Source organism: Plectropomus leopardus, chromosome 5, assembly GCF_008729295.1.
Source record: "Plectropomus leopardus isolate mb chromosome 5, YSFRI_Pleo_2.0, whole genome shotgun sequence".
Taxonomy (NCBI): domain Eukaryota; kingdom Metazoa; phylum Chordata; class Actinopteri; order Perciformes; family Serranidae; genus Plectropomus; species Plectropomus leopardus.
The window spans coordinates 28,074,528-28,362,885 of record NC_056467.1 but is presented as its reverse complement, the minus strand read 5'-3'; the positions used below and the strand labels follow the sequence as shown (position 1 = coordinate 28,362,885).

At 38.6% G+C, this 288,358-nt stretch overlaps 3 protein-coding genes across 3 annotated transcripts; 2 read left to right on the top strand and 1 right to left on the bottom strand.

Moving 5' to 3' along the window:
* The first annotated feature begins 34,031 nt into the window (after nucleotides 1-34,031).
* ttc36 (tetratricopeptide repeat domain 36) lies at nucleotides 34,032-38,747 on the top strand. The gene is made up of 3 exons (XM_042487180.1): nucleotides 34,032-34,229; nucleotides 34,462-34,650; nucleotides 37,508-38,747. The coding sequence occupies exons 1-3, from the start codon at nucleotides 34,085-34,087 to the stop codon at nucleotides 37,774-37,776; spliced, it is 603 nt and encodes a 200-aa protein (XP_042343114.1). The 5' UTR covers nucleotides 34,032-34,084; the 3' UTR covers nucleotides 37,777-38,747.
* A 1,274-nt stretch (nucleotides 38,748-40,021) lies between these two features.
* On the bottom strand, nucleotides 40,022-46,057 carry LOC121943607 (F-box only protein 40). Its single transcript, XM_042487169.1, has 4 exons — nucleotides 46,014-46,057; nucleotides 45,163-45,200; nucleotides 43,168-45,021; nucleotides 40,022-40,702 (listed from the first exon to the last, which is right to left on the bottom strand). Exons 2-4 carry the CDS (start codon nucleotides 45,163-45,165, stop codon nucleotides 40,520-40,522), a joined length of 2,040 nt encoding a protein of 679 aa, XP_042343103.1. The 5' UTR covers nucleotides 45,166-45,200; nucleotides 46,014-46,057; the 3' UTR covers nucleotides 40,022-40,519.
* Nucleotides 46,058-132,421: 86,364 nt separating this feature from the next.
* cntn5 (contactin 5) lies at nucleotides 132,422-282,430 on the top strand. Its single transcript, XM_042486509.1, has 24 exons — nucleotides 132,422-132,478; nucleotides 180,634-180,752; nucleotides 198,505-198,711; nucleotides 205,466-205,589; nucleotides 205,700-205,875; nucleotides 216,857-216,952; nucleotides 222,675-222,878; nucleotides 230,252-230,354; nucleotides 238,055-238,236; nucleotides 243,386-243,522; nucleotides 243,684-243,813; nucleotides 248,341-248,485; nucleotides 254,226-254,353; nucleotides 254,758-254,933; nucleotides 257,613-257,733; nucleotides 260,657-260,815; nucleotides 264,797-264,946; nucleotides 267,198-267,268; nucleotides 277,427-277,661; nucleotides 277,756-277,865; nucleotides 278,601-278,787; nucleotides 278,958-279,070; nucleotides 280,105-280,273; nucleotides 281,822-282,430. The coding sequence occupies exons 2-24, from the start codon at nucleotides 180,698-180,700 to the stop codon at nucleotides 281,923-281,925; spliced, it is 3,282 nt and encodes a 1,093-aa protein (XP_042342443.1). The 5' UTR covers nucleotides 132,422-132,478; nucleotides 180,634-180,697; the 3' UTR covers nucleotides 281,926-282,430.
* The last annotated feature ends 5,928 nt before the right edge of the window (nucleotides 282,431-288,358 follow it).

The window sequence follows — 288,358 nt, the reverse complement described above, 5'->3', positions numbered from 1 at the left end:
AAAGGCTGTAGTGTAAGGCCGCAAAAGGTTCAACAAAGATTTCCAGAGGCAGTGGGCAGTAAAATACATATCTTCACACAGACGACTGAGTAATAACAATAATAGTGATAAGAACCCAAATAATAGCAGTCTTTATATTTTACAGTGTGTGTTCCTGTGTGTGTGTTTGTGTGTGTGTGTCTCAAGGGAAAACAAACTTCCCCTATGGTGAGTGGACCTTATAATACACAGCATTTTTAAACTTTAATAACTGTTCTTTCATGATGGTATCTACGCTTCCATTCTCTCCTCGCTACCAAACTGTACGGTGTGACATTGAAATATCGTTTCAGCCTAGTGAAAGATTCACAAAGAAATTTCATGATGGCAGGTTGTGGTAGCACGGGTCAATGCTATTCAGACCTTCTGTGGTTTCCTGTGGATAAGCAATGCACAATGGATGTAATGAAAAACATTCATCCTTGCAAAACTGTATGAGGAGCGCAGCGTGCTGTGCGGTACATTAGACAATAGTTTGTGTTATAAAAAAAACACATCTAAATGTCCTGTAGCCAACGTCATTGTTTCTCATTTACAAGGCTCTTCATGTGCAACGCATTCTTTTTCAGCATAATAAAAAAAACTACCTGAAATGAACGTCAAATACATGAAAAGCGCCCCACAGATGGTATTTAAATCATTTGTGCTTAGGTTCAAAACCCTAACAAAGGCAACAGAATGAGCTGGCAGTCACAAATTATTTCATCACATTATGCATTCTGATTGCATTAAGTAAATGCAGCTAAGTGCAAGCATTTGAGTAGGACTGCATGCTGAATTTCAGGATTATATGAGTGATTATATGAGTGATTATATTCAGCAGAAGCTTCCTGAAAAATGTGTCTTTTTCACTATAGAAAAGCTGATTTTGTACTTTCACTGGAATTAACACATACTTAAAATACCACATGTATAAATTGAGATAAAAAAAACAGATATTTTAATCTTGTTTACATAGTAGAGCTGAAGCCAAAAACATCTGTGGGCCAATTTACACAAGCTTTGTCTTCAATGAGCTCGCAGTGAGAGGAGTTCACAGGGAGGATGGAGAAGGCACACAGAGAAGTTGTTTTCCCTGTTGCTACCTTTGAAACGCTCTAGGGTCAACTGCTGCGAAGTAAAGAAGCAGTGAACACGATCAAGGAACTGAGGTGTCAACAAGCATGTTTTAAGCTTTAGAGGGTGATGTACAGAGCGTACAGCTCCTCTTCATATCCTCCTGGAAGATTACATAATTTCCAAAATGCTGATGAGCAGCTCTTGCTTTCATGGTTATAAATGGCCTGGGATATTAAAATGAACACCTCCATCCTAAAAATCTATTTACTGTATGCTGATGTGAAAGAATCCCAAAAGTGAAATGAATGTATTCCCCATCTCTCATAATAACAGTACAGTGGCATTAATGAACAAAGCGTCTGGTCCCTCCGTCTGTCCCTTTCAGCTAGAAAAAACAGCAGATTCAACCAAAGAGATTAGAGATTTTATTAAAACCTCAGAGGAATGTGTGTTGCATTGGTTAGCAAGATATTTCAAAGACTACCTCCCACAAATTTCAGCTAATTTGTATTACAGTTAACACAAATGCCATGTCAAAAACTTTATGCATCATAAACTAACCAGTCTGAAGGTTTTTATGGCTGTAGAGCAACAGTGTGTAAGTGTTTTCTAGATCCCTCGCAGGGCATTTGCTCTCCGACAAATCAATCCAGGCTACTGCTAATGTCTTCTCATGGCTACTCCACACAAGCCCTTTTCAAAGACTTACTGCGTGTATGTTGTTACTTCTTTTCCTCTTTCTCCCACCTTTGGTTTACTAAGTGTAGGCAGCGCCACTCCAGTTCTTCTCCTGAGCTTACAGTACTGCATATAATTGCCCAACCACAGGCAAGCGTGAGTGTACTGAATATCTCTGCGAGATGCACACCTCAGTATGTTGACTCTTTTCACATCACATTTAACAGCCTTCACCAGGTTCTCTCATATAGCAGCATCTTTACCTTCAAGATCGTCTGAGACCAGCCACATGAGCTGCTGATGCAGCACATAGAGGAACTCCAACTAATGTCATCTCAACAGTCTCAGGAGGTCTCATCTGCATGCTTCTCATCTGCATGCTTGTCATCTTCAACAGTAGTTCATCCTCGTAACTAACTTGTGTGCTGTCACAGATGAATCCCGGTTCACACTGCACCGGAAAGTATGTATTGCGTCATTTGGGCAAGCATTTTTTTTTAATGTCACAGCACCCCATGGTGGTGGTGGGGTTATTGTATGGGTTGGCAGAACGAACATGGATGCAATTTACTGATGGCAATTCAAATGCACAGAGATACCATGATGAGATCCTGAGACACATCCTCATGCCATTCCTCCACTGCCGTGACCTCATGTTGCAGTATGATAATGCATGGCCCCATGCTTCCAGAATCTGTACACAATTCCTGAAGGCTGAAAACAGTCCAGTTCTTGCATGGCCTGCATACTCACCAGACCCGAAGAGCACGTTTGGGATGCTCTGGATCAGTGTGTATGACAGCATGCTCCAATTCTTGCCAACATCTAACAGCTTCACACAGCCGTTGAAGAGGAGTTTGCCAACATTCCTTAGGCCACAATCAACAACCTAAAGGGATGTGCAGAAGGGGTGTGCTTACAAGATATTGGCTGATTCTTTGTGGTATTTTTGACCAAAAAAAGTATTGCATGCATATGTATGCATTTCTGTAGCCCTAGTAGGGTGAAATAATGTCTTTTTCAAGGTAATATTTCACATTTTAAAGTGGTATTCTGTTGTGACCATCCAAGGGCACATAATTCAACAAATCGTGTCATAATTATGCTGTATAATCAGCATCTTGATATGCCACAGCTGTCAGGTGCATGGATTATCAAGGAAAAGGAAAAGTGCTCATTATATAACATGGAATTAAAAAAAATGCAACCTAAAGTTTGGATAAATAAGTCCTTTTTGTGCATAAAAAAAATCGCGGACGTTTAATTTAAATTCCTGTTGTTCAGTATAGATCATACATCTGCCAATGTAGCATCTCAAAATGTATGAAATTGTTTAGGTAAAAGCTGTGTTGTTCATATGGATGTTTGATGGTTAATAGATGTTACTATTTTCAGACTGATTTACTTATGATTAAACCAAAAGCTGTTTGCTTTGTCTTATTTAAGGTCTCTGCATCGTAAATTGACTACCAAAGTCATATATAAATGCCTATCTTTTTTTCTGTAATATCAACATAACAGCACAGAATTTTATATTTTTTCATCTATTAATCTCAAGGAGACAGAGGCAGCCCAGTCACCGGAAATAAATGCTGGCACTGCTTGTTTCTGCAGTCCGCAGATACATTATATTTGGACATTCATATGTATCAAAGCAATGAATCTAAAGTGACTTAGGTCTGATTACAGGTATATGATCTGACCTAGAGGAGACCTCTGCCAAGCTGCAAACAATTGCAGATCATCATGAAACAGGAAAATCTGTTTTTTTGGCAAGACATTACTCTCTTTCCAGTGGCGTTTGTGCCACCAAAAGTGGGTATTTTAAGCCAAAATATGATCTTTTCCTAACCATGACCAAGCGTTTTTTTGGGGCTTTATAATACTACGTATTAACTATATTGCTTAAACCCACATTCAATACATCTGCTGCATCTTTGGTTTTTTACAGGGGATTCATGACCCCTCAAGAGTCTTTAGAGTTACTGCAGAGGGGGCCAAATGACCTCTTTATAAATTTTATAAAGTTTTATTTATTTCATGTTTAATTAAAATATGTCTGAAAATACACATTGACATAAATTAAACACATAATTAGCAAAGATAAATCAGATTTTATAAATCCTATTTAATTTACAGTACAAACAATTTATAAAAGCCTCAACTGCTATCCATTTATCTTTACCCAACTATGTAAGCTAGCAAATGCTAAATCACAGTGCAGCACCTTACTTTCACATATTGATCAGTTAGCTGTATGATTTTGTCAATTTACTGACATTCGAGGCGCCCACTTGCTCCGTTGGTCGAGAGGGCCCCCCATGTACAGAGGCTACATGTTTGCCGCATCCACAGGTTCAATTCCAACATTCATTTTGCAACGTCTTTAGCAAAAGACTCTAAAATACTGTCCATCTCAGGAAACCACCACTGAGAGTGCAGAGGGTGATGGGAACGCACCTATCGATGCTAAAACTGCTGCTGACTTAGCAGCTAAAAGGCAAGTGTGAAAGAGAAAAGACCAGAAAATTTTCAGAAAACGCTCTCAAGTGCAACTCAGTTTTATATAATAATAGTCAATGCTAATTTATTTATACAGCACATTTCATACCCAAAGACAACCCAAAGTGCTTTACAGATTAGTCTAGTCAAAGTTCATTGTAGCCAACCACAAACACACCCCACAGGGTTGTACAAATAGCAAATTCAATTAGGTTTTAATTAAAATTTGATCTAAAAAGTCCAATATCACAAATCACAATTAGTTTCAGAGGTCTTTCCTCTGTCCCTGGACCCTCACAGCAAATAAAGAGAAACTCCACCACAAAAGTAGGGGGTCTCTGTCCGCCAGTCTTTGAGCTAAGGGGTTCTTGGTCTGAAAATCATTAAGGACAACTGCTCTACCTAATATTGTGCAAATTTTACATATCCCTGGTTTGCAGAATCATGCAATGCCAACATTTACTTTGGCGTTTGGGTTGCAGCCAGTTAGAAGGAAGATAGTCGGGGTTATTTAATGAGCAGAAAAAAATAGTCTGTTACATCAACTTACATTTTAAACTGTGAAACTGCAGGAAACAAATCTCAAGGTATGTTTGCAAGGTCAACCATTCAATTGAAGACCTAGTTCAAGCAAATGAGATGATGCCTTTGTTTATCACGGCACGTTGGAGAATGTGCTGGAAGAGCAAAAATGAGAGGATGGGTATGTAAACACACATTACTAGTACAAAGAGGCAGCTGCGATGAGCCTCTGTTTCCGTCCTGTCTATGGCCCACTGGGCACAAGGCAATTTCTTTTCTTCTTTTGACTTCTCTCAGGTGTACCTGGATGTTTTATTGCCTCACACTGATATTGCTCAAGGACAAAAAAAGAGTGCCAGATAAAAAAAATGAGCTTGTGTAGACACTCAGGATACACTGAACTGTAACATGCTCATTACCGTCTTCCTCCATTTGCTTATGTCAAACATACAAGCTGATTTAAGACAAAAAGAAAAATATGGAGGGGAGAGAGATTAAGTTAGACATGTACGCCTTAGCAGAACATGGTGGAAATCAGTGTGAGTGGTCAAACACGCAAAGAGGTCAGCACTTAACACATCCCTGTGGGAAAAGCGAGAGCGCTTTTGCAATTGCTTTTTCATGAAGCTTTTTAATCAGAGAAATGGGGAGCAACATTAGATTAGCAGCTCTGCAACATGAAAGCAGCAGTCAGCGACACACACCTGAAGCACCCCGTCATCAAACTCAATTACACAAAGTCATGCAATGCTACTGCTATTTAACTTTTAGATTAAAGTATCAGAGCATTTATGCAGATCTAGCACTGTGTATTTTCCACCATACTCCGTCCAGACATTCAAATGTGCCACACCAACACAATCCTAACAATGGGAGCTGACGGTGCTGAGAAGGAAATAGATGAAAATTAGCAAAACATCCAAGTATGCACTTTCATCATAGAAACAGTACTTTAATCTCAGCAAAGATGATGTTTATGCTAGCTATGCCTCCACCCACTTTTCATCTTATTAGCTCAGATGGAGATTTTTTGAGAGCGAGATCTGAAAAAGGGGCTCTCACAGAGAGACGTAAAAACACTGCACATCAAAAGGAGGGATTCGACAACTTATTTGACAAATCATCCAGGTAACAGCTTGCAACTGCGCCGTCTCTCTGAGAGAAAGTGGTTTATATGTAAACATACACGTTTCCAAACATGAGTCATAATTATTCTGAGGGTAATTTTTTTTTTTCTGTGAGCTGAGTGACTCGAGTACTGTAGCTGCTAGACATCATCTGTTTGAGGCAAATTCATCTTTGTGACAAACGACAGCAGAGTCTTCTAAACTTTTTTGATTTGTGTAATATTTTGATGAATTTCCAGTCTAGCGTTTGAAATAAATGGGCAGAGGGGAGAAATTTCCGGCCGAAGTTACAGGTGACAGTCTCTTGCATCAGAGAAAATGTGCAGCAAGTGCTGCTTCAAACATTTTTTTCCCCATTTTTACAGAAATTTATGATATGTATGTATCATTCTGATAATAAATCTAGATCCTTTTCATTTGTTCCTGTCAGCCACCGCACCATCTTTCATGCCAGCAACTGTATATCCCAGAACTTAATCTTTCCTCCACATTTGTCATTCTTTTTAATAAGAATCCCCACATCCATATTGTCTGTTTGATGTGCCACACAGTATGAGGGGCTTGCAGGATGTGAGAATTGAAAGGGAAAAGTTAACATTCACAGATGAGGACACACTATTGTTCAAATTTGCAAATTCATCACAAGAGCGCTCTGATAAGCTTCTACGGAAAAATATATACGACTGAGATACTTACAGGGCCAATAATGGCTTCTTGGTTGGAAACTATAAAGGGAAAAAAAATGTATTTCAAATAACCTTTATCTTTCACTGTCAAAACTGAGACACAGTTAATCCTTTGAAGTGTAAAATTTCCCTTAGAGTGTAAACAACTCTCTCCCATCCATGACGTTTACCTCTCCTCTTTGTGCTTGCAATTTTCTACATGAATAAAGAAGCCGCTCCTTTCTCCCACTGGCTAGACCCGGACTGAAGTGCAATCTGTTATAATATCAACTCAAGCCCCCGTTGGCAAGCATCATTAGCCTCCGCTCTTTCTTGCATATTTAGTGCTGGCACCATCCATGTGGCAATAGACGGCATTACAATTGATTCTGCACAGCTAGATGATTAGTGCTCAGAGTGTGATACTTTTCTTTACAGTAAATTTCTGCTCTTATCTGACTATTAAAACCCCCAAAATTCAATTATCAGTAAAAGGATCTTCTCTACTTATTAATGTGGACCGAACCAAATCCCCAGCTCTTAATATTCTCATTCAAGGTTTTATCCTGTGCTTGTTTTTTGACAAAAAGGGTTTTTTGCTTTTAAACAATCCTGTAGGATTTTAGTGAGGAAAGCTGTGTGTAAAAAGTGAAATGCCTCTTCCTCTGCCAGTCAGCTTAGTATCCTGATGCGGCTGCTAGCTGTGCACCTGGCACTACACTATAGGTAGGGAGGCTGGCTCAAGATTTCACACACATCCCTGTCATGAAAGATTGAGCATGTGGGAGTCATTGAAATGTATTCATGCTCACAATGTAGAGGAAGCACAGGGCCACAGTAATGGTTGTCAGGGGCTGGTATGCCTCAGTGAACTGAAGACGACATTTTCTGTCTCACTGGCTGCAGGGATGTTTGAGTTATATAACCCTGCAGGAGGCCACAGATGAGAATGTCACATGTGAGCCCTAATAAAATGCTACATTTAGTATGTGTGCCATGAGGAGCCTCACAAAACCAAAGCGATTAAATAAAAGCTATGTTTCTGTGTAGCCTCTTTAAGGGTTTGATCACTTTACAAACCACAAGGAGATGTTTTACGTTGCAAGCCTCAACTCGCCCTGTTGTTGAGACTAAATTGATATGATGCATCAGGGAATGTTTAGAAATTGGATGTTTTTATTTTAAATGTTGCTAGAAGCTGGGGTATATCTTGACCTTGAGTGCAGTATTTTAGTCATATAAAAGCTCATCTTAAGTCTGTTTTTTTTTCCCCCAGACCAGCACAAACAGCCACGTTTGGTTGTGAGTGTTAAAGGGGACTCAGATAACAACACACCTTATCTTCTGCAGGATTCTACAACATCTCCGCTCGGGTTAGGGTGTCCTTTTCAGAGATGCAAATGCTGTGAATATGAGATGAGTGCATTTATGTGTGCTCCAATTACATTAATGAGGTAGAAAAATGCAAACAACGTCAACGGAAAGTTTGCTGAGGAGGGTTGTATAAAGGAAACGCTCCGCCATCCAGCTGAGGAGGAGACGCACGGTCCATATGAAGGATTTCTTTGCAAAGGTTTTTTTTGTTCTCTTTTTTCCATGAAGCTAATTACCATCATTTTATAACATCCAGGGCAGAATTTCAGTGTCAGTGCTGTTTGATAAAATAATGCATAGAGGTAACCTGACCTTGATCCACCCAATAACGGTGCACCAAACTACAAAAAGGACAGCTCTAAGGGTAGTATGCTGTGCAGAATGTAAAGCACTGCAAGGCAATTTTACTAGGCTAAGAATCAATTCATCAACTGACAGAAAATTCATTGATAACAATTGTTGGTTGTTGAGACTTCCTAATCAGGAGATGACGCCTTGCAGCCAACACTTGTCTTTTTACTGACATTTCATGAACTGAAACAGACCAAACCAAAAATGACTCAATAGACAATTAAAATGATCATAATTATTGGTCCAAACAGTCCAGACAGAGTTTCATGCAGCTTTCATGCAATTTCAGCAGAAGGAAAACAACAAGGCGCACTTTTCTAAGATGGTTTCTCCCACTGCAGTAGAAAGACATGAATTGAAATTGGTGCTACAAGACTGGAGAAAATAGAGATAAAGGACCGTGGCATTCACTTTTGCTTAAGAGGTAGAATACCTTCAACTACCAGAATGCACTGCACCACACCGGACCAATGGGTAATCTAGGCACTGGTCTGATGAAGGGAAATTTACCATAGTTCATGGACACGTACTACCCACATTGTTATGATACAAAGCTGGTTCAAAGTTGGCAATGTTTCCCTTTAAATCACAATCACATAGCCTAAATACCCTACTTTTCTTTGCTTTTAAATTTGCGCGTTGATATGGGATCATAATTAGCTGTTAATTCCAATAAACAGATATCTGCAAAGTATGCAGAATTTGTGGGGAACAGTACAAAATTTTGGTGTCAAAAGCGTTCTGGTTTCAGTTTGTAGTCTGAGGGGTGCTGACCAATCACATTTCAGTGGCAGGTAGTCTGTGTGGAGAGGCGGAGTGTATTGGCTGAAATCCAATATCAGAACCCATTGGCTGTTGTCTGATGATGATTTAAAATCTTACCACCCTCTTTGAAAATATTTATCTGAAGATATGTGTTTATAGTGATTTGCCGGACTGACCGGCATACTTTTTCTCAGTGGCCACTGGCCACTTACAATGTCACAGAAAAAAATCTCATGCTGCCCAAAATGCATTTTCTGCTTAGGTCACAATTACAAAGGAGAGATCTGTAAAAGTGCTGACAGGACACCTCCAAAAGAATCCAAACAAGATCAATTAAGACTCTTTCTATTATGACGTTATTATAAATGGTGACTTTCTTCAAAAAATACAGTTCAAATAATACTGTGTAGCATGACAATGGCAAGGCTGTGATTAGATTACGTGCAGTTTCTAACAGCAACTGCTTTATGCAAAGAAGAAACAAGGAACATTATTGTCATCACTTAAGAACTATATAGCAGTGGTGATTGGGCTCACATAACAAAAAACCTAATGTCTTTGAAAAGGACATGGACAAGGAAAGTAAGTGATTGCTATGCTTGCTTTTAAAAGGAGCTTGTTCAACTTTTATTGTCTCATCAAAAACCTGAAAAAGGTGCTGTGTCCCAAATTAGAGCTGCATAATTTGAAGGCAAGGTGCACCTGCTGAAGCCAGACCCCTGAAAACAACAGATAAAAGTTTAGGCGCGTTCAATAATGTGTTCTCTGTGACTTTGATTGGTTCTTCCTCAGTCACAGCAAAAAACAGTCAGGGCTCTTGATTTGAAATGCTTCAAAATGTAGGTCTTTGACAAATAAAAGCATGGGAGCCCCTGAACTACCAGTTACAGATATTTCAAAGAGCTATTTTCTCCAAAGCCTTAATGTGTTACCCAGTATGAGTTACAGCTTGTAAGTGATATGAATGTCATTTATCACAAATAAAAGGTTTGCGGTTGGCGTGCGCTGCATAAATACTCTTTTGCAGTTTTGTGGTATTCTCTAAAACTTTTAAAGGGTAAAGTCCAAATGACATAAAACCACTTTTGTGAACTCAAAAAGTTGTGACACATTTCATAATTTCCTTGCTCTGCGCTCTTATCTCTTCGAATTGCAGCTGATAAAGTGAAGCAGAGGTTAAAGTCCTGACAATCAACTTAAATATTTTGCTGTTTTTATCCACATTGCTTCAACAGTTAAGAACTTGTTTCACTTTATTTACCCAGCGCCGTCATCTCAACAAGTCACACAAAAAGTTTATTTTAAATACAGCCTCTCTGCAGCCAGTGAAGGGGAACACAAGTCGGTTTTTCTGAATCTTCCTGTTGTTCATTTTGCCTAACAGTCAAGATATTAATTGCAATCTTGAATTCTCTCCGAAAGCAGAAACCCAGACAGCTGTTTTGTGACTCAAACCTGTGATACCATCAGACTTTAAAAGCTGACTTGCTCATTAGAAAATAAAATTGCACATATTTTTTTAAAGTGACTGCAAGAATGCAGAGGGCAGATTCTGGGAATGGGGGAACATTTATTTGATGTAAAAAACACTAAATCATTCGTGTCATTTTCAACTTTTCAACTGCAAAATCCAGCATACCCTGACAGAACGTTTAGTATGATATCATACAAATTAGTGCCCACAAATGGCAGTATGTCCTTGACTTAGAGTTAAGTAGTTTATGTTAAGTTATAAAGGTTGGGTTTAGGCAAGTAAAGTTACTATGGTTAGGCTTACGAAAAGAAATATGGCGAGGAAATACCTTAATATGACTCAAAGTTTATACTAGTCCAATCACGTATCTCCAGGGGAAAGTCGGCATTTTTGTGACCAATTCACCAACCCAATGTGCCACCTTAGAAGACCGCTCAGGACTGCTTCCTTTTCTACTCCCACATGATTGTCACATGATTGCAGCCTTTTGAAATACATGGAATATGTACGAATTTAGGTGCAATACTTTTCGTAGGAAAATGTCCTTACGGTTCATGAGAACAGCACGCAAAATCATTCCAAACAACATATTCTCATAGTGGAAATCATCCACTAGGATAAAATCCAGAGCATGAAATCAGATGAATCTTAGTGACAAGACTAAAATGGTTATTCATTCCAAAAACATCCCAGCAGGATATCTCAAAATCTTAAATTGTAACACTTTGCTTTAACAAGTTTTGTTGACATTTGTTGGCAAATTGTTCCCTCTTTCCAGTTTTATTCAGGCATTACAGGCTACAATTTTCTGCTACGGGTGTTGGAAGTATACATTTATTACACCACACTATATTTTTTTGGTGCAAAGACCCAATTTTGAACAAGGCACCATGATCCAAATCAATGCAATAACTGTTGCTGCTCTGAGCCCACTCGCATTGTCAATGTTAAAAATGCAGTGTGGAGAACAAATAAAAAGGCCGGCCTGCTCTGGGTGTCACATCTGAAAGCAAAGTTAGAGCAGAGCTTAAGTGAGACGATTCCCAGGTGAGAGGGCCAAATTATGAAATCCATTCACTTTCAAACTAACTGTTGGACATACCTGACATGAAGTGATCAGGTGAAAACCTTCTGCAGAGCGACATGGAACATTTTCAGGCTTTAAACTAAGGCGTTGCAGTGCCAAGTCTCATAAAAATCACCCACTTCTCTCCAATATTTCAACACTTTCCATTGTGTAATCAGTGAATTTTAGCACCTGTCCTCAAGATGCTTGTTTTAAACTCCTAAAATGTTACGACCTCAACTTGCTGTGATGAAAACATTTACAGTTAAAACAACAATTAAAATGTCCTAAAATTAAACCAGAGTCAAAACAGAGAAGTGCAAGGTGAATGAATGAATGATAAATGAATTAATATAAAGAACGCGGCCACCTGAATTCATTCATTTAATTTACAGGAGCCTGCAACTGACATTTTTCATATCACACCAAGTGATGCCATAATTACACAGATGTCATTACAGCACATTCACCGACAATTAAAGTGAAAGAGAGTAGAAATAAATTACCCCTCTCACCATTTCTATTGTGCCATGCAGAGTGGATGTATGATGGGAAAAGCTGCACGGAAAGGTGGGGCAATACTTAAATGCAGCAGACCTGTACTTGAGATTTCAGGCCCCTTAGACCAACTTGTGTGCTAAACTTTTTCAACTGATGACTCCACTAAAGTGTCTAAAGAGTAGAACTATTGATTTGTGTTCACCATCCAAACGGATTTAAATCTTTAATTAGCTCAGTGGCATGTGGCCAAATGTAAATTAGACATCTGACTTGTGATTGTGTCAGGATGTTGATGAAAGGTCCCAGCATTGGCTTCTGGCGGAAACAGCATTGTCTTTGGTGAAAATAAATCTGATTACCGAAATTGAATTGTAGGTAGTGTGTGTGTATGCGTGTGAGGGAGCGAGAGGAAGGAAGAGAGACTCAAATGCAATCTAATGCACTAATGCAAATCTAATGCCACTAAAAGCTGATTCATTGCTTATCTTGACTGTAATTTTTTAAATCTTAACTCCAGAAAATACATTTGATCCAGTCTGGGGTTTAACATCATCTCAAATAAATAATGCTTCCAACAAAATAACCCACTCAGCCATGACTGGCTCACTGATATGTTACTTCCTATTGGCTGAGCTGACTAAAGGCTGTTAACTCGCATATTCAAAATGCCACCCATGTGGCAGGAACAAGTCACAGTACAAAAGATGCAGGAGACACAGAAGTAGTGACATAAATAGCTTAAGGCCATGATGTCAGAACAAGAGGTTGTTTCTGTTTGTAATCCAAAATGTGCACATGTACATGAGCGCTTATGCGACATGCATGACACACAATTATTTCTCATTTGTGTATTTTTCTAAACGCAGAAATATTAGCTGAAATATTTTAACACCACAGGATCACAAATAAAAAGGTGAAGAATGCCAACAGTGATTTACACCCTGCGCAGAGACAACACCTGTCAACAAACTGACAAGATGCAACTGGCAAATAAATGTTACTGTGACACACTATTAAACTACTTTACAAAACTAAGTGTTGTTGTGGCATGAAAAAACAGAGCCAGCCTCTCAGCCCATTTAATCAAATCCCAAACCCTCAGAGGCTTAATAAATGTCCCTGCCAAGTTTCATAAATGGGGGATCAATTATAATTGATTTCAAAGTCTGATACATTTATTAAAGTGACATCCATTTATTCACGTGCTTACCTGTTGTGCCATCAGCCCCTGTTTGCAGTCACCGGGAGAATGAGCTCAACAGCTCATACTTTATTCAAAGTATCACTTTGAGATTTTTCGTCACATTGAAATAATTGCTACATCACCGGGGCGGATTCAATACACACAGAGCAACACTTCATTTCTCACACTGGTCAGCCGATGAGACGTTTCTATAATTTGTTAACTACACGATATGTGCTATTGAGTGTGCAACAGGCGGATAAGGAACAGAATTTCCCTTAAGAGCAGAATAAATTAGTTCCAGGGTTTTACCTCCTGTCACATTATGTGACATCCCCTGCATATGAAACCTGCCACTCAGCAGAGCAGGGGACCAGCTGAGATTATCTGATCTCAAAAAAACGACGTCGCCAACATGCTGGGATCAGCCATGAGTGTAGAGGGCTCCTCCGTGCCTGACTGGTAGAGGTTTGTTTTCTTACTTCAAAGTCACGTCCATCGAGTCAACAAATGTGTCTGTGCAAGCCTTTACAGTAGAGTCACGTTCTGCCTCTGTTCCCCTCTTAAGCCACATTCCCACTTCCTCAGAGAGTATTACCGAGCAAAAAAGAGAAGAAGTCATGGCCTCATATCGAGTCATATCATTGAGATACTGTACGGTGAAATCTGGTCTGCACTTGCTGAAAGGCTCAATAGCTGGCACACTACCATAAAACATGGGGATAATTGATTTGTTTCACTGCTGTCGACCTCATATCCTATACGCAAAATAAAGATATGATTGAAAATTACAGTCATGCAACTATTAAAAAGGAAAACACCTGCTTCATTTAAGCTTAGCAAGCGGCAACCTCTGGGACTGAAAAAATAAGTCAATATGGAAGTGCCAAAAACTGTATTTCTTCAAATGTCCATTTGAGGCAGGCTCCAAAAGCAAGCCCAATTTTACCACAGAAATACATGTTTACAGCCTGGTAAAAAAAAAAAAAAAAAAAAAAACAGTTTTGGTCTCAATAGCTTTTCAAATTCATTACAACTGTGCATGGGGTGAAGTTCTATATAACTCACCGGTTTACATTTTATTAAGGGTAAAAATCACTCATATTAAAGGGCGAGGCTGCTTTGAGTAACAGGTTGTCTGCTGATAGTGTCCTTTGCTTCTCAGATCCACCCATCTCCTCTCCACAGCTCCAGCCTCCCATCCAAATATGGTCACTTCTGGCTCCAAAACACCAAGATGACAACAGCCAAGTCAGTTTTTGTTTTTTGCATATCCATCCTAATAATAGTTAATGTTGATGCATAATGAATAATGTTGAATATTTTTTTTCTTAATCTATGGGCCGTTTAAGGTTTTTGGGGTAACAGACTGTTCAAACATCAATTTGACTGTCAATTATCATGGCAACTGTTGACGCTTCGAAGCATTCAGGTCAGCCCTAACCATGACCGATAATGTTTTCCCCCTCAGATGGTAAGGCAAATTTGGATGCTAACTCAGCCACAAATCATCCTGCAGGCATGAGTAGTCTACTAGATAAAATAAAATTATGCCCCAGTGACATATTTCCCAAGAAAAATGATGTATTATAGCCCCTGGTCCGCCTACATGACAAACTGTACAGTGATATCACTCTGCTCAGCCGTCAGTCACATAAACCCTGACATCAGATCATCAGTGGTGACACACACAACTTTATTCATGCTCTGGCTAAAACAGAGGCAACTTAACTGGAATATGGTGAAAAATGTCTTAACTAGCATGCTTATTAAATTTCCATTCCTAGTTTTATTGCACAGAAATTCTGTGACCCTGTAGGAGTGGATGTGCTTCTGCAGAACTAAAACATAATTTCTGGCTGAGCTCCTGGTGAGCGATGGTTGAAGGAGACTCAAGCAGCTTTACCAAAGACCCAACTAAAGAAGATTGTGAGAGTTACAAAATGAATTATCAATGTTTGAAATTGAATTTGAATCAGGTCTGCTGCACAAGTATTGACTTCCATTATAGATAAAAACCAAAATGACAAAAAGTTAATGAAGAAAAAGTATCAGCTCGAAATTAAAAAACACAAAGCTATCCCTTTATTCCATTATATCCCTTTAAACATTATTATGTTTAACATTTGTTGCCAGATTTATTTCAGAGAATCTCCAGTAGTAATAACCATCTGCTCCCACATTTTCTCACCTTCTATAAACGTTGATACACAACATATGACTGCTTGATACATACTAGCAAATTCAAATCAGCAATGACTACACTCCCGCAGATAAGCACGCACAGCCAAAAATGGGTTTTCTCATCATCAAAAAGTAAAGTAGAGCACAAGCTGATGCTTCACTGATTTTTAGGGTTTAGTTTTTTTAACTTGACAGTGCACCTTTCTCTGCTCTGCACATGGCAAGTTGTATTTTCTCTTTCTCCACATCCCCAAAGAAAGTACACAAGACAACTGTGAAACAGATGGTTATTTCTCCCAGAGATTCTCTGACCTTTGAGAAGTAGACTTGTGACTGGAAGGACTATGGTTAAATTCAGAAGCAGATTGCAAAGTGAAATTGTCTTCCATTTCGCCATAAGTGCTGTCCAGGTGTTCAAGAGAAAGACAAAGACCTCAGACTCTGACTGGTGGAGCTGATCATGGTAGCTCAAAAGTTCAAATCTATGCACCTTTGGGGCTGCTACAAAATATTATTTCCATTAAAGATTTATCAGCTAATTATTTGTCTAGAAAATGTCATAAAATAGAGGAAAAATCATTCATTCGCATTTTTCAGAATCTAATCTCGATAACTGCACGTATGTAGAATCTGTAGGCAACAGTTCAAGATTTTGGTATTGAAAGCATTTCCGCTTGTAGTCCAAAACGTATTGATCAATCATGTTTGGGCAGCAGGTGAACAGTTCAGGTAAAGGTCAACGCATTATACATGCAGATATCTGTTTACAGAGATAAATGACCAGGGCATGGAAGAGGAAATCTCAGTTTAAATGTTGCTGACTAAACCAGAACCCCCGAAATATTGGCCATTGCTCCCAAAGGCTTATTGTCATCAGACCAATAGCTGACGGGTTCCACAGTTGCTTAAAATCCATCTTGAAATTTCTCATTTACTCTGACCATTGATTAAAAACCAAAACATGTTCAACTTACAATAATAATCACACCAAATCTTCATGTTTTCATTTGCCACTTCTGCTTGAAAAAAGGCAACTATTAATCACTCACCAAAAAATTGCCCACAACTAATTAACTCAGTGATTCATCAAAGAACCTCTATGTCCACTTAATTAAAACAGAGTTAAATTATCTCAGTGATGTGATTCAATAAAGTCAAACATTCCTCGCACCTAAAAGACTAAATAGTTTGGCAGGGTGTTCCAAAATGATGCATAACGGCCTTTTGCTGATCTGACACTCCAATCAGTGAAGTGAAGACACATGATTGCGGTCGTGGCCAAAAAATTATGGTTAGGCAACCAAAAACTCTTGGTTAAGATTAGGGAATGATTTCCATGGTTAAAAGAAACCACCATTAAGTGCTGGTAGGAGACAGGACCTCAAACCACCCACCACAACCTCCTCTGTTAGGGCAATACACACCACCAGCATTTTAAGGGTGTCTGGAGTGCATTACACGTCCATCATCTGTCTGTCTCTGGAAGAGATGTGCTTTAATGTGTACAAATGTATCAATCAACTCCAAGAGAAGAGCATGTGATGCACATCAACAGATCCTATTTTTCTGCCAAGTGATCTCGGTTTCAAGCATTTAAATCACACAATTATCCTGCTTCCTTTATACTATAAACATTTCATTGTGTTTCAGTTTTCTTCTCGATCCTGGTCGCAGGATCAGCCATTAGAAAAATTCAATTGTAATAGCCATGTCTGACACAGACACAATGCATACTTATAGGCCAATATGCAGAATTTTAATAATTTGCACCCAAATGTGAAGAGTTGGAAATCAATCATCAACAATGACTGATATACATATATTGCTGAAATAGTAAAAAGTGGTTTAGGAGATTAGTTACTCTTTAAAGTTACCAAGAAATGACTAGCAGAGTGCTATTTGATTTCACATATTTAAGTGTTTCTTGTAAAAACAGAAAGCTAGGCAGGGACTTATTGTGGATATTGACTCGCATTTACAGTAACAAAAAGTGACGATAGTGTGTTAACTCCCGCCTTCAAATTTCTGATTGACAGTGCTTACTAAATCAACATGGAGAACAGCCATGAGGACAGCCTCCTCACTGCTGTCAATGATGACTTACCACCACCATTACTGATGACTTCAGATTTTGCGTTTTTAAGGCGGACAGGGAAAATGGACAAAGAAGAGGATCATGATGAAGTTGTTTTCCAAGTGAGGCAATACATGCTGGAGCTGAGATATGAAGCCAGCAGTGCCGTTGGTGAGGGTGAGACACAGGCTCATCACCGTGATGCAGCTGATGAGTCCCAATGGTACAGTTGTATCTGTATTTTTAACAATGTATTATTAGTATCCAAAATTAGTATACCCCCTTAGTGCAGAAGGAGTCTTTTTATAATTGTTTTCCGGGAAATTAAAAACTTAAAATGTCATTGGGAACGCCTACAGAAAGTCTTCTTTGTCATTGTTGGGCCAGATGCTGATGTATATGTGACGACTGACGTAAGACCGGTGATCAAAAGAAATACTTGAAAGATCTTTTTGATTTCATGGTGACTTGAGTCATAGTGTCGCTGGCAAGCAGAGATTTTGGGATGTTTCAACAAATAGTTATTGCCAGCATTTTCCTGGTAAGGACACGCTCAAATTATGCAAAGACAAGCTGAAAACTATCTACACTGCTCTATATTGTGAAATGTGTAAATGAGTGCTGATGTAACAGTTGAACTGAAATCATCATCAGAGTTTATGAAATCAATGGGCTTCATCTTGTAGGTCTGGCCTGTGCCTTTTATGAACCTCTCACTCCTGTAAGGTTAATGGTGTGGGATGCTGCAGCGCTCTGTTGATTAATTAGAGCTGGACTGAGGTCAGTGCCTCCAACCTTTCGCTGGAACTACAGCTCATAACAAACAACTGTATTTACATGGGAGCAGTGAGTGGGCGGACAGCTCCAGAACGACCTGAGCCACATGAAAACACCGCTGCCAGATATAAATGTGATGTGTCACCCAAGACGAAGACCAGTAAATTTGTCATCAATACTTTCCCTTGTTGTTTCTATTAATACCTTGTTGACCTACATTAATAGAAACTGCCTTGGAGTTCTCAATTTTCACATCAAAATCTAAGGCCTTGCTGTGAGTGATAAACCCTTGAAACAGCTGAAATGCTAAAAGAAAACTAAATAATAATCAAAAGCAACTTTGTGCAGACAGCAATAAAATGAAGTCTTGATGTTGTTATATTGCTTAAAGGCATAAGAGAAGCATCATGTTTTATTCAGCCTCCATGCATGAACCTCTCAGAGTGAATCCCTTGAAGTGACCACCAGGAGCCCTTGAAAGTTCTGTCTTTGGGCTCCATCCATTGGCCGATATGCATAACTGCAACAACATGTATGCATGCTGGGGTTTTGTACTGTGTCGCGTAGACTGGGTGGTGATCAGCAGTGAGGATCATCTGTTTCACGGTGCATGCCAGTTTATCCTCTATTTTGTATTGCTTGTAAGCTTTTTGGCAGAATATATCTTTGTAATGAGAAGCCATTTCAGCCTCTTATACAGCCATACTTAGACCTTCAGATAACCCAGCCTGACACATTAACCAACCATTTTTGCACCCGGTGAAGTGGCTGACAAGAAGTAATCTACAAACCATACAATATTGCGGCCGATTAGATCTCATACATCAATCCAAGGGACTTTTCATTTTCCAAATGAGTTATCCCGCCTGCACAAATGATGTAGCCGCATGACATCAAGTGTTAAATAAGCTTTGGACCAAGGCTATCCATTCTACTTTGTGGCTGCACAGTAATGTCTACTCCACCATAAAAATCTTATTTTCTTTCCAATGCAGGTAAACGATCTTCAGGGATATTCATGTGCTCATTTAACTTTCTAATAGTGGACTTTAAAGACATGCAGATGGATTCTCACAAAGACCAGATAGGCTTTTTCAAGTGCATCCTGGCATGAGAACAGTTGACTCTAAAAAATGCATGAGAAATGTGATGGTAGGTGGATGCGTGCTTTCCAGGAAAAATATAAGTGGGACAGTATTTTAGATCTCTTTTGCTATTCTTGCGGGTATGGTATAACACATTGTGGAAAATAATTGGTGTTAAATTGTTTGTTTTTGATTATTTCCCTGATTCTTTGACACCGATCTGTCATGCAAGAATAGACACAATTATGTGCATCTGCACCATTACTGAATACGTGCAAAAGCTCATAGACTGATAGAATATTCAATTGCACCTGCAGTTTAAACTGACACTGTTTATTTCAGTGTTCCTTGAGTTCTGCACCAGCAAATGTTGCTCCTTCTACCAAAGATACCCTGAATACTTTCCAAAATGTCAGCTAGTCCTTGGAGCACAGTTGAAGTCTCTTACTCACGCTTATAAACCCAGACAGAGCTGTCAGATGAGCAAAGGAATAACACTGATTGAATAGCTGTATGTGTGAGCGCTGTCAGTGTGGAGGGAAAATGATAATACCTGCATTATACAGGCATCCATAAATTCAATAGCAAAATTTAATTTGCCTCATAAATGGACTGCAGCTGGTATTTTAAACTCTAGTGCTCAGAACAAAAAACCATACATAAAATACAACAGATAATCCACCATGAAAATATATTGAGAATATTAGACTACAGCAGGAAAATAAAGATAAAGCGTCCTTGTTGCCAAATTTAGAGACTGGAAGCGAATGTGAGCATTATTTGTTCATCCATCATTCTTTTCCTTTTTTTTTCAGGGATAAATTGTGATGAGATTCCTGTTTGCGACACCCCCTCTAACTATGATATACTGTATTATATCCACCAAGTTCCACACGCAGGTGCATCATCTGGGATCGATGTTAACAACTTATACAGGGTAAGTGTTGCCAGACAGTGCAGCTACCACACTTCTCTGTGTAGCTCAGAGGAAGCTAAAGCCAAGTACTCTTGGTATTGTCTCCCCCACTGATATGAGCAGGGCAGTGAATTTTGGGAGAAAAAAAAGGGTGGCATATCTCAGGTCCCCAGTGGATGAATTTAAAGGGTTTTCTCCAGTTGACTTTGAGCTATTTTGGCTTCTTCAGAAGGGGCCGGTATTAATTTGAAGTGAATGTCATGCCTCAGTAGTGCAGTCCCGTTTCATGCAGCAGGAGCTGCAGCAGACAGGAATGCATGCAGGTGCTGCGTTATTACACCAAAGGGGAAGTAGTCAAAAGCTTCTCCAGCTGTATGATGTTACACAATAGAGTTGGAAGTAAGCTGTGTGGTCAGATCATGAAGTGGCTTGGTGACTCAGTCATGCTGTTTTTCCAAAAAACAGATTTTGGTTTGGCCTCATATGCCTGGAAATGAAACTGAATGCTTCTCTGACATTTGCTAGACTTTGTTTTATGATGATCTGTGCAAAATTCAATATAAGTAACTTATTTCCAACAACCCATTGCCCTTAAAGTGAATTAGAGACTTTGAATTGCTCATACAGTACATGATAATTTGAGTTAAACTCTTGGTACCGATGCATGCAACCCTATTGCCAGCAAATAATGTTGGCATAATACGTTTCTGCAGACCACGGATATGTTACATTTGCACGTTATTATGTAGCAGATACACTGAAACTTTATATTTCAACAATGCTGCAACTAATGTTTGGTCAGGTACAAGTACAAAATTCACTCTGCATGTTTTCGCTTAAAATACCCAGTTTTGAAGACACAATCTCCAATAAAAAAGCATTATTGTGTCAGGAAATGCAGCAATGTCCAGATGAAAAACAAACACTTTTTACGGCACTACGCCCATGTTTGGTGCCTGAAAAGCCGTTGGAAACACAGCAATGACTCTCTAAATCACAACTGGTTTAGTTGATCTTTGGTCACGAACAGTGGTCTGCAGCTTGCGAGGCATCTCGCCAGGTTACACGCCATTCACCATCCCGTCCACCTTTCGATGGCAAAGTCAGCTAACACACTACATACGTTTATATGGTTTACATGAAAGGTGAAAACGTAACATATTCATGGTTTGCTATTTCAACATTTTCTTCTGTCTGCTGGGCTGGTGCATGCTGGGAAAGGCTCTAGCACCCTCAACTTTGCACAAAATAAATGGTATTGAAAATGGATGGATGCTCATTGTTTAACGATATACTGTACATGTTCCCATATGTCACTGAGGAATTTGACTTATAGATGACTGTTATATCGATAACAATGTCATCTTTAAGTATATGAGCGAGACTAATATGTAAAAAATATCTGTACAATATCATGTAATATAATATAAAATACATGTAATATTTGTAAGATCAACTTACAATAAAATCTAAAACATCAACAGAAAACATTTGTCTAACATTGTCCGTGTTTGAAAGTCAACAGCAGTGATTTGCTATTGAGCAGCTTCCATGTGTTTTGAATTTTGGTTGTGTTAAGGCCCTATTGCATTCAGATTATAGATTGCACCTTAAACATTGTAACACTTGATTTATAGGAAGCAACAATACAGCTGCAGTGTTAAAGAACACCCTCCCCTTCCTCTGCCCACACATATACACACATGCGCACACACACACACACACACACACGCACACACACACATTCACACTATCCCTCTGAACCCACGATCAAATTTCACTCAACATCTGCTAAAACATTCCCAGCAGGCCTGATATCAGCCTGGGGAAATCTATAGGATTGGCTCACCTCACTAGTTTTAGTTTTGCTCTAAAGTTTGCATGTGTTGTTTTCTAGCAGCCAGGGAGAGGTGGCATAACACCTCTAACAAAGCAGCTGCTCCACTAAAATCCCTCTGTTTTTCCCAAGTAAACCATAAATCATCCATGGTTCGTTATGACAGTTCCTGCTACGCTCCACCACATTACTTTGGGAAAACATTACAGTTACATGTCCCGATATCCCAAATCCTAAAATTGCTACTCGATTTTATTTGTTTCTCCTCGGTGCTTTGGTTGATGCAATCATGGTTTTAATCATGGTTGGTTGGCTGGAAGAGTGACTGAGTGATAGAGTGTGTGTAAGTGTGCATGCTGAGGCCGATTCGAATTTTTGTTTGTTGTCAGATCCTGAGAGGTGGAGCTGGTCTCAAGAGACAAATCCTTTTTGTTTTATGTCTTGTTCTACACACTGGTATAATGTCATTCAATTTCAATGTGTAGAACAAATACTCTACTCTTTAAGGCAGATACTGAATTGGTCTGAATTGTTTTAAAAATGAGTGTGACCTTTTATACAACCATGTAAAGGCTGAATTCCTGACCAAAAGTTTTGTATCACATATTGTAATTCATCTCGGCACAAACCTGGCAACCCAATTCTGTTGTCCAAGTTTTAAAATCAACATTGAAACCTACAATTAGGAATTAAGCTACTTTTAAGGTTTTTTTTCTGACCAGTTTGCAGCAAATGTGTCTGAATCAGTGCATCCCACCATTTTCAAGAAATAAACCAAACACAAATACACTACAGGAAGCAAATAAATCTGACCATTGCGCATGAACATATTTGACCATTTTATCAATTCTTCACAAAAAATAAAAAAGACATTTGTGAGGGTGTTTATCTCACTGTCACACTGACTGTAAAGAGTCTCATGAAGGCTTCTTTGTGCTGGAACGTTGCTGTGTGATAACCAATCACACCTGGGATCTGCCAAGTTATTGTAAATAAATACAAACACCATCCCTACAATCACTAGTGGGATATCTTGAGGAGCTTTTGGGTCCCACATCGATGGTAAGAAGTGACGTTTTATTGAATGCAAGGAAAATTACATTTTCCAACAAGTCCTATGAGACTCAATACAAAACAAGACAAGAATACAAAACCCGGCTATTTGGTGTAAATAAGATTCCATATGCTCTCAATTATGTCTAAATGCAAAATAGCTGCTGTACAGTCAGTCATCTCATGTGGTAGTGACCCAGAAATGTACCTTTTGGCTGTCAGTCCAAAGTGAAATTAGGAGAGGTTTGACTCAAGTTATGTGACTTGGACTCAAATAAGCCTTGAGTCACAAACTTGATGACATAGGACTTTGGTCTTGACCAGTCTGAAAAAGACATGCAACTCGACTTGAACTCTAACACAAATGACACTCGACTTCACCTAGGCTTGAGCCTGTTGACTTAAACAATACTTGATAACATTCCCCAAGACCAATGGTTCAAAAGTATGTAATTTAAAAATTGTGCAGGAATAAATTCATTCTTCTAAATTTACTGAATCAACTAACATTAACGCTAATTACAGCCATCAAGCTGACAAGCCATTCCCCTGATCCACTATGTTTGAATAGATCTGACAGCATCTAATCAAGTTCCAGGAGAGAACTATAAAGAACTGTTGCTATGTTACTGAGCGCCAGTTGGCAAAAAAAAGATAATTTTGTTAAAACTTCTGAGCAGTCAACAAAAACCAGTTCTAGGTATGCAAAACTTCTATAAAGTCATTACCTACCTAAAACTTTATTACATCTGGTGGAGAGCACATTATGACTTGATTTAGACTTGAAACTCAAAGCACTTGGGACTCCTCAGTCTTGACTGAGGAGTCCCAAGACCTGAGACTAACTTATGGATTTGCAAAATATGACTTGGTTTTATCTCTGTATTTGGTACAGATATACTTCTAAATCCATATCAGTTTTATATGCTTCCCCATCATACAATATTACAGAAATATTTAGACAAAGAGACCCCAGATATTTTAACTTAGTATAAATAACTTATGTACATTATGCCATTGGAGAGACTATCATACGTTTTAAAAGGTACCCTTTAGAGTCTGTAAGCGGCATGAGGGTTACAAATGTAACCACAAACTGCTTTTGCTGTTTGGGTTTGCTGCTTTTTTTATTTTTGTTGTTCTAATTATTTTACTTCAGAATTAAAAATAGAGTCAAAATGCAGCTCCTGAAGTTGTCATTTTGAATTGAGAAGCCAAACTACAGCAACAATAAGTAGTAAACTGCAGTGAGATTTATGATGCTGGATCTCACCACATGTAACAATGTCTCCCCCAATAGGATATCAGGGGAGACATCAGTGGCGCCTGACAGCCTTGCGGCATCTAGCCTGGCTGAATCATAAACCAAACAAAGCATTTTTACATTTCTTCATGGGGGAGGCATAAAACTTGTTTACAAATTCACAAAATCTCATAAAATCCATAATTTAAAGACATACTGTAGCCAGGTTTTAGGGCAAAACTAGAGGGATAGGATATGACCTATGGGAGCACGCACTAACCCCCCCCCCCCGATATCCATTGCTTTCATATTGCTATTCAGTATTTTGTGTGATATACAGAGAAAATATGACACCAATAATAGTAACCCACTATTATTAGCTGCACATAAAGCCATCAGGATTCTAACATTTCCTCTGCATGTCAATGATAACAAGAGAGACAGAGAGTAGAATGTACAGTAGTTATTGTGCCGCAGCACAGCAGGTGTTGCTAAAGACTCCCCATAAAAGGAGCACATTGTTTATTTGCTTAACCCCTGGCACCTCTGCGGTTATTCCCTGTCTCTCGGCAGAGCAGATTACTTTGTTTTAATCCAGCTCAGAGTGCCCCCGCACAGCATGCGATAGTCCTTCGTCATCATAACAGGCCAGGTATCGACACACGGGCCCCTGTTTACCTCCACAGGGCAGGGGGATTAGGAGCGCAAGCTTTGATGTCAGATTCACAGACAGAAGTGGAGCAAAGCTAAAGCCTCTCAGGGTTATTATGATATCCAAGTCCATTTCTTTAGCACACGCAACGGGAGAGCCGCGAAGAGGGGAAGAAAAGGAAAATATGGAGGACCAACTGCTGAAGACTTTCTTTTATCTTATATTATAAATTAATACATTTATATTTTCTTGCTTGTTTGTACTGTAGGGATGAGAAATTCTCTTTGGTGTGTTTAGAAATTCCATCAGGAGATTGTGGCCCCTTAAGTACTCACTGTGTCTGCTAATGAGTAATAATGTTGTCTCATTCAATATTAGCACTTCAGTAAATGTTCCATTATTTATACTCGTACTGTTGCAGTCAGATTTGATCTGTGTATTGTCCTTGAAATTACTCAGAGAAAAAATAAAACTAAACTAAAAACAAAAAAAAGGATGCCTTCAATGCTTTTAAAAACTTTGAAGGATTTCACTAAATTCATGAATTTCTCAGGTCTGGCAAACAAGATTGTGAATTTGACAAGTTTGCCAGATTTTTCTGACCATGGGAAGCCTGTAAGGAGTTATTTAGAGGGTTTCTTCATACAGGGAAAATAACCTAGTGCACCTGGGATCTTCAATTTTATTGTGAATAAATATAAATATCATCCCCTTTTTTTTACATCAGAATACAGGATCAACTTTCTCTTTATCTTATATTATAATTTAATTTATTTATACTTTGTTGCTAGTTTGTACTGTAGAGATTAAAATTCTCTTTGGTGTGTTTAGAAAAGTCCATCAGGAGATTGTGGCCCCTGAGGAACTCACTATGTCTGCTAATGAGTAATAATGTTGTCTCATTCACTATTAGTCGTTCAGTAAATGTTCCATTATTTATATTCTGCTGCTGCATTCAGATTTAATCTGTCTATTGTCCTTGTAATTGCTTAGAGAAAAAACAAAGGATGCGTTCAATGCTATGTGTTGGTTTTAGGTTTTACAGCAGTCCTACCACTGAGGGTCAGTGTTTTTTGATTATCTGTTAATTTCCCTCCTGGCCTACGGCAAAAGCAACTCCGCTCTCTCAGCTCTTAGGTTTGAGTCTGTAAACATTGCCAATGTGTCTCCCTATTGACATAATCACATTGAGTGGTGCTGATGCAGTGACATTTGCAGTAATAGGAGACTGATAATCCTCACAATTGCTTCTCCACTTTTGCACTATAGGGGAGGCCATGGGGGACGCACTGTGCTTCTGCAGAAACTCTGCTGCTTACCGAATGACCGTGAACATGATAGCCTAGCCCTTACTCTTTAACTCTTATTACCCTGTGGAAAATGGGAATCCTGCAGGATCAAACTGTCTGTGCTGACTTGGTGAATGAGGGTGTGGAAGGACCAGCAGAAAATAACGCAGCAAGAGCTCTCCCATGTGGTAAAAAGAATTTTTTTCTCTGCCCAGCAATCAAGACGCTCGTTTTTTTAATCCTCTCGGATTTTTATCATCAAGGCAAATAACTATACTGTCTAAGGTTTTTAATTGCCTTTTTAAAACCTTGCAGTAATTTGCCCAGATCAGATTTGCTTCTTGCAGCTAAATTAAGTCTCGGTGTGGCCGTAGAATATAGAATCGCAGCAGTACAGCAGCAGAAGTTTAAATTAGGTACTTTAAAACTGCAGCATTAGTCAAGCAGGTGTCATTAAGGCTTATAATGTTATTGCAAGATGAGTCTCTAAAGTGTCAAACTTGCATATCCTGCAGGATACATATTATACACATCACAGTTCTAAGCTTTTAGATGATTATAAATGGGAGTCACCTCAGCTCTGGGAACTTTGGTGAGTCATTTTTTCCTTTTAAAAATGTACCATTTTTTGTGCATCAATCGAAGTATGACTAAATTGATTAACTAATGATGAAAAGAGTATTTTCTGCAACTGTATCTGTAGTCATTTCCTGACCGCTCCATTATATAGTCTGGCATCTTATTTGCTGGTTTATGTGGGGGAAGGATATGATATGATAATCAATGTCCTTCTGCCTGACAGACAGTGAAACTATATGAGCCAGCAGATAGCTGGCTTAAATAAGTATTTCACTGCTGGGAAGATGGTCTTTTCATAAAACTGGGCTGTCTTTGCAGAAGATGCAAATACTTGGCAAATTGGTGCTACATAACCAGAAAAAAACAGAGGAAAAAGGACTGCACAGCATCACAATAGGTCCTCTGGTGATGTAATGCAAACTCTTTTGTTTGACACAATCGCAGCTTGCTCGTAACAAATGATCATATATCACAGTTAAACGGTAAGCTAGAACATGTTTCTGAAAACATTTGAGGTGAGAAATATACAATGCAGCAACAGAGTCTTGGTTTGTATTAAAAATGCGCTGCTTAGTTTCACTGTTTGGCCTCCATTGTAACTGTGCAGGAAGCAGCGTGGTGCCCTCTTTCTGTTCACAAACTCTAGCATATTACAGCGAATAAGGCATTAAAATATGTTTCTGAAAACATTTTAGGCAAGAAATATGCAGTGATAGTGTAATATAATTGGTTTATGTTCAATCAGCTGTTGCTGTTTTACCATTTGATCTGAGTTTGGTCTGAGTTTGAGGGAAGAAAAGAGAGAAGGGCGGTTCTATCTCTTGGTCATCTCTACTCTTTGTGTCTGCGGTGGTGGCATGGGTGGTGGGCAATACAAAAATGCGGAATTACAGCCCCAAGAGCCAGTGAAACTCTGCCTGATGACACGTTTCACGTCACCTGATGCTGCTTAACTTGGAGGGGCTAGAGGGAAGATCTCAGTACTAGTTTTTTATTTACATGTTTTACATGTACTACCCACATTGTTATGATATAAAGCTGGTTGAAAATTGTCAAAGTATCCCTTTAAGCTGAGCAAATTTGCAGAAACATTGCTTGAAATTGAGAATTTATACAAAGTCAATTTTCTGCATTGTGACATTTCCAGTTACTGAATGTCTCTGACAGCTTTTATGAAGGAAAGATGTGTCACTCCCAACAGATTGCTGTGTTACCTCAACTATAATTATACAAAATGAACATTGCACTCCACATCAAAAACATCTCTCTTGCCTCAAGCCTTTTTGTGAATAAAAATTGTACCTCTCTTCCAAAAACTGAGTGTTATGTATATATATTGCAAGTGTTATATTATAACATACTGCCAACAGATGCCTTCAGATCTATTTCTTACCCACTCCATCATGTGGCACTGTTACAAGGGAACAAACCACATGGAAGGGTGTGAGACTGCAAATTTACATCCTTTCTTAACAGTTAAGAACTACTGACTCATAACAGGAGCTGGGTCATTATGCATAAAAACACAGCAGCCGGCATTCGTGAGACAGTGACATCTCTGCACTATGAATAATGCACATTATCTGTTACTGTAGCTTATACTCTGCAAGCCTTAAAAAACTTAGATTCCCTGAATTTTCCACAAGTATGTTTGCACTCTTCAATGTCTACCAAAAATTCAATTCAAATGACAATGAAACTAAAACCAGTTACGCAGAAATTGCCATTTTACTGAACAAAAACAACCCAAAAATTCACATCTTTGACAACCATGGTCCATTTCTTAACAAATGTTGTGTTCAAGCTGCTCTACTTCAACATCAGATCTGCCTCATCCTTTTAAAGGTCCCAAAAGCCCATACCTCCATGAGCTCTCTCTTGTTCCAGATCACTGATGACAGTAATTGGAAACAACTGAAAAAGGCTTTGAGCTGGAACCATTTTCATCTCCGCGACTCACTTACACACATTTGCTGGAGATACTTGCAGTTACTTTCTGAGCCAATGAGAACAGCGATGAGATGCAGTGTTCCCATGTTCAGTCACACTGTTTTGATCAACCAAACCTGGGGTTTTATCACTTCCTCTGGCTGTTGGGTGTTCCTCCCTTTTGGCGTTGTTATCTGCCGTTTGTTACATACAACACCACCTCTTTTAGAAACATTTATTTTCTGCCTCCATACCTGTGTCTGAAGATCCCTAAAGAGCCAATGTGCTTCATTTCACTGTAATTTATTATTTTTTCTATGCACTGATTTTCTCCCAATTCAGTGATGCTTTTCCTGTCATCTCTCTTTTTAGAATATTTATTCAATTTTTGAGCCATTTGCCATTTTATAATTGTAAACTTTAAACCAAAGCAGGTCCGGATTATCACAAGATTGTAACTACGGTGTGAACACAAAACACATACCACAGTACCACAAGCTGTGTCTTTACATGAATCTAGACATGAACTGCACCGATCGTCTGTGCATTGTAATAAAAGCAAAGATTAACTGTGTATACTGTCAAAATACTGTTGCTTATACCAGAGATTTGCTGTGTGTACTATGAAAACACTACTGTACAGTTTACATCTGAGGTACCCAACTGTTCTGGCTTGTGACATCTTCAATCAAAGCAATGACTACTCCTCACAGAATGAGATGTGAGCAGTTTAGCCAAAGGGATTTATCCTCCTTTTTTACTGTTTTACTAGATTTTTTTTTTTAACTGGAGAGATCAAGCTTTCTAGTATTTCATGGGGAGAGGACAGATCAGAGAAAAATGTTCACTGTACACAGCAATAATATCTCATATCTCTATCCAACTCTGAGTTCTAAAATGTGTCTCTTTACTACTATTTTGTCTGATATATTTACTTTGTGTCAAAAACAAATTACAGTATAGGCTGTAATGGACGCAAAATGTCTGCAGTAGAACATGTAGTGACAATCGAATCAAATGCAAAAGAAGACAACAGCACACCACTATCACAGCATCTTGAACAATACCACTCTCCTCATAGCATCTAACAACATAGGCCAGTGATATCCAACTTACAGCCAGAGGGATAAATCCAATCACCAAACTGTATCACACAGCATAGAATACACATACAGTATTCACATACTGAATACTGTATGTGTCTTACCTTTAGAGGAGCTTCTTCTGTATCAAGTCATTTATGTGCAGCAACCTTGAGGTCAGCAGTGACAGCAGTATGCAGGATTGTGAGCCATGACATTTCACCTGGATGTCTCCTAAAACAGAAACCAGTTTTAAAACTGTTATATTCTGATGCAAAGTATCAAACCTGGCTGTGGTGAGTACATGAGCAATTCTCTTGTTTGATTGTTATGGAGGAGGCAATGCAACAGCAACAGCAACAGTGTTCCTCCTAGACCAGTGTCCCACATATCTGACAGCCTTATTCTGAAAGGCTGCAGTGAACAGCTGCTTCTTAAAGGTTGCTGTGTAATGATTCCACATTGTTAAGAATGTGAAACAATGCAGGATGAAACTGATGAGTTGCTTCATTGAATGTAGCTTCCCTGCAAACTGTCTGTAAACTCTTGTTCACCCTGTTCTTCTGGTTTCCTGACCAGGCCTGACAAGGTTTCTTTCATTATTAAATTCAAATAAAACACCAAAAAGAAAAAAAGAAAAAACACACTTTAAAATACTCCATTATTTGTCAAAGTCATGCATTCAAAAATAAAAGTGTGGAATATTAGCAAAATGTACTTGACATACAGTATGAAAGACATGCAATGCAGAATAAGGATCCCTCGTAGCGTCCAGCATTATTTATAGTTGGGTTTTTGGTTTTTGTTCCTAAAGCATCAGTTATTAGGTTTGTAAACACTGTAGAATCATACAAGTATATACTGTTGAGTAGTTTTACTCTCTGGTTCATCTCCCACTTTGTAAATAAAGATCTGGATAAGGACTTCCTCCTTTTGTCTCCAAACATCTTCACCTTGACTGAGTGTTTGAAGTTGTTTGCCGAGAAGTGCTGCACCTAATGATTATTTTTTTATCGATTAATCGATAAAAAAATCATCATTCGGTGCAGCCCTACTTAATCTATTGATTTTGATTAATCTACTGATTTTTTTTCTTGATTTAAATATTATTTCTGTATTTCTCGATTAATATAACAATGAATGTACTCAAAATAAAATTTTAAAACTTGTCATACACTGCAGGGCATTATTCCCCAACAAAAAACAGCCCAGTCTTAACTTGTAATGTGTTTTACAGTTTGATATAAAGTCTCTCCAAAATAAAATTCATGCCAGAGCTTGTTCCAATCAAGTAAAAGGAATGTAGAGCAATCTACATTTAGCAATCCAACAACAAAAAAAATAAAACAATGTAAAATTCAAGCCATTAATAAAAACATTTACTCTTTGTTACAGAAACAACCTCAAATCTAGCAGTCCAACAAAACATCTTACAGTAAAATCAGTGCAATTTGAATAACACTATAACTTTTCTCTAACAGAAATAATTATAACCAGTACATTCTTTCTGCATCAAAATAGTCCAGCCTTATCGTTGCCTGCTGATATGAGTGCTGTATTTTCATATTTATAAGCACATATTCCACTCATTTATGAAGTTACACAAGCTCCTGCACAGCTGACAGCCCCCCTTCTTGCTAACTTCTGGGTCATCTCTTCTTTTGTTGCTCATTACCTTCTTAACATGTTTTTTGTTTTTGTTTTTTAAGCTAATTTGTCTAGGTTTCAAAGGGTTAAATAAATGTATTTCCCATCTTTGCCTAGCAACAGTTTTGTGTGGAAGGAATCAAAAGCCTGTCCCACATATAAGCCTGCTGAGTTCAGTGATTTAAACAAATAATAGCCCAGGTTATTAATTGAAGTTTTAAAGTATTTCCCTTTGAATTGTAGTAAAACAGAAGGATAAAGTAACATGAGATGGAAATACTTACATGAAGTAGCCAAACGTCCCTCAGATCCCTCCCGACGCAGTACCATGAAAAAGCTGCTGTTTTGTAGCATTGTCAAGCGAACAGCCTGCTACTGTTAGCATCGTTGCTCGTCTGTGACTTGTACTGCTACACTTGCCTCTGTCACACTTGTTTCACAGACCAAATACAGTAAATTAGGCGTATCAGACAAGTTGACTTCCACCTGGCTGTGGTGCAGGAGCATAGTATTAAAGTTACTTCAAGAACCTCATTAACATACATACATTTTGTGTTAAACCGGCTGTTCGCTGGACAAACATTTAACACATGTACCAAGCAAAGTAAGCACAAACTTCTCAGCAGCGGCGCCGATTCCGGAGATTTCACGTCAACGTCACGTGCCCCACGCAGTGCAGGTGCAGGTGAATTCTGGTAAATGCTGCATTCACGTGCTCCTCGTGATGGTCCCACTTTCCGTGTTGGTAAGTCGGTCTTCCGACGTTGGTTGTGTTATGATTTTTAAATCATAATGTGGAAACAAAAAGGGACACTAATAACAGTTTGAAGCTTTAATTACATTTTTCAATTACAAGTCGTAGTGTCTTTTTTAATTATCTTTTATTTTATTCCTTTTGAAATTTTGTTGTTTTATTGCTTTTACTGTTTTATGTTATTTTATTATTTTTTTAACCGACATATTGTGCCTTGCATTTTGTATTTTGAATTTTAATTCATTTAATTTTATTTTATTTACTTATTTATTTTTTTCTCTGTTTGTTTCAGCTATATTCTCACTCTAACTTAGTTTTGTCTTGCTTAAGTTCTGGTAAGACTTTTAAGCTCTCTGTTGCTATTTTGCCTTCCTGTTTCTCCTTTTGCTTTGCTTGTCACAGCACTTTGTAAACTCTGTTTTTAAAGGTGTTTCATAAATAAAGTTGTTAGCACTATTATTCTGTGATTTGACTTATTGCTGCACCAGTAGGTCTGCATCCCCTAAAACTACTAAAATGATGTGTTATCTGACATATGCTTAAAAAAATAACTTTTCAGTCTAATCTAGGTCACTCTACATGTATAGCAACTCACAGCTACAACCTAAACCATATTACAAGTTACATATTGGTGCAATAATGATATACAGTATGTGAATTAATAAAGTGTTTATTACAAGGCCTATCAACCAAACATTTTCCTTTTTTCTCCATGTTTTTGCCAAAGTGACATCAACTCACCAACTCTTGTGCCAAAAATTTCCCTGACTTTTCATGTTGTTGCTCCAACTGGAGGGTTGTTTATGTGAATTTGCCCTGTCGGAAACTTATTTTTCTGATTCTTCCAACATGAAGGCATTCAGCCCTGATAAGTAAAATATTTATTTAAACAGAAACATTGTTGCATTGAACAGCCTCTTGTTTCATGCAGGCATGCTGCCTTTGAACACCGCAAGTTTGGTTCAATTCAAAGGGACTGTATTGGCATGGGAAATGTGTTTACATTGCCAAAGCAATTGTTAAATAAAAAATAAGTCAAGATCTACCAGAATTTGGTTTGCATGCACTTCACTACTGATTGGCTAACACTTCTAAAATGTTATATAAATGTTTTCTTTTGTTTGCTGGGTGTGGAATTATTACCATCTCTCACTGACTAAAGTGAGAGCGTGGCTCATAGCCACAGCCTAACTGCTGCACTCCTGCAACCACATTAATTTAAGATACATAATTTGTCTGACTATATTCATGTATTTTTAATTTATTTATTTATTATTTCCAGTAGTGACACTAGCAGAAAGACTGTGTCACTTTTTTTTCCTTTTTTTTTTTTAAATGAAAAAGTAACAGCCAGTGGGGAAACTCCAATAGTCTATGACCAATGGCTATGGAGTATCTTTCATTTGGGACTTTGGCACTTTGCACAGAGCAGAAACCATCAGATTTAATAAATCTGAGAACATTTCTCTATCTGCCATTACAACAGCAGCTGTGCAGCTCAGTGCAGCTTGGTGTTTGTAGCCTGGCCTGCATTTTTGAGTTAACCAAATGCAGATGTCCTCAGTGCAGGCAAAACTCAAAGTCCACCTCTGCTTCCGCCCCCTCCTCTGATTGGCTGGTGGAAATGGCTGAAGTTAAGGAAAGACAAATTCTCCACCCAGCTGTAATTTAGGAGTCATGATTTCCTTCTCTGCTTTTTCTACAGACAACGGTAAGATGGCCACAGCACATGACAGAGCTGTACTCCAGGCTATATTCAACCCCACCACCCCCTTTGGAGACATCCCCGGCCTGAACCAAGAGGAGGAATTAATTGATGATGGTGAGCGTGAGCTTCTGACTTGATATGTCACTGCATATCATGTCACAGCTTTTTATGTTTATCATTTCATAGCATATTGAATTTATTTGAACGCATTCCATTTCTGGAGTAAAAAAAAACATGACATTTTAATCCAAGTTGAGTTCTGGGTGACATTTCTGTGTTTTCCTTGCCACGGTACCTGTCAATTGAGTTTGAGTGCTTTTTCAACCTGTTTATCTCCTCCTGCCAGACAGTGGCTTTGACACAGAGTTGCTGAAGCAAGTGAAAGAATTGGAGATGCGGGGTGTCTCGGCAGCAGAGGCTGGGGATTTGCAAGCTGCACTTCAGCTGTTCAGCCAGGCAATCCAGATCTTGCCTCAGCGAGCCTCAGCCTATAACAACCGGGCACAGGCCCTGCGGCTGCAGGGGAACACAGCAGGTACATGCCACAAACTCAATAATAACCCTTTCCACAGACGCTGCAGTGTGCTGACATATCAGACGGCTGTTTCTGAGACCAGCATGACATCATATCAGAGCTTTGTCTACCTGATGCACTTTGTCAACAGTGTTACTGTAGAAGCTCTGAGTTTGCCTCGTGTCAGGTTTGTTTTACGTGCTGTCTGTCACAAGGGTGGCAGGATTGTATAAACTGAATGCAAAGAATTACAGGGAGTCATACTTAAATCGTCTAAAGCAGGGGTCTTTGACGTTTTTCAGGTCAAGTACCCCTTAGCTGATAGACAGATGGAGCAGGGACCCCCAACTACATATCCTTTAAAAAACTGAGGTACATTATAAACTGGGCTCACAATAGCATGTACGATAGCCTAAAGTGACATATATAAACACATATCCAATACTGAGACATTCAATTTATAAATATTGGCAGATTTATAGATTTAGAATTATGTTTGTGTCTGAGTTGGACATATTTAAGATCCTTTGGCTTGAAAACGTACAAAACAATCCATTGGGACTCACGAAAATATCTTTACATAATAATATACCTAAATGGCCATTATGTTTAAATAGTTTGTAAATGTTAGCTTACTAGTTCATTGCATTGTCCTGGACTAGTACCAGTCATTCATTTAGCATTAACATGATTGCACAAGAATTCATGTGTAACAGTTAGCCCGTGATTAATTATTTCTACTGTAAATTATGTTTTGTTTATATTGTTTGTTTGTGTTTATTTAATGAAAAGGCTAGTTTATCTTTGCAAATAATTTTTTGGATTCATTCTTATGTGTATGCCTTGACCTTTTTTTTCCAAAAACAAACAAAAATAAAAAATATTAATAAATAAAATTATTGAAATTAAACTTAAATTACCAAACACACTCTGGCAGACCTCTGAGGACCCACTTGGGGTCACAGACCCCCTGTTGAAGGCCTAGAGTCTAAAGGTATAAGAATTACCTGTGCTTAAAGGAAATAAAGTGTCTCCTGTATTTTGTAGATGCAGTGTATTATGACAAATGACAAAAGTCAGGGGTTGTAACCAGTTTTGTAGTAATCAAGATCATATTGGACTAGACCATATTTGTACTTGGTCTTGTTGCGGTCTTGAACAAAGAAAACAGAGATGGTAACATTGATTTCATCTCCTTAGTGTTTGTATTGGTTTGCATATTAAAAACAAAAAAAAATTCCAATACATAAAATTCCCCTCTTCTGTTTACACTAATACACATACACAGAGAAATACAGAGCATGGCCATAAAAGAGTAAACGAGGGATCTTCTTTTATTTTTTTGTGTGGGTGTTTTTATGAGAATGTAGATGTTTCTGAGCAATTTGAGGAGTGCCTGTGGTTTTCATGTTTCACATATTACTGTAAATGAGTCATGCAGCTTGAGCGTCACGCTGGTCTGATCTTGGTCTTGACTCGGTCTGAACACCTCAAGGTCTTGTCTCAGTGTTGATACACTCAGGTCAGTAGTGGAACAAGTACTGACATCTTTTACTTAAGTAAAAGCAGCAATACCAAAATGTAAAAATACTTTTACAAGTGAAAGTCCTGTATTTGAAATGTAACTAAAGTAAAAGTACATAAGTATTGGCATCGAAATATACTTAAAGTACTAAATGCAAAAGTGCTCATTGAGTGCAGATACATGGACATGAATAACCCAGTATATATCCTGGAGCCTTTCAGAGAACTAGCATAGCTAACAAACCTCAATCATAAACAGGCTATTCATTTCCATGTAATCGCACTTATTATGTTGAATGGCCCATTTCAGAATAATATGTTATATTAATGGAAAATAATTAGTGATGCATTCAAGAAGCAGTAATGCTGATAAAGGGGAACCTAATTCCACATACTAGTTCTATCCATAATAAGATTTCACAATTCATTCGTTCAAATATCTGTTGTATTCATAATCTGCATCTAAATGGTCACTATACCTAAGGCTGTGAGGTGTATGTAGTGGAGTAAAAAGTACAATAGTGAAGTAGAAGTAAAAAGCAGCATGAAATGAAAATACTCAAGTAAAGTAATACATCCAAATTGTACATAAGTACAGTACTTGAGTAAATGTACTTAGTTACATTCCACCACTGACACTGGTCCTAGTCATAACTATGTTTTGGTAGTCTTTACTCCAACACTAGTTATAACCAACACTTGTGACATGACCCTTGTCATTTTGATCATTTTCCGTCTTTGGCACATGTGAGTGTTCCTGTGGTATTTTTACATACACTCCCAGGAGATCACTTCCAGTCAATCACAGTATGCACTCAACACTGCAGCACCATTTTTTTTTCTTGCATCATCTGCTTCTAAAATTACAGATTCTATGTAAAGGTGATGCTTTTCAGTGTGTCTGTAGCCTGGTGCCAGCTATTGTTCATGCTGGCTTACAATTGAGTATTCCTGATAAAACACCTACGTGTCTTTCAAATAATATGCAGAACTTGTGAAAAGGAAGCATCACTGCTGTATTGCAGAGGAATGCATTCATCTGAAAATGTCTTTGTACATAAATTGAGATTACCATTTAGTTTTAGACTACTGTACTTTTTGGATGAATGAAAAATACCAGATTTTTAAATTAAAGTCAATTCAGAATAATATTTTAATTATTATGCAATTATTTTTGTTTTGTTTTTATTTGACTGCAAACTTTACAATATTTAGTGGAAAAATCATCGAAAGCAAATGAAGCTGCATTCCTCAGAGTGAATATTGCAGCAGACCCAGACTGCGAGGACATTTCTGATTGTAAATCAACTTTGAAGATGTGTATGTGCCTTACAGAGCTCTTCTCCCCCTTCAGGAGCCCTGGGGGACCTGGACCGAGCCATCTCTCTGAGCGGCAGCACAGGGCGTACTGCCTGCCAGGCGCTGGTGCAAAGAGGCCTTTTACGTAGATTAGCATGCCAGAGTGATGAAGCCAGAGCAGATTTTGAGAAAGCAGCTGCACTTGGAAGTGAATTTGCTCGACAACAGGCTGTGTTGCTCAATCCGTATGCAGCCCTGTGCAATAAAATGCTTTCTGAGGTGATCAACAAACTACGAAATCCTGAAGTGTCTGAGAATCTGTAGTTAGTGTAGACTGTTGGTCTTTACTTCTCTGTTACTGTATGAAGTCTGTGGTTAATAAATGATTAATTTTAGCTTTTAATGTCTTTTTTATTCCACAGAGTATGTTGCTGTATACTAAATGTGAAGTCATGTTTAGTATACAGTATATAATATCAGTGACACACATGGATCATTTTTCTCATTTTCCTTGCGGACAGCCTAAATTAGAATGTCAGTGTCCTCAGTGAACCTACTGTGTATAATGAAATATGATATGTAGGATATATGATACTGTGCTGGGCATTCAAACACCAAACCAGTTTTATTATGTGTGAAGTGTCAACAATCCACACAGACGAGGCACTTCAGCTTCTCTCCAGCAGATGTCAGTCTTGTCATGTTGAAAACAGTCAACAGCAGCAACATCTGCTGCCCCCCTTTCTTTGAAATAATGCTTCTCACCATGGGAATGAAATAAGATGTTTCGGGTGAGGTCAGGTCATTTGGGACATTTTTTTTTTTAGATTACCAAGAAAACAACCTAAAATTCTTAAGAGCACCTTCAGTGCTTCCAGATCTTGTTATGTGTCTTTGCTATAAAGAAAATATGTTGCCAAATAAAATAAATTAGACACTTTGAACTTTAAACACACCATGAACCTCTAGCCTAACTCACTGTGATGACTTGTTCAGCTAAAGTCAGTGGTGTAATACTTTGTTACTGTTCTTAATTTTTGGAAGTCCATGCGTAACTTGACTTTTTATATATCTGTCAACTTTCAATTTTTCTTTACTACATTTCCCATAAGCATGTTAGTTACTCATTTTAAAATAATAGAAGAATTAGGAAGGGACGGACAGAAGAATGAAGAAGGGATTGGATTTTGTTCTTTAAATCATTTTAGCTATGACGAAGACATAAGAAGTGTAATATACACCCCACTTTTTAGGTGGTGTATATTATGAAGAAATAAACTTTATAATTCTGAAAATTCTGACATCCTGCTTTTTTATTACCAGCATTTACTTGTAGCCTATTTCTGACTTTCAATACTTAAGTACATTTAATATGTAATAAAAATGGTTTTGAGACATAAGTACAGTAAATATCTGATACTTTAAGACTTTTACTCAAATAATATTCTAATAGGTGACTCTTACTTCTACCAAGTCATTTTCTGCTAGAAAATATATACTTTTACTTAAGTGTGACTTTGAGGTATTTCATCACCACATGGTAAAATGGGACACTTGGTAAAGTAATATGGGGCATTCGTGTTTTTCTTTTTTTAATGTTAAATCTATCTTTAGTTCAGTAAATAATTTATTGAATCAATTATGTAACCTGACTATGTATTTAAAAAGGTCTTAAAAATTTCAAAAAGTGAGAAAAATATGATGTGACAAGGTGGCACACAATAACACACTAACAATGATTTTATGGCATCTGGTAGCCTAAACACTAACTGATTTTACTTTGGAAAAATGTTAAATTTTAGCTTGATTTTTTTGTCTTTTTTTACCTGATTAAGTACTCACTCAAAAGACTTTGCCATACAGAGTTAAGTGTATTGTGAAAATATTTTGGTTATTTAAGTCAAACGGTAAACAAAATGCAAATACAACTTTTTTTTTTTTTTTTAAATTTCACCCTTATTGTTTTAGGTGAAATACTCTTATTATCAAAAAGAGGAAATGACATATAATCACCATGCCACATAGCTTTTCTGGCAAGTTCTAGGACCAATGGATTTTTGACATCCTAGATATAAAATTTAAACTCAAAGAGGCTTTATTGACATGACCATATTAAAATAAAGTATTGCCAAAGCACATTGTACATGGGGATTTAAATAGGGAAAAATACAGTTTTTAAAAAGCAATTAATAAAACATTCTTATAGTGCAAAAGGGAAAACCATGTCAACAATATTATCTAATGCAAGCTTAACATATGTAGAGGATTTTTATAGCAACAAAACAATAACATGTTTGGTGACTAGCTGCTAATATTTAAGGTGCTCAAAATGTAAAACCTCGTTGTTCTCATTTTGCCTGTTGTCCCAAATGACCTGACTTCACTCTATCAATTCAAAACACTGGGATATAGGCAACGAGCAAATGGGCAAGTAATGTTCTTCAAACTGCATGAAATTAGTAGATTTAAAAGTTTATTTTTTAAAAAAGCTTAAAATTATTATTATTGATAATATAATTATTGATATTATCATTATTATTGTTGATAATTTAAAATTATTTTGCAGACATATTGTTATTTTTAAGCAGTTTTTCAGGTAATTTTCTTGTACTTTTTTTTTCAAATTAATTTGGGGGGCAGTCCTTCGTAAACTGCTCTTTGTCTTTTTCCCATCTTTTTGAAAGAAATCAAGCCATTTGCTCAGGTTAAAGGGTTAATGTCCTCAGTGGGGTTATTTAACTTATTCACTATTCAACTGTTAAAAACACTGCATAAATACATTAATCTTTATGTTTTTTCTTTCTTTTTTTCTCTAACCTACAGGTAAAATGCTGTTTGGCGATGTAACAAGAAATGGCAGCTCAGTAAATCAAAAATCAATCTACACAAATTGTACTTGAATTCAATACATGTTCATTGTACGTCTGCAGCCTTCAGCATACAAGCAGTTCTGAATTACCTTTTGTTTCTAGCTGTATATGCAGAGGATACATGTCATGCCTGAGTGATTCTAAACACGGCATCACTTGTATTGCGGTCCGCCCACTGAGCTCTGGGACCATGAGCATTATCTTTTATGCTTTACTTCTCCGTGTCTGTCTCCGACCTCTCCCAGGCAGGCTAAAGCCACAGGGTCAGTGTGCTCCTCTCTCTGGTAGAAGGAGCAGGTTTTCAAGTGATCTGACATGGAAGGATTGTTGCTGAAGCTCCATCTGTCCACAGATGAAAAGAGAGAGCTGAACTCCCAAACCTGTGAAACACAGAGACAGAGGTGAAGTAGGTGTAGGAGGCTGCTGTCAGGGAATCTATCAACTGTACTGCACCAATGACCATGAGGATACATGTATTTTCAATATCTGTGGAATCTAAATTGAAGAGTATTTTTACCACATGTCAGGATGTTATTTCCGTATCCATCCATTACAAACATATACAAATGATGCCCTTCATTGGGGAGCAAATACCCAGCTGTCGCCCACTCGGTCTTATCAACATCTTGTTTCCATGAATGATCACATCTGACTTGTTATGGTAGCGCTGTGTTTACTGGCAGCGAGCCCTCAGGCCATTCCACATCACTGATATCATCAGCACACTCTTTGTCACCTGATCACTGCAGTTCAAAGAGAGTTGAGGTAAAAATAGACACTTGTGCATTTATTCTTTATTTATCTTTTATTACCTCCAGCAGAGCAGAGAGGTTGTTTGTTTGTCCGCAGGATATCTGGAAAAAGTCATGAACAGATTTTAAAAAATAAATGGTGGAAAGTTATCCACACAGCCAAAGAACAACTGATTGGTATAGCATAATTGACTTAATAATTAGCCTAAATGATGTGTATGAGCCATCAAATGACATTTTTGTTTGTTTGTTTATTGTTTAAATATTTGCTGTATTGTTTCCTATTTCTTCCCTGGGGACCAAATTCATTAACTCCCGGTTAGGATTCCTTTAGTGCTCATTGTTCGGGAGGTTTTTACCAGGAAAAAAATGATCTGCAGAAGTCTCTTTTTCTGAAAACAAATGGACTTGGTGATTTAAACTAGTAAAAACACTGAAAAAATCAGTTTCACATTAAAAAAATGTGTGCTCTCATGATGAAGGGGGTTGCTAACTACAGTGGCTGATACTGCAAGTGTTCATTCATTTATTTATTCATTAGCAGTGACGGCTTATCTTCTCAAGGGTCGTGGGGGGCCGGAGCCTATCCCAGCTGATATTGGGAGAAATTTAGCCAGACTATTGCAGGGCTGACACAAAAAGACAAACAACCATTCCTGCCCACATTCACACCCATAACCGATTTGGAGTCACTGATTAACCTGACCTGCATATCTTTGGACTGTGGGATGAGGGCGGATAATTTGTAGAAAACCTATGCTGACACTGGGAGAACATGCAAACTCCACATAGAAGGGCCCCCCCCCAAGGTCCAAACCACATCAACAACAAACAAAGGAGTGCGTGAAATGTAGACATGATGTACAGATTAAGCAGCAGCGATATTTGACGAGTCAGGATAAGAACATGTTGGGAAGGCCCTATCTAGAGCTAGTATTTGGTTTTTCCATTCTGGGCTACTGTACAAACACAGCAGTGCAACATGGTGATCTTGATGGACGATTACCCACTCCCTATTTAGATATAAACGGCTCATTCTAAGATAACAAAAACTCAGCAATTTTTTTCAAGTGATTAAACACTATAGAAAACTTTTATACAAAATCCTTTTTTTACTAGTATATCCCTCCAAATCCTACACACTGGTCCTTGAAGGAATCCTGCACACTTGTCAGCGCTTTATTGAAAGATAGCAGCAACATAATGAATTTAATGGTCTTAACTCAGTGTTCATGAGTCTGAATCACTTAGAATTTCATCCTCATACAGTATACAGTGCTCATAATTCCCAACAGGATTTAGATAATCTCCAGAAATCAAGGCAGCTGGGGGCGTCCACAAGGCTCAGACCACCAGCCTGCTGGGCGTCCCTGTGGCCTGGCAGCCTAAGCCATGGGGTCTAAGATCTAGCTTAGTGGTCTGATGTAAACACAGCATCCCTGGTTTGAATCCCCCTGACTGCTGTTTTTCCAGAATCTCTTTGCTGTCAACTATCAAATAAATGAAAAATACAGTATGGAAGCTACCACCAGGTTAAAACTGGTTGTCAATAGATATATTATTGTGCGTCCTATAGAGCTTTGATTTTTTGCTGTAGAATGAAATCAGCCTTTTGCAAAACTAAATGATAGTTCTGCTGCCTTTTTACCAGACTATTGCTCAGACACCAGAAAAAAATCTCTCCCTGAACACTTCCTCCTGGTGCCTGACCCCACATGCAGCTGGAATATGATAAGGAAGGACACAGAAAAATGTCTCCACGTCTCCAGTGGCTACTTCAGTGGGAACCCATTAACTGTTGCCAACACGGCTGTGATTCAGTTTGTAATATTGTTAGAGAGAAGCACGGTGAGTCTGGAGAGTGTTTACAATGCAGCAGCTGTCAGGCTGTATGAATGACTGAAATTTTCTGATGACAGTAAACAGAATGGGGCCAGATACGAGAAGGGAACTGATTTAGAAGTTTGGCCTTGTGTTTACTTTCCCTTACAAGGTTTAGATCATATATGAGATGTAATGGCAGCACTCAATCAGTATATTAAATACATAAAATACATTTAATGAAAGAAACAAGGCTATTTAATGATACTTGCTTTCTTTCGACATTTCCAGGAACTTCCCCCATGGGAATATGTCTTTTTCTCCCACTTGAGGGACACCATCCCTCTCTCCTGCAGCAATGTGGCACACACCTCCCTCATCAGATGGGAGACTCGGGACAGCTGAGATAATGTAAAACTGTCAAGGTAAGCAGCAATGTGCTGAAGGATCTCCAGGGGCAGGCTGCTCAGGGGATCCACATTATGTGCACCGTTTCTCTGAGGGCTGAAGGTTTTCCCGCCTTCACAGAGGAACGGAGGGATGTCTGGCTGGAGGACAAAGGCGCTGACATCTTGACAGAACTTGATTGTAGCTCGGTGACCTGCTGGGTGAAACCTCGTCTGGGTGAAAGCACAGCCAAGGTATGCTAAGGGGCAGCGTTGTTGGAACCAACCACTCAGAGAGGCCTGGATGTCAGAGTGCACGTTCCTGAAATGAGAGCGGTATTCGTCGCGGCGGAAGAAGTGGCCACACATGTAGCTGAAGGCCGAGCTTGTTTTGTTGTGTCTTCTGGTGACGGATTCGGCTTCGACTTGTACATAAAGACCATGATGTTTGTCTGCAATGACATCCGCAAGCGATGCATCTGTTTTGAAAGGAGCAGATGCAAAGTTGTATGTCTGTGTCCCTTCGTCTACGTATAGACCGTCTCTTCCCACGCTCTCTGAGATTAAATGTCCTTTTAGCTCCTTTTCCAGAGAGTGCAGGAGTGTGGCGCTTACTTCATCGCACTTTGGAAGATTCTCTACTGATATTCCCAGATCTGCAGTGTCAACACTCTGGTGGTAGGTCTTGACCTTTAGCGCCTGGTCTTTCAGATATCTACGTTTTGCTCGATAACTCGTAGGAACGTTAAATGTGCGGACAGTTTTCACCTCGATTGGCTCCAAATTTCCATAAACAAAATCCTTCTCTCTTGGTGTGCAAGCAGCAAGTTGCCCAAAGTCAATCAACATTGCCCCATTGTGTGTCAGATACATGTTATACTCAGCAATGTTGACTTCCCTGCCTAACCTCTCGAGGACCCCGTCTTGCCATGGCGCCAGGCCAGTTGCACCATTCGCGCTTGGATCGGCAGCAGCGCTGTCTTGGCTCCTGGGTGTCTCCCCTCGAAGGTTTGATGACTCTCGCTCTACTCTTGTCTTTCCCTTTTCCTCGTTCTTATTCAGGATTTTGACAGTTTGCTTGCATCCCTCCATCTCCTTGTTGAATATTTTCTCCCAGGAGCTGTACCTCTGAATACCATCCACGTCCTGGCTCATTGCCAGAGCATCCCTCTCCTCCTGGCTCAGCTCTGTTTCCATCCTTGTGCAGCCATTTTCTGTAAATTCACCACAATCTACAGAACCGGTTGCTTCATGTGTGTGACTCTTGACCCCGGCAGAAACATCCTCCTCCATCAACTCGGGAAAAATGTTCTTCATTTTGATGGATTGAAAAAGTAGCTCTTGGTCCCGGAGTGCCATGGCAACATCGAGGTTTAGCTCAGTTTGAGTGCTGTCTGAAATATTTTTGTAGAAGGTGAGATCTGTTTCTGAAACAGGCCAACGGTTCCACTCCTGAGAGCAGCAGACCACGCTGGCAGGACAGACCTCCAGGTGTTTGGCCAGCTTGTGGCGCAGCATCGTGAGAGGACAGCCATAGATGACATTGAGACAGGGGACAGTCTCATTTGGACACAGAAGCTGGTGCTCCTCTTGTTTGCACATATGAAAGGTGGCGCCGCAGTTTTTATGACACTTGATGAGCATGCATGAGACTGAGATCTGCACTGGGACTTGACAGTGGGCATTGTAACACGTAACACAATGATCATGGTGGCCGAAAGGTGTCTTTCTGTTCTTCACCTTAAGAGAGAAATAACAGGAAATATCCAAAAAGGGGCAAATTAAAAGCTAAAATATGATTTTCTACTAATGTGAGAATCAGATTTATTTAGTTTTACATCTTTAATTCTGATGAGAAACAGTGAAAATAAATGCACTTACCATTATGAACAAAATGATAATCTGAGGAGCCAGAAACACTGTTGGAGGATAAGATGAAATATTTCAAGTTTGCATTTCTGTGTTGCACATACGCTGCTTCCAAGAAAGATACAGATCATGTACAAGTCTAACTCATTTTGAACACTAACATAAAGAAGATGGTTTGACATTCAGACTTTAAATGCATCATTAATTGAATTTTAACCCTTTGAAACCTAGATCAGCATTACTTTTCTTGTCTGGCATTTGGACACCTTTTTAACAGTAATTTAAACCTTCAGATCCAAACAAATTTCTTTTCTGAAAACACGGGGAAAAGGGCAATGAGCAACATGTCAAGAAATGTCAAGGAAATTGCAAAATTTTGTAGATTTCTAATAATTATTTCTAGAATGAAATGAAATAAGATTAAATTAGTGTTTTCAAAAAGACAGGGAAAAAACCCTGTATTTGAAATGATCATAATCACAAATTCAAAATTATGTCCTAAAATGTTATTTTTAAGCACTTTTTCAGGTCATCACTTTCTTTGTTTTTGTTTTTTCACTTTTTGTTTTTGCTATCTTCTTTTATCAGTTTTTTTGTTACTAATTTAACAACAATTTTTTTCATCATTTCTCATTAACTTGCTCATCACTTTCTCCCTATGTTTTTGTTCTCTCCAAGACATCAACCGAATTTGCTCATGTTCTAAAGGGTTAATCATGAATTTTAAAATATACATTAGATTACATACAATATAATTAATGCAAAGAAGACATTCACTTTAACAAGAATACTATTTGAAAAAAAATCTGCATGTGAGTAAATAAAAAGTGAACAAGTGGAACAATAACAGTAAAATGTCTCACCCTTTGCTTCTCTGTGCCTGTCACCTTTTGTTTGCCAGCACCCCCTTAATAACCTCTGCACTGTGTCTGGACATTATAAATAGACACAACAGAGGGGCGACGGGGCCAGTGGGACGGGGCACCATTGTCACCACAGCCATTAAGAGGCAAGGTCAAGTTACAGCCTCCACCTCTGCTTCACTGTGAGAGGGTGGTGATAATGGCAGGTAATCCAGCTCCACGACAGTTTAACTACCGTATGCTCAAAAACATCAACATCTCACCATGTGTAGCACTCTGTCTGTGCTGACAACTTTTATCAAACACTATCAGAAATAATGTGTTTGCATTTCCCTCCACTATGAAAGCAGCAGTTAAAAATAACTTTGGATCAAATAAAAATAAAATCACTTAAAAAATGTCTTGAACACTTTAATAGACGGGCACATATACATATACTGTAAAATTAATTAATTGCTAATGAGTCATTGCAATAATAACAGCCTGTTATGGATGTTTTTTTTGTTTTAAAAAAGGGCTTTAACGCTTTCAAACCTGGATAGCAATCAGCTTTCTTGTATTACGTTTCAGCATCTTCCACAAGCTGTTTGAGCATTTGAAACCTGAGCATATTGGTTTGATTTCTTTCTAAAATATGGGGAAAAAAGCCTATGACGCACTTGGCAAGAAATGTCACACAAACTGCAAGAAATTAATAAAGAGTATCAAGAAATTTATTTTTAAAAATAATTTAGATAATTTAGAGATGAGTTTCATTAGATAATTATCCCCAAAACAGAAAAAAATGTCCAGAAAACTATGTTTACATTATGAGAATTTGAAATTATGTTACAGAAATCGGATCTTTCGATGTCTCTCTCTCTCTCTCTCTCTCTCTCTCTCTCTCTCTCTCTCTCTCTCTCTCTCTCTCTCTCTCTCTATATATATATATTATATATATATATATATATTCAGGTAATTTCCCGCATCTCCTCCACTAGATGTCAGTCACACACTTCCAAAAACCCAACCAACACTTCTGTCAGATAATATTCCTAACATGGATTAGTTAAATTCTTTGAGGTTACAATGCAAGATGAAAAAGGTATTTTTCATAGTGTTTTGAAATTGTTGCTTATAATACAGATTCATCATCCCCAGCCTGTGCAGCTGATTATATCCCAGTATGAACTGAAATTTGAGGTTGTTTTAGTATCCTTGTGTACTTTTAAAAAAGAAATTATCTGGGGGAGATTTATCTTCAAAAAGTGATGTTTTGGTTTAACACAGAAACTGATGCATCCTTACCACATTGTATCATTTATGTGATGAACCCAAACTGCTGCTTTGCTGCTTGCTTTTAATCAAATCACCATTCAGTATTGTTGTAACACAAACCACTGCTGCTCTACAACAGCAGTTTGATTGTGCGCATACAGAGCTCATTATTTGTACATGGCACAAATTGTATATAAAACACGTACACCTGTCACTCTGTGTTCTTTGTCATTCATGTCATCTCCTTCATTCACTTGCAGAATTAATGTGTTGTGGAACATAGTGGGGCATTGATCCAGTCTATCTAATTACACTCATTTACACTAAAGGCTGCCTGAACGATCATCCAGTTAACTCCCCCACATCACCCTGCAAACACCACCGGACACCCATTTCCACCCTGTGAAAAATGTGCTGGATCCAAGGTGTGCATCTGGAAGTCTTCACGCAACTTTTTTTTTGTCTGCTGGCACAGATTAAGATGAACAGCTTATCAGGGGCAGCTGCTTTGCTCTCTATAGGCTCTGCAATCAGCATACATTTCATAGAGAGAGAGAGAGAGAGGGAGAGAGAGAGAGAGAAAGAGAGAGAGAGAGAGACTTTAGTGTTTGAAAAAATACCTGCTTTTTCTGTGTCTTGTTGCCATACAACAGCAGCACTGCTCAGACTGGAGAGGTCTGTTATTGCGGTTAGAAGAGTCAAATACAGCTGTAAATGTGTTTTAAGGCAGATGTGGAAATAATGGATTAGTAGCTGTGCTAATGACAGTGTTGTTTAATAAAGACGGCAGAGCATTAACAAAAAGCAGTGGATTGCTTTTTTTGCATTGATCCGCTCCATTATTGTTTACAATATCATACTACTGTATGTCATAGACTGATCAGGCTGTGTCATTTTAAGATTAGAATTTGAATGCAATTGAATGCAAGGATTAAATCATAATTGATATTGTGGTGAAGTTTTCAGCCATACAGTTTTAAAGGAATAGTTTGGGAAGTAGTACTTTGGGAAAAGTGCTGGTTTCCTTTCTTGCAGAGATTTAGGGGATTGACACCACTCTCATTCTTGTCTGTTAAATACAAGGCTAACAACCCAGTTGCCTGGAGAAAATGCTGGCATTGTACATTTCTGGAAACCATGAACACCTTTCATTTACATTTTTATATGTGTCATATCAACCTTTCTAAAGTGACATAATCTCATAATCTATGAGCTGACTCTGTCATCAGGAGGTAGAGGGGATTGCGGATGTCATGACACCTTGGCATGATGCCAAAGCAGTTGTGTTTATGTGAGAAATTGCTGTGTTTCCAATGGTTTCATAGTCACCAAACATGGGTGTAGACCCAATGCTGTTTTCTTATTTTCAACTGGCATAGTGGCATGAAAAGCAGTTGTTTTTTTTTACAGAGACATTGTAGCATTTCTTGCTGGGATAGTGCCAAAAAAGTAATTGTTTTTTCTTGAGACAGCAGCTTTTTAGCCACCCAATATAGGTGTTTTTTCAGCAACCCATTGCTGTTTTTCCACCTGGGATAGAGCCATGGAAAGGGTTTGTCTTTTCCAAGACATCACTGCATTTCCAGGCAAGGTTGTGCCCTCAAAACCAAGTATTTTAAGCCACAACATGATGTTTCCTTTAGTTTTTTTGGCCTTAACCTAACTGCACTCAAGATAACAGATCTGACGTACAATGCAGAGATAAAAAGAAATTAACTTGCATGAAGCATGAAGAGTAAAAGACAGTTGGAAAAGCAAATCTAGCAATAAATAAATAAAATAAATCAAATCACTTATCATTCCCTCTAAAGCTAATTAACACATCAGCCTTTTCTCAATATTTTAATGAGTACAAACAATCATTTGTAGTTTACAGAGGTAATGTGCCAGACTATTTTTGGTCTGGTTTGGCTCCCGGCTACTAAATAGCGCTGCACATAGCCTCAAATTATATTAAACAATGAGATAAAAAATTGTCAAGGGCATTTAGAGAAGCTGGTCCACTTTGTCACTTTGAACAGGCTAGCTGTTGGCTTGCTAAACTAACCCTTAACTTTCAAAGACATTCCACTGAGCAAAAGAGTCCTTTTGCAAAGTAACAATATTTAACGGAACATAGACGTCTCATTTAATAAAATCCATTTGAACACTCAGCTTGAGTTATGCAACCTGGCAGCTCAAAAAGAGGATAATTACAGCTTGTCCATTTTCTGTTGTGCGGATTTGAGCAATTCTGAGGCTATGGGTTAATGATTCATGCAAGCTCCATGTCATTTAACTCTAATTTAATGTTCTGAGATGTGACTGGACAGCTTTAGATGGCAGACTTGATTAATATTCAAGGCATTCAAAAGCTGTCAGCACACAGCAGGACTACTAAAAGCAGCAAGTTTTATACTGAAGTTTTGCCGGCTTCTACCAACACACCAAGCACAGTGCATCGTGATTATGGTCGGCAGAGCTTCCTATAAATCTTGCCCAATTCTCAGAGATTTTCCCTTCTTATTGCCATGCCTCTTAAAAGATTGCCCCTATTTCGGGATTTCCATCTGCTTTATTGTACCTGGAAAAACATATTAATAAGGCCAAACCACTGAGAGAAATATGGGCTATTGCTGAATATCCAAAGACCCGGGAAACTGTGTTGTTGCTGTGTTTATTACAGAGTTCAACCCAGCAGAGGCCTATAAATAAGCTGCAGACTGCTATGGAAATGCATAATGAAAGTGAAAACATATCAACTCAAAGCAGAGCTCAAATACTGAACTTCTAGGAAAGAAACCAAAGACTGCAACATGCATGTTTTGGCTCAAATGAATGCCTTTAAAACACAAATAGACGAGTCACTTGTTAATTATTTGAATCTATTCTATCTATGAATGTAATACATCGCATTCCTCTTTACATTTTGTCTCCACGCAAACATGATATTCTATAATTCTACAATTTCATTTAGCAGACGCTTTTATCCAAAGCGACGTACAACACAAGCAAGTATATTATATTATATTAAGGATTATGAAGACGCAGAACGTGTTTCTGTTAGTAGTACTCACTTAGACTTCTGCAATGCCGCTAATGATACATCATGCATTACCTAACCTTATTAGTTAGACGTTTTCTATAATCCCTTTACTTTAATAGAGTAATACAAAATAATTTTAGAATAATCAATTAATTAGTTGTAAGATTAGTTGACAGAAATTGTTAGATTAATCGAGAAAAATTAAATTATTAGCTGCAGCCCTAATGTGAGAAGAAAAGTGCGTGATGAAGCGCTGTATATGGTCATGCGTGGAGTAAATGCCATGTGCATGTGGGTACTATATGTGATTGTGTCTGGGTTTTTGTTATTTTAATGTTGAGTCTTGGGAAATTAGCCATTGGATAAAAGAGTTTTTAAATAACAAATGGATAAACATTTTTTTTGGGGGAAAAAAGCACATACTGTATGTACTTAAATCATGTGAGTTTATCAGATATTAAAATATTTTAAAAAAATCTTTTGCTTGTTTTCAGTGGTGGATTTATCTATAGGTGAAAAAGGACTGGTCACTGAGGATTCCAAATGTGCTAGATCCAGCACAGCCACTCTGAACCTGTTCGATGACAATGTTTTAAAAATGTCTATTCAACTCATTAAAACTATAAAACATCTTCATCAAAAGTCTTTTAAACCTGACACTGCAAATTATTTCACAGCTGCAGGATACAGTTAATGTACATGCCTTTGGGTGAGTATTATCCTACAAGCCCCTCCTGGACGACATACTGTAACATATGGTCAGCCTAAAATAGGAGAAAATGTAGATGGCCCAACTTCACACCTAGTTTTCACTCTCTCATTATACAGCTCTCCTCCCTCCCTCCTTCCTTTTAATTAGAAGGGTCTCATACACGCTTTATTTTAAATCCCTGTGCGGTTCAACTCTCCAGCCTCGGACCTGACTGAGTAAAAATGAGACGGTCGCTAACCCTGACCAATGAACATGCAAATGTTTATGGGCATATCAATTTAGCTTCCAGCCTTCCTGCTCCCAATATTCTGCTTTTAATTACAAAGACTAATTAAAAGTACCTTGTAATGAAGTCGGTGTAGGTTCCCCCAGGGCAGCGTACGTTGTGTCATTTTGCATCATTAATGGAGAAAACGCTGAGGAATGACAAAAATCTCAAAAAAAACTGTAAATGAGACATTTCACTCCGCTTGTTTTTGTAATGTTGGGAGCTAATAACTGCGAAGACAAGGAGGACACAGTGTGGGGGACGTTTCCTGCACCAAGTCATTTCATGCCCGAGATACAGCTGTAATAAATGATAGGTCATATAAAATTCATGAAAGTAGTAAAAAAGCTTGTTGTGGACAAGTTAAATAATAAAATTCACTGGAGCCATTTATCAGCTCTGTCTCGTCTCTGCAGGAGGAACTTTTATATGTTAGAAAGTGCACACCCAAAGTCGTCTCATATGTACTTCCACACACAAATCAAAAATATAAAATCTGAACTGAATTCTTGCCAAACCTCGATTTTTTTGACTCTCTGCCCGTTTAATGTCCAGTGGGACTTGTCTGGTTGTGTGTGCGGGGGTGTATGTTTTCATGCATGTGTGTTCCATTTGTTATTTGTAAGCTTCTGTCAAATCTGGTTTGACAGTTCTCTGCCATGCAAATGTCGGGAGAGCATAAAGCTGTGCTTGCACTCAGATAGAAATTTGGAAAAGAGGTTGTGTTTGTTTTGTTTTTATATTTCCTCCACATATATTTCTGTATGCAAGATCTGTATGGCCTACACCACAGCATTACACAGTAATGGAGCAGTTTTTACTTGCTGTGATGGAAGAGCTAGCTATCTACCAGCTATGCGCATGACCTGCAGCAAATGGCAGATATGTAAGGTCATATACAGCAGTTACTGGTACATTTTGGGTAGGGTAAAATAGAGATACAGCTGCATTAGTGTTGTAATATTGACAGCTGGCAGAAGCACTGATGATATTATATAAAGTGGTTATGGATACTATGCGGTACATTGAGTCGTGTTATTGTCATTTGAAGTAATATTTCTGTCCATGTGATTAATACAAGTTTTGTGCTTTTTTGGCTTTCAGCAATTTTCAGTCCGTTCTCATTCCGAAGTCGTCAAATACTGCCGCTATGTGAGTAATTTCAGTGTAAGATACTGACTCCATGTACCACCTGTTGCTGCAGTATGATAAGTGAACAGGCAGCCTCAGCTGACAACGTGGCCACACCAACTGATGACGTCAAGTTGAAATGCTGTTAGTAACAATGTGATATAAGGGCCTGGAGGGTGCCTATAGGGCGGGTGACAGGGGTGGTTGATGGGTCCAACTAACCACGAACACTTGGGAGCCCTGTGTTTGCTTTCAGTATGAATGCAGAGCCAAAGCATGATGTTTTTTTCATAAACTTAACCAGATTCTTCTATTGCCCATACCTAACCATCTGTGCCTTTGTAGCCATATCCTAACCATGTGCTTTTGTTGACCTACCTATATTTGTTGTGGCATCCTGGAACATCAACAGCAGACGCAGGACAATATGTTAAGTGTCATATCGTCGTTGCTGGCCTCAAACCTTGTATCTCCACATTCTTTTTTTTTCATAAAAAAATACTATTGGTCAACCGCTACGTCTGTCAGTAGGTTTTACCATTTTTCAACAAATAAAATGTATTTTAAAAAAGCTTGTGGGTGAATCTCCTGCCTCCATTGGATCCTTTCAAAAACTGCATTTTTTAAAAATTCCTAAAAATTGCAATTTTGGAGATAGAAGGTTTGCGCCTGACAGCAGTGATATATAGATGCAGAAGTCCACTGATAAAGTGACAATATATATATATAAAAAAACTCCAGAGCTGCAGAATTTTGCACAATTTGGTGATTTTTTTCACTAGATTCAACATTAAGAGCATCCCTTACATGTAGTCACTTGATTTATTGTCACAGTAATATATATAAATGTTTATTAGTGGATATTTAAATTTAAAAAGCCTATGAGGATATTTACGAGCATATAAATTCCTGCATGACATTTGTCATCAGTGATCATCATTCACATTTAAACTATTCAACCATAACCAGGATGTTTAGTCAACTTTACCCAATGATAATAACACTTTAATCATGCCAGTGAGAAGACATGACAAGAGCAACTATTTTAGGAATAACCAAATGAAAAAAATGGCAAGGAATGTCATGTTAAGGTTTTGAAAGTATCCAATATCAAAGTTCCCTTTTGATGAGCAGATTGGGCTCTGCATTATTTGTGCCACACTTATGATAAAGGGGACATCATTACTGCGTAGAAAATTGATAGCACAAATATACAAATACAATGTCTGAATACTGTATGTGACAGCAGAGTAGCACAATTAGGCCAAGAGCAAAGCTGTTACTCAGTCACAGATCTCCTGGACTCAGTGCTGTATGTGAAAGTATCTGGACACAAATCACTCATTTTCTCCCAGTGTCTGCTGCTCATGTGTTATGCATAATTCTATCTGGGATGCACAGAAAAAAACCCAGCAGAATGTCATGCAACAGACATTGATGAAGATAATTTCTTCTCATGTGGTGCAGCTAAAATAATCTCTGTGTCTTTCTGCTGTTGTGTGGTTGAGTGATAAGGAGCAGACACTGATAAGAGACCTCAGCAGAACCACAGGATGTCACTCTCATCGCTAACCTTGTACTTCCCAAGTTTGGCAGTGCACCTTAGTGTGTTTGTGTGTTTGTGTGTGTGTGTGTGTGTGTGTGTGTGTGTGTGTGTGTGTGTTACATGTGATGTTATCATACTAGAAGCACAAATGATACATTGGATTTGCAGTATTTTTGTGCCTTCTGTGACTATGTATGCAGTGCTTATGCATATGCATTATATTGTAGGATTCTGTGTCATCTCGTCTCCCACAACCAACTCCACAGCCTAACACATTACAAATAAAAGATAATAACAGCACAAACTATGCCTCGGAAATTACCATAAAGTAGAAACACCTCTGTGAAAGAGCCTAAAAAAAAATGAACATTATAAGTATTCAGGGATATTTTATGGAATTGTGTTATATTTTACAGGTGTTCATATTATCTAATTTTTTGTTTCCAACACATTCTCACTCCAAACTCCCTAGATACCAATGATTGGTCAGTTACCTTACATGTCAAACTATGAAACTATACGTACCCCTCCAGTGTCAGTTTTGGACACTTAGGGGCATGTAAAAAAAATTAACATAGAACATAAGTTTTACATATCTATTGCTTCTATGCTTGGGCAGTATCATTGTATTATGGTACACCAGTATATTTGGAAATCCTGAAGGCATGTTTTTTAATACCATAATAAATACAGGCGCTCCTGTTTCTATTAAACTTATTATATGTAGCGCACAGCATGCACCACCAGACCTCTGTCTCTACTGGTGGAACAGATAGCTGGACTGAAAGACAGCTGAACTAAAAGACAGGCGACAACTAGTGGTAAAGGGAAAGGTTACAGGACTGTAAAGACCCGGCAGCCAGCAGGCAGAGAGAGACTGCTGGGAATGATGGTGTGTTTTTTTTTTTTTTTTTTTACATCTGACATGGTTAATTAAGCATTTATTTTGACCAAACTAGAGCTGGTGATTGTTGGGGCAGTGGAGTTAATAATCAGATCACTAGCAAAAGTACCCTATAGAGTTTGGGTGCATTTTATTTTGTTTCTGTCAAGTTTGAATGAAGAGTTTTTAATGTTAGCGCCACAGACTTATACCGTCATATATCATATACCCCTGTGAAATTTCAGGAAAGTATGAAATATTACATATCGCCCAAGCCAATTAACTTTCTTAGGTTTAGGCAACAAAAACATGTGGTTGGGGTTAGAAAAAACAGGATTTAGCTTAGGATAAGTGTTTCTCACTAATATAAAGTAATGTCACATGACATATGTTACAAAGGTCATACAAATACAAATATGTTGCTATTAAAATAACTCAATTGATTTACTGGACACAAACATCAGTGTCTTTGGTAAAAATCCGGAGTTTGTTTGACCCATCCACCTTCCCTCCCCTCACCCTGTGCTAACTTCATCCGTCTTTATACTGCAACATTTGCTTGGAGCATCGAAAAATGCAGCCACCTGCGTGTATCATGCCACCTCTAAAGTATGCCTCGGCCCATCTTGATCTGATGACAACTGACCAAGCAGCGGTATTTTAAGAGATGTGTGAGTATGGTTTGCTGCAACCTGCTTTGCAACCCAAACACAAAGAATTAATGCAAAAAGAAGAAAGTAAGGACAGATGGATAGATTGAAAAGGAGCCCCTTAAACACCTGTAATGGCTGACTAATTATATTGATTCAATCTAATTACAAAAACAGGACTAATAGCTCCACTGGAGCTCCACTAAATTAGAAAAAGTGATGGACAGCAGTTTGGTGTGTTAGTGGCAAACAAGTCTTCATCTACGTCTGCATCAACAAATACAACATCTGCATTTAAACATTCTCAGCATCTCCATCCAAAGGGATTCTTCTGAGACGGTGGGTTCTGTTCTTATTCCATCAATGAAATCTTGACCTATAAAATTTATGCGCACTATGTATCATGTGGAGCTCAGCAAATTCTGTTCAGAGGCAGAGAAGACCTTTGGCATACAGACATTCACTCCTTTTCAACTCGAAAAGTCCACAGTCAGGATATTCTCCACTGAGCCACATGGATCAGAAATGTATGAAATTCCCTGCTGTGTTGTTCTCCAATTACTGCCACTGATGTTTACCCCTGAATTGGCCCAGAGTCTCACAGCATGCCCTCCTGGTCTCAGTCTCACACAACTGCTGCCTGCAGCTCCTCTCCAAACGGGGGCGTGACTCAGCTACACAACTCCGGGGGAACTGCCGCTCTCATGCTCCATTAGCCCCTGCGTCCCCAGTGGATGAAGAAAAATGTATTCACTACTGGGATGCTGCTGCCACAGACATCTAAATAGCAACCGTTCGTCCTTACTGCTGTGTCCTCGCCGCTTTGGATGACCTCGTGACTGGAAGCACGCTCGTGGTTAAATCAGGCGAGGAGAAAGTAAGTTTATAATCACAGCAGGTGAAGATCAGGAGGTTGACAGTGATTGTTTTATCCTGAAATTGCGCTGAAGGATGAAGCACTGGTTATTTCATGCAAACATAAGTGGCTTAAAAGGTGCACAGATTCGCATATCAAGTGAATTTTTCCAACAAAGCAGTGCAATGACTTTCAGCCAAGGTTTTTGAGGGTTTACTGCAGGAGGAGGGATGATGGCATTAGGTGTCAGGGACTATGTAGATATAGAAGTGACCACATAAAGCAGGTGGATTTGCCGTGGCTAAATCCAGAGGGAAATCATGGAGTTGTCTCTGTCAGACAGCCAACCCTGTAGCTCTAAATGGGATGAATCACAGAGCAAACGCTCAGGTCACTGCTGCAGTATTGATTACCAATGGAAGATGTCTGATTCTCTTTCTCAAGTCTCACTCTCTCACCCTACCACACACACTCAGACACACACAGGCACACTACTGAATTATACTTTGCTCTTAGTTTGAACTCGTTTGCAGTTGGACTGTGTGTTGGAAATGTTAATACACAAGCTGTAAGACATACAACAGCACACACTGTACATGGTGATTGCTTTAAAACCCATTTGCAATTTACAGGGAAAGTGTTTTGCAATGGGCGTTTGTTGAACATACAGTATCATTCATTGGGCGGACATTAAATTTGAAAGCTTGGTGGGGTGTTTATTGAAGTCCTGACCCCGTCCTCCACTCATTAAATTGATTCATGGATTCAATAAGTGGGGCACAGGCGGCAGGTGTGCATGTCGGTGTGCGTACAAGGCTCACAGGCATCCATCACGCTGATCAGGTATCTTCTGCTGCTTCTCCATGCAGCACTCTCACAAGACCCCTGCAGATGTTGCTGGCTTACAGCCCAGCCTAACCCAAGGCTAGACTGTACGCAGGCACATATACATGCACACACACATGTACAGGGGTGCACCGATAAACACACACACAAAAGCAGGCGTCCTCACAAGCCCAAAGCCTCCGTTTCATTATACTAACTGTGTTTCATTCAGGCCAAATGCCAAATGAGGTTAAACTGTCTTCTGGAAAGAGATCATTCATGTTCCACTGGACACTGAGAGCCTTATCTGAAGCCTCACAACTAAAAATAGGAACGATTCAAAACATTTTTTTTATCTTCGGTTTACTGATGCCAGTGACTTTTTGATGTTTGGTGAGGCTATCAAAGGTTAGCTAGTATCTAGTATACAATATGTGTAAACAACAAACAGCCTGTGGCTAAATGCCATCTGATGAAATCGCAACATCCATGGCCAGTTTGTCTGGATGTGTAAAAATGAGAAGTTTTTATCACAATGACAGAGAAAAGATGATTGTATTTACAGAACATACAGTGTATTTACAGACTCACACTGAAAGAAAACATCATTATTAATGATGGGTGAAAATGAATGAACAAATCCTTTTGAGCAACTTTTGAGTTTTCAGTGTCCACTGGGTCAGCATGTCCAAATGTTCATGAATCCTGATGACTCGCTAGGCCATTTTTGGACATTCATGGATGGCGTTTCAGTTGACACTTGTTCAATGCATTGTGTCTCTTAAACATTTACATTTGTTTTTAAAGGAAAGGTACGGTTTCTGCTAGTCACATGCATACAATATTTTTTTTCAAAATGAATTTACAATCTATTCAATTCAGTTCAATTCAGTTTTATTTATAAAGCCCATTATCACAAAACAAAGTCTGCCTCAGAGGCCTTTACAGCATATGACATCCCTCTTCCCTTAGACCCTCACATTGACTAAGGAAAAACTCCCCCCAAAAAGACCTGTAATTAGGGGAAAAAATGGTAGAAACCTCAGGAAGAGCCACTGAGGAGGGATCCCTCTTCCAGGATGGACAGACATGCAATAGATGTCGTAAATAACAATAAAATTACAGTAATGACAAAAAGGAAAGAGAACGAGAGAGAGAGAGAGAGGGGAAGAAAGAGGGAGAGAGGGGGAGAGGTGCATAGCAATAATGGTAACAGTAACATATCATATGATTATAGTGATGGACGTAAGATTACTAAATGCACTCTATGATAGCATGTGATGTTATGTGCAAATATCTTAGGTGTTGATCTCGGTAAAACTATTTGTTTTTAGGTTAAGTTTAGGCGACAAAAGTCTATGATCAGGTCCAGGCAACACAAGCACGTGGTTAGGTTTAGAATAAAACATCATGGTTTGGCTTAAAATAAGTACTGCTGTTATTAATGTCATACCTCATGTGACATACATACTAGCACACTACTTTGTTGTTAAGATAACTTCATAGACTTTTGGAAGCGCACAGTGGGCTCCCAGGTGAAAGTCTTGTTTGTTTGACCCATCCACCTCCAAAAGGAAAGGATGGGTTCAAAGGGTGCCTTTGTTTGTTGGCATCTGATACTGAGATCCACTGAAAAAGTGGCGATATTTGAGGAGTTGGGGTGTTGCCTGCTGTATCAGAAACAGCCTCGCTCAGTGCACATTGTACTGCCATGGCAGGAAATTCTTTGCATGTGTTTCTGATGCCAGTGCCACTGACAAAGCACTGGTATTTGACTTGTTAGGGGTCAGAACTAGTGCTGTTGGGTACTGCTCACACTGCCTGCTACTACTGTATAAGTGAATGAAAAGTGACTGAATCAGAATCAAGCTGAGACCTCTCAGCCAAGACCAATAGTGCAATCAACTGCTTCTTGGATGGCTGTGTTTCCAACATCGGTATGTTCATGAGCTTTAAGTTGTAATTTCGAAACATGGACGCTATGGAGAAGATGTGTTGTGTTTTGTTGCTCGAACCCTTAAAACATCACATGGATAAGGAAACGGATCAGGTGAGCCATGAAATGTGATCGGGAACTTAGTTTTCAGATTTTTCTAACACAACATGAATGCAGCAAAAGGCTGAGAAAGTAACTTAGACTTCTGCTACTTAACCCTCAAAGAGCAACAGACTGCTGGTAGCTTACATAGCCTACCCACACACATTTATGTCAACAAGATGACTGTAATGGAGTGTCATGGAGACACTGATGTAGTATTTTGCAAAAAGTATCAAAACTTGAAAAGTTCAAAACATTTACATATCTCATCTTGGAGGAACCAATACTGTGAAAAGGATCGGCCTGCCTATCACTAATCGCCATCACATCGTTAACTCAGATTTCACTGCTTCATATGGTGATTGGATCCTATTTTTTTCTAACATGATGCTTGATCCAGTGTTCATTAGAGAGAACATGGAAAACATTCAGCCGTGAGGGAATAAAATGACCTGCGGCACTCCTGCCTGAACCTGTAACATTTCCCAGAACTGACTGACTAATAAAAACATGTCATGCAAAGTTGCTTGTTGTTGACTCATTAGCTTTTCAAAATTAAAACTTTTTGTGCATGTTTGCCTGAGGTTCTGAGTCATAACTAAAAAAAAAAAAAATCAATCAAATCCCAAAGATGATACATGAGTTATGCTATGCAATGGTCATTTTAATTTAATTACTTGCTGCTGGTAAACGAGATGAGCCTTATTAACAGTCTGTCATCCAAGTTATTTTCCAGCCCTCGCACAAAAGGATTATTTGAATAGACACTTAGGTGCAAGATACAGTGTCACCAAGACAGACTCTGCGAGATCTGACAGTGGCAACTCATTAGCCCAAAACAAAGCCATTATCATATCACTTAGCACCATTTTTCTCTTCAGTTAGACTGAGCAAAGAAGTGCTTAATAAATGCAGATTGAAAATAACTGATTTGAGTTATTACACACAACTAAAATTCAATTTCAGTGTAAAAGGACATAAAAAAGGCTCAGACAGGTCCATTTGCAATGAATGTTTTAAGAGGTTTGGATGCAAGTCACAAATTTAATGACTTTAGACTTGACATAATCAAAAATGACTTGACTTGCACTTTAACGCCAATGACTCATGACTTCACTTGGACTTAGGCCGTTTGACTTGAAAATACGTGATGTCTTCCCCCAAGCCCACAGATTAAAAAGTTATTTACATAAGTTATTTATGTAAAGTATTAACATGGATAATGCTCCAGATCTGTTATGTTTAATCCAATCCAACAGCAGCTTTGACAGTGCTTTTTGCGTAAGATTGCAACTCCATAAACCACCTTTGTCATCCACATGAAACGCCACTGGATGGCGTCAGCTGAGAACATGGCTGGACAGATACAGTCACAGTGTTATTATACGCCAGTGACTATCCGGATGGCACCTGCTGTGTCACTTGAGAATATGGTCGGACAGAACCTGTCAAGTCCAACAAAATCCCTGACTTGATGTCAGAGTCTGGTGTTTGTCTTCTGTCTGAATGTGATGGGCTTTTTTTTTTTTTTTTTTACATCTTACTATGTGCTTTATTCCCCAAATCTTAACCATCCGTGACAGCATGTGCATTTATTGATGCTGTTACCTAAACATAACAATGTGCAGTGTAATCCAACTATGTGCTTGTGTTGACATCATGGTAGCAGTGTCCCAAAACATAAAGAACAGACACAGAAGGATACTAAGAGTGTAATATAAAGACAGGGAAGTCCACTGCAAAGTAACATGATGTGATGGCTTGGGATGAGAACCTGTAGGCCATCAGATAGAAGAGTGAGTCGTCCACGAACAGTAAGGTTGGTGGTTTGATGTTGTCAACATGTCAAAGTATCCTTGGGCAAGATAGTGACCCCAAAAATAACTCTCAATGATCCATCAGTGTGTGTGTTTCAAAAACTGAATAGAAAGTGGCATCTTGTACAGTAGCCTCGGCCATCAGTGTATGAATGTGTGAGTGTGAATGGTACTACTCATAGTATGAAAGAACTTAAGTTTTGTTCGCAAAATTGAAAGCTTCTAACAAACTTGTTTTAACAAATATAACATTTAAAAAGTAGTCATGATTTTTGTAAATTTCATATATTATTAGTCTGTTGTTAAAATGGCATTACATTTGGTAAGGAGCACTTTAGGACTTTAAGACTTGGGACCTCTTAGTCTTGATTTGAGACTTAATTTGAGATTTGTCTTTCTTGACCTGGGACTCCAGTTCAAGGACTCAGACTTACATGTGACTTGCAAAACAATGATATGGTCACAGCTCTGATTGTTATTAATGTTCAGGAATTAGTGCTTTTTTATTAAATTGAAGCTACATAGAAAAATATTGCTGAGCAATTCCAAGTAATCTAACTTCTTATCAGTTCTCTTTAAAAAAAAAAGAGTCCAGGATGGCAGCCAAAGCTACTAATCACTGTGGCAGCTTTTTATTACCAAACTGCTTATCAATCCACCACTGCAGATCTCCCTGATGGATGCAGATTATTGTTGGTTTTGTGTTTGCCATTTGTCTTATGCGACATGCTAGCTCGGTAGCCAGCGGGCTTTTCTTGCAGTAGCTCTGTCGTATTTACAGTTCAGCTTGTGCTGATGGCTTGTGGGATTGTCCCAAGAACAGCTATTGAGTCACTTTAAGCTTCAGACCTCAAACATAAAGAATAAAAGATTCTCTAGATGCTTTTCATCTCTGCTTTCCCAAGTACAAAGACAGACTGAGTCAGTTTAAAGTCTCTGAAGTAAAGTGTATTTATAGCAGCAACAATCACATCAAAAGAGAAAAGAGGACTTAAGAGGAAAATCTCCCTCCTAAACCTCTAAAGGATGATGAAAACCCAGGTTTGTGAGTCTCTTCTACTGTATGTCGGACCACTGCTGTCACTGCAGGTCACAGTCAGCTCTTTGCCACAGGCTCTGCACACTGCTCAGGAAAGGCTGCAGACAGGAAAACCCACTGGTGTCCTCATCAGCGCCCCAAACACCTACTGGAACCGAAGCTTTAGGCATGAAACCACAATTAAAGGCAAGTGCACTTTCCCTGGCGTCCTCTGAGCATTACATCTCCCTCTACCCTCTTTGCTTGTACACGCTGGTGCTCCATGGCCAAACGTTGGCATTCTGAGTTCTGCTTAGAGCTGTGTGCACTCAGCAAAACTGAATCTATTTTACTCCTAGTTAGAGGTAAGGAGCCATGTCATTCTCCTCGCTGTCCCCACATGCACCTACAAAGCAAACTCTCTGAGCACGTGAAAAAGAACAAAGATGATGGAGCATCTGTCAAATTTTTGTTATTCTGTAGTAGATCTGTCAATGACCGACCACACAATGTGAACTGAAAACTAGCATTTACTGAAGTGATGAAGTTAGAGGGCATTTAAATTGTCAGTTGGAAAGGTGTGACTACAACATTACGTAAGAGCAGAGGATGAAAAGCAGTGCATACACCATTTCTATGATTCAGCAAACTCCTTTATATAGGCCTACTGTCTGGAAACAATGACAAAATAATTGAAAAACATCAGAATACTCCAAAGTCATTTATAAGTCAGTACTGTAAGGGGTATATGACACTGTATTTTCATTATTTTAACTGTTTGTTGTACATTCAGCTGGGAGAGGTGAAAAAATGCCAAGATGGATACTAAAAACATTTGATTTCTAAGTGCAGTGTTGATATACACAGTTATCTCACACAGAAAGAAGGCAACAGATGACTCTCTAAAGAAAAATAAATAATATCTGGTGATGGGAAAATGGCTCTGAGAATAAAAAATAAACTATACATTCCTTGGAAATACATGTACTTCTCACTTTTCTGCGAATTTAAATCTTGAGATAGTGTTTTAAACTCCTGATTGACATCAGTGCAAAAACAATTATGGAACAGACGTTCAAATAAGTACATGTATGTGATTTGTGTACAATCTGAATTATAAAGTTTTAAAGTATTTGAGGCCCTGAAAGAATTTCTAAGGGAGCCACAAGTCCACGAAAGATACATAAAATCAGGAGTCATAACAATATCCAAAAGGTATGTGTCTAAACAAGTCCTTATATTCTTAGATGCTCAGATTATTTATTGTACAGAGAATAGAGGGATATCAACAGTTACCTGCTGAGAATATTGTTGACCAGTTACACATGTTGGTCAAAAGGTGAAATTTTGTTGCACTGCCCTTTGCACCCCCTGGATTTTGTGGGAGACAGACAGCTGAATTGTGGTGTTAACGTGAAAACATAATATCCACTGCCTGCCTTAACTAGCCATGGCTGTTCTGTGCTGCACACCAACTGGGCCTGGTGGGATCTAGCAAGCAGCGCCGCTTATTTGGTGATTACTGCTAGTGTCACATATTGGGTTTCAAAGTCATTCATTCCATCTGCTATCAGGCTGTTAAACCTTGACAGTAGTTTCTGGGAATGGAAATTTCATTTTACTGTCTTGGGTGTTCTCAGCTTGTGTATGCTTTGTCTTGCACCCTTATTTTTTTTTTAACATTTCTTTTCATTGTTCATTAACAATTGAACTGTGTACAACGTCCGTTGCCCTCGTGGCCACACGAGGTTGCTATTGTGCCAGTCAACATAGTGGTTTATTTATTTGCTTATTTGTTGTCTCTGGTTTGCTCCTTGCTCCTGTCTGCTGTTGTTTTGTGGATGTTTGTGTGGTCTGTAGACTGTTGAAACTGAATTGCCCTTCTGGATAAAAAATGCTCTTTGAACTGAATTAGTTTAGGATGAGGCACAAGCGCAGAACAAAGGCAGACAGTGGTTCAAATCCAAAAAAGTTATCAAAAATCAGGCAGGTAACAAAAGTCAAAGTGCCAAAGAAATATGGATCAAAACTAAGCTGAATTTCATCCATTTAAACAGTGAGGAACACCATGAGGAGGCAGTGGCGATGACAGGGAAACTGACAAAGGACAAGGGGAGAGACATGAGTATTTATACGTAGGGAACTTATTACAAGACCAAAACACAGAGATAGGCTAACAGCTAGCATGTGGCAGGGAACACGAGGGTGGATCAAACAAGTCAAACAGAACAGGTGTGCAGGTAAGACTCTGGGATCAGGGAAGGACAAACGAGACCAATAAAAGATAGGTGTTGCAGAAATCAGGCAGGAAACAGACAAAGACAGGAAGAACTAAGAAAGCAGTGAAACCCCAGGGGAAAGTGAGGATAGGGCTGCATTTGAGAAGTCCAAATAATGTCCTTTCCTAACAAAAATGTCACAAGGTCAAGGAAAGATGTGAAGAAAAATTCATAAGGACTTAGGAAAAGATGACTGTGGTGTTTAATGAATTTGACTGCATTACCTTCGGCTCTGTAATGATGCAGATGTTATTGAATCAAGTCTGCTGTGATGAAACTACAATGTTTAGATGATGGCACACCAAAAGCACATCTTCATTGTATTGGTTTTATTGCACCAAATAGTTTTTTTCTTCTAAGTTGTTATTTTATGTGTTTTCTTAAACACTTGATGATTTGTTGCCTTCTTGAAGCACTCTTTATCTTGAAAAGTGCACTATAAATTGAGAGTATCATTATCATTATGATCATTATCATGATTATGCTAATTATTATACTTTTTACCATTATTGTTATTATCTTTTAATATTAGTTTTGGGCTTTTTGCCTTAATCTGACAGGACAGCTTAAGTGTGAAAGGGGAAGAGAGAGGAGATGAAGCAAAGGGCCAAGGTTGGAACTGAACCCACGGATGCTGTTACAAGGATGTAACCTTTGTACATGGAGCCCCTGCTCCACCAACTGAGGCTTTATTATTATCTTAAAATATGCCCAATGCAATCTTACTTTAGTCTTTCATGCACATTAGGTCAGGTTATACATGAACAACCCACTGAAAAAAATTACATCATTACCAAGGTTTAAAAGAAAAGGAAAGATGAAGAAAAAAACCCAAAACGTAATATAGGCTCCCAGTCACAGAGGTGAAATTTAACGTTGTCACATGAGATGGTTGCTCATACTTACCCGCCTTTACGCTCATATTTGATGCTGTGAAAACTAATAAGATTATATGCGGTGCTGAGTCAATGGAGCATCAGACCAAAGGTAAAAGCCTCTTTTATTTCACATAATTTGGCTTTTTTTTCTTAAATATTAACTGGTTAGTTATGGTTAATGGGTGTAGGGCTAGTCCAGAGTTGTACCATGTTCACATTCCTGTGGGGGGAGTCTGAAATAGGCTGAGGTACATTTAGAGAAAGCAGCAGAAAATTAAAAAGCAGTTGTGCAAGGTTACAGAACTGGCAGCTGTGATTAGTCTTGTAGCTGACAGCAGTTCATATCTGTGCATGCATGGTTGACGTGGTCAGCCTGTCACAAAGAGGTGATGACACCACTCACTGGCACGCATGTTGTAGCTGACTGGTAACTTCACAGCTGAAACACCTTCTATCTTAGCTAATGTGTGAACTACACTCCCAGGAGGCAGCCCAAAATAAAAGGTAAGAGAGAATTGCATACAAGCTCTATGTGTGTTTACACCAGTACCAGGTTCCCAGCTCCCACCACTGAGGCAGTGTGGTCAAAATCTGACAGGCATGTAGGCCTACCTGCTGAATTCTCTGTGGTGCATGAAAAGAATTGATAGTTCTCATAGTTGGAGGTTCTGTTGTTAGGAATGTTGTACCCTGACAATAATTTTCTTGGGTGTGAAATCTCTAAATATAAATGAAAGCAACGTACTAAGGATGTATTTATTTCTTGTCAGAGCCTCTGAGATCACACATTCAGAGACAGCCGACATACATTATCTTCACTTTATTTGGGTGGTGTAATTTAGAAGACAACAAGTGTGTTATTCAGCGTCTTTTCACTGTTTGTTGCATCTCAGCGAAGCAGTTGCTCTAAATTCTGCTCGTCTAATCAGACACCTTGGGACGTAGGTGAAAACATTTAACTGCAAAATAGGAGAGAAAACTGACCTGAGCCTGAACTCATGTTAAACCCTAACCTTACCTGCTGCTGAATGCTGAAACATTGTTCAAACTAACAGAACTTTATTTTAAATCACACACAGAGAATTTTAAAAGCAAATTGAATGGTATTTCTGAGAGACTTCAAACAGAATTTAGATACAGAACCCTCTGTCTATTATCTGCATTCATTTTGTCCATACTTTTGCATGTTTTCTGAAAGCTGACAGATATAGATTAAACAGAACAGTACCATCAGCGGTTACTGAGGCAGTGTCATGTAGTTCAAGCAAGATACGGTTGTGGTGATGAGGAAGCAACATGTTCTCATCCCAAGTCATCAAAATTTTGCTGCTTTGTCAGGGGACATCTGCGTCCACATATTACACTCCAGCCCGTGCTCACTCTGAACTCATGTAGCGCCATTCTGTCAGTGCATTCGGTGTACGAGCGTGACACCAAAAGCTACCTTCTGCAAGCGTCAGATGAGAGCACGCTGGGTCAGTACCGGTGACATTGTTATTATACGCTGGCAGATGGTACTGGGCGGGTCTACATGCAACGTGCACAGGCGGCGTCACTTGAATGCACTTACAGGGTGGATAGGGAGGTGGATGGATCCCACAAACAACTAACTTTATTGTGGGAGTGTAGAGTTTGCTTCCCGTTTGGATGTGTGTTTTTTTCCTATGCCTCACCATGTGCGTCATTTGCCCAAGCCCATGACTTTTTTACCTAATCCAAACCATCGTGACAGTCTGCGCTGTTGTGTAAACATTAGGAACATGCTGTTTGAAGCCACCATGTGCATTTGTTAACATCACAATGATGGCATTCTGAAGCATGAACAGCTGACCTAGAAATTTATCTAAAACATCATAAGTAGAGGCGGAAGGTCACTGAGAGACTGGCATCACAACGAGTTGGGATGAGAACAAGTTGTACACTCTTGGTATCCCTCTGCATCTGCTGCCGATGTTTCAGGATGCCGCTATACGGTTATGTCAATAGCAGCACATAGTGGGATTACACTGCACTTCTGTTTGGGCAACAAAAGCAGATGGCAACCAATGCCAGAATGTTAGCAAATGCATATGCTGGCACGAATGCTCAGGAATAGTAAAAAAGGACACACTTTAAGGTGTAGCATAACACATAACATTAAGCGAAGTGAACACCGACCTCCAGGATGAAAGTCCGAGGTTTGCTGGACCCATCCAACACCCCTTGCGCCTACACTATAGGGACCTGCTCCCGTGCTCTGGCATATCACTGCAACTGGTTCTGTCCAGCCATGTACTCTGCTGATCATATATATCATACAACAGTGAAAGGTGGCTTTTTGCGTCAGAATCTTACACCAGAATCCCTGCGAAAGCGACAGTATTTGATGACTTTGGAATGCGAATGGACTGATGCCACTGGAAATCATCGGCAGTTTAGCGTAGCTTAAGCAAGATACGACCGTAGGTAATAACGAAGATTAAAAAGTGGAGCAGTACGAATTGGTAATAAAATGAAAAGATTTCGCCATCCATGTTGCCATGTTTTCAATGTCCTCACAGACCATGCTGCCCCCACTGATGGTACGTTATTATGACCACCTCCACTGTCTCTTGTTTGTCTCATTTGAAATAGGAGGGCAGTGACAAATGGACGTATCTATTTTCATATGTAAAAGGAGTTTAAATGAGCCTTTAGAGCCAAACAAAATGACAGCTCTTAATGAGAAAAAAACAAAAATGTGAAACATGGGGAGAAAAATCCTGAAAAACAAAAACAAGACAAACCCTATTTTTGAAATTTTAATTAACACTCAGCACATTATTTTATGTCTCACTTCGACTTGTTTTTTTTTTTTGTCAACAGAAAATAATGATTTGAGCTCTGAGTGAGCTGTCAGGTGAAAAGCTTAATGATTTGGGTCATTCGATTATATTTGAACTGATGGACATTTTTTGCAGCATGTCAGAAAAATAAACAGTTTTCATACTTTTTCATATAAACTGCTCCCAAAATGTTAGATTATTTTGAGCAAAAAGTAGCATTTAATTGTAAAAAAACAAAAATATCCAACACTAATAAATCTGCTACAACTGGAACAGACGGTTTGATGTTAAAAATGACTCCCAGTTTGATTAACAAACCTTTTTCATCCATATATCACATCTTTAATGCCATGTTTTATTCAGCAGAGTTCCTGGAGACTAATTGATGAGAATGTACATTTTGGTGTCTTAAGTCTATCTATATTCATGTACTGCTGCATGCTCTGTTATTCACGTTAATTATCTCCAAGCCAGAAAAGACAGAAATACATCTGCAATGTGAGAATGTTACATTGACTTGATAAAATTTTGTGAACTTTTAGTGACAAATAATTATTGGGAGAACAAATTAGATACAAAGAAATGAATATGGAATCTGACACGTTGTTTAAAAATATAATGATATAATATGGATGTTACTTAAAAAAAATTATAGGGGGATGAAAATTTACAGCCACAGTAGTAGGCAATTATTCAGAAATCCAAATATTAAAATATGAAAATGTTAACTTCATGTGCATGAATGTGATCAAAGATCAACTGATTCATTTTACTGAGAGGCAGCTTAAAGTCAAGCCCAGATACACAATTTGGAAGTTTTAGTCTGAATTATTCTTTTGATTAAAAAGTAATTTTTAGTTTTTACAATAGAGGAGCTGCTGTTGCTACCTACATTACATGTATGCCTGCAAGGACTTTGTCTCTAAATTAACTCATTAAATAACATTTTCACAAAATTGCTGTTATTTGCAAATGACCAGTACTGTTATCTTTGGCCATCTTTTGGTAGCAAAATCATGAAAACTAAATAGGACCTTTTGAAAATCGGTGTGTACAAAGGTTGCCCTCTGACTTAAACGCCTCATTCCTCATCCCAATAACTGTAACATAAATGTCCGGGTGACCATTATGGTTATTGATGGCTTTGAAGGCAGTCATTATACATGCTGTGGGCAGCATATGCTCTTCCAGTGCTCTTGAAAGTCCTGCAGGGTTTAAAAAACTCTAAGAAAGGACGTGTGTCTGGAGCTCACTGTTTACACCAAACCAATTATGTGTCCCTATTTTCACAGCAATTGCAAGCATGAGCAATCATGTGCATTTAAACTCAATATATCTAAATGGTGCTTCGCTCATTATGATGGTATGAAATTAACCCAACTGAACTGTACATGATGAGTCTTCAATAATATCAATAGAATGACCCCAGCTAAGTAAAAATAAATCAAAAAATTGCACTATATAGCAAAATAAAGCCTTTTTCTGATGGCGCACACATTGCTAAATTGGTTTTATTCTTCAGTGTAGAACGAAATGTGCTTTCATTGCCATAAAATATACTTTCATGGTCCCCAATGGGATGAATGACTTTGATCATCATGTAACATTTCTTCTAGCGCCATCATCAGGTAATATTCTAATTTGGTCAATGCTTTGATTAACTACCCGCAATACTAAAGACGATCCCATCAGCCTCATCTATAATTTGTGTTTAGAGTTAATCCTAGGCAAGGGTCGAACAAAGCACATTCATCTCTTAGGTGATTGTGATCTGTTTGATTAAGAGACAATCCACTCTCAGATCAAATCCAAAACCTGATATTTAAGCAAAAAAATTATATTTCCCTGACATCACCAAATGGTTTTTGTGCCTAAAAAATAACTACACATAAACCATGGCGTAAATAAATGTAAAGTTTTAATGTATCTCCTTCATTACAGTGACCAAATCTAACTTATCCATGGTTTGCATAAATGTGCAATGCCATCATTTATTCTCATGAATTATTTGTAAACAAATTTTGCTAAACATTAGCATTTTAGGACTGCACAGCCTCAAATAGCAGCTAATTTAGCTGCATGACTTTTTTTTCCTTTCAGATGTCTAGAATATTCTAAACCTGATTGTATATAAAATATTGAAATGTATAAAATGCCTTTCAACATCTTAAAGAATTGTGCAGATAAAAGCTAGATCTGCACCAAGAGAATTTAAGTTATCAAAACAGAATTTGTCCTTTGACACTTAGCCAGAACTCCACAAATTTTATTGAAATGTTTACATTATTTTGACATATTACAAAATTTAAGAACAAAGGTTCTGTCCTTACTGGGTAAGAAATCTGTCAGTCATTAAAGAAAAAAAACGCTCTCTGCCCTTTTATTTTGTTGAACAGTGAAAGCTATAACATGTCATGAGGCCCCTCAATCATCACTCAATCAATCATATAACATATCATGAGGCCCCTCAATCATCACTGGATAATATAACTGTGTCTACATTCACGGTTACTGATTTTCAAACACTTGTTCCATTGGGGAAAAAAAAGACATTGCAATTTCAAGCTACATTTCTCGCCAGTGACTTCAAAAAGCTGTGATGTTCTTATGAGTGATCGCTGTTTAAGCAGGGATTTGCTGACATGCTCTGAGCATCTGTTCCTCGCCTCTTTCTGAGCAATATCTCCACTTTTGATTGAGATGTCAGAGGTAAGCAACCCACTGCAGACTAATGGATGGAGCTTGAGTGAGGATTTGGATGGGTATTTCAATCTGAAGTCTAAATGGGGAAAAGGAAAGCATCGTCCGAAAGTTTTGGAGTAATGTGCTTTCACATTACAGTGCGAGCCACATGCAGCTGTTGTTTTAGTATACATTTATTCATAGGTCTCCTCACAGAAACATAGGCTTTATGAAAAAAACATTTGAGGGGGGATTTAATTCACTCTTTTCTTCAACCTCAGAACAGCAACTTGACTTCCTCTGTTCATCCTTTCACTTTCAATTGTAACATACAATGCTGATCCTTCTCAAAAGGCCATAAACAGTCTAAATGGAAAGTAAATCGTTTTTAATTCAATGAAAATCTTTAAGAACTTGTCTTGTGGACACTGACTACATCAGTGAATATGATAAGGACATTAGGAATTGCATTGAATATTTTAGCATTTTTAGACATTCATATCAGCACTTTTCCAGCTCAGACATTAACACTTGAGGTTAAATTATTCATCCATAAACTCGTGTTAGTACAGCTCTCACATACCACTCCTCCAACACCTTAAAAAAACAAAAACAAAATAAAAATATTACACACAATAAAAACACAAAGGTCATGCCAACCCACTATAGTCCTCATTATGCAGGATAATGCAGGCGATAATACTCAGCTTCCATAAAACCACAGAACCCAGACAGCTGAGCACAGTCCAGCGTATTTGGACACTTTAAACAGTTAAGAATAATTCTTCCACAGTCTGCTCTGCCTCGCTCCTGCTGCTTTGGGATTTTTTCCATTCACTCCGCCCCCACCTTTCTCTCCACCCGGCCACTCCCCCTCATCAGCCTCATCACCTCCACCTGGTGCTCCCAGTTGCTCTTCATCTCCAATCAAGACAATATTTAAGCAGCCTCACTCCACTCACTCTTTGCCAGATTGTCTTCGCTTCCATGCTTGACCTTCCAGCACTCACTCTTGAGTGCTGGACTGTTTTACTGTTTTCAACTTGGCTCACCTCTGACCACCTCTCCTCATTTCTGCCCGAACAGTCTTCTGTCTCTGACCACGAGTTTTGCCTGTGCACTTCCTGGTTCTCATCTGCCTGTGGCTGTGCGATGTTTTACTGCTTCAGCTCCGTTGAGAGACATCGTCATTTTTCCAGCCGTCTTCAGAGCCTCCCGCTGAGTGAAACATCTCCTCCGTGTGAGTGCTGCTGGTGTTTATTGTTCTGATGCTACATGGATTCCCCGCCTGTCCTTGCTGATCCCGCTGCCTGCTCCTTCTGGATTTGTCTGCTCCACTGCTTCCCTGCCTGCCTGATGCCAACTCTGCTTCCTCCTTGACCACGAGCCCTGCCTGCTACTCTCTGGAGTCCCCGCTTTTCCCACAAGACCCCTGCTGTAAGTGTTTATGCAACTTACCTGATACATTCACCTCAGTCCGCTCCACATTCACAATTTCCCTGCTCCAACTCTGAACTGTCACCTGTGAACTGAGCTCACCCCAGTCTCTCTACAATCTCTACTAGACCCATGAACTCTGCTCCTCCCCAGAACTGATAACTGTCTAACTTAAACCACAAAATTATTCAGAAAATTAACAAATGAGTGTAAAAAAAATTAACAGGATGCAGACAATTAGTTTTATGTGCAGGTTTTTAATTGGCTTTGCAATCGTTTTACAACAAAATAAAGGTGACATAAATCTGATGAGGGAGCCACAATAGTGACTAAAAAAGATGTCTTTAACTGAATAATGACCATACAGGACTCCATGCATTATGATGTGCTCATACACTATATAGATAAAAGTATTGAGCCACACCTCTTAATCATTGGATTCAGATGTTTCATTCAGTCCCATTGCCACAGGTGTATAAAATCAAGCACCTCCCCATGCAGTCTGCCTTTATAAACATTTGTGAAATAATGGGTTGCTCTAAGGAGCTCACTGAATTTGAGTGTGGTTCCTTTAATAGGATGCCACTATTGCAACAAGTCAGTTTGTGAAATTTCTTCCCTCCTAGATATTCCACGATTAACTGTAGGTAGTATTACTGCAAAGCGGAAGCATTTAAGAACCACAGCAACACAACCACAAAGTGGCAGGCCATGTGAAGTTACAGAGGGGGTTCGCGCATAGTGCGTAAAAGTCGCCAAGGCTCTGCTGGCTCAATAACTGCAGAGTTCCAAACCTCCTGTGGCATTAACATCAGCACAAAAACTGTGTGCTGGAAGCTTCATAGCAGGGGTTTCAATGGCCGAGCTGCTGCATGTGAGCCTTACATCACCAAGCACAATGCCAAGCAGCAGATGGAGTGGTGTAAAGCACGCCGCCACTGGACTAAGGAGCAGTGGAAATGTGTTCTGTGAAGTGACAAAACCTGCTTTTCTATCTGGCAGTCTGATAGATGAGTCTGGGTTTGGCAAATGCCAGGAGAACGTTGCCTGACTGCATTATGCCAATTGTGAAGTTCGGTGGAGGAGGGATAATGCTATGGGTCGTTTTTCTGGGGTTGGCCTGGGCCCCTTAGATCCACTGAAGAATCCACTGTTCTTAATGCTTCAGCTTACCAAGACATTTTACAATTCTATGCTTCCAACTTTGTGGGAACAGTTTGGGGATGGCCCTTTTCTGGTCCAGCATGACTGTGTCCCAGTGCACAAAGTAAGGTCCATAAAGGCATGGTCGGATGAATTTGGTGTGGACGAACTTGACTGGCCCACACAGAGCCCTGACCTCAGTCCTATCGAACACCTTTGGGATGAACTAGAACGGAGATTGCGAGCCAGGCCCTCTTGTCCAACATCCCTTGTCTGACCTCACAGATGCTCTTCTGGATGAATGGACCAAAATTTCCACAGACACACTCCAAAGTCTTGTAGAAAGCTTTCCCAGAAGAGTGGAACTGTTATAGCTTCAAAGAGGGGACCAACTCCATATTGATGCCTATGAATTTAGAATGGGATGTCATAAAAGCTCCTGTAGGTGGCCCAATACTTTGTAAGTTGAGACTTCATGGGACCTGTGGCTTACCCTACATGTGCTGCCAGAAAAAGTCTACACACATTCTCTCCTGCAAGGAATGCAAGCCTCCTCTCTCCTGTCCAAGAAAACAGAAGACATCATGTTAATAGGTGTGAAAACTATCACCCACACAGACCTCCTGCTCTCTGCTGCTGCGCCATGTCTCTCAAACCCTCAGCTGCCTCCAGTGTCCAGCGTCTAATAGTGGTGTGGAGAAGTGTGAGAGCCTTCAGGTTGGTAATTGTGAGCCAATTGCATCATCTCCCATGGACCATTGCATGCTCAAGGCAGCCATCATTAATGACAGAATACAAGTGTGTTATTATATATACAGTACATATAGTGTACAGTATTTTGTTAGTATGGTTTTGAGTATTGGTATTGAGTCACCTTATAAACACTTTTAGCCATGCCAGAATATGGGTCTATGTCTGTTGGCCCACTGCTTTGATCCAGACTGAAATATGTTAACTACTATCAAATAGATTGCCAACAAACTTTGCACAGACAGTCATACTCTCCTGAGGATCAATTCCACTGACAACATTTACAGAATGACCTGGTAAAAAAACCTGGTGCAGATATCTGGTGATCAGACGATAATGTATCTGACTGACTTTGGAGATCCTGATGTTTTTTTAAGTGCCACTGGTCCACATTTGTGGTTGAGAGTGAAATCTCTCAACAGCTGTTGGATGGACTGCCTTGACATTTGTTTCAAACATTTATTTTCCCCTCAGGATTTTTATTTTAACCCTGGTTTTTGCTTAACATTTCATCGAGTGCTACCATCTGGTCATATATGATGATGACTTAATACCTGTAAATAAATGACATAAGTCACAGCTGTACTTAATGTTAAGTGTTAATTATTCTGAATATATTTACATAGTTTAACTATGTAAACTCATCTACAGCATTACTTAACTCTGAGAGACTGAAGTCATATACAGAGCAAGACAGTCCACATGGGGAGGAGGGAGGGCTGGTGAATGAGTCAAACAAAACTTGACCTTCACTCAGGAGACACTGGTCTGTGTTCATATTGTTTTAATACAACTTTAGGCAATTATGTGTGGTCGTTGCGCACAGACAATTTCAAAACATCAACCATGTTCTATAATGTGCTTCAGCTGTGCATTACAAAGATAAGGTGCCTAGTGCACCACTGTGAGATTCCGAGGTTCGATCGAAAGCATCAGTATGAGAATGTGTTGATTGGCAAACTGACGTCAGCATTTATCTGAAAGCATCACTGTTACTAAGTAACGCAGACAAGAAAGTTTGGCCACAACCATTAATTTTAGATGCACATGTCAAAGAACTGTTGTGCCAGATAGGTGGGATTAATGACCTGTTGGTTACGCTCAATAAAAAGTCAAAAGAATATCAACTTCATTGGGATTAATCCTCTGCAGACGATAAATGTCTGTACTACATTTTATGGTCACCCCTCCAGTAGTTTAAGATACTTTCTCACTAGTACACAAAAACATTGCTAGAAAAGCTAAAAAGTAAAATGTTGATACAGTGGATGAAGTTCTGGACCTGAAAAAGGTTAGAAAAAAGAATGTTTTCTCTTAGGGGAATCCCAGAAGTTTACCTGGTAGAGTACACACCCCATGTACTAAGGTTGTGTCTTTACTGTGGTGGTCTGGATTTAATTTCAACCCTGGGCTCTCCTCGTTCTCACTCCCTGTTTAATGCCACACTATACTTCTATACTTTTTAAGGTAAAACACAAATAAATAAAGAAATCAAAAATAATTAAATAAAATAAAAACCTCATATTTAAAAGCAATCTCACCTACCATTTTAGTCTGGCTTTTAATTGAACCTTATTTATTTTATATATTGACTATTTATCAATTTAAAAAAAAATCTGTTTTAAGAAATGATACATCATTTTATTTTTTACATGTTTATCTATTATTATACTTTATGCTGTTATCCTTTTATTTAGCTATTACCTACTCTTTAAAGTATTTTTATGTGTCATTGTTATTATTATATGTATTGGTTTGTTTATTTTAATCTTTTTATCTATAGGTCTTATCCTGCCTCTTTCCTTGCCTATGGTAGCCTTTCCTCAGTTCCTGGTTTTAATGTATACTTGTATTTTAGTGCGTTACTTAATTACTAAGTGTTTTAATCCATGTGCTTGTTTGTTATATACTTTTGCTTGTATGAAAAGTGCCATACAAATATGATTGAATTTGAAAGGTAACATAAATCAAAACTTTAAAAAGTGTTTAGTTTAAAAACTGTAAAAAAGGGACCTTATGGGCCTTTCTCATGGAAAACATTTTGAAAAGCCAAACTCAGGTGCAACTAATATCATGAACAAGTGCATTTCACTTGGGTATGCCAGTGTCAGAGCCCTGCTAGTCTTCATGCTGCCTTACTGACCTCTAAAGAGAAGGGAGTCTTAATTAAGGTTTTTCGTTACACCTGTGCTCTTCCTGCTATGACAAGTGAAAATGTCTGCAACAGTTGGGTACATGAGTCTTACATTTCAACACTAGTTTTCCCTTTAAATGTTTAATAAGCTAAACGTGCTCATAAATTGTTTTGGAATTAAATTAGTGTCACTTTCTTTCTCCAGCAAATGTAGGAAACAAAGAGTAGTTGGTTAGTCCTCTAACTGTTTGGTCAGTTCAAAAGAAAAAATCTAGATGAAAACAGCACAAGCATGAGCATGTGATGGATGTGGCAGCTTGTGTTATTGAATTTGACGCTGTTTGTGCTGGCCATTATTGGTTTATACACATGCATTTGTTTCCTTAATTGCAATATTGAGATTGTGGAAGTCCAGCGTGATTAATTGTTTTCTAAAAAAAAGTGGACCTGCAACACTGAGGGAGTCTGCAGAGTTTAGATGCACTTTCAACCACTTTGATGCAGCACCACTGAACATGAGCTATGAGGTTGCAAAATATTAATAAATCCATTAAAACTGCACATATTAGCAATCATAACCACATGTTTTAACAGTGTATATACTTCTAGAGCACATAAGTGAATTCAGAATGAATGGATAATATTTTTAATTTAATTTCAGAACAATTTATCACCAACAACACTAACTAATGCTTATAAATGAATGAGAATAGTTTTTGTGTTTTGAGAAGCCATGATGCATCCATTTATTCATGACTGCATTTACATGCACACTAATGTTCTACTGTTATTCCAAATATGAGATTATTCTGAATTTGATACAGGTCACGTAAACAGCATATTCTGTTTGGATATTTAGCCATTTTAGGTAGAATATTTGGATCAACGCATGTGGAATATGCTGGTATGCTTATTCAGATATTAGAAGCATTCTTTGGATTTATTTACAGCACATTTGGAAAATTTGTCCTAACTGAGGTTCCTACTGCAGTTTGCTTGTTTGCATCAGCACTGTTTGCAAGGCTGGTGTAGAGATACATGCCCAAAACAAAAGCCCACATATATGGTCAGAAGGAGAAACACACCTGCTTTTAAACATTATGAAGGACTTCAGGATATCACCAGGTTTTTTGATGAGCACAGGTATCGCAACAACCTTTTAAAGAAGATAATTGGAGGTGTGAAAGAGGGAGGCTGTGTTTGCATGGTTGAACAAGTCCTCCACTTGTAGAAGACTTTGAAAAAATCCTGCTTTGATGCAAATAAGCAAAATGAACCAAGCAGCTCCAGCCATTCTACCGCTACATATTTTGACAGTATAAACAACATGTTAGGGCACGTTATACAGGGCTGCATACACACATATATATTAGTGAAACATTGATTTTAAATAACAATGTAAAAAGTTCATGTACAGCAATAATTTCCCAATGATCCACATGTCACAGCCCCTGTCTCTCATTCCCCTCCTGCCTCAGAGCTGCAGCTCATTACAATCAGCCCTGCATATAAGCCTCTCCAGCACTCTCACTCATTGCCAGATTGTTCTTCAGCGTCATGCGAGACTTTCCAGCATTCATCTCCTGTCTGATCTCCCGGTGCCGACTCTGCCTGTTCCCGACCTGCTCTCCTCGTCTGCCTCCCGGTAAACTCACCTTCTTTCTGTCCCTGACCTCGTGCACTGCCTCAGCGTTTCTGGTATCTGACTGCTCTGCTGGTAACGACTCCTCTGCCTGACCTTGTCTATCCTCCTGCCTGCTCCTCATCGGTGCCTCTGCCTTCGCGGACTGCTCATCTGGCTATGAACCCCCCACCTGCCTCCGATCACTCCTCTGCTCTCTCCCCGTTGGCACCCCTGCACGAACAGCCGGCTCTTCGGGCCACGGAGCTTCCTCCTTGTCGTCATTGGCTGAAGTAAGCTACGTCTCTTCCCCTCGTCTGAGCCCCAGAGACACGAACTTTATTCTGTGTTTATTCTATCTGCTCCGTACCTTGTTTGCTGTGTTGAAAATAAAGGTCATTACCAACTGTTCCTTCCTTGTCTAGCCCGGGTGGAGGGAATGCTCTAGCAGCATGAGGCTCAGCTCGCCTCCAACGTGGCAGAGGCTCGTCAGTCAGCTTCGGCTCTGGAACGAGCGCTAACCTCGCTAGCCACCCAGGTACAACAGATGGCTACCTCCATGACTCAACACGCCACCCCTGCCCCAGTTCCAGCCCCACCTGCTTCGACCCCGGCGCCATCTTCGAGCACCACATCCGAGCCCCGGGTGGGGGCGCCAGAGGGCTATGCCGGGGATCCTGAGGGCTGCAGTCCTTTCCGGACTAACTGCTCAATCCTGTTTGCCCTGCAACCCCACACCTTTGCCACAGAGGGAGCAAGAGTCGCCTTCGCCATCAACCACCTCACTGGAAGGGCGCGTTTGTGGGGAACGGCGGAGTGGGAGAGAGGCACGCCAGCCTGCACCTCCTTCCAGGCTTTCGCAGAGGAGCTACGCAAGGTGTTCGGACCCGTTTCCGTGGGCCCCGACGCCACAGGGGGACTCATGAGCCAGAGGCAGGGGGATTGGACAGTTGCTGACTATGCCATAGACTTCAGAACCCGAGCTCGGCTCAGTGACTGGAACACTGCTGCCCAGTGTGACGCCTTCCTCAATGGGCTAGCTCCCTACATCAAGGATGAGCTGGTCTCGTTCGACCTCCCTAATTCCCTGGACGGACTCATCGAGCTGACCACGAGACTGGACAGGCGTATACAGGCGAGGAGGAGAGAGTAGCGCCAAGAGGGAGTGGATCATCAGGTTTCCGTCCGCCAGCATGGGTTTCCTGCTGCCCCCGGCCGTCCCTCAGAACCCGCAACCTTCCCCTAATCCTCGGTTACCCCTGGCTTCGCCGCCATAATCCCCATATAGACTGGTCCACGGGGTCTATCCTGGGTTGGAGCCCCTCCTGCCGACAGATCTGCCTCAGACAAACGGTTGCACCCACGCCGCCTGCCAGCTCCTGCTCCACCCCAGACCTCTCCAAGGTGCCTCCAGACTACCACAATTTCCGAGAGGTGTTCAGTAAGATGAGGGCCACCTCTCTGCCCCCTCATCAGCCCTACGACTGCGCCATCGACCTCCTGCCCGGCTCTACTCCTCCCAAGGGTCGCCTCTACTCCCTGTCCGCACCTGAAAGGGAGGCTATGGAGACCTACATCAGTGATGCCTTGGCCACCGGGATCATCTGACCCTCCTCGTCTCCTGCAAAAAGGATGGTTCTCTGAGGCCCTGCATCGACTACAGAGGTCTGAACAAGATCACGGTAAAGAACTGCTATCCTCTCCCCCTCCTCGCCTCTGCTTTCGAGCTGCTCCAGGGGGCCACCATCTACACCAAGCTGGACCTCCGCAACGCCTATCATCTGGTTCGGATCCAAGAGGGGGATGAGTGGAAGACAGCCTTTAACACCCCCACAGGACACTATGAGTACCTGGTGATGCCTTTCGGGCTCATCAATGCCCTGGCTCTTTTCCAAGCCCTAATTAATGACGTTCTCAGGGACATGCTCAACAAGTATGTGTTCGTCTACCTAGACGATATCCTGATCTTCTTCCGCTCCAAGCAAGAACACATACATCATGTCCAGACAGTTCTGCAACGCCTGCTGGAGAACTCCCTGTTCGTCAAGGTTGAGAAGTGCGAGTTCCATGCCTCTTCTGTCTCCTTCCTGGGGTACATCATCGGCCAGAACCGCATGGAGATGGACCCCGCTAAGGTCTCAGCCGTTACCTCCTGGCCAGTCCCTGACTCTTGCAAGCAGTTGCAACGTTTCCTGGGGTTCGCCAACTTCTACAGGAGGTTCATCTGAGGCTACAGCGTGGTGGCTGCACCTCTCACTGCCCTCACCTCCTCCAAAGTCCCTTTTCGATGGACCTCGGCCGCCGAGGAGGCGTTCCAGCACCTGAAGGGGCGATTCAACTCGGCCCCCATTCTCCTGATTCCTGACCCCGAGAGACAGTTCGTAGTGGAGGTAGACGCTTCTGATGTGGGGGTGGGGGCCGTTCTCTCCCAACGTTCTGCTGAGGACCAGAAATTACACCCCTGTGCCTTCTTCTCCAGACATCTGTCCCCAGCAGAGAGAATTTATGACATCGGTAATCGGGAACTGTTGGCGGTGAAGCTGGCGTTGGAAGAGTGGCGCCATTGGTTGGAGGGAACCAAGACCCCCTTCCTCGTCTGAACGGACCATAAGAACCTGGAGTACATCCGCTCAGCCAAAAGACTGAACTCTCGCTCTGGGCTCTGTTCTTCGCCAGATTCAACTTCACCCTCTCTTATCGACCAGGTTCCCGCAACGTCAAACCTGACGCCCTGTCCAGACAGTTTCTGGTCTGGGAGGAGAACCCCTCCAGCCCGGACAGCATCCTCCCCGCTTCCCGTCTGCTGGCCGCTCTCACCTGGGAGGTGGAGGAGTGGGTTAGAATGGCTTTGGAGGACCAGCCGGGGCCCAGCTGTTGTCCCCCAGACCGCCTATTCGTCCCTCAGGAGTTGAGGTCTGAGGTTCTGCAGTGGGCCCACAGTTCCCGACTCACCTGCCACCCTGGAATTCTACGAACCAAGGAGGTTCTGCAACGGCGGTTCTGGTGGGCCACCCTGGATGAGGACACCAGAGGCTTTGTTAACGCCTGCCCAGTCTGTAACCAGAACAAGGCCCCACGGCTGGGACGGAGGCCTCCGAAGTATTCTGCCTCAGCGTTTCTGGTATCTGACTGCTCTGCTGGTAACGACTCCTCTGCCTGACCTCGTCTATCCTCCTGCCTGCTCCCCATCGGTGCCTCTGCCTTCGCGGACTGCTCATCTGGCTATGAACCCCCCGCCTGCTTCCGATCACTCCTTTGCTCTCTCCCCGTTGGCACCCCCGCACGAACAGCCGGCTCTTCGGGCCACGGAGCTTCCTCCTCGTCGTCATTGGCTGAAGTAAGCTACGTCTCTTCCCCTCGTCTGAGCCCCAGAGACACGAACTTTATTCTGTGTTTATTCTATCTACTCCGTACCTTGTTTGCTGTCGTAAAAATAAAGGTTATTACCAACTGTTCCTGAGTGCCAGTGTACTGCATTTGGGTCCAAACCACACCCGTTTCACCGCAGACACGAAACACACAAACAGACATGGTGACAACCGATAAAAACACTGAGTACACCAGTTTTGTGAAAAAACAACAACAAAAAAAAAACACTCTTGTTGCGGAGGGGTTTCCAACTACAGTAGCTGATGCAAAAATTTAAATGTCCCTGTTTAGAGCCGTTTTGGGCTTCTGTGGAAACATGGCTGTACAATGGTGGTGGATTCTGTGGACGAGGACCAGCTGCCTATGTAAATATAAATGTCTCATTGTAAATTAACAAAAAACACAACATTTTTATTTTTAGGTGATTATACACTAAATAAAAAAAACTATTACATTATATTCAATTTTTTGCCGATAAATCCACCTAAATCCTATACACGTTTAGTTTAAGTCCACTAATGCAACACATGTAACATATTAAAAAAATAAGGTTAGAATTTTATATCACATTTGAATATGACTTTATTTTTATGGGTCTTTGGTCAGCTTCTCCAAGGCAAAAAATATGTTGCAAAGCCTAGAGAAAATACATCCAAATTATACATGAATATTGTAACGAAAGACAATTACAGCTTGTCATGAATTTAAATGTGGCTCTATTTCCAGCATGTTTGTGGTGGACCTAATATGACCTTTTGAAGCTTTTGAAGCTTTTTCCCATTATGTGTTTTATGTTTGCTCTTCCTAACTGTTGTTAATTAAAAAAAATATAAAGGAAATAAGTATGGGCTGAAGGTCTTCCCAAGTGGCAGTTATTCATTAAAAAAAAAAAAAAAAACATACTCACGGTGATATTCCATTTTCCCCTGGTGTTAACAGTTGGTAATAAAGCTGCTAATGTTTAGTGTGTCTCATTTTATGTAACCTATTGTCCCTGTTGGTCAAATCCAGAGAGACATTTCATTATGGGTATTGAAATGTCATGCCTCCTATGAATATAATAACAAAAGGTTTGATTGGGTTACATACTGTACATGCACCGTGTTCGTGGCATTCTAGGTGATGTCGACAGGAAGCAAAATGTGTCCACGTGTGCCAAATTCAGGAATCATTTTCACAGCTTTGTTTGGTTTTGTAACATCACTTAGAGGTGCCCTCTTTTTCTTCTCTTCTTCCTGCCTCTTTAGCCCCTCAGTTGGAGTTTTTAAAATCATTTTACCATGAAATAAATGATCACTTTTGGCTGGGTGTGGAGTTTTCCATGATGCTGACCTGCCGTTCTAGCTGTGCTTTACTGAGGTCGTAACACATGCCATCTAGCCCAGATGCTTTGCACAGGCTTTAAGTATTATTCTTGTCTTGACACTTCCATTTTGGCAGTTGGTCCACAGAATGGGCTCCCCTTCCTCTACAGTAACATGAGCAAAATGTGTCCGTGAACATAAGGTGATTATTATGACAGTTCTTTCAGCTAACTGCTCTTTCAAAGTAGTTACTTTCCATGAAATACTCATGATAAGCACACGTGTGGTAACATTTGCAGTCCAATAGAGGTGTGATCGTTCCCAAGGAGTGGCAGATTTATCCTCCCCTGCCAACACAACTGAGTCCCTATTTTCTTGTTCAGTGAAGTGGAAGTGGGTGGTTCAGCACTGTTTGCCAATGTAATACCAAACAGATCTTATACAAACACAATTAGAGCAGTGTTTGGATCTGTTGTGCATAAAACTGATTGACAATCAGAAAAACAGGCATTAGTGAGATGCATTGTGCAGCTTTCTGAGCTATTGCTGTCTTTAGAGGAGAAAGGAAAGGTATATGCCAACTGCGAAGGTGAAGACTTACCCTCAGAGCTGCAGGTTATTATGCTGAAAAATAATCTGTGATTCCCCAGAGGAAAAAAGTAAAGAATACATTTTCTGTCACATCAAATGCTTTGGTTTCATTGATGAGTTTGACAGGTGATCTTTGACTTTTGACCATGTCCCTATTTTCCTAAGACCGTTTGACTGATAGATCACATGTCCCACCGGCCGAGGTACACTTACTGTCTGAAAATCTGGGTATCAAAAAATTAATCAGACAGAATTCACAAAAAACTTGTAATTATCATCCAAGACTTCCTTCTTGTGACCTCCTCCTCTGCTCCACCCCAGCAAAGACAGCATGGTGAGAGGCTCACCTTGCAAGTGGCTCTTATTGTTTAAAAGTCCTTAAATGGGGATACAACAATGTTGCAATGTCATTTAAGTTTTCTTTCTTGTATAACTGTGAATCTCACCCCCCAACAATGAGCTTACAGATCACATGTCGCGCTGAGTGATGGGCATTGTTTGCAAGTCTGGGTATCAGGGAGGAAGTGATGGAAAAGAAGCACGCACATCTCCCCTATAAAAAGGCTCCCCTCAAAGGGCTGCCTCACTCTCACTGAAAGAGAGCCTCTGAGAGCTGCAAGACAGAAGATGGCATCTAGTAAGTGTTCTTTTTAAATAATTGAATTTTTTTTCTCCTCATACATTGTTTTACACTTTTATTTATTGGGGTTACTGCATTTTTCTTTAAGACAACAGTGGATACTGAAATCTTAAATTTAAATCTTAAATTTAAAGAACTTTAAATGTAATATGTTTTCTAATATACAAAGCTGCTTCATATGTACACATTGATTTGATAATTATAACATGCTCTTTTTGCATTTGCAGACAGCCCAACTGCACTTCCTGATCAGCCAGAGACATCAGCTGAATACAGTGAGTTTAAATATTTGTATTTAAATATTTGTATTTAAACTGATATGTTTTTATTGTGTTCTTTTACTCTCATGAGTCAGGCACCTTTTATCTGATGTTTTGACATTTCCTCTTTTTATTTGTCTGTAGGATCTCAAGAGAATCGAGAGTGGGGATTTGAAGGTAAACTAACATTTTCTTGTTTGTCTTAATGTTTCTAAAACAGTGTTTCAAGCATATGAGACTTCTTTTGACCACGCGAGATCCTGCGAGATCTCATTGTCCTTATGGCTGAGGTTCATGAGAAACAGTGTCAATTCACAGACTACAGTAGACCAGTACACAGTGATGAATGTGGATGGGTAGTTTTACTAGTCTTGTTTGATCGTTGATGATACAATAAGGTGAAAAGTGCTGTTATTATTTTTATCATTAAGAAATTCCATTTATATGTCTAATTATTTTGTGATTTAATGTTGAAATGATACATTTCTTATTGTTTCAAGGTGCACTTGATTTCGTGTTGATTTTTTTGGTTTGTTTTATTCTAGGCTTGGAAGAGGCTTTGAAGAAGGCAGACATGCTGTCAGTTCCTATAATGGTGGAGGATTCCCACTCTGACTCTGATGCAACAGATAATTTCACAGCAGGTAGACTCTTTTCTCAGATGTATAGCTCAAAACTGTTACCTTTTTTAAAAAAAAATACATCTTTTACATTTTTTTTCCATTGGCACCAGTGGGATTGAGGGCAGGAGCAGAAGCAGAGAGAGAAAAAGAATTGCAGGCAGACGCAGCAGGGAAATCCAGCAGACCGAAGGATTCGGACCGGGTTTTAGTTGCCAGTGAGTATCTTTATTGTTATCTGTTTTTGTTATTTATTTTTTAGTTATTGTTATTTGTAAGACTACATTTTCTTTTTTTCAACAGAAGAAAAAGAAGCAGCGTCAAATGGTGCTCAATCAAAAGCAATGACAAGAAGAACACCTTGGATTGCTGGAGGACGCCAGAGATCCCTTGTTGGGGGGAGAAGAAGAAAAAGAACAGGGAAAATTGCTGGCAGACATGGTCTTTTCGGAAGTGAGGATATTTTACACTTCTGTGCGAAATTTACTGCAGCCACAGTAAGATATTTAATGCAAAATTAAATAAAGAGTTGGTTGGAGATTTGAACATAAGCTTTGTCTCAGGGTTTTATAATTATTTTTAATCATAGGTGAAAATAATCAAGGCATTCTGCTCTCTGATCTTAAGCATCTAGAAAATTTGAATGAGGCTCTAAATGTCTTGACACAACCCTTTACCAGTCAAAATGGCGTCCAATTCCTTCAATCAAAAATTGATGCTCTGATACACAATATTAGTAGACAAAATGATCCAGACCCTGCTCTCATAATGGTTGAACCTCCTGAATTACAAACCCAGATCTTGTGACTTGTGACCATCCTCCACCGGCTCTGTCCACTGTGTGTGGCAAACAAGTCTTGGATGATCAATAACCAGGGCTATCAAACGTGGATATGATGAGTGGTGAGAATACTCCACATATGCCTAGAGTTATTCCAAGAAATAGAAATAGAAATTATACAGCTACTAAATTTTCCCTCCCCAGAGTTTTACAATCTCACGGGTTCTGCACAAGGGGTGGGAGTGTAACGGGTGTGGTAAGACCCAATTACAGCGCAACAGAGCAGGTGAGTAGTTGGTTATGACCTTTATTTAATCTTTTGGCATGGAGAATGGAGCAAAGGTGATTAGAATCAGGTTGCCGGTAAGAAGGGAGAGTTAGCAGTTCTGGGGTGGAGCAGAGTTTGTAGAGACTGGGGTGAGCTCACGTTCACAAGTAATAGTTTGGAGTTCGACCGGGGAAACAATGAATGTATCAGGTAAGTTGCAGAAACACTTAAAGCAGGGATCTTGTAGGAAAAGCGAGGACTCCAGAGAGTAGCAGGCAGGACTTGTGGTCAAGGAGGAAGCAGAGTTGGCGTCAGGCAGGCAGGGAGGCAGTGGAGCAGACAAATCCAGAAGGAGCAGGCAGCGGGATCAACAAGGACAAGCGGGGAATTGTTGTACCGTCAGAACAATAAACACCAGCAGCACTCACATGGAAGAGATGTTTCACTCAACAGGAGGCTCTGAGGAGGCTCTGTGCTTCAGAAGAATGGCAATCTCTCTCGACAGAACCGAAGCAGTAAAACACCGCACAGCCACAGGCAGATGAGAACCAGGAAGGGCATAGGCAAAACTCGTGATAGGAGACAGAAGGCTGTTAGGTTTACCTGGGCAGAGATGAGGAGAGGTGGTCAGAGGCGAGCCGAGTCTAAACCAGGAGAACAGTCTGAGAGCGAGTGTTGGAAGGTCAAGCATGGAAGCGAAGACAATCTGGCAACACACTGTAAAAACGATAACTAGTAATTGTTGATTTCATTAAAGTTTTCAAATTAAACTGACTCAGAAATAAAGCTTTCCATTTACAACTCACAAAAACTTGTCTGCCCAGCAAATTTCTCTCATTGTTGTCCTAACTAAGATTTTCTGAACAGCACAACAAAGATTATCAGCTTTTGAGTAGATTTTTTGATTAAGTTGGGAACCAGTGGGAAACCCCATAGATGACTGACCTGCTCATGCACACATGGTCTGAACAAGTTTGAACAGACCAAATGGACGTTCTACTGAACCTGAGCAGACCTGAGCCGTGTGATGGTGGATATTTTCTGTACTGAAAACCCCCCAAGAAAAGTTGACCAAACGTGGCCAAAGTTGGATGTGAACTGAATTGTTTCGACCATTACGGATTTTCGCCTGGTCTGCAGATTGAGTGTAGTGTTTGGACATTTTCTGGACAGAAGCGGGAGCTGACGACCATTTTGCCCCAGCAGGTAAGCTAATTAAGTGTGTTGTTACGGTTTTCTAGCGCCTAACAACATTTCCAGCCCTTCACCTACTTCTATGCTAAGGTTTTATTTCGGTTCGGTTAACATTGACCAACAAACAAACTGCCGCCCATGTAAGCTACGCTGGTGCAGGCAGACATCCTCATGCAGACGCTTTCATGGGTCGGTGTATGGTAGACGTGCGCCAATTATATGACAGTGATGTAAGTAACGTGCATATTAGCTAACGTTGTTTTTCTTCTTTTCAATAGACACCGTTTAAGCTAACTTGACAGTTTGACAGCTGGTGTGACACTGTCTAATGTCCTTAATTACTGTAAGTTAATTGTCACATACAAATTAAAGTTGTGCTTCATGCTCTGTGTTATAGAATTGCTACATTTTCAGAGCTTTTTACATAATGGGAAAGGAGACAGAATATTTGAGGAATAACTGGTGTGTGTTGTTGATGTCACATTACATATAGTATTAATTTTTTCATAGTTATTGTATTTTTATCATAGTAACAAAGACAAATGTTTGAATTCATGTTTGCATTTATGTTACATGTCATGTATGTTATCAATTATATGCCAGATATAGTAGAAGATATAGTAGAAGAATGGTCATATATAAGTTAATATGATTACCTACATACTTTTTTCGTGTTGTCTCTGGTTTTGGCTTGTTGATGTATTCAGCTCCTGCATCCAGAGATTCCTTCTGTGTGTTATATATGGATGTTTTATCCCATAATGGCTGTTACAATTAGATTTCAGGCAAGTAGGGCTGCAGGCGATATTGATAAAATTCTTAATGTGATACTTCAAAGTCTCTTTAAACTTAGGTTTTCTTATAAGTACATTCAGAATATATTACAATGTTTTTGACCAAATACTTTTATTAATATTGCAACAATATTGTAGTGATGACAGTTGGTGCTTTCACATACTATGGACATAATGAGACTTTAAAATCAGTAATCATCAGTAATATGGATATAACAACTAAATGGGTAAAGGAAAATAATAGAACAGCAAGGACAGTCTGATAAGTTAGGAAAATTACATTGGCCATTTGATATATCCTCTTCTCCTTGCATGACAAATTCACCCTGGATATTGTCTATTCAGTCATGGAACATCACAAATTGGGGAAATAGAGCTGTATTGTTATTTTATGTTTACAAATTACAGCGACTGTTGCAAAAGTGCTTTTAGCAAAACTGATTGTGTCCTATGTGTCTCTTGTGTTTCAGGGGTGGATTTTATGGAGTGCAGATTTTGCAAATTCACAAGCTCCAGTCAAGAGACTCTTCTGAAACATTTTCGCCTTCATCACGGACAAGGTGCACATTGGCCTTGCATTCACACAGACTGTGTATGTGTATTTAAAACACCTGGAGCATTACGATCACACCTCTCAAGATCACACTCAGTAGCGAAAATCCACAAAAGTTCAACATTTCAATGTGAATTGTGTGATTTTAAGGAGATTTGCAGTGAAAAAACTTTTTGGAACCATCTTGGACATCATTTAAAGAACCGAGAAACTGTACAATGTCCCTTTCTAAGGTGTACCTTTTAAAACAAACCTTCGCCCAACCTTCAGTTCTCACAGAAGTCGAAACCATAAAAATTGTACACGTGAGGATTTTCGAACAATTGCAAGAACTGTATCTGAAGATGAGATAATTGAAAGTAAGCAATCTGATAGTGAAGCAGGAACATCAGCTTATAATATTGTGAGACCAGATGAGGTTGAAGAAATTGTAGAGGATGTGGATAGTGAGACACTTGAACACAAATTGGCTTCTCTCTTTCTGTGTATGCAAACAGTGTTGCATGTTTCTCGAGCTGCAACACAAAAGATAGTAGAGGATTTGCGTAACCTGCTCTCTTTCTCTAACATTCATATTCTATCTAACATTCGTATTTTAAAAGATTTGTTGATGTGTTGTCCACTTCACATGAAGCGCAGAACTGGTGTTTTACCTGTTAGTTCCCTGTTCATTGATTTTGAATTGAAATTTCTAAGAACTTTTAACTGCTCTAGTTCATCGTAGTTATGCCCATGTAAACCTTCAGTGTCTGGGTACACAGCCAATCATTTGTGGCACTATTCTATTTAATGTGCAAGTGGTCAAGTCTTTACAAGACAGTCAGGGTGTGTGTTTGAGTATGATGTGTTACTGGACACTTTTTTCCCCCATACTTTGTTTTTCTTTTTTGGTTCTGGACTTCAATTTTAATGTCTCTGCTGCGGTGCTCAAAGCACCCCAAAAAAGGAACCAATACTTTTTTACAGAAATTGACCCAACTACCCATGGCATTCTGAAATGTACTTGAGGCACTATTCAACTAAATAAATAAGATTTCAGATAACATTCAGTTGTGCTTTGTTTTATTCAATATCTATTTATTGAGCATTTTTCAAATATAATTACAGCAACATACATTTTCGTTTATTTATATAGGTACATTTTCAACTCACTGGAGTAAGAATTGTATGATTATTCAACAAGATTATCTGTGTTTGGTGAATTTAGGAATACATGGCATTGAAGAAATAATTGTATTTTTATTCAACAAGAATATCTGCATTTGGTGAAGGCAGAAATACATGGCATTTAAACCAGAATTTCTTCGTTAGCCTTCCAGGATTATCCTAATTAGGTGAACAAGAAGATCCAAGTTGGCAGAACTCTTGTCAGAACTTGTAAACCTTAGTTAAGTCAACAACAGTAGGCAAAAGTTGAGAAAACTCAAAATCTCTTGCATCACGTTGCCTTGATATTTTAAGTTTTCTCAACTTTTTCTTTTTTACAGTGCAGGAGAGAGGCAGAGCAGACTGTATTAGGTAGATAGAGCCTTATCACATGCAAGGCAGGGGAATGTGGTGCAGTTTGAATTAAGGGGAGAGAGTCTTCAAAACAATATCTCTGTTATTGATAATCATGACGGGGACGTGTCTCTGAATGAATTTCAACATCTTGACAGATTAGTACAATCTAACATGACAATTATGACTGACAGCTTACTAGAACAAATCGTGCAAGTGGTGCATAGTTCTCATGGCGGAGCAAAAAGAAAGCTTGAATACATTTTAGATAATGACATTGTCAAGAAAAAAATGCACTGCCTGACGATCACTTAGGCTTTGCCTTTAACCTAGCACTTTTGCTGCATCCCAATTAAATCTGGATGAGGCTACTGTACAAGCCTTTGAAATACAGAATCAGATGGGATTATCTCCCCACAGTCCTGTGTCCTTTAATGATATTACTGTGGTGGTTGCTGCTTTTGGAGTGCTTGTGCGGCTGTTTTGTGTGCATGCTTGGTGTTTGTTGTTCTGTGTCTTCTGTGGTGCAGGGGCTGGGTGTGGCTTCCAGGATACTGGAGCTCAGAGCACACTTCCTCACCTGCGCCTCATCAGCAATCACCTCCCTCACTGCATTTAAGCTTCAGCCTCACCCGACTTCGGCGTCAGATTGTTTCCACTCCTACTGTGGTAGATCGACCGTCTCTCTCATGAGATTCGCTCTTGTAATTTTTGTGATTATTGTTGTCTCAAGTTCTCAAGCTCATTGTGTTTTTGTGCCTTCCTCTTTCCAGCGCCTACCATCTCCAAGCTCCAGTGCCTTGCCACCCAGCCTTTGCCATCGTGCCCAGCCACTCGCCTCCACCCCATCCTCAGATCATCACCACCCTCTGCTTTACCAATCTCACCAGCACCCTTCACCTACCTACCTACCTTGGAGATCCCCAGCTCCCATTCCCCGACCACCATTCCTCACCCCCTCCTCCTTATCTTCATTAAAGCCCTTTGTTTGTGCATCTCAAACCTGTCTGTGTCTGCTTTTGGGTCCACCTCGCACACACGGTGTATACACACCGTAACAGAACAATCTGACCAAGAATGGACCCAGCAGGCCCAGACGCTAGCAAAAATGCCCTCTCACGTCAAGGAGCTCTCATCAGTCGTCACGACGAAATGCTTCATGGAGTCATGGAGTCTCTGCAAAGTTTGAGTGGTCACATCACCCACATTACAGCACAGCTTGATTAACTCACCCTCCACGCTGCAAATCCCAGTGGATCCAACTCCGTGAGTAACCCACCTGTTTCAACTGTGCCGCCTCCCCTCCCCCACGCAGTAAGGGAGCCCTTTATTCCTCCTCCCAAACACTATGCGGGAGATTTGGGTTCATGCGGTCGGTTTCTACTTCAGTGTTCCCTAGACTTTGACCAACAACCTTCCAGTTACCCCTCTGATAAATCGCAGATAGCCTATGTAATGAATTAACTCTAGGGAAAAGCTGCTCAGTGGGCTGCCGCGCTTAGGGATAAAGGTTACCTGGCTTTGCTGTATTTTTCGGAGTTCTCTACTGAGCTTCGCAGGGTTTTTGACCAGCCTGTTCAGGGTAGGGAAGCCACTAATCGTTTGTTTTCTTTATGTCAGGGGGATAATTCGGCAGTGGCTTATTCCATTGACTTTCGTATTTTGGCCGCTGAGCATGGGTGTGATGAGCCAACCCTTATGGGGGGTTTTTCTTGGGGGATTGTCGGAGGAATTGAAGGACAAATTGGCTTCCCGTGATGAACCTCCATCATTAGAAAATTTGATTTCTCTTGCAATCAAAACTGATAATGACCGTAGGGAGAGAATCAGGGATAGAGTAGGGACACCCCGTAGGTATGCCCCTCCCCTTGCTGCTCACCCTCCACCCACTGTTCTCCGTCCCTCTCAGTCTTCGTCCCAGCTTCCAGCGCCTCCTGTTGTACTGGAAGAGCCAATGCAGCTTGGCCGCACCCGACTTCACCCTGCAGAGGGCCAACACCTGTTCCTGAACGATCTTTGTATCTACTGTGGTCTTGCCGGACACTACATAGCTAACTGTCCATCATCGCCAACAGACCGGGCTCATCAGTAGAGGAGAGCGCACTGGTGAGCCAAACAACCATTCCCTAGTTTTACACATGGTAACAGTCCCATCCCTATTCGCATTCTGATTGACTCTGGGGCCGACGATAATTTTGTTGATTGTCCCATGGTTAAGAAATTCAGTTTTCAATGATAGCTCTGTATGGGTGGGTGGCATTGGATTGAGAAATCAGTCTATCACCTAGGTTCACATCCACCTGCGAGAAGATTGTATTGATGGGATAGGTTTTCACCCCCATGTGGACATTCTGCGCCAAGTTTGTTCCATCTCTGTTAACAACTTCCAGACGCAGAGTGTTACTGAGGTCCAGGTAGTATTCACTCATAGTATTCCCACGGAACCACCAACTCTATGGGGTCACAATCCATAAGAGCTGCGACAGGCATTATCTCCACATACTGGCTTTGATCAATAGAAAGCTGATTGGGCAGAGCTGCAAATAAGTCCAGCTCTGACATGCTGCACTCTGGAGATTAATGATATAAAAGAGCCATCACAATATTTTTAGAGTCAAGAGAATACATCACTGGATTTTCTACTCGTGGACCGTCTTCTCTGCACTGATTTGCTTTAAACGTTGATTTTGCTGCTACGCGATGCCCCAGGGGCCTTTTTCCAGGTCTTTGAGCAAGAAGCATAAGGCCAGATCCATCTTGATCTTCACTGGAGCTTGTTTGTGAGTCACTCTTCTGACGGTCCTGTTGACTACATTCAACGCAATATTTTGTGCAGCGATTTTAAGATGGCGAAACCTTTTTTAACCATTGGTGTAACAAAGCAGAATAATTTTGAAGATATGGATCCCAGTCCCTTGCAGTACATCATAGAAGCCCCGTGGAACGCAGGCATCCCATTTCCTACTTGATTTTCATAATATCTAAAATCAATAAAGGTCGGGGTTAGACTCTGCTGGCACCATTTTTTTTTTTTTTTCACTTAGTTTTTTATTGTTGATTTCTACATCCATATATTTGCATAAACAAACCTTACATGTACAACCCACATTCAAAACAATACAAAAATATGAAATACATATTTGGGAGTCACATCACCAGCAGTTCATCTTTTGTCTTAGTGCCTTAATCTATATCTGTTGTTTCTGTCTGTCGTCTTTGTCACTGTTTTTGGCTTTGAATAGTGTCCATTTCTCCCACTTTTCTTCCATCTGTGCTTGTTGTAGTCTCAGGCGATATGTCAGTCTTTCCTTTGTGTGGATTTCTTCTACAATCTCAATCCACTGGTCCTGACTGGGAGGGTCCACTTTACCCCAATTCCTCGTAATAGCTTTCTTACTTGCTATCAACAGTATTTTGATCAAATACTTATCCCTTACTCTTATAGTCTCTTTAATAGAATTAAAATTACAGAAATATAGCACCATGTAGCTCATAGGAATATCATACTCCAGAATCTTTTGTATAGTTTTGTGTACAATTTCCCAAAACTTCTGTACTTTATGACATTTCCAAAATATGTGAGTGGTCTGTATCTACTGCTCCACATTTCCTCCAACATGATGAGTCTGTGCCCTTAAACTTGTTCTTGACCTTGGGTGTAATAAAAAAATGGATCAAATTTTTCCAGGAAAATTCCCTCCATATCCGTGAATTGGTGGATGTCTGATGATTTTTCCAGATATCTTGCCAATCCTCACCTGAAATTTTCATGTTAAACTCTGATTCCCATTTTGCTTTTATATACTTAGTTGAATGTTTATGTACCATCAATTTTTGGTATACAACAGATATGATTTTGAATTTTATTCTGTTGTAAGAATTTATTATCATTTGAATCACACCATTCATTTCCATGGAGGGATCCACCCTGATTTCCTTTTTGTAATAGTCTCTTAATTGGAGGTACCTGTAGAACTCATGCTTATCTAAATCATATTTGTCTTTCATGTTTTGGAAACTCTCCAGCTCCCCGTCCTTCTGTAAAGTGTACCATGCTGTGACTCCTTTGTTTACTCACTGTTTGAATCCTTTATCATACATTGCTGGTTTGAAATTACTGTCGAATGCTACCCATCTAAGCACATCTCTTTCTTTCTTTATCCTGTATTTTTTCAATACTCTGAACCATAATTCCAGTGTAAACACTGTAATTGAATCCATACCATTTTTTATTTTCTTGTATGCATCTTCGTCTCCAATTATGCTCTGAATTGGGTATCCTCCAAATTCTTTCTCCATGTCTTTCCACTTGGCTGTATAATCTGGCGTACACCAGCATATAATATGTCTTATCTGGGCAGCATAAAAATATTCTTTAAGTTTTGGGAGTCCTATACCCCCTTTATCTTTTGGTAGCTGGAGAGTTTCATATCTAACTCTAGGTTTTTTACCTCCCCAAATAAACCTTGATATTATCTTGTCCCAGGTCACAAATTGTGTTTGGGGGACCTCTATAGGTAAGGACTGGAATAAATAAAGAAGTCTTGGTTGTACATTGATTTTTATAGTCTCAATTCTTGAGTTGAGGTCTAGGGGCAGTGTATACCATCTCTCAATGTCTTTTTGTATCTCTTGACTTATCTTATTATAATTTGCTTTGTAAAGTTTAGACTGTCCTGTAGTGATGTTAACCCCTAGATATTTAATTTTCTTTGTATTCCAATCGAAGTGGAATGATTCCTGAATCTCTTTTGATGGTGTATAATTAAGTGCTAGAATTTTTGTTTTTGATACATTCATTTTATATCCCGAAAGATAACCATACTTTTCTAGGAGGTTCATCAGCACAGGTAGTGATATATCTGGTTGTTCAAGGTAGGTTATAACGTCATCAGCAAAAAGTCCTATTTTGTGTTCCTTGCCATTTACTATAACCCCCTTAATTTCTTCGTTTTGCCGTATCGTTTGTGCCAGTGGTTCTATGAAGAGAGCAAATAGGGTGGGTGATAAGCAGCATCCTTGCCTGGTTGATCTCTGTATATTAAATTTGTCAGTCAGGCTTCCATTTATTTTGATTCTCGCAGCGGGCTGATGGTATAATGTCTTTATGCACTGTACTGATTTACTACTGAATCCAAATCGTTCTAACACTTTATATAAGAATTCCCAGTTTACCATATCAAACGCCTTTTCTGTGTCTATGCTTACTAGTAAAGTACTTAATTTTTTCTTTTGTGCTTGATCTACGATATGCAGGACTCTTCTAATATTATCGTGTTTTTGACGTCCTCTTATAAATCCTGTCTGATCTTCCTCTATCAGTTCTGTTATAAAAGTATTCAATTGGTTAGAAATAATTGTTGTATATATTTTATAATCTACATTTAATAATGAAATTGGTCTATAATTCTCACAGCGTTCTTTATCCCTTCCTGGTTTTGGTATAACTGAGACGATGGCTTCAGCCCATGATGGAGGTATTTTATTGCTGTGGAGTGTCCAATTAAAAGAGGCCATGAGTAGTGGCGTCAGCTCCTCCCTGAACGTCTTTTACCATTCTGCTGGGTATCCGTCACTACCCAGAGATTTATTATTCTTTAATGTGTTTATTGCATCTTTCACCTCCTTTACTGTAATATCAGCCATTAATGTCTCATTTTGTATATGGCCTATTGATGGTAAATCCAGTGTATTTAAAAAAGCTCTCATTTCCTCCTCATAAGCGGATGTGGGTTGTGTATATAATTCCTCATAATATAACCAAAAGATTTCCTCCATTTCCTCTGGTTTATCTGTAAATTTATTTGTATGGGGATCTCTGATTTTATGAATATTATTAAGCACTTGTTGATTACGTATTCGCTTTGCTAACAATTTCGTTGCCCTTGAGCCTGCTTCATAATACTTTTGTTTCAAGAATGTGTTCCTTTTTTCAACCTCATCTAGTAATATGTCATTTATCTTTGTTTTCATTACCTTGATTTCTTGATATATCTTTGGATCTTTTGTTTTCTGATAGCCCTGTTCTAATTCCCTCAATCTCTCTATATTTGTTCTATATGACTCTAATTTAACTTTTTTTTGTGTGCTGTTTCAGCTATCAATTTTCCCCTGATAACTACCTTCATGGCATCCCATAATATTGTTGGGTCTACTATTCCATTGTTATTGTCTTCTATATATCTTTTTATTTCTGTTCTTATTTTCTCTTTTCGTTGTTCACTGTTCAGTATCCCCACATTCAATCGCCATATAGTATTTCATTTTCTACTCCTTAGGCATATTTTTAAATAACGTGGATTGTGGTCTGACACATCTGCCCCTCCTATCCTACATTCCTTCACTCTATGTTTATCCTCTTCATTCATTAAGAAATAGTCTATCCTTGTATGGACTTTATGAGCAGCTGAGTAATGTGTGTAGTCTTTTTCCTTAGGATGGAGGCTTCGCCATATATCTATCATTCCCATCTCTTTTAATGATACAATTATAAATCTTGTTAACCGCATTTTAGTTCTTTTGTAACTTGTAGTATCCATACTATGATTCATAACTACATTTAAGTCACCTCCACAAATTAAAATTCCTTCTGTTTCTGCTGCTAGAACATCGAAAAGGGTCTTGAAAAAGTATTTATTGCTCTCTGGAGGCGCATATACATTTACCAGTGTAACTGGTTCATTTTCTACTCTTCCCTTTACTATTATATACCTTATATACTTTGTCTTTGATTTCCTTTTCATACTCAAATTGTGTTGTGTTTGATATTAATATTACCACTCTTCTGCGCCCCTCTTTATATGTACTGTGATATATATTCCTGTAACCGTACCTTTTTAATTTTTTGTGTTCTGGTCTAGATAGGTGTCTCTGTTGTAAGAACAAAATTTGTGCTTTTTCCTTCTTCAACTTTGTCATTACCCTTTCTTTTTTCATTTGTGCATTAAGACCGTTCACATTCAGCGACATTATCTTGATGTTGTTACACATAAATGTGCTCCCAAACAATGCAGAACAAAATAATCATGAACATCCATTAACCGAACATAAACCAAAAATCTGGTAAACTTCCAACCTGGGGGTATTCTTTCACTTCTCCCCAAATCCCCGTTGGTGGGTGGAGGGGAAATCCTCATCTCTAATAAGGGCCCCTCCCTAGACCTTGAACTACACCCAATTTGTGGGGTACCACAATGTCTAGACATGTCCAACTTAAGTAACTCGACCTCTCTGAGTCGTTTTTTTGTATATTGTATAAACTAAAGAAGTCTGAAGGATTTCAGATATTCACACTGTGGATCTCTTCTTTTGTCAGTCATTTTAACCCTTATATGAGCATAATTCCGTACAGTGTTTAATAATTAGTCTTTGTTAAATATTCTGTTATGGTCTTTGTCTATACCTGTTTTTCCATTGTCCACTTTGTTGTCTCCTTCCTCGAGCAAAACGTTTCTAAGATCTCCACTGGTAGTTTTGTAGCTTTTCTTTCGCTCGGTGTGCCGTCCCGGGTCCCCGTTCTTTCCCCTTCACTCGCTGCCACACCTCCGCTCCTCGCTGCCTCTCCTCCGCCGTAGGTGTTGTGTTCCCACCTGGCTCGTCAACATTGTAGCCTCTCTCCTTCATGTCCCGCGCAGCTTCCCTGGCACTTTGGTACATCTTCGTTCCGTTGTTCCAGTGTATCCGTATTTTAGCGAGTGGTGTCTGGAAACGGATACCTTTTTCCTTAAGTATTTTTTTAATGCCCACATATGCCTTTCGTTTCTGGACAATTTCTGTTGGGTAATCGTAGTCAAAATATATTTGTTTGCCCGTTACTTGTATCTTTTTCTACCAGGCTTTCTTCAAAACCATTTCTTTCGTCTCAAACTGTAGGAAGTTGATCACAATTGATCTGGGGGCAGCGTTCGGGCTCGGTTTTTGGGCGTGGGCTCGGTGGGCTCGCTGGATCTGGAGATTAGTTCCTTCAGGGAGCTCGAGCTCGGTTTTTAGAAGTTGCTCCAAATATTTGGCTGTGGAGCTCCTTCTGTGTCCTCTGGTAGTCCGAAGACTCGAATATTGTTCCTCCTTGATCTTCCCTCAAGGTCGGTCAGTTTTTCTTGCATTCGACGTGTTTGCGCCATCATCTCTGTTATCGTATCATTAGCGTCTGTCCTCCACTCCTCAATCTCTGCTATGCGTGCCTGAGCCTCGTTGATGCTCGCCTGTTGAGCCTGTAGCTCTCGGTTGTTCTCTGTTAGCTTACGGTCTATTTCTTGTCGGAGACTAGTTATTTCTTTCTTCATCTCTCTCTTCAGCTCGTCTTTAAATGTAGTCAGTTCGTGGCGCAGCTCCTGTTTCAAGTCCTGAATATCTTTACTGATAGTAGCTAGCCCGATTCGCAGCGTTTCCATGCTGTCGTGTCCGTCCATTTTTTCAATTTGATCTTTTCCGTGTTCGCTGACGTCCTGTTCGGAGATTTCTTCCATAACAGGTTGCTTTTCGACTTTGTCTTGCTTGTTATTATTCGTCCGACTTCTTCTCTTGCTTGTCCCACTCATGACTTAGTTTTGTCTGTCGAGTTCAGCTTTTGTTGTGGGCATATTTTAACCGACTCTGGAGAGCTAATTGACTATGCGCCTACTCTCTCCGCCATCTTGGATCCCTTCCTGCTGGCACCATTTTTCATTTTTTTTAATTATTATTTTCGGCAAGCCTCTGTGTTTTAAGTGGTTTAAAATGTAATGTCAAAATCACGAATGTGAAAATTACTGGTTGGTTTTGATCCATCTTTATTTCCACTCGATTGTTTTCAATATGTCTTTTTGCCACTCGTTGTAGTAAGCCGAGTTAAAGGTTTTAGTGACCATGTCAACAAAATTTCCCTCTATTTGAACAGTTCCTATGAGTGTCCGACAAGCTGTGATGGCACCAGATCACATAGCAAAAGAACTGGTACTTCCCCGCTTTTATATCAGATGAATGAGGGGAGCTTATAGGGCTCAGACTGCATATGAACCATTCACTGGCGACGTGTACAGCATTGGCAGAAAAAACACACTTGATAGCATCCTTTAAAATTAGTGTTTTAGGGGGTTATCCCTAAGAGTGACATCAGTTGTATCCTTTTCAGCATTTATTGTCTCAAAATGACTCATCTTTACCAACCGTTTATAGCTTGGCTTCATAAAAGGTCCAGCAAATGAGCTCTTCAGTGTAATCTTTTATTTTATATCAGCATGTGAATTCTCTCCTGACAGTGTGGCTTAGATTTCAAACTCCATGTGCAGACTGTATGACTGATGTGTCAATAATGCACGACAAGTTCTTGTTTAATTCTCGCAGTGTAGGTTATTAAGCTGCATAAATAATCATCAGAGCAGAACTTTTTTATTAGACCTGTTGGGCGGAAAAAAAGCACAATTTCAGTGCAACTCTCTGTGGATAGTCATCTGACTGAAGCTCAAAAGGGACAAAAATAAAAGTTTGAGTGGGCACCGAAGGAGAGAGTCAATGAAGCGAGAAGAAAACATACCCAAGGTTCAAAATGTTAATGAAGCCCAAGGTTGTTCAGGGAAGGGAAGTTTAAGTTCTGACAAGCCTTAATAACTTATTAATATGAATTTGACATGAAAAATAACTTTGACAAAAAAACGCCCTTCTCACTGGAATAAGCCTAAAACATCAAAAACGTGTTGACAGTAAATTGATGATTTCAAATTATAAATGCAGAAAAACACTTTCAATCTTCCATCCCTTTGTGTTTGCAGAACAAACGCTTTCTCCATGAAAACAAAATTCACTGACAGAAATGGTTTTTCATTCAACTGTTAAAAGCATGTCTTTACAATTTGTAGCCCAGACTGTTTTTATCTAATATATCAATATCGAGATTAAGCTCGGGAAAGAAAGAAAGGAATGGAAGCACAGAACAGCGGGGGGTATACTTGTGCTCCACAGCAATCAATATACGTATCAGTGGGCTGCTTCCAACTGCTGACTGACATCAAAGAGGCCGACTGTAGGGGGCTTCTAGCCTCACGCAATGCAAATTTGGCACTGAGGAGTGCTGGAAATAAAGTGGAGATGTGAGTAACAGAGCACAGGGTTCTGAAAATACTCTGCATTATGTCTGCATGTTTCTTTGTTCCCTTTTGCATAGATACAGTGCACCTGTGGCTCCAACAAGTCAAAATATTTTAATATTTTCCAAATTTTTTAGCTGTTGGCTCTTTTAGATCAGGCCATTGATAGCAAACAAAACAAAGCATTCTACATGTGTCAGTGTACAATAGAGCTGAATTAGAAAGATGAGAAAAGATAATGGAATTTGTACGAGCTCAGTCTTCAGAGGGCCAGTGGAGCCATGTAAAAAGCTATTACGATGTCTGAAACTTTTGCGATTAATTTTTCTACTTCACTTTTTCTGTATGTGACCAAAGATATTCCAGAAATTAAAGCGCATCATTTGTTTGTATGATAAACTTTGCTCGTACATACCCTGACCCGTGTTGTTAAAGAATGGCAATACCTTACAGGTGTTCCAAAAGTTACACGTCAACATTAATAAATCAATTAATTTCTGGCTCTGCTGACCATAGAGGGATTGCAAACTAAGGCAGCTGATGAAAAAACCCAAATTGCGCTATTTAGAGTCAATCAGTCTGGCTGTTTTGTGGACTTTACGTGGTGGTATTACGCACCATCGGGCAGCATGATATATTGCAGGGCAGCTGGAGGGCCCCTTTTGCAGTGGTATGATATGCTCCTGGGCGGTGTCAATTTGAAACACTGCCCTGCCAGTGACAATATAATGAAATGAGCTGGAAAGTCCCTATAGGGTGGATGGATGGGTCCAACAAACCCTAGACTTTCACCTGAGAGCCTGATGTTTGCGTCCCACGTGAATGTTCAGCCAAACCATTTTTTTTTAAACATAACCACTTGCTTTTGTTGTGAAAACAGAAATGTATTTTGAGAAGACACAATGCATTTAACAGGTGTAAATTGACACTCTGTCTTGGAATTTCAACAACAGACACAGGAGGATAGCTAGCGTATCATGTGTAGACGTGATCAGCACTGACCAAGCGGTGCTATCTTGATGAGTTTAGATGCGAAAGTGTTGTCTCGCTATGTAGATATAAACTGACTTATAAAATGACTTATTCTAAGGTAACAAAAACACAGTTCTTATTGTCAGGTGATTATATACTAAAGAAAACATACTTATTATATTATATACCATCTCTGCCAATATATCTCTCCTGAATCCCACACACTTTTAGAATGAAAAACAAACAACTACAAACATATCATGTCTTTATTCTTGAAAAAGGTCACCACCCAATGTTCTACTGTATGACTGCTCAAATAGCAGAACAGTACATTATTGAAAACTGATCAGTAACATCATGAATCAGTGTGTGGCGAGCAGTCTGCCAGTGAAGCCTGCATGTTTCAGCTTAGCTTCAGCTCCCAAATGAAGGGGGGGGGGTCGCACCATTTCCTCTAATAAATTTAGATCTCCTGGTAATGTGAAACTTATCTCAAGTCAAATATTTGCCTGTAGATGCTGTCAAGGAAAGTAAAGAGCCAGGGAATGATGAGAGACAGCTCTCTGCTGGCCACTCTGTTTGCTCGATACTCATGGGAAGTCCTGATACATACGAGTCAATAATGGAGGAAGCACCAAAGCAGATGTCTGCTCGGTGGACGAGGCTGGCCTGACTAAATGTCTTCTGAGAGGCAGTACTCTTAAATATTTTTGACTAGTCTTAAAAAACTGTGACACTGAAATGAAAATATGTTTTTTTTCTCATGTTTTTTTTAAAGCTATATCTAATATTTCAGTTTCAACCTTTGTGTAAAATGTTCAAAAAAATGTTTCTAAATAATTTTCACTGATTTTTAGGATGAGTGAAATACTATGGGTGCCTGTGTGTTGCACAAAATAAGCACAAAAAAGGGATCCATTCACAGTTTGCATGACTCTTTGTAGCTGTGGTGATACTGGTATTAACTGGTTTTCTGTCACTGAAGAAGCTCTGCTGAGCTGCCGGTCAGAAAAAAAAGGATGCACACTGAAGCGTTACCTCCTTTCATGAGCTGTCAATCCATCAGGCTCACATCACTGCTGATAATGTAGGTTAACCCTCTCTGTGCCGCTCTTCACAACAACCAGATACAGTAGAGGTGAATTGGGTTTTGTTTACAGTTTTTACTGCATTAAAAATGTAACCCTTCGATGCATACTGTTACTGTTACAGCTCGTCTGATATCAGTATTTCACATTCAAGTATTTAAATTTACTATGTTTGCCTGGTAAGGTCTCATTTATATTCAATGTTTGATACATATACAGAGATTGACAAAGCCTTCTGTCCATACTCTGACTTCATTTCATTTGTATTTGTGCATGTTTTTGAAAGCTTACTCTGTAAAATATGACAAGTTGAACTTACTTAAAATAATCTTGGAAAAGTAGATATAACTAACTGTTAACTTATATCTATATAATGTAGCTATATTTACAGATTTTTGTGAAGTTGTTGCTACTTAAAATGACAACTGAAATGACCTTGTTCTTTCTAAATCTGAGAAACTTCAGTAACCAAGTTAGTCTGATTAGAGGATTTTGCCAATGATGAAGTTAGGAGATCTGCCAGTTCTGTTTTGTTATCATGTTTAAGAATATAAAAATATGACTGACTAGTTTGCAACCAGCAGAATAAACTTATATAGCTCAGGAAACCTCTTTTCCTTAAGTTGCTAAAACTTGGAAAGATTGATTTAATTGAACTTGTCATATTTAAGTTTCAACAACTTCATAAAATCAAGTAAATGTAACAACATTTTAAGTAAACTTAATAATAATAAGGCAAAGTAAACACAAATTAGGACTAACAAATTCTGAACAATCAATTTTCAAGTTTTTTTTTTTTTAAGTAAAATGAACTGCTCAGATTTTGCAGTGTAGGGGCATGGACAAAACTGAGCCATACCACCAGGAATCAGAGGGGTGAGGGAGGGTTACGGTGCAATGGTGCAATATAAGTGAAAGATGACCGCAAATGCAGACATTTTAAAAATGGTGAAAAAAAGACAAATAAACAATATAGAGAAAGAATTCTCAGTCCATGTGTCACGATTAAAAGGCCCCCGTTAAAAGGTAAAATGTCCTCTACCATCACCTTGTTTGTTGTTGCCTGAAATGTTTGCCTCGGTCTTCTGGTTCCAACTATTGGCAACATAAAGGAAGCAAATATGAGGGCAGTGACGTTAACAACATTTGAAACAGACCTATCTTTTTTTCATACGTAAAGGGGGTATAAATGAGACTGAATGGTTGTGGGTTTTTGCTATTTGTTTCATGTTGTATTTTGAAAGTCACTCTCCTAATATGTAATGTCTTGTTTTACTTCCTGGCTTTATCTTTTTCCACTTGTTTTCTATCTCACCTGCGTTTTATTAGTTAATTAGACCCTTGTGTATTTAGTCCCCGTGTCCTTAGTTCCTGTTATTTCCTAGTCTTTTGAGTTGCGAGTTCATTCTTTTGGTAGTGTTCCAGCCCCTTATCCTCAAGTTCAGCCTTTGTTACTGTTTATTACAGTAATATTGTCATATTACTGGTATTGTTGGATCAGCATGTTACCTGCTTGCCTTGAAGCCCCCATTTATAATCTGTTTTTGGTTTTTTTTTCACAATAAACCGTCGAACTCTCCTCGCTGCATTATTCACTGTTTCTGTGTAGGTTCAAACCTGTGAATGGTGAGATTATGACTGAATGATGGAATACACAAGGAACTAATTAACTAATGAAACATAGGTGTGATAGAAAACAGGCTGGAAGTAATATAAGACATGACACATTAGGAAAGTGACTTTAAAAATAAAACAATAGTCAAATACAAAAACTCCAGTATGCAGCAGTAATATAAAAGGATGTAGAATTTTAAAATGAAAATGAAAAAGGAACTTCAATACATGTTTACACAAAGCGAGAACTGTGGATTTTGTCCCTTGTCAATTACATTTGTGAGCAAAATCTGTTTCTGTTTAAAATTGTGAACCTCTCCTTTAAGTTTTGTATGACTCATTTTCCATAAGTGGGTCAATCTTCCCTCCCTATTATTTACTCACACTGTGGGCTATATTTGCATCATTAGTCACCTACATTTTTATTACACAGCTAGACAAATTTACATTTGATACATATCTTTATTTTCACCTTGGAAAGTAAAGCAATACATATTCACTTACCAGCTAATATAAGAGAAATGTTGTTGTGTATAAACTGATGCCATAACTACATAGCTGAGCCAGCTCTGAATCTAATGTGAGTAGCATTACTGAAAGAGATGGACTGTATACACACACACACACACACACACATATTATTGATCTTTTTACAGAGGAATGTAGCTTCCAATGAGGAAGGAATGGAAAGGAGCGAATCATGTTGGTTTACAATAACTTCCCGGGAGATATACCCACGTTATGTACAATAAATATTATGGTGCTGGGCAAACGCCGCCTCCATTGGCCAGTTTTTAGCCTCCTTAAACAGCACATGTAAAAGAAGTTTAAGTTTGTGCTGTATTTAGTGTATTTAAACTGTTTTACCTTTGTCTTCAGGCAGTAATTTCAGGGGGGGAACTTGATCTGTTATCTCAGCTCCAAAACAGTTGACAAATTGTTGACAAAACCGTAACTTTACTTCGTAGAACAGTGGAGTTGCTGGCTGTCTCCATCGAGCAATGTGTAAAATAAGGCAGTGAAAATTTTTAACTGCTATCGATATTTTTAGGTGGCTATAATATGTTTTTCTGCAGCTTGCATCCACAGCAATGCATTGCTCAGCTTCTGTACACGTAGATTTGGTTTATCAAAAACGCAAAGCAACACAATACACAAAATAAGCACAGCAGAAATGTCAGATAGGTCAGACCAGCTTGTTAAGCTAACTATCTTTTTTCAAAAAAACACTACAGTTACGTCTGAAAATGAGAACAGAAATAAGTTTGCCAATAACAAATATTTCCACCACTGAAATCAGTTGTTAGTTGTCTACTTGGAAGTGACTGATTTTGATGCTGTGGGGTTATTTTATTTTTTAGTTTTTATTTCAGTGAATCAGCCCTTAATTATTCATCCCAGTGTTACATACAAGACGCTCATTTTCATGCTGAAGTTGTCCCTCCAAATGAATCTGTATATTAAGGTGTATAAATGATGGCAGTCACAAAGTGCTGCAGACAGTGTATTTATTCAGCAATAAGCTGTTGTAAAGAACAACACTTAATGGGGATGGGATTAATGCTTTCAAGTCTTGGCTCGGGAGACACAACAGCTCTAAAATGAGCTACAAACCATTTGATAAATCATTCATGGAGTCAGACCAGTGCATTTAGTGGTAGAGCACTCAGTCCTGTAAGACCCCCCTGAGGGTGACTTCATTTGTTTAGCTTGCTTTTGTTGAAATGCTATGATGTTGTACAGGAAGAGCTATTTAGGGAGTGGAATATCTACCAGCTGCCCAGAGGTTCAGTTCAGGGATATCACTGTATTAGTTCAGGGTGTTCCTCCATCATCTTTAAAATAAGACAGGACAAGAAGATGTGTATGGGAGTATCCACCTTAAAAGAGAGGAGGGAAGAGGAGATATTGATTTATGACCTCCTGCAGCTTTCTTCCCTCATTCATCATGCTGTCCCTGTGCACGCTGCCTTCACTCCCCGGTAGGGAGCTTCTCTTCCTCTGTGTGCAGCTGGCCACTCATCCTCATGTCTGGGTAACAAGCTGTGTGCTCAGACCCCCAGCAACCCCCTCCAACCCCCGTCCTCCCCACTTTACTGTCACACTCCTACACCCAGAGACGTACCATGACAGGATTACTCACAACACGCTAGGCTCTGAAATATGGCAGAGCCAGATATGTGCGGACGAATACCTCCTGTCATAGCCCATCAAATAGCTTTTTTATTCCTGATTCATTAACAGAATGCTCTGTTTGTCAGCTAATTTGTTTTACTCAACGTTTGTCTTTCATAATTAAACATTTTTAAGAATTATTGGTTTTAAGCGCAATCTTGTCATTCCACCTTAAATGTAGCTGTGTGACAATTGCACATACGAGTGATATTTGCACGTGGCCTTTCAGTGAGTGGGTCTGACTCGCACAGATCTCTGTACAAGAAGTAACAAGCCCTTGAAACAAGTGTCAACTCCTTCATTATTCAACAAAACAAAGTGACAATTGCACCTGTGTGATACTGGCTCATCTCATCATGCAGAAGAAGTCTGATGCTAATTAGCACCATTTCTCGCTGTGGGAGGTCTAAATAATTTAATTGCTCGACGTGCTCCATCCAGAGAGCTATTTCTCTAAAAGGATTTATTATTTCGTCAAATTTTAATGACCTCCTCCAGAAAGTCATACACTTTTATTGCATTTTTACTGCTGCATTCATTTAAAAAAACATTTTGTGTTTTATTAATGCATTCAAACACAGGGGTCTACAGAACTTATGAATATTCAAATCAGGCTTTGCCCTTTTATAAGAAAAAAAGCCTTTAGTGATATGCTGTCACGGGGAAAAAAAAGGAAGAAGATTTCTCCAAGAATATCACAACACTGTGCTACAGTCTCTTTTTGACTTCTTTTCATTTTCAAGCCTCTGTTTTGCATCTAGAAAAGACAACACAATGACACAAGGCAAGGTCCCGCTAACTTGTTGTTTTTTTCTCCCAGGTCACTGATGAAAATGAGAATGTCAACTCGGTTTGACGTTGCCGTTTGAATAAGATCTTCCTCTCCTTTCACGGCGACGCCAGTGGCTGGGTCATCTGCCCTTCACCCTTACAAAGGTCTCATGAAGCTTCGCCGCCTCCCTCACCTAACATTACCATTGCTTCTCATCTTCCATGAATATTATCCCGCAGCATAGCAACAGCACATTCTCATTCCATTCCCTTTCCCTTCCTTCAAGGCCCTCACAAAGTCAACCCCAATTTATTCGCCAGGGATAGACTCATCATCGCTCTGGCCTGCCTCTCTCCAAGCTCCACTCTGCATAGGGATAACAGAGCCCTACTGCTCATTCGCATGCAGCTGTTCCTACTGTATTTCATATATCTTGACTCCGAGTCACAATGATCCCTGGTCAGTTGGAGTAAATTAAAAACAGCTGCTGCATTCAGATGAATGAGATATTAATAATTCAAATGATACCAAAGATTTAAATGCCTGCAATTTAGTGGAATATTAAATCCATTCTGTATCATTCTGTACATCCTGCCATCTCATAATGCTGCTCTTGGGACAACAGTTTAAGTGATGTTTCTTTGGGTTGGGCTGGTGTTAAAATTTTTCAACCGGTTTTATCAATCCAAACACAGGATCTGACCAGTATACTAAAATTTGTTGGGGTTTTTTTTGTACAGAGTATAATAATAAATCATATAAAACACAGCTGCATCTCATCCAAGTGAAAATTCACCTCCTGTCTAACCCTTCCCTTTCGTGATTTTAGTTTTTGTGTTATATTGTGGTGTTGTGGTGTTGTGTTGTGTGTATATTTGTTTTGGGGTTTTCTGGTTTTGTTTTCCTTGATTCTTGTTTCTTGTGTCCTGTTTCGTTTTATTTTGTAGTATCACTCCTCTTGTGTCGACTGGTTTTACTTCCTGTCTTTGTCTTTTCCATTCTTGTGTTACCCTAATTAGTTTCACCTGTTTCACTTTCCCTTATGATTCTCCCTCTCTTTGTCTGTTTCCCTCCTGTTTTTTGTCATACTTGTCTTTTATCAGTTCTGGTTTTTCCTTCCCTGTTACCCAAGTGTTCTCTGCCACATCCCTATGTTTTCCTCCTTCAGCTCTGCCCAGCTGTGTGTCATAGTCCTGATTACTTCCCTGTATATATAAACCTCTGTGTTTCCCTTCGTTCCTTGCTGCTTCTTTAACCCAAGTTCTTCGTTGTTATCCTTGTTTGTTTCAATTTAGTTTTTTTTTAATTTGTGTTTCATTTCTACTTTGTTTTTTTTTTTATACCTGTTTGTTGTATGTCTGACCACTTGTTTTTGTTCTACATTCCCTCCCCTTCCTACCCTGGGTGGTTTAGGATGACCTGTGAAGCCCAAGTTGTTTAATGTAAAAAGTAGCAAAACAAAGCAAAACAAAAAAAAAATAATAGTAATAGGACTGTCTCATATACTGCTAGTACACATATACTGTATTTATATATCGAAATGCCTACAGATATGTCTACCTGAAAAAAACCCACTATCATGTGTGTGCTATTGAGATCAGACTGGACATGTAATGACTTAGGAGATGGGTGAGTAGCCATAAACAGAATGAAAAAAACATTCTTATTTTGAAATTTCCTGGAAAGTATATACAACAGCAAGTAGTTTGTTATTAGCAATGGTGATTTACCTTAACAGAGACTTTTATGGTAATCTACCTACCTCCAGCTGCTTCCTTATTTTGATTTTGTTGTGAAATGAGGAGGTTTAATAAAGATTACTCCAAATTTCAGCTTTATGAATCAGATGGTCATCATCCACTGCGGCACTTTCAAAGCGAGTGACATGAGTAAAAAGAAACAGGAGTGTGACAAAAGGTGAGCTCAAAACAGCACACCACATTTTTTTGTGGTCAATTTGGACACCTCTTTCCTCAGCTTCAAATCAAGCAATAACTTCTGAGGCTAAAAAATGAAGCCAATGAGGAAGTTCCAGAAAACTGCAGTTCATCGAATGGCCACTTGAGGCTGGCTCCAAAACTAAGTAAATCCTGATAGACCCCCATGTTAAAATGCCCAACTGTACAGCAAAAATAAACATGTTTACAGCCTAGTATGAAAACATTTTTTGGTCACTATAGCTAATTGAAAACATTCATTACAACTGTGCGGGGGCGGAATTTTTTAAATTGACTCAACCAATTACATTACAAGCCCAAAGTTACGCATATTTAAGGGCTCAGATCCACCCTTTGCTCCTCCACAACTCCATCCTCTCCTCCAAATATAATCACTTCTACCCCCCCCCCCCCCCAAAAAATGCAACAAATACACCAGTGGGTGACACACTATGTCCATAATTTGTGCCAACTCTCGTCTCATCACCCCAAAAAACACATGAAGTTTTCGGTAAACAAACAAACAAACAAACAAACACAAAGTGCGCCTTTGTACCATGTACCTTTACTGAAATTTGATCTCTTTCATGTTGCAGGTCTGGAATCCCGTAAATTGTGCACAGTATGTCAAAAACTAGTTTGTAAATAAAACATGATGTTCTGTTTATCACATTGTCATATTGCTTGATATCAACACAATACAAGCTGGGTTAAGCAATTGGCACAGGTTGTTGCTGTGGACTATTTTATTTTTGCACAAATGTGCCTCAATGACAAATGCCGGTTCAGCTGATTTACATAAAAGCAAACTGGTTTAAACTTGTACACTGCACCAGACTGGCAAAATGGGAAATCAACTCAACTCTACTGCTTCTACCAAACTATAAAACAAAACAAAACAGATTCTCTCACTTACCTCTACTGGGCAAGGCTGATAGTTTTGGTTCTGTTCTGTTGAGTGTTCTTTTTTTGTTGTTGTTTTTTTGTATGATGCTTGTCATTTATTTCTGTGAGCACCACAAATGAAATTCAATTCACCCTCAGCGTACTGGGATGGAGGTTCAAATCTCTGAGACAGTTTTTCAAAACTTGGGCAAACAAACCAGAAATATCTGAAGGGCTGCAAACTGGAGAAAGTGTTTTTTTTTAAATTTTTTCTTTCTGTTTTTTTTTTTATTTGTAATTTGTGTGAACTGACCCTTCAAAATTGTTTGTGTCGTTGGAAAAAGTGTCTCAGCCAATCAAATCTTTTGTCTACTTTAAGTTTGCAATTTGCAGCTGTGTTGGACTTGCCATGAAAAATATAACAGCCTGCTTGTAAAACTCTTGGTGAATAACATCAGGTGCTCTATGTCTAACAACAGTACCACAGAAATTACCATGGCTTTACTCCTCTTGACTATGCAGGGAAACATCAGAGGAATGTCAAGCAACCAGTGGGCTGAGACCCATCTCATCCTTTATTTACCTTTACAACAAGCTGGAGTTGTTTCCATCTGTTATGTGAACAGATGAGCCATAAGGATGGAGAAGAAATGCAATTTCTACTCAGGATCAACCCCCATGGTTAGCATAAAAAAGTTTGTTTTTTTATTTTATATTTGCCATCACCTCATGTTGAAACTATCTCTGTGAATTTCTACACCATCTCCAAAATCTCCTCACCAACATCAGCAGAGAACAAATGAACATGTCAAATAAATCTTTTCGATTGGGAAAAATTACTTTGCATTTGAAGACTGAATTCTCCCATTTTGTGCCTGTGTGGCTCTCACACTGTGAGCATTGTCATTCTTTGATAACTCAGTCTGAATAGTATCAACCTGGGCCAGCAGCAGCTGCTGCTTTTGGATTTGCTGTGTTGGCTGACTGATTCCAAAGCTGGAAAAAAAAGAAAAAAAAACCCAACCAGATCTTCCCCTAGATTTTACTGTACCCACATCATGCCTGCCACCCAATTTTATGTCCTTCAAGAACAATTCTAGTCTGACTAATGAAGCCAAGCTGATTTAGAGGCACCCAGGCTGCACAAATTGAGTGCAGCATCCCTTTCATTCCATCTCCTATCAGGAACAATGTTGTTGTTAGAAATTTATTTTGAGACTTTCTTTGTGCACTAATGTGTGACGGATGCTCTTCTCTGACAGGATGCTGATGCCAAAATGAATATGTTTGCATTTTTAAAAATGAAAATCTTCATTACAGCAGGATAAAATACCCTGCTCTGAGGCATTTAAGCACATAAAAATCCAGAGCATCTTTCAGCTAAATGGATCTTGTTGTGAGCAGATACATTTCAAAGGTGTGGTTCATCCTGTCCACGCCGCTGTTGTCTCTGGGTGATGGAGAGCATGTGTCTGTGGCCACGCGTGCTGTCGAGTGCTCCAGATCACCCCGCTGCAGGCGCGACCTTCCCTCTCTTGCTGCTTAACCTAATCAATTATGGTTCAGAACAGAAGCCAAGAGAGAAGGGAGACAGAAAGCCCACGACCTTGTCAGAGCCCTGAGGAGACTGTGAATAATTCCCTTTGAGCCCCATAAAGAAGGTTTCCATGGCAGGAGAAGAGTAAACGTAGCTTGTTGGGCAGAAGAGAAGAAAGCTTAACAATTATATATAAGGCACTGAGGTAAAACCAGAGGCAGCTTAGCAATCTAAAGGAAAACAAACTCCCAATCTAGACAGTTATTTGTGTCTGATGTCAGGACAACATTTCTGCTTTGACTGCAACTGACCTCAAGCTGCTTCAGGAGGGGCTGATATAATGTTCCGAGGTCAAGGCCATGGAGTCTCCAGTGGAGGAGACCAGATGTGCACCATTCCCAGGAAAAAAAATCTTAATTTTAAAAACGCATGTCCTATTACCTGTATTATCTGCAATAGATAAATAAAAATGAAACGTGAACGAATGCAACACAGCATTAATGATTGACACTTTTCTTAGAATTAATGCGGGCTATCTGACAAATATAACATAAAAAAAGACATTAATGTTAGTTGAACGCACCTGCGAGCACCATCATTGGTTGCGGGGTGAATATGTGGTTAATTAACAGCAGGTAGTGATAGCTGATTGATTAGCACTAGCACACAAAATATATGTTTCCACTCCAAGCAATTACTAAGCGGCAACAACTGGGGCAGAAAAATGAAGCCAAAGTTTAAGTGGCAAAACCTGTAGTTCCCCAACTGGCCACTTGAGGCTGGCTCCAGAGGTAAGTCAATCCCCATAGACCAGTTTACAGCCTAGGACAGAAAGCGTTTTTGGTCTCTATAGCAAATTTCAGCATTCATAAATACTGTACACACATATGCACATATATTCAAGGGCGCGGTCTGTTGACATACAGGCTGTCTGCGAGGCAGTTTTTGAGTCAAATCCTCAGCTCCACCCACTTGTCCAAATACAGTCACTTCTGCCCCTCCACCAAAGAAAAAAAAAAAAAAAAGAAGACCAACACACTGAGCTTGGCTACTATATGGCAATAACTGACACTTTAAGCAAAATATTGATTATTTCCATAATTGTATTTATTTGCAGTTTTTCACTTTTTCATACATCTGAATGTATGAAATAGAGAGACAGTACAGTCCTTGACATTGTACCCACAGCAGTCGAGCTTTGTCTTCTGCTGGGGTACACCAACACCACTTGAACAAACTACATGCAGGACTTCAGTACACCATAATACTAGAACTGGTAGTAATAATAATGGCAATTTGATATAGTTTATTTATGATACTGATCCCAATTGCTAATGATTATTTTGGACAGCAAAACATGTGTTTGCCTATTATAGCATAGCAAGTTTTTTTGTAAAATATATATGTAATCAGTATATATTGGGGCAGGATATTTTGAGCAAATTTGAAAATTTGATGGGGTGCCCCCCCCAAAAAAATGATATCATGATTACTGCCTTGTCACAGGTATACTCTGCATGTGAATGTAAAAAATATAAAGTGTGCCCTTTAGGAAATGAAACAATGTTTTATTTTCATACCATGATCAAATGTTTATGTTAATTAATGTGCAATTTGTACAGTTTTATATTAGCATATGATCAATGTGCTTTTTCTGTGATGTGTTTGTTCTTCACTTATTTTCATGACGTGACTTGACATATAGTTTAGTCCGGCCCAGGCACATTCAAATCTGTCAGATCTTTATGTAAAGATCTGTTGGATCTCTGCTCTAATTAGCTAATTAGTCCCCTCGATCCAGAAATTGTGACTTCCTTATTTGTGACAATTAAAGGCCATGGTAAGTCGTGCCAGAGATCTGTAGATATTGACTGAGGAGACCCATCCACTTGATGACTCCTTTATGTAATTTATGTGCAAAATACTGTATATATAGCTCAATTAGCAGTTATGTATCTAAGGCATCTGTGCCTGAGAGAAACCGATTTGACACTCTTACAAACACAAACACCTTCAAGCAGTGACAGAAATTGTTTACATATCAATACAGAGGAGTGTTGATGTTAATGAAGCTTAAAGCTCAGCAGTCTGGATCTCCAGAACCATGACTCTGCCCCTCAGACAAGTCCTTAATATTTTTGTATGTTTTGAAACATGTCTGAAGGAAGTCATTTTCTCTATTGGGAAGTCAAAGTTGTTCCACATAGGTGTGCAGCAGGGGGTACATTTGAAATAAGTAACATGAAAATATTCCACTGCTTTTTCAGTGATTGCCGTGTCGGACACTGACAAAAAAAGCCATCTCAATGTGGGACGACATCAGTTTGAAACTCTGATAATGAGGAACTTAAGAAGCTGCAAAGTCCACATTGGGTGGTTGGAAGACGTGATGGATGGGTTCAACAAACACTGGACCTTCAACTACAAGCCTGGTGCTTGCTTCTCATATGAATGTTGAGCCAAATCATGATGGGGTTTTGTTGCACATAAATACAAGGTGTTATACTTTTAGTTTGAGAAAAACTGTATGCATTTAATCAGCAGAAACTGTACATTTCCTGCAAAAATGAGAGTGTATTTTGAAAAGACACAATACATGTAACAAGTCAGCCTGTTCTCATTCTGAAGACGGCAAATACTGGCACTTTGTCAGTGTTTTAGTGTAACATCTCACTGCCAAAAGCCCCCTTTCACGTCCACATGATACACTGCTGGACAGTGTCAACAGAGAATGCAGCTGGACAGAAACAGTTGCAGTGTTATTATACACCAGTGGACAGCTGGATGGCACCTGCTGTGTCCACATGATACACGAACAGGCAGCGTCACTTGACAGCGCAGTCGGACGAAACCTGTCCCATGTCCATGATACACAGCAGGACAGAGTCAGGTTGAAACGCTGCTAAACCCCAGACTTTCATGCTGGAGTTTAGTGTTTGCTTCCTGTGTAAATATTATTTTTTACACCTTACCATGTGCGTCCTTCCCCTAATCCTAACCATCCATGCCAGCATCTGGGTTTGCTGACATTCCGGCTTTGGTTGCCATGTGCTTTTGTTGCCTAAATATAACCATGTGCAGCATCATCCCACCATGTGCTTGTGTTGACATCATGGTAGCAGCATCCTGGAGCATAGAAGGATACCAAGAGAGTAAGAAGCACAAGTCCACTGCAAAGCAGCAACATGTGATGGCTGAGAACATGTTGAACAGATGTAAACTGACACAGCATCCTAGAATGTCAATAACAGAAGATCATCCAGGATACCTTGCACATCATATGCATGTGTGCAACGTCAACTGAACATGCGGCAATATGTGACAAGTTAGAAGTTAGAGTATGTTGACAAGTTCAAGACTAAATTCTGAAATATGCATTTCAGTGGTTTAAAGTAAACTTTTAAAAGTGAGAAAAGGATTTGTGAACGTGCAAGCACTTTATCTGCAATGCTTATTTCACACCCAACCAGCTCTATACACATTTACATCTGGAGGCTGCCCAGTACAGCCACAGCCTGTGCTGATATTAGCATTCAGGGCTCAAGGGAACCATTTTAAAGGACACATCAGAGCTTTGTGTTAAAGGAATTAGTTTGGGGATTGCAACCAGCAACCTTTATAGTCCTTATGTTCAGGCTACATCACCCAGGTTTAACATAATCATCTGTAATGACTGCAGAGCTCTTTGTCACAACATTACTGCATCCTTTTTATAAGGCACTTAAAAAGCAGGCTAGAATTATATGAGTTTATGTTTTACACAGCAGTTATTCATTTGAAATTGTTTTGCTGAGGGTTGGGTGGTAATGCAACGTAGAGCTATTTCAACAGCATGAATTCCTGTCTTTAGAGCAGCTTATTACCTTTCGCTGCTGTATTATAGCCTGGGGAGGGCAGGATGTTGAGTTTGCATTACTATAAGACACGTTTCTAGGAGTTTTTCAGATCCCCTACAGTCTAGTGGGTATTTTAAATCACCAAAGTGTCTTTTGAATGGACTAATGCAACAACAAATCATGCAGAGTGACTCTGAATATAAAATGTGCTTTCGTACAAGCACAAATACACTGACACTAGATTTGTGTCCTGCCACTGTTTCTCTTTCCTTTTTGCTTCGTTTGACAGTTTGCAGCTCAGTGAGCCATAGGCTAAATTTGACCTGAACCTGAGTCAGATCTAAACTTAGGAGATTGGGGTGATATAAAGTATGCATGTTCCCCTTACCACACTGACCTCAGGAGCTGAAAACCACTGAAAGATTTTATTAGGAAAGGTTCCAGTGGAAGGTTGAAGCCTCCCATCATCTAAGTGCTTTTTTGAAACTTTTCCATGCTGCCAAAAGAAAAGATACAGAATGAAACCCTGCTTTATGCCAGGATGTTGTTACAATCACAACTATTGACACAAATGCAGCCAATTCCTTTAGATTCTGCAAACTTTAGTGCGTTTTGACTATTTTAAGAGGTAAAATCTGTAGAGCTGCGTGCAGCATATTGTTTCACTCAGTTTCTCACTCTCTTGCTCAGCCTCTCTCTATTATGAGACTACTGCTGCAGGAGTGCGAGCTCTGTGTCTGGGACAGAGAGGGACAAAGCTAACTCTTAGCATTACATGGTTAATGTTACCCAACAGTTTAAAAGTTAAAGGTTTACGACAGAGTTGAGCCATTTCGTTGTCATTGTGAGATTACCGACTCAGTGTTGGATGTTAATAGCTGCTTCTGCCCACAAAGCAAAATAGTATGTAGGAATGAAATCATATTGCACCGTCTTAACTGGTGTTAATAAAGCAGAGAGACCAGGAGGACAGTGACTCAGGGGTGGTGGTCCTTCACCACTCTGTCAAACAGCAGCAACAGCTGATCGATGGCAATTAGCAACAGATACTAAAAAAAAAATAAGTTGGTGGCAATACTCATAATGATAATCTCTGAACCTGTGACAGTCTTACAACCATATCTGCAATTTTCACTTGCCCCAGCAATTCCATTGCAAGACAAACAAACACACACAAAAAAAAGACCTACAAACATACAACATGCATTGCAATAAAAAAGCTGCTGTGAAATCAGGCATTTCAGGCTGCAACAACCCCAACAACAGCCTGTGCAAACCTGGAGGGACTGGTATGCCTTTAAGCCAACTAATAGCCCCTTTCCAGCAAAATTAGTTGGTGTACAAGGTTTTTTTTTTTAAACAGAGCAAATCCCGCTAAAAATAGGCAATAGACTGCTAAACCTATTGCTAGTAGACCAGAGCTATGTACATAGCTCAGCAGCAGATGTATGCCTTTCTCTCTCTCTCTCTCTCTCTCTCTCTCTCTCTCTCTCTCTCTCTGTGTGTGTGTGTGTGTGTGTGTGTGTGTGTGTGTGTGTGTGTGTGTGTGTGTGTGTGTGTGTGTGTCATGTTTGGTTAGTAAACATTAGAAAGCAGCATGAAGGCCAGGGAAAATGTTACAGTGGTTACTTATTTTTAATTGCTTTTAGTTATTCAGTCTCTTTCAAACTCAGTAAAGACTAAATACATATAGCACCTTTCAAAACAAAGTTGCAAAGTACTTACAATGAAACATAACAAAGCTAATGAATGTGAGATGGACGGTATTTGGTGGTGGCCTGGCATTGCAACTTCGAGTTGATAAATACCCATAACCTTTCCCATTACATTAAAACCCTTTCATGCATGAATTATCAAAAAACAGAGCAATATTTTTTTGCATATTATTTTTTACTTGTTAGGACATGAAGAATGATGGTACATATTTTTTTTTAATACTCAGAAGTTTGAGCAAGTTACGTAAGTGTCCACTAAAGTGGACATCATGCAACCATGTCACGCGTAAATTATGACAACCTAAATCATATTTTTACGTGTTTAATTTGTATCTATGCATAAACAACAAAAAATGCTTTTATTTCTTTTAACAGATATAGATTTGTCACATGTCCACTTGAGTGGACGGCATGCTTTCAAGTTTTCAGTTGAAGAAATATGAAGGTAATGGTAATGGCAAACAATGTTTAGTGCAATGCAAACACGCTGAACCTCGTTGAACACTGGACCTCATTTCCCAGCCTTTCCCCTCTCTTTTCTCCTTGCTTTTGTTACCACCCTCCCTTCAACCCTCATTCAGATTCTTGCTCTTGACTCCTCAGCCCCACCCTACCATCCCCTCATGAACTGTTGTTTTTCGCCAATGAACACTTTCAAACATAACACAACAACAAATGCAAACAAAATACAAAAAAATGTCCAGGCAGAACATCCTTCTTTTTCCAATCCGGACATTCTGTAGAGAGGTCAGGCATTTACAGTGGTCACATCCAAGAAGTGAAAGACACTCCAATGTACCACTGTTTGTTTTTGTGTCTGTTGGGTTGCATGGTGACAAATTGATCCATAAAATCTACTACTCCCATATGCAGATTCACACAAAAAGGTCTTTAGTTGTTCAGTCGTAGAAACGTCTTAATTTTTCGTCTTTTGTCAAGGTCAGATTTTCTTTTCCTTTTTGGAGTGTATATAGATTTATATTGTTCACAATTTCATTTATCAGATCTTCAGGAAAAAGATACACAAAAAAATCTATTGGTTCCATTCCCTCAACAGGTTTCCATTCTCCTAAAGAAGGAGGGAAGTCTCCCTCAAACTGGTTGTCTTTGGTTTTTTAGATATTTCTGCTCTTTTTCTGTCCCTGAGCTATATCAGGTAGAACATCCTCAGCTCTCCTAGCATCTTCAGCTCCCTCCTCATCATCCTCACCTCTACTGTCACTACTGCTAGCATTTGCTCTATCTTCTTTGCCTGGCTGTCATTCATCATCACTGCCACTAGCATTATCCTCACTTTACTCAGATCGTATTTGCTCCACTATCCTGTAGGCTTGTGTATTGTGCTCTGCACTTGAGCTCTACAAAATAGAAAGCCACTGACTGACACTAACATAATGGCAGGAATCTGCACATAATAATGTTTTTGTTGCAAAAACTGCAAGCTACAGTCTAATAACATCAATCAATTAATTTACAGTAAAAGAGTCACTGCAGATCAAATATTTTGAAGAACAACAAAGCTGCAGTATATAGCCAGCAATGCATGACTTCCAATTCAGTGGACAGATGATTAATCATAATTTCCTCCCAATGTAAAACCAATACTTGGAATTTTCAACAATAATATTGCTCATTAGTTGTTACTTGATGTATAACATTTTTTTTTACCTGCAAGGGTCTTCTAGTATAGAAGAATTTGAGAGATCTTTCTAAACTACATGGGATTTCTGACCCGAGATCAGCCATGTTGGATTAGAGGGAATTTAGGTACACTTACAAAAGTTGGCCAGTGGGTGGCAGTGTGTTGGATGACTTACAAACGTCCACTTGAGTGGTTCATGTGTAACTATTAGACAAAAACCCATGCATATTCTAGAAAACAGCTTTTAAATAGCTGTCCACTGGAGTGGCAACTATGCGCGAAAACCCAGATGTTGCGTAGTAGGTGCGTGTGGGATTTTGTGCAGTGGAGAAGGGGCTTAGTGAGCAGGAGAATCTTTTTGCCTTTTACTGTATATGTTAATTGATTTGATTAATTAATGATTACAGTGGGGTCCTACTTTAAGTTATGAAACACTTTTTCTTTGGATTTTTGTAAAGAAGGCTGCAATCAGAGCACTAATCATGATGTCTGGTCAAAACCATGTGTTTGAAATTCTGGAAAACAAAATGCAATAAAAGTGTCTTTAAAGAGCAAAATAGTCTGTCATCAGGAAGACAATGCACATATGGAGTAACGAATGCCCTGTCTGCTTAATTCTGCAGTTGGTTTACCTGCAGTTTGTCTGGCCTCCACACTGATTCAGGCAGCAGCCGATGCTAGCTTGTTTGTTTCTAGCACATCAATCATGGTCACCTCCTAATGACTTATTCATTAACTCCTCCAAAACACACATCTTGATGATGAGACTGGATGGAGCATGTTTCAAGACACACAGTTGCCGGGTCTGCAGTCAGCATTCTGTGGAATTAAAGCCACTATTAATCAATTTTAGCCGAGCTGGAACAGATCCCAGACGCATGATCCTAAGAGCAAAAGATGGAGAAATGTGCGGGTGGAGGGAAGGCAAATTCAAATACTAATGATGCCTCGTAGACCACAAATAAACCATGATAACTGCAGATAGATCGATAGATACTGTAGAACAATCCAATAGTGAGTTGGCTTGATATTTGCCTGAAAGATTCCCTGATGTTTGCACACTCATATCTGAAACGATTATTTTCATATTTGTGACCAGGAGCTTATTCCACTGCTACATCCACTGGAGATCACAGCAGATGAAAGCATAAGCTACATGGCTAAAATATTAACTAAATGTGAAGTGATTGGCTCCTTAGGAGGCGCCATGCCTTGTAAGCTGTTTTTGCAGCTCTGTGACGGAGATATTACTGTGATCAAGCACAGATTCAAAGAGTAGCTCTAGGATACAGAGCGCCTTTCGTGTGCTTCCTGCAGGGAAAGGAGGACAACATGTGTCCAGCTGTCAGGCACAGCTGCTGGCCTCTGAAGTGATACCCTGGGAGGGTGCAGCCTGCAGTGGGTGGTTGCAACACAACACATGAGGTGGCCCCATCAATTGGGTTATGACAGTGCTGCAACCCCTTTTAAATATCAATGTGTCCTTGGATTTTGTGCTGCTCTGCTACGATTATTGATCTCACATAATAGAAATATTAAGGCCTTAGTATTTTCCTCTTTTGAAGGAATCCATGTCATTTGGTGTGTAAAATTGCATGCAGCTCTGGTAAACTGAATGACTACATTCAGAGGTGGCAAAACAGCTCTATTTGGATAAGTACAAGTGATTTCAAAGCAGCAATTACTGTACATGTTTTTGTTTTTTTTCATACAACAGGAGATATTGCTCCTTTTTTTGGATATGTTATTTTGTTTTGTTGTTTTTTTTTTGTCAGAAGAGACACAATTTTCATTGTTCAGGCTGTTAGCTCTGAACCAATTTTGCATTGCTGTCAGCTCTCAAAAACAGAGAAAACTTGACTCATACTCGTTGCTGTGAAACACCTCCTATTGCTCGATTTCGTCAGTGGCTGCCACACATTCTTTGGTATACTATGCTCGGTTTATCATCTCTGATTTGGAATAGAGTCACAGGTGGAGTGAGCGGTGCCTCTCTCATTAAAGAGGCTCTTGGCTGTGCTGTGACACATGGATAATCCAACAAGGAATCAATCATTACGTAGTTACTGAGGTAATAGGTGAGCAAATATGTTTCCTAGTGGCTGTCCTTATTATTCTGGGGCTAGTGGGCCCCCAGGAGACAGTGGAGCCAGATGGAATTGAGGTGTTGTCACTACTGAGTGAACAGGTAATGAATTACTCCAGGACAAATGGGCTGCCACATGGGAGATGAGAAATCCTCCCACAAAGAGTAGAGATGGAGGGTGAAAGGCAGAATCCAGTAATACACTTTTAACTCAACTTTATTCTGAATTAGGGCTCGTACCGTCATGGAAAACCTGGAAACGTAATGGAATTGGCAAATAAGACAAAAAATACCCAAATTTTTCTCTTAAAAAATCAATAACATTTTTCAAATTAAAATAATAATAATAATGATAATATAAAGGAAAAAAAATCCATCTCTTTCTTCAAAAAAATCTCCAAAAATGTTAAAAAAAATTCAAATCTATTTTAAAAATCTATTCTATTTTTTTTCATTAAAATTTAAACAATTAAACAATTAAAAAAAACACAATTTTACAGAACAGATTCATTAAAGTGCTTTTCTTTAAAAATCACCCAAAATGTTTAAAGAATATTAAACATATTATTCTTTTCTTTAAAATTGCCAAAAAAAAAAAATGTATAGAACAAACAAATCACTAGTTCTTTTCTTCAAAAAAAAAAACATCTTGAAAATTTACCACAAATTCTAAGAACAGTCATGGAGATGTATTGGCAAAAATGTATATGAACCCTGCTGTGCACTTTTTCAAAATTGACTTAGCATCATTGGATGGTATGGAGTGTAAATGGCCAGGAAAATGAATGAATAAGAAATGGAGACAGAAGCACAAAACAAATATCTTCCAACCTAATTTGGCATTATAAACCCAATTTCAGATGCAACCAAAGGGATTGTGACACAGCTTTTTCAGAACTGCTTGAAATTACATGATACATGATACTGAACCTTTCCAATTATAGAGTCCAACCTCCCCTCCCTCTTCTTTTTCTGGCTCCTGTTCTTGAAACCAGCTGATTTGTTATGACATTAGAGTAATGGTATTTCTCTGGTGACAGTCATTGCTGAGGGATATGATTACGCCGTGGTAATTATGATTGTTATTTCCAATCACAGCTGAATGGAGTCGGAGTCTGTTATTTCGGCAGCACAGACAGCACCAGAGTGACTATCTAGACTAGATGATTCTGATGGGGGCGATTTGAGATACAAGCGTTCTGCTGGCACATGCACTGACAAATGCATTCTGTATTTCTGCAGGGAGACAGCAGACAATCTCACATTCACTGCAGGTGGATCTGCTGGTCGCTGAGGCAGCTGGATGACTTTGACAACACTTCGGAGAGGAGGGAGAGCCCACATGGAGCCCAGAGAGTGCAGTCTGACCTTATATTCAATATAAAAATGAACTTTTGCATCTTATTCTTTGATTCCCATCACTACAACAAGAGATTAAACATTTTGAAAATATACATTACAATATTACAATACTTCTCCAAAATACTTCAAAATTGTGGTAAATGGGATACATTTTGCCATTTAAAACATGAACTAATATATAATGATATGATCAAGGTTCAGACAAAGCTATCTGTTCTCCAAATTATTGAGCTGATATTTTTGTTTAAATTGAAAAAAAAGATTTTTTTGGTCCACATGGTGGCAGCATTAATAAGGTTTGAACACAACATCAACAAATTCCATTTTGTACTGCCATGGCGGATACATCCGTGTTTAAAACTAGGCCTTTGGCTCAGGCACCCGCTCAAAAATGACATGTCCAAAATGAATGTCTACATGAATAATTTTGGTGTCATACTAATAAGACTTGTATGATTTGAGTGAGAGGAAAGTTGGCAGAGATTTTGGTGCATGATTGCTGAGTTGACATTATATGCAGAAACATGACAGACGAAAGTATTAATTTATATATTGCATATTAATTTTTTACTCACATGTAATTAATAATATGTGACTGTTAGTTGTTTACTAGTCGATAACTACATACATCTATTTATTTCTTTTTTAGCTTTTTCTCTGAAAGCAGCTGTCCAGAGCTTCATATGTTGACATTGTTATGGCCAATCATGTTACCCATTGCTGAATCATTAAAACTGATGCTCTACATGCATTTTGTATATGCATAATTTATATTTTCATTAGGCCTACTTATTTTAAGTAATGTATGCCAGACAGCCATGTCAACATTTTTATGCCTCCAACAGGTTCAATGTGACCTCACAAAACATTTCAGCTTGGCCAATAATGAAGAATCCATATGCTAATTATGACAACATTTCACACAAGTGTCTAATGGGATATGATGATGAAGTCATGACAATATATCCATAAAGTCAAAGGTCAACTTCACTGCAACATCATTCTATTCTGCAAAAACCCTTTTTTGTCCATTATTCAACACCATATCACAGGAACAAAATCCAGATAAGTTACTAGAAATATATTTACAATGTTTAATTATCAACATATTTTATATATATACAGAGATAACGGCTCACACATTTATAATAATATTACATTAAATATTATAACAGCAACAGTCCCTGTAATTGGCAGAATCTACTGTTTTTGTTTTCCTTATAATAACATTAATCTTGTCTTTGTAGTCTCCTGATTGACCAGCTCAGTCACATGTGAGACAGAAACAACAGTTTTGTTGTAAAGCTGATGAAGAGTGAGGAACAAGAAAAGCTGCTTAAGAACATTATCTGTCTCAGTCCTGCTGATTCGTCTCATTAAGAGTGATCCAGCCACCAGAGTTTACATTGGTAGTACTGGTTTCCTTCCTGCTGTGAGAACTGCATGAGACGAAACTGAAGGTCTTGTTACTCTTTCAGAAAAAGAAATACACTGAATTATTTGACAGAATAATCTTAACTTCACTCTTCACTTAAGATTTTTGTAGCCTCTAGCTGATGGACTCGCTTGTCAATATGTGACCTAAGAATGGAACTTCAGGAGATCATAATCCCTGTCTCTGTTCAAAAACAGTGCAAACATCCTCCTCGATCTCTCTTCGGCCATCCACTGAATCCTGGTGGATGACCTTTTACCTGTCTACTATTAGTGCTGAGAGCAGTTTAGCTCTGGTGTCCACAGAAGGCTTTCTTTGTTCATTAAGGTCCTTGCCATTTCACATTTTATCACAAAGACTATGAGATACTGTTAAATGCTCAGAAAAAAAGCTAGTAATTGGACCTTGAGTTGAGATTATTTTGACCTTGATGTCAAGCCTGAGGCCAAATATGACATTATGTACTGGTTATATTATGTACTGTGATCTAAATGTTGTCACAAAATATATTCATGCTCCCTGCCATTGGAGCAACACTGGCTTTCAAGACATACTTGTACTCTATTGAAGAGCAGGATTGGTAAGTAATAGAATCCAAGTAACCAAGTTACATATTTAAAAAACAAAATGTAAGTAATTCCATTACAGTTACAGTTTAAATTGGTGGTATTCTGTTACTGTCTTTAAAAATAGATTACTTGAATGGATTACTTCATTTGTCTTTGCTAATTTATTTATTTATTTTTCAAATACTGTATACTAGCAGCATGCATCATATTAGAATTAGAATGAAGTACCCACTCACCTTTTAAGTGGTCATGTCTCCAGCTAAGCATACAGCTGATAGGTAGCCTATGTGGTTTGTTTTTTGTGGTTTGTCGTGTGTTATTGGCAGGAAAATACAAGACCCTGACAAATGAGTTTAGCATGATGATTTTCAAAAGTTATCTAAAGTGCATGTATTTAGTAATAGTATATATATTATGGTGGTGGGATATGTTTTATAAGTGACCCCCCCGCCCAACAACATCCTAAAGTGTTTTCTGATGAAAACACAGCATCCTTTACTTTTTAAGTAACTAAAAATGTGCCTTCAGCTCCCTGACAGGTTTTTGATTTTTAATTAATCCACACTGTGCTCTGATTTCTGTTGTTGTTTTTTTTTACACTTGCTTTAAATAGACTTTAAATCTTTCATCCCTGAGTGAGACTCCATGCAGCCACTTGCATACATAAGCAATCTACCCAGCAGATGTTGGTGTTACCAATAATGAAAAGAATCAGTCTAGCAACCAAATTATAATTTACCACCTCCATCTAGTCAGCATCTGCTGAGCAATAAATATAAATTGCTTAAATTTGTTAAGCATGTTAATGTAACTCCCCATCTGTACTATTATACCTTTATGCTTTCTGGACATTTATATGACAAAAAAGCCAGACAGTTGCAAGATTTACACCCTAGCATTTTTTAGAAACATCATCCATATATTAATTTACCAGAAATGTAGAATATATAAACAGTAGAATGTAGAATATTTCATTCGATTTCACCAAAAAATATATGCTTTCTTCAGAGTTTGAAAGAAAAGTTGGTGCAGCAGTGTGTGCAGTGGTAAAGTGGAGAGCAGTGTAGCACAACACAGCTCTCAGGGTGTGTAATGAAGATAAATTAAGACGTTTTGTTTCGTGGATAGTGCTGTGTTTGCTCAAATGCTGAGGATTGCCATCTCCTTAGCCTTTCCTTGGGAAATTAGGATTCAGTCAGCTGCAACATCACACACCACCTTGCAAACCGCAGATGTCAGATACTTGCGTCGTTAGAAGTGTGAAAGTGTTCATTCCCACACTGACAGAGAAAGAGACAGACTTGAGCGAAGGGAGATTATGTAAAGAACAGGTTCTGCCAAGTGATATGACTGATCAGACAGGTGTTCAGGCCATGCTGTTGAGTCCTACAAGACGTGGTAACTCACAGGACAGGCTGCTGTCAGCACAGGTAGCTAGAATTTACTTAATCATAAAGTAAACCATCTTAATAATAACGAAGATCAAATTTAATCTTTCTGCTTTTGAGACATCTGCTCAAAGTTATACGGCCAACAACACCAACAATAAAACATACATTTAAAATGGAAAAATTAACTTAATCAATTAGACACTTACTTACGAAACAAATTATACCCCCAGAGCAGAGTTCACAAAATGAAAATAATCCCGCCCCCACTCATCCACTGTATTTAAATTTCTTTTTTATTGTAGTTGTTTTGTTGTTATTAATAATAAAGATGAGGGTGATAAGAATTTTTACACTTATCCCTTCTTTAGTCATGTATTTGTGTATGGCTGCTTGTCTCTGTGTATGAAACTTTAACCATTTAAAACTTGAGTAAACTTGCTTAATTTCTTTCAAAACATGGAAACAAAGCAATGGGTATCAAAATACGTAAGGGCCCCAAAATTCCCAAGAAAGCAATAAAAAGTACAAGAAAATTATGTGAAAAATACAAATAAATACAATAAATACATAAATAAAATAATGAAAAATGAATAAGAAGGGGTTTTTTCGGGGGGGGGGGCAACAACAACAACAAGGAAAGGGTGAGGGTTTAACAAGGATTTAACAATGCAGTAATTCCATAACCTAATTTTAAATATTTAATTATGATAATTAGAAATATAGTGTTTCCTAGCTTTCCCTTTTTCCCCAGACATTTAAAAAACTAATTTTCTTAATCTGCAAATTACTTGCAATTTGTGAAACATTTCTTTCTAAGTACCTCATTGCCCTTTTTCCCCCATATTTTGGAAATAAATTGCACTCATTTGCTCAGAGTTCAAAGGTTTAAATACTTATAATAGGCCACTGAAAACAGCACTAGACAAGTGATGTCACATTTTTTTTAGGGTTAATTTACCTAAAGAGCATAAAAATATGCAATGGACTTTTAGTTATGATTTGTACAAAATGTCTTTAAGATGTTGAAAGAAACATTGCAATAAAATATTCAAAAAAAGTATAAATCCAGCTTCACAAATCTGGCCTTTTTCTAGTGTGTCCACATAAAATTTCAATAATGGCTAAAGACAGGAAGGAGATTTGTTTTTAATAGTTTCCTCTGCTCTGCCAGCAGCTCACAGATTTTACCCACCAGTGTCATATAAAGTTTGTCTAACCGTTTAGAAAGTCCAGCATCCTGCCACACAATTCATGTCAACACTTGTCATATGTTGTCAGGCCGCAATTTCTAATCCTTTTCTTGCTGCAAAACTCCACCTCTCTAATTATATGCGACTGTTGTGTTCTTACCACCAGCATGTTGTCATTTTCTGCATCTCCGAGGACACTTTTATTGAGCATGACGCCAGTAAATTAATACACTGAGAGCTGAAGCTTTCTTTTTTATAATCGCCATCAGGTGTTGTTATGTTTTATATGAAAATCATATATTTGTTGTTTACAAGTCTGACTGTCCACAATTGTTTAAGGAAAGAAGTGAAGCCGTCAGATGAAGGGATAAACCTGTGTGAAATTCGCATGGGAGTGTTGTAAAGTTTGGCTATAAGTGTCCTTTACTCAAATAAATACTACCCTTGTGTGACTGACAAATCCTCCTGAGACCCAGTAATTCATATTTGTCCTCTGTGAGGGACATGACACCAAGACCTTTAATTCAAACACCATACATGCAGTCGATCTGAGTCCTGATGTCCTGTGAAAAGGACATCCAGGGCTTTCAGGTCCTGTGACACACGTGAGGATGTAACCAATAGAACATGTGGGCTGCAGTTAACATGTTTTATGGCAGTCATCAAATTCATCAGGATATATTAATTTTGTTCCTTAGAATGAGATTGTGTTTCATTTATGAGAGTCTTGAACAATATTATATTGAGTTTTTAGAAGTATAAATTAATTTTAAGCCTGTCAAAATGGACACATTAAACCATGTCCTTTGTTGGGGACTGTGAGACTTGCTTCTTCTCCTTTCCATCCATTTCCCAAATACAACTCTGAGAGAGGCAGAAAATATTATTTTGAGGAGTCAGACATGAAGATTTTTTTGTTAACACACATACAAACACATGCACATACACACTCACTATGTATAACCAGTTAAAAGTGTGTACAGTACAGTTGATATTATATTTCTTAAATTTGAATTTAATTATATAATGCAAATTTATTTTACTGTAATGTATTGTTGTGGAAAGATTGACCCAATATCCACCCACAAGGGACATGTTTTAAAACATTAATACATTACTTTTAAAAAACATATTTGTTATGTGCTTCATTCATTCCAATAACTTATATCATTTTTTTTTTTTTTTAATTATTATTATTATTTATTTTTTTTTATCCTCTATTCAGCCAGGGTCCCATTGAGATACAAAAGTCCTAGTCACAACAGTGGCACAATCAGTACAATCAGTTTCACTCTAAAAAAAAAAAAAAAATTATGTCAGTAGTAAAACACAAACAATACATTAAAACAACACGATAAAAAAGTGAAAGAAGAGGGACACATGAGCCATACCAGTAACATCCATACTCACTAGGTCAAAGACTATTTAAGCTGCAACATGTTTCGATTTTCCTTCAAGGCATTTTTTAAAAATGTTTAAGGATGGGAGTGCTTCTAAAATATTAAAACCTTTTTTCTTCTTCATCTACAGACCATTCGGATTTAGTTCCCCATGAAAACTCCTTTGCTTTTGTTCCTGATAATCGTGTCCTTAAGTATTAATGTCTGAGATGGTGTGTTTTCACAGGCAGTGGACTTTGAAGTGTGAGCAGGCTTGCCGTCTTGTTCCTGTTACCCACTTAACAAATTCATGTGATTAGTGGTGCTTTTAACATGAGGCTTTAGGAGGGCATGTTTCTGGTTTTATCTTCAGTTTAATTACACCTTCCTTATCTTTTTTCTGCACCTTAGGTAGGTGGACGAGCACGATGAATCAGTCGCAGAAAACTTAGAAAGAAATCCGTCCACTGAATCTGGTTCCTGAATGTGCAAAGACTGTTTTTTCCCCCACATTGTACAGTTATGCTTTGCACAAATGTAATCCATCCTAAAAAAAAAAAAAATCATTACTGTAGACTAAATATATACAAGGTGTATCAAGCTCATGATTGAGGTTTATTCTTCAGTATTTTGATTGCTTGTTATTTTTGCTTTTCTTTATGTTATTTTGCAAATGCACAGTAAGAGGGGAACTTCTCTGCTGGATAGATGCCACTGCATTATAGATAATTTTATAGTTTATCTTTACAATGTCAAAAATAAATAAATAAATAAATAACACCTAACAGTTTCCTACCATGCAGTTTTAAAGCACAGGACAAATTGAATACACCATATCCTTTGAATCTTAAAACATTATTCAGCACTGCCAGGCAGGGCCCGCAACTACTAGGCTCAAAGTAACAGACATGAAAAATAACATTCCTGTCCTCTGAAAAATATATTTCACTGTGTGTAGTATAAGCAAAGCTCTCCAAACGATATCAATGCCAAGCTGCAAAAAGGCTCCTTAAGATACTGCTCTTCAAACGATGGCATCTAAGAGCTGATAAGAGCCACAAGCATTGGAAAGGATCAATTGTGCACTAGGAAGAGCACTCAGTCATGGGTACTGTTTAATTAATGATGGGGGATAGAGATAGGCTGTTTGCTTCATATTGTCAGTCAAACACTCACAGAGGGTGGCAATATGAGCTATGTAACTGATACATGAAACAGAAGGAACTAATCCATACTCTCCAGTCTAGTACCATTAATGTTCTGTTAAAAGGCCTGCTGCTCGACACATACACATTTTAGTTTCTTCTGGATGCAGAAAAGCAAACACAATACATAATAATATTATATGGAGTTTTAGTGCTGCTTTGAGTTGTGAGTAAAATGTAAAAGAAGAAAAAACAACAGTGCAAGTTCCTTTGTTGTTGTCTACCCTTGTTTAACCCTCTTGGATCCATCCCCCGAAAATGCAAAAAATTACTTTTAAAATGTTGGGGGAAAGTCTCTAGGAAGCTATAGTTAAAATTATCATAATTACAAATTTGAAATAATGTTAGAGAATTATTATTAAGCATTATTAAGCATTTTTTTCAGGTCATTTCCCTTAAAAAAGAAACAAAATAAACATTACTTCTTTGCTTTTTTGGGATAATTTTCAGGTAATTTCCTTTATCTTTTTTTTTCTTCTCCTTTTTATATATATATATATATATATATATATATATATATATATATATATATACATACATATACATATACATAGATAGATAGATAGATATATTACAAATGTCTTGCTAATTGTGGGATCATTTCTTCTTAAGTTGCTCATTGTCTTCTTCCTGAGGTTTTCAAGGTTTAATTTAGTTGACAGGAAACATCAAGCCTTTTAAACTTGAAATAAGTGTTTATAAAATAATTTTACAGTACAAACAAGTAATCGATCCAATGGAAATAATAAAAATGAGTGTTCTCTCGCTGGTTATTTTTTCATGTTTTTTTTTATACATGTTCATATTAGTCAGAATCTGGTGCTTCACCTTCATATTCACCCTCTTATTTCTATAACATTATTCATCACTCCCCTGCTGCTAGTTTCTAAGTGAAGATAAGATTGGATAAGAGCATAGCCCCCTGAGAGAGCTGCTTTAAAACAAACAAATAATTCAATAGGTTGACTACATATGGGAAAACAAAGCAAATTAAAGTCATTTCAAGCTTCAAACAAAAGTCCTCTCCATCAAATAACTCTCCCAATCTGATTCTGAAGCTCAACGAGGTGGTAAAGTGGCTGATTGATTAGTAGAAACTACATTGATCTACAACCAATTGTGACCATCAATAGAAACTTGTCCTGTCAAAAAAACCTCAGGCAAGGTATTAAACCCCTACCTGTCACCCTCAGACCAATAAAAGTCCTTTTGTGGTGAACACCTTAAATGTTAAAGTATTTGACAGGAAACCCAGAAGTGGTTACTGGAGACAGGTCATGTTCAGCGCCCTCCACTGGTCACATTGTGTAACTGCATGTGTCGGTTTAAAAAGTTTTATTTTGAAAGAGTCAGTGGTCACTATTTGGATGTTTTTTACCTGTAGTATTATACATGTATCAGGGGAAGTAAGCTACAACTTACATAACTCTGCCTTGATGCCAGGAGTCAAAGGATATTAGTGCTAACAAGTATGACAAGGCTGACAAGGGCAAACGTGCCACAGCCCAAAATTTCCATTAGGAGAAACGTGCAAATGGTTTAAATACAGAATCTAAACAAAGTCAAACACACACATCCCGAAAAAGGGCACTGCTTATCCACTCAACACTATTGAGTTCTCTGGGCCTCTAGCAATGTGTATCGGTTGCTCTTTTATTATATTGTTAACGACTCAGGCCAAATGTGAAATAGAGTACCTTTTTATGCCGCCTCTTTTGTCCAGTTTTCTTCAGACATCAAATAAACATCAATATCAAAAACACAACAAAACAAAGCCAAAAACAAACATCTTTCTCTGGTTAAAAATCAAGCTGTTCCACTTGGTATCCTCCTAGAGGCCGGGGGAACTTACGTTGTGTTGACTGCAGCATTTTGCATTGTTTTTTGTGTTTGTTTTATTTTATTTTTTGTCTGTAGCATATTTTTTGACTTTGCATTGTTTTGACTCACCATTTCCAAGTGGCAGCCTTTAATTGTTGGTGTCAATGTTGCAAAGACAACTGGATGGTTGTTTGTTTTCCTCAGACACTATTTTCCACAGAGGTTACTTCTGTTGTTCCACCATCCACCATTTCCACCACTGGGGACTGTAACTATACTATACTAACTATAACTCTTTGGCAACTGGGGAGTGCTATTGATACCACTACTTTCAAAAACAAAGTGCTATCATCTTCCTGTTTGAGTTGAAGTGCTTTCTATGTGGCAAAAATCCTTAATTTTCCCCAGAGATCATACCACGGATGTGTGAAGATAACTGGTTACAATGTTAGGGGCGGGCCTGTTCATTACTATTAAATTTGCTCCGTGGTACAGGAAGCCAAAAAACTTTAGCTTAAACTTTAAATTACCTGGATCTTCTGCACCCATTGAACAAGCCCACTGCCATTTATTTTAACTCTCAGAACTTTTAGGACATAATGATTACTGACTCATGGTATACTCTTTTTTTTTTTTTAATCTTGTTATTGTCTTATTTGTCTTGTTTAATTCATTTTTCTTATTTTTGTTTTATTTCATATTTACATTACATTTAACATTAAGCACTGTTGTCACTTTATCAGGTTAATCCTGGTCCTGTGCTGTGGATTGTTTGTGTAAATAGGAGGGCCGACTCACTCATTGTAAAATAAATCTACCTATGGGTATAATTGAAGTGACCTTACCCTACCTTACCTTTTAATTACGGCCATGTAAGTGTTCTAACTGTGGGAATCTGATGTACCTACAAAAATAATAATAATAATTTTTAAAAAGTATTTGCAGAGGTTTCTATGGGGAAAACTCTTTTTCGGCCCAATGCAAGATCCAGAAGTTGTAATTACACAGTTTGGCCACTATGTGAAATTGGCATCAAAGCCCAACTTCAATCCTGGGGGCTTTGGGAATGTTTCAGGTGGCATCATTGCGTGGTGAAATTATTTATTAGGCAAATTTATTATAATTTTTATTATTGTTTATTATTGGGGAAACCTATTTAAAAGGAGATGGTGTCGGTATTCTAAAGTCAGTACACTGTGTTTTGTGTGCCAGCATTTAGGTTACTTCAAAATCATCTAAAAATAAAATCGTCTAAATAAATATTAAATAAAAAAATACAAAATAAAAAAATAAACAAACAAATAAATACACTTCTACTACCACTGTTAGTACTACTAATTCTAATACTAATAACAAAAGTCTATTTCCACTTAAATGTTAGCTAAATAATAGCTCAATAAATAAATAAAATAAAAGGCTGGCTAAAAAAAGGAAAACATCTACAAAAGAAGCTCTGCAGAGGAGGCAATTAATACAGTAAAAATAAAATAAATTGTTTTCATTGTCAATATAGCCGAAATCAGCCTTTATATTCTGCACCTGTTAGTTGAAATAGACGTTTACACATTCATGCCACTATTTGCACACGGCATGCATCTCTTGTTTTTACTCTTTTCATTAAACCAACTTTACCATTTTCTCTCTTTTTTTTCCCCCAGAACTGCCACAGCCTACAAATAAACACGCAGATTTTGACCAGGATAACCCTTTACGTTACGCAGTGGCAGAAACTGATTCGATGCCACTCCTTATAACTAACTGAGGGCCACCTTTCTCCCCCTCAGCAGCAGCACAGTGAGACGGGATGCTGCGCTGCAGAGACACACAGAGCCTCAGCCGGCTGCAGCGGTGGAAGCCAAGCTCCGTCCACCACGACGCACAGCGCCGGCACAAAGCTCCCTGAAGTGGAACAAGAGGTTCGGTTTCGCTCGAGGGGGAACGAGCTGGAAAGAAATAATGTCCGTGCATTGCTGTTTTTTCACTTGAGGATGTACTGTTTACGCTGGCTAACCAGATAGAGCGACAGAGACGAGGACCCGGACTTGTGTTTAATACCGCTGCCATTCCGCCGCCTGGGTCGGGAGGGAGAGACGCTACGGCGGGCACCGCAACCGGGAACACCGGGGAAGAGAAAAGAAACACGAGGGACGACTTTTTGAATTTGTGTGAGTAAAGTACTTTCGTGTTTCCATTTGTTTTTGCTCATGTTGTCGCTTCATGTAGCTACAGCTGCGTGAGTGGACGCAGGTTGTCCAAAGAGAGACAAGTTCTGCTAGAAATGCCGCTGATTTTAATCACAAAAAACAGCTGAGTAGTTTTAGATGTTGTCTTTAGCTTCATATCAGACTCCCCATGCTGTTTCAGTAACTTCTGCCTTTTCACGAGGAGTCAAAATGAAGCATGTGGGCGATGGAGCTGATTGTCCAGATGCCCAAACACACTACAAAGTGTCAAAATGAAGCATTTCATTGTACCTTGAGGAAATAATTCCCCCTGATTTGAGCTCAAATTAAAGGTGATCTACACTTAAAAGCCTCGACAAGAGAGACTTTTAAATGCATTTACACTCAAGTGAGATGTAGCTGTTTTTGATAGGAGCTCAAATGGAAATATTTTTGAGAAAGAAAATTCAGCTCTCGTCCTACAAGGGCAGAGGCAGGTCCCTTTTTGTGTTTTGGGGAGTGCATCTTTAGGTTAGCAGAACAGGAGGCATCTAACACACCACTTACCACACAAGTAGACCCACAGGAATTATCTAATCAGAGATATGCAAATTTCCCAAACTCTAATTTTGCGGCTTTGCTGCGGTTGAATGTTTGGTATAATGCTATCATCTGACGGTGCTGGTGACAGTGAGGGTTGTGCATAGTTGCTTTGGGCACACACACACACACACACACACACACACACACACACACACACACACACACACACACACACACACTCTTGTTTGATCTTATTGATTTGGCTTTTTCAGGGCTGTGTTTGGATGATGCACAGAGAGCATGGGGTTTTATTGAGACATTATTCAATTTGGAATGTTGTTTTCATTTTTATTCTTGGAGTTTTTGTGACTTTCTTCTCAATGACAGCAATTAGCCTAATGGTGACGGATAGAATAGAGACTGCCCGGGGAAAATGCAACCTTTAAAAGTGTGTCTGCTGTCACTAAATCCCCTTTGTGCTTTGGCGTCTGCTCATTTTTAATGCAGGTCCATTCAGTGACACCAAGAAACAACATCTTTCTATTTTAAGGCAAGTTTCTAATTTAAAGTCAACTAAATATGCCCCTACAGTATTCAAGAAGCATGAATATTTGGACCACTTTCTAGAAATACTGAAACTAATTTGTGCATGCTTCAGTCACTTTAGAATTTGGCACAAATAAAAACTCAAATATACATTAGAAACCCTGCAGACAGAAGCATCACAGATGTAAACAGCACCAAATAAAATGGCAGATGTACAACATGTAGGATAAATCAACAATCATTTTCTCCTCAGAATTATATTTTTTGTTATTCCATGTATTGTGATGCTCAAAATTCTCTTGTGTTGCATGCGGTGGGTCCTGACCCCCGCATTGTATTACATACTGTGTGGTGTATGCATGTGTGTAAGGGAGAGGGGGATATGCACAGAGAAAAGTGGCCTACTCAGTTTTTTTTCGCTTCAAGCACAATTTCATTCACAGTTGTTTGAAGGATTGTGAGTTGAGCACATCCATCTTCGACTCTCATGTTACATACGCTGCACTGTAGTTGCACTATATTGTTTGCAACATGAATGCAATCAATACACAATTTTTGCTATGATGTAAAGAAATTCCAGTGGATTCAGCAAAATCATTTGGCTTTTTGTTTCTGTACACAAACTGCTCCCCTGACTTTTTGTCAGTTGTTTTTTTTTTTACTGATGCCAACTATTGAATCATTTTACTGTAAAGGCAGTAACAATCTTTAACTGGAAATAATGAATTGGAGGCTTTTTGACTCAAGGGTGCTTTGAGTATGCGACCATGCAAAAAGTGCTAAATGTCAGTTTCCATGTACAGCACTAACTATTAGGGATGGAAATCACCAAAGACCCAACAATATAATATCACAATAATTTGGTCATAATACATTATTATTGTGGTTTATAATGTTGTGTGATATGTTGAATATTGCATTAACATGTATTGCAATATATATTGCATTTTATTACCTTTTTCAATTGGGATGCACAATACTGGATTTTATGCCAATATCTTATATGTTTATAAATAACAACTACTTTGGCTGATAACCAAAACCAGCATCAATATATACACTTTATTTGCCAACCAAATTTTAGTGATCATCAGGTCTCTTCTGTAGTTGAATCACCAGCATGTTATGCATACTCTTATCACAATGGCCCATAAGCAGATGGAAACATGAAATAACATGCTTTTCAATGTAGGCCTATGTAATATTCATTCACTGTGCAAAATAACAAAAAAAAAATAGCCAATATCAGCTGATAGCAATGATGTGCTATATTATCTTACATCCCATTTTTTCAGCTGTAAATAATGTCCCCAAAGGAAAAATGTGTCAACATGAGATTTTTTTTTAGTAAGCATTCCAAAGATAAAGTTTCTTACTTTAATCATTTTCAGTGCAGCAAATTGAAAAAGCAATTTATTGTATTCTAATAGGCTACCAAAATTACTTCATTTGTATTTGCAATATTAATAATTTCTATAATAAGAAAGTTTACCTATGGATTGATACAAAATTGCTATGCAGAGTATGGCAATACTATGCTGTATTGATTTTTTCCATCACCCCTTTTAACTAAATCTTTGAGTCATAGGGCTCTGACCGTCAAGCAGATGGTCGGCCAGTGGTTAGTGACGGTGCATTGTTTAGCGTATGATGCACAGTATTTTGCAGTGTGTAGTTGTTAATAGTCAGCCCTTGGTGCCTTTTTTACACCAATTTAGCAGGTTGAATTGGCATTGGAGATGGCAAAGCCCGTCTGTGAATAAAATCACTCTGACTGGCAGTTTAACTCAGCATGCTAGAAAAGAAACAGAAGTGAGGGAGCAAACTGGGAAAGTCAAAAGGGCGTGAGAGCAAAAGAAAAAGAGAACATTATTTCTTTTAACCTTTGTTTGCCTATAGTAATTTATTTTTTATTTTTAGCAGAAAAGGTACTTAATTGTTTGTATTAGTGTTTGCTAGAACAGTGGTTCCCAACTGGTGGGTTGTGGTCCCAAAGTGGGTCACAGGTCAACTCTAAATGGACCTAAAATTATCTAAATCTAAATCTAAATCTAAATCTAAATTTTAAACTTTTAAACTTTTAAAGGGAAACACTTAATTTTGAAGCGCAGTGAATTTCCATGCCAAAATATTTTATTTTGAAGTTTCATTTTCCTGTTGTAGAGTAGGAGAGGGTTTTTTTTTTGTACAGCTACTATTTTATTGCCCTTTTTCTTCTTATTATTTGGTCTATTAACATGCTGTTGCTTTTCAGCATTGTCTTCACTGGTCTTGAAGCAATAATATGCACTTTTTTTTGTTTACAGTGCTTTTATTTATTAAGTTTTAAGTAACTGTACTTCATTCTTGCAATGCGTTTTATTTCATCGTGTTCAAAGCCCATGTGTTGTTTTTTTTGTGAAATAAAATTGAATATTTGGTCATTTATCTTCTGTATGGACCTTGAACTAATGACGAAGGAGAAATCTGGACCTCGTGGCTGGACCAGTTTGGAACCACTGCACTAGCACATGATAACTATCATTTGTTCTTTCAACATCTGGTTGTGTTGTTAATGTGCTTACTGGCTATTTAAAAGTGTCTTGAATCAGTCATTTCTGTTTTTGTGGTTTCTCTTATTGAATACGGACTACTGCTGCCTGCTGGTGCGGAGAGTCATTCCTTTCATGTGGGCACAGAATGTACATGCTAGTTGGCTATTGGCTGTTGCCTTTGCAATGTGTCTAAATGCAACTTTTTGGTCAAGATACAGGTGACCTAAGCCAACACAACAGTCGGCTTTTGCCATCAATAGTTGCTTGATGTCGATTCAGTGGGCCTTTACTGTACGACTGTAAAACAGTGTTAAAATCATGTAACATACGTCACAGTCTGATGCTGCCATGGCTCCCTGTTGGTGTTACACAGTACAGCGTCCATTAGGACTTAATGACGGGAGTCTAACTTGAAGGCACGCTTGTGATTTCAAATGGACTATAATTTGCCATAATGTTAATCTGGATATATATTTCATGAGACCTTATGTGCTTAAACGATTTTCATATTGGCCCACACCACCTCTTAGTTTAATTTTCTGAGATCATCTGAAAAAGCTTCATCTCACCAAGAGATGTATAGTTAAAGTCGCCAGACACAGTTCTAATCAAAAGGAGCTTCACCTGCACATCAGGGGAATGGATGGAGGGAATGAACAGCTGTGCCTGTTTCACTTGGCACGCGGTAGAGGTTACCCCTATCCTTATCACATGTAAATCAGTTATTTGCTTGCAATACATGCCTTAAAATGTTTGTAAATCCACTTGGGGGCAGGTGTGAGATGAAATGCAAATGAGTTGATAGGCTAACCTTGATGGAAATTGAATATGTCTTGAAGTTCCAGCTGTCCCATCTTCTTAAATGAAATGATTATTGACATGGGCCAACAGACATGGATTTCGAGTATAGCTAATTGAAAATGACAACTCTGGTGAAGGCGAGCCCTCCGAGGCCCTTGGGACACTTGAGAAAAATGCATACCAGCAGTGACAAGAGAGCGGCTGGGGATAGAACGTGTCTCACGGAGACAATGGCACCAAAGGGAGTCCTATTTTCACTGACAAATCTGAGAATACTAAAGGGAAAAGGGACAAAAATGTCTCGCGGATCACACTTCGTACTCAGTGTGTCCCTGTTGTCTGTTTTTCACAGGACGTCAGGAAATGTATTCAAAGACAGAGTGAGACTGCACAGAGGGAGCACACAGAGTGCGATGTGTTAGTGGTAGTTGTATGGTGACAAAAGTGAAGCTAGGAAGTGTTGGGAAATTGCAGGGCATCCTGAAATCTGTAAACAACATATTTTTCACTGTCCGGAGTATGCAAGGGTGTAATTTTGCTCCCAAAACAACAGTGACGAACAATGTAGGTCCTGGGCATGTCTCCCTACTAAAATTTGAGATGACATGCATTTGTTAGATTAAAGACATTCTTTTTAAGAAATGTTGCTAATCTTGACAGTGGCAAACCCCTTTCCCTGGCTGCCTTCCTATCTTGCACTTTGTTTGTTCGAGAGGCCCACTGGTCTTGCAGAGCCTGGAAGACAAACGTCCCTCAGGACCCATCTGACAACTTAATTTATATAATTGCTTAGAAGCATCTGCGTAAGAAAAGACTGACTTTCAGCACCCTCCTCCACTTGTCACTGTTATGAATGACTTGGATTTGATGTCCAATGAGTCAAACAGACAATCTCGAGTCACACTCATGTTGTCGTGCCGGAGCATGTGTGAACTACAAAAGAGGCACTGTTAATTTGATTACAGTGTTGCATCCTTCTTATGGAAAACAGTCCCAGTCTCATATCTACATCTTTTTGTTTGTGCTCTGATCTCACTCTTGTGATGCAGCCAGCAGATTGTACACTAAATCCTTGCACTATGACAAATGTGTACATATGTTAAGCAGTAATCTAATTACGATGAGTGAAATGACAGCATCATCGAGCAGCCTCTTCTCTCTTGATGTTTGCAGCCCACAATCTCAGTTAGCAGTCGATTTAAATGGCTGAAATAACTTGTTTTGGTTGGCTATTACGTCCCACAGCCTCAGGTTGGTTAATTATGCAGCTCCCTTTATCTGTTTGTCTTTGTGCTGTCCTCATTGTGTTAACTTTGAGCAAGTCATCTGCACATACCTGCAGGGCTCGTCTGTGCCGCGGCTTAAATGGGTGGTTGTGAAAATGTTAAAGGTTATTAATTGCATGTATGGAAACGAGGGAGTGTGATTTATTTTTTTTTTTTTTACCAGAAATGGAAATAAGAATAACCCATGATCAAAAATATGTGGCTCTTTTTTCTTTCTTTATTAAGATTTGGCAGTTATCTGGACAACACAGCAAACCTTTTGCCTGTAATATTAAAATCTATACAGTACCATCCTTTAACCCTCTGAAGCTTTGACATTGATTTTCTTGTGCTGCATTCAGATTACTTTCACAAGTATTTATAGCATTGAGCAAATTGATTTCTTTTAAACGTGTGAAAAAAAGGCGATGAACAACCTGTCAAGAAATGTCCAGCAAATTGCAAGAACTATATATTTATAATTACCCTAATTATATATATTTATTAATTCAATTCAATTCAATTCAATTCAGATAACTTTATTTATCCGTTAGGAACTTCATTTGTGTTAAAGCAGTGCGTATACAGTTAACATATATGACAGCTCAACACAAGAACAAACCACACAACAACGTAAAAAACATCCATAGGGGCAATCACACATGCTTAGTCTTAATGGCTATAAGCCACAATAAAAACTGCAATACAGATCATAAATAAGGCTAAACATAGATAAAATAGGATAAAATAAAAATATAAGTCTCAACATTCAGCATATAATAAATACATTGACGGCAAAGATTAGAGGAATGATGCACAATATTGGATTTTTTGCCGATATCTAATCTGTTGATATATAACAACTTGTCCGATAACTCATACCAATATTAACATATCCACTTTTTTCCCCACCTTGTTTTAGTGATTCCCGACATCTGATGGAGACATAAAATACAGTGCTTTTCAATGTATGTGATATTAATTTATTGTGCAAAATAAGAAAAATAAGAATAAGAATAAATCAGTTTTTGATATTGGCAGAAATCAGCATGTTGGCTGATTCCAAAATTTCATTTTAAGGCCAATATCTGCTGATACTGATGACATGCCAATACTTTCATGCATCCCTAATATTTAAATGTTTAAAATTATGTCACAAAATTATTATTTTAAAGATTTTTTTCAGGTCATTTCCTCATTAGTTTTTAATTTATTTTTAATTTCAACTTTTTTGTTTTCAGGTAATTTTCTCAAACCTTTGACTAATTTCTTTCTTTTTGGGTATTTTCTTTTTTTTTTTTTTTTCAAAGTTGCTTATTTCCTTCTTTCCATTTTTGAAAGAAATCGATCCACTTTGCTAAAGGTTTCAAAGCTTTAAACAAAGGGATTTCTACCTCAGTCACATTACTCATGTGTTGAAATAAGCTGAGGTGGTAGTAGGTCTGATTTGTCTTTGGAAATAGTTTGTCAGTGAAGTGAACACCAAGTATTTGTGGAGATGGTGCGGAGAGAGTAGTGATGATGGTGATGTTGGGGAATAGCCCGGGGATGGAGTGTTTTTCAGTAGGCAGCTCCTGATTTTATGTGACAGTAAAGGGCCTTATCTTCCAGGGCCGTGATGAAGCACAACACTCTTTGATTTTTTATCTTCCCTACGTCTAACAATCTCATGCTCTAGACAGATTAGTAAGATGAAGGTGTAAGAACGGGCTCTGCAGATTCAGGGGAGTCAAATGCAGTCAAATACAGGGTCTAAGGCTATATCTGCATCAGGCTGATAGTACAAAATGAAAGATTAGCTGAAATCACTCACATACTTCTGACCTTCGGGTGGAGGAAGTCAAAAAAATATGATTTGTCCTATGGCATGATTTGATTATTTTTGCATTGATGAACAACTCTTTGTGTGGCATACAGTAAATGGGAAAGAAAGGAGTGGAATGGGAGAAAAGTGGGATAGCATTCAAGATTATTGTATAATCTTTAGTTGAACTTTAGTAGCAGCATGTTCTTGTTCTCTCATAGTCTCTTCAAATTTTTCTTTTTCTTTTTCCAGAGTGTCTGTTTGCACCTGAGTGAGAGTAATCACACTGCAGCTATTTGGCTGTTTACAAGGTGCAATATCAGTGTATACTAAACTGTGCAATGTTTATACTCACCTACGTGTAATAATGTCAGTTCAATCCAGCCTGTCTTTTTATTATATTTGGCTTTTTTTTTTTTTTTTACTGTTTATTTGTTGTTTTGTGACTTTTAATGCTACTTGTTATATTGCATCTTGTTTTGCATTATCCCCTTTGCTGCTGTAATGATGCAAATTTTCCGCTGTGGGACTAATAGAGGATTATCTTATCTTATTGCTATGGATCCCACTTTGTGCTGTGACTGCCTAGTACTTGTCATGTTGACATGCTGAGGTTGGGAGAGGTTAGGAATCGGGCAAAGAGGTCATGGCTAGGACCAGCACCGGCCTGTCTAGGATACTCTCTGAGATTATAATGGTAAATTACGTGGGTTAGGGTTAGTAGGGAAGGATTAGGCTAACTTGCCCTTCCTCTTTCAATCCATATTTCTCTCCCACACATGTTGGTGGTCTAGCAGCATGAATTTAGATCACGTCTTAAAACATATTTGCTCAGTAGAGCAATGGGCTGCTGTGGCTGAGGTGGTAGAGTAGGTTGTCCTCTAATCAGAAGGTTGGTGGTTTGATCTCTGGCTCCTCCAGTCAACATGTGTCCTTGGGCAAGATACTGAAACCCCAAATTGCTTCTGATGGCTGTTCCATCTGTGTGTGAATGTGTATGAATGTATAAAAACTGTTCAGCACTTTATACAGTAGCTGTGGCCACTAGTGTGTGAATGTGTGAATGTAACTTGTGGTGTGAAAGCTCTGAGTGGTCGACTGTCTATAGAAGCGCGATACAAGTTTCTTAATTTTAGCACACCGTTTATTTTAACATGTCTAATTTTATTATTGTTATTATCTCATATGGTCATTGAGTATTGTATTCTTTTATTTTTGTGTTATTCTATTTATTTGATTTTGTAGACCCCAGTACAATCTTCATTGCAGTTACTTGCCAACTTTCCTTATCTGCTTCATTGATTGTCTTTATTTTTATTGTTGGAGTGGCTGTCGTTTGTATTTCTTGAAATTACAGGATTTTATTTGCCTAACTGCTGCATTGTTTTAAATCAGGGATCAACCACGTAAAGCATGTATTTGATATAACCGAGATCTGACTGTCGCTATAGTCTGCGATCTCGAGATCTAGTCATGTTGTCTGTTCCTTGTGCATGGACTGAGCTGGGAAAGAAAGCTTTTATGTGCTCTGCACCCCTCACTTGGAAACAAAGAGAGCTGGTCTCTGCCTCATTTTAAAGCTTTCATTAGTACAAAGGTGAATTAATCGGTTGTCACTGTGCGTAGGTGTTTTAATATTTCTACATGGTATTGTATATCTTTTATGTTTTTTATGCTGGTTATCTGTACATTTTCTTATGCTGCTGTCTTGGCCAGGTCTCCTTTGAAAAAGAGATTGTTGATCTCAGTGGGACTTGGTCAAATATGGGTTAAATAAAAAATAAATAAAAAGCACTTTGTTTCAAGAAGCACTTTATAAATTAAGTTGATTATAATTATTATAAGCAATTATAATTGACTCTAGCTGCCTTTAGTGCAGGGGTGGTCTAAACCATTTTGTGCTTTTAAGGGGTTAGCGGGGCCCCGGAGAGCTTCCGCTATTTTATATAAATACAAAGTTTAGCCTTTGGGCTGATTTTTAGGCTTTTTGAAGGCCCACCTACTGGTAATCAGTTCCACTGTACGATACCCCTGGATTGAAGTGGAACAGTAGCAGTAAGATGTGGGTGAAACACAGGACGATCACATAGGAGACTTGGTTTTAGCCCTGTGTTGGCTTATTATTCTAAGTCTGAGCTGACTTAATATTTTCAGTTTTTAGGATGCATCATTTTGTTGAATGCCCACTGTGTACAAAACTTTAGCAGAATAGCTGAAAGGACATGTTTGCGTTAACGTCAGAAGCCCACGAATATACACCCGGGTGCTTATGGCATCTACCTTTTTTTTTTTTTTTTGAAATGCAATAGCATAAGGGAGCACTCTTAGTCCCGTTTGTACATTTATTTCTGCTCCTCATTACCTCAGACAGGGCACCGATCCCCTGAAGAATTAGTTGGGGGTGTTTTTTTTCCCCCACTTAAAATTCATTGGAGACCGAACCTTTCTTAACAAGTCTTTCTCTATTTCTCGGGTGTCTTAATAAGTCAAACCTCCAAAGACATGGAGAGTAACTCTGAGCCGGCATCGGCAGTGTCGACAGAAATCAAAGGCACCTCCAGAGATCAATGAAATTTCCTGTAATGTTTGTTATTACACCTGATTATGTATAATTACCTTTTTACATTTTGATCTTTCACCCCAATGAAATGTCTTAAGGCTGGTTAACAATCCTCTTTGCTAGCTCATTAATGTGGAACTGCTTCTGAGCCTCTTGTAAAAGCATGTCCTAAAACAAAGAACATGCCCCATTCCCACAAATTTCAATAATTCATTGGGTCTTAAATCTTGTGTTGTTGCATCTTTCATATGTTTTTATTGGGTTTTTAATCGGCTATAACAATGCCATCTTTGTATTAAATGCTCCTGTGAGATTTAAAGCGTGAAGAAATAGGATGAGTATGTTTTTTTTTTTTATTTTTGACGGACTATGAAAATGCTTTTCAAAGCTTTTTTTTTCTCCATTTAAAGTGTAATGTCAGGCTTTGTCTGAACAAAAACAGTTTTTAAACCCATAAAAGTAATCTCCGAGGTCAAAATGTTGTCAATATTTCTTGGGAGGTTTTTATTCAAGGCTGTCTTCGTGTCCACTAGCTCCTGGTGAAGATGCATAGTGATGTGTCTTGCAACCCGGTGGGCATTTAAAAAAAAAAAGAAAAAGCAGGAATCCTGTACATTAACAAGAAGAGGAGTGTTTTCAGGTCACCTTTCTTACAGTACTAAGTCATGCATCCTGCAGGCTCATGATGAGTTGCTGCGTTCCACTCTCATGCCTCCTTTCTCCCGAGAGATGAAATGTGTATGGTAGTATCTGTCAGAGTACAACTACCAGGGCTGCTGTGCTTAGCTGTGCTTGTGCACTACCTCCCAGTTCATTGTCATGTGACAAACACTGGATTTATTCTACCAAAGTGAGGGAGATGTAGAATAATTTCCTCAATATTGCTCCGTTATGCCATGACACAGCAGCACTCATATGAATGAATAATGATGGATTTTTTTTTTCCCCAACAGTTACTCTGTGATGAAAATCTTGATGATGCATTTACTATGAGCAAAGTGAATGACCAGCCTTCATGTGAACTGCCAATATTAACCAGAAAACGGCATCATATTCTGCAGGAATACATCAGTATACAGAATGTAGGCTTTAACAAATGCAGGACTTAAAATCAATAAAATGTCCTCCAGATATTAGGCTGATGTGAAGCTTCATTAGGCATTGAGATAAGACAGAAGCACTGGAGCATTTTACGGGGAATAAAGAAAAGAAAGCTGCTCTATAGAACTTTTATCCAAAGCTACTGTTGTGTGTTTGTTTCTTTATCAGCTGTCAGCTTGCTGCAGGTATAGCATCATGGCTGCAGTGATCTTGAAAAAAAGTTCTAATATTACATAAACCCTGCTTTGTGTATTATTTTTTTTCCCTGCATTTCATAGCTCTGCCATTTTTTCAGTATGTGTAGTCATTTATTCATACAGTTGACATTTTAATTCACAAGTCAAAGTTCAACCTTCTTTATAATGTCTCTAAAAACGATTAGCTCTTAATAAAACGATAAGATAAGCAACCTGTGAGCAGCAACGGGTGAGAGGCTACTGAATTGTCTCATTTTCCAGCAGTCCGGCAGATCAATAAACGTAATAGTTAACATAATACAAGATTATTGGGAGTTGTGACAGCAAGCGATGACGGAACAATATCGTTAGCAGATATGTAAATTGAAATATAAAATTGCAACCGCACACTGTCACAGTAACAGAAACCAATTTGGCTTTAGACTGTTGGTTTTTTTAAAAACTTCCCTGAACATCGTGGCTTTGAAATGATTCAGCTGACTTGCTGAATCATTTGAGTCTTTAAAAGCAGCTTCCGACCATTCAGCAACTGGATGTTTGTAGTTAATCAGCATCTTAAAACATCTGCTACACAGACAAGCATGTTGGTCTGGAACAGACACATATGTATCTGCTGTATCCAGTGAGAACAATTAGTTGAGTTTCAAAAGGAGAACCGTGATGAATTGGTCTAAAAATCGAAAGTGCTTTAACCCTTTAACACCTGGATTTAAATCAGTTTTCTTGTTCATTTCTTGTACGTTCAGATGCCTTTCACATGCCTTTAAACCTTGGGAAAAAAGCAATGAGCATCTTGGCAAGAAAAGTCCTGCAAATTAAAAAAAAAAACGTTAAAGGTGACAAGAAAATGACCTTCAAAAATTAGCTGAGGGGGTTTAAGAGATATTATCAAAAACCTGGGGAAAAATGTCTATATTTATATTATATTTATAAGTCTCATATAGTATTTAACATTATGTTACATACTTTTTTTTCTCCTTTTTTAAAGCACTTTGTGAAGGACATTTTCTTGTTTTTTTACTTTTATTGTTGCTAATTTTCAAGTAATTTTCTTGTAACTTTTTACTAATCTCTTCCTAATTTTTTGGCCATTTCTTTTTAAGTTGCCTTCCTGCCACACCTTTTAAAGAATTGAAGTCCATTTGCGCAGGTTTCAGAGGGTTAAAGGACCATTCTGTTTTTATTCCTTGTCAGATATATTTGCGATAAATTGTGTATATTTTGTTGTCAACCATTTTCCTGTCTTTGTGGTTTAGATATTGGTCTGAGCTTCCCTTGCCATCCACTCACCCATTAGTTTCACTTTCTATTTGTGTGATATGAAAATAAAATGGGGTTTGAATAAGCCTGGACAGTTTATTGATTTAAAAAGTCTTGTGAGTCGACTGCATTCAGTAAAAGTGCCCTGTGGAGTTTTGTTTTACACAAACTGAACTTGCATTTGCATTACTCACCACATCACATAGTGTGTATCCTTGAGGTCTAATAATAGTCAAGTGCTTTTACCTCCATGTGAAACATATACTATACACTCTTGATTTGAACAGGCAATGTGAAAATAGGGGCACAGTGGTAATGTAGTTTATGTTTCAATTAAAGATCAGCTACACCATCAGGCAAATGTTTCCTTCTATTTGAGCTCGTTTTAGTATTTTTGTTTAGTTCTCAGTCCCGCTGTATGAGTAAATTGTCTGCAATGTAAAGCCAAAGCTTAAGATTTATGTGCTTACACTGCACAGTCTGATCGTCCTGAGTGCTCACACCGTACATGTAAAATAGACAGTAAACGGTCTGTCGACCCCTGTGGACTGTTCTCTTAATAATGTAGAGACAGATGTCCCAAAAAGAGCTGAAAAGATCATTTCTGCAGAAACAGGTCTGTCCAAGTTCTGATTCACTCTCGGTCTCACTCTCTTTCTCTTCTTCTCTCCCTGTCACATGCACACACAAGTTGGCAAGTTAGCTGCAACAACAAACTGGGTATAAGCTACACTTTGCAATTGATTGGTTGAAAAAAAAAAGGCACTAAGAATCGACTCTCGGCTTTGCTTCAACTGTGCGGGAGTCTGATGACGAACCAGCAATATTTCTCACATGTCAGAAATTCACCCACATGTCTGATGGCATGATCAGTCCTCGCCCCTCCCTTTCTGGAAAATGACACCAGACAAAGCTGATATTTGGTCCGACTCTAACTGACTCCAAAATGAGTTATGTGGCTGAAAAATAAGTCAGAAACATTTGCCTAGCTTTGATGTTGAAGTATGGAGAGAGGAATCACTTAAGGAGACTTTTGTGTTTTGATGCATTCTAGTTCTTTTGGTGAGTTTAAGTTCCAGTTGAGCTTCTAACTATGGAAAAATGTCTTTTTATTTATTAATGCTACAGTGTCTTTTTTTTGTTTCTTTTAATGTGTGTTTAATGAATTTTTAAAAAAATTTAATTAAGGTATTACAACAAAATCAAAAAACAAGCAAGGTACAATATAAAACATTCATAGTGAGGCATCACATTAATATGAACTGGTAAGACAGGACAATACAGAACTTTTTCAAGGTTCAAAGTAGATAATCATAAAAATGCTACTTATATAATGCTTCCTAAGTCTTGATGGTCCAAAAATATAAATACATAAATAAACAAATGTATTATTTAATTTAAAAAAGGTCAGAAAAATGGACAATAATCTTGAATAGTCTGAAAAAGAAAAAAAAACACAAATAAATGGAAGTACCCATAATAATGTTGTCATCAACAAATTAAGGCAAGTAGACCTCCGTAGCCTTTTCCCACTTTAGAAATTTAATAAAATGTCCCCATATCTTATCAAAAGGAGAATACTTACCCTCAATCATAGCTGTAAGTTTTTCAAGGACAATAAATTGTGACAGACTTGCACGTCAGGCTGGTAAACTTGGTCTGGTTGCATATTACCAAAATTTGGTCTTCAGTGTGTTTTGCTTGTAGTAAGCAATAAAGAGTCATTCTCTTATTTGCGTTGCTTAGTTTTCAATTTACAGGAAAACATACGATACATAGTTTGGGGCATGTACTGTGCTGTGTTAATAGCATTTAGAAGAAGAGTTAAATTCTTTAAGCCTTTTTTTGCATCTAAAGTAATTGGTCTAATGTATTTCAAAGAATTGAAACCTATTTTTTGAATATTAAAGGGTACAAATTTGGATTTGCATTAATCACATTTATTATTGGTACATCATAATCACTTTGCCCAATTACATATAATCTCTTTATTACAATTAATGATCATGGATTTAAAAAATCATGTCAAAGGAAAAAAAAAAAAAACAATTCAGCTGCTAATGGCAACCAGCAAGTAGCCTCATTGTGTTTTCCATAGAAGAGATGAAGGCACCCCCTGGGAGCCAGACAGTGGAGATCACATTCAAATAAACTGAGAATTAATTAGATCTATATATCATTGCCACAGATGTGCCATGGGACCGGACAGAATTGCACTGGGGATGAGTGTGCGGCATTGAAAACTCTCAGCTACATCTCAGAGGCTTTTTTTCCTGCTGTGTCTCTTAAAAAGTGCCGATCTCTATCACAACACTATCACATTTCTATGAAAGCTATTTTCAGAGGATGATGGGAGGTTGCAGGATTTTCCAAAAGCACCTTTACTACTATACTTTACTATAGTTACCATGGCAACCTGTGCCCTTTGATTAGAGCAGGAGAAATCAGGTCACATTATGGCGATGTTTGATGTGACCTTTTCTTCACAACAAACCTAATAGTTGGATTCCTCCTCCCAACCTGCCACTCAGTGTGCATCTACCCTTCTTACCTTAATTGTCTGCATTCAGTCAGTCATCAACATAAATCAAAACATGAATTTTAATCAGGATTAAAAGCATCTTGGCTAATTCACAGAGTGTACCATCAAAGCCAGAACTTTAAAGAGGCCATCTGTGCCTTCACGCTCTCTCTTTGCCATCAGTATGTCATCAGGGGATAACTCCGTTTGTAACTCTACAGTTTATTGTTTAATGGATTTTGGAAAGAACTGATAAGTGGGAGTATATAACGTCAGTGCATGCTAATGATGCAGTGGGAAACATCTCATATATATCATACAGTATTTATATATATCCTGTAAGTTATGGGAAAGAAAAACTCTGCAGCAGGTTGAGTTTGAAATGTATGTGACTCAAATGAATAGCCGGCAGTGTTGCTGTGTCATAAGTTATGATTTCATTGTTATTCTAACACGCTGTTAGCAGAGAAGCAACACTGGGCATGAAGGGACTGATAGCTGTGATTACCAGCCGCTGTCCAGCAGGGCTGGTGTTGTTTTCACCTGGTGAGTCTGTGTGTGAGTAATCGTGGCAAAATGTGGACCTGAAGACACCTATTGTGGCAGGAAGTACCACAGAAGCAGTATTGAGTGTTCTGCCTGGCTGTCTGTACTCAGAAGATAGCTTCACAACTGTGCAAGATGCAGCCACAAAACTTTCAAGTTGTGTCGTTGAGGTTAAAATAAAGGGCGAGTTTAAGGTTGAGTGTTATCCTAGCAACGGTGCCAGAAGAAGGGTAGGAAGTAGGGAAGGGCCCCCCCCTTTACGAGCCTGGCTCACATGTCCAAAACAGAAGGAGAGGAGGAGCAACTAAAGAAGAAATGACCCAAAAATTAGGAAGAAATTTGCCAGTCTTGCCAGTCTTCCATGACATTATTGTTTATAACAACATTTTCTGTCCTTGGTTTTGTTTCCTGATACATCTAGCTAGTGCTAGTACCGTATGTATAATACTAAACAAAACTAAACAAAAACAAATATCACTGGGTTCTACCTCAGCTGTCTGAATTTCATTTAATTTTCATTAAATGTTTATTTAAAAGGGTCATATACAGCATACATAGAGGATTTAATAGGACAAATATTCAATGCAATGTTTCACAGCATTATAGCTACTATAGCTACTAATGTAAAAGGCCTTTCCCTACAGAAGGACCTCCAAAATAAAACAAATGACATGAAACATGACCACACACGGCAATTTCACAAAAAATATTTACCTGGAAAATCCTGGCTATTTTTTCGGTAGTCATGTCCTCCTCCTTTAGGGTGACACGCTTTGCTCCCCGAAACAACACATAGCTGTCCGTGGCTGATGGGGCCGGTGGCTCCTGGCTGCTGGTCCAGATCAAATAGATTGTTGCGGCTAGCAAGCTAGCGTAGCTATGTTTGTTAACGCTCGTTACAAAACTTCCGGGTCACATACATCCATCAAATTTATTCATGTGGCCCGTTTTTCCATTTTGTATTTTTGATTGGATCCTGAAATTGAAATATTAAAAACCAGGCATTTTTTCGTTTTTTGTGTTAGATTAAAAAACGAAAAACAAAATAATCTGTCACTTTTTTGTTTTTTCATTTTTGATTGCCCATTGAAAATAGAAAGAGCGAATGATACACGGATTGATTCACACACCTACTTAACACCATTCATCTGTAAACATTCCCCACAGCACGGTGTCATTGTTTTTATGTTAACAGCGTAACATTCATGCACAAGTAGGTGTATTGACTGTGTTAACCTGAACTGCAGAGATCCAACAAAGAGCCTTGAGACAGTCCCCTCATGTGCCAGATCACATACTCATTAAATCTCAATTTTCAGCCAAGCTCACACAATAACACGCTCACATGCAGAAACTGTGTTCTGCCGTTTCCTGTAAATAGGGACACATTTGAGTGCTAAGCTTCAGGTGCTTTGAGCTGGGATGTGTGTGCGTCTGCAGCAGCTTAGGATGGCCAGCTTTATGATTCTGCAAAACTGTGTGCAGTGTGTGCACAGATGGGAAGTAGATGCTAGATCTGTATGACGCTAAAAACACCATATATTAATGCTTATGGGGATCTAAACCGCCTCATCAAAACATCAGTAAACCCACTGAAACCTGGAGCAACACCTTTTTTTAATGCTGCTTTTAAACCCTTGAACCCTCAGCAAATTGGTACTTTTTCTTTTAAAAACATGGGAAAAATGCAATGAACAACTAGGGAAATAAGAAAAAGAGGTAGTGAAACTATATTCATAATTATTAAAATTACATTTTAATAATGATGCTATGCAGTTATTATAATACAATTTTTAAAGAATTTCTTCCAGGTCATTTTCTTGTTTTATTTACATTTATATTTCATCTTTTTTTCAGTTTTGTTTTTTTTTTTTTTTTTTACAAATTTCTTTTCTAATTGTTTGGTAATTTCTTGTTTTGTTGCTCATTGCCCTTTTTCCATGTTTTTGAAAGAATTCAAGCCAATTTGCTCAGGTTTCAGAGTGTTAAACTAAGGTTCAGCCAACACAGAGAAATATTACAGAGGGGTGCTTCTGTGTTGATTTTGTCATTGTTTTAAAGTCAGAATGAATTGATTAATTCATATATATTCTCAAAGGAAAGAAATTGTCCAAGACCTTAAAAAAACTAGGTGCCTTTAGGGGCTATGCCTTTTGGCAGACTTAAGTGTCACATTGTAAATTTGTTTCATTTTAATTACAACAATTATGCCACTGCACAATGTAATTCATATTAGGTTACATTGCATAAGCTACAAATTAAACTTGGAAATGTATTGAGCATGGGCAGTTGTAGCCCCTTAAGCCATTTTAGAGCCAGTAAAGACACCGTGTTGCCTGGACTGTCTGCGCTCCTCATCTGATGGGAGGTTTGAAATAAAACAAAACCTTTACAGGAGGTTCAGTCATCTTTTGAAGGATTAGGACCCCAGCATACTGAGCAGATAGTCAACCATCAAGTGTCATTGGCCAAACGCTGATTATCTATGGCTGACAACTGTCCGATACTTTTAGTTTTTAGTTGGCTGTTAGTAACTGACATCCCTATTATGAATGAATACATGCTTGAACTTGGAATTTAATCTGACATGTTTTTGTCCAAGCTGATTTTATTCTTTTTGAACCTTCTGCTGTGTGAGCTGTTTCACTCAAAGCTGTTTGCCCTTTCATTGTCTATACGTAACAGCTTTAAACAGCTGAGTTTGCTAATTAAGTATTCATGGCAACATGTAGTCTCTGATGTTTTGAGAGGTTTCTTAGGTGCAGATTTTTTATCCTTATGAGAAAGGTCAGATGCCCCATTACTTTAACTGGTATCTATATAGATGGAACAGGTGGAACATTGGCATTGTACATTTTTGCAAGCAACAGCAATGTCACATTTGTACATTTATATGTATGACGTAATTCAGATTACAATTACATGGGCGGCGTTCCTAATCAGGAGGGGGAGGGGGAATACTAGATGGCATTAGACCTATGCTGCCAAGCAGCAGGCAGCAGCTTGCCACTGTTGGAGACCAACAATGGCTAGTGTTTTCTAATGAGAGTACAGCCATGTTTTGTAGCAGGTTGGAAAAAAAGCCAAAACATGATGTTTTTTTAATCCTAACCCTTTTTTTTATAATGGTCATACTGACAAGATACCACATTTCCCCACAATTTAAGTGTCCTCATATATCAGACATAAAAAAAATAAAAAAAACTTAATACTTAATGTAACCTTTCCTATTTATGTTTCAAAATAAACCATCTGACAAAGTTTCTGTGGTCACAATCCCATTAGTTTTAATACAAGGCATTTTACTGTGTAAAATTTGCAGGACAGTTTTGTTGACAATTAGCTGCATTAACTTGCACAGCTTCATACATGAGTTGAGTATCAGTTTTAATTGTGTAAATACAGTAGTTGTAGCAGCAAGCAGCTATGCAGCAGCAACAACGCTGTCAGTGTGAATGCCACAGGCGTGTGAGCCGCAGCAGTTCAGCAGTGTTAGTTCATTACTTCTTTTACAGTAGAAGACTCTCTCCAAAAACACCTTTTCAGATTGAGATGTAGCACCTGATGTTAAGAACAGCAAATAGCATGCCGTCATGTGGAGTTAGGAATGAGTATGGCTTTTACTGGGAAGCAGGTGCAGGAAGTGTTAATGTTGTAGTTTCTATTAACAGCATACTAACATCACAGTGGGTCAGCCATTAACTCCAACAGCATTCACTCGCTAGTCTCTGCACACACCTGCTTTCACACAACAGTTCTCTGCTCCCTCTCTTATGTAGTCGCACTTTACCTGCACGATGCTCTGCATGTGTGTGTTTGTGTTTTATTTAAGAGTGGTCAAGCTCATTGGCTTTCAAATATAGATTTTCCAAATTTAGACACCACTTGCATCAGTGTTTGTGTGTACTTGGATGCTGCTTCTTTTCTGACAAAAAACATCCACATGTAGTAGATAGAATGATTTTTTTAAATACACATAATTGAAACTAAGAAAGAATGGTGTAACACCACGACCAAGCAAACTTGAATCTGTGTTTTCATCATACCGTTGTATTTTTGCACTGAAGCAAGAGTTTTATCAGAATATACTATAACAGTTAAAACAGGAAGATAAACAGAAGCCTCGTCTTCTGTTTATCTTCCTGAAACTAGAAAATATCACATGTTCAAAGACCCCTCAGGGCAGATGCACCACGCTGACAAGTGGGAGACGGCACTTGTAAATGACAAACAGTTGCGGAGCGAGTGGTGCATCCTCCCTGGGAGCTTCTTTGGCTTTCCTCAAGCATACACATCGAGAGTAGATTTTTGGATAAATAGAGAATATTCAACTGACAAAATGTTTAAATCTTTCAATTAGACAAAAAAGGGTTAATTTGTCCCTATTAAAAGAAATAAAAGTTTTCATGAAATTGTTTACACATGAAAGATTTAGCTCTTTTTCTGATTTATTGTGGAACAAAAAGGTTGATTTTAAACCCAGAGATTGATAGGGTCGATATGAGACTGGGAGATGAAATGGAGGTTTGATCTTGGAAAGGGAGGGCAAACAATCAAAATTAATCAAATTATTGTCCAGAAATGTTGTTGATTAATTAAAATGAAAAATAATTATGAGAATAAAAAACATAAAAAGCAACCTAGTATAAGCAAGAATGACTAAAATTAGAAGATACAAAGTAAAACAAATGCCAAAAAATCACTAACTGCTCATTTGATCCAATGAGCCGGAATGAAACGGGCTCCTCGATTAAGCTCAGGTGTGGGTAATAAGGCGGTCGCTGGAGGTAAACACGTGTCATTCAAAGAGCTGAAGGTCTTCCAGTGCAGTTGCCACAATCTGCTTTTGCAGTGTTGCAGATGGGAATCTTGAGAATAAATCTGCCTTCGATAAAAGTGACACCTCGAAAAAAAAAAAAAGGCCACTTCAGAGGCACTCATGCTTATCGCATGCTCATTCTTAAGAGAATGTGGTGATAGTTGCAACACTTGTTTCTGTTATTTGTTCACCTGGCGCAAAAATGCTGTTCTTCACCTTCCTCGACAGCTTGGCTGAATGCTTGATAGTGGAACGATTGATTAGTTATCAGAATAGGTGATGAGTGATTGGTTAGATGTCCGTATATGTGGCAACAGAATTTCATGACCTCTTTTGCAGTTACTTCTACCCTAAAAGATAATGCAGGTGGTCTACAGCTGCAGTTATCCTCTCATGTCCAGCTTCGCTTTCTGTCTAGCTCCTTAGAGAAAAAGATTTCTACAACAACACTTTTCTCAGGTGCCACTCTCGTTGTGCTCCTTGTGTGGCTATAGACCTTCAAAATGTTTTAAAGGTATACTTCGCTGCTTCTCAACCAGCCAACTTTGTATCAAAATAATCTAACCAGTACATAGATATCCCTCCTCTGCCCACAGCGAAACACGGCCAAATGACATCATTTACACCATCAGCCACCACCATCAGGCATTTCGCTTGCTCTTGGAGCTTTTGCTCAAACTACAGGTTGAACTTCTCCATTTTCGTATTGCCTGCCAGTTGTGCCACCACTGCAGAGGGTATGCAGCTGGATCAACAGACTTGACCACACACACACTGCACAGTGAAAACAAAGGCCAAAAAAATGGAGATCAAACTGTAAAACTAGGCAGCGCTGATCAAACATAAACCAAGATTCTGTCACAGAATCCTTAAATATTTTCAGAAACATGTTTTGACTTACTGTTAAACTGTAATATTTGATTGCCAATTGCCATGCATCACATGGATTAGTCTGTGTGGGAGCGTTTATTGATCTGCTGTGGCATGCTGCATTCTAGTAGTTGTAGGTTTTGTAACTCTTAAGCTAAACTCCTTTTTCTTTTTTTCCTCTGGTCATTCAGCACCAGTTTCAAAAGTATTTTTCCTCTTTCTACTGCAGAGACGGCCTAGTTGTATGTGAGAAGTCTCTTTATGTAAGTGAAATACTTCTTAAAGCGATGTTAATAAGTGTCTGTATTTATTTAAATACAGATCCATACAACTTATTTTTATCAAGTGTAGCTAATTAGTTGTGCAAGATGAAAATCATGTCTGGTGTGTGCTCTACAAGCTGGTCTCAGAACTGTTTAGGCTTAACTTTGGATGGTTTCATAGTGAAAGAACCAACACTGTCAGTCAGTTTTATAACAAATTGCTTTGGCAGAATTTTAGTAAAGTGGTTTTTTGCACAAAAGAAGGAGTTTTACCTCAGGTGTTTTCTGTGACTGCTCACCAGTTGGTCGAGTGTTAAACTATAGCAGCAGGGATTTCAATTTCTTTTAATGACAAATCTCGACAATAACAGAGCAAGCCCTGATATTTGGAAGCAATGTTGTTATCTGGTGCTTGCTTTTAAAGAGAAGATAACTGAGGAAAATGCACAATGTTGCCCTGCAAAACAAAATGGAGTGGGTTGGGTGTACCAGCATGACTCAGCCAGAGTTGCTTCCAAAGAAACTTTTCATCTAAGGCTTTATTGATCGGTTGCAAGATTTTTTTCTTTTTTTGGAAATTCACTTTGAGTTGAGATGAAGACTAGATCTGCTTCCTTGCTCATTTAAATATCACGTTTTATATCGAGAGCAGTTAAATATGCCAGAAAGATGTTAGTTCATAGACTGCTGATTATTTTGGTGCTTTGTTAACTGAAAGGATTTCTTAAGCCCAGAAATGATCATTTGTATATCACCCCTTGTTATGTTGAATTTGTAAAGGAATCTTTTTTTTCTTCAGTGCCTTCATGGTGAACAAAGATTCCAAAAACAGGTAATAAGTCTTGATGAGTTTAAGTGGAAGGCACTACCAACAACAAATGTTAATATGTAATATATATCAAAATATCCATTTACAAACTCTCACACCTCATGCAGTCAGTCCAACTTTTATTTATCCAGTTGTAGGCACAGACACATGCCTTTTTGCAAAAAGCCTATTAAAGATGAAACGTATCCTTCCTCTCTTCATAGCCAGACTTTATTAAAAAAAGAGTCATTTTAATTCCCTGAATGCTAAAGCTGCTGGCCTATGCCTCAATCATTTGTTTGTTAGTTTTAACTAACCTTTTAAAACACTAAAGTAGCACATAAACACAAACAAACAAGCCGATGAATAGAGCAGTAAATCAGCAGCTCCTGTGCTCACTGAGGTAAAATGCAGTTTTTGTAAATGTAGTCAGGCTTTGAAGAGAGTGTTGGTAAGTTTTAGTGAAAATGGATGTGTTTGGGAAGTACTGAGCATACAACTGGTTAAACGAGACCTGGATAATACTGCACGAATTGTGTGTCAGTTTGTATATGGATATTTAGTTCTGCTGTTGTTAAACGTGGGATCCTTAGACTACAATGCATAAAAGATTTTGTCCGAATTTTGATTTCTTTACAGATTCCCGCAACACACTGTGAGTAAATGATAAACAAATGGTTATCTGGGAGGTGGAATATTCCTGTAAATCACAGTATTATTATCAATGCTACTACTGTGTACACCCATATTCATGTGTAATGTAAGTAGCCCAATAGGTAAGTCTGAGATCAATAATTATTATATTATTTCTTAACCTGAGCATATATATATGTATTTACATATGAAATTTGAAGCTCACATATGTCCTTTTTTTGTATTTTGAAGACAACACTTGGATTTATAGTCACTGAAAAACAGCAAGAGATGTATGTGTTCATATATGTGTATGCATGCATCCTTATACAAAAGTGCAATGTATACATGTGTATACGTGTGTGTGTGTGTGTGTGTGTGTGTAAATATATATATATATATATACTCACACATGAATTTGTGTATAAATATTCATATGGAATTTACAATTATGGTGGAATGATAACTATTTCTTTCTCAGTGTAAATCTGGGTGGTTTGAGCTGGGTGGTATCAACCTTTGGCCTGGGGAGTGTGACTTGTCAACCGAGATAGTCCTACTGTAAAAAATGTCCTGAATTTGTATTTATAGAGATCTTTGATGTGGGGGTTGTCACAGTAAGGGAGGAGGAGGGAGAGATTATATGAATTATATATAAAATGCTAAATTATTTGTTCACAACTGAACTAAATGTAAACACAAAGCATTGAATCTATATTTGTTATACTGCCATGAAAAAGCCATACAAATTGTTCACCAAAATAAGAAAAAAAAAAGAGAAAAAAACAGCAGAGGTGAGTGGAAAAACACTTATCGGTATCCATAAATCACTTGTTTAAGTATCTTATAGCGACAGGTGACATTTAAAAGTGACATTTTAAAATTTCTCTTCCTCATTATTGTTAGAATTTTTGGTGAAATGGATTTAGTCATCTCTTCGTAAATACACAAATAACAGTCCTCCCTTTCCCATAATCCCCACCAGCTGCAGACATGATGAACACTTTTGTGGCGTACTCCTCCCTCAGTCCAGGAAATGACTGTCATTTCAGCAGCCTCACTGTGCATCCCTGCATTGATTCTTGAAACAATGATGGATTTTAACAACCTCGGACAATGCATGTCATGGTGATAATTTAGGCTTTTGGAATATGCCTCATTTTTACTGCAATGACAATCTGCACAATCAATAACTGGCGGTCTGCAAGGTAATGTCCAGAGAATTTCCAAAATCTAAGGAAAATAGTTCCAGTTACTTATTAGGAGAGTTGAAATTCCTGTATGCTTGCAGTCCTTCTTAACCTATTTTCCAACTCATCTCAGCTTGCCCTGAATTCTCCCACATAACTTCATGTATGTGTGCCACTTCAAACAGTAGCACCTTGCTCATTGGGCTTTGAAGTGTCAGTGTCTCCTCATATTCGGTCTCCTCTAAGGATACATAAGCATTTCAGGCACATACTTCATGCTCACTCCTTCATCATGACAGCCATCACTGGCTGCACATGTAATTTTGCCACTGTGAAAGGTGCTCGCTCCATTCAGGTGTGCTCTATCTGGTGGTGAACACAATAATTGCCTGTGCTGCTCTTCTCTTTGGTAATTGTCTTTTGATTGAGGTCATCAGGACAATTAAAACCGTTGAGGGGTGAAAAGTGGTAGCAAGAGACTTAAGACAGCTATACTGGGAGGTAGAAAGGATGAACAAAACGTACAGAAGAGATAATTGCATGTCGGGAGACCCTCTGGAGGCAGGAAAGGGCACTGTACAGAATGGCTTTGTCTGCATCGCTTTATCTCAGTGTATTAATCACAGCCTTATTTAAATCTATTGAAGGGAGCAGGAGGGTGTCATCAGTGATCACGCGAGCTTAATTCTCCGTTCTTAAGTTTGTTATGTCATGAATTCAGCTGGAATGACACAATGACATGGCACTTTTTATGAACAATACAGTAACAAAGGATGAGTCAGAATGATAATCACCTAATTCTGTGATGTCACTCCAGCAAACAAAAGGGAGCTGCTTTGTTGACAAAAAATAAACAACCTAAAAAAATGCTGTCAACTGGTATTAATGACAACATCACCTTTGTTTTTTAGAATCTGTAAAAACACAATTGGTTTCGTCTGTATTGGGAAATTTCTCATGATTTTCATCTCCACAAAGATCCGTGTTCATGTGTCAAACAAGACGGGAGATACGATTCCCCTTGTTTGCTGTAAGGGCCCCTTAGTAAAATCATTGTAATTTTCATGAAATGCTGGTTCTTAAGAATAAGACACATCACTCAGGCAAGTTTTGTCAAAATCGGGTCAGTAGTTTCTGGGATGTCGCTCATGACGGAGGAGATGGAGACGGATAAACTGCTCACATAATGAATAGGAAACTGTTTCTGAACGTTCACACATCGTTTGCCTCAACTGTAGCAGTCAGCTGAATGTCAGGTATGAGGCCAGAGTTAAATATGCACTCATCTCCAGGAATTCCTCCTGTTTTGTGTGACAGTCACATTTATTTTATCTAAACTAGCCATGTGAATGTGTAGCAGTGAAGCGTAGGCAGAACAAAGTTGTCTCTTCTGTCTCTGTGTGGGAGATGGCGGAGGATCTGTACTATAACACACTAAATAGTCTGAGGGTGTATGAGGAACATTTCTCAGGGCTGAAGTTTTGTGGTTTTCTTGTTGTGATGAATTCATGCAAGGCTACAAAAAAAAGCTTAATTGCCCCCGTCAAGGACGTAATGTTTCCGGCTCTTTTTGTTTGTTTGTCATCAGGATTACAGAAAATCCTGGCCTGATTTTCATGAAACTTGGTGGAAGTAAGAATCTGTTAAACTTTGGAGCAACTGGAATTATGGAACAGATACATTGCAGGCCATTCTCATGCACTGTTTGTATGTATACCTATGTATACATTCAAACAGTGTACACATATGTATGTATAAAAATAATGCACCACAATTTGTATAACACACATAATTATGAGCTATTAATTTGTGTATTTCCCACATAATTGTGAAGGCTGAGACCATGTGACCAATGGACTGACATGAGTAAAGAAGGAGGTATTATAAAGAACAAGTAACAGCTGCCATAAGGTGGCAGGTTGGTGTGTTGGATGGGTCAAACAGACACAGGACTTTCCACAGGGAGACCGGTGTTTGTTTCCTGTGTGGAACCTATTTTAAGGATCATCATAAGCATCATCATTACAGTGTGTTTTTCCTTAACCAAACCAGTGCAACTTTACTTGCCGAAACCTAACCTCGGTAACTTTACAACGGCAAACCATATTTCTTTTCCCAAACTTAACCTACGTAACTTTGCCTAAAATACATGACTCTAGATTGAGTATGTATCACGTTGATGCCCTTCATAGCGTGCTGGTTCATTAGATGTCATACAAACCGTTTTTATGTGCACTTTTGTTAGATATCAAATGAACTGCTATATGAGGATACGTTGGCCATGGCAGAACAAATGCCATACATCATAAAATCCAGTAGATGGTTTTAAAGTTTAATAACGACAAAACAGCCATGGTAGAAAAATGATTACCTCTTATCACAGCCTATATTCACAGGTGATCCTCTGGGATAGCCTACACATATAGTTGCTCAAATGTTGGTCATATACAACAAAGTGTCTTGCCATTTGGCAACATACGTCACTAAATCTTGTGTCTATAGTCAGACATTTTAATTGCTGCCTTTGTGTTTTTGACTCATCATCTTCACCTACGGATGTTTTCTATCAAATGCAGAGCTGCTTGATAGAAACATCATTCTCATGCCAGCTAGCGCATGATGGATCCTCTGAACAAATGCCCGCTCTTTTCATACATGAGCTCAGTTGAACATTACATGGACTTTGCACTAAGGAGCTGGCAGGGTAAATTCTGTTTAACGTCCCATTCAACTCATTTGGACATTTACATTCGCACATGCAGCTCTTCCGGGTAAAAGAGAGCCTAGATAAATTCATGACTTCAGAGGGGGCTTAACTTTTTTTTTCTCAAACTAAGGTGCAGCTATGGGAATGTAAAAGACACACTAATTATGCAACTAATTATGCTCTCACCCAAATGTGAATTGTCTGCAGTCCACTAGAGATATTAAGGAAAATGTTGGGACTCAACGCTTTACGAACACAAACTATAATATTGACTACAAATTAGAACGACATAATGAATGCGCAGCTGAGATGATTAGGCCTCAGCTAGGCACAATGGTATTTTTTTACATAATTCAGATAATTTTAGAATAGTTTTTTGAATATATGTAGACATATAAAGTGGTTGAGCATGGAGATTTACACATCATAGTACACTGGACTCTTTGCCTCTGAGTACCCCTCTATTTGTCTCTGTTACAAACAGTCGCAGCAATCATCCAATTTGGACTTTCACTCCAATTTAGGAGGTTTTGGGCCATTATCTGACCAAAACTTGGAGACATCCCTTCCAGCTGAATGGACGGTTAAGCATCAAAAGTAGCAATGAGCAGATACATGAATACACCAACTGAAAACGCTGAGGCTCCAGGACACTGATGGTTATTACACTGCATATTTCCTAAAGAGCAAATAATTAACAAAGTGTTTAGCCCAATTAGAATTTCATTACCCATTTGGATAACCATCATGACCCTGTTTTAATAAACGCCATCCCTGGAGTTGGATCGAATGTTGTCATAAAGGGTTTGGCCTGTCTTCACTCTCAATGGAGGATTCTTATGAATAACTAAAAGGCTTTAAATGGAAATACGTCATGTTTCTTGGAAATTCTGATAGCCAGTAATGTTCCGTTCATAGATTCTGTGCCTGTAAAACTCATCAAATTAATTTTCTGTAAATTAATTTTTAAGGGCAGCTACCACTTACAGTATAAAGGATACTTGTACTCTTGTATCTGTAGATGGTCTTAAAAATATTCTTGAAGAGAATTTCTAGTCTAAATATATCTTACATTCTGCTAGTCAAAACAGCTAATTCACTATCTACAAACACAGTGCCTCCCTGAGCTGTAAGGCTGAGCATCGAGTCTTGAATCATGATGTCACCAGGTGACCTTTCTGGAGCTGATCCAGTGAGACTGAATTAATGAATGGTGCTGTGGGCTCAGAGGATTTCCGTTTTAAATATTGCATCCAAATGAGCTTTATTTGAATGTAGGGCTTTCAGCTGTGATTCAGAAAATGTCCCCGTGTCCCAGTAAAATCACCATGGGTGCTGTCATAGCGTCCCAGGAGTTGTGTCATTATTCACTGTCTGTGTAGCAGCTCCAGGATTTGTCCGTAAATGACATCATGACTACAGTCTGACTCTGCTTTTCAAGGACAGACTCTTCATATTCAGTATTAAGCTGTGGAGTGCAATATTGCAAAAAAACCCTGAAAAAACATATTTCAAAGGTGAATGTCCCTTTCAATAATCACTAGATACTCAATAATCAGCAGTAGTCTGTTTATAATACTGAAATAAAAAGTCATTTTGGGGCACACCTTTAATATTTTAAATGCTTAAACGTCTCTTTTGGTGTGTAAATGCCCCATGCTTGCTACTTATTTTTAGATAGCAGTCTATGACTCCTGTGGATCCCTAAAAAGTGAAATGAGTGTTTTATTTTATTAAGCAGTGCGGGGACTTTAATCTGACAGTGCTGGATTTTACCTGGTTACTGAACGACTATGATTCTTTTTATCACACAGACAGCATATGAATGTTCACTCAGCTCTGCTTTGTTTTCTTTGACAATAACACCACTTAAGGCTGGACAGTATAGCAAGTATAGCAAGTGTTTACAATAAATCTGCTGTATGTTGTTGATGATGGAAAATATGTCTCAATGGTTATTCTTTCGGTAGGCTATAGTCCAGAAGCAGGAACAGTGCAGTGCTGTACATCCCCAAGATGTAAACAGTGGTAATGGAATAAAGTTGTTGTTTCACTAACAAGTGCATGTTGTATGACCTGGATTATTATTTCCTCAAACAAAAAAGAGCTTTTCTATTGCTGTATGTGTGGGGTTGATGCAAACATGTCATTATACATATCCGAGTCATTTCAGAGGAAGCTGGAAAATAAGTCAATGCATTTGCTTCGTTTGTTGCAACCCTGTCTTCTAGATCAGTGGTTCCAAACTGGTGGGTTGCGGTCCGAAAGTGGGTCACAAGTCCATTCTGAATCGTCCACAAGTGACTCATGAATGAAACAAGTTTGTAAGAAACACACCTTATTTTGAAATATAGTTAATTTCCAGCACAGAGCTTTTATTTTGAAATGCTGTTTCTGATTGTTCTTTCAGTATGTTTTATTTCTCTGTGTTCTAAGCCACTGTTTGGTTTACATTTTGTGAAGAAGAAATAGATAAATGATGTGGTAATTTATCAAATGTGTAGACCTTGAACTAATGACTGAGGAGAACTCTGGATCCTGTGGCTGGACCTGTTTGGAACCACTGGACTAGAAATGATGTTTATGCATTACTAAACTGATTTTAAAATTTTGTTGCGGTGAGAATATAGTCACTGCCTGGATTATGTTCAGACACAATGTTTTTTTTGAGTTGATGAAACACTACAGATCTGTGCAGGATTAGCTGGGAGATGATCATGGTGGAGAGTGGACATAGAAAGTGCAGGACTGTGACTTCAGACTGTGACCGTGATTTCAGACATTATAACAAAAACATAATGCAGTGCTCACTGAGAGTGCGTAGTGTATTGTGAGACATTTTTGTGACTTGCCAGATACATTAATCAGCAACATATCCTCATTATCAATTGATTATGTAATTTGCTCAGCATTAAGTTTCTCTCAAAACATATTTACTGTTTTACTTAAGGTATATATCAGTAGTTTCTAGGAGACCGGGCTGCCTTTGACATTTTCCACCGTTGTAAACATTGCTGTGATAATAATGTGATGTTTTGTTAAACCCTGAAGAGTATGGTTCTTTTCCTTTGGAAAATAGACCAATAACCACTTTTGACTGTAAATTTTTTCACTTACATCTAAAATATTTTTATAACCAGTAAAATGAAATGCTCTTTGAAGATGTTTCTTCATACTTAGAAAATTAAAATGTATTGTTATCAGTCCACATGCTTCAAAGTCTTAAGGAGTAGTGCCAACCAAATGATCTTTATTTTGCAATTTTATTGTATATTGCCTTCCCACTTGACCATAATCTGGTTTCCACTTTTTCTCTCTTCACTATAAGAAGCAGTTTCTTTAATTCCTCATTCACAAGAAGAACTACTTCTAAGTACAAACACGTCAGTATGACATTTAATGTTGAATGTTGACGTTCCGGTTACATTTCTTATTGTAAAGTACAAGGCAGCTGCAGGAAATTCTATTCAGATTTTGCTTTCAGATTTTATTGCATGCTCTACATTAGAGTTTGTACTGATGCAGCAGGCCTCTCTGGTCCAAATACAGTTCTAAATGGCATGGGGATGTTTTGATAGCTGCGGGCACTGCGTTGGAATGCTTTAGGTGTGATGAAAAAATAATGAACGCTGTAGATGTGGAGATTGTGGGATATTTAATTGATAAGCTGACCCCAATCAGACATTTGCTGGATGATGATATGATGGTAAAAACACAAAAAAAAAAAATTTGAGAAAATCTTGTGAAGATAAGATATAGAACACAATAACAATGAAGTTACAATATGTAAGCATTTTCATCATAAATTATGTAGCTAATTAATTTCACCTTCCACTGTTGTCAAAATTGGCTTTTTCATGATTTGAGTTCCATTAAGTTTGAAATGTTTCTGCAACAGGCCCAGTTACAGAGTCTATCAGCCACATCAGAGGGAACAATGGTTAAAATGATACAACAGAGCTGAGAGTGTGAATGTGCAGCGGGCAGGACCCGTTCCAAAACAAAGTGAACGTTGACACTCGCTCGCAGATTGGCTGCATTTGCCACCTGCTTCTACACCACCTCTGATGGCTTTATAGATGCTGTTTACCTCAGCCACGGGCTACATGCCGCTGCTAAGCAGACAGCTCATCAAGCTGAGTGACAAGTGAAGGAGCGGGAAGCTGACCAACTGAGGGGCTTGATAGTGGGACAAACGACACAACCTGCCTCAAAGCATAAAGCTGATACAGATTTTCTAGCTTTGCCACTGGTGGTTCTATTGGCACTTACCGAGGGAGGAAAGAACACACACACACACACACACACACACACACACACACACACACACACACACACACACATATATATATATAGTGTTTACTACACACACATTTTCCTGCTGTAGTTTGGGGACTGAAAAGGGTGCAATTCTGATCAAAACCATTTACCATTATCCCCTTCTGCACCTGGTCCCTCCTCCTAGCTTTTTTTAAGAGTTTGCTTTAACATGGCTTAGCTAAAGGCTAATCTAGAAAATATGTCAGTTTAACAAAGGCCTTGTTTTGGTCAAAGGAGTGAAACTGTGGTAAGAGTAATCCTCGTGTTATCATGTTTTAACTTCATCCTCTTGCACTCGGATTAAACTCTCCAGTGTGTGTAACGAGACTCATTCTGCACAGTTTTTAGCTCGTATAGGCTGAAATACAGAAATGTCTCTGAGTTTGCTGTCTTTTTTTAACTAGACATTCAAAGAAGTTGATTTCAGATATTTATTTATTTTCTTTCTGAAAAATACTATAGATAAGATGGTAAAACGTTTTTATTAAGGTACACATGTTCACCATAAGCTGCTAAATAGTATGCTTATTTGAAGTATTTTTGCTCTGTATTAGTCTTTATATAGCCCTTATTAATGCTTTATTCTGAATGATCACATTCTACAACTGCCAGGCCATTAATTAATCAATAGCATCCTAATTACTGCTTATTGATGGGAAATAGTGAAAATATTGTTAATGAACCCAATGAAACTTGGATTTGCATCACTTTTCTTGTTTTGATTTCTTTCAAAAATATATGGGCAGTTTGGCAAGAAATGTTGCACAAATTTCAAGAATTTAGTAGACTTAGAAAATAATTTTAATAAAGGTAGGAAAACATTTCCAGAGAATTGTATTTAAAATTAGAAAAAATAATAATAATTAATAATTTAAGCAGTTTTTTCCTCTTCATTTTTAGCATTCATTTGCTTGTTTGTTTATTTGTTTGTTTTAAAGGGTTGTGAGTACAAACTTTCAGATAGTTTTTATTTATTTATTTATTTATTGCTAATTTCTAGGACAAGACAGTTTTTCCCAGATTTTAAAGGGTTAATCATGATCTTAATATTGTTTGCTAAATGTGGGGTTTAGGGATATATATTATTGTTATTCAACAAAACAGAATATTTTCCCCATTTTAAAGCCCTGCTCATAACTAATTCACGAGTAGTTTGACACATATTAACCCACAAGTTCCTGAGGTTGTCTCCTCTTCCCACTTGGTAAATCCATTACAGTTCAAAACAACAAACAGACCGCTTACTTTAATAATTGGGCAGTACATTTTTAATATGTGAAAATGTGGGATGTGGTTCATTAACAAAGGACATATTTCTACTTGTGCTAACTTTGTTCTTCTACTGAATGGGAAAATATTTGGTACATCTTAATAGACCTCAATTTTTCAAGGTGTAAGCCATCACGTTAGAATGACAAACATAGTATGTATTAGATAGACTTGATTCAGAGTTATTTGGACACTGTTAACAATTATATTTTGTGTATTATTACGTAAAACAGACCATTATGAACTAAAAAAGGAGAATGATTACTCTTATATTACAACTTTATATGGCCCATACTTAGGGAAGCATATTAAGATCAAAATTCATAAACAACAGCTTCTGTACTTCCTAGTAATAAGCAGGAATTGGGATGTTATTGAATGAAACCTCTACGATAATGGCCTAGTAGATGGTCATGCAGAATAAGGCATCAATAAGTTCTTTATAATGACTTATAAAGAGCAATTATGCTACAAGCAGCATGTTAGATTTAGGGGAATTTGAAGCATCCAGTGTTAAGGATTGCAGATTGCAAGCAGCACAAACTTTTTCAGTATAGCATTCATTCAGTGTTCATTGTTGAAGAGGTTTTTACCAGGAGCTGAATTATCCACAGAGGTCTCTTCCTCTCCAAAACTAAGACCATTGTTATTATTAAATCCAGTAAAAATAACAAATAAAGCAGTTTTACTTTTAAAAAAAATATGTGTTTTACTGATGATGCTCATTGTGAAGGGACTGCTCACTGTGGTGGCCAATGTCAGAATGCAAAAAGGGGAAAATGTGAATGGCCATCTCTAGAGACAGTGTTTGGTTTGTCTGTTTGGGGCTTCTGTAGAAACATGGCAGTGCAACATGGCCATCTCTGTGGACGAGGCCTCGCTCCCTATAAATGACTCATTCTACAGTAACAAAAACACAATGATTCTTATTGTCAGGTGAATATACATGATAGAAAGCATATTATGTTATACTATGTATTCCACTTCTACCAATATATCTCCCTAATCCCACACACTGGACCTTTAATGGTTTGAGAATTTCTGGGACACATTAAACTAATTATAATTTGGTTGTACAGTTTGACTGCTAAAATGGAAAAGACAATTTCCATTCAAGGTCAAAGAAATTCCAAAGCTGTTACAACACAAAAGCTAACAATAAACCCGACCTCACCCACACACACAAAACCCTAATATTTTATGAATTACTTATAATCACACAGAAACTAAGTATTTACCTGCAGTACTTGCAATATTGACAAATCACCATTTGGCAATTTTGTTTATGTTTTTCACATCACATCATATACCATCAGAAACAGCTGCTATATGACAAAGACTGCTTTAACCTTTTGAGCTTTTCCCTAAAATGTTGTTGTGTTTGTTCACACTGGATTCATGAAGGAGTAGTTACACGAGTCTACTCTGGTCTGGAGTTGTCAGAGTAACTTAAGGGGAAAATGCACTCCAGCTCTTGTTTGTACACGATGACATGTACAATTGCCTTAACATTTAGAGATGAAAGCGTGAGGGGATGGAAAGGCCCTGTATTGTCCAGGTCCAAGTGTCACTGTAAAATGAAGCTTTTGAAGTAGGTCAAGGCACACTCGCAGGTGGCTCTTCAAATGAACTCTTCTGCACTGGCATTTGGTGCTTGTGTGCCTGGTTTGTTACAGGTCTGCGTCCACCTACAGTATAGGCAAATGTATCTTTTTGTACAGTATTGTAGAACTATTCAGCTGTACAATTTCATTACCATGTAGTATGTACAAAAAAATCTACTTTGATATTCATGTATGTGGAGAAAATGCTAGCATAATATAGCACAATATATCTGTGATACACACCCATGACTTATCGTCTTAATATCCACAAATCAATGAATAAGCGCAGCAGAGACATGTATCATGGAGAGCAGTGAAGTGTCATTCACTCGCTGCCTCTTACAAATATTTTAGGATAATTACATTCAAATGGTAACTGAGGAGAAAGCAGATGTTTGCTTGTGCTACATGAAGGTACTTGTGCCGCTGCTGTTGGAACCATTAGAACTATGCTATTACTATCATTAACATCACTGTAATCACTACTACCCCAACCACTTATTATTGTCATTAGCACAAATTACACAGTGGGTGTCAGCACCCGCATTTAGTAATCGGAAGAGGAACCAAGTTAACACCATGGTACCCATCAGTAGCCGTGTTTACATGCACACTTTTTCTCAATCTGATTAAAATCAACCTGATTGGAGATTTTTGGTCAGCTGTTTACATGGGATCTCCTCTATGTAAATGGAGAAGCTGTGTGACATGCGCAAAAATTATGAATATAGTAACTTGACAGGCCTGCCAGCTCTCGCACTTACCATGTGACACACGCAACTGAAACTTTTCACACACTCTCACACCACTGGTGTTTTTTCTGGCAGTGAAAAAAAAAAAAAGGATAACTTCTGACAGCAACACAGGGCTTTCTCCCTCTCCCCTTGCGCACCTGGGTAGGAGTGAGTGAGTTACTATGGTTACAGGGCTGCTTGAGCCATTCGAGCGTCTTGTCTGACCCACCCCCCAAGAAGCTGAATTTAACTGCTAAAATTGATATTTATCGTCTGTTCAGCACAGTATTTATTTTGATGCTCTTAATCAGGCAACAAACTCTCTGCTGTAGTCCACTTCTGCTTGGAGGTCTCTATTTTCTGGAAGTGGAGAAATGTACATTGTCACATCCCAGTACGTGAGGATGGATGATACCAGTTTTCTCTTTTTATTGGTTTATGAAGAGGTTTAAACTCCTCCTCTGCAACCGATTGATATTTGAATCCGTTTTGCCTGTTTAAACCGATTGAAGTGTTGGTATGGATCATTTTTAACCTGTTTGGGCTTTTAAACCTATTTTAATCAGATAGTAGGCTCCATGTAAATGAACCCAGAGAATAATAATATGTGGTGTGGTGGTAGATGATGACTTGTGTGTTTGTGTCCCTTTTTTTCTCATTCTGTGTCCCCTCTTTACATTTAGTATAAAACTGCTCATGAAGAGTAATGACAAGAATTTCCTTTGATCTTTTTTGTCTGCTTGATTACTATATTGTGTGTGTGTGAGCTGTCAGTAACAAGTACTTTGCTCTACAATGGCACTGATTAAATTTCCAGTCTCATCCATAGACTTACCTTCCGTGATGCACAAGATGCATGCTAATTGGAAGTGGCGACAAGGTGAGATGAGGGGGTGTGAAGACGATAATTACAATCAGAATCTGGATATATCTGGGTATTACATTTGTCATCATGGCCTCAGCTTGCCATCATGACACAACCTTTGTTACCCCTTTGGTGACGAATAAAAAAAAAAAGGTCAGATCTGTGACATTTTTGTGTGTAAGCATGGAGCGAAAAACCGGCTTGTTGTTGAATAATCCATAACAAGTTGGTGAATTTCCCCCAGTAATACAAAAAAAATGTCAGCGCTGACAAAAGCGGTACATATACTTCAACAATACTTGTGAAAAGCCATAGAACAGGCTCAGGCTGCAGTGCAAGAAATCGCTCATACATTTTTTACAAGGCTGTCAGAGGCACATTACTGTGTCGTTGTCTTGTACTGTCTTTGAATGACACGATGCTACTGCTACGAGTGGCTGATGAGAATACTGTGGTTATCAGCCGATGTTTGTGTGACTTGGTTTGTCAAACCTTCAACCCGAAAAACCATGTCTGCATTTGTTTCATGTGTAACGAGCACTGTGGAAACACAGGCAGGAGACGGAGCAGAGGCATCACATTCAGAGCTGTCAGTGCACCTTGTTGCACCCTGCACACTACCTCATTAATTACCATCTGGCTGAGCTGTGATCGCCTGGACAGAAGTGTGGCAGAGTCCAGCTCCACAGCCCTCTAATGTATAGAGCACACACCTGGAACATTTGCACTATGAAGGATGATGCTGTTTTAGGCTGCTCCATGAAAGACCAAGCAGAAAAGATTGCTCTTAGGCAAACACAGATATGAGAGTAATCATCTCTTTTCAAATTAACCCTTACATATTGTTCATATTTCAACCTTCACAGTATGTTTCAGGTAAATTTTGATCCAGCCCAGTACTCTAGTCATAACAAGTGTCTGTATCAAACTGTGAACCACAGGTCTAGTTAGAATGTATCATAGCTTATGTTATATTAATACTTGGGCAATTAATTCTTAATAAATGTTTCAGAGAGTAGGTAGAGTGTATTTTTAAGTTTTACAACTCTCGTTTATGGAGAAAAAGATGTCTTCTGTGACACAGTACCATGTCTTATTTTACCTAAGAATTAAAAAGATTAAACAAACAAATAAATAAATAAACGAATAAATAAGTAAATAAATATTTAAATGTATTTTGCTGAATTAAGAATGGCAAGAAGATTCTGGCGCTGTTCGGTTTATTGAATAACCATTATACAACCATCAAACACTGTCTTCATTGCTCCTCTATAAAAAAAAAATGAAAAAACAAATCCTCATAACTGCTATCTAGATATTATTTTATATATATATTATATATTACCATTAACCAATAATGAACCATTACAATGACAATTTAAGGGGGAAATTTAATTTTTCAAATTTACAGTGGTCATACCACCAGGGAACGTTTTTGTATAGCAGTCTGTGTAATGAAGCTATAGAACAGAGAAGAAGTGGAGGTAAAACAATGTTCATTCATAAACCAGTTTAAAATAATGTATAAAAATATGATTTTCACGAGGTATAGGGATGAAAAGGGGTTTTACAGTCACCAGATGTTTACAGGAGGCTACTGTGAATTAATTTGGTTACTTAATATTTATTTTTTCCTAGTTTATCTTCATCTTTTTTTTCTGTAAAAAATAATGTTAAATTGTAGACATATTGATTTTGGGTATGTGGATGTAGTTGTATATGTTTAATTTATAGGTGTATAGGTTTAAATGAAAAGGGAAGCTGGTTAATTAAATTCAGTGACTTAGGGAGAAGGGGTGGAATTAAATAAGTGGAGTATTTCAAATCTAAAATCCATTCAATAAGTGCAGGTACAATTTGTCCTGGAACAGCCTCAGTGTTCAAAAGAATTGTTGCACCTGTACAAAAGTCTACGATTAAAATAATAATATAAATCATTTTTCGGCATTTTGTTTTACTTTAGAAAAATGAATCAAATTTCAAGCTAAAAGGATGATATTTGTAAAAGAATGATATTTTTAAAACTGGACAAATTTGACCCAAACAGTATGTAAGGGTTAAAAAAAAAAATCCTGTATAACTGTTGCAGTGTGAATTTTTTTCTTTGCTCTCGTTTTTCCCACATTTGTCAGCAGATATTCCTACCCAATTGAACCCATTTTTCATGCCATTATGCTCTGAATCCTGAATGTTTTCCATAGGTTTGTCTCTTGTGAATCAGAAATGATTCCACCAGTTTTCTTCCTGTATAAAGTCTATGGTTGACTGGAAAGTGAAAGCTGAGACCACAAAGGACATGTCTGGCAGAGTTCTGTGAGACACTGAGCAGTCAGGGAGGGTGAACTTTACGTTTTCTGAGTCAAGACCAACTTTATTTGATATACACACGGGACCAGTACTCTCTGATACAAACTTGACAGGAGATCAGAGAGATTCACATCCCAAACCTCACTGTAAGTCACAACTAACCAAAGAAGTAGTATTTTCAAGATAATGCATCGTCTCTGAACATTGAGGATTCACTGTAATCATGATTTATACTTAACAACTGATGTGTATTTGCAGTAAACTGTATTTTGCACCTTTATTTTATTTATTATTTAAAATATTAAAGATTATTTGATACCACTTACATTTTAAGTATGAAGACTATACGTATATATTGATACCAATACTGAAATGATTCTCATTCTTTGCTCCTCTCCTTGCTTGAGAATGAGCCGTGAAACATGATATCTTGGTGCACCACTCCTTATGGGACGAAACATCAAACTGTGCATTATACGTTCAGACTGAGAGTGAAGCAGTGTAACTTATCAAATTGTTAATCAACTGCGCACATTAGATATTGTAACATGAGGATGTGTTTGGCACTGCAAGAAGGCAACGACTACATTGTACAAATGTCCAAAGCATAAAAGATCTCTCACATTTCTGAGAATTTTATTACCCAATCAGGACTCAACAAGGATTGCCTGATAGCCTAGTGAAAGTAAAATGCAATGCAGGCTATTAAATCCAGCAACTCACTTACACATTTTAAGCCCATTTTATACACATTGTTAACGTGTTTCTTTCTGGAGGGGATGATGAAAGCAGCTAAGGAGTCATCTCACTTCCTTCTCATCTCTATTAACCGTTGCACACGAGAAGTATCAATTTGGCACTTGCAGAAATGATGGTGGGTAAAGACAAAATTTATGAGCAAGTGAGCATTTCAGTTACGCTGGGAACTGGAGCTTAGTTGGGTGGCGTTAAAGGATGTGGGTGAAACTCCAACTTTCCAGCAAGTTTAAGAGCAAGGCGGGTAAAGCAAGGTTTTTATTCAAAGAGTGCCACAGCAAGAGCTGTGTAGTCTTTAGTCTTTGTTGTTAGCTTAAGCATTAATGAATAAAATAATTAGTATAGGGGAAAGTAAAAACTGACTTTGAGGAGGTTGATTTCTGACCAACTTGCATGACTGGGAAAGTGAAAAAAACAAAACAAAGCAAAGCATTAACTCTGAGTCCTGCGAATTTTAAATATCTCAACAACAAAAAATATGCAAGTACTAGGGATGTATGATAACACTGGCACATCTTTGGTATCGGCAGATAGCGTCTTTAAAATGAATAATCGGAATTGGTCAACATGCTGACTTCTGCTGATGTCACAAACCAATATTAATCTTTGATTGACAAAGTGAACATGTTCAAAACATTAACCTGGAGTTGAAGTATTTTTCTTATTTTGACATACACTGACAAGCATTGTATTTTATGTCTCCATCTGCTGGTGGGCTGCAAGATAAGAGTATGCTTAATATGATGTTAGTTCCACTACAGAAGAGACTTGATGATCGCTAAAATTAGGTGGGTAAAAGAGGATATATCGATATCGATATATCATCAGCCAAATGAGTTGTTATATATTGGCATGATATTGGCAAAAAATCCAATATTGTACATCCCAAAGTAGTACATTTACTTCTAAACTGAATTGACAGATTGGGAAACTGGTGAAGGATCATTTTCTTGCTGCAGCAACAGCATCTCAGTTAGCAGCAAGAGAAATATTGCTATTTTAAGCTGGAAGAAAGGGGCAAAACTGTCTTTTCTCTTACAAAAGTTCCATGTCTTCTTATTTTGAACCCATATGAGAATATATGCACCTTTCATTTAAGAATTCATGATGTAATGCTTCATGAAATCACCTGTCAAAACTGCCCCTGCCACTCAGGCAGGGGCAGTTTTCTTATGACAGCTTTTTCAATATGTCTGTCTGTCACTTCTACACCACTACATTTTCATCGCACACTTGAAATTTTGGCCTTTTTGACTTGTTTCCTGCAAAACTTTTGCTTTACCGTGTTTTTTGGTAGTATCTAAGGTTGAATAGTATTGTTTTATTTTCCAAAATGAACCAAGTCAAACATGCAAAATTTGTAGTTTCATGACAGTTCTCAGTGCCACAGAGGTTTGGTGTGAACATGTTGTTGGAGGAAATTTGTTATGTATTCTGTAAAAACAAACCGCAGGCCAGAGATGATAAAACAGAGGAGCTACTGGTGGATTTCTGTGGAAATCAATGTGCTTTTCATTCCAGTTTCCAGCTGGTGGCTGATGTGGATGTTGTTCAGTCCAACTTGTACCAAGGAGTTTGTTTGACAACAGGCTGCCGAGAATAGAGTAATGTGCTGAAAAGACAGAGAATGCCTCCTTTGCTGAGGTTACTTGTATGTTTTAATGTATGCAACAGGCTTCTGCTCATGTTCTGTCACACTGCTATGTCTTAATTTTATGCTCCTGCGTGCAAGTTGAAGGTCACGGTGAGGCGAAGGGATTTTCCAAGAAAAGGAGAGCAGCTCTCATCGGCCTGTGCAGACGTCTGTCTAGACATCAGACCTTCAACTATTAAATTCTTTGCATCGATGAGCAGAGAGAGTGAAACTAAGAAGTTTGTTTAATTATTTCCAGCTCCAAAGAAAAGGCTTAAACATACAGAGAAGAGTGGATAGCAGATAACATATGGCGAACAACCTGCAGAAGGACAGCAAAAACATCGTATATTACAGGGGTGGAAATGGATAATTGTGTTTGTCTCTCTTTCTCTCTCTCTCTCTCTCTCTCTCTCTAAATAACACAAAGCCTAATTGCTAAGTCACTAATTGTTTAACCCACTAGTGCCATTGCCGGTGCATTCTGGGAGGATAGGGAGCAAATGAGGTGAGGTGAAGACAAGGAGGCATAAAACATTAATGTATGATGACTCCTACTGGATCTGGACATGCCTTCCTCAACCCACAGAGCTGTCTCTGCCGCTGCATTAATGATCTAAATGACAGAAAAACTGAAATGAAGATGAGAGAGCCTGTTAGGAGCAGAGAGAGAGAGAGAAGCACAGAAAAGGAGTATACATTCAAACTTGTTGACGAAGAGAAAATATCAGACAAAAGGAAAAGTAATAGACCTAGAATAACAAGGTCAGCAGATCTTACTCTCTCTCCCATTAGCATTGTTTGCAAATAAGATTCTAGTTTTAGGTGCAGATGCACTGTTTACAGGTAATTTTGCCCGGATATCAGTGCTTGCTGTTGTGGTCGGGTGCTGATGCTGAACTTTAAAGGGTGCCATTGAAGATTAGAGCAGTAAAATATCAAAAAAGCCTCAACCTTTGGATTTGTTGTTGTGCATATTTAATCTGACTTTTACAGAGTAGCCAGTAAGATTATTATAAACTCGGTCAGCAGAAAAAGAAAAAAAGTTGACATTGTAAGTTTTTGCAAACCACTCAAACATTACATTTGTACCGTTTTATGTATTGTATACATTGAGACGGTACTTTTCAATAACACTGTGGTTAATGTGTGGTCAGGTTTAGGCACAAAACTCCTTATTTATGGTCAGAAATAAATCTTGTTTTGGCTTAAAATACCTGGTTTTGAGGGCACAATCCCTGCTAAAAAAAAGCCTGTCTTGGTGAGAAACCACCACTTGTCATGCCACTACTCTGTGAGGGAATGCAGTGATTGTTAGTTTATGGAGCACTATCCCCACTGGAAAAGAGGAAAAAAGATAGAAAAGATCCACGTTTTTGGGCTAAAATGCGTCTGGAAAAATAGCCTTGGGTTGCTAAAATATACTCACATTATGGGGCTAAAAATCCAGCAGGAAACACAGCAAACGGTCACTAAAAAAGCACCACATTTAGTAAAGAAGACACTGGAAACACAACGACAAATCACAACTGGTTTTGTTGTTCTTTTGGTCGGCAGCTTGGTGGTCATTGTGCCTAGCTGAACATTGTTCAACATACCCTCCATCTCCCGATGAAGAAGTCCGTTTACCTACTATGTCACATTTGAAACGCTGTTATGACATGCATGAAAGATGCACATGTAAGGTATTCATGGTTTGCAGAATTGTGAAATTCCAACATTATCGTCTGGCGATGGCTGATTATTATACAGGGGATCTTGCTAGGACTCAGTTAATAGGTCAGGTAACGGGATCGTCAATGTTTATTAAGTCAGTAAGAGATAACATCCTTGTTGCTGCACAAGTAAGTCCTGCTGTCAGGGTCTGTGCATGCAGGGTGGAGGTAATCTGATTGCTGCTAATATTCTTTGCTGCTAATATTTTGTGCAATTTTATCCATAAATTTGTGCAAGTGAAAGGTGTATATACTGAAAATAGTCTTGTGTGTATTTAGTAATTTATATTGTATATTTTGGTATATTTGTTGGGATCAGTAAAGTTTATCTTATCTTATCTTATCTTATCTTATTGATGAAAGTCGTGTGTCTTTCTGTCTCAGTAACATAACTTTATATATGTTAAATTTGTGTGCAAGATTTGATATATTGCAGGTACAAACACACAGCGTAGCAACAGTAACAATACTTTAAGTCTCGAGCGAAAATTAATCCAACCACCAGATAAAAACTTTTAAAAATGAGCAATGATAGGAAGACAGTATGTAAGGTATGGTGTTTATGATTTGAGTGTGAGATTGTGCTTGTAAGTGTCTGTATACGCAGGAGCTCCACCTCGTCTGTAATTTTTTGGACACCTTGGTGTGTTTAACTGCTTATGTAGATGACTGTATTAATTCTGGAAATGTCTAGTATTAAGCCAAAGGGATATGTAATGTTTGTTCAGAGAGTCATTTATTCACGGCAGCATCAACACATTCCTCAGACTGCATGCCAAAGGACTGTGTTGCTATTCTCAAAATATTCACACTGTGTACATGTGCCAGTTTGATACTCTAATCTGAACATGAGAGAATGTGTGTGTCTGTGTGTGTGTGTGTGTGTGTGTGTGTGTGTGTGTGTGTCTGTCTGTGTGTGTGGTTGTGTGTTTGTGTGTGTGTGTGTGTGTGTTTGTCAGGAAGGTATTTAAACACCTTCAAATATCACTCTACCCTTCCCTTTTTATATGCTTTAAAGGTTGGAAGCATGCTTAACCTAGAAACAAGAACAAACTCATTAATGCAAAATCAGAAAACTTGCTCACTTTTGTGTATAAAGTAAATGAATACACTGACAATGAGTGAAAGTTAGAGATAACATTAGAGCTAATCCATAACAGAGCCTCGTTTGTGCTGTGTGTCACAATCTGATTGATTCTATAAAGTTAACAGTTAAGTAGTATTCAGGGAACTTTTAAGAGCTGCGATGGACTTCAGGTAATTAGAGAGTGTGTGAAGAACCCATGAAGAACCGAAACCTACAACATACATTAACTAGAAGGACACTCGAAGAGCGCAGACCCCTGCCAAGACCAAATGCCCCATCTCGCAATCTCAATGAAAGTAAAAGAAATTCACGTACCTGCCCCATGTTTTGGATTCACTCCAAAATTCAAAAGGTTTGTCCTTGGCCAATGCCACACCATTCAACCAAGTCTCATTAAAATCAGGCTAGTAGTTTTTTTTGTAATTCTGCTGACAAACAGAACTGAAAAAAACATAACCTCCTCACTGCACAAAAAAAAAAAAAAACCCAAACAAGAATCCAGAGATATTATCCATCCATTTTTCCATCCATTTTCTTCCGCTTATCCAGGGTCGGGTCGCGGGGGTAGCAGCCTAAGCAGGGAAGCCCAGACTTCCCTCTCCCCGGCCACTTCGTCTAGCTTTCCCGGGGGACCCCGAGGCGTTCCCAGGCCAGCTGTGAGACATAGTCTCTCCAGCGTGTCCTGGGTCTTCCCCGGGGCCTCCTACCTGTGGGACGTGCCCTGAACACCTCACCAGGGAGGCGTCCTGGAGGCATCCTAATTAGATGCCCGAGCCACCTCATCGGGCTCCTCTCAACGCAGAGGAGCAGCGGCTCTTCTCCGAGCTCCTCCCGGATGACCGAGCTTCTCACCCTATCTCTAAGGGAGAGCCCAGCCACCCTATGGAGGAAACTCATTTCGGCCGCTTGTACCCGCGTTCTTGTTCTTTCAGTCACTACCCAAAGCTCGTGACCATAGGTGAGGGTAGGAACGAGGTGACAACGGGTAGATCGACCGGTAGATCGAGAGCTTTGCCTTTCGGCTCAGCTCCCTCTTCACCACGACAGATCGATGCAGCGTCCGCATTACTGCAGACGCTGCACCGATCCGCCTGTCGATCTCCCGCTCCATCCTTACCTCACTCGTGAACAAGACCCCGAGGTACTTAAACTCCTCCACTTGGGGCAGGACTTCGTCCCTGATCTGGAGGGGGCACGCCACCCTTTTCTGGCTGAGAGCCATGGCCTCGGATTTGGAGGTGCTGATTCTCATCCCGGCCGCTTCACACTCAGCTGCGAACCGATCCAGTGAGAGCTGAAGGTCACGGCCTGATGAAGCCAACAGGACCACATCATCTGCAAAGAGCAGAGACCCAATCCGGAGGTCACCAAACCGGACCCACTCAACACCCTGGCTGCGCCTAGAAATTCTGTCCATAAAAGTTATGAACAGAATCAGTGACAAAGGGCAGCCCTGGCAGAGTCCAACCCTCACCGGAAGCGAGTTCGACTTACTGCCGGCAATGCAGACCAAGCTCTGGCACCTGTCATACAGGGAACGGACAGCCCGTATTAGGGGGTCCGAAACCCCATATTCCTGGAGAACCCCCACAGGACTCCCCGAGGGACACGGTCGAATGCCTTCTCCAAGTCCACAAAGCACATGTGGACTGGTTGGGCAAACTCCCATGCACCCTCAAGGACCCTGCCAAGGGTCCAGGGCTGGTCCACAGTTCCACAACCGGGGTAAAAACTGCATTGCTCCTCCTGAATCCAGGGTTCGACTATCCGGCGGACCCTCCTCTCTAGTATCCCCGAATAGACCTTAACAGGGAGGCTGAGGAGTGTGATCCCCCTGTAGTTGGAACACACCCTCTGGTCCCCTTCTTAAAAAGAGGGACCACCACCCCAGTCTGCCAGTCCAAGGGCACTGCCCCTGATGTCCATGCAATGTTGCAGAGTCGTGTAAGCCACGACAGCCCCACAACATCCAGGGCCTTGAGGAATTCCGGGCAGACCTCGTCCACCCCTGGGGCCCTGCCACAGAGGAGCTTTTTAACCACCTCGGCAACCTCAGCCCCAGAGATAGAGGAGCCCACCCCCGATTCCCCAGGCCCTGCTTCCTCAGCGGAAGGCGTGTCGGTGGGATTGAGGAGGTCTTCGAAGTATTCCTTCCACAGATCCACAACGTCCCGAGTCGAGGTCAGCAGCGTCCAGTCCCCACCATACACAGTGTTGACAGAGCACTGCTTCCCCCTCCTGAGATGCCGGATGGTGGTCCAGAACCTCTTCGAAACCGTCCGGAAGTCGTTTTCCATGGCCTCACCAAACTCCTCCCACGCCCGGGTTTTCGCCTCGGTGACCGCCGCCACTGCATTCCGCTTGGCCTGTCGGTACCTGTCTGCTGCTTCCGGAGTCCCACAGGCCAAGAAGGCCCGATAGGACTCCTTCTTCAGCTTGACGGCACCCCTTACCGCTGGTGTCCACCAGCGGGTTCGGGTGTTGCCGTCCCGACAGGCACCGACCACCTTACTGCCACAGCATCGGTCGGCCGCCTCAGCAATGGAGGCACAGAACATGGCCCACTCGGACTCAATGTCCCCCGCATCCCCCGGGACATGGTCGAAGCTCTCCCGGAGGTGGGAGTTGAAGCTCATTCTGACGGGAGACTCTGCCAGATGTTCCCAGCAGACCCTCACAATGCGTTTGGGTCTGCCAGGTCTGACCGGCATCCTCCCCCACCATCGGAGCCCGCTCACCCCCAGGTGGTGATCAGTTGACAGCTCCGCCCCTCTCTTCACCCGAGTGTCCAAGACATACAGCAGCAAGTCCGACGATACGACTACAAAGTCGATCATCGAACTGCGGCCAAGGGTGTCCTGATGCCAAGTGCGCATATGGACACTCTTATGCTTGAACATGGTGTGCATTATGGACAATCAGTGGCGAGCACAGAAGTCCAATAACAAAACACCACTCGGGTTCAGATCGGAGGGGCCATTCCCGCCAATCACGGTCCTCCAGGTCTCACTGTTGTTGCCAACGTGAGCGTTGAAATCCCCCAGCAGAACGAGGGAGTCCCCAGAAGGAGCACTCTCCAGCACCCCCCCTCTAAGGACTCCAAAAAGGGTGGATACTCTGAACTGCTGCTTGGACCATAGGCACAAACAACAGTCAGGATCCGTCCCCCAACCCGAAGGCGGAGGGAGGCTACCCTCTCATTCACCGGGGTAAACTCCAACGTACAGGCACCGAGCCGGGGGGCAATAAGTATTGCCACTCCTGCCCGGCGCCTCTCACCAGTGGCAACTCCAGAGTGGAAGAGAGTCCAACCCCTCTTGAGAAGACTGGTTCTGGAGCCCATGCTGTGTATCGAGGTGAGGCCGACTATATCTAGACTATAACCTCGCACACCAGCTCAGGCTCCTCCGCCAGAGAGGTGACATTCCACATCCCCAGAGCTAGCTTCTGCAGCCGAGGATCGGACCGCCAAGGTCCCCGCCTTCGGCTGCCGCCCAACTCACACTGCACCTGACCCTTATGGCCCCTCCCATGGGTGGTGAGCCCAGGTCCCATGTCACCTCTTCGGGCTGTGCCCGGCCGGGCCCCATGGGTAAAGGCCCGGCCACCAGGCGCTCGCCATCGAGCCCCACCCCCAAGCTTGGCTCCAGGGGGCGGCCCCGGTGACCCGTGTCCGGGCGAGGGAAACAGCTCCTGGTATTGGACCACTTTATACTACTAGAATCTTCAGTTCAAGATTAAATAAGGATATGACCAATAGCCATGACTGAAGACCAACCTGGAGAACACCATGACCTGTGTTCAATATCTAGAAGTTACTTTTATTCTTCTGTGTATGCCTCAATAGTCGTGGCCAGAGGCATTGTGTTTTTGGGTTGTGCATGCGTCTTTAAGTACATTCATCCATCCCAAAACATTCTTATGATTGGGATATCCCAAGAACCCCTTAAGGGATTTTCTTCAAATTTTGCACAAATGTCCACTTGCGCACAAAGATGAACTCATTAGATTTTGGCAGGAAAAGGTCAAAGGTGAATGTCAATCTGACATTGTCCTTCTGATTCTTGTGCACGGAATATCTTAAGAAGACCATGACCAATTTTTGTTTAATTTTGGTACAAATATTCACTGGGAGTCCAACACTGAGTGTTGTTAGAGGGACATGAATAACCCATTTATGAAGCATACTCAAGTTATGATCATATTCGGGATATGATGCTTACTTGAGCACAAACAAATCGGATTATTCATACTTCCCCAATACACCAGAGTTTCTTTTAGAGTTCTCCAGTTATCATATTTGGGTTTCTAATTAACAGAATAAAGTGTTTACATGCTCAAATACATAAACGGGATACTCCAGACATCTGATCATGAACAGGTCAGTAAACACAATCAATTGACTGATTTGAATTTGTTCAAAGGTCACTGTGACCTCACAAAACAGGCCTTTGGCCATAACTTAATAATCCATATGCTGATTTAGACAACATTTCCCTAGTTTGAATGGTAATAATGCTTATGTACCACATACAGTATGTTCTGTAAATAGCAAGAAAAACACAGGCTCTGTAAAATTCACAAACTTCTCTTTCTTTACATCAATTACTGCCAACAAAAACTGCTGTTTTATGGGAACATATGCTCCCACCTATGCTAAGAAAAAGTCCTACCTATTTTATTTGACATTAAATAAATTAAATAATCCTTCATTATCCATCTGTTAATGAGCCAAATTGCAAAAATGTCACTTAGTGAGATCAGCACAGTGATTCAGATTGACAGTTGTTGAGTTCTGCGGTGTGCATCTGGATGTACTGTATGTGGTAACCAGACTGTATATACTGGATGACATACTGTACATCCTCCCACTAACTGATGTTTTTTTCTCTGTTTGTAGGCACAGCTTTAATGAAGAAGCAGACCTGCTAACATTCTTGCAGAAGGGACCCTCTTCAACAAGTATGGGGTCACCATGGAAACCATTTCTCCTCCTGTCTGTCATCAGTGGCCTTTCAGGTAGGGAATTTCAAGGGTAGTGCAGGTGATAGAAGGAAATAATTAGAAAGAATAATCTTCTAAAGCACAGATATTATGGATTATGGTACCATACACACTAAAATCTACTGTAATGGCACAGCAATAGTAAGTGTGACACAGCTGGGTAACATCATTTATGGATGTGAGAGATGTCTTGTGGCGTGTCACACTTGGAAAAAAGGAGGAATTCACATCTTTCAATTAATGAATTTTGCATAGAAATCTGAGTCAAAGTGAAGATGTCATGGCTCATTGAGCTTTCCTTTTTTGTGAGGCCATTGAGTGTCACATATTTGACAGGGTTTTTCATACCTTTTCACTAAAGGTCTATAGTGGCTGTAAACAGCAGCAGCTCTCAGAGAAGCCTCAGCTGGTGACAAGGCCACATTACTGCTGGAGTTTCACAGTTGCATCTATTTACATGAGATCATTTGAATAGCAGGTTTGATTAGCCTGACAGATACCACTTGATAAATGCTGTGTTAATGTCACTAGTGGCCCAGTAGAAATCAACATTTCAACATGGCAGGGCAATGCTACATCCACCAAAATGAGATTTCTTGTGTAAAATCTTAACTGGTGTGATTAGCAATAAAGTGACAATTTTTCAGTTCCAGATCAAGCATTTCCCTTGCTCAGTCTCGAGCATGTGTTTGCCAGTCTAATGGGTTCTGCCCTTTTAATGTTTCTTTCAAGCCACCAGAGGAGGGTTCATGCACTCTGTGACTCTCTCCGAGCTTTGTTTCTGAGAGTCAAACACATTGCGCTGACCTCACTCATCCGCTCATTAGACCATACCATTAAAGGGAAACAACTGTTTCTCAACTTTTGAGCCTTGTCTTTAAGTACTTTTAGATACTGAATGCATTACGTGTTGTCGTGGGAGTAAGACTTGTATTTTGATAAGGAAACAGCCATAACAACCGGTGCATATACAAGGTGTTACCTTTCTATAGCTCCTGTGAAAGAGTTTTGAAAAGTGACAGTTTGCATGCTACAGATGCATAGGTTGCTGTGTTGTGTTGATGTTGTGGTAAGCAGCAGCCTTGGTCTCACTATAGCTTTGACAGTCTTTCCATCAAAGTCCTTTAAATTCCAGTGTCATTTCAAAAGGTAATACTTATTTCCGCAAGAACTGTTTCGTAGGAAATGCTTTTAAATGATTTTTACCTTTGATTATTGTCCATGTGGTGTTTTACATTCAAGAGGGTGTAACTAGGTGTTTTTATTCACATACTTGATATCTAATTCCGTCTACACTGTTGCAGCTTGCACAATTGCAATGTTGCAATTATATCTTCTTGTATAGACAAGATAATAATGTACTGTTCAGAAAGCAACAATGCAGTAAAACCAACAGGATAGCTGTCTCAGGATGACATATCTTTGTTCAAAGGTAAGAGTGTGTTTTAGCATCCTGGGGTGGCTATTTTGCAGTGAATTCAATGAGTGTGAATTGTTTTTCTTGTTGCTTTTGTGTTGCTGAGAGCCTTGCGCTTTTCTATGTACTCGACCTGCGTTTCTACAGGAGCGCCCTAAACCCCTGAAGTTAAAATAACTAAAAAACTCAGAGCAGAAAAAAAAGTTTTATTCCATTGTCCAATCAGTCCAATTGAATTGAGAAGCAGACCCTCTGTGGTTGGAATGCCAACAAGTAGTAGTCCACATGGTTTATGTGAGGCTAACTAACTAACTTTCGGCATGGCCCTAGGCAAGCTGCAAGACATAGCTCTGCACAAATTGTTGCCTCAACTACTTTCTTACATTTTACCAACTGTAATTAGGCCCACTGATGGACAGCTGATTGTCAAACTGTCCCCAACTCATCCTTGAATAAGCCTTGCACCAACTGTCATCCAGGGAAGCTCCTGGAACGGCTGGTGGTACTCCCTGTGATTTCTCCTCTTTCTGAGGTTCTTATATACCCACAGGGATCTCTGCTTCCCTGTGAGTAACGAACTGTTTTAGAACAGCCTCCCACCCTTAAGGTCTTTGCACAATGAGTCCCTCTTTTTTGGATGTGTTTTTTAATCCATCATCTGAAACAAAAGGCTGCACACAGAAATCTTGCACACTGAGTCTGATGCATTTTATTGTTCTATTCATTGTGAAAATTCACAATACAAGACAATATGTAAAGATACATTTGCACCCTTTCTTCTCTCCTCTGGAGGTACGTCTCTGGCTGTCACCAGTCTCTCCCTGTATCTTGCATTTGGCACTGCAGCTTCACAAAGGGACTGAGCTGTCGACTCTGTCTTCACACTTTAGCTCTTTCTGTCCGTGTGCGGTCCACATCCTCATCATCACCTGAATATCACCATCTGACCTGTTAAAAGTGACCTGAGTTATGGAAGGATGCTGTGCGCTCCATTTCCCTGTCTTGTTGTGGATGTGTCCTGCCACCACATTTTCTTTTCTTAGTCTTGGTCAAACACTCTCCAAAGACTTTTGACGGATATAAAAAAGCAGAAAATCGAACCTGTTCTGAAAACCTTAATGACAGACCAAAGTTTTAGACTCAGTGTGCAAATGTGATCAATGCAACGTTGTATTTATATTATTTTGTATTTATTGTTAGTCATACATCAATTTCGGATGAAAACATAGGACTCGGTATGAGAAGGCCTTTAACCCTTTGAAACCTATGAAAACTGATTTGATTTCTTCCAAAAACACAGACAGAAGTTACAAGTTATGAATTACAGGAAAGAAAGAAAGGAAAAAAAGGTTAAAGAAAGGTAAAAAAAAGAAAACAAAAGAAAATGACAACAACAGCAAAATCAATAAATATATAGATAAAAATTTGATGATGATGATGACAATAATAATAACAATAATAATAATAATAATAATAATAATAATAATAATAATAATAATAATAATAATAATAATAATAATTATAAATAATTATAATAATAATCTATAGTTTTCTGCTATTTTTTTCCTTTTGTATTATTTTTAAAGTCTAATAAATCACCTCTCTCTTTCTCTTTTTAAAACTAATTTCTTGTCATATTTTCCTTATTTCTAGCAATTTGCGGCACATCTCTTGCCAAGTTGCTCAGTGCCTTTGAGACATGTTTTCAAAAGAAACCAAACCAATCTGCTCAGATGTCAAAGGGTTAAAGGTGTCTGATTGCAGCACAAAAAAGATGTTGCTCCAGCTTTCAAGGGGTTAATCTGAGCCAGAGTAAGTGACCGCCGCCCGTCCGTTTTTATGCACATTTTAAGGTACAGATCCGTGAGTTCACTTCACAGTTAAATACTGGTTAAGCTAAGGACAGGTGATTCTGTGCTGTTCAGTAACAATTAAAAAAAACAAAACGACTCAGCAAGCAGCAAAATGAGCTCTGATCAGCCTAAAGCTGCTACAGCGACAGATGGAGTTAGTCTCTTGTATGAAGGCTGACAGTGTGAGAGCCGCTTCAGTATCATAGTATACTGTCGTATATATTCTTTTCTAAATGTTCGCTGAAGGTAAAACAGGCCTGTGACTTCATTTGCATAAGCTCTTGGAGTGTTGTTGTTATCTAATCGAAAGCATTTGAAACAGTAGTCTTCAAAGTGTAAATCTTGCCTCCCCATGGAGTTAGTGAAAGTGATTCAAGAGAGGCATGGGGATGTGGAGGAGAAACGGTGAGGCTATCTGAGGATATCTGTAAAGATAACTCGGACCTTATTGACAAAACAACAAGCTTAACCAAAGAAATGGCTTTATCAACCCCGCTCTAACAGTTGTATTCCATCTTCACACTGTTTACTATTTTGCAGTGTCATATCTTGCTTATGTCACCGCCTGCGAGGCTCATCTGGCTGCAGAGGTACAGCAGAAAATAAAACAGAGGTGGATATTAGCACATTTAAGTAATTTGCAGTACTGACAATTCAACTTCTGGGTCCTGTGTGGTTCTTGAAGCAGATCAAGGCATGATGGAGTAAAATTAAACCTCTCAAGGGAAAACGAAAGTCGCCTTTATTATGTGGTTGTCACTTACTGTTCTGCTCTCCAAGTGTTAAGTGTAAGGAAATGTAGGAAAACCTATTCCCTTTTTTTTGATGAGTATTTATATTTTAAAAAATATGAAATGGTTTCATCCACATAATTTGTAAAAGTGCTCAGTCAGTCCAAGTCAATCAAACTGTGGAATGACTCAGAATGATACACTGTCAAAGAAAGAAAGAAGAAAAAATTCAACTTCAGTGTAATCGCAAAGTGCAACGACTGCTGTTGAAAGCTTTTCAGACCAACACACGCACTTAGGAGATCTCTCAGAAGTGTCTCATCTGCTGTGGGTGTCTATCTGATTTATGTGAGATAACAGCAAAGGCCACGGCTGCTACAGTACAGTAGGTGCTGCTGTTGCTGCAAACACCATGAAAAAAGAAATGGAAAAACTGAATGGAAAATCAACAGACTCTGGAATACCAAAGTCTACTGTGGGCCTGGACGATGAATTAGACCCACTGTAATGTAAAGTATTTATGTTATTTTCAGTATTTCATAACTATGTGCATTATTGATGCTTGTATAAAGTTGGGAACATGGTGTGAATAGTTCCAGTGTTGCTTAGAAACCCTCAGTCAACAGAAAGTATGCACATGAACCTTATTGTTGACCTCATCCTGACTCTGTTCTGGCTCTATTTCTAAAAATGGCACACACAATAATTGTCTGCTACTGTGAGTATCGTCAAAAACAAAATGTACTTTAGCCTCAGCATTATAAGTATCTTTTAAAACAAGACACAGAATACAGAAGAACTTGAGCTGCAGTTGTTTTTGAATAGCCTAAGCATTATATTAGAAAATAAGCCACTGCAGAAAAGCTAGAGGTTGTCTGTTTATCAAGACTTGAACTAGTTTATCAGGTTTATAAACAGGGACTTAGTGGCTCGTGCAGTTAATTTGTTTCACTTGAGTCAATTCTGTCCATTGATTTTTGATCCCAGGATCTGGTTCTGTGGTACCTTGGGTGCAGAAAGTTGACAGAATTTGCTCTGCTTGTTCATTATAGGTATCTCAGCCCCCACTGACTCCTGTTGTCTTACTGCTTTGCAAAGTAATTGCTTCACAGCAAAAAACAGGTAGGCTCTTTCTTAAAGGCCTTACAGGGATTTAACGGGATTGATTTACCAGCCTTTACATTACATACTTATGTGGAGAGACATACAGTATGTGATAAGTCTAATTTTGTATCCAAAATTTCAAAGGTAAAAACAATTCTAGATTTATTGGAAACCTAAACAATCAACCCTTTGAAACTTGAGTATACTGGTTAGATTTATTTAAAAAACATTGGAGAGGGCAACATGCAACTTAACAAGAAATGGCCCCGAAATTAGCAAGAAATTAATTAAAAAATTACAAGAAGATGACCTTAAAATAAAAACTAAAAAAGTAAAAACAAATACATGATGAATTAAATAAAAAAACAACAAGAAAATGAAAAAATTAAATGCATTTTGCATAATTATATATATATATATATATACATTTTTTCACTCACTTTTTGATAACATCTTATCATCCCCCAGCAAACACGTGATCGATGTAATCAAAGGTCATCGATTACGTGAATACGTCAATTCACATAACGCGCGTCGACGCGTTGTACCGTTTCACATAGCGCGCATAATGTGAGCGTGAGCAGCTCCGGGCATGTTGTTTTTTTGTTTCCGCGCTCCTGTATCAGGTTAGATCGTGCACACTGTGCGCCCGAGCAGCGGTTGTCAGGCTGTCTGAGCTGCGTGTCAGCTGCAGCACATCTAGAGAAACTTGCTCTTTTTTTGCGCGAGACGCTCACGTTTGTTGACTCTATACCACTTTATTCTGCAGTTTAAGGAGGAAATACAAATGTGTTTGTTTTACCTCAACTTCCTTATGTCCCTTTCAAAACAAAAGCTATCTGACTGTGTCTCTGTGGACAGAATGCCATCAGTTGCTGATACAATGCATTTTACTTTGAAACATTTACAGCACGATGTTGTCAGCTGTGCAGGAGCTTGTGTAACTTCATAAATGAGTGGAATATGTGCTTATAAATATGAAAATACAGCACTCCTATCAGCAGGCAACGATAAGGCTGGACTATTTTGATGCAGAAAGAATGTACTGGTTATAATTATTTCTGTTAGAGAAAAGTTATAGTGTTATTCCAGTTGCACTGATTTTACTGTAAGATGTTTTGTTGGACTGCTACATTTGAGGTTTGTTACTGTAACAAAGAGTAAATGTTTTATTAAGTGGCTTGAATTTTACATTGTTTTATATATTTTGCTGTTTGATTGCTAAATGTAGATTGCTCTACATTCCTTTTGCTTGAGCTCTGGCATTAATTTTATTTTGAAGAGACTTTATATCAAACTGTAAAACACAGATTACCAGTTAAGACTGGACTATTTTTTTGTTGGGGAATAATGCCCTGCAGTGTATGACAAATTTTAAAATATTATTTTTGGTAAATGCGTTATAATAATTGAGTAATACCAAAATAATAATTAGATCAATGAAAAAAAAATCTATAGATTAATTGATTAATCGAAAAAATAATTGATGAGTAATTGATCAAAAATAATCGTTCAGCCCTACTTTTTTTTTTTATCACCTTTTACCTTTTTGTGTGGGTGGGGGGTTGGGGGTCCTGAAACCTGAAAAAATAAAACAATTAAAACATTTTTTTAAGGTTTCAGAGGTTTAAAAGTTGGTAAAAGGCATCTGAAAACAGCACAAGAAAATTGATGGTGATCCAAGTGTTAAAGGGTTAATATATTCCAAGTTCCAGACTTAATACAAACTTAAATCAAGCTCATGAAATCAGCCTCCTATGCCGTTCTTGGCATGACTGGAAAGGAAATTGGAGAGGTTTTTTTTAAAAATCTTTTTACATTCAATCAAATTATATGGAAATTATTAAACTATATGTCACTAACCTTTCAGCAATGATGATGTCACATTTTTTTTCCATAAAATAAACCATGAAATTATAGTTACATTAGCAAAATCTATTTGCATGACCAAGACTACCCAATTTTATGTGACGTCCTATTTTGTCCCTTGTTAGTATAAAGGACAAAAATCATTGCCAGCCTGGATTTTTAAGCAAACAGACCCTTATTGTGTAACATATTTTTATTAAAAATTGCTGTAAGGATTAAGAAAAAAAAAACACAAGCAATGTATGAGTTAGATTGTCTGGCCACTTTTTGCATAAGGGTTGTGAGTTTGAATTGAATTAATCAATTTTAAGTCCTGAACATTTGGTACTTTCAATAAGAATAAAACTATTTTGGTGCAGTAATTTCATTATAATTTGATGGAAAATCGATTATGTCCACGCACAGGGAAATCAATTTTAATGTTGCCCTCATTCATAGTCACAATATATACAGCACACACTCCATTATCCCATTTTGTCCATTTATAAAATTTAGATATGCATTATCTTCCTCTATAAATTATTTTTGTTGGATGAGAGTGGGAGATATAAGTCTACAGTGGAGACAAATGGAATTTTATGGGCCGAAAAGGAGATACACACCATACATCAGAATGTCCTCAGGCATATTGTAGTCTACTAACAAGCAATGACAGGTCTTTCCTTGTGTTTGTTCTCTTTCTTCTTTGGCCTTAGGAGGAATTTTCGGGACTCAATCTTATTTGGTTATTTTAGAGGAATGACTCTCAGTGGACTTTTATTAGATATTGAGAAAGAGACTTGTATTTCTTGCCATTATCGATCCACACATTAACAGCTGAGCACTGCCTTATCAATAACTGAAATCAAAGTAGTCAGATCAGTGTACATTTTGTCTCCAGTGCTGATACCATGTGGGTATAGGCTTTTAAAGGACTGCTTAACAAAACAAATGACTGTTTGTATGTCAGTTACTCACCCTGTGTTGTGTTGAATATGTGGATAAAACTTTTTTCTTGTATGCTTTTGGTGAACATTGAATCCAAAAACAGAGAGGATTCTTGATAAACTGAACTCATGGGGGTCCAGGTTTAACAAAAACAAAACTATATCAAAACATCCATTCACAGAGCTTACCATGTTGTACCCTTAGTTAGCACAGCGACTGTGCAGTCTCATTTATTAAGACAGAAGCTCAATACTTACCAAACATAATTTTTTTCTAAAACCGCACTGTTAATAATTCAGTTAGAGTAAAACTTACTTCTGCTGTCTTGAAAACCAGACTCCATTGACAAAAACAGTAATTGAGCTTGCTGAGTACTGGAGCTGCTGGTCTACCGCTACCCCAGTCAGTTTGTTTGTTTGTTATTGTGTGAACTTTGTGTTTTAAAGGGCTAGTTTAGATTCACTAAAGCCACACAATAACACAAAATACCTAACCGAAACTAACCATCAGCTCCTGTGTTCAGCAAGTAAAATTACAGTTTTTCTCAATGGAGTCTGGCTATGAGGAGAACATAGATAACTTTCACTTTTCTGTTCAGTTTCCTGTCAAAAAAAGGGCTGTCTGTTTGGGAAGTAGAGCATAGGAATATGCTAGAAAAACAATGTTTTCTTCACAAATTCACCATGACATGGGCAAGTAATGCAAACACAAACAGTCACTTGCAGGGTGATATGTTCTTTTACACTATGAAACAAAAAAAGCTAAAACTGGTTACATGCTAAACACAACAGTGTTGAGTTATACGTATTTAGATGCTGTCTTTGCTATTAATGGACCATAAACTGTAGGTAGGTAGGTAACAAAGAAAATCTATTAAAGTTGTGGTTTTCCACTTGAGTCAAAATAGCACTGAGAGCTGAGTATGCTTTTAGAGCCCACAACTGTCGGAAATATGTCACATTTTAGTAAGAGTGCCACACTTCAAACTGGTTTTTAATATTAGCAGCAGCAGGAGCCGTGAGCAGCCACTCCCAGGGGTGTGATGCAGTCTTTGTCTATTATGATACTTTTGACAAGATGGCTTGTGTAATGGATTATTGACCTCCTCTTCTCTGTGAATATTGTGAAAACGCTCACTGTGAAGACAACAGTTCCCCTGTACTATTTGATTTTCCTCCGTACCTGTCTCCGCTGCCCAGTCCTTATTCATCCCATCGATATTTAAATCATGCGGCAGCAGCAAGGGCAGCACAATTAAATCTCTCTCATGTTTAAAAGTGGGCTGGGCAGGTATGATGTCTGGGGCCATTTTTTTCTTCCTTGCAGTCTGCCTCTGATTGAAATACAATGTTACTCGGAGTGTCAAATGTGGAATGGTAATTCAAATGTTCCTCCGCTAAATCTGAGGTATCTCAATATTAAAAGTGGGTTGTGGGGAATATAGATGTGTGGTGCTGTATAAGTGATGCATGAAGTCATTTTCGCCAAGGGCAAAAGAGTCGTGCACCAGAAGTATGTGTTGCGTACGGGGAAATGGATGAGTATTTGCATGCACTCCATAGAGCTGGACTGTGCTATAGATACATTGCTGCAATTGTATACTTTGAAAAATAAACATTAAGATAAGTAACTCCCATTCAGTAGAGGTTAACTGCAATTCCAAATGTCCTTAAGAATAATTGCAGTTCTTCACATTATTCTTACAAATACACCAACTTCGGGATCTATTTTCGGTCCCGCCATCAGGGGCTAATGGAGTTTCTCCAACTGGCAGGAGGACCTGAGTTGTGACAGCCTGTCCTCTTATACTCACAACTTAAGCCCAGGAAATGAAGTAAAAAAAAAAAAAAGTCATTGTTGATTTCTGTAAGCATGACAAGTTGGGCTCAACATTCAAGTCTTGGCAGTCGAGCGTCTTTGGTGTGTACAGTGATCAACACTATAATCAGCACCAGGGGATTTGGGAATTTGGCACCTCCGAGTACACAAGTACATACAATGAGCCTGTGTGCTGCAGCCAAAGTTTGTGAAACAGAGTCTTGCTATCATGTGCCACATAGCCTGAAGCCAAGTACTAAAGTTTGTTGTCATTTGTTTAATATTCTAATCCGTCATGTCACTTCAGAATTATGGTTCACCCCCAATATTGGTGTTAAATAAAAAAAATAAAAATACACCAGGAACTGAACATGCTGGATAGAGATTTTCAGACTCCCTATTAAAAGGCATGACAGCATAATACCATACATCATACAACACGACTGCGGTTTCAGCATTACTCTGGCAAGGTTGAATCAACTCATACAGTTTCCATAGCACACCCAGAATCAGGGAAAAAAGACTGGGTTTTAGCAAGTAGTTCGCTGTGATAGGAGGTGAGGTGAGGTTGCATATGATGTATGGATTGTTCTATCTGTAATGATATCCCACTGAATAAATGGTCTCAAGCATAATCAGCTTCAGTCAATATAATCTCCCTGTGAAGGTCTTCATTAATCTTACAGGCTATGGATAATCATGTCTGTCTACTTGAGTCCCCATGAGCGTCTCACCTACTTACTGTATGTTTTCCTAATTAATTTTTCACACCACGGTCGTCCAGAGGCTGCAGAAAAGCCAGAGACTCGCACGTTGTCTCATGTGCTGTGCCAACACAATGACCTGATACAAGCAGATCTAATGCAAGTAGATGAGAGTCTCACTGTTTCCCCAGGTCTTCCCTCGGTTCACCTAAAATATGTCATCTTCCCTTATTCTCACCTTCACCTCTGTTGTTAGCAAGGGTGTAGGGTTTGTTTCAACACTTAGGGGGATGGGTGCACATATGAAACAGAGTTTGGGGACTTCTGCCAGCAAATTTTGAGAATCAACAACACTTAAAGGGATAGTTTTAATTTTTGGAATTTAGGTTATATGAGGTACTTATCCATAGTCAGTGTATTACATACAGTGGATATCAGTCGGCACGTCCACAGTTTGGAGAGGCTGGAGTCTCAACCTATAGGCTCTTTGTTGAGTAAGTAGTTACATGTAACTAGTTACTGTAATTAAATTACAAAATAATGTAATTGTAGTCAGTTCAGTTACTGAGAAAAAAAGTATGTAGTTTAATTACAGGTACTAATCAAAATGTTGGTGATTACAAAGGGGTTAAATATGTAAAAAAAATAAAAACATTCACTTTACATCTTTGTGCTGTTCAGGAATGCCTTCTTTTGGCATATTTTTGGACAACGTAGGTCAGCAAAGCCATTGAGACAAAAATGAGTGCAACATTCATGCACTTATGTTTTTAGGGCTTTTCAGCTTTTTTGCCCTGTTTAAAACATATGTTAGAAGAGCAATCAAAAATTAATCAAATGTGATAAATTACGTTACTTTGATGAAGTTATAGATACGTAACTTTGGAAAAACAAACAAAAAAACAAAAAAACTTACCATCCACAGCAGTAGATTGCTTAGCTTCCATATGGGACTCCAACCTGCTTCACCAAATTGGGGGCGTGCAGACTGCCATCTACTGTTTGTGATATACTGTCTATGGAAGTACCTCATACAACCATACTTAAAACAAATTCTGGTGAATATTTCTGCACCAATTTGTGCATTTTTACATCAATTCCTGATGTAAATGTATCTAAATTGGCCAAATAACAGTCCTCTTTTGCTTAATGATTTTACTGATGGGGACAAATGCACATGTTCTAAATACTGATGGGGACATGACCCCCATGTCTCCCCAATATCTACACCAAAGGTTGTTGGTTAGTTTGTCTCAAAGATATTTAAGTCTCCTCAGAGACCTTATTCAATGCTGAATTTATATAGTATACTCTTCATTAAAGTAAAGCCCCGGTCTGCTATCCATGTGATAATAATGACAAGGAAACAGGAATGTTTGACTCTTTGTTCTTTGTTGAAGTCCTAAATGGCCCCTGTCTCCTTCGGTGATGTTATCATGAAGGTGGTGTTAAGACCCAAAACGATCTCCAATGGCGTTGCTCTCGTGCTCCCTAAAATGCAGCAGGTGCAGCCTTTTCAACAACAATGAGCGTTTCTGATTTCGCACCCTCTGAAAGATAGGGATCAGTGGGATCTGCAAGGGTCATTGCTTTTATCAGATGAAGGTGACAGCTGACAACAGCAAGTGTCTGTCAGCTTCAGTAGTCAAACAAACAAAGGAGACATTTTTAGTATGCTGTATTTGTCAGGGTTTGCCCCAGTCTGAAATGTTATTCTAGAAAAGGGAAATAGACCTATACAACTTGCACTTGACGAAATAGGCAACATGTAAATGCTATTACTGATAGACTATCCCCCTATAATGTACAAGCAAACATCCATAAAAATAAAAGAATGTAATTTTATTTCCATCCACAAAAAGGAATAACCACCTACATTTTTAAATTTCCACTTCTGTACTTCAAGATTTCCACATTAATTAGATTCCACATGCACACTGAAATGTTTTTAATTTTTGGTGTTTTTATTGATAAGACCATAGGCAAGCAACATATTCATTTAATTTTTTCCAGTCCTAATCATAAAATAATGAATTTGTGAGTGAACTTAATGAGAAATCGATCCAGATTTCCCCAGTTACCACTGTCTGTAATTGGGGGCAACCTTTCAGTCAAGATTTGTTACTGGCTTACCAGTTTCTTACTGTAGGGACTCCTCAATACATCAAGTACAATCCAACTTAACTTCCACCTGCACTGACATTAAGATAAGCCGTTATTGATCCCCAGAGTGGAAATTTGGTAATAATAATTGAAACGGAGACAGAGAGAGTATTAAAAATACCTTTCAGTGTTGCACTGTGCAATAAGCACCACTGCAAAAATTCTGCCTTCAAAATGATCATTGAGTCAAATCAGCGCCTCTCTCATATGGTGGTAACATAACTGAATAACCTAACCACAAAGACATAATCATATTACAGAACATTATAGCTCGGCTCAGTTGTTTTCATTATGTCAAATATGCACAGGGATTAACACTGGAATTTTTTTTATGGCTTTGGCTCAGTCTGAATCTGCAGTGACAGGTTGCTTCAATGCATCTTGTTAGATTTTTGTGACATCTTCCTCTTTTTTTTTCCAATTTACTTCTCCTTGTCCAGTGTTGCTGACGGTCAGGTATCACAAGTTTCGATACCATTTAGATTAAGCGTGCTATGATTCAATTACAAAACCTATTAATTATTATCAATCACATATCAAGTGTAAATTTCCTTGCATATTAATGTGTTACCATGGCAGAAGTATGCCAGCTGGCATTTAGATGATATGACATGTTTACATTCCTGTTTAGTACTGTAAGAGAAATTAGCCTTTTTGTATTGACTATTTGGTGGTGCAGCTGTCATCATTTAACAGGATTGATATACGTTACTCTCTCTGACACCTTAATTGTCAGAGAGATGTTTGAGTGTGTGTCATAAAGTCTAGTTTGCTGCTGACAGTTTGGTAAGTAAGTAAAAATATATATATATATATATATATATACACACACACACACACACCACACACACACACACACACATATACATATATACATATATATATGTAAATATGTTTGTATGTACAGTATATCAAATCCATCATGTTCAGCCAATAGCCTTCTTCATTACCTTCTTCATTTCCTGCAAATTAGAACTTGATCACAGTGACAGAGATGGTTGATGAGTTTGTAGGTGACACTTGGAAGGCCATTATCAAGACTTGCCATAATTAACAGCTCATTTTCAGAGATCCTGAAATAGAGGATCAAAATGATGTTATCCACCCACTCCCCAGAATAATTTCATTAACATATGTTTCTGCAGTCTATGTTACAGTTGTATGTTTCACATGTAGCGGAGATGTCAAAAATTTACATTTCTTTTTTTTTCTTATTCTTTTATTTTTAAGGTGTTTGTTTGTTTAGGTGCAAAATATTTTGGCTTAAAACACCCTCTTTTGTCATGCCAAACAAGCCTAGATGTGTCTCAAATTCTCATAAAAAAAACATGCTTTTGTTTGTCTTGAACAGTGGTATCACGCTATCCACTGGTCCCATCTTCTTTGATGAGAAACTCGTCTTTGATACATGTAATCTAAACCATGAAATATTTCTGAAACATACAAATTTTAAACAACTGTGGTTTGCAGAAACATACAATGCCAACATTTTATTCTGGCGACTGGGCTGATATGGGAGGGACAAAATTGCCCAAAAAGAATTGCTTAACGGTGCGAAAGTGGGAAAGATCAGATCAGAAGGTGGATTAGCATTATAAATCTCAGAAATGATTTGCATGGCCAAAAATTAAAAAAAAAAAAAAAAAAAAAAAACATAAATAGATAAATAAAGATTTGATTAGTAAAAAATACATGCTGACAAATTGATAAAAATGGTAAGAGAATATAAATAGGATGGAGAGGTTTTAAACCCAGTCATTGCTGGTAATTAAAGCTCTTTTAAAAACTTGAGAAATGGCATAAATCATTGAGTACAGGGTACATCTTTCTAAAAATAATTATGTTAGGAAAACATTGTATTACAAAACCACAGTTGAGCATGTATAGATTTAAGGTAATTGATATGGCATGATAAATGTGGGTTAGACATCAAAATGTACTATAATATATATATATATATGATTATGATGTATTCACTGATCAGCCTGAAACGAAGAGTGTGCTAGATTTATTGTTACATTTTGTCTTAGAAGCTGGAGTTAACATAGTTTTCATCTTTACCAGTTATCAAATAGTTGGAAGGATCTGCATTGTTCAGCTAAGTGTGGGCATCGGCTGCTGTGGGAATGTGGTTTACACCTCGATAGAGCTGATTCTCAGCAAGATAAATGATTTAACTGACTACCGACCAAATACTACAAATAGAGTTCCTTACTCCGCTTCTCCCCATAATATGTAATACAGTAATTGCCCGCTCTCCATTTGAAGATAGGAGTATTTTTGCAGCTGACAAGTCCCTGAGGGCACATAATTATTTCTCAGTTTTGTTCAGTTCTTTTATAGCACTTTATCATGCAGTGCAAAACACTCCCACCCCCCTTTGCAGAACTCTGATTAGACTCTTGCTGAGCTTCAAGCTTCTCTCTTTTGCATTTTTCTTTAAGCATTATATCAGAACAGAAATAGCTCCATGTCGTCACTGTTTTCAGCTAGTTGTTTCTGTATTGTACACTTGCCTTGGAAAATATGTATTGGTGATTGGCTGTCACGGGTGAATTAATTGTGTGTGTAATCTTGAGTTGTTGCATTCATAGCATCATAAAAGACAACACGCTGGCACATTAGCCTACATAATGTGGATTGACTTTAAAAGTGAGTGGTAGAATTATGTGGTGACAGCAATGACTAGTGACAGCCTCAAGTAAAGTTTACATTTCAGAGAGGATATTACTCTGAATCTCTGTGGACTCCTTTCCTTTAAAGAAAGCTGTTTTAAGCTGTTGCAGTGGATGGGTAGATACTGTTGGAAGCCATAAGGACTCTGATGCAAGTTCAAAAAATGCACTGCAGGAATTGAACAATGCCATCAGCAGCAACATCAACGGGCAACTGGATGGAATTGTCATAGTAGCTGCTGATTTTAATCAACTCAACTTTCAACTCAAAGATATAGCAGGATCAAGGGCCCATGAAATTTCATTTTTTAAATGTTGTAAATAAATCCACCTTACCTTACCATACCTTTTTTCTCCTGTTCTGTGACACTTAACATTTTATTCAATTTCAGACTTTGATGACGGTGGTTTTTAGAATATGCAAAGTATCTGTTGTAGCTTGTAAGAAGTGCATGTGACACTGTACAAGGTACAAGATGCAAGGTAGATTTATTAAAATGTGTCCTTGATCCTGCTACATCTTTGGAGTTGAAGCATGAGTTGATTAAAATGACCAGATACTATGAAAATTCACTCTTTTAGCCAGAAGAAGGCTAATGTCATCCACATGCGCTGCCGTCGTCATAGCATCTGTAAGCGTCTTTACACGGTAAATGGTGACTATGCTGCAAAAAAGCTATGGAAACCAAAGGGGAGGAACTCCTAGTGTTGCTTCAGGAATAGAGGATAAAGAAGTTTTCACATAAGAAGTTGGGTGTTTATTGCCTTTTTCACCTCTTTTTAACAATTGTCTTGGTGTTGATTTGGGAAATTATTGCTCTGTTAAGTGGATATTAAGCCTGAAGTGGAATTGATGTAGGCTCACTGAAGCTTCAAAGCTCCACATCTACATTTTGATTTTTCTTTAGAAGTCTATTACATCACAGAAACTATGCCCATGTTTTTCTACAGTACATAAATTTCCTGCAGACTGTAAGAAATGCATTCTAGGTTTTTCCTGCTATTCTGTTCAGAGCTGTCTCTGACACCCCCTTATCCTGCTGCCTCAACTTTTTTTTCTTTTGTGTTTCTGTTCAGCAAGATTTCTGCCTTGTAAAACATTAGTTTGTTGAATATTATTTCTCATGCAGTAGGAGGGGAAAGTGAGTTGAGCATATCAGTTTTACAGAGGAGGAGGAGGAAAGCACAGAGAACAGTAGATTACAGAGCTTATAATAAGGTACATTGTTAAATCAAACAATAAGTGTTCTGATTTTTATCTCTGCCAGGCATAAACCTGCAGTGGATCACAGGTTTAGTCAAGTGTATGTGCATGTGTAAGTGAGTGAATGTGTATCTATTTGTCCACTGCTATTATCACAAACTACTGGACCAATTAGTCTAATATTTTGTGTACACATTTCTGACTGTATGCTCAAGGATCCCTTGTGATTGAGGTGATTCACAGTTGTTGAAAACAGCTGTTTTTTTGACTATTTTAGACAATCACAGACTGCTGACTCCTCACTCCTCTCACACAGCCATTATGGGCTGCATGTCCCGAATAAAATCATGCAGAGTAAAAAGGCATTTCTGGCAATTGGCTAGGCTAAGACCAAGAAGCCTTATTGTCTGTTGCAGGCTTCATTTTTGGCTTCATTATCATGGTTAAAAAACTGACATCCAAAGGAAAGTTTGGTCTCGTTTTGGACTGGAGCATCTGCACATTAAATTCATACCAAATGTGTTATGATCCAAACATTGTTTTGTTATGTTCACCACTATCTTGACTGTAAGGTTAGCATTTGCTAGATTCTCTTTCACCAATTGGGCATTGATTTAAGATATTTTTTTATAGATATTTATCCAAGGCACCATACTTCAGGCCAAATCTTTATCCCCTTTGAGTAGTAGACTAATTTTACTCAAATTAATTCCTGTAATTGAGTCAAATCACCAATTTGCCTCAAGGGCCTTTACAACCTTTATAACATACAGCATCTTCTCGCCTTAGACCCTTGAATTGTAAGAGGAAAAACTCCCCAATAAACCCTTTAAAATGAGTAGGAATTAGTGGTATCTAGTGGTGAGAATGCGAATAGTATGTAGGAGAACTGTGGTGGCCGATGCAAAACATCAATGGCCCTATTGAGACTGTGTTTTGTTTGTCCATTCTGGGCTTTTGTAGAACAACATGGCAGACTCCTTGGAAGAGGGCCCGTTCACTATTTACTGTGGATTTGTTATAAACTCTGATTCTAGGATAACAAAAACACAACAGTTCATATTTCCAGGTGATTATTAATGAACAAAAATATGATATGAATATGATATGCCATTCTGCCAATAGATGAACCTTAAATCTATACACTGGACCTTAATATGAAAAAAAGAGATAAAACCTCAGATAAAAAACAACAAAGGAGGGATCACTCTCCCATGACCAGTGTGCAGAGTAAACTAACACTATAAAGTAAAAGTTTATATATGATGTAACTCTTCTCTGTGTTTCACCTTTTTTCCCCAGACTTTGCAAGAGCTGTTGCAGCACGGCCTATATCATATGCAGCAGTATTACGAATGAAACCAGACAGCTCGTCAGTGCTCAACTCGCGCAGCAGACCTCGACAACACCACGGCGGTGGGCTGGTGACTCCTGACTGGCCTGCTTTCTCCAGTCATCCCCTGTCAGCCCTGAGTCTGCTCAGCTCTCAGGAGGACTACAGGAGTGAAGGTAAAACTAATGGTGCGGTCAAACCTACAGTTTGTTTGCTCTTGTCTGAACCAAAATGGAAAAGTTTTGCTCTTTGGGTTGCTAAAGTTCACATTCATACTCACAAACAAACTGTGCATTTAGGTAAATAACCCCGCAAAATAGCTCATTAATAGTACAACTCAGAGACCTCCTGCATATATTTCTCTTGCAGCTTTGGCCAAGGATAATGAACACTTGTGTATACTTTGGCATAATTTACCCACTGTGGTGTTCATTAGTTAAGAAAACGGGAAGAGGAAGCTGAATAAGATTATCTGTAAAGAGTGATTTGCCTTCGGTTTGTTTTGTTAGGAGTTATTGCTCGCTATAAAATGTCAGCATCTGCCTCCTTCTGCCAAGAGAGCTTTGCATTTTTGTGCTTTTTCCTGTTATTAGTCCAGGATTACCCTCTCAGCTCTGACCGACTGCCTCGTAATCACACTGTGCAGGACTGAGACTTGAATTTTCAGGTAGTCTTAGTGCGAACAGGAGGTGTCACTTGACTTCAGATGACATTGTTCTCACCTGCCAAAACGAACCAAACTAAAAGGCTGGACACACCGGACACAGAGTTGGAAAGAAACCCCCAGAACATGACCGGTGTAAATGCACTCTGCTATCTCTGCTCTCTGCCAACCGTCTGCCAACTCTGGTCTCACTTTATGTGCGCAGGCCTCCTGCCTGTTTAGATCTGGTCTGGAAATGAATCTTACCTATCCATCATCACCATCCATGGTCTGCAGTGACCAGGGTCACGCCCTGTGTGAAATTGAAGTGGGATCACAGCAATATCCAGCTCTCTGTGTGTTCCTGTCAGTATAGAAAATATAGATATGATGGACATCTTTGTCAAAAGGGAAGATTTAATATCACAAACACAGCATGGATACATACTGTCATGAATCTACATCGGTCACTTGCTCACATCGTGACTTACAGTATGAATAATCAAGGATATAATGACACTTTGATGCTTTAATATATGATTAATCACATCATGCTTATTACAGCTGGAGTGCCTAATTAATGCAAATCTGAAGTAGCTGCTGAATTGGCAGGAAGGATCTGAGCACATATTGGGTGTAATGAGTCATTCACATTACAGTAAAAACAGGCAGAATATATTGAAAGTAAATGTTTTTCTTTTTCTTTCTTTTTTACCTTTTTTCTTCTTCACTCCTCTTTGCGCCTCTCTGCCGATCTTTCTGTCTTTCTTACTTTCTGACAGCATTATCACTATGTAGCCGTAAAATGACTTACATCTCTATAACCAAGGTGAGAGTAATGTCTCTCCATTGTCAGTGGTGACAAGAGCATTATACCACTGCACTGGATTGATGTTCGGTGGATGAAATGGATGCCAAAAAGTAATACACCTTTGGTGGCTTAAAGGGGATATTGCTTTTTTTGGCTCTGTGACTGACAGATGGCCATGGTAAAGGTGAGTGATTTAAACAACTTCTATGCTTTTGTGCCTGTGGTTTACTCTCTCTCTCTCTCTCTCTCTCTCTCTCTCTCTCTCTCTCTCCTTCTCTCACACACACACACACACACGCACACACGCACACACAGACCATATGTCTTCAAGCACTGATATCTGTTTGTATTTCATCCATGTCTTTCATGTTTTCAGATGGTCACAGCATGTTTTGTAGGTGGACACAGCTCCAATTAAGCAATAATCAAGCAACTAGATGTCCTACAAAACAGCATTACAATAAACTATGACCAAAGCATTTATTTACATGTAGGAACACCTCTTTTTGCATTGTCGTACTTATACCATAGTAACTTATCGAGAGAATAAGGATGTTTTTTGCTTTGATTGTCCCTTTATTTGATTATTTTGATGTCAGTCTAATCCACAGTTAGTTTCACCTGTCATCTGAAGCAGAATCCACAGCCTTTTCTAATGTCTCACTACTGTACACCATATTGTCTTCACTCATATATATCAGGTTTACCTGTAAAACAGAAGTAGAGTGCTGTCAGAAAAGACAAAAATACTATTTTTCATTGTTTTCTGCTTTAGCACACTGGATTCAAAATGAAGTTATAACTTTGAGTGTGTAAGTGTCAACACTCAGCTTTAATTTTGAGGGTGTTGACATCCACATCAGGTGAACATTATGGGAATTGTTTCCCTTTAAAGCTTCATCCCACCGTTTTAGATCATATATAATAATATATAATTCTGGCCTTTCTGTGACCCACAGACTTCAGCAAACATTTGGTATCTGTCCTCCTGATGCTCTGCTGGCCCCTGATAGTTCATTGTTATATTTTAAAATAGAATTAACATGGCCCACTCCTTGAGTTAAATGGTGGCAGGTGGAGCACACTGGTATTGTTGAATGTAGGTACTGTAGGTATGGATAGATAGGAGACAAATAAAGTATTCTAGTGCTACTTTTTTGCCTCAGCTGAGGCATTAGGTTTTTCTTGTTGTCTGTCTGTAAATAGTGTATCTGGTGTATCTGTGCGACGCACAACAGAAACATATTTTAACACATGGTTAATGCTAGAAATGGTTGCAGTTAAGTTTAGGCAAAAAAACAGGTAGTTAGGTTTAGAAAAAGATTATATTTTTAGTTTAAAAAAAAAATGCATGTTTCTTAGGTTATAGGATGTTAAATATGGATGTAGATATCAGATGCCCTGAGGCGTGACAAAGCGTCAGTTTTTGACCCCCCTCGAAATCAATGGGCTGAATCTTTATACATGAATCTAACACTGAATCTTTGGTGTCCCCCTTGACACTGTGCTGATTGTATAGATACTGTGTGCTACAGGGTTGAGAATGTGTGTGCAGCATCCAGGCATAAGAATATGTACCTTTGTTGCAGCAATATTCATATCCGAAACATTGTTTACTGTCATGGCTATAGATGAGTCTGGAGGGACATAGATGTAAACTGCAACTTGAGTGGTTGGCGGGGGCACACAACTGTGAGGCAGTAATTCTAGTTTAGCACAAGAAACAATACAAGCAGTGAATTGCTTTGCTTTATATGCATAGCAAGGTTTGCAACTTAATATCGGTTCATTTTCCTCCACTGATTAGGGTATTATTTCAAAAGCTTTTTATTTCCCTGCAGAGCAGTAAATTGCTGACAAAGGGTTGCTGAGTTTATACATACCCTGAGAAAAGAGCAATGATTCTTTTCTGTTGTTGTCAGATCATTCCTAAATTGAGAGAAGTACTCAAGACTGGTGACTTGCATTGTTGTATTATTCACAACAATCACATATAATGTTACCCATATTTAATGTAATGATGCCGTTTTAAACAAACAGCATGCATGTCTATATACTGTATTCAGCTGCTGTAATGTGCCATCACAAACACAAAGGGCACATCACTAACTATGTTACCTTGGTTTAAAGTCTGCATTAAAAAAGAAACAAAAGACACAAGATTCAGCTGTCGTCTGAAATTCTGAGATGCAATATGCCTGAGAAACCCTCTACAATAAGTGCATCACTTCTGTGTTAACAGAAGGTTAGATCAAAGAGTAGAGCACTCCGAAAGAGAAGAAGAGAATTGAAACAGGGACTGTCAGGCAGAAAATAGTGGACCAACAAGCATATCGATATGTGGGTGCATTTGTGCCGAGGAGAGTTCAAATCTTACTTGAGAACCACTTTAAATTACCAGTGAGTGCACTTTAGATCAAGAAACGGCATTGGCGAAGATGCAGTTATACTGGCACTGTAGGTATTGAATAACATCTCACACATTTTACATTACGTAAGCAAGCTTTCACTGAAATCTTTAGTTATTGATTAAGTTATTTTACTGTAATCATACCTTGGACCTTCTTGCTTGTCTAATCTCATCTGGGTTTTATTAGTGTTTTTTTTTCCCCCCAGATCATATTAAAGAGAGATCTGTCAATTATGTATTTAACCTTTTTGACAACAATCTAACCCTTTAAAAACAGACCTCATGCAGCCGTAGATTAGGAATCATAATAGCATTCATTTTGTTTGCAGCAGAAAGCAAATGCTTCCCTCCGTCAGGCAATTACCTTATGTTATCTTACCGTATGTGCATGCAAACATTGTATTTTGCTGTAATTATGCCGGTATGGTCCCTGTCATGGCTATGGGAGATTGCTGTTTGCATATTCCTGTATGTATATATTGATCTGATCATTTTTCATGATCATTATTATCCACTCCTGATAATGTTTTGCACTCTGTTTCCATGTGTACTTCATGCACACTGCACCCCCCTAGGCACAAACATTGACAACAGCGTGACAGCACTTCCTCAGCACAATACTACATCTAACAAAATTGATGGTGGATTGCACCCATTGTCTTCAAGGTCCATTAGTATGCTCATTTTTAGGCTCATACTTTTAGTCTTGGTTGCTACCAGAACATGTTTACATGCTTTAATTTTCAAAAAACATTTTTCTTATACGGTGTGCCTGAATATACATTTATTCACCCTTTTGACTAAAATACTCTGTTTTAGATGTTCTTTAAGCCCACTCTCCCAAAGAAGCCCAGTCTGCTATGATTGGTCAGTGTTTTTTCCATATCTGTGCTTTTTGCTTCTCTGCACCGCATCATTGCAGTAAGGGGAAAAACTGCAAAAGAAGGGACTTATTTAGCATGTTTATGTAGCAGTTGTGACATCACAACTTCACGGAAATCCTAATGGCTCGTTTAAAGGCACACTTACAGAATACAGACTGTGTGCATTTCTCTGTAGATTGGATGTTTTGATGCCTTTACAGTATTTATTTAACACCTATACCTGGTTTATGTCAGAAAATACTTTACAAATTGTTTTTTGTCTTTTTTACAAGATCGTACCTTTAAATGATATATCGTCACTGCTCCCAAAGTCAAATTTCTATACTTGCCGAATACCTTCAGTATGTCATGTCATTGAAGTCATGAGTAATACAATATTAATGGCCAAAGATAGTAGCTATTTACAGTAATTTTACAGAATTTACCAGTGTGTGATTCTCAGATGGGGTTATTGTTTTAGGATAACATTTTTACTGCTTGTTATATTTTTTGTAATTTTGCTTGTTAAATTTGTTATTTAAAAAATACCCTAAAAAATAAAGTAAAATAATATACAGGCCTGCCACAGACTATTAGGAGCACAATAAATAGTGTTGGAGGACTGACAGAAAAAGGAAAATTGGGTTGTTGTAGCATTTCCCCCCTGACAAATAAAAAAGTGGTTTAATTATTCTAAAAAAAAGGATGGAAATAGATTAATAAAAAGAGATAATAAATAGTATGTTGGCACTAAAGATATTACTGGACACTGTTGTTTGAACATATGTGCTTTAATGTGAATTTAGTTAATTGTGGGAAAAAAAGCCACAGTGGATGTGTTCACACCCAAACATGGCCAAGATATATTACTGCAAAGCTTGGACACACTGGGTTAAAGTTCGTGTTAACAGCATTGTTGGCTCATCTCTTGGCACCTTAAGGCAAACAACAGCGAGTACAAAAGATATAAAAATAATTGGACAATAGCTTTGAGGTCGAGCTTAAAGGTGCGGAATTTCTAAATTTTTCACCATATGTCCAACGAGGTTAAGTGTATCATAACAATAGGTTATTTCTGGCGTAAGAAGTTATTATTTCTCCTTTGGAAGCACCTCTAGGCTTTCTCAGTGAAAACAAATTTAGACTCTGGCTGTGAGGATAACTAGAGTGGCTTCCTAATTTTGAGAAACTAGCTGAGTTATTCGATATAACACAATAAAATCATCACCTGTCAAAAATTTGTTGTTCGCTGCAGAAACTGCACTCTTTTTATTGCTATGCCTCCGCTTTCAACAGCCGGGGCCAGAGACATTATGTTCTTGGTTTGTCCTTCCATCTGTCCATCTGTAGCATTCTTGTCATCACAAGATCTCAAGAACGCCTTGAAGGAATTTGGCGCAAACATCCAGTTGGTCTGAAAGTTAATCTGATAAGACTCTGGTGATGACAGGTCAAAGGTCAAGGTTACTTTGACCTCTTCTGTGTCATTCTTGTAAATGCAATATCTCAAGAAAACTTTTAGGGAATTTTAACAAATTTGGCACAAATGGCCCAGTGGACTCAAGGATAAGTTGGTAAAATTTTAGTGGTAAAAGGTCAAGGCCACGCTGACCTTGTATTCGTCTCATTTTTATAAATGTGATATCTCAAGATCACAGTGAGGGATTTTATTCAAATTTGGCCCAAACACCCACTTGGACTCAGGAAGTACCTAATTTGAAATTTTTGGTCAAAGGTCCAGGTCACAGTGAACTCATAAAACATGTTTTTGGCAATAAATCAAGAATTCATATGGCAAATCAACTGTGTCAACATAATGTTCTGCAAAAAAAACCTTTTCTGGTGAATACTCAAAGTCATAGATCAGGAACAGAAGGGGAGATATTTGGTCAGATACTCAACTGGTGACTTGAAACTGCTTATTGTATAGACCTTCTTTGCTGCCCGAGGGAAGATTTGTGGAAGGCATCCATGTTTTCACAGACATTAATGTAAAATGTAAGTGCAACTTGTTTGGTGCATAGAGACATACAACCCCGTGGCAGTATTTCTAGTCACAGTGTATTTTGTGAGCTTGGTAGAAAGTTTATGCACTAACCAAACTGGGGAATAATAGAAAACGTAATTGGATGTTAAAAATGAGTGGCACACATGTTGTCATAATTACAATCATCCCTGCCTTTATCTTCTTTTTCCCTTATAGAAAGTGAAGAGTTTGGGCCTGTTTTTATCCACGAGCCAGACAACGTTATTTTCCCTTTGGATTCTGATGAAAAGAAAGTGGTGCTGCATTGTGAAGCACGGGGGAATCCACCGCCCACGTACAGGTGTGACATATATCTATCCGTCTCCTAATTGCAGTCCTACTTTCACAGCTCATTAGGGTGTCATTCATTACAAATGTATCAATTCACCCTCTTCCTCTTGTGTTTTTCAGTTGGTACATCAATGGGACAGAAGTGGATGCTGAGGCAGACTATCGCTACAGCTTCATTGATGGAAACTTGATTATTACCAATGCCAGTGAGGTCACCGACTACGGGAAGTACCAGTGTAAAGCAAAGAACAACTTTGGGACAGTCCTGAGTCAAGACTCTCTATTGCAGTTTGCATGTGAGTAAAGTTCTTAACTTAAATATTTGAACAGTTCACAAGGTCTAAATGACCAACAAAGATCACGACTATAAAGATAAAGCTTTGATTTATTGCATTTGGGTGGATTAAAGGTCTAGAGGTAAGGATGAGAGGCTGAAAATCGAAGGCTGAAGGGTGAGGGATTAATGGTTCAGGATCAAGGAATGACGAAATGAAGAGATATTGGGCTAGGGATGAAAATATGAAGGTGGAGGTGAGGGGTAAGGGATTACAAGGTTTCCAAATATTGTAACGTAACAGCAACCTTATTTAGCTGTCGACGTAACCTTGATCCAATATGTGTTGATGTTTGACAACTTTTTGTTGACCATCACCAATATTTGTTCATGATGGATAAAAGGATGAGGGCAGAAATGCAGGTCATGGACGGGTGGGTAGATGAGTGTGATGATGGATGATTGAAGGTGGGAACACGGGAGGGAACTGGGGGAGTTCAGACACTGAATGGGCGGGGCGTCTCTTTGTAAACTCAGATTCAGATAGAGTGCCCAATGTGCTTTGGGGGCAGAATAGATCAGGTGAGTTTCAGTGCTCTTAGAAGGAAATGGGATTTGTTCGAAGTGTGATCTCTGTTCCTAAAAATAGTAATAAAACCACATTCATATATTTCTTAAACTCTACACAGCTCTGTGTAGGAAAATGTGTACATTTTAGTTTGTGGGGGTGAAAAAAGTATGGCTCTCACATGAGCTTGCAGCCCTTTGTCTCTTTGAGTTAAAATAAACCTTTTTTGGTTCCAGGGGTAAATAACCACCACGCTGTCTACAGCAAGGTTTCTGTTGCTGAGTTTAGTTCCCATCGGCTCCATCTGATACTGTTGAGTTGCACTGCTAACAGGGTATGTGCCCTCAAATGCCATGTCTCAAAGGTAAATGAGAGCAAAAAGCACATTTCTTACCCCAGTAATCCCCTGGCCTAACTCCAAAACATCATCACAGGCACACATACTCTCACACACACACTCAGACCCATGGCACTGTGCTCAGAGGAAAATGCATTGTTGGTTTTGTCTACAGTTTCCTCAGGAGCAATGACCATAATTGCCTTATTGGCATGTCTTCAGGGAGCTCACCGTTCTCACTTCCTAAAATGTTTCTCGAAAGCATGACATGGTCTCATGTGTTGTTATGGAGACTTACAGTTGTTGCAAGAAGTACTTTGAAAACAAATGGCCAGATTAGCTGTAAACTATGTAAACAGAAAAAAAATGAAATCCCTTTTATAAAAGCACCTTTTCCCTCAGGCAAACAGAGCAAAAGATTTTGTTTTTTTTGCCTTTTTGTTGTTTGTTTTCCTTCTCAAAGTTGCATATATATCAGCGTGATCAAAAAGTGAACAAAAATCAAGACCTAAATTAAATATAAGCCAGGCTGCATTGGCAGGCAGAAATGCCCAGATGGCAAAACACAGACACATGCTTCAAAAGTGCAGCAAGTTTCTGAGGGACAGAAGCTGCACCTCAACATTTACACTCATCTGTCCTCTCAACTGTCCATGTCTTTTCCTCCCCCTCGCTTTGAGTGTCAAATCTGTATGTTTAAAAAGAAAAAAAAATCTGAGCTTGAGTCTTTTCCTCTGAAAAACTGACCTCGCCTGAAAATGAGCAATGTGACATGTAGGCACTCATTTATTAGTCTGAGCTAAATACTGTACATTTGCTTGCATTATCCATCATAGTGGCGATATGCAACTTTCTAGAATAGTATTTTGCTTATGGTTTGTTTAACGGAATCAGTATAATGTGAAAGTTTGCATTTCATTTCTTTATCTGTCAAACCAAGATGACTGCTCATTCTTTCCCACTTTAAACAAATCTTAATGAGTCACAGATGTCATACAGTGCAGACGGTTGAACAGAATTATTTTAGCTTTTATGTGTTTTCCTCCATTTAGATGATTAAAGCTCAAACCCAATGCTGATGAAGAGGGACATCATTTTGGAAAGTATAACCTTCCTTTTTGACAACCGTAAGCTTAGCAACTACCAACATGAGTAGTCTAGCACCTTAAAATGCACCATCTGCAATACCTGCATATTGACAAAACTTGTAATTTCGCAAAACACTTGGGGAGATAGAAAAGTTGGTGTATTGAAGTTTGATATTATTAAGGGCGCGAAAACTGATTCAGTGAATAAATGATGACATAAAATCAGGATGTACCATCATTGTATAGGCTACTGCAAGCTCTCTTTGTCGTCTGTTGATGGCTTTTTACACTCTTACGCACACAGCGCTGCTACTGGAACTCAACTGTACAGTTTGGTCTCTGTTATCGATTGTTTTCCTTTGTTTAAGGATTGACCATAGATTGAATAATGGATGACATCATCCGTTGGTTTGTAGACTGCGATTTTGAAGCCACAAGTTCGGCATTGTGGTTGTTGCCATGTTGTAGCTGTTGTTTTTTTTTTGTTTGTTTGATTTTTGTTTTTTCAGTGTGATTTATAAAAATATGTGGCATATTTGCATGAAGACCAGTTGAGTCAGGTCTGCTCCTAAACAGTTCTAACCTCTTGTCCAAATATAGTCACTTGTGCCAAAAATGCTGAAATCAAGGCTAAAATGGGAGTACACAAACCAGTGGGTGTCATCACTGTGGCTAGAGCCATTACTTTTATAGAGTCTATGATTAAAGCATTCAGGCTCAAGCAGGGGTTATGTCTGGGGTCATGTTTGGTTGATTGGCAGGTGTGTTAGCTGCGATGATGGCCACTTGTTTGTCACACCTCAGCTTTACCCTTTGGCCACCTTTGCACAAAATTGGATTTTCTATCTAATAACAGCCAGGCCAGTCAGTATCCAGTTGTTAGGGGCGTGACAGGGCGTAATGTGGAAAGATGCAGCACAGACAGACTGCACCAAGTTTGAGGTATTACAGAAAGAAATAGCTTATAATCGGCTATAAAATGATATCATTAATATTCCACTCTGTTGCCAAATCAAATCATTCCCAGGCTGTGCGGTACAGTAGCAAATTTTCTGTGGCCTGGGGGTTTGGAGGCACAGCCCTAAAATATCACTCACTGAATAAACATGTGTGGCTATCTCAGTTGTACTATTGAGTCAGCAACAAATCCCACATGCCACCAGCTGTTGTTGTGTCGAGATATGAAAAAGCAGTCAGAAATGTCAGCGTGGGAGGATTTATGATTCTCTCCACAGTGGTGGCACATAGTGTCATCATACTGTTAAAGACATACGGAAACAGTTATTTGTTCTATTTGTGGATATAGTTAAAACACTGTATTGAGCTTCACTGAGGAGACCTGTTCAGGCATTTCAAACTATTACCAAATTTATTTTCCCTTTCATTTCTTGCATGGCAATTTAGTGTCTGAAGTGACACATTTGTTTGACTGTTTCCTCGGCTCTGTGCCGTGCAAATATTCAACAGCATCAGTGTGTAATAGCTTCATACTCAGTCTACGTTTCTTTGAAATGTGACCCTTCAAAGGGCCAGCCACAGAAACAAAGAGAGGTGCCCTGAAGCACACATTTGGATGCAGAACCTTCCTTCTCTCTTTCAGTATAACAAATGGTGGGTATTTATCACTCAGCGTGGAGCTCAACTTTTTTCCTCCCTTTTCCTGTTGCCACTGCACATATTCATGCATTGACACAGATGTTGACTTCTTTAACTAGTTCAGATGCACATGAGCAACTCTTTCCTTATAAACAGAGTGTATTAAAGAAGTAATTATATGCTTTATTAAGGTGTTAAGACTTGAAATACAATAATCTAACTTGTCTGACGTGTGTTCAGGATGGATTCGGGCCTAAAATATTTAGCTGAACCTTAAAACGTTTAATATTATATTTTTAGCTAAATTCTAAATGGTTGGTACTGTAAGGAGCACATAAAAAAATGGCATTAGTTTAATTAGTGTTGATTTGTTATTAGTGTTGATTTGTTGTTGGTTGGTTTGGTTTTAATGATAATAAGGAATATATATAGTTTTTGTCTGTGCTTACAGGTCCAGTGTGTAGGATTAAGGGGGATGTACTGGTAGAAATTGAATGTGTTATAATAAGTATATTTACTTTAGTGTATGATCACCTGAAAATAAAAATGTGTTTTTATTACATGCAAACAATAGGTGACTACGTAAACGCAACCAGAAATCCACTTCCATTCATACTGTGTTGGAAACGACTCATTTGCTGCACAAAGCAAGCTGGGATACCTGTGATGCGGACCAAGCTGGCAGCATGACGAGAGGTTGTGACAATTTCAAAAATCAAAAATCAGGTGCTCATATCAGCACAGCCTCGAAAGCTGCAGCTGTAGCTCAACAATTTTCCAAACAGCTCCTCCCTCCAGGAAACGCTAAAGTGAAACTAATGATAAATGTATCATAGTTGATCATTTATCCATGTAAAACATGTTTCTCAGTGAGTGTCCTAGTTAGAAAAATATTATTCATGTGAATCAGCCATTTCCAGTTGTTCTTTGGTAAATAAAATAGCCTTGTGTGTAGTTAGATAAGGGTAGAAACGGGGGCGGAGAGATTGTAGGATGGACACAAGCGACTGGCTGAGCAGAGCGGATGCAAATTGAGGCAAATTGATCACATATAGTGGGCAAGCACCATTTAAATGAGCTGTTTATATGTTCATAGGGAGCAGGTCTTCGTCCAAGGAGATCACCATGTTGCACTGCCATGTTTCTACAATAGCCCAAAATGGAAAAACCAAACACTGGCTCTAAATAGGCCATTTGAATTTTTACATCAGCCAAACAGTTTTAGAAAAACAGGTTTTTAAGGGGAAACTGCTTTGTTCAGTGTTTTTACTGGTTCAAATCATCAGATACATTTGTTTCTTAGAGGGTGTGAACTCTGCGGATAATTTGGCTCATGATGAAAACCTCTTAGAGGTCTGCATCTTGAGATATCAAAGTAAAACGGTAAGCACACATTAGCAGGTGCTGGGCTAACAGCCAGTCTACGACAAGCCAAACAGCATCAGAGAAACACTTATTTGTACCATGAATCTGCTTCATTCAGTATGCAGATAATTTGTTAAAAAGCTTCTGAACGTTGAACACTGAAGGGATCCTAACCAAGAGTTGAACCTTGGTACAAAGAAAAGCGTTTCAGCTGGTTGCAGCAGTCTTTAACACTACTTTTTCTTCTTCTACACTGCTCCTTTAGGATATTTTGGCATACTGTATCTTGGTGGGTACTTTCATTATCACAGTTTTTAAGTGTGAGAGAAAAAAAACAACTTTCAGTTAGTTAAACAGGGTTGGCTAAATTAATTTTTGCCTAAATGAATTTGAGGATCTGGTTGTAGTTATGTCCATATTGCAGCACTCCTCTATACGCTGTAGTCCAGATGGTTGATAAGTCAAACAGTCGAACTGACTACGGCTCTGTTTCATGCAGAGAATCAGGAGAGACGTAGAGTGGACCAGCCAGTGTGCGCGAGGACAGCTTCAGTCAGGCCTCTCTATATTCTATCCACTGGTCATGTACTCTGCTCCAAAGATGCTTCAGTAGGATGCTTTTTTTTCTCTTTGTTTTGAAATTCTGAGCTGCTGAACTCACACTTGGGCTGTTTTTCAGCCGTGACTTTGAAGGCAGCAAGCAGAAAGGAGGCCTCTGATCTTTCTCCCCAAAGAGTTCTTCCCTCTCTGCAGACGTGAGTCTGGCGGAGGCTCAGGTATCGAGCCATTCTGAGCAGTACAGTAGTAATGAAATTAATGGAATGCTTTGACTTCAGCATTGGACAACCCACACACACAAACACACCTCTGAAATATTCTACAAACCTGAAATGATCAGTAGTTTATCCCACTGATTGAATTCATACTGATCTTGAAATAACTCATTTGCATTGAGCACCTGCTCCTGTGCTCGCTGCAAATTTTATCACTGCTTGTCTGGATTTTAAACATTTATGCAGACATAGGTTGACTTCACTGACCATGCTGTTGTCACATGATTAAAATGTAATTAATATTGATTCACTTACATAAGTGCAGCTTGTGAAGGGGAATAATAGGTCACAGAGTTTCATTTGAACGTTTCTTGGTATCTCTTAAGTCCATAATATATGAATGTTTCTGACATTGATGTCTATCTTTGAATGTCTGAAACACCTGGTTTGCCTTAAATACTATTTTTCTTCCATTTATTTACATGTTAAGCGAGCATTGCTGTGGCACTTCTGCATTTTACTTCCTACTCGACAGTCAAACAGCACTCTAGGTTTATGTGCCTTAGTTTTTTTTTGTTATTATGGTGGCTGTTACTGCTCATGCTAACCATAACTTATTTAAAGCAACCAATGTTGCTGCTGCCTAAAATTCAAAATGTATAATTGCTAGTGTGCCTGGAGATGTTTCTCAGGAAAAACCTCCACTATTACTGGCTGATTTCAACAACGAATGTAATGGGTCTCTTTGGATTTACTGTACTGTAGGTTGAATTGTCATCGCGCTGTAGCAGTTGGTTGCATGGAGCAGCAAAATGGGAATACATAAAGATGAAATTACATTCAATATTTATTAAATCAGGCAAGCCTTCTAAGAAGACTTGTGTTTCCACAATATGTAGTCCGGTTGAATAATTGAAGGGGAAGGAATGTCTGCAGAAACACACAGACTCACATCTAGGTGCTGCCAAGTACAAGAGCTGTGTTGTAGGTCATTAATTACTGTTGTTGTACTGTACAGCAGTTAGGTGTGAAAACACTTGGTTAGTAGTCCTTCGACGGATGGCGGGTTCTCTCTGTGTTGTCCATTCACTTTACTCACTTTACTCACTCACTCATTTGAGTCCTTACAAGCTTTATCAATTGATGAAAAATCTATTTAAGCGACCTATCTTCTTTTTGCACATCATTGCTACAAGACTAGCAATATTGAGCCATATACTAAAAAGGAAAAAGGGGTAGAAGGTAGCTACAATTAAAAAAAAAAGGCAGGGTTGTTACAGCTGCTGGTGAATCGATGGTGAACATAGTGACAATCAGTGACTCTCGATGCCTGTACTCTGGTGGCAGGTTGTTAGCACAAATAAATCAGCACTCATCATTCACATAATTGGGCCAAGATGAAGGGATTGAGTATTGCTATGCTAAGTGCAAGGCAGATCACAATATATCAAAGCAGCAGCCTCAGTTCGACTGAAGGCACCTCACTGAATGGACTGTTGAATCAGTTAATTGTAATAAACATAATAATAAATATATTAATAAGTATTATTAGTATATATTTGTAGTACTAGACCTAGTAGTATCAAAACAGTGTTGGTGTTATGTGTAAATTAACCGTGGCAGACTTCCTCCATCTAACCAGTGCTCAGAAACTGAAATACTGAGATCAAATGATATTAAATATAAACCAGGATTTTTGTATATTGCTCGCCTGAAATGCTTTCAAAAACATGTTTTATCTTACAATTTAACTGTAATATGGGATAGCTGGTTTCCAGCTTGCTGCCATTGTGTCGAATGGACAAGTTTGCACTATATCACTCATCAGCGGGAGCCTTTATTGGTGAGGTATGGCACAGTGCATTGTGGTAGTTGGAGATTTTCTACCACCTGAGGAAAATCAAATGCAGCAGCCTTTTTCTCTTGTTTTTCTCTGGTCATGGAGCACTAATTTTCAAAAGTATTTGCCAAGAGAGGGTACCAGGAGTCATCTGCATTTTTTGCTTTCTGTGTTATTTTTCCAACATTGCTCACTGTTTGGAAGTGATAATACATGAAATATTAACTCTTCCTCTGTTCTATTTACACATTGTTGAGCTATCTCTTCTGAATGATTTTTTTAAAATGATTCAAATTAACCTTTTATTTTGTCCTTTTTTTCCTAATTATCCTGTGTGCTCTATTTTTCAAATAATATTTTTAAAAGCTAGGTGACCAGAAAAGAAATCGGACAAGAGCCCACACTTGTTGTTCTGAAAAATAAAGACAAACATGTTGACAGGAAATTGACTGTGTGCTACATTTTAAGATGAAGGCTGTGAACTATGATCATTACTAAATGTGCCAGGAATTATGAAGGAGTGCAGGTTTTCACAAGTCATCGCTCTGAGGCACAATTATCCAACACGTCCAGGTTAATGGTAAACACTGCCCCTCAATGTGATGAAATGAAAGCAGTGGAGACACAGAGACCCGCCCTGGGTCAGCCGCTTGTCGCTTGATTTTCACGCTTTGGTGTTGCTCAGCTGGAAATTAAGCAGGCGGCATCAGGGTCTGGAAAGCTGCAGCCCTAGGATTTCAGATCAAACCTTCTTTGTTCTGCTTCCATGGAAAAAAAAACCAAACACGGCCACATTAATACATCCAAAATAATGCCAGTACATAATGTCAGTGAAGGAGTTTAGGTAAGAAAAAGAAAATCTTAATATGGATAATTTAATCCATCAGTCTATTTCAGTTCTAAAGCATACATTAAATGATCGAAACTGATTGTTCCAAACATTAACTGTTTACTAAGAAAACATCTAACTTCACTTAATTTAGCATTAATTACCGTCTTAACACTAAAGACCAATTCACACAGGACTCGTATTACTCAGAGACTTCTTTTCATTTGTCATAATTGAAGAGGTGATCTGTGAACATAATCCCATCAAAATCTGCCAATGTCTGTCATTTGTCAAGTAAAAATTCCACCACAAATTACCTTCCATAGGTCATGTGCCAAACACAGAGGTCATGTGATGATATTAGTACCCACGCAAATAGGCATCTCTGCGATTTGAGTTTGTATTTGAGTTTTTGCGGCTCTTTTCTGGTAGAGAATAAAAGTTTTGAGAGCAATTTAGATGCAGGTGGCTCACTGCTACACAGCATGGAGACCCATTTGGAGAAACAGCAAGCTGAAATCCATCAGAGGAGCGAAATCTCAAAAGATGATAAGATGGATGACATGTGACAATGTTTGTCAGAATCAGTTCTGTTTGTTTAATCAACACTTAAAAGGAAAAGGAGGTTGATACTGTACATCAGTGCTTGCTGTGCTGTCTATTGTTTCTGTGTTGTGTAGAGTAGAGTCACAAATGACTGTGTGCATCATAACCGGGGGATAATGTCAAATTTTCTGTGTAAATTCAAGTGAAATATAGATTATACATGTCCAATGAAAATGCACAGCACCTTGTGTGAATTCAAAATCATATGAGGTTATCTGGTAATACTAGCAGGTGTTATCACATGATCGTTTGGCTTTCTGTATAGGCTAAATCCTGTATATCCACGGCATCGAGAAAATGCTTAGTTACTCATTCCTGACTTAGACTGATTTTGGAGATTTGGGGTATTTATAGGTTTGCCTCACCGTCCACTTTGTCTGAACTTGATCCCCTGTATCACTCAGCCCTGAAATATATCACAAAAACTGTCTTCAGGACCCGTCATTGAACCTTATACAGCATGGCAAGACGGCCATCCCTCACTTTGCCTCGGTCACAACACTGGTACATTCTAGTCTGTAAGATCTTCTCAGGTATATTTCCAACTTACCTGAGCTGGAAATTTTTATCATAGTAAAGCAATCATGATTGTAGGTCACAAATGGCTTCAGTTTAAAGAGTCTTTTACCAGATCGGAGGCAAAACAAGTCTGTTCTGCTATAGTCCCTGGTCCTGAATGACCTGCAGACCAAGCTTATAGCCACAACCCATATGTCTTTAAATTATCTTAAACTTAGAATAAAAGGAGTCATCAAAGCTAGCTGCAGCTGCTTTCTTCAACAAACACATTCTGGATTACATTTCGCTGCCTTTTAAATGCAGTCTATTATGTATTGTATTTTGTATTTTGACATACCTGTTGTCGCTATTGTGTTTTGATGATATTGTGCTATTTGTTTTTTTTTTTTTTTGCTTCTGTATGACCCTGTCTTGGCGAGGTCTCACTTACAAAATAGGTTATAATCTCAGTGTGACTTCCTAGTTAAATAAAGGTTATATATTTTAATCATCACGAAAAAAAATAATTAAAACATTTTACATCTCGAAAAAGCTGCTCCAATAAAACAAAAGAGATAAACCTGAAGAAAATTAGGCAGGTTGCATGAGTTTGTGATCAGATAGCTGGACCTATGAAGACATTTACTACCTAATAGCAGTGCAGGGATAAACAATGGGGCCAGTTGATGATGTAGATCTGTGTTTTTCTTTTTTAGGATAGGCCCAGGCTTCCCTCAGTATGTTCATATTTGACAATTTTGACGCACATGATGTGTGGCCATAGTATGTGTCGCCCCATGGCAACATGATGATGATCAATTCCAGTTGCTAGTGCAGTAACAAGGTCGAGAAGTGATCCAAGAATAGAACCCATTGTGTGTGAACACATGATCAATCCCAAGACAACAGCATGAGGAATCAAGCTGTGGACAAAAGCTTTATTGCCATGCCACCAACTCAAATTTCAATAGTCCTTCTTCTACTACCTTGAAAAAGGAAATTAAGTAAAACTATTATTACTAAATTATGTTTACTCTATATCTAATTGTGAAGTGCAATCACCTTGTTTTTTTTAACTGTTGGCAACATCAGTAAACCAAGTTAGGCTGACTTAACTTGATCATAACTAAGAGAATTTAGTCAATGATGAAGTTAGGGGATCTGTTTTCTTAACATGTTTAGGAAAATAGAAATAACTATAATAAGACTAGTTTGCAAGCGGCAGAATACAGATATATAGCACAGTAAACTTGGTTTTGATAGAACTTAGATTGATTCAGCTTGTCATTTTAAGTAGCAAAAACTTCACAAAATTAGGTAAATATAACTAAATTTTAAGTAAACTTTACAACTGGATATGAAGTTATATAGATTAGGATAAGCAGTTATATTTACTTAATTTTTCAAGTTGTTTTTTCTAGATTAAAAAAAACAGTGATACAGTGTATGTATCATAACTGTGTTATATTTGCTGAGAAAGATTGTCTTTTTGTGTTGTTCCAGATCTGGGTGCTTTCAGCATGAAGACCAGAGGTGGGGTTTCTGTGCGTGAAGGCCAAGGTGTTGTACTCATGTGTACCCCGCCACCTCATTCACCAGGTAAGAGGTTAGACCTTCACTCATAGTCACAGGAACAAAAAAACATTTTCTTCTCTTCACTGCCTTTGAATTGTCAATAAACTCATCACTATTCATCTTGATTCCTATGACAACAAGAAAGGTTATTACTGTGCCAAGGTGAATGATTGTTTTCACTTTTTATGTTTCTTATTTTTTTATTTATTGCATTTTATTTTTGTACCCGTCCGTTCTCCTCTCCATCCATCCATGCTATTCAAATGATGAGAGCGATAAGTTATGGCGACAACAGAGCCCGAGATTCTCACAGATCAAATTTGCTGGATCATTAGAAATGAAAAGAAATGTTACACAGCCAATTATTTCCCATAGGCCAAGCATAGGCGCCGCTCTGTAATGGCATATCTTGAATATCCCTCTCTGCAGTTGTCCTCTAATGTAAGCTCTTATGTGAGCCATGAATCATCCAGGCTTTCTGTTTGCATCAGCTCCGTCGTACCGCTGCACTGCACCCGTGGGAATGTTTGCCAAGTGCTCTTCAGCTCCCATTTCTGGATGCCATTTTGAATGACATGATAGCAACCAGATGCTTAATGATGGGCGGATTAAAGGGTGGTGGAAATGATTCTCATCCTTAAAGTTCTGCATCAATCAGAGCGCAGGTGTTGCTGCAGTTGTATGTCATTTTTTACACTTCATTTACAGGTCACAACATACATAATTTCATTTTTTTTCACCTTAACCAGGGTTTTCTCACTCATTGACATAAAATTAGAATCACTGGAGATAATGTTATGGAGTGAGATCTGTGGAATGGAAATGATTTTCTGTCATTAAGGGTTTGTTACAGTCTTGCTGCTGTAGGGTATTACACTGATGCATGTTTCAGTCATGATGACATACTAAGACCCTCATGTTACATTGCTTGTGTCAAATCGATTGACTGGATCAATACAGAATATGTTATTTAAATAATCAGTCAATCGTTAAAAGTGCAATTTAGAACAATGAGATTTTATATCAAATACCATCAAATAACCTCGATATCAGAAATGTAGTGTGGTGAAATAGTGTGTGAGTCATTTTTATAGTTTAATCGTTGCCGTCTTGTTTTATAGTCTGAATGAAGTCGCTAAAGTAATTATGACAGAGGCTGTTAAATCAGCATTTATGAACCAAAGACGGTAAACAAATAAGAAAAGGTGTAACAGATCAGTTACAAAGTGACACTTGTACCATAACTGAAGCACATTGAATAACTGCCATGTACAATATTATGACTTTAAAAAAATATTGCTGTCAAAGATTTTGGAAGGTTTCCTGTGTTTATGTGATAAAAACATATTTAAGGTGTAACCGCAGTGGAAACAAGGCACTTCGCAAGACAACCTTGGTTGATATTGATGAAAGAAAACATTTTTCCTGTTTTACAAGCTTAAAAGGTCCTTTAACTGAAACTCTCTCAGCTTTTACCGCTTTAATGTTTACTTTTATTTATTCAAACAAAAAGGGTTCTTATAATACGGGAGACAGGGGTTGGTTGGCACACAGCAATTTTCTGGTCTTTTGAAGGTCACAGAAATAAAACTGTAACATAAAAATTCTTTCTTCACCTGCACTTATCTCCCGTGTTAAAGCATCTGAAAGTCACTGACTTTGTTGACTTTGTTGGCAAGGTTAGTATTTCACTCTTTAAGTATCAAAAGTTAAAAAAAGGAAAAACAAAAAAACACACACACACATATATATATATATATATATATATTCTGTCAACTAACCGTATAATAAAACTGTGTAAGATTGCGATATTGGAAATGTGTCACTTCAAGTTAATAGACAAAGTAATCAGCTACATTTTGATATAAAATTTTTAAGTCTTTGAGTGATTGTACCTAACCAAAACACTGGTTTGGGGTTGGTTGGAACATGTGCCAAACAATTGTACAGTTAACAGTTACTAACTGTAACTGTATTTGTAAGAGATAAAATCTGTTTTTGACGGGGCTGGTTGGTACAGATGCACATCTGACATTTACCACAAATCCCCTTATTTTTCAAAAAAAATAAAATTAATTTTTCTGTACATGAAAAGATATTTATTTGTAGTAAAAACCTTAACCTTCCATGTACTGCTGGTAGGAATATTCCAAAACAAATAATGCCAGAAGAATACAGCAGATAGTGGAAAGTCTGCCAACAGACCCTGGTCTCACCTAATTATACTAAACTTAAAGACTCAACATTGTTAAAGCCATATTTGTCACCTATAGTTTATGAGATTGTTGAAATATTTTCTTCTTAAATGTTGTTAAATTGCCAGCAAGCCTCAGCAGGCTGTTGGACCTTTGTTTTGATGCTTATTTTTCACGTTTACTGATTATACTCAAATACACAGTCCAAGTTAGGCTGTAATGTATTTGTCCAATGTTGCTGATACGAAATGAAAAACGATCTCCAACAGCTGAAATGATTTCAAAAAGTGCCACAGCCATAAAATTTGCCAGCATGATGAATGCCTGGGTGAGTCAGACCGTGTCACCACTGAAATGCACATTGTATAGGGGAGTGTTAAACATTGTTTGGGTAGAATTGGTTGTGGGAGGATTCAGAGACATTAAAAATGCCACTTAAATTAGAAAGGTCTATTGAGTAAAAAATCATTTGGAATCACTGCGATGTGAAAAGTGTATTATTTTCCATTTCATGGCTTTGAGAGCTTGTGATCCGTTTTTATGTGTGTCTTAGGTAAATAGTGTTTAAAATAAATGACAACTGTTATTCGCTACTCAGAATAAAAATGATCAAAGACAAATTGTGTTCCTCCACCCTGCTTCCCTCTAGTAAGTGGTCATTTCCACAGTTTAAGCAGATGTTGCTGACTTTACAAATTAATATGTTGCAGTATGGTAATATGTTGCAGTTGCTTAAAGCCAAGCTTGAGTAAAATTACAGATATCTTACCAGATATACTTACTTAGGTAGAACTTATAGTTACCTATTAGAATATTGCCCGAGTAAAAATCTTACTGTATCTGATGTTTACTTTACTTAAGTAGCAAAAGTAATTTTATTTTATTAAATTTAACTAAAAATTAAAAGTAAGTGTACAAATAAATTCTGTTAACAAAAAAGCAAAGAATTTTAAAATTTCTTTGTTCGTAACAAACACCACCTTAAAAGTGGAGTGTATATTACACTTTAAGAAAAACTTTTTTTTTTCTTTTCATTCTTTTTTTCTTTTTGTTCTTTTTAGTCCTTTAATTGTCTGATCATCCCTTCATCTCTTCCTTTGCTAATTTGTAATAAGTAACTAAAATGCTTGGGGGAAATGGAGTGTAGTAAAAATACACATTTCATTTAGGAAATGTACTGGAGTAAAAGTGAAAGCTAACAAAAATAGGTAAAATGGAGATCTGCACATCTTTGGAACAGCAGTTATTCATTATTTACCAAGAGGACACTCACAGTCTAAAGAAGATATTGTTGTCCATTTTCTCAAGAACAGACAGTCCATGAATGCAGATGAATTTGTTGCTGAGTTTGACATTCCATCCATCCATCCATTTACCCATCCATCCTATAACCCTCTTATTTCTATTCAGGGTCCTTGGCCAACTTTACTTCAAAGACAATTTTTTGTTTTTTAGCAACTGCGTAATCCGTCTTTTTCAACAACTTAATTTGTGTATCAGCATGCATTGTACAGAATAATAAATACATGAGCACATCTGTGCTGCCAAGTGTGCCGGGAATCAGGAGCTTAAATTCTACATCACAAACTGTTATTCATGATTAAAAGATAAAAAAGACTCAACCTAGGTACAAATATTTAAATAATCATTCAAATGTTATTAACTTTAGTGACGGAAAACTTTTCTCCGTGCCCTGTCTTTTTTGGTCAGATTATGAAATAGTTAAGAGAGGACGCCGTCTGTCATTTAATGACCTTTCACACACACACACACGCACACACGCACACACAAAGCCAAGCTGACTGGAATCAATCCACCACTGAATCTCAGTTATCATACGCCAGTTTTACCTTTCTGATGGTATCACCAATTAATTAAAATAACCTCGCTGCAAATAACAGGCTCATTAAGGCTCGGTATAATTGTCTCGGGATTTTTTCTTTTTCACCTTCTGGGGCCTCGGTTGTTTTGCTTTTTTCTAGAGTTTGGATAGACTAGCAGTCATTTTATGCTGATGAGTACTCTGATCCTTTGTTGCCATAAAAATCCCATACTCATTACTTCTTTAAATTATTATTCATATGTTTTGAGCCGTGATTAACAATGCCATGCTAAATTATCAGTGGTTAATAATTTTCTTAATATTGTCAATCAGATGCAGCTTTTCTATTATTTACTATTATTTTATTTTATTTTACAGTGAAGTTTTTGCTCATTCATGCAGTGAGACTTGAGGGAGCTTTTGGGTGCTTTAGTAATTATTTGCCAAGCTTTGCCACACATTTTAATTAGTAATAGTGGAGTACTACAGATACTATTCTGCATGAAGAATAGTTACCATCTAGGTTTTACTATTTATACTGTTATTGATAGCTTACAAGGAGAGACTGAGGCTAGAAAGCAATGAGACAGTTTTTTTTTTTTTCATGTACTGTGATATATTTACATACAGATATATAGACTTCTGTGAAATCATTTTTGTATATGATTGTTTGTGAATATCTGATGTCATTATATATTTATGATGACTTTGCTGGTCTCGAAGATATTGGTGCTTGGAGTTGACCTGATTGAGTGTGCATTCACTTCATTGACTGCACCTGTGACAATTATCCAGTGCTACTCTGATTGCCTGGCAGCTGACACCAGCCTTGGTTTATTTGTGAGCTGCACATGCCCTGATGAAGACAGTGAGTTGAAATGTGTAGGCACTAAGCCAATTTATCAAATGCATTTTAACCTTTGCAAAACAGCGTGCCTTGGTCATTTTATGCCTCTGCACTGGCAGGAGCCATGGCTGGAGTTATTATGACTTCTGGCTGTCCATCTGTCCCATTCTCATTAATTAGATATCTTGAGAACTCCTTGGGGGAATGTCTTCAAATTTGGCACAAACGTTACTTTGGACTCAACAATGAACTAACTAACTGATTTTGGTGGTCATACTTCAAAGGTCAAGGTCACTGTGACCCCATCTGTCACATTCTGGTGAACGAAATATCTTAAGGACACCTTTTAAGAATTTCTTCAAATCTGGCTCTAACGTCCAGTCCAAGTCAAGGATGAACTGATCAGAATCTGGTGGTCAAAGGTCAAGGTCACTGTGACTTGTATTCATCTCATTCTTTTGAATGTGATATCTTAGGAAGTCCTTTAGGGAAGATATTTGGAAGAAATACTCTCTTTGGCTCAAGAATGAAGGAATGAGAATATGGTTGATTGTAACTTTGACCTCGCAAAACATGTCTTTGGCCATAACTCAGGAATTTTATTCTCTAATGTTGTAAAAATTTTACACAAATGTCTGGATAAAATAATGAAGGGATGACATTTCATATCCAAAAGGTAAAATGTTAACTTTGGTCATTGTAGTTTGATTATAACTTATTGATCACAAAGCATAGTACAGTCTAACCTCTACTTCTCTTTTGGTCTGGCACTTATTTTGATACCTGTACTTGTAAAGTAGCTCTCCTAAGCCATTCTACTCACAGAAACACAGTAAGGTTCTATATTGTTCTTATCTGTGTGTCCTCTGCTTGCTTTTATAGAGATCATCTACAGCTGGGTATTTAACGAGTTCCCCTCATTTGTTGCTGAGGACAGTCGGCGCTTCATTTCCCAGGACACGGGAAACCTGTACATCTCCAAGGTGCAACCCTCTGACGTAGGAAGCTACATCTGTCTGGTGAAGAACACGGTGACGAATGCAAGGGTCCTGAGCCCTCCGACACCTCTAACACTGAAAACTGACGGTGAGGCTCTCAGATTTATAGCACCTCTCACACGCGATAGGCCCTTATTTGTATAAATGCCCTAGGCGGACAAATCTAATGGATTTCATTGGATAAACCATGGGGAAAATATCGCAGTCCTCTCCCTGTTTATCTGAAGGAGTAAAATGTTTTATTTTTTTATATCTATCACACAGTTTCCTCCCTCTGAACTTGTTAAGCGTGGATGAGAATCTAAAAGCATATTTTATATTCTGCTGGTGCATTTCATTGTGTTACAGTGCATTTGGATGAAATTTTTCCAGATCAGAAAGGTTGATAAAAGTGGGTCGGTCTTCTGCTTTCCACTGAGCCTCGTGCTAGCGGAGGGCGTTATGAATTCCATACACACCGTAAATAGATAGTGAGCAATGCTTTAACATTAGTGTGGGGAGGCTTCTTCCCTCACAATGTGCTTTGGTGAAACTGGCCATCAGGGAAATCATTTTCCAGCATAAAATTAACTGAATCAATGGCCCTTGCTGTGGATGGGATTTCGCTCTTTTATACTAGCCTCTCAGGAGCCATGCTGTGGAGCTGTTTGTTGGATTCAGGTGTGGATTTCAACTACAGGCTTTTTACATCTGACTACACAGAGATACGTCCATCACTTCACACAGGTGCCTGTCATTGTCAAGGTTTCAAAGAGCCACTGAGATTATATCCCCAGTGAAGCTGTGAAAGGGCCTCTGTGCCTTGGAACCAGGTTTGTTCCAAATGTTGCAACATGAATTTACCTCTTAAGGATTACAGCCCTTCCAGCAAGATTCCTGCTCTGTATTTGCATAACCTTGTATGAAATGGCCCTCAGAGACATACATAATACTTAGCACATAACCGTGCTAAATTGGTTTGTGTCTCTCATTAACTGAGATGCAAAAAAACACAGTTATGAGGGCACATGGTCAGTCTGCTCACAGTGTATTAATGTGGTGCATAGACGGATAAAGAAAAAAAATGTTTTCGTGTGAATTTTTCAAGGATGAGTGATGGAAAAGGAGTCAGCTTTGCAGCATCCATATAGTGATGTCTGTCTGTAATGTGCTGATGATACTTGCGCTGAAGGACAGCACTCTCACCTGCAACACAGCTCGGCCAAATCAAATCCCTACAGCTGTACCACCATTATGCCAAAGAATGCCTTGGCATCTTTTGCCCTGCAAATCTCATGGTGTTCAGCAGGCTTCTGTATTGTGAATTTGGGTCTAGAATGCCGAAAATTACATTGGCACACCTCGCAGCAGACACCCAAATGTTCCTGTGCTCGTGCGCCCCTCAGTCATTGGAGTCTGACCAATCAGACACCGCAATCTGTGCCTCAGTAAAAGTGAGTGATTATTACACAGTAGACAGTTCAAGCTGGATCTGTGTGCGACTCACCACTCTCAGCTCCAACCCTGACTCTCTTAATCAAAACAAGCATCTGGGCTCCATTATACCCCGCTGGAAGCCATTGATCGTCAATTCGCAATCCACCTTGAGCGGAGCAGGGCTAAGCACTGAGCTCTAATGCACTGTTTTTAAACAGATATACAGCTCATCTCAGAAACACACCCACTTTGATTTATCTGCTTGGTGTAAATAGAGGCGAGTGCATAACATTACTGTGGATAGCAGCAAGTCGAAAAATGGTTCTGAGTCAGAACACGTCATGCATTTGTTTGTTATTAAAATGAACACAACAACATATTGAAATTGCTGTAAATAAGAATATCAGATATGCTATGCAGTCTCTTATGGAATTTTATAGATCTCATTATTTATTATAATAATGCTCTTTTGATTAAGGAGAACCTGTTGTTTTTCCATATTTTGTCTCCTATACATAATGTTACAATGAGGGATGTCCATATTAAATATAGCCAAAGTTTTAAGTAATGAGGTAATCGTGAAAATAATGTCTTTCCTATTGTTTTGAACACTGGTTTTTAACATTTTTTTCCTTCTTTGGGTACAGCATGATGTCATACTGTGCTGGATTGCCTTATATGGTCATCTGCTTCAGGTTGCCTACACTGCTACATGAAGCTACATGCTAACATCAGGAAAACATTTAAAGTTGTTTGGCAATGTTGCAGATTTCTCCAAGATTTCTGATCATATAGTGACGGTGCAGAAATGGAGAGAGATATTTTTTGGGGGATGGAGGGCACTGTAAGATTAATTCACTAGCCATAACCGCTTATCCTATTAAGGGTCGTGGGGAGGCTGGAGTGTATCCCAGATGACACTGGGGGAGAGGCGGGGTACACATTATCACAGGGCTGACAGGTGCAGGTTTTTAGACTGTTGGAGAAATGAGTAGAACCCAGAGAAAACCCACACTGTCACAGGGAGAACATCCAAGCCCCAGCCCAGTTTCACACCCGTTACCCTCTTGCTGTGAGGCGACAGTGCTAACCACTACACGACCGGGCTGCTTAGAGACTTCTCAGACAGATGGTGAATACAGGATGTTCCAGCTCTAGACAGTATAATATAAATGGACAACATAACAGCTCCCCAAAAGTGAAGGAAAAGCATCTTGATCACCCCCCTGGTGGCTGACTGCAGTGCAGATCATAAAGCCCACCCACTCCATGTTAATAGATGGTACATACAAGAATAAAAAAGATATAAGACACATAACACATCAAATAAATTCTACCCAAAGAAGGTTTCTGTTTTTTTAGATAGCTCTTGTCATGCTGATGTTTGTTCGAGTGTTTGTTTTTCTAATTAGTTTGGTTATTTTAAGCTATGAAAAGGGGGTCAGGTGTCATGATGGACAGCTGTGTGCACCAGTTGGTGTGCTTGCTTTATTTAACTTTATTTATATAGCACCTTTAAAAACTGAGTTTACAAAGTGTTTTGACATATAATGCAAAAGAGAAGCAAGAGGGGTTATTTGCAGAGGCAAAACAACTATAAGAGCCAAACAATAATGCTGAATTAATGCCAGACAACAGAGAGAAACAATAACAAAACAAAAATAACAATAACAACTCATACCAGTAAGATTAAACACAATTCAAAGAATAAAAACAGTATACATGGAAATAAGACTAATTGTAGATTCAATGGTGCTGCTTGCAGTTGGTTGGATGGCGGGACTCCGATAACGGAGACTGCTACTATCCAGACTTCGAATTACATTATTGGTGCAAGGTAGCAGCGGCCATGTGCGGGTTATTTTGGCTTCATTTTTGTTCAGTGGGAGGAAAAGGAGATATGTTTTCCACTTTATATACAAGCTTTTGTTTCCACCACAGATAAGAAAATTACATGTCTTTTGATCTTTAAAGGATGTAAACATGTTTTTATAGAAACCATGTATGAATCTGAGAAAACAGGCAAAATAGGTCCCCTTAAATGGTAGAGATGTTTTGCATCCAACATTGTGGTTGACCTTTCAGTAGTAACATATCATGTTTACTTTATGTTTGCTTTTGCGTAACAGTTTGGTTCTGCCAAGAAGAGACAATGCTTTTATGGGCATTTCTTTATTATAAACTAATTTTAATGGAAACTGCTATATTGCTCAAGCTGATTGACACCTCATTTAATACATGGAGTAAAACAAAATAGAAGCTATATCTTAGTTATGATTTTAAAAGATTTGTTTACAGCAGTTAACTGTGTGAATCATCCATCTATAACTAAAACTCTTCATTAGCTGGGTATGCGAATTTACCTCATTTTTGTTGCAAAAAAAGAAAATGTAGCAATTGTTTTTACATAGAGAGTGCTTCCAGAGATAAGCCTCCAGTTGTACAGTCCTCGTGGTGTTATTATTGTCATAAGACATTTTCTCTCTCCACACCGACAGTGATATCAGCGAAACATAATGTTTGCAGGCGCATGTTATCTCCATATAGGCATGTTTTCTGCATTACACTGTAAATTGTTATTGAAGACCATCGGCCCAGAGCCATATTGGATGTCAGCATGATGTTTACTAACCAACATATTTTCAGTGTTGTAGTCAAAACAACTCATTGTCCTCTGCCCTATATGTACACATTCTACTATCCAGAAAACCCTAGCTTACAGTCTATAATACAAATAAATTACAGTTATGGTACAGAACAGCATAATTGAAATCTCTATCTGGAGCGAGAGGACTGTTACCTTCAGTGCTTTAGAAAATTAGAATTTCAAAAATTATTTTGAATGTGTTTCTTGAGGACATGCAGCAATTGTAAACATTACATTTTCCCCAAGAAGAGATGTTTCTAGGAAATCTAGTCATCAAAAATTGGTAATTAAAGTCACATTATCAGAGATTGTCTGGTACGTTACAACATTTCATGTGATGTTAATCATGTTCTCTGTATAAAACATGGCTGCACTACTATTGTGGTGTAGAAGGTGGAATTAATGCCTGCAGGGCAACTTCCTCAGTGATTGCAACAGTGGGGGTGTGACAGTCCAATCACAATTAGGGAGACTAGATATCCAGGAATAGGCTAGGCAGATTTAAGCATGTGTGGAAATGGAGTAAGTGAGAGGAAAATGTCAGTAAACTATTACAATACTACTACACTAAAAATCTGACAAGCTGATAAAAAAAAAAAATAAAAAATAATAATAATAATAATTAAAATAATCTTGGAAAGCCATTGCCTTGAAAAAGAAATGTAAATATAAATATTAAGTTAGCTTAAAATGTAGCTGTATTTACACAATATTGTGAAGTTGTTGCAACTTAGAAATGACAATTTGAATTACCTTGTTCCTTTCAAGTGTTGGCAACTTCAGTAAACTAAATTAATCTGACTTAATTTGATCATCACAATGAGGATTTTGCCAATGATAAAGTTAGGAGATCTGCGAGCTCTGTTTTGTTTACATGTTTAAGAATATGAAAATATGACAGACTAGTTTGTAAGCAGCAGAATACAGATATATAGCACAGTAAACTTGGTTTCTCTAGTTACTAAAACTTAGAAAAAATGATTTAAGTTGCAACAACTTCTAAAAATTCCGCGCATGTAACCAAATTTTAAGTGAACCCAACAATTAAATATAAATAAAACATAGATTTAGATTAATGATTATATGTACTTTCCTTGGCAGTTGGTTTTCTAGATTTTTTAGTAACATCTGCTTGTCAGATTTTACTGCATTGCATGGGGGAAATTAATTGGATTATTTAAGATTATCTATATTTTGCAGCATCTGAATTTGTAAAAGCCAGAAACCTAAAAAAATCTGTTTATGAAGGTTTGTATTATTTGTTCTGGGTTTTTTGGGTTTTTTTTAACAAGGTCTCAAAAGTTATCCTGCATTAGTGCCTGTGTATTAGTGGATCAGAGAGCCAATAAAATACTTACTTTTTCAACATGTAAAGCATGTAGTCCCAGTAAATTTCAGGATAGACATTTCACTCTGAAATTGGTTCACAGAGGAACAAAGCACAACAAAAAAATGTAATTTTCATGTGATTAATAAATGAAACTGGGACATAAAATATAAAGCTATACTACAAATGAGAGCCGTTAATGTTTTAGCACAATGCTCCAAGACATTATTTCTTTCAATTCTGTCAGGTCCAGCCACTGAGACTGAATATGATATTGAATATACTATGGCATGAGCCAGTGAAATATTGCAAATTCATTATATGTGAAGGGCTGCTTTGGAGCTATAAATGTTGAGAATGAGATTGAAATTGAAAAGTTCTTTGAAACAAATATCATAAAACTCCTTTTCCATACATAGTGGGCCACAATTCAATAACCTTGCTCCTTTGCAGCATTCATTTCATCACATAAAAAGTGTCAGGTACACGTACGAGCTGTAATGGTTTCTCAAATGTCATGCCGGTCATTTGTCTTACTGATCATATGTGTTACAGCGCACGTTGAGCAGCACCGCGTATGGTCTAATGTGTCTTGTTGTGACTGCAGAAAGGTGCAAGGGTTAGCAGTATGTCCCTCACATGGAATGATTGTGTGTACATTCAACATCCTTCTGTAAAGAGTAAAGGGCTCATGTAATATTCATATCGCAAACTCCTATTTAATAAGACTGATAATAGTAATTAGATCCCAGATGAAGGTGTTTTCCTTTGATACTCCAAATTTGCTCAATGCCATCTGACATTGTTCTGGCAAATGGATATAAATGGCCACCTTAACGTACAGATGAATAAACAAAGAAAGCATGTCCTCGGGCTATGACTTAGAGCTGAGGTGTTAGTCATAGCAGCACTTAGCAAGACTGATAATGCTTTATCACTTGTGTCCTTCGCAATGTGTTGGGGAATTGTAGAGTGGCTTACTAACTCTTGAGGACGATACACTACGTTTTCCTGTCGTCACTGGAGAATATTTGTTAGTACATCATCTTAATGGTTTGTCTTTGTGAGCTTTTCTACCATTTCTTATACAGTAGACTTTTGGTTGTGCATAGATTGTAATAAGCTGCCTATGCAAAGTTTTGCTCACATGAATGCAGGGCCATAATTAGCCACATAACATGGGGTCCATTTTCAGTTTACACCTTCTTTGTCCCAACCCTCGAGGGTGCTCTGGGGGTAACTGACCCAAGGAGAAATGTTTTAAAACCTAACACCTAAAACTAACCATTTTAGAGCATTTTGGAAAAAAAAATCTTTAAAAAAATCTTAGATCGGGGTAGGGCTGGGCTATAAATCGAATATATGGAACAAGTGGTAGTGGCGGTAGTATGAGCAGGTGAGGCATGTGTTTTCCTATCTACAGAGCTCTGATTGCGACAATTCAGTCACATTTTGCAACCTTGGAGCACAAGTGTGACGTGGTAATCTTATTAATTCCAATATAAAAAAATAATACTAATTTCTTAAAATGTCATGTACCTTGTGTTTAACTTGGCTTATCCTGTTTATGCTTTATTCCAATATGCTGCTCTGCTTTTTGCACTGATAAAAAAAGTTTAAAAAAGACATTGTGTAGTTGCTCTGTTTTTGATCTAAACCAGTGTAAAATAAAATAAAATAAAATAAAAAAAACAACTTAAACACTATAAAGCAAAGGTGCATAGTTGAAAGAAATGCCAAATGGTGTGCATAATGTGCAGTCCCACACTTGTACACTGGGAGATTCAATTCACTATGTGTCTCTTGAGAGGCCTTTACATCAGAAATCCTCCAGGAAATTTTGATTTGCTGCTACATTTTTTTCCTCTTCAGTAGTTGCTAACATATTCATAAAACAGGAAGCAGGCCAATAGGAAGTGAGCCTCTCTATTATATTTCAAGTCACCATGCCCGCTGTCTGTGTAGCACACTGCAAGAAAAGATGGAGATGATGGGAAATGGGGGGGGTAAGTAGTGGTTTCAATCTGCTTGCTTCTTATGTCTGCAATTCCTCTTTCTTAACCTTTTTCAGGTGTCATGGGTGAATATGAGCCCAAAATTGAAGTGCATTTCCCTACATCCGTCCTGGCTGCCAAAGGAGTAACTGTCAGGCTGGAGTGCTTCGCTCTGGGAAAGTAAGTAAACCAGGACATATTGCACAAATATAGGCAATTGTTTATTATAGCAGTATTATATTAATCACCAGGAACAGTAAACTACAGCCTATCACAGCTCCCTTGCGAAGGGATCCTTTAGATAATACTGCTTGTGTTTTTCTCTCTTCTTTGAATTACATTATTCCATTACCTGAAAGGGAACCGGGCATATCTTGTCTTGAGGCGCGATGTTAAGTGAGTGTAGAGAAGTGCAGCATCGTAGCTCGGCTGTTAGATGGCATGTTAGCGCACGGGGGGAAGACTGAATAGGGAATTCAGCCCTAGGGACCCATGTGTTCTCATAATTGAGAGCCCTAATGTATCTGTGTTTCCTGGGTGCTTTCAGGCTCTGTCATGAATGTAGAAAGCCAAGGTTATGTCTATGGAAAAAATGAAATTGGTAATAGTTGTCTGCCAGGAGGGAAAACACACTTTTGTCCACTGAGACTTCAACCCAAAACCACTTACCACGGTTACTAAAGTTAGCATTGCTGGCTTCATGCTTCACACTACTATTGCATTTTTAAATCAAAAGTATATAAAGAATATATTATTTTTATCTATTTTTCATTGAAATAGAAAACTAAAAGCAAAACATTTTCAAACTGCTCCTCTCTAAAGCAAGGTTAAAGTGGTGTCTGACATTACAAGAAATATTTTTTATTGTACAACATAATCTTTTATCAACCCTGCTCCATTTTGTTTATAATTATTCAGCATGAATTATTCAGTGCTGACTCCTATCTTAAGTGCAAACAGTCTCTAATCTACAGAAGACTAAGGACCTCATAATTGTTTTCTTTGATTTAAATTAATTATCCACATTATGTTTAGCCATTTCCTAAATATATAGACACTGCATTACAGTCTTACACCCTTTTGTTTTTCCTATCAAGCTGAGCAGGAGTGTTTGGATGCTTGTAGAACAGCTGAGCAGCGTGCTCTGTGCTTCCCTCAATGAAGTAATTTGTTCATGATGGCTTTCAGTCAGACAGTGATGCCAGTGACTTACCCTTTCACATAGAGATGAATGATTTATCAATGCACCCTATTAAGAAATGCCAGTCTTTATATAGCTCTGAAAATGAAGTTAAAATGGGTTTTGTTCTGCTGTTGATCAATATTTATGATGGCACCACTCGCTAAGACTGGGCAGAAAAGCTCTTTGTGTGTGTGAATGCCAGAGCTCCTTGATATGATTGTCTGTTGTGATATTTACCCGTGACGGTACTCTGTAGGCCACAGTCAAGGGCAAAGAGAACAATGAGACGATGAAAATGAAAAAGAAAAAGAGAACAATAAAAATAGTCTAATAGTTTTGCACTCTTGTCACCTCATAATGTTGTAATGCTTAGTAATGACTCCAAGAGTGATAATTACCTCCCCCAGGCATAACCCTGGAGGGGATCATATGCATTTGGTTGTGTGTGTGCACGTCTGTCTGTCTGCAGCGAATCACACAAACTTTTTGATCAATCAGCCTCATATTTAGTGTGCACATATATGGATTTAAGCTCAAGGACCTCTTGTGGTTACGGTAATTAACAATTGTTGCACGTCCACAACTAATCTCTCATACTACTGTACCAGTTGGCCTAATGTTTTATGTGCACATTTATGAATGTGAGTTTAAGGACCTCTCATGGTTGTTGTGATTTACAATTATTGTCTGTCCGCAGCTTATTTTGTAAATTACTAGACTAGTCAGCCTAATTTTTTATCTGGAAATTAAGGAATGTAGGTTTAAGGACCTCTCATGGTTGCTTTAATTTCCAATTGTTCTCTGTCCACAGCTAATCTTGCAAACTACCAGACCAACCAGCCTAATATTTTATGTGCACACTTATGACTGTATGCTCTAGGACCTCCAGTGTTTGTGGTGAATTGATAATGGATGGATAATTGACTGACAATTGTTAAAAAAAAAAACAACATTTTATTGACTATTTTTTCCATCATTAACTGCTGACTCCTTACTCCTCCTAACTGTCTGTCAGGGACTCAAAAACTGACATCCACAGAAAATTTGGGGCTCTTTTTGAACCAGAGCATTTGCAGATTAAATCCATATCTAATATATTATGGTCCACTAAAGTAAGGAACAATACAAGCTGAACTGTTTTTGTTATCTTTACTGCCATCTTGACTGTCAGGAAGCCAAGAGGAACAAAACTTCTGCACCGTGCTTGCGCTGCCGTGGCTGCGTCTCAATTTTGTCCGGTCCGTTGCACATTTTTATACCACATCAGGAATGTTTTAGAAGCACTAGCAGACTTGCAGATTTTGTTGATTTGGTGATTTTTTTCTTTTGTATTTGTGCTTCCATCAGTAAGTAGGCTATGTAGTTGTAAATGGTTTCTTTTTCGGGATTTTTTAATTGTGCTTATTGCTAGTCCCCTGCTTAATAGCTTGTAGCTTAGAGACAAAGTTACTCTGTGAAAACTCTGTGAAATGCGCTGCGGCTCTGTCAAAAATAGATGAGGCGCATATTTTTAGTGGCCCTGAGATGCCTCTAAATTGCGCTGCAGTGCGTTTGCTGGAATTATAAGAATTGTCTAGAGGCGGCAAGATCAGCCAGGGTCGCCGCTTGGCTGCCTGGTGGAGATATGCACTCCGCTGAGTGAACTTTTCTAGTTAATTATGATTTTGTAACTTGTGTGTTCTTATAAGTGTATTTTCATTTTTTGTTTACTGTTGTGGAGCATTACTGCGCTTCTGGTGTTTCAGATTACTTCACATACAGAAAAAGATGATTAAAATCAATTACAACTTTAGTTGGAAAGGGCCAACATTACGGCTCTCCTAATGGACTTATATATTTTATATGTTTGTTAAATAATACATGGGGTTCGTATACATGTCGGTTCTACCCCTTTATAGCCAGCTAATGTAAAATAGTATAATTCACCTAGAGTTAAAAAAAAAAAAAGTATATCCAGGTAGTATGACAGTGAGTGTGTTCAGCTTTTCATAGATGATCTTCTGCCTATAGATCTTCAAACCACAAACTCAGATTTACAAGAAACTGTGGAAAGTGCAGTGCTGTTAGATGCATTAATTTCAATGGGTACTGAAGTATGCAGTGCAAAAGGCCTTGTACATTTGATGGGTTACACATTCTCCCACTCATTTCCACTTAAAATATAATATGTGGCATGTGGTAGATGCTTTCATCCAAATTGCTTTAAGAGTAGTGGATATAGATATAGTTTTAGTTTCAGTGACCCCAGAGGGAATCAGACTCTTGAAACCCTTGCAGTCATTGAGCTATGCAGGGCCGCACATTGTCAGCAGCAACAGAAAGTGCCTCTTAATGACACCACATTTTTATACTCTTGGTTTAATGTCTTTGAAATACTGTTATTTTTGCTCATACAGGTAAAACTTGGCTTTGTGTTTCAGGTAGATTCAGCTTTAAAAAAAAGTGTAGAATTTCCTAGAGGGGCTAAAAAATTGCAAGCTTAGCAAATGAGTTAAATGGGCAAGTAATATCTAAATTTTAATGATCTGAGGCAAACCAATTCCGCTATATTTTCGTATTAGATTTAATTTTCAACCTTTATTATGGAACAAGTCCAGATGAGGGCACAGCAATTGTGTGGAATGCTAATTAAGATGTAATCTACAGAGCTCGCCTTTGGGCACATTCTTAAATTAAAAACGGTAACACGTTACATAAACTCTGGTCATACAAATCCACAGTATTAGTGTATGAAATACTCAGTTTGTACCCTTTGATAAAATTGACATTAGCCCAGCTTCAGAGCCAGGGAGTTAATGCCAACAGTTTCACACAGAAGAGACTGACAGGCAGTTCTTCGTTTCTAAACAGAGTGAGCCTATTCCCCCTGCACACCCCCAGTCCTGTGAACACGTACAGGCTTGGTGCTCATTATTCAGCTCCAAAGAGAAATCCAGCCACACACTCTGGAAGATTCACCCTCATGTTCCAGCCCCTCTAAGTCTCTGTACATTTGCTGTGTTCTCTGGCTGGTTGAGAGTTTATTTGGAGCAAAGGTCTCTAGCACAAATCTTCATCAATAACATGTAAGGTAGGGCTTTCTACAACTGCATGTCATATTCATGAGTACAGATTCAGTCTTTATCTGTTGTTAGCATTTTATTTATGTTGTTCTTACACTATACAGGGGCACTGAAATGAAAATGCCAAGTAGGAAGAAATGGATGCACAATTTACCACAGATATTTGATTTTTCCTCAGGCCACAGATTTCACCTTGTAACCGTACTGTACCGGGAGGTATTTCTTGTTGATTCATCATGCTATTGAAATGTATAACTGTCTGTACTGCAGATGAGGAGATACTATGATGACAGTGACATATGGTAGTTTTTCTTAGTCCTGTTGCCAGGGGAAAATGTTGGCATTGGTCATGTCTGAAAACCACAGATATGTTAGATTTGTACATTTCTATCAGTCATATCAACATTTCTAGTGTAGTTTTGATTCCATTTAAATGAGTTGACATTGTCATCACAAGGTGGAGGGGATGGTGGGTGCTGTGAAACTGAGGTGAGATAGCTGCAGCTGCAGACCACAAACCACAAAATTGCAGCATTTACAGTGGCTATTGTGCCAATGAAACTGAATCTTTTTAGTGAAATATTGGTGCATTTCCAATGGTGATTGTGTCCCCCAAAGCTTTTTTTTTTAGCAAGACATTGGGAACATTTTTTTGCACGATTATGCCACCAAAACTGGGTCTGTTTTAGACCTCACTGCATTCCTAGCTGTGATTGTGGCACCAAAGCAGGTGTTGTTCAGCAAGATAATGGTGGCATTTCCACTGGCAATTGCTCCAGCAAAACTGGGTGTTTTTAAGCAAGATGTGGGCGGCATTTTCAACACAATTGTGCCAGCAAAACTATGTTTTTTAACGAGAATCAGTAGCATTTTTAGTGTGTTTGTGCCACCAATACTAGTTGTTGTAATTATGCCAGCAATACTGGGGGGTTTTGAGCAAGTCAACTGCGGATTTTTGTAAAATAATTGTGCCACCAGGATTTTAATAAGATATCAAAGGCATTTCCAGCACAATCATGCCACAAAAAACGTGTGTTTTTTAACCAGAAATCGGCAGCATCTTGAGCTTGATTGTGCCACCAACAGGATTTTTCAGCGAGACATTGGTGGCACATCCAGTGAAATTTTGGCACCAAAATGGAGTATTTTAAGTCAAAACATGATCATTTCCTGACCATAACTAGGAGGTTTTTGTGCCTAAACATAAATCTTAATCATGAAGACAGAGTTGTGCAAACCTGACATTTTAACATACACAATAACTTACTAATGTTTCATATCTGTGGCTGGCAGAGACATACAATGCCAGTGTTTATTCTGGCACACTCTTGTTTCAGACAGCATTTGACTGGATTTTTATGACAAATTAAAATAGGTGAATTATACTTGTCAGGGATAAACTGGAATGCATGTTACATAAATATTAATCAGTGAGTGATGTAACCATCTATGAATGTGCTATCATACTTTATGATGGATTGTGTTATATTAAGAAAAACATTTGTTTTTCCACATTTTGGGGGGTCATGACATTATTTTTACTGATAGAACTTGGTTCCCAAATTTATGTGCAGAAATGTGCTGCTCTAATAACTGAGCCTGTTTGACTATTATTCAGTATGCTGCTTCACAGCATCGGTGATGCGAGGAAACCTTAAAGCATGCTGTAAGGTAATGAGTTTGCTATTCAAAAACACAAAATAAAAGAAAATGTTTTAACCAATATTCTACAAAGAAAATATGGGACAAAAAACTCCTGTCCAAAATCAAAGAAACCCTTTGTGAAGAAATGCTTTGTTTAATACAAAATATGCTCTGAATCCTAATTTGAGTCCACTGCAGCCTACGGAGAGCACTTCAGTGTCCTTGTGAATTTTCGAACAGATAAAAAAGCTCAGGGATGTAACATTTCCATCTTGGCTAAATGATTGATGGGTTCACTAGAGGTTCGTATGGTGTCACATTTCCATCTTCCAGACACCTGTCAAATCTAGTTGTCATACAAGAACACTGCTGATCCGGAGTCAGACATTCACTCTCTCTGCATGTGCACGTCATCTATTATAAGGATCTATAGGTCGATCCATAATAAACAGGAATCATAAAAATCTCTTGGTGGTTATTAGTCTGAATCCAGTATTGTCCTGGTCCCTCTGAAACCAGGGCTCTAATGTGTGGGCCATTCGTACAGTGAATATGTCATGAGTGGTCAGAAGGTCAGTGGTTTACATGTAGAGCAGAGCCAACATTAAATACCCATCACAGTCTGTCTATACGTTATTAGAAATTAAGGACCTCTGGAGTCTCTAGGTCCTTGCTATCATTTTAAAATATCTAATTATTGGGAAAAAAAACAAATAACTATTATTTTCATTAATGATTATTCTATTAGTATTTGTATGCCTCCGTGCCGGTAATAGCCATTTTCGGAGGTATGATGTTTTAGAGTTTTCTGACCAATTCTCTAAAACAGTGGGGGGGGGGGGTCTGTAATGCTGTGTTCACGTGAAATCCGTCAGATGGTAGTCGACAGACTGGCGAGACCTCCTGGACAGCAACAAGAAAAACAGAAAAAATCCAACAGAATGTCAGCAAGGCAAAATACAATAGGCATGATGATATATTGCGATGGTGATGTGATTTTTTTTTTTTTTGAATAATCAATTAAATAAAATTATAAAATTGTCTATTATTTTTTGCAATTTTGGAGCAATTAACATAGCTATAAAAGAAAGATTTCTCTTCAATTTCTAATGCAAACTTAAAATGATCGTTACATTCTATATTACCCACCTGGTATTCCACCCAGCTCAGTGCCGATCACCTCCCATGTGTCTGCTTTTCTTGTAACATCTCTGTAGGGTTTCAAATTTAGATCATACAATTCTGGGTGTTGGTGCACCAAAATTACTAGCTTTTCGTTGTCAAGATCAGCCATGTTTTCTCCTTGTTGAGCTGCGCAATATGCGGTTGAAAATTTTGTTCCAGAGGACAGCAAATTTTTTTTTTTTTACTTTGGAAGCAGCGCTGTCTGCCTTTGCCGTTGCCGGTATTCTCCCCAGTGGCCTCGCCTAATTTTACCATTCTGCTCTCGTTCACTAAAATGACATCCAGTTTGACATCTACCGTCTGCTGGATTCCATGAGAAAGCAGCATAAGTGCAACTTAAGTGGTTCATGGAGGCATACAACCAAGATGGTAATTCTAGTTTTTCAATGAGTCATGTAGTCAAGGGAAAGGGTGAAAATACTCACAACAATTTCCTAAAGCTCACAGCGATGTCTTATTAAAATTAAGTCAGCATTAAGCATGAGTGGAGCCTTTTTTTCCACATATAAAAAAGACACTTTAAATTTAAATGTAGAGTAAAGAAAATCTGTCAAGGTTATATATTTTAAATAGTATTAAGGTGAAGGTAAATGAAAATATGACTTTAATTATTGTAATGAGGTCATTGTCAGATGAAAAATTTGTTTTCCTTGACTGTTATGTTCTCATGTTCAAGAAAAAAACATTATTATTATCAATAGTGAATTGCACCACTGCAGCTCACACCTATACTGTGTGTAATTACGGCTTGTTCTTACACTGTATTGTTGGGTACACTGTATAATCCCACTCCTCTCTCCTCACAGTCCAGTGCCAACAATCACATGGAGGAAGATAAATGGCAACATCCCCAAAAAAGCAAGACTTCGGAAGTCCCAGGCTGTGCTGGAAATTCCCAACATTCAGCTGGAAGACTCAGGAACTTATGAATGCAAAGCCGAGAATCCAAGAGGAGGCACTGCTTTCAAAGGACATCTACAGGTCTACAGTAAGTCTCAGCATACATTCATTCTCTTTTAATGTGATAGTCTTTTGCCCTTTATTCAGTCATCAAGGTCAGATTTCACTGCACAATCATCAATATCTATAGATAAAGTAAATGAAACAGTAATTATGCAATCAGTAAAATTCATCTTTATCTTCATCTTTTTGGTAAAATGATTATGATACACTCAAAATACAAGTGTAGGTAGGTGGAGAGGAAAACAAAGCAGGATATTTAATCTTTAAATATCATCAGCATGGCTTATCATGACATCCCTAGTCTGAATATGATAGTCTAAATGGCAGTTGCAGAAGAATTTAACTTTCTAGATTCATTTTGGTTGTTCTGCACAGTTTCCAAGGATTTTTCATGATATAATCTTTTGTAGTTACAGTATTCTCACATTCAAGCCTGGGGACCAGTCCTTGTCCCCCATGAAATTGCTGAACACCTGTTTCTAAATATTTTTATTTTTACAAAACACATACATTTAAGTTAACAGATAGGAATCATCAGTTTAAATTGAATAAGTATCAGTTATTTGGAATATCAGTAATTAGGGCCAAATTGTCTTGATTGATCTCTTCTCACATTTGAATGTTTTTTAAAATCAAATCTTTGCTTAGAGTTTTGTATGTACAGTGGTTACATATCAGTATCAGAACAGGTTTTTCTTAGTTTTCTAATCTATGCGAGGTACAAGTAAGTGTGCTGAATTACTACCTTTATCCATTATCATAGACGAGGGTTCATGTCCTCCATCCCTCTCTGTCTGTGCCGTGTGCACAGGCCCAGGATAATGGACTGCCTCAGCCTTGGTGGGACACATTTTCAAGGCCCTGCACTTCTTGGCAACCTCCATTCTGTTGACATCACAAGGAGAATAGGAAGCTAATTTGTAGCAGCCTCACGCTAAATGTAATTTACACAGGTCAGCTGGAAGTTTGAACTTGCATTGTGAGGGAGCCCTTTCTGACCATAATCATTCAATCACACCACACACACACACAAAAGTATACTGGAGGAGCCATATGCAAAGCATAGCGAAAGTCGTGCTTGGCATGTTACTGTAAGAGCAGCAGCTTAATGGTCGTGTTTTCCTCCACTTTGCACACATTGTATAAGAAATACACCACTGGAATGTACATACTTGGGTCTGGCAATTTGTGTAATACTTTACATCAGGGGTCTTCAACGTTTTTCAGGCCAAGGCCCCTTTATCTGAACGAGAGATGGAGCTGGGATATGTAATAACTGAATATGTAAGAAAAAAAAATATACTGGTACTACAATAACGTGTTGATTGACATAAAGTGCCATTAATAATATTTTTTTTAAATAATATTTTTCGACAGATTCCTATATTTTATGATCATATTTTAATGTTAAACATACATATGGAATGCACAGTGATTTAGCGCTGGTTAGGGAGCTCACATGATTGCAAGAGGACCTATTAGCCCATCATCAGTATTGTGTGCTGCAGGGAGATGCTTTTTTTTTTTTTAATGAACAGGCTCATTTATCTCTGCTTATAATATTTTTACTCATTTGTATTTATTTATATTTTTAGACATATTCTATTTTTTGAAAAAAAACAAAAAAAAACAGAAAATCTCATGTAATAATTTTGTGGCCATTTTGTGGGTAAAAGAAAATGAAGATAAAGTAAAACGTGTTAAAAAGTAATGGCTGTCGGAGCTGGTGTTCTTTCTGAGCTCTGTGCACACTGCAAGAAGAATTTGTTTTAACTTTAAAAGAGTTAGAGTCTGTCCTGCCTTAAATTTTTAAGATGACTTAGCTGATGATTACTTGTCTTGTAAATTCAGTTAAGTTAACATTTTAAGGCAGCCCGCACTCTAGCATTTTTAACTTAAAACAATTAGTTTCTTTTTACGGTGCATTTTAAGCTTTACACATTGACTGATTTGTTGTGGTTTATCACAATAATTATACCATGCCATTATGGATAACTATTAAGCTAAACTAAAGAAATTTTCTAGAAACAAATGGGCTGTTCAGTTCCGGCTGCACATGTTATTTTAACATTTTATACTCATTTTTATCATCAACATTCTAATTGTAGTGCTCAGCTTTTTCATTGAATGTCACCATGACTGTTTATAAATGTCTCATTTCAGCATAATGACACTTTAGAACAAAAAGTATACTTAGTATACTAAGGAGATTGGAATAAAAGGGTGGGAATGGTTCGGGTTGCTGACCGACTGATTAATATTCTTCCCCCTTCACAAGACTGGCTGAATGTTCCAGTAAAAGGTCCTTGTAAATTTTATATTCTTGTAAATGTACAGAATTTGAAAAATGCACCACCACATGCGGTCGAAAACCCCAGTAGATGGAAAGAGACTACAAGATGAAAAGAAAGAACATACGGCCTATACAGTGCTCAGATCTGGAGTTGTGACAGATTCTTTGCAGCATGTGGAGTTGGACAGGAGTGGAGGATGCAGCCATGGAAACACAAGCAAGCAGCTACAGGCGGAAAGAAAAGAAAGAGAACAAAAAAGGCTTCATGGTTAAGGGGCCCCCAGGAAAGGCAGTTGCCTGGATTACCTATGCCATGAGCCAGGTATGCGAGTGGAAGGAGAAAAAAGAACATGTTCAGGAACATGATACAAAAAAAGCATAAACATGATCCACACTTGGAGAAGATGATGCAGCTCTGGGCTCCTTCAGAGTAAACCTCTTCTGCATTTTATGTTAATAAAAGAATATTAATAATTAAATCAAACTTACTGAATGGGTTTCTGCAGTTAATAAGGATGTCTGCTTGGTAGTGCTTGTTGGACTTGGCATCACAGGTTTTACTCCTGCATAATCCTGGTCTCAGAAGCAAACCCTGGATGTTTTCTCTGGTACACCATTTCAAATTTCCCCCTCCTTTCTTTGAAGTGTGCCTGTGAGCGAGCACCTCATTAGAATAGGTTTGCATTTTCCTTCAGTTGTTCAGGGTTAAAGAGCATAATAAGGAACCAGGGAAGAAAAAAAAAGATGTCTTATTTCCAGTACATCGTGTGATTTATAAGTTATCTGTGGTAAGTGCAGTGCAAAAATACATTAGCAATGGATGTCAAGATGTCAAGGGTGGACTCAAGGATTTTTAACAAACATCAGTAAACAGCATCAGTGACAAACATCAAAAGACTGTAAAGTGAAACAAAAACAAAATGTGCCAAATAAAAGCACAGCTGATAGAAGAGAAGGTGTAAACAAATAATTTAAACACACTGCAATAAAGTATTATTGAAAATAATATTTTATGATAAATACTCCATGCTTTTTTTTCTCCTCTACCATACATGTGCAACTTTTACAACAGTAGCATTGAGGGATTAAAACAAAGTTGTTTAATATTTTCACTGTCTAAGGGGAGCTAAGCCCCTTTTAAAAACTTCATATTTATGTTAGTCCTATAATCTAAAACAGTCCAAAAATATTAGAAAGAAATGTCTCCCAAATCCAAAAACAATAATTTATTATTATTTTACTATAATTTAAATTTGTGATGTCATAGGGTATAAAGTCTGAGCCATATACAATAAATTGGGAAATATATTATAGATGATAATAAGAGTACCCAGGAAAAGGTTCTAAAAAAAGACTACCACTTATGGGTAGACCACTGGCAACTGATTTCAATAGCAAGGATATGTAAAATTACCAAACTTGTTTATGTCTGTTGTCAAATTCAGCTGTAACTGTAACATTTAGAGATATTCAGATAAAAATGGGGTCTGATCAATATGTTGATCAATAATACGTTTCTGCCGTGCATATTTTATGTACTGTGTTGCTTCACTAACATCTTTATAAACCAAATTGGAACGAAAGCTAAGCAATGTACTGCTTTAGATGGGGGCCACAACAAAACGCACATTAGCCACCTAGACAAAGTCCTACCTAATTAGTTAATATCAGTGAAAGTGTGAGTTTTATTTACACTTTACAGTTTACACTAACCAATGGAGGCAGCAGTAAACCAGCAACTGTAATGTTCAGTGAAGTAAATTGCTGTTTTTGTCAAACGAGTCTGGCGGCTTTGAATTTATGGCTTCAGTTCAGTTCAGTTGGAAAAGATAAAGCGATGCAAATATATTTAATATTGCAGACACTTAAACTGATATTGATTTTTTTTTTTTTTTAGTTTGGCCTTTTTTTTTTGGTAGCGAAACTCTGACCAATTTCAGTGCGATTTGACTTTTGTATATGATGCAGTGATTTTTTTTTTTTTCCCAGAAATTACTTTAAACAAATATTGATTTAGTCCATAAAGCTCATTTGGTACAAAAAAGTAAACAAACATTTTGTGGGTCCATTAAAACAGGCTCCCACTCTTTGTCTGTGAAGCACCTCCAGACTTTACACTTTATGAAATCACAAGTCTGAGACTTAAGGCTCTGACTTACTTTTCACATTGAACGTCCGCAGACAGTTGCTGTCACCAGGACGCACACACCGTTCCTTTCACAGTGCTATTTAGACTTGGCCCCTAGCGGGAAATGGGAGGCCCGTGAGGTGAGCTTACCGTCCTCCTACTGCCAGCATCGGGTGAATGTGAGGCTTAAAAATACACCTGAATACTTTGGTCTGTTAAATATCCAACTTAAAATGATCTTCACAGTGGTGCAGTGGCTGTGTCTGGCTTGTTTTGGAGTGGACTATAATTTGGGACAAGCAACTACATGTGTAGTTGGCGTGCTTGCTATGTGTACAGTTAGTGGGGTTACAAAAATGGGCTACACATAGACGTCCTTAAAGGGGTCCCTATGGACCCTTGCGGACATGGTTAGATGATGAAATGTACATCACATGGACCAAAGTGGACCCTTGCAGATGGGCAGACACGGAAACTAGAAATTGGCCCTTAGCTTTTTTGGTTCTGAGAAAGAGTAGCTCATGTTCACAAATTGTAATTGATCTTTACAGGGCCATGGACAGAACATAATATACTTAATTAAGGTGGTGTTCCCTTTTAAAATCAACCTCTTAACTGCGTGTTGACAAGAGTATTTGTGGATGCCTGTTTTTTGTTTTTTTTCTCCTCTAAGTACAGGTGTCCAGACTTGTGCCTTGGGTGGGTTTCAAGGATATATTACTTATTCTAAATCTTTTTTTCTCTGTCTTCAAGCCCTCCCTCAGTGGGTCAGAATGATTAATGATACTCAGATGGATAGTGGGGAGAAGCTCCAATGGGAGTGCAAGGCCATGGGGAGGCCCCGGCCCACCTATCACTGGCTCCGTAATGGTTTGCCCTTGACATCCCAGGTACCTACCTTACTCTACAGTACTCTTTCCTTTTCGATGATTATACCCCCAAACATCTGAATTTTTCCTATGAAACTACACGTCGACTAGATTCACCATTATCATGTGAAGTATATCTATAATCAGATGTGATGTTTTTTAATAATTTCCTCTCATTTCAGGGTCGAGTTGAGATACTGAATGGAGAACTGACCATTCATAAAGTGCAGCAGACGGACTCAGGAATGTACCAGTGCGTTGCAGCAAATAAATATGGAGCCATCTACTCTAATGCTGAACTCAAGATTTTAGGTAATTCCACCTTTTTTTAGTAATTTGAATGAGACAAAAACAAAATAAACATTTTTGTCATTTTTATGTGGCACCCTTTTGGCTAGGCATATATCTTGTTACTCTGCAAAGAACAGAAGTGCAGACTGAGTATTGGCATCTGAATAAGGTACCAGATGATAGGTAACGGAGATTGAAATGCAAGTGGGGAACGCTGAACTGTGAGATGTGCTGATTGCCAATCAATGGTCCCTGATTTAACTCAGGCAGTGGACGGCATGAATAAAAGAAGGACCCTTATGGTTATATTCAGTGAGGTGTCTGCGCACATCTAGTCGAGGAGAGTTTGGAACAGTTCTTCGTTATATCCGAAGAGAATGAAAAGCAATGACTTGTAGGTATAGATTTATACTAATGGGAGCAAACAGTGGAAGAGAGACATCAGTGGTTTCTTTGATGGAGTTTAATGACTCCATTAGGGTCTCATCTGTGCTCTATCGTTGGTCATCAAAGCAAAGCCTGCATCATGATCCTCATTACCTAAGAAAACAAACCTTCACTTTGGGGTGTGACTTTAATCAGGTATTTATTAGTCAGCGTTTGCTATTATTATGTAATACGCAAATATAAGTACGAAATAATTCTACATTTTTTGTGTTTTCATTATTTCAATTGAGTATTTGTATCCTTTTTTTGTAAATAGCAAAATGGGCATCACATACATGGTTGTGACATTTCTGACATTTTTGTCTGTATCTTGGGGGTTTTAAGCTGATGCATTCAAAATGTGATACAACCTAGTTAGACGTGACTGCTGTTAAATGGTGCAGCTGTTATTTCGGTAACACAAACAGAAAATGCATGGTTTAATCTCAAACACAAGCATGAAATGTCACCGGTGCAGGAGAGTTTTAACATGGACTGGGGTAAAATGTAACATAGTTGAAACAACGAGAAAAACGCAAGACATTTAAAGCTTTTTGCTTTATACTATACTACTTACAATTTACATTGTATTGATTAGCATAGCAGCTAATGGAGTTTCCTGTACTCATATGACCCCAGGAACAACAGCAACATTTAACAAAGGTAACGTTACACTGTGATTACAACTCACAAGGTTCAACGACAAAATCATTGCCTTATACTTGACATGTCTCCTCCAAAAGTACAACATGCTAAGGTTATTATCACAAGCCTATGACATTTTACATTGTATAAATTAGCCTAGTGACATGCAGTTTTATGTTACTCATATAAGACGAAGATAAATCACACAAGACTTAAAATGCCATTGTGTGGAAGCTTTATTGTCATCACAATTTATTGTTTCTTGTCTGTGAAATAGAAGTTATTTAAAGCTTTGCCTCCACAAAGGAAAATGGCTTTAAGCTTACAAAAATATACAGGAGGTCTCTGTCACTCCGACATATAGTCAAATAAAATTTCTGGATAACATGTCATCAGGCTATGGTGTTGGGTACGCATCTACGCAGAGCCTACGCCAGAGGTATGACACTGATTTAAAGCAGATCAAAAGCAGCAAATCCTGCTTCACCCAAAATTGTTTAACCACTAAAAAGATATAATAATAATAATTATAATAATGATGATGATGATAATAACAATAATTAAAAACTCTATTGTGCTTTGAAGCACTTTTCATACAAGCAATGCAGCTCAAAGTGCTTCTAAAAATATGCAACACAAAATAAAAATGACAACAAAATTAGACAATCAAAAGACAGTTTGCAATAAACAAAATATAAAAGTCAAGGTAAACATTACAGAGCCCGGTAAAAATGAGAGAATTTACATAAAATTACAATAGTAAGAATTACATTTAATATTGACATAGAATTCATATCATGTCTGCATAGAAACATGAACCTGATTTAACTTTGATTAATTTAACTACAAAACAAGTATTGCTGTTACAAAAATAAAATAGTGTTTTTCCTCATTAATTTGGCTAGGTCTGCCATAGGATGCTAATTCCTTTCATGAGCAATAAGGAATAAATCAAACATGTGCAGACTGAATCGTTTGACTCGTAGCTCGTAGCTTGTTCCTGGATGGAGAAATTAAAAAATTTATGCAACTAGCCCTTGTTACAACTATCCCCTACATGAAAATTTAAGGACACTAAATGCAGAGGAAACTGCTCTTTAGACTTACATGTAAGGCTTCAGGCTAAAGACATAACAGTCGCACTGAATAGCTGTCCACTGTTCTGTGTTGATGCACTATTTTCTCCTTGTCATATTCTATACTGGGATGCATCTGGTGACACCCATTCCCCTCCTGTGTTTCCCAGAGGGACGCTTTGATTTACTGTCTGCATGGCATGCCCTTTTTTGAAGGGGAATCTGTGGCATTTTGAAAATCTTTCTGCAAATGGACAAAGTTTCTTTGTTGAGGATCTATAAAATGTTTGTCCCTGAACCCTCAGATGAAAATGTTGTAAAAGAAGCACTTTCAATTGATTTAATTTACAGTGTTGTCTGCAAGAGTGAGAATTTTAGTAAGCTTTATTTGAGCTGATGAGGAAGTGATTTTGCCTTCCTCAGAGTCACAGTCACAACAATGATATTTGGGAGCCTGTGATGAATGTTTTCATAACTATACCCCCCGGGCATATCTTCCCAGTGACCTGTGCTCTGCAGAGATGTCCACAAGCAAACACTATCAGGACAGATTACATGGCTAATAACAGCCTGCAGATGAGCGATCACCGGAGGCTACACGGGGGCATCGGCTGCCCTCATGCCTGTGATCTTGTCCCAGATCCAGCTCATCTGGGAGGGTGGCGGGTGAAGCAATAAGGGTACCGCTGCCACCAGCTGCAGGCCTGCTCTTATTTTGATTAAAACAAATACACACAGCAACTGCTCTGTTTTTCTGCTGCCTTCCGTGTCTGCAGGGACCTCTGCCACTCAGGCAACTACTCAGCCTCAAAGACACAAGTGTTACAGGGAGAGGGGTCAGCCTGTAGCTACAGATGGGATTGAATTGTCATTGTGTGTAATGTCACCTATAAAGCATCATTCAGGATTTGAATAATCACACTTGACAAAGCCTTGCAGCCTGTAGATGGCCTTGATGTGGAATACAGCTGTACACCAGCACCACATTAACCTTACTGCCTGAAGCCTTATTTAGACCATTAGTGCCTAATGCATTCTCTCGAGCAAGTCATGATTGTTAACATTTTCATATTTATTATTCACTCAGGCAGCCTGGTTAAATATGGGTTAAAATAATTTTCATAAAAGCAGTACAAATCATCCAACCATGAGAGCATTAACATGATGACAGCTATTTAGTAATTAGGCTTAACAATGTATATTTATAGAGATGTGGGTGCTGAATTAGAAAAGAATTAAGACAAAGTATGATACATTATACAGTATATAAAAGCATGTTTAGTCATTGCATGTACAGAGGCATGCTTTGTAATCCCTCACGTGGAAAGCCTAGTTATTACTTTGAAACAAATTAGCATTTTGATCAAGCAGTGCTATGAGTCATGATGTGTCAGTCTAAACCCTGTAGCATTTTTGAAATAATTACTTTGAAATGCCACAGTCGAAGACCTGTAACCAGTGATACATTTATAAATCTACCGCATAATTTCTTAAAAACTGCTTCAAAGAAGTTTGTTTTACCACCAGGGGGCAGAAGAACAAAAACAGAAAGCATTCAGATAGCTCATTGTAGGTGCTGTGCTGACGACAGCTGCTCACATTTTTATACCAGTTTAGTTTTCGTAGTTTGCATGCTAAATGAAGTTAATCATTTTCAGTCAGAAGTCATTTAATTCATTATTTGATCTTTAGATCAATCATTGTACATCTCTTAGAGAACATAATATCTGTTTATATATCTTTACTGATTCAGAAATAAATATAACATGCTTGTTTTGACAAGCACCAAATTTTGGAAATGATAAATCACATATGGCAAGAATATTAGTGGGTTGACAACTTAATCATGCCTCCGCACAGGCAATAGCCATGGCCAGAGGCATTATGTTTGGAGTTGTCTGTTCTAGTTAACACGGCATCCCAATAACGCCTTGAGAAAATGTAATCAGATTTGACACATATGTCCGGCTGGACTCAAGGATGAACTGATTTAATTTGAGTGGTTAAGGGTCAAAGGTCATGGTCACTGTGACCTCATCTGTCACGTTTTTGTGAAGGCGGTATCTCAAGAACATCTTAAGGGAATTTCTTTAAATGTCCAAGGATGAACTGATTAGCTTTTAGTGGTCACTGGTCAAAGATAAAGGTCACCATGAGCTTGCCCATCTCAAGAACACCTAAGGGAATTTCTTCGCCTTTGGTATAAATGTGCGACTCAAGAGTCATGAATGAACTGATTAGAATTTGATAGTCAAAGGTCAAGGTCTCTGTGACTTTTTGGTCCTAAGACATTGATGTAAACTGTATTGCAACTTCACTTGTTTACAGAGGTTTATAACTGCAAGGCAATAATTCTAGTTTTCTTTCTCTTTGTAAATCATTGTGTTTCTGTCTTGTGCAGCCTCTGCCCCCGTTTTTGTCCACAATCCCATACGGGTCATTGCCACACTTGGAAAAGATGTATCGCTAGAATGCAAACCCAGAGCGTCGCCCAAACCAAGGATAACATGGAAGAGAGGAGACAGAAGAATACAGCAAAACAGAAGGTAGGTCAACCTTGTGCAGGTATCATGTTTCACTCTGAAGGCGAAGCAGCTTGTGTGTGAGTGTCTGTGTGTTTGCTAGAATGCATTGTTATATGAAATAATAAAAATATATTAAGTTATTGATCTGAGTAAGAAAATTCTCCAATCACACACAGCTTATGAGAGCCTCGAAGCTGACAAGGATCCATGTATTGCAGGACACCCCAGTAGGCAGGTGTTTGCACCTGGTGCTACACAATAAGGTTGTCATCTTAAACTTTAAAAAAAAAAAACATCCTTGCAAACCTCTCTTTTACTTTTCATAAAATATTGAACACAGTTTGGCTTTATAACATGCTGCATATTGTGAATTTCTATTTTGAGCTACACCAGTCATTTTAATATCTGTGTACATCACCACATTTTTGCCATAGAACTCCCCTGCTGATTGATTTCCAGCATTGTCTATGTGGCTGATTATAACCAGAGATATTGAACAGATACTGTAAATATACAGTATAACTTAGTAGAACTCCTATCTTATTTATAATTCAGCATTCGCACAGTCATGAGAAACTTGGAAAAGTCATTGAATTTTCTAATAGCAATTTCAAGGCCTGGAAAAATTTTGTTTCACAAAGCTGTTTCATAACATATGATGTGTGCATCCAAAATAGAAATCAATATATTGGAGGTCCTGTTTCAGTATCTGTAATGATACCTATAACTTTTATAAACCAGGATTGACGTCACTTTTCATGTAATGCATTAGTTTCTTTGTAAAACACGGATAAAAGGAAATGAGCTACTTGGCAACTTTTCAGCTAATGTTTTTGTACTTTTTACCAATTTCTTGCTAATATCTGGGTCATTTCTACTTAAGTTGCTCATGTCATTTATCCCCCGTTTTTTTTGTTGTTTTTTTTTAAAGGAAATCTGGCCTGGAGTAAATAATAGAATTTATTTTTGCTGTTATGACTGGGATAAACCATTTACATTTCCTTTGCAGGGAGTGGTAGATTTACTGGAGCTCTATGTTATAAACAGTGTCTGCTTTTTTCCCTCTCACAGTTTAGAGAATAGAATATTATGAGAGGAAGTTAATTGCCCTGTAAAATATGTATGAAGTCATGAAATGTTTGTCTCCCTTAGTTATATTTATATTGTTTTTCATGATAGTTTTGTGGCATGACTTCAAGTATTATCACTCCGGCTCGGGCCCTTCAGGAACTGTATACGTGTCTTGTTGTAACACATCACAGTTTCATTACTGTAACTGAAATTAAGTGTCACTACTAGAATAAAACACCTTAGGTACTGGGGAAGCTCTGGAGACTCAGTGGCAACCCCACCTCCTTCTCAGGGAGGCTGACAATTTAGAGCGTGCAATTGCATTTGGAATTCACATGCAGTTTGATGCATCATCTTTTATGAGAAACACCCCTCCGTTGCACCTAGAGGGGGGCTGAGAGGAGCGAGGGTCCATCAATCAAACTGAGCGACACTGCTGAAATTATCAGTCACTGCTGAGCATCCCAAGTTTTGAGTGAGAGAAGAAGACCTTTGTTTATCAGCCAAGATTCAGCTGTCTGTTCAGCAGCCTCGCAGCAAGGGCAGCCAGCTGATAATCAGATCCTTGGTGTGTTGCTCCTTCAAACACGCAAATCTTCATGGGTCTAACAGGTGAGCAGAGGCACAGTACTCAGGGATTAGTTTTACATGCTAATTTCAGAGGTTGGTGCAAATATTTCATTCTCCATCAAAAGACAAATGGTCCTCAGAGCTAATTTTGGAGATCCATTTTCAATAAAAGAGCTGGTTTCAGTAAAACTGATGGATGGGGATAAGTTAGTGAGTGTGTTGCCCTAAAATGGTGATTAATGACCCTGGCTTGTCTGGATCTGATAAAGCCTTTGAGGTATTTGTCAAACCCCTCACAAATCTATTTTTCAGTGTTGTTGGCTTACACTGCGGGGAGATTCATACCTGTCCGAACACCTTGATCTTGTTTTTATCTGACTTCAGATGAAGTTGTGTCTTAAGAGAGTAGAAAATTTTTCACAAACAGTATCGGCAAAGCAGTTAGTTAATTTAGGCACACAGAGTCATTTATCATTCACTATTACATGCTGGAATTACACATGTACAGCATGTGGTCCATTTTCTTTACAGACTCAAAGAATTTCTACATTCAGACTATTCTTTTTTTCTCCGCAATCTCTTTATTGAATTTTTTAAATAAAACTGTTCAAAAAATAAAGTAATAACGGGTTATTTCAGTCGAGATGACACAAAAGTGTCAGTGGTAAGCAAGATACAAGCAATATAAAAACAAGACAGGACTAAGACAAGACAGTTACTACAATTTGAATCAACATTCAGATTCCTCTTAAAGGGACAGTTTTTGTTTTTTTTTCCTAGAAATCATGGCCCGGTTACTCACGATAATCTACAGACCTTGTTCTGAACTGTGTCATGTAGGAACTTTGTACTCTTCATACGCTTCATTCTTGAGTAAGCCTCTTCGGCTGAGCTATGACATTAGCTAGCTCAGTGGTGTTAGGAGAGGCAATAGGTGTACCCCTCCCTCTGCGCAGTGATACGGTTGCTTGATGAGAAAAAGATAAAGAAAAAAACCATACATGAAACATTGGAAACATGTCCTACATTTGGATTATTTTGAGTAACCGGGTTATGATTTTTGGAAAGAGACAATGCTGTTGGGGTTTTTAAAATTAATTTTTTGGTGTTTTCAACGCCACAAGCCGAGTGCTATCTTTTTCCACTATATTGGAAAGAAGGCAGACATCTGTGGGACCAATATCTCGGCAAAAAAAATCTCCATAACAATCTAGATTGATAATCTGGTCTACAGGTAAAAGGGAAATATGTATTTTTGATTTTGAGGTGAACCATCCCTTTAGCTGTGTTTTTTCTAAATCACAAATCCAATTGACACTCTAATAGGATGTTTGATGCAGTTTAACAATTCCACTGTATAGTGAGCTAATGATCTGGATAACAGTGTTTAGGTGGGTCACCGCTCAACTGGAGATCAATCCTCTGGAAGGGTGATTTCTATCTTTGAAAGGTGAAATGATCCAGGAGAGCAGTGTGTTTTCAGGTCTAGTCCAGGGTGACTCCTGCAAGGATTTTCTGCCATTACCTATAGTAAAGTAAAGAGTTTATGGATGGAGAGACGTGCTATTCTTGGAAGAACAGCAGGGGGATCGAAGCAGCTTCACGTTTATCTGGCATTGACAGCTGTGCTGACTTAATGAAGGTTTGTAATTAACATGGATTTCCGCTAATGTTCAGGGCTTTTGTCTCTTAAACAGAAAGTATTAATCCCATTAGATTGAAAGTATGTGGCAGACTCGGTTGAAGCCCACAGACTCTTTGTTTAAGAGGCAGACAGTGCATGATTTGGCAGTTTTCATAGAAATTGCGAAATGTGTAAAAATGTATCATAGGCCACTGATTCCACAAGTAAATACTGAGTATTCTGTGGCCGTGGAGTGGTGCTTTAAGGCCTGGGTGTCCAGGGCTTCAGCCCCAAATGTTTTAATAATAGCCCTGGATATAAGCTATATGTATTTCAAAACAAGGCCTAATACTGATATTGAAAAAGCCCCAGCTCTTGTTTTCTGTTTATGAATTAAAGCCCTTAAAAAAATAATATATCGCTGATCGGAAACTTAAGTTCTGGGTCCTATTTCCTTTAAGCAGCGCATTTTCTTTGATTGTATGTGCGAGTTTGAGAGAGCACACCACTAATCATGTAATAAAAATGTATACAGTATTACAGAAGAAAGGTACAATATTTTTTTAAGTATAAAATCATAAGAACTATTACAAAAAGTATAACTCTATAAATGTATACAATATTACAGAGTTAGATACAATATTACAAAAAGTATAAAGTCGTAAAGTATTCAGAAAGTATAAAAATGTATGCAATATTACAAAAAAGTATTGAATAAGAAGTATTGAATTGAACATGAAATAGATAGTCAAGTTCAAGTAGGCTCCTCCTCTTATAGAGGTCTGTGGAGCACCCAGTGTTCTCAAATCCTTGAAACACCCCTGAAGCTGTCTATTTGGTTTCAACTCCGAAAAAACCTCTATATGTTTACTATTATCTGCAAATGTTTCCTTCATTTTTTCCTGAGGTTGACTTTATTTGCATATTCTGTACAGTAAACCCAGCAGTCCCTATCTTGTCCTTTCTGCCTCGTGTCCTTGTCGGATGTGAATTTCCTCCCTAATATGAAAAATGTCTCCTGGCTGCAGATTGCTTCAGGATTGTCTATGTGTGGCGAGATTTTGTCACGCCTTCATGAGTTTCTCTTTGCCAATTACAATCACCTCGCCCGTGATGAAAGAGCTTATTGCTGTAAATATAAACGCCAAACAATATGAATTAGATTAAGAGACAAGAGTACCTCACACCCTCTTATCATTTTGATCATCTGATTTAGGATAAAATGTATTTTCTTGTAAAAAATAACTTTGTAAATATTCATCCTCACCTCTGTAGGCCATGCTGGAATCAAATATAATGTACATATTTAGATGTTGAGTGAAAATGGCTTTTCCCTGGACACTGAGGAGTGGCTCAACAATCAGTTCACAATACTATACTTTTATATGATTCCTGCTCTGAAGCCATCTGCTCACACACCTGCTCCCAGCGCTGTTGAATCCTATACTATCTGATGTCAAGCACTTAATTCTCCAGCTGTTATTCACAAGTCAGAGTGAAATGTTAATACCATATTGCTAGTGTCCTTCAGCTGGTTAAGGGGCTACTTATGGATGCAGGCATAGTGTTTGTTTTTTCTCTCTATTACACTTGTGTTTCCCGAGAGGACAGCTCACTGATGTGCACATCTCGGTTTGACAGCTTTTTGCTTTAGATTCATTGAACGCAGCAATATTTGGAGTTTGTCAGGTGGATTCAGAAGCGCTGCACGAGATGAATGCAGGGCTTATTTAGATTTATGGAAATGTTGATGCAGGGGGACAAAGAATCATAACATCTATTTTGTTTCATGTTGTATAGTGTTCTCCACGAATTCTGAAAGTTCATTTAATTCATTTTAGATTATACCACAATTACTCATCCTCCTGTGTTCTTTCAAAGGCACAAGATCAGATATGGTGCATCATTGTACCCAAATTGAAAGTCAGAGGGTTACTGGTTTTCTTTGTTCTTGACATCAATACTTAAGTGTCGTGTTTTTTATCTTCTGCTGAAAGTGTGTCCCCATTACCTTAATCTGTATCTCTAAAAGCATCTGTGTTTTAATCCAAGATAGGGCTTCTTAATGTTATCTGCAAATCAGATTCATTAACATATTTAAATGCTGATTGATCTTTGCTGAAAGGGTTTATTTTCATGTTCCCTTGTTGAAGGTTGCACAACAAATACAAACACTGTTCTTGACTCCACATCCCTCGGTCCTCTGAGCCTTTTCCGTAACACAAACAACTTACAGTCAGACGCTTTTTGTCCTTCGGTTCAGTGATAATAATTTACTAGCTGTAAACACAGTTTTATTTTATATTTTCTGCTGGAATCTCCAGTGGGTGATTATTTCGAGAAATCTCAGAGCAGTTCGTTTTATCTCATCCCCGGTGAATTTTGCTATTCTTTTAACCCGACACAAACATATAACCTCATGCTTAAACTTGTGGAGCAAGTGTTGGCACGTGAGTTTGTTTCTCATAGTATTGATTTTTGTTTCCTTTCTCACAGGATTATGTTGTTACGGAACAATACTCTGAGAATTGTTAACTCCAGCCGAGCGGATGAGGGGAACTATGTGTGCCGGGCAGAGAATCAGTTGGGCTCGGCAGAGATGACTGCCATGCTGTGGGTAAAAGGTAAGTGATGCCCTGGGGGCCTTTATTTTCTGCCAAATTAGCACAAGTCGGCGACCAGTAAACAGTCCCCAATGTCACCGCCCCCCCACCTTTGCTCGGGTGCCAGGAAATTTATTGTGCTTGCTCAACCATGAACCAAGGGCTCTCACATTCAAGAATCATATTACAAGGACACACTTTAGCAGCGTTAAGGCCTCTGTCTCAGATGTACTGTAACACAGTCCAGGTCAGAACCAGGCAGGATATTTATCTGACAAAAGGTGAGTGTTTTTTGTTTTTTTTTTGCCCAAGTTAGGGTCAGCTTCTTATAATTGCTCTGGCAGTGATGTCACAGTCGAATGCAGCTGCTTGACGCTAGCTTTTGGTTATCCTGAGGTGACAGTGTAGCAGCATTGTGCTTCCAGAGGCCATGCGTGTGGAGCTTAGCCCGAGCCGAGTGGAAGTGACCGTGGGGGAGAGTGTGGTGCTGAGCTGCAAGGCGACACACGACACATCATTGGATGTGGCGTTCCAGTGGTCCTTCAACCAGAGGCCAATCAACTTTCAGCAGGATGGCGGTCACTTTGAATACATCCAAACAGTAAGAGCAAGAGTAAGAGTTATAACCCTATCTGTTTATCTATACCTTTTACCTTATTATATTTTAAATTGTGTAACCAAAAATATAATAAAATAGAAAGAAAAATAAACAAACACATTTTTCAGAACTGTTTTAGGTCATTTTCATGTTTGTTTGTTTTTATTTTATTTTTTTTGCTTGTGCATATTTTCAGGTAATTTTCCTGCAACTTATTTTTTGAAACATTTTTGACCATGTCCTTTTAAGTAGCTTGTTGCCTATTCCCCATTTTTTTTTTTTTTTTTGAAAAAGAAATCAAACCAATTCACTCTAGTTTCAGTGGGTTAACTGACTCCTCAACGAATGTGTTGATCTTGCACATAACTCTGTTAAAGTCAAAATGATTTTGTTGTTTCCATTTGCATTTTTATGTAAATAGTTCAACTGAATAATGCACCAAACACTTGTTGTACCTACATAAAGAATCAATGTAGCTAAAGGTCACACTACCTCTGGTATCATCAAAGACCAGCGTTGAAGCATTTGATGGTGTACATCAAGGTCTTGTCTTTGGTTTGAATTGAACCTGTGAAATTGTATCTTTTGTGAAATAAAAACACTGACAGAGAGTGAGTCATACTGGCTTTGAAATGTAATAGGGGAAATTCACTCAGTAATGACTTTGAATCATAAAATAGGAAGTAAAATGATGAGGAAGATAATACTAAAAGTGAAACCTTAATATGGTGTTTTAATGTGAGTTATTGCCTTTGTTGACATACACAATGTAATACTGTCATCCTTTTTATAAAATTATTTCTTTGTGAAAACATGGTTTCATATTAAGGCTGCTTAGAGTAAAACTTGGAATCACAGACATTTTAAGTCAAAACTGAAGTAACAAATATTTAACATGATCATTCATTGACTTTACATAATGCATTTATTAAACTTTAACAAAAAACTTTATGAATATTAATTCCACCAAAAAGCAAATTACAAAAAAGAACATACTGTTACTACTACTACTACTAATAATAATATATATATATATTTGTCTTTAATTATTTATTTATTTATTTGGCTTTTATTGCCTTTAATGTACAGGACAGCTTGAGCGTGAAAGGCGGAGAGAGAGGGGGCGACATGCAGCAAATGGCCAAGGCTGGAATCGAACCCGCGGCCGCTGCAGCGAGGATACAGCCTCTATATATGGGGTGCTGCTCTATCCACTGAGCCACCAGGCGCCCCAAAATAATCTATTTTTTAATTTGAAATAAATGAAATCATATACCATTCTTTAATATTAACATGGTGTGAGGGGAGGGAGAGACCCCACCTGTTGGCAGAAGAGCTGCGGACTGCAGTTACTCTGAGCAGCATGTATGGGAATGAAATACAATACAATATATTCCAAAATATTTCTATTGGTCAATTGTTGCTTTTGAAAAAATAAAGCCACTGAGAAAGTCTGAAAAGTCATTAAATCTAGTGAGAAAGTTTTAGCAACACAGAGCTCACCATTGTAAAAGGCTGCACTGGATTTATAGGCAAACACAAGACAAAAGATTATGGTACAATAATCCTTATATCTCAACCATCTTGTTTTCATAAGTGTTGGAAGTCAAAATCATAATTAAAAAAACAAATTAATAGTCTAGCCTTATCACAAACCAATTCATAACAACTAAAAGCAATGGTCAGGCCCTTTCTGAATTATTTAGTCTAATTGTACCCATGCTTTCTGATGGTTTCTGTTCCACTTAAGTCCTCAGAAATAGATGCAGGGGAATGCAGGGTCAAGGGTCATTTGAGGAAGATGTCGTAAAAATCCCCCCAGTGACAAACAAAATCTGCACAAACAAGGAGGCAGTTAACCTTTACATAACTTAAACTATAGGTGACATTGTTAACATTTCTATTTCACTCTTACCTTTGACCTTTTAACCCTGGTCAACCATATTTTGGTTTCTTAAAAGACTATGAGTGATAGGAGTCAAACACAGAAAACACTGGAAAATGAAAGCTTACTACACAATGTCACTTGCCCACATAGATTATGCTTTAAATTAAATTGAATTTACCCATTTAATTTTTTTTTCCTTTTTTAGCTGCATGATTTTGAGACATAAAAATCGATTAAGTTTCAGCGAGCTTAATTGAGGATATTTCTTACAAAGCCTTACATTCCCCCTCTCCATAATACAAAAAAAATCATGAGCAACTAAACCATAAAATGAAGTTAAAAACAAATTTGCAGGAGAGTAGGGAGTCCTCTTTATGTCACTATTCCTTCATCAGCAGTGGATGTTAAAATCACATCTGTCCTGATGTGTCCTCTGCTCCTACTCAGGCTCTGGAGAGAAAGTATTTGCAGTGACAATCCTTTACAGGCACAACAGATTCCTGGCTGATGCATGGTTTGTAATTTTAATCAGGTTTCGTGCTAAACAGCTGCCTGTAGACCTTGAATTATTCCCTGCCTTGCCGCGGGCGTTTCTCATTTCAGCAGAGAGAAAATACGACGAGCTGAAGAATGTAGCAGCAAGCAAGCACCTGAATTAAACAGGAATCTCTCAAACCACATGAGCCTCTACAAGATGTAAAGGAATCACACTTTCTTGTGTCAAGCACATTTAGGCTAGCTTAATACCTGACTTTTTTTTTTTTTTTTTTTACTCTTTTCTTTCCCAATTGCAGCAGTCCTCCACGGTGGATCTGATGATTAGGAGCATTTTGTTGAAGCATGCTGGGAAGTATGGGTGCCGGGCCCAGACCAGTGCTGATACAGTATCAGCAGAGGCTGAACTTCTTGTTCGAGGTGAGACTGTTATGTGTCAATGCAGCAATATGGTACACAGTGACTTTTTGTACTCTTTACTGGAGGCAGAGACTCAGTGGCTGCCTTGAACTGAACCAATACCTTGAAAATCAATTTACAGGCAAATAATACACATAGCACAGATGACAATATGATGACATAACAATATAATCTCACAAAAAACACAACAATAAGACCAATACAAGAAATCACAATCACTTCAGTTATTCAAATAATCAAGCTGATAGTACCAATGCATTTATGGTAAATAGAAAAGCTAAAATATATACACTGGTATGTGTAATTATAGTTCTGCACAGTCCCACTTTTCACTCAAGCATATTTTCTCCCATTTCATGTTGTGTTGTGCTATTTTACTATGATTTCTAGCAGTATTTTTTCTATAATTGGCTTAATACTGCATATTTCAGGAAACTTGAATTCAGATTTGTTCTTGATTGAGTTTTAAAAATGAATATTTTACCCAATGCATAATATTTTTGGTTGAAATTTGTTAATTACTTCAGACATTAGGAATTTGCTCCATTTGGAGACAATTTCACTGTGATTATTTCCACATTATTGCTCCCCTTTGACCTTTTGATCTTGACTAATTTTTTACAGTCACTGTGAGTATGGCTGGACAGACGGTCTGTCTGCATGATCAGGTTTAATACATGCTGTAAAAGGGATTGGCAAAAATGTCCAGTGATTAGATTCTGCGGCCGTTGCTGATAATATGATGTAACGATTATTGTCGGCACAGCTTCTGGTCATGTTTTAGGGCTGTGCCTCCTCCTTTCTGTTCTTTTAAAAAGACGTGACAGGACATTTTATAAAGACTACTCATCAAACCCAGACAAAATTAAGTTTTGTTTTGCTTGATGATTGAATATAGTGGGGCTCTGCAATAATTTAATTTAACTGTCAATTAACTTTCAGAGGAGTTGTGTTGTGAAGGTGATGGTATCATTTTACAGAAGTGATGTTATTTGAATCAATAATTCCACGTAAGCAGTGCTGAAAAATGAGTCTGTTATTTACATGTTCGATTTTCTGGATAAAATGGCAGCAGAGCGTACTTTATTTTACACTGGATTTTTCTCCATTAATCATTTCAGGCTATTTTGCCTAATCATTAAAGGGACATTTTGCTAACTTTAAACCAGTTTTGTATCACAACAGTGTGAATAGTTTGTGTAAGTGAACTGTGGTTAACATCCCGCCATCTCACCTTAGCCTAGATCTCCCCACTCATCTCCCAGCTCAAATTAGTAAAACTAGGCAATGCTTATCAAATATAAACTGCAATTTGATCGAGCAGTATTGATGATTTCTGGCCTCAAACGTCTTCAGAAACCTACTTAAGTGCACTGATTGTCTGTGAAACAAGAGTTTTGAACAGAAAATGGGCTCCATATTGTTTCCTGTATTGTAAAAATGGAGGCCTAAAAAATCAAAAGATAAAACTAAGTAATGCTAATCAAAAATGAATCAAGATTCTAGTACTGTGTTGCCTATTTCTCGCGGAAAATGTCTTTAAAAGCATATTTTAGTGCACTGTTTGGCTGTAATAAGAGAATTTGTGAAGAGGAGGTAGACACCACAGTAGTTCCCTATATTGTTATTGGTTTTCTACCTCTTGAGCAAAAGCAAATGCCACAGCCCTTTTTCTCATTTTTTTCTGTTGATGTAGCACCAGTTTCAGAAGTATTTGCTTCTTTCTAATGCATAAAGAGCCTTGTTTTATGAAAAGACCATCTTTTCAGCTTTTACATATTTCTTACATATAAATATATCACAGAAATATATGCAGTGGGAACGCTCCAGCCGCAGTACAGTATTCTGCGACTTAACAGGAATGTTGGCCACACCCATCTTTAAATGTGACCTTCATTTTGATCTGAACTGTTTCATATCTGCAACTTGCACGGTTGCGATGTTATGGCATTCACACAATATATCCACAAACAGATGTAAACACCAGGCAAAATACTCAAAATGATTTTTCTGGTAGTTTCTGCTACAGTCAGTGTGACCTATACCACATTTTACCATGATGACACACAAACAGACTAAAGAGGTGAAAGCAATACCAGCCATCATGATGTTTCTTGCGCCTGATAAACATATTGTGACATTCTTCAGTATAACCAATCTCTGGTATAGTGTCTGATGTATTTAATGATTGTCATTTAACATTAACACTAATACAGGGGAGGATTTATGCCACGGCGTTGGGCACTCTAAAAAGATGGTGCTGTTCCTGTAGTGACACAAAATGCATCTTAATGTCCTGAAATGCAAATGCACCTTTCAGTGCAACCTTCTAATGGGCACTTTTTGGGGACACAGTACATTGGTTTTCATTGAGCGCACCAGCTGCCAGCTTTTCATTTACAGCTGTTCCCCCTAGAGTCCTTAGACGTTTGCTGCACTTGCAGATTACATTTACTTCTGAAGACTGAGGTAAACATATGTTCAGCTGTATTAAAACACAGGAGGGTCCACAACACAGTCATGCTCAGTAGAACTGGCAAACTGCCTCCGAAACCCCCCAAAAAAGAAAGCTTCAGTATCCCTGAATTGGCATGAAATGCTTGGCAGCAGATCTGTGTCAGCCCGAATCCTGGTTCAGTTCAGTGTGTTGTGTTCTTGCCTTTTGTTTGTCTGTGCAAAGATCACAACAGAGGATTGATGTCACCATATGCGCACAGCTGCACATTCTTCTTAATGCTTGCATGGTTGCATCCATTAGTCTATCTAATAGCAGCAATGCATGATGAAGACATCAAAAATGGACGAGCTGGGAATTGATTCAAACAGCAGCGGTGATTGTCTTTGCTCTTGTGTCATGACATTCCTGAAGCATTAGTGGTTCAAACTGTAATCTAATCTGTGTCTCCTAACCCTCTTTCACCAGGTCCTCCTGGACCCCCCGGAGTGGTGATAGTGGAGGAGATCACTGATACCACAGCCACCCTGTCCTGGTCTCGTGGCCTGGACAACCACAGCCCCATCAGCACCTATAATTTACAGGCCCGCAGCCCATTTTCATTAGGCTGGCAAACTGTCAAAACAGGTAATCAATAAGGAGCAAATTGCAGCCTGTAGATCTGTGAGGTTAATGTGGGGCTGTATACAAAGGCCTTAATCCTGCCCAAAGTCATGTACGGAGTTGGTGAATCAGCCCAACAACTGCAAGGTTGCAGGTTTCAAGACATAATTAAAAATTCTTGTGGCAAGGTTCATTTAAACTGAACTAAAATGAAAATGCAACTCTTCTGTTTTTGCTTTCCAAGCTTTTTTGTTTTCCAAGACATTTTTATGTACTCAATAGATTTATTTCTCTTAAATTCTGGTCACAAATTACTTAAAAGGTGTGTTTAATTTTTTTTTTTTCCAATGTTCAATGTTTTTTTTCTGATTACATAGAAAAAAACGGGACATTGCATTGTCATAGCAGCAACATATGACAAAAATAAAAATAACTGTGGTAGATTAAAACACAGTAAAAACCCAAAATATGCAAGCCCAGGAGGCTATGATGGCTAAAGCAGGTAAGTATATAAATATATGTGCATGTCAAGTCAGTCTTATTTAGCCAGTTATTTAGGCATTGTCTTTGAAACTATCAGCTATTTCTGCAAAACTCGACACACTAACTGCAAAACATTCACCAAACCAGCAAAACTTTATACATCTCTTGCAAAAGCAAGAGTTCTTGCAAAACTCTTCAGGCTCTTTAACTAAAGTACACATAGTACATTCAGGACACAACACACGATCAATAAAATCATCCACACTTCATCCACATCTCTCTGTTCAATATTGGCCTCCTCTGTTGTCCAAATGTTTACCTGTGGCCTATTTATCGTACTCAAGCTCTGATCTGAAAGTGAAGTCATTATCTGAAAGTATTTTCACACGAGTCATTGTGTGGAAAGGCAATTGGCGAAACAGTGTAGGATGATCACTGTATTGCTAGAAGTAAGTTATTAAACTGAAAGCTGAGCATTAGCCCTGTCTTCTAGAAATTAAGTTTAGACAATTTAAAACAGAAAATATATTTTGAGGGAAACATAATGCTCAGCAAATTGCATTTTCTATTAACATGTAAATATATATATATATATATATATATATATATATATATATATAAAACACTTTCCTGTCTCCTTTTGTTTTTACTTTTTTTTCTTTTCTTACTTTCAGGTTATTTTCTTGTTAGTGTTTACTGATTTCTTGCTCATTTTTGGGATATTTCTTGTTAAGTTTCCCAGTGCCTTCTTCCGAAGTTTCCCAAGAAATCAAACCAATTTGCTCAGGTTTTAAAGGATTAAGAAAGCAGTTTTGTAAAATAAAAACCTGATTTCAAGGAGGCAGGGTTGAAAGCAGAGAGCGTGCATTCAGTGTGGCACACCTGGTAAATGCATTGGCTAAGTGTTAATGGTCTCAGAGATCGTGCTTAAAGAGTAATTGTTAGTGTGTGAGCATTCAGAAAAATTTTTTTAACACAATCAGACAGAAAGTAATGGGGCAAGCGTCTCACACTGTCGCTATGACAAACTTTGACCAATACGTTCTTCTTAGATTCCTGTTTAAGAAGTTGAAATGCAGCTCTCTCGAGCTGCTTGAACTTGGCTGTTGTTCATAAGAGCTTAGCAAAAAAGTAATTTGAGCCGATATCAAATGCCATTGCTTTGAATTTTATTCTGTGTCATAACTGCGGTTACTGGGAAATTAACCTTTTGGGCTCGAATTATAAGACTTATCCATTTTCATTTGGTGTAGATGTGCTTTCACTGCTTAAAAATGATTCAGCTTCTCTTTTTCTGTACCTTGACAGAAAAACCATCAATTACCATCACTTAGCGTTAAAGGATGAAGGCCTGCTAAGCATTGTGTGTAATCCATCTTAATATCCCGTGTGATAATAATAGCCGAGTTTAAGGTGTGATAATGATTCATCCCCACAGATATATAAATCATACTTTGTATACACTCCCCTCACATCATGTCTGTTCAACCACATTTAATTTGATAAAGCACAATTAGGACTGTGTGATGTATTGTCAGTGTTGAACTTGTTAAGATTAGCATAAAGGGGATGGGGCTTTTAGCTCCCACTCCTTGCAAACAGAGTTATCGGCTCATGTTTGAAGAGCAGCTCGCCTGACAGAGTGGTCTCATTGTGAGCTGCTTTGGATGATAAGAGTGTAAGCTCCTTGCCTCCACTCAACGTCGCTTTAGTTAGCTCAGAGAGACCTCCGGTTCATTTGTGACACGGATATGCTTTCAGTCAATGTTTGTTTGTTGTTGCAAGATCAATATTGACGAAGCTTGATTATGGCGGCCCTGAAGAAACCAGATTAGTAGTGTTACCTGCTTGTAATTCTGTTCAAAATGCATTCATAAATCTTGGCTTTTTTCAGTCTTGGGGTTTGATGTGTAATTACATCGCTCTCTAAGTCCTCTGTAGACACTGTGGAAATTGATTGAAATCAGCTTCCCTCTATGTAATGACTTGTATTTTCTAATGTGCTCTAAAACTGCAAGTAAGCTGTTGTTCAGGCATCAAAACAACATCATATACCAGATTTCAAGTAAATTGTGTATCGTCACCACCTGGTGCCACAGTATGCCAAGTGAATCTAGAGGGATGGCGTAGAACTGTGCAGTTCTTAAGACAATTGTACATTTATTTGTTTTCTGGCTCCGTACTCAAGCATGCAGGATTTGATACAAAACAATGGCGACGAGGTTAAAGTGTCAACGCACAGCTTTTGCTCAAACACTGTAGGAATTATCCCCCAGTTTTAGGGAACAGAAAGTAATTGGACAAGTTGACATAGTCTTGAAGTCTTTATATGAAGTCATCATATTTAATCGTATATAATCCTTTGCAGTTAATGACTGCCTGCAGGCCGCAGACAGCAGCAGATACCCGGTATCTTCCCTGGTGATGCTCTGACAGCCGTCTTCACTTATTGCTTGTTTCAGTCTCGCCTTAAGCAGTGAAACACCTGCTCAGTTGTTTGATTGAGGTCAGGTGACAGAACCGTCAAATGTTCAGCCTTAAAAAAAACTCCTTGATTGCTTGGTCTGAATGTTAAGCGTCATTGTCCTGCTGCATTGTTCTTTTAGGAAGTTTCATATTTAAGCTTCTATGATTCCTACGCTCTCAATACAGATCTGAACACTCTCAAATAGGAGTGGCTTTATGCATTTTTGGGCCCAAGAGCTAATGTGGGGCCCTCATAATGTCAATATGTGGTGCTTGTTCATTAAGAGGGTGGAACTGTGCTGGAGACATAAAGGGTTGGAAATATTCATTTTTTAAGCTGATGCAGTTGCAAGCAATCACAAATATCCATATTTACTTGGAAAGCCCCCAAATTATGATATTTTCATTCAAAACCATGATATTATTGTTGCACATGAGTGAAGCATTATGTAGAAATAATGAAGTGGCATTAGAAATCAAAATCTATTCTTTACTTTCATTCTTTACATTCTTTACTAAAATGAATGTTATGAGTAATGATGGTGCGTAGAGACATATTTGGGTTTCAGTTTTAGTCCACCTCTCACATAATCATACAAAAGCTGCTATTAACAAAACATGCTACAACAAAACAACCTGCCACTATATCCAACTGTGTGTATTCTATATTTCTAATAGTGGAAGTTGGCAATCCTACACAAACATTTTGCAGGAAAAAAGCCATCACTATTAGTGTGTGACCAGGAGGGCTGCTCAGAAAACTGTCAGCCGACAGAGAACAAAGCTGCTGCTTAGCTTCAGCAGCAGTTTAGTTGCATTCACTCTCTTGCTGCATTCACTTGCACTCAGACAGTTTTTGAAGATTTTCATATATATACTGTATATGCATGCCAGACTGACAGGATGGGGCCCATTTCAAGTGAATTAGTGAAGCTAACACTTATGCTCCCAAACTCCCTCACAGCTGTAAGTTGACATTTTCAGCAGTGTACGTCAAAAGAACAGGAGCTGTTTTGTGGTGTTTATCCTGATTAAATGCTCCACTTTTGTCTGCAGACCCAGACCCAGTGACTGGGGACATGGAGTCGGCCATGGCTGTGGAGCTCAACCCCTGGGTGGAATATGAGTTCAGGGTGGTGGCCAGCAATGCGATCGGGACTGGAGATCCCAGTGCACCTTCCAGAGGAGTTCGGACCAAAGAAGCAGGTCAATGCCCCATCAGTACTGAACACACACACACTGTTTTGAACATTTTATTAGGAGTTTTCAAAATGAACAAAACAACAGAGTCACAAATTGACAGTACAAAAACACAAATTTACATCATGAATAACTTAACTCACTCAACTCAAGTATAAATTAAAAGACAATTAAATAAATTTGCATGTAACCATTCACATAAAAACATATCCAATAAAGTTAAGTATAACACCACAATAAAAGGGAAAATAGGATGAAAAACAGGATAGCATTAAGCAGAATAACATGGTGCAGGCCACTATTCAGTCATATGGGATGGGAAATTCTCCATGTAGTTGACAGTAGGTTGCCATATTTTATAGAAAAATAAGAGCCACAGTCCAACAGGCAATCTGACTTTTGACTACGCCAGTCTACTCACATTTTGACCGACATAAGCAATCACCCAGAGTCCAGAAATATTTGATATGATATACTGAGTGCTGGTGATTTATGTAGCTCGAGAGCTTACAAAAGCTGGTGCTTCCAACATGCCACTTCATGACCATGTTATATTCCAGTTGTTAAAAATCTCAGTTTTAATTTAGCAAAAGGGCTGAAAATAAGCTGCTTAAATGAATTTCAACAAGTTCAGTGTTTCTGCTAAAGCAGACTGTCCTTTAGTATCCTGAGGCAAAGACACAGCAGAATCCACTATTTATGGCAAGCACAAATTGACTGAGACAGTCTGGATCAAGCGTGCCGCTTCACTAACTGCTCATTTCTCGTCTATAAAATGTAATAATTACAAAGGTCAGTGGTCATTTGGAAGAGGCTTATTTAATCTGTCCTATCTCTTCAGCATGATTAACCGACTAATTACTGTAGCTGCACACAGTTGTGCTAAGTCATCCTTAGAGATATAATCTGGGATCCAAAATGTCAACAAAAGAGTGCAAAATTCAAAACACAGCACTGAAAGCTATCATTATCACTCTGAGTTTGATTGACAGGTAGTTTAATGCAGGCACAAACACCAAACAATAACAGAGTTTCTAATATTTTTCTGATGCTGTGAAAGGTTTGTTTACTCCTTCAAAACACATTATTAAAACTGTTTTATTTTTAGTTATGATCTGTTGACTCACTGAATGCATTTTTAAATAATTAAGACAAATTTGATTAATCAAATCCAACTTTAGCTCAAATCTATGTGCTCATAGTACATGCACTGCTATCTGAAAATATTATACAATAGGGTGTGCTTTTTGTGGCACGACAGTGATGCTTTCAGGACCGAGGCACTTGCATAATATTGATATTAAAATATTGTTATATTGCAATTTGACAATTTTTCCCAACAAAACAAATAAGTTATCAATTTGTATTCATGTTGAGGGGCAATTAGCTCTCAAAATAAAAATCTTTTTGTGGCTGAAGTCTCCCGTTTACATGGAATACTGGAAAAAATCAGTCACGTCAGCAGAATCCTAATGAAACCGAGTTTACTACTCCAGCAAGAAGGTCGAACCTTGGTAACAACCTGCAGACATGTTTTCTAGTCCCTGTTGATTCTGCCTCTAGTAGCTCTGTGTCACCAGCACAGCTAATGATAGATGCCAAACATTTAACTAAGTATGGTTAAGTCTAAAAGTCAAAATTAATAACAGAAAAAATAATTTCTAAAATTCACAACATGTTGTCAACAACATATTTGATGGTGTCTGGCCATTCAAAAACAATGTTTTCACTGCGGTCACAATCACTAATCCTTAATATTAGAGTTATGCGCATTTTCCCATCATGCCTAAGTTTGCTGTTTTGTGTTCCCCAAATGCAAATTACACTTTTTGTCAGTGTTTATAATGTGTCTGTTCAATACATGGTGGTTTATGGTGGTTATTGTCATCTTTGTCTGACTTTATAGTTTACACTATAGTGCTTGGCTGTTACTTTTCAAAATATCAGTGTGTGTAACTTATATCCATTGATGCTGCTCAGAAAAGCTTCTTGTCCCCCGCCTTAGAAATGTTACCGTCGTATGATTTCTGCAAGTGCAGTGGTTAAGAAATGGCACAGTGATATTTTTAGTGATGAGGAAGGTGTGCTGTCATGGTGATTTGAGCACATTTTAAACGCCTTGTTGAACAATCAGGTTGCTTGGTCGGAACTACTTGTAAAATCTGCATTTTCATCTTTTCTTTCTTTCAAAAACACATTGATGTGTGTTTGCAGTGTTGGGTCAGTGATGCATTGTTAACCTTTCTGTTTCACACAGTCCCATCAGTGGCACCAGCGAATGTAAGCGGAGGGAACGGCCGCAGGCATGAACTGGTCATCTCGTGGGAGGTAGGGTCCTCTGCCAAACTCACAGGCGTGACAACACATTTGCAACAACACAAATGTCAGAGTAGTGCTTCACTTGAGCAAGCTCAGACTTTTGTTTAATAAACAGGAGTTAAGGAAGATTTTATTTAGTCTACTCTCCCTTAAAAATAATCTTTGCCATGCCCAGTTGTGTGTAGGGATGTCAACATCATGACCTCTGTACTGTGGAATGCTTTAAGAACTGATCTTATCTACATGCTGTGTGAGAGCGGGCTTCGAGGTCCTTGAAATTCAAGATGCCTCCTTTACAGAAGTTTCTCTCACTTTCTGAAGAAACTGAAGCAGTAACTGCCACAGGTCATGCATTAATTATACTGGAATTCAAATTCTAATTAGAATTATTAGCAAGAGTTCACCAAAGTTTCCAGTATAATTTGAAGACTTTCAGTGTGAAACTTTACCATCTGCGCTCTAATTAAAATGCAAAAATAAATGTCATTGCAGTCAATAGATTAAATCAACATATCAAATGCTGAAGATGCTCTCTCCTAATGAAAACACTTCTTGAATGTCAATGTTTTGCATTATGTAAAGAGAACCATAACCCCAAATAAAGATGCTACTAGTTCTCAGGAAGAGGAGATGCCCAGGGATCTGTTGCTTTCAACTCTTTTTTTCTCTTCCAATTGGTTTGTAGGTATTAGACAAGTTTCAAATGCATTTTTGCAAGTGATATTTTATTGAAAGAGTGTGAGTCCTCTCAGTCCTAAAAACCCTGGGCTCAATAAATCATCATGTACAGGGTAGTTCCCAATCTCTATAACCTGAAACAAAGTGGCAGCCTCAGAGGCTGGAAAGTGAAGCCAACACAGAAGTGCAAACATAACAGAACCACTAACTGTCACTTGAGGCTGGCTCCAAAAACAAGTCTTTGCAAACCCCCATGTTAAAATGCCCACCTTTACAGCAGAAATAAACATACACTACATACAGCCTGGTACAAAAAACGATTTTGGTCTCTGAAGCTAATTTCAACATCAGTGAAAAACTGTACAGGGTTTAATTTTTAAGTAATTCAAACTTTCAAATGTTATTAAAGTTAAGCTTGATTAAGGGCGTAGCCGCTATGAGTAACAGGTGGGTGCTGTCCGTTGACAAGTCGCTACCACAGCAACAATGTTGGTTAGGTAGTGTAACCACTGCGTAACCCCAAGAATGTTGTTCAGCCTTACTTCCAACTTTTTCCCAGTGGTCACTTGCAGTATTGCAGCAAAAAAAATCCCCTGTGCGCCAAAAATGCATTTTCCCTGTAAACCACCTCAAACTACAATCAAGGTCACTTATGCATTTTTGAGCCATGGAGGTTTTATATTTCTGAAACTGTCCATGAGCCAAGAAAAATGACTTAAAAATCTGTGATGCCATGTCATCACAATGTGAAGTCTATGAGCCAATTGAGAGAACTTGTGGGCGGCAAGCAGAAGAAACACCATTGTGTTAACTTACAAGCCAGAAACTTTTTTTGGCAAGCAATTCGATAGGACTTAATAGGATCCATCTTAGCATCCAGTATCCAGGTATTGTTATACAGCTTAGTTAGCTGTCACTATTTCAGTGTGTTTTGAATTCATGAAAGTTAATAGTAATGTTTTGGTCACCTCAGAAAAACTTGTTCAGTGTTTGGTTGCATTAAATGACCCTATAAGGAGTCAGATATTCAATTTTTCCAGTTAGTACATTTTTTAAAAAGTGTTTTAAGCCTGTTCCTTAGGAAAAAAAAATGCATAGTATTAGCACTGTTAACCATAGCTGTAAATGCACAATGCTAACCAATCTAGCAGCAAGAATTTAGGTTATCTCCACCCCCTGGTCCAAACATGCTCACTTCTGGCTCCAAAATGGGATGATGGTGACAGATGGTGACAGCCAAATGCAAAATTTGAGGCTTCAAAACAGAGTCAAACGACCACCGTGTGACATCATGGTGGCTACATCCATTATCTGTGCGTGAAACAAAACTTAGTTTACAGTAATATGAAGTATCACAATATGATAATAATGGCCATGCTGAAGTTATACAGAGCAGATTGAAGAAGGGACAAGGAACAGAACATAATATACATAAATGCAGATTTTTCATTATGTGATTTCTGAGCTTATTTTTATGAAATTACCATATTGAACCTGTAAACCAATATTTCTCAACCTTTGCTGCCTGTAAACTTCTGAACCACAGAAGTGCCTGCAGTATTGAAGACCTATTAAAGCAAATGCACAAAATCACCAAATGATGATTATTTTTAGAATTTTTACTTGACTAAATATGGAAAGAAACCTATAGGGTGTAAATATTCATCCTCTAACTTGTGAAAATATGACTCACTCAGAATAAAAATATGATTATTAATGTGTATGTCAAGGAAAATTATCCACCCGCTGCTGAGAACATTCTCGATCCCGAGGGTTGAGGAACCTCTGTTATAATCCACGAGTGAAACAAGCCCGCTGAAACAAGGTTCCCTTTAAACATCCCTGCTGAAACAGCTTTGCGATTGTTCCCTCAGGAATTTAACTGTCACTAAGTAATAAATCCTGCATGTGAATGTGACTCAATAATCATGTAGAGGTTGCTACTGCATGTGCAATTCATTAAAAACCTTCACTTTTTGTTGCCTGGGAATACTTGTCACACGTTATTAAGGGGGATAAAGCACGCTTGATGGACGATGCAAGTCCTTGTGGTTCCTGAGCTTGAAGGAAACGGTTTAATGATTTTAAGATATACAGATGATTGCATTAGTTTAAAGTCAGTTGTATTCACTTGAGGTGAGATATGATGAGTAACTGCTGCGGATTCGCTCTGTGTGTGCTGGGGACCTGCGTCTGCTCGCCGTCCTATTCCCAGAACCATCAAAGAGGGATCTAATTAAAACATAGAGGAAAGTTTCTGACAAGAGTGAAGAGTCTGGAGATGTTCTTAAACGGTAGGAAGACAGATGTATTGAGGGATTTGCTGGAGTGTTTAAAGAGCAGAGTTCGGCAAAGAGGGTTGGCATCAGCTGATCTTCTACCCTGAACCACGAAAATATTTCCCATTCACTTTTCTCAAGACTCTGTGCAGCATAGTTTCTTATTAATTAAAATTTAATAAGAAACTGTATTGATCTTGGCTTCTTGTTTAAGATTTGAATGAAAATAGATTAATAAATGAATAGTTTTTGGCTGACAATTTACATAAAATTTGCAAATGCACATTGATCAATGTTCTTGACAGAGTTTTTAATTGATATTTTGTGGGTTTATCTAATTATCTCAGCTCTAAAATTGGGTTTCTACTCACCAGCATAAAAAAATGTCATTAAGCACATTTCATAGACACATGCAAGTTCAAGGTGCTGCACAGATAAGTTAAAACAACACAATGCAATTTAATTAACCATTAACCAAATTAACCATTCAAAGTAAAACCAGCCAGTTAAAATATCAGAATTCAAAGTTAAAACAGTACAATTCAGAGGTAAAAAAGCACAATTAAAAGTAAAACCAACACAATTCAGAGTTAAAACAGCATAATTAAAAGTAAAAACAGCACAATTCAGAGTTAAAGCAGTTCAATACAAAGATAAAATAGTAAAATACAAAGGTAAACTAGTACAAATCAGAGATAAAAAAAAAAGTACAATTCAATTTTAAAACAGTACAATTTTAATGAAGAAGGAAAAGGGAGACAAAAGACCACAAGAATGAGAAAATCATTTAGATGATTTAAAATGGTTATAATGATTTAATGATATTAAGCTTTTGGGTTTTCAGTTTGGATTTAAAACTGCAATGGTTCATGGAAATTCTTCCCCAACAATAAACAAAAATATCTGCTGGGACAAAGAGTGCATAAATGCTCTAGCCAATGCCTGCTCTAGCCACTGAGCCACCGGGTGCCCCAGCATTCACTTGTCTCGATGTCTTAATGTGTTGCTGAGAGATCATTCCACAGCTGGAGAAGCCAAGATTCGGCTAAAAAAGGGAGCACACATTCAGTTGTTTGACGTTATAATGTCACTACCATGTGGTCACTACTGTAGCAATCCTTTTAGCAGGCAAACAGTTGAGCACTACAGCTGTACAGACAAAGGTAAATAGCCCAGGTGTGGATTCATTGAACTCACAGGGAGCCGTGACTGCTTTGATACTAAAGAGTGAGAGAGATGTACATTATGTCCAGATAAAACAAAAGTGGAGACTTTCTGCCTTATAGACATCTGATACCAGAAGAGAGGGTCTTGTGAAGGGGCTTATGTTAGCAGCAAAGTGATCGTATTGACCATTTAAGAGGGGAAACATAGTAAACGTGTCTGCAGCAGTGTTCTGCATGCTTTTCTATAACTGAATTTTAATTCCACATCGGATGCTATGAGCAGGTTGAGCCTGGAGGAAAGATTTTGACTGTTCCGATGGGGGTGCAAACCAGACGGGAGACTGCTTCAGTCCACTCAGGCAGAATGTTTTTCCACAAGATCAAAGGTTGAAGTCATTACTGCAAAGATGAAGCACCTGTGTGAGATAAAGATTGAACTATGTTGGTCTCAAGGGAAATAAAAGCGTGGCAGCAGCAAAGAATACAGTGCAAGCATTAGTATAACAAATAGAGCCCACTCAAGTGAATACAGCAAAGACAGCAACAATAATTATTTGTGGATGCCATTTACAGACATATTTCCAGCACATGTGCATGCTGTTTTCATTGTCTGTCTTTGGCTCTCCTGATTGTGAGGTTTAACAACCCAATTGCAGAAGGAAGGAAAAAAAGTTGATTGTGTACCTTTCCGCACAACACAGATTAATTACATTTGTATGTTGTCATGTAGATGATACTTTACATTTCAGTCATGCTGTGATTAACATGTGGATTGGTTCATGCACAAAATTATTTGGTTATGGTGAGGTCAAGATCATGTTTTGGTTTAAAATACCCGCTTTTGGTGGCACAATCTTAGCAGGAAATGTAGTGATGTCTCGGTAAAAAAAAAAACAACAGCTTTTTGTGGCACTATCCCAACAGAAAATGCTGAGCATTTCGAGAAAAAAAACAAAACTTTTCATTCTACTATGCCAACAGGAAATGCAGAAATGTCTAAGTAAAAAACCTCTTTCAGTGGCACTATCCCTGGTGGGAAACAGACATGTCACTAAAAAAAAACAACCGCTTTTGGTGGCTAAAAATCTGCTGGAAAAACGAGTTCTGTTGTTTGTTGGGCTTGACAGTGATCTGCAGCTTTACCTACTTAACCATACACTATCCCCTCCAACTCCTGGTGATAAAGTCAATTTAAATACTACGTCCCTTTAGACATGTGAATTTGATATGTTTATAACATATTTACTGGATTGCAGAAATGTACAACATTTTTCTGCTTTTGTCAAAGTGGTGTTAGTTTTACAGATTGTCCTTACAAGCAGGCCAAAAACTCCTGCTTTATCATTAACAAGAGCACAACCTCAGGATCACAGCTCATTGCATTTTAAACAGGGAACCACTTTATTTGGTTGGAAATTTGTTTAACCATCCAGGGTCTCAGAGTTTGAGGGCACAACTTGGACACGATTGCAGAATTTGCTGACAAAGCTTGAAGAAGGCCAGCTGGGCCATGTATTACACAGAGCTGCATCAGCCAGGCCAGTGATTAAGATGTTGTGAATTTAAAATTTGGTCCCGCCAGAGAGGCACAATGATGATTAACCTTGAATCTCGCAGTCGTTCCCAATATATCCAGGGATGTTTATGAATATCTGTTTGTAACCTCAATCTTGACAATGGTTGTACAAAACGCAATAACTCTCACACCAAGTAAAGAGGATATTAGTGTGAACCGTTTCCAAGTGGACAGCTTGGCTCTCTGCCAGGTTCAGGGCACAGCATGTACAGAATTACTATGAGCAACGCTGAGAATTTGCAATTGAGATCAGTTGAAGGATATATTAACAGGGGAACAGTGAACAGATGTGGAAGCAACTGACAGTTATTCTTGTAGTTATTAAGTATGGGAGCCCAACTGCCACTGGGAGGATAACCTTCACATGAGGAGAAGTGCCCCTTAGTGGCACATTATGGGGGATAATGTCCATTCCAGATGGGATGGTGTTTGGTGGGAGACCATTTCCTGTTTATAAATTAGAGTTATACTATGTAAAGAGTGTCATTAGAGGAGTTAGTATAACACAATGACGACCTCCTTATAAATAAATGCAGGACTCCATGTTGGAAGAACAATCAAGTGATACTTAAAGTGACACAAGACCCTGACTGGAGTTTTCTTGGACATAAAATCTGAATAAAGGCTCCTTTCAGGCCATGCATAAATTTAATTAATTGCAAAAAGTAATTCTTAGTAAAGCAATTTCTTTCTTAAAGAAGTATTTCACTGCTGGAAAGATGATCTGTTCATGGAACTGGGCTGTCTATGTTGTATAGAGACGTAAATACTTTTAATATTGGTGCTACATGACCAGAGAATTTAGAGGAAAAAGAATTAATATTGGATTTGCTCAGGAGGTAGAAAACGTACCAGAATGCACTGTGCCTCAACAGACTAATAAACGCTCCCATTGCCCTTAAATATGCATAACTTTAAACCTCAATAAAAAGTAAACTGTTGAGTTACGTAATAATGTACCCTGCATACAGCTGTCATGAGGTGCAAAATTGCCTATGAAGACCAAAACCATTTTTTTCTGCCAGGCTATTAACATGTTTATTTCTGCTGCAAAGTTGGGAATTTTAACTTTAACAGCTGGTAACAGACAATCTAGAATTACAGTTAAAGATTTAATGTTCCTGAAAACATTTTATGTGAGAAATAGGCGATGCAGTTACAGAATCTGTAATATTAGTTTATTAGCACTGCTTAGTTTTACAGTTTGATTTCAGTTTTTTCAGCCTCCATTTTTACAATACAGGAAACAGTATGGCACCCATTTCCAGCTCAAAATTCTCATATTACAGCCAAACAGTGCACTTATATATGTTTCTTAGGACATTTTAGGTGAGAAATAAGCAATACCCTAACGTAATGTTGGTTTTTAATTGATCAGCACTGCCTAGTTTTACAGTTTGATCTGGGCTTTGTATGTGTTTGAGAGAGAGAGACAGAGGGGTAACTCTCTCTCTGTCCACTTCTTTACACTTTGTGTCCATAGTGACAGACCTATGAAGATTTGGGAGATAAATTTGTGGTTTAACCAACAGCCATGGCTGTAATAAAATGATAAAGCATTGGAGGCAGGGCTCTGTTTATTCGTATGAAATGTGTAAAGTGATGCATAAAGCCAAAAAAGTCAACTGTCATGCATAAATTCACCCAGATGACTGGCACTCTTCTGCATTATGCGGCCCATAGAGAAAGCGCATCAGAGACTTTTGCCAGCTGAGTCAGCCACTTCCTATTTACTTAACTTAAATGAGGATCAAATTATTTCATCCCGGGGCTCTTCTAAATAATATCGGACCAAATGGATCAAATCTCAAGTCATTTTGGAGGGGTTGTGATGCTCAAATAAATAAAATAAATCTAAAATAATAAATAATAAAATATAAAATAATAATGTACTGCTCACCATGTAAGTCAAAGGGAGAAAGTCTTTTTGGCCCTAAGGACATGACGTGATGGTTTAATTACACTGTCACGGCCACTACACAAAAAATTGGCTTTCAAGCCCTGGGCACTTCCTAAGGGCCTGGCAACAGCCCCAGAGCCAGAAGAAATCTGCTGGATTACCATAGTTAATTAACACACCCTACCCACATTGTTGCGATACAAAGCTGGCTGAAAATTGTCAAAGTATCCCTTTAATGATTCTCTTGATTCTCTAGAAATTGTATATTTGCTGCTTTTGAGTTACAAATTTCCATGATTGGAGCAATTTGTTTCCTCAACAAGTGCCTCCTCATAAAACTGAGTGTGAGCATTTTTTAATTTGACAATTTTGCAGATAAGATCAAATCACTTCTCAAAAACAGAGTGTACAACAGTTGAAAAATGGTGTTTCCTTTGCCCATTCGGGGTTAGAATAATTTGGTCACCCATCGATAAGTCTGTCAGAGGATCACAGGACAATGTCGCTCAGATGCAATGTCTTCCTTTTTTTACTTGCCATTTTAAGTCGTTTTAGCTCTGCCCTATTTCCTCCCGTTTCTGCTAAATGCTCTTGGAAATAAATCAGGACTTCGTCAGTGATCAATGGAGATGGATATTAAAGGAGACGGAGCAGGAATGTTAGCCCTTTTTGGCAGTCGAGGCATGTGAGCGCATGGCAGTTCTGCCTCTCCAATCATCTGTGGAGAGTTGTCAGAGCCTGGACGGCCATGGTGGGCAGGGTTATTAAGCAGGATGAATGACTAAACAGTCTCTGCAGCTTCATTCAGCCGTCTCATTAGAGTCGACGGTGAGAGACTGCTGTTTCGCGGGGAGCCATTGGGAGGACCATTAGTGATGCCCCCACAGTCAACGTCACTAAGCCCAGCAGGCCCCCACCAATTCATCCACAAGACTTACCTCCTTTCTATCAGCCCCCTCACACCGTGTCCGCACTTATCAGCGACTGGTTCAATTCCCATACCCACAAGTGTTTCTAGACTTAACTAGCTAATTTGTTCATGCTGTTTTTTAAAGACCCATATTCCTTGGCATGTCTTTAAAAGCATTGCCAGCTCTGATAATAACTTCGATGGAAGCTAATTCATTTTCACTGATCTTCCCTGTAATTAGGCAGTCATAGTGATTGGTCGTTGTTGAAGGAAATGTGAACTACATCTCCATCCACCGCAAATCCCTTTGCAGACTACATGGCTAATTTGGGTGATGCCTTCAGGGGACAATATTACTTTGAAGCTGATGCAAATCAACACATTAAAGCATGCTGAGTTTTTGTTGCCAAAAACAGGTGTACAGGTGTTTGTCATTTATTAAATTTAGCCAAAGATTTAATCCCTGCAGCTCGCATTTTAATTAAATTCTAGCTCACTTAATGAATTGGCATTTGACTTGATTAAGCGTTGAGCAGCTGTGGAAGACAGCTCCCAGTTTAACCACTTCAGGAAAACCACAGATAAGCATTGAAGTCAGCACACAAACCCTATGTCCCAAAAAATCCTCCTGTCAGACATGGAAAGATAAATAGCTACATAATGGGCGTAAGTGAGCCAGATATGATTCGTTTCCATTTCTCAAGACTGACTGCATCTTTATTAACACTGGCAGACAGTAACAGTAAATGGGTAGGAAATTGAAAGCTGGTTATACGGGAAGGAATGAGAGCCTTGCTCGCACAGAAGCAATTTAAATTTGAAAATGTGCAAATTATGCACGTTCAGAGCTGTACAGTACTGCTGCTGGTACAGCAAACTAGTTTGCACCAAATCTCACAAAAAGACACTCTTGGATGATACCTTCTTTTTTTATGCTTCTGTGCCAGCGACAGCAGTGGCTGCAAGCATATTTTTTTTCAGGTTGTCTGTCAATCCATACATACATTTGTCTGTTCCATTCTTGTAAACTCAATATCTAAAGAATGCCTTGAGCATTTTTTCCAAATTTAGCATAAACATAAACCTTAACTTAAGGATGAACTAATCAGATATTTGTGGTCATAGGTCAAAGACAAAGGTCACTGTGACCTTGTATGTCTCATTCTTGTGAACACAACATCTGAAGAAAGGGTTGAAGGAATTTTTAGTTCAAATTTGGCACAATTGTTCACTTAAACTCAGTGATGAACTGATTATATGTTGGTGGTCAAAGGTCAAGGTCATTGTTGATGTCTGATATCTAAAAAAAAGGGGGTTGAAAAAATATTTTTACAATTTGGCACAAATGTGCACTTGGACTCGAAGATCATTTAATTAGATTTTGGTTATCATGATTCAAAAATTGAGGTCACTTTGACCTCATCTGTCTCAATCTTGTAAATGCAATATCTGAAGAACACCGCCCGGGGGGGACATTTCGTTAGATACTGAATTAGTGACACTAATCTTGAAACTGTGCTGACTGTATAGATCTTCTGTGCTGCCGGGGGGGAAGATGTGTGTAACGCATCCATGTTTTCACACACGTGGTGTAACTTGGCTGTTGTGCCGAGGCATACAAATGAGTTGTGGTAATTCTAGTTTTCTGATATTTCCAGCCTGTGTCTGAGGAATTCCAAAATGGTGAGGGCTTTGGGTATATCGTTGCATTTCGTGCCAACGGAACCAGAGGCTGGAAGGAGAAGATGGTTACTTCAGCGGACTCTACAACATACAAATACAGAGACGAGACCTTCCCTCCCCTTACGCCATTTGAAGTGAAGGTTGGAGTGTACAACAACAAGGGAGACGGGCCGTTCAGCAAAGTTGTGATCATCCACTCTGCGGAGGGGGGTGAGTTGGTATTTGTGGTTGCATTGATTTTTAAAGTGCAGAGGAAATAGTTTTTGGCATTTTATGATTGTCACAATTTTAACTTGTTTCACAGAGCCGAGGGAGGCACCATCTGATGTGAAAGCTTACAGCATTTCTTCATCGGAAATTAGGGTCACTTGGAAACCGCCCAGTCCTGGACCAGGAAAACCAAGAGGATATGAGGTACACTGTTACAAAATGCTGTATTTTCACAGCAACTTCTTTGTTGTTTTTTTTTTTTTAATTACAGTAAATCATTGTAAATCTTGATGCTTTTTGAAACCAATATTACAATGTAAACCTCACATTCAACTTCAGAATGCTGTAATAAATGAAATGCTAATATACTTTTGAAGTAATATACAGTAGTGACCAGGGCCGGCTCTATATGGCATAGGCGATATAGGCGGTCGCCTAGGGCGCCATCTGCTGGAGGGGCGCCGCCACGCCGCCAGTCCCCCTTGGCCTCGAGGGAAAATAATAATAAAATAATAATTTTCTATGCCCACTGGCGCCCTCACTTAGTGTTTTCTGTCTAGAAAAAAATATATATAGTAACATTACAAATAAATAAACAGTGACATGTTCCTAAATTATGTGTGAGCACGTGATGTGTCGTTATTGGGTGCGTAGGTGCGGGTTAGGGTTAGGGCGCCTAGGGCACCAAATTGGGTAGAGCCGGCCCTGGTAGTGACACTGTAAAATTACACTAAACGACTGGCAACTACAGCTGCAGTAGTTCACCGTAATTTTATAGGAAAATTTGTTACAATGTACATGTAAATTGTTTATGTTTAGGTACACACTTTCACATTTGCATACAATATCTGACCTTTGTGTATTGAGGCCTTGTTTTTGTTTGTTTTTTGTAAGGTTTGGGAGCAGTATTTTTTTCAGTCATTCATTTTTTGTTCACAGGTCAGCTACTGGAAAGACATGGAGCAGGAAGAGTCAGGGATAAAACAAAGAACTGTAAAAAACGAAACATCCATGGTCTTGACAGGTCTAGATGGCAACAGTGTGTATCTCATCACTGTAAAAGGCTTCAACAGCATCGGCCAGGGTCCTGCCACCACTGCTGTCACAGCCAAGACTAGGAAAGCCCGTGAGTACAGCGCTGACACTAATCACATCATACTATATATGGAATAGAGGCTACCTGTTAAGTTTGCTCCAAATCTCCCTGTAAAAAAAGGGGAGTAATTGACCTAGTTGGTTGAATCTCTGTTTAAATGTCTGTGTTAATTTGCACTCAGTGTTGCGTTCTCTTCTTAGCTCCTGCTCAGACTCCAACCAATCTCATGTGGATTCAAGAGGGGAACAACGTGTCTTTAAGCTGGGACCCAGTGAAGGCAAAAGACAATGAGTCTGATGTCATTGGGTACATGGTAATGATCAGTCTCTTAATTCATAATGAATTTCATGTCATTAAGACACATAACAACGTTTGTGCAAAGACTGTAGATTTGCTAAGGTGTATTTGTTTTTGATTATTTCAACTCAGTGTCTGAGAAATCATGCCTTTACTGTCAATTAGGGTGTAACAACAAGCTCTGCAACCCCCATGGTTTTCAGCGGGTGAGAGCGGCAAACAAAAATGGTAGCAAATTCAGAAACTTTCATCATCACAGTTGGAAACAAAATACCACACAAATGTTGATGAACTGACACAGAATCCAAAAAAATTATCAATTTTAAATGCTGACTATTATCGGCATACACAACAACAAAAGGAATAATTGTCAGGTGAAATGCCCCCTTGGTAAAGAAAGATGACTATTCTTTCCTGACATTTGCATGCTCGCAGTCTCGTTACTTTGACTTTGTGTTTAAAAGGGACAGTTCACCCCAAAATCAAGGATGGGGCTCATGGGGCTCTAGTCCATGAGCAGATGCACACTTCCTTCTGCTCATTGATACAGTTGGTGGTTGTAGCTCGGTGGAAAGAAAATAATTCCTATATGAAACTGCTCACAACAAGGTCTGTGGATTATCTTGAGTAACCAGGTCATGATTTCTGGAAAGAGACTGATGTTGAGTTGTATGTGTTGAAATCTAATTTTTGTGCATTTTGAGCATGACAAGCCAAGTGCCATCTGGTTCCATTATACTGGAGGAAAGGCAGACGTCTCTACTGCCGTTATATTCAACAGTCGTCAGCTCTCACCAAAACAATGTAGATGGACAAACAGCACTACAGATAAGAGTTAAAATATGTATTTTTTGAATTTGAACTGTCCCTTTACAGTACAAAAAAATTTAGCTGCTCATCTCATTTAACAAAAAATAAACAGGAATTTCACTTTTGGATTCCTGAAAACTAAAAACACCTAATGTTGTCCTGTGATTTTTTACATCTCTATTTAATATGAACTATTTCAACCAGGTAAACCTAAAGTGGCTGTGTTGACATGTCCTGCAGGTGTTACTCAAACAGGAGGGCAGGAGCCACAACCAGGTGACAAGAACCATTAACCCTTCCACCATGCTGTCACTGCCAGAGGGAGGCACCTATATCATTGAGGTGCGCGCCCTCAGTGAAGGGGGAGAGGGAGCGGTCAGCTCCCAAGTCCGAGTGGTCACTTCCTCTGGTAAGCTTGATGCTAGTTAGTGGCCATACACTAACCTCTGGAATTCAATCGCTATGCACAGGCTGTTTTCTCTTTGTAGCGATCTTATGCTCTGCCCTTAATTGAGTCACTGCAGCTGCTGTGCGAGCCAAGTTTTCTTTGGCTAATACTGTTTTAATTACCTCGCCCACACAAACCTTCCTACTCCTGCACAGCCAATTAACTTCTAAGCAACAGGACAAACTGAAAGTTTGCAGTCCTGTGTGTGACATTAGCAGCCAGCTTTTCAGGGCAATAGCTTGCTGTTTTCTTTACAGTGTTCCCAAACAACTTTTCCATGACATTTCAAGGACTCAAAATATGTGTTATTTTCTTGGCCACTTGCCTGGCATTTTTCAAACATTAAAGATTCAAACCCTATCCACACAGAATTTCAGCATCCCACATGATGTGTACAAGGACCATTGGAAATTTGAAAAAAAAAGTTTTTGACAACTGGTGTCATTTTGGCAATTTCTGACAAAAGAGAAAAGGAAGTCTATAGACCAAATCATAAAGAAAATCCCCCGTCACATATATAAAATGAATATTTAATATTTCTTGAGCAAATGTTACTTCAGTTGGTTAGTTTTTAGCCACCTAAAAAAAGGACCACTGCAAAAATCAATATAAATTTAAGTGTAAAATAAATATTTTCATTGCAACACCTCGCTGTTAGACACCCCCTTCTAACAAGGAACTGAAACTATTTTCCCAAAGCCACCAGACTCCAACTGAAACAGTCATTTTATCTGGCAGAACAAGGAAGTTACTGGACTACTGCTGCCTCGATCAGTTAGTGTGTAACACTAAAGTAAAGCGGTGAAATAATTTCAAAAATAGCACACTCTTAAATGAACAGTGTGTAAGGAGATTGGGAGATTTAGTGCCCTGTGTTGAGGATTGCCGTTTGCAACCAGCTGACCACTTCGGATTAGGATTCCTTCAGTGTTCATGGTTGAGGAGGATTTAACTGGGAGTAAAATTATCCAAAGAAGTCTCTTCCTCTCCAAAACCAACCAACCCAGTGATTTAAACCGGTAAAAAGACTGAATACAGCGGTTTCATGGTAGAATTCTGATTTCCTGACACTGTTTGCATTTTTTTGACATGCCTGCTGTGCCTGTATGAAGAGAGATGGAAGGCGGGAGAAAATGAAGAAATGTACACAATGAACAAACAACAAACATTAACAACGAAGAGATAAAACCAAAACTTTGTCACACACTATTGTTTATTAAAGCTACGTTACATCATCAACTACAGAAAATAAATTCACCATTATGTTAAATGAATATAATTTAATTTTTTACACACAACACATACCCATGGATTCTCCAAAACTTTCAATGATTTTTACTAGTTTCATGACTTTTTTTAGGCCTGGAAAATATGATTGTAAAAGTCAATGACTTTTCCAGGTTTTCCATGATGGTGGGAACCCTGTATTTAGCATAAGATGAATTAAATAATTCTGTTTTGCATCTTCGTTTTCATCAGAATCGACTCTTCCTCCTCCCTCCTCCGTAGGTGTTCGGGCAAAAAGCAACCAGTGCTCGGTGCACAGCCTGCCACAGAGCCTAACATGGACTGCACTGCTCCTGGTCCTTCTGGTGCCTTCAGCTTCCTGGTGAGGCCACTGTGCCATCCTCATTTTTCATGGAGGGAGCCACCACTCTTCTGCTCCCTTATTCCCTCTGACTGCCTGCTTGCTTCGGCCTTAACCATCCCAAAGGGCCCGAGGCCTGCCAGAGGGGGTTGGGTCTGCCAGTTACCACGCGGCTCTTCAGAGTTCATCCTTTTAAGTTCCCTGTTTCCTTTGAGGCTCCGGACATTTGATTTGCACAGCTCTTTCCGACATGACGATAGTGTTGTACTGTAGTGTACATTGTGTGGAAAGATTTGTTTAATCATTTCCTCTAACATCCTGTGTTCCCCTCATTGACTGGAATCTAACCACTTCCAGACGGCTCTTACAGCTCTGGGGTTCTACAGAGCATGAACAATTCCTCGAAAGCTGCTGCGGTAGTAATACAGGGATCAGCCGGCCTGTTTCTTTTCATTACTTATCTGCATCAATTTACCCCTTGGCTGCCTAACAAGCAATGCAGCAGAAGCTCAGTAGAGATAAGTGCATTGTTTTCTTATTCACACATTGAGGAGAAAAAAAGTTTTTTATGGAACCAAGAATCTTACTATTTCCAGACTTGCTTTTTGTACATTGTGTTACCTTTAGAGAAAAACACCGTGGTGTGTGTCAGCTATGTCAAACTCTCTGTTTTGGTAGTGATTAAGCAATGCTTGGTGATACAGTTTGTTGACTGTTGGATGTATGGAGATAGGAAACAGGTTGTTACCTGTAGTGCCCGAACACATCAATAGGCAAAGACGACTCTGTACGGACTCTTGGTGTCAGTACAAATAAATGTGATGTATATTTTTTACATGGTTGTTGTATTTTCTAACTGATAAGAATATGTGTTTTTGACAATGCGTTAGCAAAACAACTAACAATTATTTTCATTACTGATCAGTCTGTTGGTTTATTTTATAGTAAACTGGGTCAGAATTTTGTCTATAGACCAAATCATAAAGAAAATCTCCAGTCACATATCTAAAATAAATATTGAATATTTGCTGATCAAATGTTACTTCAGTTAGTTAGTTTTTAGCCACCTAAAAAAAGGGCCACTGCAAAAATCAATATCAGTGATATATCAAGTGTAAAATAAATATTTTCATTGCAACACCTCGCTGTTAGACACCCCCTTCAAACAAGGAACTGAAGCTATTTTCCCAAAGCCACCAGACTCCAACTGAAACAGTCATTTTATCTGGCAGAACAAGGAAGTTACTGGACTACTGCTGCCTCGATCAGTTAGTGTGTAACACTAAAGTAAAGCGGTGAAATAATTTCAAAAATATTAATATCAAAAATAATAATTCTCTTAAATGAACAGTGTGTAAGGAGATTGGGAGATTTCGTGCCCTGTGTTGAGGATTGCCGTTTGCAACCAGCTGACCACTTCGGATTAGGATTCCTTCAGTGTTCATGGTTGAGGAGGTTTTTACCGGGAGTAAAATTATCCAAAGAAGTCTCTTCCTCTCCAAAACCAACCAACCCAGTGATTTAAACCGGTAAAAAGACTGAATACAGCGGTTTCATGGTAGAATTCTGATTTCCTGACACTGTTTGGCTTGTCACAGAGAGGTTACTAACTGCGGTGGCCTGTGCTTGGTTTGTCTGTTCTTGGCTTCTGTAAAAACATGGCGCTGCAAACATGGAGTTCTCCAAAGATGATGACCCGCTCCCTATGTAGATATAAACAGCTTATTCTAAAGTAAGAAAAATGCGATTATTATCTCATGTGATTATGCCCTAAAAAAGCATATGTATTATATTAGATTGCATTTCAGTCAATATGTCCCCTGATATAGGTTTTTTAGGTGGCAGAAATATGTTTCATTGCAGCCCGCATCCACAGCAGTACGTTGTTTAGCTAACTACGGGTACAAATAAAGTCACCTCCTCCTGTGCCAGTAAATTCAGTTAATGAAAGATGCTTACAGAGTAACAGTATATAAAATAAGCACAGCAGAAACGTCACATAGGTCATACCATTTTGTTTATCTTTACACATAACAGTTACAGCTGAAAACGACAACAGAAATTTTCAAGTCTCCACAATAGGAATCTTTTGCCAGTCAGGATCCAAAGGTATTCAATGTGCAGTAAAATAAAATGAAGGAAAGCATCAGATTCCAATATTTCAGAAGGTTGTGTTCAGAAGTGTTTTTGTTTAAGAAATAGATTAATTGATAATAAAAAATAATACATTTTTTTTTATTAATCAAATGACAAATTGACCTCAGCAGTAATGCATCTTCAATATGTCCCTACAATCAAATTCACTTTTATTATTCTGCACTTTATCTCTAACTGTTGAAATGTCCCTGGTCTATCAGACAGCCCTGCACTTTGAGAGGCCTTTCCCAAGTGTTATGTAAAGTACGGGTTTATTGAATTCCACACACGTGGCATTAGAGGCCACAACATTTTCTGTGATAAAAGCACCACTGCGGAGCCAAATAGGGCGGCATCAAGAGTATCTCCCCTTGCTCTCGGGCTCCTCTCTTGCCTTGTCTGCAGTAAAAGCTTATCGCTCACTGGGCAGAAATCCAAATGAATTTGCCTCAAGTGTAATTAATGTTAGAATGGAGATCTGTAGTCCTAAAACCTGCTTGCTTGAGCAGACCTTTTGCTTGCTGTGCCTCCAGCTCCCTGGACTCTCCATTACAGAGTCAGAGTAACCTGGCTCACCCGATCAGGTTCAGACAAGGGTACTAGCTCAACCACAAGAGATGGGACCACACAGCGAAGCAGAGGACGAAAACTGCTCCAAGCGGTGTCTATCCCGTGGATACTCCTCTTCCTTCAGACCTCTCTGTTTTGGTTACATTTGGAGTGGGAGGATGGTGAAGTTGGTCTCCTCTTTCTAACTTGTACAACGTTTCCGTCTGTAGTGCAAAGCATTAAGCTGTTTAATGTGGATGGAGGGGTTTGCGGTGCTTTTAGCCTGTTCAATGATGTCGGCTCAAACACATACCTCCACACAAGTGCTAATGTACCGACCTTTAATTATTCATGCAGCACCTGTCTGTGTTAGAGCATCTGATTTATGATAATGGATTATGTATCCTGCAAGGGGACCCATTTGGTTCAGAGCCAGAAGCTATAGTGTCAGCAATTAAAACATGAACTCCCCCTAGGTTAATGTCAGTGTCTCTGCGAGTGTGTGCATGTAAGTGTGTACTGGGATACACTGCACCTTTTAGTCATCTACAGTATGTTAGGGATGATTTCAGGGCTAATATATTCTGCTCTAGATCAACAAAGAGCCAGTTTTACAGTTAGGATTGCTTGCAATTGCATTTTGTACAAGACAAAATATATTTTCATTGAGTTTATGAAGCTTAGGCTGCCATTAATCACTATTAGCATTGTAATGTTTTTTAACTGATTTAAATATAAAGGTAGTGCTTTTGTACAACACATTCCCATCCCAAGTCACCACTTATTACAGCTTTGCAGTGGACTTCTGCGTCTTTGTTCCTTTTGCATCTGGTGCTGACTCTCAGGGATGGTGCTACAAAAGCACATGGTGGAATGACGCTGTGCATCATTATATTTAGACAACACAAGCACCTGGCAACCAATGCAAGTCTGTGGTTTGTTCTTGCCCTATATTGGGAATTTTGTGCTCCTTATATTACATTGTCACTGGCAGCGTTTCGACCTGATGGTGTTAAGTGGTGTGTCTTGCAGTTGTGACAGGATCCGTCTGGCTGCATTCTCATCTGACACACCACGTTCGCAACTGTTCTCAAATGTAAACACATAATATTGCCGCAAGCAGTTCTGTCCGGTCTCTATCTCAGCTGATGCCGTCCAGCAGTTATCATGCAGATGCGAAAAGTGGTGTCAGATTCTAATGTAAAAAACACTTCAGTGGTATTTTCAGCTTGATCTCATTCCAGAAAATACTGCTTCTTTGACAGTGCCTCTGATGTAAGAGTGCCAAAAACCACCTATCACAAGCACATGAAATGCCGCTGGACAGCATAAGGTGAGAACATGGTCGGACAGAACATGTTGTGGTGCCTTCACACACTGATGGATCACCCGACAGAACCTGTCGTGTCTGCATGAAACACAGCAGGATGCCGTCCAGCTGAAACGCTGCCGGAAATGACGTAATATAAGTAGCACGAGGGCACCTGGAAAGATTGGTGGATGGGTCAAACAAACTCTTGACTTTCATGCAGCAGCCCAGCATACACTTCTTATATGAATATGATGTTTTTTTCTTCCCTTATCACACACCTCCTTCCCATAATCCTAACTATCGGTGCCAGCATGTGCATTTGTTGACATTCTGACTTTGGTTGCCATGTGCCTGTGTTGTCTAAACATAACCACATGCCACGCCATCCCACCTTGTGCTTGTTTTGACATCACGATAGCGCCATCCCAGAAACAACAGACAGCAGACACAGAAGGATACCTGAAACTTAATATATAGACACAGAGGTCCACTGCAAAGTGGCAATATGTGACAACTTCAGAATAAGAACAAGCTATTTACTGTCAGTATCTGTTCTATATTAATCTAATGTTTGAATTTCTCACTTTTTTCTTGCCTCATATCATTTTTGAAGGGGACAGAGTCAGATCAGTATAAGCTTCAGGCTTAAGTAGTGGCACTACCCTGAAATTTAATAAACTTTTCTCCTTGATAGGGTTAGCAGCACATATAATCTAACAGCAACCCTGAAGCTGATGGATTCAACATCTCTGCTCCAAGGACGCTTCAACAGGACGGAAGCTGACTGTTAGGGCGACAGGAACTGCAAGATGAAAGGACACATGCACATATACTTTATTGATAATGCTTTTGCAATAAATATTTTTTGACTTAACATTCCAAGAGAGATTCAGAGGACACCATTTGCACATAACACAAGTTTTTCTCTCTTCCTTTACACTCTCTGAAACCTAAACACCCTCAAAGAAACCTATGGTTTGTGATATTTCAGCAGGTATTAGTTAATGCTACTTCTGTCTTCATCCATGTACAAATGTCCTTTAGCCTTTAGTCAAGTATTAAATTGTCCTGATGGCATTGTTGTTGAAGGATTCGCTCTGTGATTGAGAGCCAAGCTGTGACTGCTTTCCAGAGGGGTCACAGTTTAACCCTCATGCCAAAAATTGCCAGAAGAGGAGGGTCCTCCAACAGACGCTGCTGCTGCTACACTGAGAGGTAAACTGTAATATCATACAGTTAGAGACTTGCTGTGCAACCTGTTATTTTCTGTCTTGTATTTGATGTTTGCACAAGCAATTACCAAAACTGTTGTGTAACAAAACTTTGGGATTCAATTAAGTTTTTCAACAGCTGACACTGTGAATGACACCAAAGTGGTAAAATGTAATGTGAGAAGTTTTTCGTCGGTTGTGAAGTTCATGAGTCAAGGCAGGAGTCAACTTTACACCACATTAGGATCACAGGATTAAACTGGGAAATATAATGTTTCTCAAATGTTTCCACAAATATTGAGGTGCAATATTGCAGTGTATCTGCATTTAAAGGGACAGTGTTTAAGATTTAGCAAGATTTAGTGGCATCTCCCAATTGCAACCAGGTGAAACTTGGTTTGTTGCTTCTGTGTTCATTTTTCAGGAGGCTTTTACTGAAAGCCAAATTACCCCCAGTGGTCTCTTACTCTCCAAAACAAAGGAACCCAGTGATTTAAACCAGTAGAATCACTGAATAAAGCAGTTTAACATTAAAACAAATAAGTGTTTTTTCCAACACGCTCACATGGTGGCTAGTGAAAAAATGCACAAACATGAATGGCCCTATCTAGAGCCAGTGTTTGATTTGTCCATTCTAGGCTTCTGTAGAAACATGGCAGTGTAACATGGCGATGTCCGAAGACGAGAACCTGCTTCCTATAGAGATATTTAGATAAACAGCTCATTCTAATATGACGAAACACAAAGATTCTTATTTTCAAGTGATTATACATAGCCCATTCTCACCCCCAACTCCTCAAGTACTGCCACTTTGTCAGTGCTGTCGGCGTTAGACACGGACACAAAGAGGCACATTTTGTGGCACTATGATAAACACCTGGTGTTGGCGGCAAGTACTGTAGTATAAAAACATTAGAAAATCTCTATGGTTGGGAGGTGAATGAGCCCAACAAACCTGAAATTTTACCCAGGAGCCTGCTGTGTGCTTCTCGTGTGAATGTTGATATTATGGTTTTTACTAAACCTAACCATGTGCTTTTGTTGCACAAGGAAATAAAAGTAAAAACTAAGTGATTTACCTTTGTAAGTTTATTTTGAAAATGAATGTATGCACAATTTTGAAAAAAAACTCAATTCATATAAAGTAAATTGACACCCTGGCCCATAATGTCAATAACATATGCAGGAGGATTCCAAGTGTCATATTTTGTTGTGAAGGTCCACTGACAAAGTGGCGATTTTTGAAGAGC

Excerpts from the sequence above, each read along its gene's own strand:
- ttc36 (XM_042487180.1), top strand. The coding sequence starts at position 34,085 with ATGATTTCCTTCTCTGCTTTTTCTACAGACAACGGTAAGATGGCCACA. Across the intron at positions 34,230-34,461 it reads GGAGGAATTAATTGATGATG|ACAGTGGCTTTGACACAGAG; the intron begins GTGAGCGTGAGC and ends TCCTCCTGCCAG. Across the intron at positions 34,651-37,507 it reads GCTGCAGGGGAACACAGCAG|GAGCCCTGGGGGACCTGGAC; the intron begins GTACATGCCACA and ends CTCCCCCTTCAG.
- LOC121943607 (XM_042487169.1), bottom strand. Across the intron at positions 40,703-43,167 it reads CCTGGAAATGTCGAAAGAAA|GTTTGGGAGTTCAGCTCTCT; the intron begins GCAAGTATCATT and ends TGTGTTTCACAG.
- cntn5 (XM_042486509.1), top strand. The coding sequence starts at position 180,698 with ATGGGGTCACCATGGAAACCATTTCTCCTCCTGTCTGTCATCAGTGGC. Across the intron at positions 230,355-238,054 it reads GAGTGCTTCGCTCTGGGAAA|TCCAGTGCCAACAATCACAT; the intron begins GTAAGTAAACCA and ends CTCTCCTCACAG. Across the intron at positions 267,269-277,426 it reads AACTGGTCATCTCGTGGGAG|CCTGTGTCTGAGGAATTCCA; the intron begins GTAGGGTCCTCT and ends TGATATTTCCAG.